At 38.8% G+C, this 288,358-nt stretch overlaps 3 protein-coding genes, 3 non-coding genes and 1 pseudogene across 17 annotated transcripts in view; 5 read left to right on the forward strand and 2 right to left on the reverse strand.

Moving 5' to 3' along the window:
• The window catches only part of EVI5 (ecotropic viral integration site 5), a 204,061-nt gene extending 135,764 nt beyond the window's left edge, over positions 1 to 68,297 (reverse strand). For 5 of the 8 annotated variants that reach the window (XM_027114338.1, XM_027114337.1, XM_027114336.1 and 2 more), the window contains exons 1-2: positions 67,980 to 68,297; positions 17,565 to 17,794 (exon numbers count right to left, since the gene is read on the reverse strand). In XM_027114338.1, coding sequence (XP_026970139.1) covers positions 17,565 to 17,713 — 149 coding nt within the window. In that variant the 5' untranslated portion in view covers positions 17,714 to 17,794; positions 67,980 to 68,297. The remainder of the gene's footprint in view (positions 1 to 17,564; positions 17,795 to 67,979) is intronic. The other 3 variants (XM_027114340.1, XM_027114339.1, XM_027114335.1) reach the window with 2 other exon arrangements.
• On the forward strand, positions 60,131 to 68,009 carry LOC113624284 (uncharacterized; annotated as a pseudogene).
• A 24,153-nt stretch (positions 68,298 to 92,450) lies between the features above and the next one.
• LOC113624627 (U6 spliceosomal RNA) lies at positions 92,451 to 92,553 on the forward strand. Its single transcript, XR_003434415.1, has one exon. It is a non-coding gene; the product is annotated as a U6 spliceosomal RNA (small nuclear RNA).
• Positions 92,554 to 116,978: 24,425 nt separating this feature from the next.
• On the forward strand, positions 116,979 to 124,985 carry RPL5 (ribosomal protein L5). Of its 5 annotated transcripts, none has more exons than XM_027114341.1 (9): positions 116,979 to 117,113; positions 118,301 to 118,370; positions 118,456 to 118,571; positions 119,735 to 119,869; positions 121,181 to 121,383; positions 122,094 to 122,271; positions 124,327 to 124,415; positions 124,663 to 124,683; positions 124,819 to 124,985. In XM_027114341.1, the coding sequence occupies exons 1-9, from the start codon at positions 117,111 to 117,113 to the stop codon at positions 124,916 to 124,918; spliced, it is 915 nt and encodes a 304-aa protein (XP_026970142.1). In that variant the 5' UTR covers positions 116,979 to 117,110; the 3' UTR covers positions 124,919 to 124,985. The 5 variants fall into 5 exon arrangements, with proteins under 5 accessions (XP_026970142.1, XP_026970144.1, XP_026970145.1 ...); XM_027114343.1 differs by having other exon boundaries at positions 124,330 to 124,415; XM_027114344.1 differs by having other exon boundaries at positions 124,663 to 124,724; positions 124,819 to 124,983.
• LOC113624635 (small nucleolar RNA SNORD21) lies at positions 121,926 to 122,021 on the forward strand. Its single transcript, XR_003434422.1, has one exon. It is a non-coding gene; the product is annotated as a small nucleolar RNA SNORD21 (small nucleolar RNA).
• LOC113624636 (small nucleolar RNA SNORA66) lies at positions 124,501 to 124,633 on the forward strand. Its single transcript, XR_003434423.1, has one exon. It is a non-coding gene; the product is annotated as a small nucleolar RNA SNORA66 (small nucleolar RNA).
• A 1,183-nt stretch (positions 124,986 to 126,168) lies between the features above and the next one.
• On the reverse strand, positions 126,169 to 242,017 carry DIPK1A (divergent protein kinase domain 1A). The gene is made up of 5 exons (XM_027114347.1): positions 241,885 to 242,017; positions 161,853 to 161,987; positions 136,188 to 136,295; positions 128,742 to 128,918; positions 126,169 to 127,480 (listed from the first exon to the last, which is right to left on the reverse strand). Exons 1-5 carry the CDS (start codon positions 241,936 to 241,938, stop codon positions 126,668 to 126,670), a joined length of 1,287 nt encoding a protein of 428 aa, XP_026970148.1. The 5' UTR covers positions 241,939 to 242,017; the 3' UTR covers positions 126,169 to 126,667.
• Between the last annotated feature and the right edge of the window lie 46,341 nt (positions 242,018 to 288,358).

The raw sequence follows: 288,358 nt of genomic DNA on the forward strand, positions 1-288,358 counted from the left end.
CCACGTTGTAACTTTAAGTATAAGCAGGAAAGCCAAGTGAATCCATGGGCAGATTAGAGAAAAGGGTTAAGCAGTTCACCTTCAGAGGACAATGAAATAAGTAACATAAACAAATATACAAAACTGTGAAAAACATTTACAAATGAAATATTCCAAGTAAAGACATTACATTATATTGTCTCTGCCTTAATTCACATATTAAAAAAAAATGACTCAAAATGGACAATAGGCCTGAATATAAAACCTAAAACTATATAACTCCTAGAAGAAAACAGGAAAAAGTCTTCACAACCTTGGAATAGGCAAAATTTGTTAATGGGACACAAGGAAACACTAACATTAAAGGAAAAATCTGATTAAAAAAATACTAAATTGGACTTCAAAAAGCTCTGTTTTAAGAAAATGAAAAGGTACGTCACAAACTGAAAAAAAAAAATCCTTAACATATGCATCTGACAAAAAGGACTGGTATCCAGAGTACATGAAGAACACTTAAAATTGATAATTAAGAAGGCAAACAACACATTTTTTAAAAAATGAGTAAGAGACTTAAACTGACACTTTCCAAAACAAAATAGTCAAGTAGTCAATAAGCAACTGAAAAACATTCAACATCCTTAGTCACCAGGGAAACCCAGGTTAAAACCACACTATGTACACATTAGAATGGCTACAATTCTAAAGACTGGCCATACCAAGTGTTACTAAAGATGGGAGCAGTTGTGACTTTCATATAACCATGTCAGAAGTATGTAAGAGTTCAACCACTTTGAAGAACTGTTTGGCAATTCTTTACAAAGTTAAACACATTTTTATATGACACAGCAAGAGAAATGAAAACCTACATCCACAAAAAGACTTGCAATTGAAAGTTCAGAAGAGCTTTATTTCTAGCCAAAGCCCAGAAACAACCCCAATATCCAGAAAAATAATCAAATTGTGATATATTCATTCACTGCATATATATTCACTGCAACACTATTCAGCAATAAAAAGAAACAAACTTTGATACATACATGAATCTTATAAACATTAGGTGAAAGAAGCCTGATGCAAACAAGTACATGCTATATGATTCTACTTATAAGAAGTTCAAGAACAAGCCTTCACAGATTGTAGAAGAAAAGCCTTCCTAAACATGACACCAAAAGAACAAGTAACAATAAAGAATATGTATAAATTGGACTCATCAAAATTTTAAATGTTTTGTACCTCACTGGATGCCATCAAGGAAGTGAAAAGAGGGACTTCCCTGGTGGTGCAGTGGTTAAGAATCCGCCTGCCAATGCAGGGGACACGGGTTTAAGCCCTGGACCGAGAGGATCCCACATGCTGTGGAGCGACTAAGCCCGTGCGCCACAACTGCTGAGCCTGTGCTCTAGAGCCCATAAGCCACAATTGCTGAGCCCACGCGCTGCATCTACTGAAGCCCGCGTGCCTAGAGCCCATGCACTGCAACTAGAGAAGCCACCGCAATGAGAAGCCCAGGCACCGCAACAAAGAGTAGCCCCCGCTCGCCGCAACAAGAGAAAGCCCGCGCGCAGCAACGAAGACCCAACACAGCCAAAAATAATAAATAAATAAAAATAAATTAAAAATTCAAAAACTAAATACATAAAAATAATAAAAAATAAAAGAAAGTGGAAAGAAAACCCACAGAATGGGAAAAATATTTGTAACCCATGAGTCTTCTATCTAGACTACATAGATAACTCTTACAACTCAATAAGAAAAAGACAAACAAACCAATTTAAAAATGGGCACAGGGACTTCCCTGGTGGCACTGTGGTTGAGAATCCACCTGCCAGTGCAGGGGCCACGAGTTCAATCCCTGGAAGATCCCACATGCTGCGGAGCAACTAAGCCTGTGCACCGCAACTACTGAGCCTGCACTCTAGAGCCCGCAAGCCACAACTACTGAGCCTGTGTGCCACAACTACAGAAGCCCGTGAACCTAGAGCCCATGCTCCGCAACAAAGAGTAGCCGCTGCTTGCCACAACTAGAGAAAGCCTGTGCGTGGCAACGAAGACCCAAGGCAGGCAAAAATTAATTAATTTTTTAAAAATAAAGCAATCATTTAAAAAAATAAAAAATAAATAAAAACGGGCGCAGAATAAGAAAAGACAATTCTCCAAAGATATAGAAATGGCCAATAAACACATAAAAAGATGCTCAACATCACTAATGATTAGGGATATGCCAATCAAAACCATAACAACACACCACTTCACAACCACTAGTATGGCTATAATCAAGAAGACAAATAATAAGTGTTGGTGAAGATATGGAGACACAGGAACCCTCAGACACTACTGATGGGAATATAAAGTGGTTAAAACCACTTCGGGAAATAGTCTGGCAATTCCTTAAATGGTTAAACAAAGAATTACCATACGAATCAGCCATTCTACTCTTAGGTATATATTCAAGAGAAATGAAAATCTATGTCCACACAAAACTTATACAACGAATGTTCATGGCAGCATTATCCATAATAGCCAAAAAGTGGAAACAATCCAAATGTCCATCAAGTGCTGAATGAATAAAAACACTGGTATATCCATAAGGTGTAATATCATTCAGTCTTGAAAATAAATGAAGTAGTGATACATGTTACAACATGGATGAACCTTGAAAACACTATGCTAAGTGAAAGAACCAGTCACAAAAGGAAACATATTGTATGATTCAATTTATAGGAAATAGCTAGAATTCAGAAAGTAGATTAGATGCTGCTGAGGACTGGAGTGGGAGTAAGGGGAACAAGAAGGAATGGGCAGTGGCTGCTAATGGATACAAAGTTTCTTTGGGGGGTGATGAAAATGTTCTAAAATTGATTGTGGTGATTGGTTGCACAACTCTGTGAATACATGAAAAAACACTCAATTGTACACTTCATATGTGTGAATTGCAGTATATGAATTATAGCCCCCAAATGCTGTTATATCGAAAAAAGAACAAATGAAATATATCCATGGCAATAAAAATCAGATGAAAAGTTTCAGGTGGTGGGGTTGCTAAAAAGGGCACAAATGAATATTCTAAGATGACAGAAATTGTCTCCGTGTTAATGGTCTGTGGGTTATACACAGGTGTATACATCTATCAAAGCTCTAACTGTACACTTAAGAACTGTGCATTTCTCTGTTGCAACTTATACATCAACTTTATAAAAATGTATTAAAAATACTGTCTCTGGTTAATGACATTAGGGGTAGTGAGAATTAGGTGAGAAACTACTGCTTTTTATTACTAGAAGCCCTTCAGAATTGTTTTAAAAACCATGACTATTACTATCACAAAAAACAGTAACTGTTTTTGATATATTAAGTGTATCTATTTCATAAAGAAAGGGAAATATGAACACGACTTCCTTTCTCTTTTTTCAAATTTGTTGGTCACTCTATCAAAATTTAGAATTTTCTAAGGAAAAATTTTATAATTTTTTTCCAGTGCTATGGATATAATGAAATCCTTCTGAGAGACCGCTAACATTTTCCAAAAGAAGTAACATTTGAATTGATACTATCAAGTCTCTCCCCAGTAGCTACTTAGTCATGGTATGTAGAAGAATTTACATACTAATTAAGAATATGTAGACCTTACAGAATGTGTAATTAAAATCAGATATTTTTATTTCTTTTTCCTAAAAGCAGTGATTAAAAAAAAAAAAAACCACCTCAGGAAGACTGCTAGACAGGTTGCCACCTAGTTTAAATTCAATTAAAATACTCTTGACATGGCAGTAGAGGCACAATGCCTGAAAATGCCAACAGTTTCCAAAGACTTTAGCCTGGCAACTGAGAAAGTGGTAATACAACAACATTACTCATGATCCATGGGCTAGTGAGAAGTCTATTCAAAACTTATTCAGTTATCTTCCTCTTCCCAAAGCACATGGGTTCACTGCCTTGCATGGATTTACTGTAATTTTTTTTTTTTTTTTTTTTTTTTTTTGCACTACGCGGGCCTCTCACTGCTGTGGCCTCTCCCATTGCGGAGCACAGGCTCCGGACGCACAGGCCCAGCGGCCATGGCTCACGGGCCCAGCCGCTCCGCGGCACGTGGGATCCTCCCAGACTGGGGCACGAACCCGTGTCCCCTGCATCGGCAGGCGGACTCTCAACCACTGCGCCACCAGGGAAGCCCCTACTGTAATTTTAAAAAAAAAAAAAAAGGAAACTACCTTCCCACCCCAACATAATTTCCTTATGACTAATACAAGAAGAAATTTATCAAATTAAGGAAAAGAATATTGGCCTGGTAGGAATATTGTACACTATAATGAAAGGCATTCCCCATAGGTATGTGTGGCCTGCTGCTATACAATAATTCAGAGGCCCAAATTTATTCATCCTCCTAGAATGCCAGACTAAGACATCAGAGTTGAATCTCTACTGACTGGGGAATAAATACATAGTCCTCAGTCTCCTAGCTAAGCAATTCCAAATTTCTGTACCTCCAGCTCTAAGGGCAGCATTCAAAATGGCTACAGCTCCACATTATCTGAGGTGGAGGTGCTAAAGCCAATTATCAGTTGGACTTCAAATAGTATCAAGGATGGAAAAAGTCTAGGATTGTTTGCTTGCAGAAGCTTAGAATACTTGGCAGAGAGAAAGCATTTCCAGTACCCTAATAGACAGGACTAGGGACTAAAGTGAGAACAAGGGAATATGCCAACAAAGAGAGTAATCAGGGTCTTTGGGTCTTATTTTAGAGAGATTACCTTCACCATATTCCTGCTACTGAGAAGTGAACCTTCACCTCACCAAGGGGTCACCTATCTGAGAAAAATGGTACTCTGTGCACTTCAATGATGGGTACATGAAAAAAAAAAAGTACCTTATGTATAGCAGGACATATTTGACAAACATGAAAGAAAAAAAACCCTCTACTTACTACAATACTATGAAAAATACAAAGGAGGAGAAGATAAAGAATGGGTTCTCTTTTGGGTTATTTGGAATATGAAGTACTTGTGGGACTTACCCACATAGATAAGAAGCCAAGAAGTTGAAAAGTCTACAAATGGAAACTGGGCAATTATTTGACAAACTTTTTGAATATCCTGCTGTACTCAGTATAATGCTTTCCTATGGATACCAGAAATAAGAGAGCAGGATACAAAAATGACAGGTCAACATGCCATTTGGGAATGTGTAAACTGCTAAGTTAATTTTTAAGAACTAAGGAAAGATCTAAGAAAGCTAAGGAAGAAAACTGCTATACAAGAAAAACACGTGGAAAGCTAAATACACTGGCACTTTATTGCAGAGGGAGCAACCTTTCAAACATAGGGTCAAACACTCTTGTAATGTTACACCAAACAAACAGGATATGAAACTGCATGGAGAAAGACAGCAGCTTGCTGGCTAAAAGAAAGGCAAATCAATAGCAACAAAATACACTTCTGACTCACAGGAGTCACACCCTTTCACAGCAACATCATCAAGCACGTATACAAGTCTCAGAACAAGAGAAGCAAGAAGGGACAATTAAGAGAAAAGACAAGGAATTAGCACAGGAAACAATTCAGAGACAACTCAGGAGGGAGGTGCCTAGACGACAAGAATCTCTCCAGTTCTGAAAGCATAGGGGTTTTCTTTGGCTTTTGTTTCCTAAGATGAGATCTCAGAGAAGGTGAATGCATGAGTCTTGCAGCCCCCTCTCAAATATTCTGATCAGAAACTGATGGTTGGCAATCTGTATATGTTCTTGGGAGATGTCTATTTAGGTCTTCTACCCATTTTTGGTTTGCATTGTTTGTTTTTTTGATATTGAGCTGCATGAGAGGCTTGTAAATTTTAGAGATTAATCCTTTGTCAGTTGCTTCATTTGCAAATATTTTCTCCCATGCTGAGGGTTGTCTTTTTTCTTGTTTATGGTTTCCTTTGCTGTGCAAAAGTTTTGAAGTTTCATTAGGTCCCATGTGTTTATTTTTGTTTTTATTTCCATTTCTCTACGAGGTGGTTCAAAAAGGATCTTGCTGTGATTTATGTCATAGAGTGTTCTGCCTCTGTTTTCCTCTAAGAGTTTGATAGTGTCTGGCCTTACATTTAGGTCTTTAATCCATTTTGAGTTTATTTTTGTGTATGGTGTTAGGGAGTGTTCTAATTTCATTCTTTTACATGTAGCTGTCCAGTTTTCCCAGCACCACTTATTGAAGAGGCTGTCTTTTCTCCATTGTATATTCTTGCCTCCTTTACCAAAAATAAGGTGACCATATGTGCATGGGTTTATCTCTGGGCTTTCTATCCTGTTCCACTCATCTATCTTTCTGTTTTTATGCCAGTACCATACTGTCTTAATTACTGCAGCTTTGTGGTATAGTCTGAAGTCTGGGATCCCGATTCCTCCAGCTCTGTTTTTCTTTCTCAAGATTGCTCTGGCTGTTCAGGATATTTTGTGTTTCCATACAAATTGTGAAATTTTTTGTTCTAGTTCTGTGAAAAATGCCATTGGTAGTTTGATAGGGATTGCTCTGTATCTGTAGATTGCCTTGGGTAGTATAGTCACTTTCACAATGTTGATTCTTCCAATCCAAGAACATGGTATATCTATCCATCTGTTTGTATCATCTTTCATTTCTTTCATCAGTGTCTCATAGTTTTCTGCATACAGGTCTTTTGTCTCCTTACGTAGGTTTATTCCTAGGTATTTTATTCTTTTTGTTGCAATGGGAAATGGGAGTGTTTCCTTAATTTCTCTTTCAGATTTTTCATCATTAGTGTATAGGAATGCAAGAGATTTCTGTGCATTAATTTTGTATTCTGCTACTTTACCAAATTCATGGATTAGAGAACAGTATGGAGGTTCCCTAAAAAACTAAAAATAGAATTACCATATGACCCAGCAATCCCACTACTGGGCATATACCCTGAGAAAACCATAATTCAAAAAGAAACATGTACCACAATGTTCACTGCAGCTCTATTTATAATAGTCAGGATATGGAAGCCACCTAAGTGTCCATCGACAGATGAATGGATAAAGAAGATGTGGCACATATATACAATGGAATATTACTCAGCCATAAAGCGAAATGAAATTGAGTTATTTTTAGTGAGGTGGATGGACCTAGAGACTGTCATACAGAGTGAAGTAAGTCAGAACGAGAAAAATAAATACCGTATGCTAACACATATATATGGAATCTAAAAAAAAAAAAAAAAAAAAAGGTTCTGAAGAGCCTAGGGGCAGGACAGGAATAAAGATGCAGACGTAGAGAATGTACTTGAGGACACGGGGAGGGGAAGGGTAAGCTGTGACCAAGTGAGAGAGTGGCATGGACTTATATATACTACCAAATGTAAAATAGATAGCTAGTGGGAAGCAGCCCCATAGCACAGGGAGATCAGCTCAGTGCTTTGTGACCACCTAGAAGGGTGGGATAGGGAAACTGGGAAGGAGATGCAAGAGGGAGGAGATATGGGGATATATGTATATATAGCTGATTCACTTTGTTATAAAGCAGAAACTAACACACCATTGTAAAGCAATTATAATCCAATAAAGATGTTAAAAAAAAATTTAAAAAAAGAAACTGATGGTTTACTGATTGCTTTATGCAGACACTCCAGACAGAAAGCATAGACACTGCAGACTGAAGCTAAGCTAGTTGCAACAGAAATAGTACAATAAATTCTTTTAATTAATCATATCATCAAATTCCTCAGGAAATCAGATAACCGATTAAAAATTTAAAACAATCCTATGAAAAGAAAAAGAATAAAGAGTTCGAGTGAAGATCTAAAGGCTTCTCCTATGATTAAAAATACATGAATTTTTAACGCAAAGACTTGAAAATACATGTTTTGTTCAGAAGCTTTTTACTACTTCCTTAAATGTTCATGGCTGTGTTATAGAGAGTATCCTTAGGAAAACTGAGGTAATGCTGTGGTGCTAAAATTAGAAACATAAAAGTTAGATCACCTAGATCAGCACTGTCCAATAGAAATATAACGCAAGCCCCTACATAATTTAAAATATTCTAATAGCCAAGTTTAAAGTATAAAGAAATAGTTGCAATTAATTTTAATAATTTATTTTATCAAATATAGTCAAAATATTACATATTTTTAGTATGTAATCAAAATTTTTTAATTAATGAGATTTTTTTTCCCCCCAAAATCAGCTCTTCAAAATCTAGAGTATATTTTACTCTTACAGCCCACCACAATTTAGACCAGCAACATTTCAGGAGCTCAACTGTCACATATGGCTAAAGGCTTCCATATTCGACAGTGTAGACTTAGATATTGGTAGGATACAAAGATATATAAATTAAGGTTTCAAAGATTCCTGCTTACCATATTTTAAAAAATAAATAAAATACATTTACTTTAGTTTAGAAGAACCATTTCCTCATCCTCATATTTCACTCCCCAAAATCTGCTAAAAAGTAAAATCTGATTCTAAATAACAGAACGCAAAAGGAAACAAACATGGTTGCAATGCCAAACTTTTAAACCACACAAATAATGGCCCGTTTAAAATTTAAATTAGCACTATTCCCCTCCTTAATTAAAATGCATTGCTATTACACTTGAACCTTACCTTCTTAAATTCATCTCAGCCAAAGCCTTTGTATTTTTAAAATGAAAAACACACTTAACACAGAAAAAAAAATAGCTGTCCCATTTCAACTTCAAGGCTATCAATAATTAACTTTCATCAAACAGATCTTTGACATTGTATTGAACCATTTCTTCACATCTTCCTGGGGTTGCCAGATGCACTGATTTTTAAAAAGTGATAACTGCAGCAAAACTATGGGAAGGAAAAACAGTTTCTTTATAGAATTTGGTATTTTCATGTTTCTTCAATTTTAATTTTCTAAAATACTGCCAAAGTATTTTATACTTTCTTAATCAAAGATGGTTAAACAACACAAGAGATTCATCTACATTTGCAAAAGAGAAGAAAACATCCTAAGTAAAAGCATTTCACCTGTTAGAAGTAACAGTTGTGTCTCAGTTTTTACTTTAGATACATAACTTGCATATCTACATTACAAACCACAGAAGTGGTCGGAGAAAATTTAGCTTATTATTCTTGCAATTTTTTCTTGGACTTAATACATTGCTGGGGTACTAGAGCAGAACAGGGGAAGGTGAGCTAGATCTTAGTGTTTGTCATTTTATTCTTTATTAAAGTCAGAAAGATGTGTTTTTCCACCAGGACTGTTCTCCTAAGGCAAAACAAAATATTGCTACATTTACCCATTCTCTACACATAAATCCTTCCCATGGATTCTGGGTTTTAATGATTTTTTTAAAAAGAGTGAGAGACTCAAAATGTGAACTCAAAAAAGTACAAAGTTTTGAGTAATTCCACACAAGAACAAAGGGTGAAAACCTTCTGCTTCTTTAACTTCTTCGAAGTCTTACTTGTCAAAATTTCTTTTCTAGACATCTTTAAACAATTCTAACAATTATTATTTAATTGTTAAGATATATGCCAAGCACATCTAGTATTCTGGAATAAATTGTGAATTACGTGAGAAAAAGTTCATCTATACACACATCACTTGCAACAATTTTTATATGGTGTTTTCTATATTTTAGTTATACAGTAATTATTGATCATAACCATAAGTTCAACTTTGGTCACTTACAAACTCAGGGCCAAAGTTATCTTTTGTGCGAACTACTTTTCCATGTAAGAACCAATTCAAAACTTATAAATTCTTTACATCCTTTAGCACCATCTGTAAGTGTTTTACTTTGCCAGTCCTGCCCTGGTTTTATATTCCACTAAGTTTTCCACACCATACACCTCCTTTTGAGAGTCCCCGCCACTTTGTTTTCTGTGAGCATCTATTTGCTCATAACTGCCTTCACACAACCCAACACTCCACTTTGCTCTTTCATGAGCCTCTTCCAAATTCATCTTATCCAAGAAACTTTGCCAATCTACATATTATGCTAGAAAACTACCTCCTCCTAAAACCTCAACCAAAAGACTTTGCTCTAAATCTTTCAAATGTAATAAGCAAAGGGGCACAAAGTTAATACCAATACACACATAAAACACACATAAAGTTATCATCATGTGGCACACCAAGCTTTCTATCTTACCCATCAAATGCTGAGAGCCAAAGACAACCCTTTAAAAGCACTTTCTAGGAAACAATAATCAGAAGGGGACAATTTCTATTGCCAGGTTTGAATGGGCTAACATTAGGTCTTCTTCTAGTTGTTCATTTGGGCCAGGTTCAAAATCACTAGCTTGTAAATTCTATTTCCAGGTAATTTCTTTCACGTCTCTATTTTCTGTCTCCATATCAACAGAAAGGGACCGAACCTGAGGACAGGTCATTTGAAAGCAAAAATTTCAACAACTACCTCAGCAATAAATTTTTTTAAAGCTGAGCAGAGTTAATATTCAGAATATGTAAGACTTTGGCCAACAGGCAACAATGGACAGCAATTTCTGAAACTCAGGAGATAAGTGAGGTAAGACCTATGACTGCCATCTTACCTCCCATGAGAGAGTTTCCAGATTCTGGCATGCGTAGGAAAAATTCAACAGATCCTAGTGAACTTTCTCAATTGAGTAGACAGAGCTGAGAGCATGAGGAGACCAAAGTGGCTAGAGTCCAAGGAAAAGAGTATCAGAGAGGTAAGAAGTACACAAACAAGACCTTCAGAGATTGACAGAGGATACTCATTAAGTATTCAGCTGGGAACTGATCAGCACATGTATGTAAGGAAACTACCCAAAGCTAGAGGGAAAAAAACACCAGAAAAGATTAGATTTAACAGTGGCCACCATTCACACAGGGCCAGGAATGGTATCTGTCCCCACCGGCCAGACTGGAAAACCTGTTTCAAGGCATATTGGGTAAAGTACACAAAAGGGTCGTGCCTCAGTAGGAGGGAATAATAGCCCTAGGCTGTGCACTACTCCAGAGCAAATTCTTTCCAAGTAACTTAACTGCATTCTTGAACAAAGCTCAAGAATATTTATAGGAAAAAAGCCAAACCAAGTGAGGTAAAATTCACAATGTGAGACATCCAATCAAATATTATCAGGCATGCAAAGAAGCAGAAAAATATAACCAATGAGAAGAAAAAGCAATTAATCAAAAGCAAACTGGTATTGATAGAAATGTTAGAACTACCAGACAAGGCCATTAAAAGTTATTAAGACTATACTTCTGTATATTCAAAACTTAAGTAAAGACAAACAACACTCAGCTCCACCTTCTAGAGATGAACAATGTGAGAGATGGAAAAACACACTGGATAGGATTAATGGCAAATTAGACATGGCAGATCACAATACAGAGAACTTGAATACAAAGCGATAAAAATTTTCCAGAAAGTGAACACGATATCAGTGAGCTGTGCAACAACTTCGAGTGGCCTAATATTTGTGTAATTAGAGTCACTGAGGAGGAGGAGAGAAAGGAACAAAAAAAATTTGAAGGGGCTTCCCTGGTGGCGCAGTGGTTCAGAGTCCGCCTGCCGATGCAGGGGACACGGGTTCGTGCCCCGGTCCGGGAAGATCCCACATGCAGCGGAGCGGCTAGGCCCGTGAGCCATGGCTGCTGAACCTGCACGTCTGGAGCCTGTGCTCCGCAACGGGAGAGGCCACAACAGTGAGAGGCCCACGTACCACACACACAAAAAAATTTTGAAAAATAAAATGGTTGAAAAGTTTCCAAATTTGAGGAAAATTATTAAGTCTACAAGAAGTTCAACAAAACCCCAAAGTAAGAAACATGCAGAAAACTACAATAAGGCACCTCAGAATCACTGCTTAAAACGAGGGATAAAGGACTTCCCTGTGTGGCTCAGTGATTAAGAGTCTACCTGCCAATGCAGGGGACACGGGTTCGAGTCCTGGTCCAGGAAGATGCCACATGCCGCAGAGCAACTAAGCCCGTGTGCCACAACTACTGAGCCTGCGCTCTAGAGCCTGCAACCCACAACTACTGAGACTGCATGCCGCAACTACTGAAGCCCAGGAGCCTAGAGCCCATGCTCCACAACAAGAGAAGCCACCGCAGTGAGAAGCCCATGCACCGCAACAAAGAGTAGCCCCTGCTCACCACAACTAGAGAAAGCCTGTGCGCAGCAATGAAGACCCAACGCAGCCAAAAATAAATACATTAATTAATTAATTAACAAAACCAGGGATAAAGAAAAACTCTAAAAGGAGACAGAGAGGAAAAATGGCACATTATATACACGGGAACAAAGATAAGGATTGCATCAGATTTCCTGATGTAAACAATACAAGAGTGAAGTCAATGACACATTACAGTACTGAAGGAAAACAAACAAAAAAAACAAACAAAAAGCCCTGTCAACCTAGAGTCCTATACTCAGAAAAAATATTTTTAAAAATCAAAGGCAAAATGAAGACTCAGACATACAGGAGTAACCCACACTACATGAAATATAAAAGCAAGTCCTCCAGACAGAAGAAAAATTCTATCAGTTGGAAATCTGGAGCTAAAAAAGAACCAAAGAGGGCTTCCCTGGTGGTGCAGTGGTTGAGAGTCCGCCTGCCGATGCAGGGGACGCGGGTTCGTGCCCCGGTCCGGGAAGATCCCACATGCCGCGGAGTGGCTGGGCCTGTGAGCCATGGCCACTGAGCCTGCACGTCCGGAGCCTGTGCTCCGCAACGGGAGAGGCCACAGCAGTGAGAGGCCCGCGTACCACAAAAAAAAAAAAAAAAAGAACCAAAGAGCACCAGAAATGGAAGCTATGTAGGCAAATATAAGATTTTTTCTTATTATTTCAATCTCATTTAAAAGATAATTGACTACTGAAGCAAAAATAATAATGTAGTATGGGGTTTATAACATATACAAAAGCAAAATGCATGATAAAACTAGCACAAAGGATTGGAGAGGAGAAATGGAAATGTACTATTCTAAGTTCTTACACTACGTGTGAAATGGTATGAGATCTCTTGAAGGCATACCGTGCTAAGTTAGTTAAGGATATATACTATGAACCATAAAGCAACCGCAAGAGGGAAGAGATATGGGAACATATGTATATGTATAACTGATTCACTTTGTTATAAAGCAGAAACTAACACACCATTGTAAAGCAATTATACCCCAATAAAGATGTTAAAAAAATAAAAATTAGAAAAAACAGTTATAGCCAATAAATCAACAAAAGATAAAACAGAATCATAAAGAACATTTCATTCAGTCAAAAGGCCGAAAAATTAAAAGATAAAGAACAGTAAAACAAGATGACAAATATAAACATAACCATATCAAGAATTACATTAAATGTAAATGATCTATTTTCCTCAAAACCTAGAAAATACTATGTTAAGTAAAAGAAGCTAGTCACAAAAGACTACCAATGAAATGTCCAGAATAGGCAAATCCATGGAGACAGAAAGTAGATTAGTGGTTACCAGCAGCTGGAAGGAGGGAGGAAAGGGGAGACTAATGGGTACAAAGTTTCTTTTGGGAGTCATAAAAACGTTCTGAAATTGGATAGTGGTAATGTTTGCACAACTCTGTGAATATACTAAAAATACCACTAAATTGTACACTTTAAAGGGATGGATTTTATGGTATGTGAATAATTAAGAGCACAATAACAATACAATAAAAATACTGGAAAAGGTGCTGAAATAATAATAAGCATGTATTTTCTAAGATCCAGCAAGAAGATTCTAATCCTCACTTCACTCTATAAGGAGTGTGAGTATGTGATCTGCTTTGGCCAATAAAATGTGAGTTGAAGTTATGTGTATCACTCTCTAGCAGATGTTTTAAGATATATTTCCACTATTTGCCATGAGTCTGGTTTATCCTGCATAGGGGCTGGTCACTGTTCCAGAAATGAAGTGTGCAGCAAAAATGTACTCAGCCTGCAGTTTCGGATGAACGTTAACGTGAGCAAGAAATAAAATTTTGTCATAATTTTTTTAAAAAGTGATCTAATTACTGTAATTAAAAGGCAAAGATTGTCAGATTGTATTTTAAAAAGCAAGAGCCACTATATGCTAACTGACAAACTTTAAAGATAAAGAAAAAAATAGAATAAAAGAATGGAAAAATATATAAAATTTTAACATTATTCAAAAGAAAGCTACAGTGACTAGATGAGATAAAGTAGATTTCTAAGCAAACAATATTACTAGGGATAATAAGTGCATTTCACAACAGGACATAACAATTCTGAACGTTTATATACACAATAATAAAACTTCAAGTTACATGAAACAAAGACTGATAAAATTTAAACAGAAATAAATCCACAATTATAGTTGGAGGTTTCAATACTCTTCTCTCAACATCTGACATCAATATCTGATACAACAAGTAAACATAAAACCAGCAAAGATACAGTAGACTTGAACAACACTATCAATCAATTTGAATCAATTAACATTTATAGAATACGCCACCAAACAACAGCTAAATACACAATCTTCTCAAGTGCACATAAAATATTTATCAAAACAGACCACACTCAGGACCATAAAATTTAAAGGGATGTTGCTAAAGCAGAGCTTTAGGAGAAACGTACAGCACTAAACACTTATATTAGAAAAGAGGAAAGATCACAAAGACATTACAAGGACACAAGACATTACAGATAAAGGTCAAAGATGTCGGAAGACAACTACAGACCAATTTCCCTCCTGAAAATAGATGCAAAAATTCCACACAAAATTTTAACACATCATATCCAACAATATTTTATAAAGACAGTAAACAATACTTTATAAAGACAGTATATAATGACTAAGTGGGGTTTATCCTAGGAATGCAAAGTTGGTTTAGCATTTAAAAATCAATGTAATTTGCCATATTAAACTAAAAGAGGAAAACGATGTAATCATTTCAAAAGATTCAGGAAAAGCATATGACAAAATCCAACTTCTGTTTCTTATAAACTCTCAGCAAATGAGAAATAAAAAGGAACTTCTTCAATTTGATAAAAGTCATCTACAGAAACCTACAATTAACTTCATATTTAATGCTTTCCCCTTAAGATCAGGAAAACAAGGCTATCTGTTCATCGTTTACACTCAAATTTGTACTGGAGGTACTAGTCAATTGCAATAAGGCAAGAAAAAGATATAAAAGGCATCCATATTGTAAAGGAAGACACAAACATGCTTTTATTCACAGACCACATGCTCATCTATGTAGAAAATCTAATGGAATCTAAAGAAACAACAAAACCTACCAGAACAAGTGAATTTATCAAGGCAGCAGGATACACGAATGACAAAAGAAAAATGATTGTATTTCTATATGGTAGCAATGAACAATCAAAAATTAAATTTACAAAAACAATAGCATGCACAAGTAATAAGTAAATGAGAAATATATTGTGTTCATGGGTGGAAGGCAATACTGTTAGGAATTCAACAGCATTCTGATTAAAATCTCAGCAAGCATTTTTGTACAAATTACTTCATGTAAAATTCACAAGGGTATGATAAACAGCAAAAATCGTCAAAAGAACAAAGATGGAGGATTAACACTATCTGATTTCAAGACCTATTAGAAAGCTACAATAATCAAGACAGTGTCATACTAACATTAAAGTAGACAAATAGATCAGTGGAACAGAAAAAGAATCCAGAAATAAGCACATAACGTATACAGACAACTGACTTTTGACAAAAGTGCAAAAGTAATTAAGTGGAGAAAGGACAGTCTTTTCAACAAATACAAAAACAAACATGCATATTCAAAAACTGAACTTTGATCTATGCTCTGTTTCATACAAATAAATTAACTCAAATGTACGACAGTAAATCTGAAACTTAAAAATATAAACCTTCTCAAAAAAAAAAATATATATATATATAAACCTTCTCTAACACAGGAGTCTACCTGTGTGACCTTGAGCCATCAAAAGCAAAGTCCATAAAAGAACAACTTCAAATTGGACTTAATTACAATTTAAAACTTTTGCTCTTCAAAAGATATTGCTAAGAGCATAAGCCACAGACTGCAAAAAAAATTTGAAAAACATATATATGGATAAAGGACTTGCACCTGAAATATATAAAGAACTCTTAAAACACAATAATAAGAAAGCAAACAACCTAATTTTTTTAAATGGGCAAAAATTTCAGACAGACATTTAATCAAAGATGACATATCAATGGCAAATAAGCACATAAAAAGATGCTCAACACCATTAGGGAAATGAAAATTAAAACCACAAGATACAAATACCTATTAGAATGGCTAAAATTAAAAGACTGTACCAAGCATTGGTAAGGATGTAGAAGAACTGAAATGTTCATACACTGATGATGAGAATGTGGAAAACTATAGGCCCTTTGGAAAACAGTTCGACAATTAAATGTACACCTACCATATAAACCAGCCATTCCATTCCTAGGTATCTACCCAGGAGAAATGAGAGCATAAATCTATACAAAGGTTTGTACACAAATGTTTATAGCATTTCACAACAGGTGAGTAGGTAAACTGTGATATATCCATACAATGGAATACTACTAAGCAAAAAAAAGGAATGAAGTATTCATATGTGCTACAACATAAAAATTATGCTAGTGAAATAACCCATTAAAAAGGAGTACATACTGTATGATTCTATTTCTATAAAACTGTAGAAAATGCAAACTAATCTACAGTGACAAAAGGCAAATCAACGGCTATCTGGGGATAGAAAGGCAGATAACAGATATGTTCATTTTCTTGATTTGGTTGATAATTTCACAGATATATACATATGTCAAAACTTATCAAATTGTATACCTTAAGTATGTGTACTTTATTATGTACATTGTATATCAAAAGAGCTGTTAGAAATTATCTCTCTTATTACCCTTAAAGCCAGTGGTGGTATATATCTTGACTGAACGTAAAAGGACGCTCTTCCAATAACTCTTTAATAGCTGATGCCCTAGAGAACTTCTGATAGTAATATTAGTGAAGGGGTACCCAGGGTCCACAGTACACATTAATAACAGAGTAAACAAGTATTCTATATCACACCATTAAAAGAAAAGAATACTTTGCCTTCCATGAATAAATTTATGAAGAGATTTCCCACTCTAAATCACAAATCAGATATCCATCCTAAATTAAATAATTCTACAGCTTAACCAAAGGGGACTATTTAGAGAGTTTAAAAAACAAAAATGGTAGTTTTATTTGCCTTAAAAACCTTTTCTAAAATTCAGGAAAAATTTAGATAATTTGCTATATTAAGAAAACAAATCTCTACAGCTATCCAAGGCAGAAGAAAATTTTAGTCCAACTTTAGTTTTAAGACCAACTCCTCCAAAAAAGACTTGAATACTTTTGTTAAGTAGCTTTGATGAACAAGGAGCCAAAAACTAAACATTCTTTTTTCTTTGGCCACGCCACACAGCTTGCGGCACCTCATTCCCTGACCAGGACTAGAACCCGGGCCACAGCAGTGAAAGCCCAGAATCCTAACCACTAGGCCACCAGGGAACTCCCCTAAACATTCTTAATTTGAACAAATATTTAAAATTTTGATTATGGCATATATACATATATGAATGGTTGACTTTGTATGATAATTAAAAGAAAGAAAACCCAAGCAACCTCACTTACCTATTTTGTTCCTCCAGTTTAGCCAGGAGTTCTAAGTCGTCTGGACTCAACTGTGATGGGGAAGATGGTGAAAGGGCTGGCGTTGACAGTGTGGTAGACGAGGATGTAGTGTGTAATGAAGCAGATGGACTTGCCACCTGACTGGCCATCTGACTGACTGTATGTGACACTGTGTTCTTCACCCATGAGAGAGTAGAACTCAACTTTTCTGCAACCTTGTCTGTCGCCACCTAAGGATAAAAATAATAGTTGCATACGTCAACTGTATTGTATGCATTACCAAGAAGTTGATAATCCTGTTTAGTTTTACTTTATAACCACCATCAGAATATTTTCTTTGAGTTAATAAAGGTAAAACCTGTTTTAGCAATGATTGTCCTAACATACAGCTTTTGGAAACTCCTTATTTCAGTTCTGCGACATGAACAAATTAGAACAATGTTTTCCAAACTACAGGCTAAAATCCATCAGGGAGTGATAAAATCAATTTAATAGGTAACACCACCGTTCTTACAAAATGAAAAAGAGCAGAAAGTGTCAATGTAAAGGTATGTTGTCTTATAAAATTTCTGTCTCAGTTGCATATATGTATTAAAACTACATACTACATGTATGTTGAGTTGGGATATGAAATATATTCTTTATTTGGGTTACAGTCAAAAACATTTGAAAGCCGAGGAACTAAAACATGTCCATTAGGTGATGAGGACAGGGAAATCCTATATGACCAACAATTCAACAAAAACTGGGCTTAGTATAAATAAGATGAAATGAGACTCATGATGTATCTTCAAACCACTAAAGAGTATTTTTATTAAAGAGGATTTAGCGCTAGAAGAACAAAATTATGATAAATGATTGATTTCACAGAGTAAGAGAGTTTCAGGTACAATTTTCAAATAGTTAGAACTAGTCAGAAGTAGAATGGGATGCCTAGAAACAGTAGACATTTCCTACCAATGGCTACAATTAAGAATCCATAACACAACATTGTAAAGCAACCATACTCCAATAAAAATTTTTTTAAAAAATTCATTATAAGAGTCAACATGGAAACCTAAATGTCCCCTGACAGATGAATGGATAAAGAAGATGTGGTATATATATACAATGGAATACTACTCAGCCATAAAAAGAATGAAATAATGCCATTTGCAGCAACATGGATGCAGCTACAGATTATCATATTAAGTGAAGTCAGAAAGAGAATAACAAATACCATATGATATCACTTATATGTGGAATCTAAAATATGACACAAATGAACATATCTATGAAACAGACTCAAGAACACAGAGAATAGACTGGTGGTTGCCAAGAGGGACAGGGTTAGGGGAGGGGTGAAGTGGAGTGGGAGTTTGGGATTAGCAGATGCAAACTGGTATATATAGAATGGATAAACAACAAGGTCTTACTGTATAGCACAGGGAACTATATTTAATATCCTGAGATAAACCATAATGGAAAAGAATATGAAAAAAATGTTAAAAAAAATTAATAATATAAGAGTCAAAAGTCAAGAGTTGGTTGAAGATGAGTTTCTGTTTTAGATGAGCAACCAGGACTAAAAAAGCCTTTCAAATCCCTCCCATCTCTAAGATTCAATGAACTATACAAACGTCTATATATTCTTCATAAATCATGCCAAAGTCCTAAGCAGATATGCCTACAGCGAATTCATTTGAAACACAAAATATACATAATATTCAAACAGGCATTATCACTTCAGTAATGAAAAACAATGTGAACAATAACCATATTTGAATATACATATAAAACTAAACATTCTTAATTTGAGTTTACAAAATAAGGTACAGTAGTTTTTTTAAGGGATTATACTTTTTTGAAACTATCACAAAAAGAGCTTCTTTTTTTTTTTTTTTAACAGATCTTTATAGGAGTACAGCTGCTTCACAATACTGTGTTAGTTTCTGTTGTACAACAAAGTGAATCAGCCATATGCATACATATACCCCATATCCCCTCCCTCTTGAGCCTCCCTATCCCACCCCTCTAGGTCGTCACAAAGCACCAAGCTGATTTCCCTGTGCTATGTGGCTGCTTCCCACTAGCTAGCTATTTTATATTTGGTAGTGTATATATGTCGATGCTACTCTCACTTCGCCCCAGAGTGAAGATAAGTCAGAAAAAGAAAAAGAGCTTCTTCATTGTGAAGTTCTTAGACAAAAACTATGAAGTGCTTTTACGTGCTTTGAGAAGATCTTAAATTTTGTGCAACAGAAAATGACTAAAGCACTATAAAGTTGTTTTCTAGATAGACATATTCTCAGCTAACCTTGGTTACATACAGCAACTTATACACACAAAAATTAAACACCAACTTATATACACAAATAAAAATGCCACCTAGACTATCTTAGCAGATACTACTCTCCCCTCATGGGTTGTCCAAGTCTTTTCTTCTCACTTCATCAACACATACATGTCCCCACTTCCTCCACCTCACCCAGCAGCAGAAAAATTCAATGTAGGGAAAAGGGATTCTAAGGTCATAGTTATGCCACTCAATGTGAGGCTGGAACTTCTGAGACAAAGATTTGATTACAAGTGAATAGGGGCAAGAGTTTCATTAACTTAAAGATACCTCTCATTTTCTTTTCATTTTCAGTAACTTTTTCATTTTAGAACTTACTTCCCTTGGAATGGCGTTATAGAAGGGATCAGGGAGCTCTTACTGTTGAGGGAAGAACCCCCAAGAAAGACAAGCAGGATGAAGTAGGGGAACCAAGGAAAAGAAGTATGGGGATGATCATTTAGGCTTCCAGGCCAAAAAAAAAAGTCCTCGCCAATGAATAGACCAGCAGCACAGTTCATTAAGGCAAAAGGCCAGATAGTAACCAAATAATTTAGCCAGAACTTCCTTTGTACCAGGAAATGGTAAGAGCCATGGCAGACAACAAGACAGCCTGTTGTAGTTTGTTATCCTACTGATTTTCTCTACTCAGTTACAACTACAAATTCAATTGTGAAGATGGCACTAATTTGCATCCCACAAGCACACTATATAGTAAAACAGAAAACCTAACACATAAAATTTACAGAAAAATGTTACCCTTTACTAACACTGACGACAAATTTCAAATATACTCACAACTTTCAAAAATTAATGCTTACAACAAGGACCTACTGTATATATAGCACAGGGAACGATATTCAGGATCTTGTAATAATCTATAAGGGAAAAGAATCTGGAAAAAAAAAAGAATCAAAGGATCACTTTGATTTATACACTGGAAACACTGTGAATCAACTATACTTCAATCTTAAAATTGAAGTATATGGAAATAAATACGGGAAAAAATTTTTAAAGAAAGAATTAATGCTTTACGTTTCCATTATATAAAAGTTCTCTACTCAAGCTAACTGTAGCAAAGCAAAAGACACCTATTATTCGCTTTAATTTGTTTTTAAAAATAAATTTATCATACCCTTTCTGCACACTGTAGCAACAGGCTTCCATTTAAAAAATTTGGAATAACCCGGAGCACAATCCTGACATCCTTTCAACCTTGATGAAATGAGATTCAGTCTATAACTACTGAAGGCTCAACAACCCATCTTTACAATTTAAAATTCTTAAATATAACTGAAGTATTTAATTGCAGTTGCACTTTAATAAAGTTTAATTCTCATGGTTCTAGAAATCCCACAGGATGAGTTATTTTTCATGTATCATCATGTCCTATTTTTCCTTTAACTCTACTTTTCCAAATCTCTAACCTGCCACCTCTAAACCTCTTTCCCTCATCCTATGGTAAACTGAGGTCATGAGGACACAATAAATCTGACAATGCAATTATGTCACAAAGGTTGTCACAAAGTTCCTGTCTACCTCATAGAGGTGTTATGCATTTATTTTTAAACGTGAACATACTTTGGAAAGATTAAAAGCATCATTAAAAATGCTTAGTAATCTGACACAAAAGGCCATACATCGTATGATTCCATTTACATAAAATGTCCAGAATAGGCAAATCCAGAGACAGAAAGTAGTTGGGTGGCTTGGAGGGACTGTAGGAGGGGGGATGGGGAATGATTGCTAATGGGTACAGAGTTTCTTCCTAGAGTGATGAAAATGCTCTGGGATTGGACTGCAGTGACAGTTATACGAACCTGTGAATATACTAAATGCCACTGAACTGTACACTTGAAACGAGTGAATTTTATGGTATGTGAATTATATCTCAATTTTAAAAGAGTTAGTCAATCTGAAAAATCTACATAATGTATAATTCCAACTATATGACATTCTGGAAAAGGCAAAATTATGGAGACAGTAAAAAGATCAGGATTTGGGCGAGGGAAGGGACAAACAAGCAGAACACAGAGGATTTTTAGGGTAGTGAAAATGCTCTGAATGATACAAAAATGGTAGATACATGTCATTATACATTTGTCCAAGCCCACAGAATGTAAACCATCAAGCGTGAACTATAATATAAACTATGGACTGGATGATTATGATGTGTCAACATAGTCTCATCAATTGTAACACAGGTACCACCCTGGTAGTGAATGCTGATAATGGGGGATGGGTCTGCATGTGTAGGGGTAAGGGGTAGATGGGAAATCTCTGTGCTTTCCACTCAATTTTGCTGTGAACCCAAAACTGCTCTTAAAAAATAAAATACTAATAAAATAAATTAAATAAGTTTAGTAAAAGCCTTAGATATTGCTATAATATTTGAATAGGATCTCCCATGAGAAACAATCATGGTTCCTTTATCACTTTATATTTTATTAGAACTTACAAAGATGCTCTTAACTCCCCAAAAGGACTGTTTTTAAAGATTCCAATTTTAGATCCAAAATCTAAAATACTCTAAAGCAGGTATCACTACTTTCCCCATTGTAAAAGTGATGACACTTTTTAAATGATGACCCAGAGAGGTAACACAACTTTTATATTAGAAAGCTATTAAGAGTGGAACGTAGACAGTCTGGTTTGAGATTCTCTGCTCTTAACCACTGTCAAGAGTGAATAAGACCCGTGATTTCCCCAGTGGTCCAGTGGGTAAGACACCACACTCCCAGTGCAGGGGACCCGGGTTTGATCCCTGGTCGGGGAACTAGATCCCGCATGCATACCCCAACTGAGAGGTAGCATGCCACAATTAAGAGTCAGCGTGCTGCAACTAAGAAACATGTGTGCTGCAACTACGAGCCCGCATGCTGCAACGAAGATCCTGCAATGCCTCAACTAAGACCCGGTGCCACCCAAAATAAATAAATAAATAAATGTTAAAACAACAACAACAAAATAAAGTGTACAATTCAATGGTCAAAAAAAGAAAAAAAACAAGAGTGTATTAGACCAAAAGTTGGCAAGAGATGTAGTCACTAATGACCTCAATTAATCCATTCCACAGTGAAGGAAGCAGAAACCAGATTACAGAAGGTTGAGGACCATCTTAGAGAATTAGGAGCTGCAAAATAATCCCATTTCTATCACTATGACCTTTATTCTTGAGACATCTTGATTCAGTCTGATTCCTGAAGGCTGGAGGTTCCAGTAAGTTGGTCAGGATTTTACTGTGTAACAAACCTTACTTTCCAAAAATACCTTCAAACACACTAACTTCAGTTGATTTTATGAAACAAAGAAAAAATTGATACAATTCAGATAACTAGACTCTTTTTTTTTTTCTATCATTTTGCAGTTACTTTGTTTTATAGTATCAAGGCTGGGACTTCCCTGGCGGTCCAGAGGTTAAGACTCCGCGCTGCCAATTCAGGGGGCATGGGTTCGATCCCTGGTCGGAGAACTAAGATCTCACATGCCGTGTGGTGTGGCCAAAAAAAAAAAGAAAAAAAAAAAAAAATCAAGGCTGATTCAACAATTTAGCATATTTTTTTAGGACTTTTCACAACAACTAGTATTAACTCTTTTTTTTTTTTGGCCACGCCAAATATATACATATATGTATATGTGTATATATAGATATGTATATCTATATATACACATATATATGTATATATTCACATATATTCAGAATAGATAAGGAACTCCTAAAATCAACAACTCAAACAATCCCATAAAAAATGGGCAAAGGACATTTCTCCAAAGATATACAAATGGCCAATAAGCATAACAGGCATATGAAAAGATGCTCAACATCACTAATTAGGGAATGCAAACCAAAGCCACAATAAGATACCACTTCACACACATTAGGATAGCTGTTTTTTTATTTTATACTGGAGTATAGCTGATTAACAATGTCGTGTTAGTTTCAGTTGTACAGCAGAGTGATTCACTTACACATGATTACATATACATGTATCTATTCATGTACACACTGCTATATTTAAAATAGATAACCAACAAGAACTTACTGTACAGCACAGGGAACTCTGCTCAATACTCTGTATTAACCTAAATGGAAAAGGAATTTGAAAAAAATAGGACAGCTACTATAAAAATTAAAATTAAAAAAATAAAAACGTAAAATAACAAGTATTGGCATTGCTGATAGGAATGTAAAGTGGTAAGAAGGTGCAGCTGCTGTGGAAACAAATATGATGGTTTCTCAAAAAACTGAACATAGGATTACCATATAACCCAGCAATTCCACTTCTGGGTATGTACACAAAAGGATTAAAAGCAGGGATATTTGTATATCCAAGTTCGTAGCAGCATTATTCACAACATCCAAATGGCAGAAGCAACTCAAGTGCTCATCAATGAATAAATGGATTTTTTAAATGTACTATAGGGACTTCCCTGGTGGCACAGTGGTTAAGAATCCACCTGCCAATGCAGGTGACACGGGTTCGAGCCCTGGACCAGGAAGATCCCACATGCCACAGAGCAACTAAGCCCATGCGCCACTACTGAGCCTGCACTCTAGAGCCCATGAGCCACAACTACTGAGCCCACGTGCCACAACTACTGAAGCCCGCACACCACCACGAAGAGTGGCCCCAGCTCGCAGCAACTTAAGAAAGCCCGCATGCAGTAATGAAGACCCAACGCAGCCAAAAATAAATAAATAAATCAAATCAAAAAAAAAAAAGCATTATATACACATTGTTAAGTGTAATGGAGTATTATTTGGCCTTAAAAAGGAAGAAAATTCTGACATATGCTACATGAATGAACCCTTAAGGCATTATTTTAAGTGAAATAAGCCAGTCACAAAATGACAAATATTCTATGATTCCACTTATATGAGGTACCAAGAGTAGTCAAATTCATAGAGGCAGAAAGTAGATTGGCTGCCAGGGAAGTGGGGAGTGGGGAGTTTAATGGGTACTCTGCAGATGGAGTGATGACAGTCGTACAACAATGTGAATGTACTTAATGCCACTGAACTGTACACTTAAAAATGCTTAAAATGTGGAACTTCCCTGGTGGCGCAGTGGTTAAACCAGTTAATATTTACTGAGTGCTTATACTCAGATACTTGATGATATCACCTAATTTAACCTCCAACCCTATGGTATACGTGTCATATTGTCCTTATATTGTTACATTATTAACTATTTAGATGTACTGCCTCTTAGTTCCTTACAAAATAAAAAGAATATTTCATATATATTCATATTGTCACCAAAAAGAGTATAATAGGTCAAAGAGACTACTCTCTACTTTTCATGAATCCTTGATGACTTAAGAACAAAGCTATGTGTACAGTAATCAAAACAGAACGGTACTGGCACAAAAACAGACACATAGATCAATGGAATAGAATAGAGAGCCCAGAAATAAACCCATGCACCTACGGTCAATTAAACTATGACAAAGGAGGCAAGAATATACTATGGAGAAAAGACAGTTTGTTCAACAGTGATCCGGGAAAACTGGACAGCCACATGTCAAACAATGAGGTTAGAACATTCCTTCATACCATACACAAAAATAAACTCAAATATGAGACCTGAAACCATAAAACTCCTAGAAGAAACACTCTTTGACATAAATCGTAGCAGTATTTTCTTGTGGCACTCCCCTAAGGCAAAAGAAATAAAAGCAAAAATAAACAAATGTAACTTGATTAAACTTAGAAGCTTTTGCACAGCAAAGGAAACCACTGACCAAACAAAAAGAACACCTATGGAATGGGAGAAAGTATTTGCAAATGATGTGAACGACAAGAGGTTAATATCCAAAATATACAAATAGCTTCATACAACTCAAAGTTGAAAAAACAAAAAACCCAACCCAATCAAAAAATGAGCAGAAGATCTGATTAGACATTTCTCCAAAGAAGTCATACAGATGGCTAACAGGCACATGAAAAGATGCTCAGCATTGCTAATTATTAGAGACATGCAAATCAAAACCACGATGACATACATCATCAAAAAGTCTACAAATAGGGACTTCCCTGGCGGGCCAGAGGATAAGACTCCGTGCGTCCAATGCAGGGGGCACGGGTTCGATCCCTGGTCTGTGAACTGAGATCCTACATGCCACACAGCACAGCCAAAAAATAAAACAAAAATTTGTTAAATAGTTGAGTTGGGGGACGCCTTCAAGATGGCGGAGGAGTAAGACATGGAGATCACCTTCCTCCCCACAATACATCAAAACTACAGCTACACGTGGAACAACTCCTATAGAACACCTACTGAACGCTGGCAGAAGACCTCAGACTTCCCAAAAGTCAAGAAATTCCCCACCTACCTGGGTAGGGCAAAAGAAAAAAGGAAAAACAGGGACAAAAGAATAGGGACGGGACCTGCACCTCGGGGAGGGAGCTGTGAAAAAGGAAAAGTTTCCACACACTAGGAAGCCCCTTCACTGGCAGAGACAGGGGGTGGGCAAGGGGGAAGCTTCAGAGCCACAGAGGAGAGCACAGCAAGAGGGGTGCAAAGGACAAAGTGGAGAGATTCCTGCACAGAGGATCGCTGCGGACCAGCACTCACCAGCCTGAGAGGCCTGTCTGCTCACCCGCCGGGGCAGGTGGGGGCTGGGAGCTGAGGCTCAGGCTTCAGAGGCCAGATCCCAGGAAGAGAACTGGGGTTGGCTGCGTGAAGACAGCCTGAATGAGGTTAGCGCACCACAGCTAGCCAGGAGGGAGTCCGGGAAAAACTCTGGACCTGCCTAAGAGGCAAGAGACCATCGTTTCAGGGTGCGCGAGGAGAGGGAATCCAGAGCACTGCCAAAACAAGCTCCAGAGACGGGCGCGAGCCGTGGATATCAGCGTGGACACCAGAGACGGGCATGAGACCGTCTGCTTCTTGGTCTGCTGCAGCCACCAGGAAGCCTGTGTGCAAGCACAGGTCACTATCCACACCTCCCCTCCTGGGAGCGGGTGCAGCCTGCCACTGCCAGGGTCCCATGATCCAGGGACAACTTCCCCAGGAGAATCCACGGTGTGCCTCAGGCTGTTGCTATGTCATGCTGACCTTGCCGGGGCCTGAGTGAGCCAGAGCCCCCTAATCAGCTGCTCCTTTAACCCCGTCCTGTCTGGGCGGGGAACAGATGCCATGAGGCAACCTACACGCAGAGGCGGGGCCAAATCCAAAGCTGAACCACAGGAGCTGAGCAAACAAAGAAGAGAAAGGGAAATTTCTCCCAGCAACCTCAAGAGCAGTGGATTAAATGTCCACAGTCAACTCGATGTACCCTGCATCTGTGGAATACCTGAATAGACAATGAATCATCCAAAATTAAGGCGGTAGACTTTGGGAGCAACTGTAGGCTTGCAGTTTCCTTTCTGAATATAATTTGTTTCTGGTTTAATGTTTATTTTAGTTTAGTATTTAGAGCTTATTATCACTGGTATATTTGTTTACTGATTTGGTTGCTCTCTGCCTTTTTTTAAATATATATTTCTTTTTTTTCCTTTTTCACTTTTTGTGAGTGTGTTATGTGTATGCTTCTTTCTGTGGCTTTGTCTGTATAGCTTTGCTTTTGCCATTTGTCCTAGGGTTCTGACTATCATTTTTTGTTTCTGTTTTTTTAGTACAGATTTTAGCGCTTGTTATCATTGGTGGATTTGTTTTTTGGTATGGTTGCTCTCTTCTTTCTCTCTTTTTTAAATTACTTTTTAATTTTTTTATTTTAACAATTTTTTCCATTTTAATAATTTATGTTACATTATTTACTTATTTCTTCTTTCTTTCTTTTTCTCACTCTTCTTCTGAGCCGTGTGGCTGACAGGGTCTTGGTGCTCTGGCTGGGTGTCAGGCCTGAGCCCCTGAGGTGGGAGAGCCAAGCCGAGTTCAGGACACTGGTCCACCAGAGACCTCCTGGCCCCATGTAGTATCAAATGGCAAAAGATCTCCCCGAGATCTCCATCTCAACACTAAGACCCAGCTCCACTCAATGAGCAGCAAGCTCCAGTGCTGGACACCCCATGCCAAACAACTAGCAAGACAGGAACACAACCCCACCCATTAGCAGAGAGGCTGCCTAAAATCATAATAAGATCACAGACACCCCAAAACACACCACCAGACACAGTCCTGCCCACCAGAAAGACAAGATCCACCCTCATCCACCAGAACACAGGCACCAGCCCACCCCACCAGGAAGCCTACACAACCCACTGAACCAACCTTATCCATTGGAAGCAGACACCAGAAACAACGGGAACTACGAACCTGAAGCCTGCACAAAGGAGACCCCAAACACAGTCAGTTAAGCAAAATGAGAAGACAGAGAAATACACAGCAGATGAAGGAGCAAGGTAAAAACCGACCAGACCAAACAAATGAAGAGGAAACAGGCAGTCTACCTGAAAAAGAATTCAGAGTAATGATAGTAAAGATGATACAAAATCTTGGAAACAGAATGGAGAAAATATAAGAAATGTTTAACAAGGACCCAGAAGAACTAAACAGCAAACAAACAATGATGAACAACACAATAAATGAAATTAAAAATTCTCTAGAACAAATCAATAGCAGATACCTGAGGCAGAAGAACGGATAAGTGACCTGGAAGATAAGATAGTGGAAATAACTGCCGCAGAGCAGAATAAAGAAAAAAGAATGAAAAGAATTGAGGACAATCTCAGAGACCTCTGGGACAACGTTCAACGCACCAACATTCAAATTATAGGGGTCCCAGAAGAAGAAGAGAAAAAGAAAGGGACTGAGAAAATATTTGAAGAGATTATAGTTGAAAACTTCCCTAATATGGGAAAGGAAATAGTCAATCAAGTCCAGGAAGCACAGAGAGTCCCATACAGGATAAATCCAAGGAGAAACACACCAAGACACATACTAATCAAACTATCAAAACTTAAATAAAAAGAAAAATATTAAAAGCAGCAAGGGTAAAATAACAAATAATATACAAGGGAATCCCCATAAGCTTAACAGCTGATCTTTCAGCAGAAGCTCTGCAAGCCAGAAGAGAGTGTCAGGGCATATTTAAAGTGATGAAAGGGAAAAACCTACAAGCAAGATTACGCTACCCAGCAAGGATCTCATTCAGATTCCATGGAGAAGTTGAAACCTTTACAGACAAGCAAAAAGCTAAGAGAATTCAGCACCACCAAACCAGCTTTACAACAAATGCTAATGGAACTTCTCTAGGCAGGAAACACAAGAGAAGGAAAAGACCTACAATAATGAACCCAAAACAATTAAGAAAATGGTAATAGGAACACACATATCAATAACTACCTTAAATATAAATGGATTAAATGCTCCAACCAAAAGACACAGACTGGCTAAATGGATACAAAAACAAGACCTGTATATATGCTGTCTACAAGAGACCCACTTCAGACCTAGGAACACATACAGACTGAAAGTGAGGGGATGGAAAAACATATCCCATGCAAATGGAAATCAAAAGAAAGCTGGAATACCAATCCTCATATCAGAAAAAACAAACTTTAAAATAAAGACTATTACAAGAGACAAAGAAGGACATTACATAATGATAAAGGGATCAATCCAAGAAGAAGATATAACAATTGTAAATATTTATGCACCCAACATAGGAGCACCTCAATACATGAGGCAAATGCTAACAGCCATAAAAGGGGAAATCGACAGTAACACAATCATAGCAGGGGACTTTAACACCCCACTGTCACCAATGGACAGATCATTCAAAATGAAAATAAATAAGGAAAGCACAAGCTTTAAATGATATATTAAACAAGATGGACTTAACTGATATTTATAGGACATTCCATCCCAAAACAACAGAATATACCTTCTTCTCAAGTGCTCATGGAACATTCTCCAGGACAGATCATACCTTGGGTCACAAATCAAGCCTTGGTAAATTTAAGAAAATTAAAATCTTATCAAGTATCTTTTCCGACCACAACGCTTTGAGACTAGATATCAATTACAGGAAAAAATTTGTAAAAAAATACAAACACATGGAGGCTACACAACACACTACTAAATAACCAAAAGATCACTGAGGAAATCAAAGAGGAAATCAAAAAATACCTAGAAACAAATGACAATGAAAACACAGTGACCCAAAACCTATGGGATGCAGCAAAAGCAGTTCTAAGAGGGAAATTTATAGCAATACAATCCTACCTCAAGAAACAAGAAACATCCCAAATAAGCAACCTAACCTTACACCTAAAGCAATTAGAGAAAGAAGAACAAAAAAAACCTAAAGTTGGCAGAAGGAAAGAAATAATAAAAGATCAGATCAGAAATAAATGAAGAAGAAATTAAGGAAACAACAGCAAAGATCAATAAAACTAAAAGCTGGTTCTTTGAGAAGATAAACAAAATTGATAAACCATTAGCCAGACTCATCAAGAAAAAAAGGGAGAGGACTCAAATCAATAGAATTAGAAATGAAAAAGGAGAAGTAACAGCTGACACTGCAGAAATACAAAGGATCATGAGAGATTACTACAAGCAACTCTATGCCAATAAAATGGACAACCTGGAAGAAATGGACAAATTCTTAGAAAAGCACAACCTTCCGAGACTGACCCAGGAAGAAATAGAAAATATGAACAGACCAATCACAAGCACTGAAATTGAAACTGTGATTAAAATTCTTCCAACAAACAAAAGCCCAGGACCAGAAGGCTTCACAGCCACATTCTATCAAACATTGAGAGAAGAGCTAACACCTATCCTTCTCAAACTCTTCCAAACTACAGCAGAGGGAGGAACACTTCCAAACTCATTCTACGAGGTCACCCTCACTCTGATACCAAAACCAGACAACGATGTCACAAAGAAAGAAAACTACAGGCCAATATCACTGATGAACAGAGACGCAAAAATCCTCAACAAAATACTAGCAAACAGAATCCAACAGCACATTAAAAGGATCATACACCATGATCAAGTGGGGTTTATCCCAGGAATGCAAGGATTCCTCAATATATGCAAATCAATCAATGTGATAAACCTTATTAACAAACTGAAGGAGAAAAAACATATGACCATCTCAACAGATGCAGAAAAAGCTTTCGACAAAATTCAACACCGATTTATGATAAAAAGCCTAAAGAAAGTAGGCTAGAAGGAACTTACCTCAACATAATAAAGGCCATAGATGACAAACCCACAGCCAACATCGTTCTCAATGGTGAAAAACTGAAACTGTTTCCTCTAAGATCAGGAACAAGACAAGGTTGTCCACTTTCACCACTATTATTCAACATGGTGTTGGAAGTTTTAGCCACAGCAATCAGAGAAGAAAAAGAAATAAAAGGAATCCAATTTGGAAAAGAAGAAGTAAAGCTGTCACTGTTTGCAGATGACATGATACTATACATAGAGAATCCTAAATGTGCTACCAGAAAACTACTAGAGCTAATGAATTAATTTGGTAAAATAACAGGATACAAAATTAATGCACAGAAATCTCTGACATTCCTATACACTAATGATGAAAAATCTAAAAGAGAAATTAAGGAAACATTCCCATTTACCACTGCAACAAAAAGAATAAAATACCTAGGAATAAACCTACTTAAGGAGACAAAAGACCTGTATGCAGAAAACTATAAATACACTGATGAAAGATATTAAAGATGATACAAACAGATAGAGAGATATACCATGTTCTTGGATTGGAAGAATCAACACTGTGAAAATAACTATACTACCCAAAGCAGTCTACAGATTCAATGCAATCCCTATCAAACTACCACCAGCATTTTTCACAGAACTAGAAAAAAAAAATTCATAATTTGTATGGAAACATAAAAGACACTGAGTAGCAAAAGCAATCTTGAGAAAGAAAAATGGAGCTGGAGGAAACAGGCTCCTGGACTTCAGACTATACTACAAAGCTACGGTAATCAAGTAATCAAGACAGTATGGTACTGGCACAAAAACAGAAATACAGATCAATGGAACAGAATAGAAAGTGCAGAGATAAACCCACGCACATATGGTCACCTTATTTTTGATAAAGGAGGCAAAAATATACAATGGAGAAAAGACAACCTCTTCAATAAGTGGTGCTGGGAAAACTGGACAGCTACACGTAAAGGAATGAAATTAGAACACTCCCTAACACCATACACAAAAATAAACTCAAAATAGATTAAAGACCTAAATTTAAGGCCAAACACTATAAAACTCTTAGAGAAAAACATAGGCAGAACCCTCTATGACATAAGTCACAGCAAGATCCTCTTTGACCCCCCTCCTAGAGAAATGGAAATAAAAACAAAAATAAACCAATGGGACTTAATGAAACTTAAAAGCTTTTGCACAGCAAAGGAAACCATAAACAAGACAAAAAGAAAACGTTCAGAATGGGAGAAAATATTTGCAAATGAAGCAACTGACAAAGGATTAATCTCCAAACTTTACAAGCAGCTCATGCAGCTGAATAACAAAAAAACAAACAACCCAAACCAAAAATGGGCAGAAGACTTAAACAGACATTTCTCCCAAGAAGATATACAGATTGCCAACAAACACATGAAAGGATGCTCAACATCACTAATCATTAGAGAAATGCAAATCAAACCTACAATGAGGTATCAACTCACACCAGTCAGAATGGCCATCATCAAAAAATCTACAAACAATAAATGCTGGAGAGGGTGTGGAGAAAAGGGAACCCTCTTGCACTGCTGGTGGGAATGTAAATTGATACAGCCACTATGGAGAAAAGTATGGAGGTTCCTTAAAAACTAAAAACAGAACTACCATACGACCCAGCAATCTCACTACTGGGCGTATACCCTAAGAAAACCATAAGTCAAAAAGAGTCATGTATCACAATGTTCATTGCAGCTCTACTTACAATAGCCAGGACATGGAAGACTGTCATACAGAGTGAAGTAAGTCAGAAAGAGAAAAACAAATACCGTATGCTAACACATATATATGGAATCTAAAAAAAAAAAGGCTCTGAAGAACCTAGGGACAGGACAGGAATAAAGACACAGACGTAGAGAATGGACTTGAGGCCACGGAAAGGGGCAAGGGTAAGCTGGATGAAGTGAGAGAGTGGCATGGACATATATACACTACCAAATGTAAAATAGATAGCTAGTGGGAAGCAGCCACATAGCACAGGGAGATCAGCTTGGTGCTTTGTGACCACCTAGAGGGGTGGGATAGGGGGAGTGGGAGGGAGATGCAAGAGGGAGGAGATATGGGGATATATGTATAGGTACAGCTGATTCACTTTGTTATAAAGCAGAAACTAACACACTATTGTAAATCAATTATATTCCAATAAAGATGTTTTTTAAAATTTATTTATTTAACGAAGTCATTACTAGGGCTCAGTCTTGGAACCCAGACACCATGCTGTTGAGAAGCCTAAACTAGCCCACACAAAGACCGTATGTAGTTATTCTGGCTAACAGCCCCGCTGACGTCCCATCATCAACCACCAGACATGAGTGTGGATACATGATCAAATAATTCAAGGCCCTAGATGAAGGGTCTTCCCAGCTTCTCAGCTTCACAAGCATTATGAAGCAGAGACAAGCCCTCTCCATAAGGCTCTGTCCAAATTCCTGACCCAAAGAATCTACAGACATACTAAGATGACTGTTTCTAAGCCACTAGTTTTATGGGGGCTTGTTACACAGCTATAACTCACAAAATAAAATTAAAATATTTAATAATGCTTAAAATAAAGCCAGGAAGTTGCAGTATAGTATATTATTAAAGACTTCTTACTGCACTTGTTTTTGTTTTTGAGAGAATGGAGGACGCACATAATTGAGAAAAATCATCTTTTTACATGGCTGTAGTATGCTGTGAGTAGGTACAAGGACAGTATACTAGGAAAATATAAGTAAATAGTAGAACCAGAAAATTATATTAATGCTCCAAAGGCCTGAGAGAACAGCATTTAATTAAGTTAGAAAAATGTATCATTGATTTGCACCTCATAGTCAAATGCACTGAAATCATGTCATTACTTTTTCACTGCTATTAAAATGGCATTTTGATTAGTATGTTAAAGCAATGCCAAGAAATAAGATATTCAAGGAAGCCTTCTGTTTAACAAGTAGGCTATTCTCTTGAAATAGGAATCTTGTTTTTTTGAGTAATATAGGATATAATTAGTTTGAAGATTTAATTGTAAATATTTATATTTTAACTAAAACAAGTGACTAAAATAGAAGAGAAATCTTTCAGTAAAAATATCCAAAAGAGGGCTTCCCTGGTGGCGCAGTGGTTGAGAGTCCGCCTGCCAATGCAGGGGACACGGGTTCGTGCCCCAGTTCGGGAAGATCCCACATGCCGCAGAGCGGCTGGGCCCGTGAGCCATGGCCGCTGAGCCTGTGCGTCCGGAGCCTGTGCTCCGCAACGGGAGAGGCCACAACAGTGAGAGGCCCGCGTACCACAAAAAAAAAAAAAAAAAAAATCCAAAAGAGCTTAGTTCAATGGCATCAGCAGATTTATTTATTTATTCATTCGTTCATTCACTTAGCTGCACCGGGTCTCAGTTGCAGCGCACAGGATCTTCATTGGCGTGTGCGCGATCTTTGTTGCGGCATGCGGGATCTTTTTACTTGCGCCATGTGAACTCTTGGCTGCAGCATGCAGAATCGAGTTCCCTGACCAGGGATCATACCCAGGCCCCCTACATTGGGAGCACAGAGTCTTAGCCACTAGACCACCAGGAAGTCCGGGCATAAGCAATTTCAATTAAATTTACATTTAAAAAAATAGGTCGCAGGCAGTGAGAGGCCCGCGCACCGCGATGAAGAGTGGCCCCCGCTCGCCACAACTAGAGAAAGCCCTCGCACAGAAACGAAGACCCAACACAGCCAAAACTAAAATAAATAAATTTAAAAAAAATAGGTCGCAGCTAAAAAAGGAATGAAGTACTAATACAGTCTATAACATAAATTAATCTTGAAAACATTATGCTAAGTAAAAGAAGCCAGTCACAAAATACCACATATAATGACTCCATTTATATGAGATGTCTAGGCATTACCTATAGACAGAAAGTTGATTAATGATTGCACAGTGCTGAGGAGAATGCAGGGACAGGGATTGGTAGCTAAAGGGCACAAGGTTTCTTTTTGAGGTGATGAAAATGTTTCAAAATTGACTATGACAATGGTTGCACATACCTGTGAATACACTAAAAGCCATTGAATTGTACACTTTAAATGGGTGAATTGTATAGTATGTGAATTACATATGAAGAAAGTTGTTTTAAAAATTCAGGTCAGGGAATTCCCTGGTGCTGGAATTCCAGTGGTTAGGACTCTGTGTGCTCACTGCCAAGGGCCCAGGTTCAATCCCTGGTTCGGGAACTAAGATCCCACAAGCCACGCAGCACAGCCACAAAAAAAAAATTCAGGTCTGTACTATTAATACTGGATATATTTTATTCCATACTTGATGTATTTTCAATAAAAATTAGTATTATATTGTATATAAAACAACAACAACAAAATTTAGGTCAGACAAATTTCTCCATAAAATAAAAAAGACCAGATTACGATGCAGACAATGCTTGACAACCTTCCTCACCTCTAATCAAATCTCCTATCTTTCTATCTTCATGTCTTTCCCCAGCTTGCCTCACCATCTGGTTCTTCAAGACATTCCCAAGCAAATGGCCTCACCTTGATGAAGCAGAAGTGGTCTAATATTATGTTCCTCATTTACTTCTCTACTCACCTCAAAACATCTTTGTCTCTTATTTCAGAACAAGGTACCCCTTCTATCTGCCAATACACCATATCATTTCTAACATTTTTTAAAAATAAATTTATTTATTTATTTGTTTTTATTTTTGGCTGTGTTGGGTCTTCGTTGCTGTGCGCGGGCTTTCTCTAGTTGCGGCAAGCAGGGGCTACTTTTCGTTGTAGTGCGCAGGCTTCTCATTGTCGTGGCTTCTCTTGTTGCAGAGCACGGGCTCTAGGCACACAGGCTTCAGTGGTTGTGGCAGGTGAGCTCAGTAGTTGTGGCTCACGGGCTCTAGAGCGCAGGCTCAGTAGGTGTGGCGCACGGGCTTAGTTGCTCTGCGGCATGTGGGATCCTCCTGGGCCAGATCAAACTCGTGTTCCCTGCACTGGCAGGCGTATTCTTAACCACTGCGCCACCAGGGAAGCCCGATCATTTCCAACTTTTTAAAAGGCAACCATTCTTGAATGTGAACAATGAAGCCTGAGCAGTCATAAGTTCTCAGTAAGGTTTTTCTCAGTTTCATCTGCTACTTGACTTCCCCCAAAATAGAGACTGTGTCTTGAATATCTCTATATCCCAAAGACTGTGTCTATCATAAAGAAGATATTCAAGAAATGTCTGTGCAGTAAAGAGTAAGTTATATATATAATAAATGGGAGAGTAATAACTAGTACATATAATGACTATTCATTTTAATTAGCTAAATCATGCTGACATCAGACAGCTACTAGGGGAAAACTCCCTCCCTATTTAGAGCACATGAAAGCATTAAGAAATAAAGTAGTTTGCTAATCACTCAAATTATCATTAAAATGCATATCCAAACTTATCATATGCCATATACCTCCTGCTAAAACTGGGCCCACAGCCTCAAATTTCCAAATACCCATACCAATTCAGGTTCACATAACTGCTCTTGAAGTCTCTTTACTTAAAATGCTCAATCAAGGGGACTTCCCTGGTGGCACAGTGGTTAAGAATCAGCCTGCCAATGCAGGGAACACGGGTTTGAGCCCTGGTCCGGGAAGATGTCACATGCCGCGGAGCAACTAAGCCCGGGCACCACAGCTACTGAGCCTGCGCTCTAGAGCCCGCAAGCCACAACTACTGAGCCCACGTGCCACAACTACTGAAGCCCACGTGCCTAGAGCCCGTGCTCTGCAACAAGAGAAGCCACCACAACAAGAAGCCCGCGCACCGCAACGATGAGTAGCCCCTGCTCGCCGCAAGTAGAGAAAGCCCACACTCAGCAATGAAGACCCAATGCAGCCACAAGCAAATAAATAAAAATAATTTTTTTAAAAAAATGCTCAGTCAAGCCACCAAAGTCGACCCAGATGGAAATAAGTTCACAGCACCGCAACGAAGAGTAGCCCCGGCTCAAAAACAGAATCAACACCAAAACAACCACATCTTATGAGCATGCTGAAAAATAACACCATCACCGTATCATCCCCTACACCTCTCTTACTAAGGCATAAGTTTGGACATTTTAGGGTCACAAATCTCTTTGAGAACTTCATGCTCATATAGACAAAATTTTGCAAATAGCTTTAAGGTTCACGTAATCCACAGATGCAGTAATAAGAATACCGGGTCTTCCTTCAGCTAATGTCTACTTCATCACTGTTTTTTCCCCTTACTTAAAATTTTTTACCAGTTATATGAGGCCTATGACCAAAAAGAAACTTTTAAATAATTTATCTATTGACCTCTATGAAAAAAGGACATTTTAGTTCTCTTCCACATCACCCATACCATCCATTCCTTGCCCACCATAACACACATACACTCCTTACATCTCACCATCCCTATATAATTAAAACATACTTTCGGTTGGATCAAGATTCTGTGTATACATTAACATGACTATGTAACTTAAGTCACAGCTATTCTATGAAGTGTGCTGTGATTAGTTTTACTTTCTTAGCCCAACTTTTTACATTCCCTTGAGTTAACAAATGCTTTAATTTTATTTAGCTTTATATGTACATATTATTAATTCATGCCTAATTTGTTCCCCAATTCATCCAATTTTATAAGCCTCCACAACACATTTATCACGTGTTATCAATTTTTGAACATGTCCATTCTGAAACCTGACCTGCTCCATTCTGGACTGTTCGCTCTCACACCTGGTATACAATTGTCCTCCAGGGACTTCCCTTCAGTGTGATCCACCTTGCACTTGGCTTGGATAATCTGTTTCCTAAATCCTGTCTTCCTTTTTCTTGGTATATACTCTCATTTTGGTGGGTTAACGCCTTCAAAAGCTTCCTGAGAGGGATTGAGCAAGAGGTAAATTTGAGACACTGCATACATGAAAAAAATATATTCTACTCTCACACTTCAAAATCTGGCTGCACTGCAAACTACATTAGAAATAATTTTTCGAGATTTTTGAAGATATTGCCCTCAGTTGCCTTTTACCTTTCACTATTCTTATTGAAGAGTCTGTAATCACTCTAATTTTATTAATAACCCATTTTCCCTTCATCTCTGGGAACTTCTCCAACTCTTCTTTGGCTCCTTAGTTGTAAAAGTTTGCAATGAAATGCCTTGACACAAATCTTTTTTCCATCCATTGTGCTTAGCACTATGATGGGTCCTTTCAATTTTTTTTTAAAGATTTATTTTTTTAATCTATTTATTTATTTTTGTCTGCGTCGGGTCTTAGTTGCGGCACGCGGGATCTTTGTTGAGGCATGCGGGATCTTCATTGTGGTGCGTGGGCTTCTCTCTAGTTGTGGTGTGAGGGTTTTCTCTTCTCTAGTTGTGACGCACAGGCTCCAGAGCATGTGGGCTCTGTAGTTTGCGGCTTGTGGGCTCTATTGAGGCGTGCAAGCTCAGTAGTTGTGGCACGCAGGCTTAGTTGCCCTGCAGCATGTAGAATCTTAGTTCCCTGAGCAGGGATCGAACCCGCGTCCCCTGCATTGCAAGGCGGATTCTTTACCACTGGACCACCAGGGAAGTCCCAGATGGGCCCTTTTAATTTAGAAATTCATATCCTTCGTTCTGGGAAGTTTTCCTAATTTGTTTCTTTGACAATATCTTTCTTAAACTCTTATTATTCAGTTATTGTACTTCTTGGGCTGGCTTTCTAATTTTACCTTTCCTCCCAATTTAATCACTACTTTTTACAAACCCTCATATTGTTGCAAAGCAGGACGGCTTAGAGATTGGGCACCTGGGTTTTGAAGTTAAAGGCCTGAGTTCAACACCAGCTCCTCTACTTAATACTGACATAAGCCTCAGCTTCTTATCTATAAATAGGGATAATAGTAATAAATAAAATGTAAACAAAGCACTTGGCATATACCTAGCACTCAATAAATGCAGCTATTTTCATACTAACAATCTTTCTTTTTTCTTCTCTCTCTTCCCATAGCTTTTATGACGGCATGTCCTTAGGTTTTTCCTTCTACTTCTCAGGTATCTTTTTTCCTGGATCCTTTTTATGCTTTATCCGATGTTGTCCTCTACAAATCCATCTTTGGCCACTTCTCTTTTTACTCTATGCTAGATCAAATACAAACTCTGTACCCAGGTGTTGCTGTGTGACCTTGGGCAATTTGTTTCACCACTTGATGCCTCAAACCCTCATCTGAAAAACTGGGTTAATAAGTATATCTCCTATGGTTTTCGTTATGTTTTTATAGACTTAGAAGGCTACCTGGCATAGTAGGCACTCAAAGTTTTGCCACTATTACTACATTAGTGCTACCTCTACTGCCTCTGCTGCTGCTGCTACCACTGCTATTACTGCTATTTAAAAGGCTCGTGATGGCCTCCCCACCTATATCCTAAGCTTTTACAGAGGTTTAAACTAACTACCTATATTGAAATTATACTTAAATCTTGCTCGTTTCCTTTCCCCATCTCTAACAGTTTAAAAAGTAAGAATTATCATTCTTCTCCAGATCTCTGCTGCTATTCATGGGCTTATAATCAATATGTTACAAACTACGTTAGTTAACCTTTATTTTCTTAAATACAAATACATAGCTGTGAAATTACTGAAGAACAAAATCAAATTAAATTTTCTTTTTGACAAGAATTCTTCCTTTGGAAGTAATTTCTTAAAGAATTTTATTCTTAAGTTAGCAAAAGTGATACCTGTATACTGACTAGAATACTGAGTTGTATTCTGATAATCTCAGCACATTTAAGGACCAATTTCTTCCGCTTCTCTACATATAACACTGGTACAGCCCTTTACAAGATATTTTCACATATTTGATCTTACAACAGATCTGAGAAGAAGGTATTCCAGTATTACTCCTTTGACAAGTAATTATTTAGAACCTACTCTGAAAAAGCACTTTACTGGTTGATGAATATACATGAATATGTAGTCATAAACAAAAGAGACATGTTCTTTACCCTGATGGAACTAGTTAAGAAGTCAGACAAATAGTGAACAAACAAATGCAGGGAAGGATATATGGCATGAGAGCAACAAACTAGAACTTAATTTGATAGGGCATTTAAAGACTGCCTTTCTTAGGAGGCAATATTTAAGTTAAGATCTTCTAGATGAGCAAGAAGAAGCCAGCTACACAGCGGGCTAGGCAAAGAAAGCAACGACATGTACAAAGGCCCTGAGTAATTTAAAAACTCAGTGGGTTAGATAAGGGATATCTATCAACAGAAATATCAACAGAAATATAAGGTGAGCCAAATGCAAGCCACATTAGTTATTTAAAATTTTCTAGTAGCTACACTTTAAAAAGTAAAAGCAAGTGAAATTATATCTTTTATTTAACCCAAATATATCTAAAACATTATTTCAACAGAAAATGAACATTTAATGAAATATTTTACATTCTTTCTTTAATACTAAGTCTGAAATTCAGTGTGTACTTTATATAGCACATCTCAATTCAGACTAGTCACAGTTCAAGTGCTCAACAGTTACACATGGCTAGTGGCCTCCATACTGAATAGCACAGGTTAGAACTAAGAGGAGATCATTATGGCTAATGAATAGTAGTTTAACGGGAAGTGCAGAAAGATGAAATTAGAAAAGTCAACCAGGGCCCAGTCAGTAAGGATCTTATAAGAAAGGAATTTGGACTCTATCTGGAGTATGACTGAGAGTCACTTAAGATTTTAAACATGTGAAGAATAATATGGTCTTTTCTATTTTATAAAAAAGTACTCTCCTGGGACTTCCCTGGCGGTCAAGTGGTTAACACTCCACGCACCCAATGCAGGGGGCACAGGTTCTATCCCTGGTCAGGGAACTAAGATCCCTCATGCCACACAGCATGGCCGGAAAAAAAAAAAAAAAGTATTCTCCTATGTAAACAAATTATAGAGAAGCAAGAGCAGAAGTAGGGAGACTAGGCAGGAAACTGTTACAGAAATCTAAGTAAGAATTAAGATTTAAGTTATTATGGGATAGCAGAGACAAAGAAAATAGATGTATGCAAAATAATTTTGTGGAGGTGGAACAAAATGACTTCCTGATGAAGTGGATAGAGAGAATGAGGGCGAAAGAAGAATCAAGAGTACATTCTATCCTGACTTGAGCAATTGATTGTACCATTTACTGAAACCAGAGAAATTGCCATTTTGTTGTTATTTGGCAGGGGGTGCTAGAGTTCATGAAAATGAAATCAAGAATTTTTCCAAATAAGAAGATAAGTTCAGAGAGGCTCACACTTACAAATAAATACTAAAAGTGAAACTCAAACCCAGATGTCCTAAAATTAGGTATATTACCCTCTGTGGTAATATACTGTGTCTCCAAAATCTATAAATAAAAATACTCCATTAGGATGTAGCTAAGAACTGCCTCCTGTGACACCATCAGCAAAATCCTCAACTGAAAGGCCCCTTTGGGTCTTTTATAATTCTTTCATATTTTGAAAAATGAAAAGAAAAAATTTACCTTCAGTTAATAAGCCCAGAAGGAGTCTGAAATCAAAATCTTCTACAGAAAACATTTTCTCCTAACCCAAGCCCCAGAGAACAATAACAAAATAGAAGACAAATGCCAAGACTTCAAAATCAGTGCCAAACTCCTACAGCCAAAGTAACAGTAGTTCAGAAGCTTACTGTGACTACTCTTCAGAAGAAACAGGGTGTTCTATACAAGTTAACAATGACTCAAAAACCTGGCTATCTCAGCTTCAGGAATTTAATATTCCTTCTAACTTCTTTACCTCCACAAAAACCCTATCAATTTCACTCAACAAATATTTACTAAGCATAGGTATAGGGCTAGGCACTGAGGGGGAGAGGAATATGACATATGGTTCCTGTCTTGCCCTGTCCTCAAGTAGCACCATCCATGGAGTGTGAGGAGACAAACATGGAAACAACTATAACACAATGTGACAAAGGCCACAGAAAAGTATATATAAGATAACACAGAAACAAGTAAGAGGGGCAACTAATTCTGCAGCTTTGGGGAGAAGTAAAGAGTTCAAAGGTATTTTTGAATGGCTTTGGTCACACAGACAGAAGATCCTAGCTGATCTGTATTCCTCCCACTCCATTATTCCCATTCTTGTCATTCTCATCATTTACATCAGGGTACACTCTTGGTGTTGTACACTCTATGGGTTTGGACAAATGCATAAAGATACGTTCGGTATCCACAGTGAATTGGTTCCAGGAACCCCGCATGGAAACCAAAATCCGTGGATGCTCAATTCCCTTATATAAAATGGCATACTATTTGGATATAACCTACACATATCCTCCCGTATACTTTACCATCTTTACATTATTTATAATACCTAATACAATGTAAATTCTATGTAAACAGTTGCTGAGCTGAGGCAAATTCGAGTTTTGGTTTTTGGAACTTTCTGGAATTTTTTTCGAATATTTTTGATCTGTAGTTGGCCAAATCCATGAATGAGAAATCCAAGGATAAAGAAGTCCAACTGTATTATACAGAGTGGTTGCACTGCCCTAAAAGTCCTCTGTGCTCTGCCTCTTCATCTCATCCCTCCTCCCAATGCCTGGCAACCTCTGATCCTTTTACTGTCTCCATAGTTTTGCCTTTTCTAGAATGTCATATTGTTGGACTCCTACTGTGTGTAGCCTTTTCAGACTGGCTTCTTTTACTCAGTAATAGGTATTTAAGTTTCCTCCATGTCTTTGCATGGCTTGATAGCTCATTTCTTTTTAATGCTGAATAATATTCCATTGTCTGGATGTACCACAGTTTACTTATCCATTCACCTACTAAGGGTATCTTGGTTGTTTGCAAGTTTTAGCAATTATGAATAAAGGTGCTATAAACATCTGCGTGCAGGTTTTGTGTGGACATTTTTCAACTTTTCAAATCCTTTGGGTAAACACTAAGGAGCATAACTTCTGGATTGTGTGGTAAGAGAATGTTTAAGTTTTGTAAAAACTGGACAAACTGTATTCCAAAGTGGCTGTACCATTTTGCATTCCCACAATTAATGAATGAGAGTTCCTGTTGCTCCGTATCCTTGACAGCATTTGATGTTGTCAGTGTTCTAGATTTTTGGCTAGTCCAATAGGAATATGGTAATATTTTATAGCTGTTTTAATTTGCATTTCCCGGATGACATATGATGTGGAGCATCTTTTCATATGTGTTTTTTTTTTTCATATGCTTTTTGCCATCTGTACATATGGTGAGGTGTCTGATAAGGTCTTTGGTCCTTTTTTTAATCGTGTTGTATTCTTATTGTTGAGTTTTAAGAATCCTCTGAATATTTGGGGTAACAGTCCATTAGTGATAGGGATAAAGTAGGATAATTAAATAGCTCATTTAAAAATCCTGCTAGGCGGGGCTTCCCTGGTGGCGCAGTGGTTGAGAATCTGCCTGCCAGTGCAGGGTACACGGGTTCGAGCCCTGGTCGGGGAAGATCCCACATGCCACAGAGCAACTAAGCCCGTGGGCCACAACTGTTGAGCCTGTGCTCTAGAGCCCACGTGCCACAACTAATGAAGCCTGCACATCTAGAGCCTGTGCTCCAGAACAAGAGAAGCCACCGCAATGAGAAGCCCACGCACCTCAACGAAGAGTAGCCCCCACTCGCCGCAACTAGAGAAAGCCTGCGCACAGCAACGAAGAGCCAACAACGAAGACCCAGTGCATCCAAAAATAAATAAATAAATAAATTTTTAAAAATAAAAATCCCACTAGGGGATTAAAGACAGGGAATTTTAAGGGAGTTTTGGGAGACTCATGTAAGCTAATGACCACTCAAGAATCCAGTAACCTAGTAACAATCTACACTACCTTGAAAGAAGACCAGGCACATTCAAGCCACAAATCCTGATGGTTAAAACAAAACACAATAGATAAGGGGTCTGAATCTCCTTACATGAAGTCAGAGTTAATGGTCCTTGAAGAGTAGCATCTCTGCATGTAGCCAGGACAAGAATATAGGTGAAAGGGGACATTATAATGAAACCTGAGATGAATTACCATATTTTAGTATATGTTACTACCCTTCTGCTAATATACATATGATTTAAATAGCGCCATGACTGTGTTGGTTAGACCATATAGGGTCAAAGGAGGAACTAATGATATAAGCCTTGATGTAATTCCTTACCCAAGAATAAGGAAGAAGGTGGTCTTCTCCCCTCCCCACTTTTTCTTTGACTATAAAAACGTAGGCCTCTTTGTTCTCCAGACTGCACTCCCTTGCTTGCAAAAGCGTCCTGTGCTAATAAACTCACTCTACTATCACTTTGCCTCTCGCCAAATTCTCTCTGCATAGACAAAAGAACCTGAGCTTCAGAAAGTCCTGACACCAGGTGAGCAGTTTTAATTAAAAGACAGTGGGTTCGAGTGCCAGCCCATGGGTTCAAGTTCCAATTTGAGTTTTGGCTAGGTTTGAGTCCCATCTGAGTAGGAGTGTGGTTTCACTATCGGATATGTCTTTAGAAAATATTTTCTCCCAGTCTGTGTCTTGCCTTTTCATTCTCTTTACAGTGTCTTTCACAAGCAGAAATTTTTAATTTTAATGAAATTCAGGTATGAATTCTTTTTTTCATGGATTGTGCCTTTGGTGTTGCATCTAAAAAGTCACCAAACCCAAGGTCACCTACTTGGGTGACCTATTTTCTACCATATTATCCTCTAGGAGTTTTATAGTTTTGCCTTTTACATTTAGGTCTGTGATCCGTTTTGAATTAATTTTTGTGAAGGATGTAAGGTCTGTACCTAAGTCTTTTTTATTTGTTTATTTATTTTTTGCATGTGGATGCCTAGTTGCTCCAACACCTTTTGTTGAAATGACTATCTTTTCTCCATTGTATTGCCTTTGTTCCCTTGTCAAAAATCGTTGACTATTGACTATATTTATGTGTGACTACTTCTGGGCTCTCTATTTCATTCCATTGAGCTATATATCTATTCTTTAATCAATATCATACTTTTTTTTAATTGAAGTATAAATGATTTACAATGTTGTGTTAATTTCTCCTATACAGCAAAATGATTCAATCATACATACAGATATACACTCTTTTTCATATTCTTTTCCATTATGGTTTATCACAGGATATTGAATATAGTTTCCTGGGCTATACAGTAGGACCTTGTTGTTTATCCATCATACTGTCTTTTTTTTCTCCCCCCAGTCATCATTTAGAGTTTGTCTGTATGACCTCATCACCTCCTTCCTTTCTCCCTTTAGAAAAAACAAATTTTTAAAATTTTTATTGGAGTATAGTTGATTTATAATATGTGTCAGTTTCTGCTGTAGAGCAAAGTGAATCAGTTATACACATACATATATCCACTCTTTTTTAGATTCTTTACCCATATAAGGTCACTACAGAGTACTGAGTAGAGTTCCCTGTGCTATACGGTAGGTCCTTATTCTATTTTATATATAGTAGAGTGTATATGTCAATCCCAATCTCCCAATTTATCCCTCCCCCCTCCACCATACTGTCTTGATTACTGTAGCTTTATAGTATATCTTGAAGTTGAGTAGTGTTAGTCTTCCAGCTTTCTTCTTCTCCTTCAGCAGTGTTGACTATTCTGGATCTTTTGCCTCTCCCTATAAATTTTAGAATCAGTCTGTCAATATCAACAAGATAATTTGCTGGGATTTTGATTGGGATTGCACTGAATCTACAGATCAAGTTGGGAAGAGCTGACCTTCTTAAAATACTGAGTTTGGTAGAATTCACCAGTGAACCTGTCTGGGCCTAGTGCTTTCTGTTCTGGAAAGTTATTAATTATCGATTCAATTTCTTTAATAGAAATTGTCTATTCTTGGGACTTCCATGGCAGTCCAGTGGTTAAGACTCCATGCTTCCACTGCAGGGGGCACGGGTTCAATCCCTGGTCAGAGAACTAAACTAAGATCCCGCATGCCGCGTGGCACGGCCAAAAAAGTAAAAAATGATAAATAATAATAAAAAAGAAATTGTCTATTCTTGTGTGAGTTTGGGCAGATCATGTCTTTTAAGAAATTGGGGACTTCCCTGGCGACACAGTGGTTAAGAATTCGCCTGCCAATGCAGGGGACACGGGTTCGAACCCTGGTCCAGGAAGATCCCACATGCCACAGAGCAACTAAGCCCGTGCGCCACAACTACTGAGCCTGCACTCTAGAGCCTGTGAGCCACAACTACTAAGCCTGCACACCACAACTACTGAAGCCCATGCACCCTAGAGCCTGCGCACCGCTACTGAGCCCACGCACCACAACTACTGAAACCTGCACTCTAGGGCCCACGTGCTGCAACTACTGAGCCTGCATGCTGCAACTACTGAAGCCCGCACACCTAGAGCCCGTGCTCAGCAACAGGAGAAGCCACCGCATTAAGAAGCTCACGCACCACAACAAAGAGTAGCCCCCGCTTGCCACAACTAGAGGAAGCCCACACGCAGCAACAAAGACCCGACGCAGCCAAAAAAACAATAAAGAAAAAAATTGGTTTTATGATCTAGAATGTAGAATGTAGTCTGTCTTGATGAATGTTCCATGTGACCTTCAGTAGACTATGCACTCTGTTGTTGGATGAAGTAGTATAAGATGTCCATTCTAGTTAGTTGATTTGATGGTGCTGTTGAGTTCAATTGTGTCCTCACTGTCTGCTGAATGTGTCCATTTCTGATAGAGGGGTATTAAAGTCTCCAGCTGTGATAATGGATTCATCTACTTCTCCCTGCATTCTATCAGTTTCTGCCTCACATAGTCTGATACCCTGTTTTAGGTGCATACATATTAAGGATTGGTATGTCTTCTTAATGAACTGATCCCTCTATCATTATGTAATTCCCCTCGCTCTTTATCCCTGAAAATATTCCTTGGTCTGAAATCTGCTGTTTGAAATTAATATAGCTATTCCTGCTTTAATTAGTGTTAGCAATGTTGTACCTTTTATATATTTCTCCATCCATTTACTTTTTTTTTTTTTTTTTTTTTGGCGTTGGGTCTTCGTTGCCAGGCGCGGGCTTTCTCTAGTTGCAGTGAGTGGGGACTACTCTTCGTTGTGGTGCACGGGCTTCTCATTGCGGTGGCTTCTCTTGTTGCGGAGCACGGGCTCTAGGTGCGCAGGCTTCAGTAGCTGTGGCTCGCGGGTTCTAGAGTGCAGGCTCAGTAGTTGTGGTGCACAGACTTAGTTGCTCCACAGCATGTGGGATCTTCCCGGACCAGGGCTCGAACCTGTGTCCCCTGCATTGGCAGGCAGATTCTTAACCACTGTGCCACCAGGGAAGCCCACTCCATCCATTTCCTTTTAATCTATGTTTTTTTAATTGAGGTATAGTTGATTTACAATATTATATGAGTACCAGGTATACAACAGTGATTCACAATTTTTAAAGGTTATACTCCACTTAGTTATTATAAAATATTGGCTGTAGTCATCCACTGTGCTGTATAATATATGCCTGTAGCTTATTTACTGTACACATAGTAGTCTGTACCTCTTAATCCCCTATCTATATGTGTCTTTATATTTTAAGGGGATTTCCTGTAGACAACATAGTTGAATCTTGTTTTTTGATCCACTCTACCAGTCTTTGTCTTTTAATTTGTGCATTTAGACCACTGATGTTCAAAGTGACTACTGACATAGTTGGACTAACATCTACCAAATTTGTTACTGTTACCTATTTGTTGCCCTTCCTTGTTCTTTGTTCCTATTTTTGTCTTCCACTCTTTTTCTGCCTTCCATGGTTTTAAGAGATTTTACATGATTCTATTTTCTCTCCTTTCTTATATATTGGTTATACTTTTTCTTTTTTTTACACTTTTCCTAGTGGTTGCCTTAGAGTCTGCAATATACAATTACAGGTAATCCAATTCCACTTTCAAATAACACTACACCACTTCATGGGTAGTGTAAGTACCTTATAGTAACAAAATAATCATATATCCTCCCCCCCGTGCCCTTGTTTCACTGGTGTTATTCATTGAACTTATGCATAGCACACATATATACATAAGTATACATAATGAAATCACAGTTGACATTAATATCTTGAACAAACTTATCTATTAGATCAATGAGAACAAAAACACTAAAGTTTTTATTTTACCATCACTTATTCCTTTTTCCCATTTCCTTACTCTTCCTTACTTTATGTAAGGAAGTAAGGTATGAGTTTCTGACCTATATTACAACCCTTCTCTCTGAAGAATTTATTTTAACTTTTCTTGCAAGGCAGGTCTACTGGCAACAAATTCTCTTAATTTTTGTTTGACTGAGAAAGTCTTTATTTCTCCCTCACTTTTGAAGGATAATACTGCAAGGCACAGATTTCTAGGCTGGTGTTTTTTCCTCTTCTCAGCACTTTAAGTATTTCACTCTACTCTCTGCTTGCTCACATGGCTTCTGAGAAGTTGGGTGTAACTCTTATAATTGCTTCTCTATAGGTAAGGTGTTTTTCCCCTCTGGCTTCTTTCAGGATTTTTTTTTTAATCTTTGATTTTCTGTAGTTTGAAAATGGTGTGCTTAGGGGCAGTCTTTTGGGTACTTACTCTGCTTGGTTCTCTCTGAGCTTCCTGGATCTATGATTTGGTATCTGACATTAATTTGGGGCAATTCTCAGTCATTAATATTTCAACTATTTCTTCTGTTCTTTTCTTTCTTCTCCTTCGGGAATTCCCATTACTCATGTATTACACCTTTTGTAGTTGTCCCACAGTTTTTGGATATTCTGTTCTGTTTTTTCAGTCTTTTTTCCTCTTTGCCTTTCAGTTTTGGTGGTTTCTATCTAGCTATTCTTAAGCTCAGAGATTCTTTCCTGAGGCATATCCAGTCTACTAATAAGCCCAACCAAAGGCATTCTTCATTTCTGTTACAATGTTTTTGATCTCTAGCATTTCTTTTTGGTTCTTTCTTAGAATTTCCACCCTCTGCTAACATTGCCCATCTGTTCTTGTCAGCTACCTATTTTATCCATCAGAGCCCTTAGCATCTTAATCATAATTGCTTTAAATTCTTCTTTTGGGGCTTCCCTGGTGGCACAGTGGTTGAGAGTCTGCCTGCCGATGCAAGGGACACGGGGTCGTGCCCCGGTCCAGGAAGATCCCACATGCCGCGGAGCGGCTGGGCCCGTGAGCCATGGCCACTGAGCTTGCGTGTCCGGAGCCTGTGCTCCGCAAGGGAAGAGGCCACAACAGTGAGAGGCCCGCATACCACAAAAAATAAATAAATAAAATTCTTCTTTTGTCCGATAATTCCAACGTCCCTACCATATCTCTGTCTGGTTCTGATGCTTGCACTCTCTCTTCAAACTGTTTTTTGTCTTTGAGTATGTCTTGTAATTTTTTTTTTGATAGTTATGATGTACTGTGTAAAGGAACTACTGTAAATAGGCCTTTAATAATGTGGTAGTAAGGTGTGGAGGGCAGGGAAGCATTTTATAGTCCTATGATTAGATCTTAGTCTTTCAGTGAGCCTGTATCTCTAAACTCTGAACTTTACATGTGCTTCTCAGTCATCGGCCTCTCCCATCACTCCACTCCCCTCCTGTGGCACAAAATGGCTATACTAGGCCAGAATTGCTTATTTCCCCCAGGTCAGTTAGGCTCTGATCAAACCCCAGCAGGTGAGGCTCTGGTTAAGTAGTTTCTCCTAAGGGCAGACCTTGTTAAGAACAGAATACTCTGGAGTATTTCAAAATACTTCCTTTTCCTTCCCGCAGCTGGACGCAAGAGGGGATTTTTCTCTAATATTCATTATGAGAACGTGGCCAAGTTCCTGGAGGCAAAATTCACAGAAGTGTGCGGGCACCCAATGACTGGGTCCCCCTGGAGTTTTTATCTCTCAGACTTGTCCACACTGAGCCTGCAGCAATTCATCAGTAGTTCAGGTTTCCCTTCCCTACCACTGGTTCCCACAGCGGTTTCAACTCACAGGTTTCTCTCCACTAAGTTGTAATTCTCTGTATCTGCCGTCTGTCTTTCCAATTCAGGGGGCGGTGCTTTGTCCTGTGACCTCACCTCCCTGCTGAATCTAAGAACTGTTGATTTTTCAGTTTGTTCAGCTTTTTTACCTGTTGTTAACAGGAAGTGGCAACTTCCATGTTGGACTAGAAACTGGAAGTTGTAACTTTGTTTTAAAAACATGGTTAGGAAGATAATAAGGCAGACCACATGCAGAAGGCTAATGCAGCAAAAAATGAAAAAAACTCAAATTATATATAAATTCTTATTAGAACAAAGATATAAGCAAGAAGAGAATAGAAAAAATACATTAAAATTAAAAACCAAGAAACTCAGTGTTATAGTAGTGAATTTGGGGATGGGAAGAATCCCTTCTTTTAACAATTATCTCCAATTTGGTTATATTAAAAACTGTAAAATTAAGGAATGATACATACATGCAAAAAAAGTGAAAGATGATCAAGAAGAGATAAAGGATAAGAGAAAGAAAAGAATACTATATAGTAAGCCAAAGAAGATAAATATTTTCTGACTTGATTTTTTTATTTATTTATTTATTCATTCATTCATTTATTTATTTATTGGCTGCATTGGGTCTTCGCTGCTGCATGCAGGCTTTCTCTAGTTGTGGCAAGCACGGGCTACTCTTCGTAGCAGTGCACGTGCTTCTCATTGCAGTGGCTTCTCTTGTGGCGGAGCACAGGCTCTAGGCGCGCGGGCTTCAGTAGTTGTGGTTCACGGGCTCTGGAGCGCAGGCTCAGTAGTTGTGGCGCACGGGCTTAGCTGCTCCACACCATGTGGGATCTTCCCAGACAACGGATCGAACCTGTGTCCCCTGCACTGGCAGGAGGATCCTTAACCACTGTGCCACCAGGGAAGTCCCCTCATTTTGTTCTTAAAATAAGTCTTATTTATGGATATTTTCCTTATAAGTGATCCATATTTATGGAAAAAAGGAAAGAAAAAAGAAAATCATGAAGAAAAATGAATCAACCAGAAACACCACTCAATCAGTGCTGGTCTTTTTTTTTCAAAAACAATGGAGCATGAACAAGGGAAGCATGAATGAGCAAGACCTCAGCCTCACTTAGAAGTAAAACTGTGAACTAGCCACAAGCCTCTTGCAGGTTCCAAACAGCCTGTCTCCTAATTGGGGTAAAATATATAGAACATAAAAACATGCCATTGTAACAATTTTTAAGTGTACAATTCGTTGGAATTAATTACATTCACAGTGATGTACAACCATCACCACTGTCTATTTCCAAAACATTTTCATCACCCCAAACAGAAACTTTGTATCCATTCCTTTCTCCACAGCCTCAGGTAACCTCTAAACTACTTTCTGATTTTTATGAATTTACCTATTCTAGATTTATAAGTAGAATCATACATACAATATTTGTCTTTTTGTGTCATGGCTTATTTCATTCAGCATAATGTTTTCAATGTTCATCCACACTGCACCATGTATCAGAACTTCATTCCTTTTTATGGCTAAATAAGATTCTATTATATACATATACTTCTCACATTCTTCAAGGTGCTAGAAACTCTGAGCCCATGAAAAACTTGGTATATTTAAGGCTGGAAGACAGAAAGGAAAAAAAGAAGGAAGGAAGAACTCTACTCATCTGATGTTTATCCATTCATCTGTTGATGGACATTTTGGGTTGTTTCCAACTTTTGGCTGTAAATAATGCTATGAACACTGGCATACAAATGCCAAATAGACTTTTAATAGTTTGCTCTGGCTGGAAAGCCAGAAAAGGACTATAAAAAAAACAGCAACAGAAGCTGCCAACAGCAATTACCACAATAGAACAGAATATAAGACATTAACTTCATGGGTTTTCCACGCAGCATGTGGGATCTTGGTTCCCCCACCAGGGATCAAACCCGTGCCCCCTGCAGTGGAAGCACAGAGTCTTAACCACCGGACTGCCGGGGAAGTCCCAACTTTATGGTTTTTAAATTATTTATACTTCTGATTTTTCCAAATTTTGGAGTCCTTCATCATGACAGACTTCATATTTCTAATCTGAAAAATATACAAGAAGGAAATAAAAGGGAGAAAGCAACAATGCTTAAGTAACATATTAACAAATCATTACTAAGGTCAGGATTGCAGGTTAGGAGCAATACTGAGAAGGGAGCAGAGTTATAGCCTGAAACAGCATCTTCTTTTTGTTCTGACCAAAGAGAAGGTATTACTTTGCCCTCCTTAATGCCTAGCACAGAACCCAGTGTATTCTAGAAACTCAATAACAAAAGTTGGCTGAAAAAAATAGATGGATAATTCTATAGGTATCTGAGTTCTTCCAACTACATCATGTTTTTTTAACTATTTATACTTAGTCTGAAACAGATTATTAGGAGCATCTCAAGTTTCACAGGAAGTTTTATACGAACCCATAAATTTATGGGGAAATTGGCCAGTAGATGAGTGACAGGAAATTGTATCTCTGGGACCATTATTTAAACTACAACTCTGACTGATTACTCAAGATTACAAGCCCAGAAAACTCACCAACTTACAGCATCATACTTTTTTAGTGGCTATTTGCCTAAGTGTTTGTAACGCCAAATGGGTCCAGAGAGATCTTTTCTTATTTGCTTCCAAAATAAATAGCAAACGTATCAAACTTAGAAGTATACCTAAAATATATAATCAAATTTCAAAATGGTCTATGCCAATATAAATATAAAAAATAATTATCTGTACACACCGTTACTTCAACATTCTTCAAGGTGTTGGAAATTTTGAACCCATAAAAATCTTGGTATACAACTGAATAAACATGTAGAAAGCAAAAAAAAAAAATTATTTATACTCAACGTTGTCCCAGTAGGATTTAAGCTTGGGGCAAATGTAATATCTATCTTCAATCTTTTAAGCAGGTTATAAGGAAGTGTTATTCCAACTCTGCAAACATGGGAATAAACAACATTATTATATAAATAGCAGTGTCTTGCATGTTTTGAGTATTATCAATAAATATGGAGTGCAGATTTTAAAATACGGTCTATAAATATCCTCAAAGAAGAACTGCAAATAATGTCTTTTACTTTTTTTTTTTTTTCGGTACGCAGGCCTCTCACTGTTGTGGCCTCTCCCGTTGCGGAGCACAGGCTCTGGACGCACAGGCTCAGCGGCCATGGTTCACAGGCCTCGCCGCTCCGCGGCATGTGGGATCCTCCTGGACCGGGGCATGAACCCGTGCCGCCTGCCACTCAACCACTCTCAACCACTGCGCCACCAGGGAAGCCCTGTCTTTCACTTTTTAAGTTAACAGTTGTCAGATGGAAGAAGAGAAAGATACAGAGCACTGGCTTCAACAGGAATAGAAAAAACAGCAAACAGGAATTACACTGAAAGGGAAAAAAACAGGAAATAAGGGTAACACTGCTGACAAGTCTTCTTCCTTTAGATGTCTATATAACAAATCTCTCTGAGTTAATTTATTTTCTATAGGCATACAGCATATATTCATCTCTCTCTGATCCTTCCTACCTCTAGAACAAAATTTCAGAAAAGGAAAACTTGCAACTAACACAACATTGTAAATCAACTACACTTTAATTTAAAAAAAAAAGAAAAGGAAAACTTTGTACACAGTGATATACTATTGCTGCTGCTACCACCATCATCTACTGTAAGTTTTACTATGTACCAGGCACTTCGACAACACTTACATTCATTATCTTATTTAATCCTCACAATAATCCTGAGACAGATTTTACTGAAGTTTATAGAGGTTAAACAACTTGCCCAAGAATCCATTAGCTAATAAACGATGGAACCAGGATACTAAACATTAAGCCCTAAAACAAAAACATCCTGACAAGTATAAATCATTGATAGGAAGGTGAGCTAAAACAGAAGAACACAAAAGTAAAAACACAGAACGTCAGAACATGTCATGACTCTAAGGATTCTGACAGACAGATAGGACCTGCCCAAAACCAATCTGATTACCTATTTAAGCAATTCAATTAACTAAAATAATGAGATGAAAATTATATTTGAAAATGAAGGACTTCCCTGGTGACGCAGTGGTTAAGAATGTACCTGCCAATGCAGGGGACACGAGTTTGATCCCTGGTCCAGGAAGATCCTACATGCCGCAGGGCAACTAAGCCCGTGCGCCACAACTACTGAGCCTGCGCTCTTGAGTCCAAGAGCCACAACTACTGAAGCCCGCACGCCTATAGCCCGTGCTCCACCACAGGAGAAGCCACTGCAATGAGAAACCCACGCACCACAAAGAAGAGTAGCCCCCGCTTGCCGCAACTAAAGAAAGCCCCCATGCAGCAACGAAGACCCAACACAGCCAAAAATAAGTAAATAAACAAATAAATTTATTTAAAGATTTGATAATTTGAGCTGCACCTAAAATTGCTATAGCCAAGGTGTTCAAGTTCATGAATAAGGAGCTAATAAGCCTGTTCCCTGACCTCAACCTTCCACTGTTACAAAGGCAAAATTATTTTTTTAAAAAAAAAAAAGGCATATCTACACAATTTTTTTCCCGGCAGCAGCAAGAGTACTAAAATACCTGTTTCCTTAGGTCTTAATCTAGTCCAAAAAAAGCACAAATTCTGAACAAGTACCTCTTAAAATATATCACATATTACGCAAATTTTTTATTTAATATACACAATACATCAAGCACTGTGTCAAGAAGTGTGTTAAGCACCATCACCCCATACCCAGTGTGAAATAAAAATGAACTGCCAGGCTTCCCTGGTGGCGCAGTGGTTGAGAGTCTGCCTGCCAATGCAGGGGACACAGGTTCGTGCCCGAGTCCGGGAAGATCCCACATGCCGCAGAGTGGCTGGGCCCGTGAGCCATGGCCGCTGAGCCTGCGCGTTCGGAGCCTGTGCTCTGCAACGGGAGAGGCCACAACAGTGAGAGGCCCGCGTACCGCAAAAACAAAAACAAAAACAAACAAACAAACAAAATGAACTGCCACAGTTCTGAAAAATCCTAAAATGTCAATAGGAATCTTCAACATAATTCTCCAAATAGGTAAATAATGCACAGATCATGGCAAGGCCTTAAAAACTGTATTTTAAATTGTCATTTTAATTAATTTAATTACACTGATACTGGTGAAAGAAGAGTGATGAAATTAAGAGGTGGAAAATGTATGTTAATTGGAATTGGATAGAAGGACACATGAAAACTCAGGAAATCCTGGCAGAAATATAGTATCAATGAAATAATAATTTTTTGAAAGGTCCTCAGCATCACAGCAAGGTAAAGTAACATGTTCTTTTGACAAGGTGCATAAGGCCTTCACAAGTTATTTAAATTTTTTAAACCTTGTTTCCTTGTCAGGAACTTAAAAAAAGGTTGGAGTGAATGGTACCTCTAATGTTTTCCTGTTGTGACACTGTAGAGTCAAGAGAAAATTGATAAACTCATATAAGCAGATTTTTTATGCAATGATTAGTTTCAATAATAACAGCGGGGGAGGAGTCCTCAAAACGTTGCACCAGAAAACTAAGGTCTCATTCCCTGAACCTCATATACTCATATACTATGAGGCTACAGGAATAATCAGAAACCAACAAAATGAGAGTACATTAGCAAGACTAAATTAACACAGGTACACAATAACTTTGGACTTTAACAAAATGCCAAAGAAGCATTTAGGACTACAAGAGTTTGTGTGTTTTTTTTTAATCTGATAATATTAAAGAAAACGAAAATGTTATAAACTTAACTACTGCCCATATCCACACCTCTGTAGTCTCACCTGCCACAGGTAAGTGGGTCTTCTGTCTGAAGTCAGAAGACAGGCCTCGTGCTCTGTGAATTATCCTGGAACTCAGGTGGTCTCTCTCTTCTTCCCAGTTTCTGCTCTCAACTTTTAAACAGGCTGCTCTGCCATATTTAGCGCTCTCGCTGGACCTTACATCCCACTAAGTACCCCCTGTCTCACAGTATCGTCCCTCCCCCATAGCTAAGCAACTGGACAGATAGCTTTAGCTTTCATTCTTCCCTTCTTCACCTCCCACTTTTTCACTGCAATGTGGCTTCTACCATACCATCTTACTAAAACCACACTTACAAAGGTCACTCACCAACAGCCCCTTTGTGCTAAATCCAGTAAATACTTCATAGTCCTTATCTTACTTACAGACCTTTCTGTAACATGTGACAGTACTTTTCCTGTTATTTATTTTTTATTTTTCTGATTAGCAAATACATGTTAAGAATTGAAATATCACAGAAAAAAATGGAAAAGTTTGAGTACTCTGTAATCCCACTCTCAAAGACAGCCACTGTTAGCTGTACAGTATATATTAAGATTTCTATACATATGGTAATATACAGGTATATGTATTTTTTTTAAGTTCACAAAAATTAGATCATACTTGGGGACTTCCCTGGTGGTCCAGTGGTTAAGACTCCATGCTTCCACTGCAGGGGGCACAGGTTCAATCCCCGGTCAGGGAATTAAGACCCCGCATGCCCTGCCTGGTGCAGCCAAAAAAAATCAGATCATACTATACATTTTTGAGAATTTAATTTAATGTACTTTGATCTTCTGTCCTTGTTAGTATTATGTGGTAGACTAATTAACGGCCTCCTAAAGAGCACATCATAAAACACAGAACCTGTGAATGTTACCTTAAATTATAAAAGGGACTTGGCAGAGGTGATTAAGGGAAGGATTTTGTGATGAGATTATCCTGAACTATCTGGGTTGGGCCCATCGGAAGATGCTATGCAGTTGACTTTGAAAATGGAGGAAGGGATCAAGGAATGCAATGCAAGGAATACAAGGAATGCAACTGGAAAAGGCAAGGAAATAGATTCTACCCCAGGAATCAGCTGGGTCAATACGTTGACTTTAGCCCAGTGAAACATTTGAGACTTCTGGCCTGCATAACTGTAAGAGACTATATTTTTGTTTTAAGCCACTAAGTTTGTACTAATTTGTTACAGCAGCAATAGAAAACTATATAATACTCTGTGTATGTGTGTGTGATACCTTTCCACATTTGTCTGTTTCTCTAGAAGTTATTCCACAAAGTGCAACTATTGGGTCAAATAATAAAAAAAAGTTAACCTCCAGAAAGGCTACACTTATTTTTTACTCACATTAACAACATTCAAGCCCCTCCCTCCTTTTTCGAAGTTCTGTTCTTTCAGTTTGTTAAATCACTTCCCTGGTTTCCCTTCTGTGGTGGCTACTCACTCCTTCTGCTCCTTTGCAGACTTCTCGTCATCAGCTCATTTCTTATATGTCAATGGTCCCCAAAATTCCAATTCCATCCTGGGCCTTCTCCTCACTATACACAGTTATTTAATCTACTTCCTTTTGCTACTTCCTTTTATTACTACTTACAAACATAACAGATTTACTTCTCCCTCTTCCCTCTAAAATCTACTCCTCCACTGTATTCTCTCTGTTAATGACTGACACACCAATATCCAACAGCCTATGGCAGATGCATGGGGATCACCTGACCCCTGCCTTATCCTCACCCCCACATACCACAGGCTCCAGAATCTGTAAGTCTCTCCCTCCCTATCAATTCCTTAGAACAAGAATACATCAATTTTCAATTGTATTACTTAACTGTGTGTGTTCCCTATCTCAAGTCTCATACCCCACTGTACCAGTCTTTCTGAAACTCAATTCTGATTTGTCACTCAAGCAGACCTTTCACAGACTGCTGGTTGCAATGTAACATGATATATTCCCTTGGGAAAACTGTTTGGCAATGTCTTCTAAAGTTAAACATACATCCGCTCTATGAACCAGTAAGTCCACCACTAGTTATTTATCCAAGAGAAACGAAAATGTACGTCTATAAGAAGACTAATAGCTATGTGTTCATAACAGCTTTCATAATAGCCTAATGGGAGAAGTGATAAACAAACTGTATTATTGTTATACAATGTTATTACTATACACCAGTTAAAAAGAACTACTGAAAGGAGCATTAACATGGATGAATTTCAAAACATTATGTTGAACAAAAGAAGCCAGCCAGAAAAGAATACACACTAATTCTACTATTCTATTAGGTGAAGATCAAGAACATGAAAAATGAATCTGTGGTAAAAGACAGCAGAACAGGAACTGACTAAAGGAACCATGTGGGATTACTGGGGAGGGAGAGATTAACACAGGAGTACACATTCGACAAAATTCATTCAATTGTAGAGTTAAGTTCATTTCACTATACGTAATCTTTACCTCAAAAATTTTTAAAGCAAATATTAAAATTTAAAACTTTTACTTCACTCAGCATTTTTCCATACTAATTATTTAAAAAGCCTCACACTTGTCAGAATGGCCATCACCAAAAAGTCTACAAATAACATGCTGGAGAGGGTGTGGAGAAAAGAGAACACTCCTATACTGTTGGTGGGAATGTAAATTGGTACAGCCACTATGGAGAACAGTATGGAGGTTCCTTAAAAAAACTGAAATAGAACTATCATATGAGGGACTTCCGTGGTGGCACAGTGGTTAAGACTCCATGCTCCCTACACAGAGGGCCCAGGTTCCATCCCTGGTCAGGAAACTAAATCCCATATGCATGCCACAAATAAGAGTTTGCATGCCACAACTAAGGAGCTGGCAAGCCACAACTAAGGAGCCAGCGAGCTGCAACTAAGACCCGGCACAACCAAATGAATAAATAAAAATTTAATTTAAAAAAAAGAATTACCATATGATCCAGCAATCCCACTTCTGGGCATATATTCAGACAAGACGAAAACTCTAATTTGAAAAGATACATGCACCCCAATGTTCACAGCAGCACTATTTACAATAACCAAGATATGGAAGCAAACTAAATGTCCATCGACAAATGGATGGATAAAGATGTGGTATACACACATACAAAGGAATATTAGCCATAAAAAAGAATAAAATAACTTGCAGCAACATGGATGGACCTAGAGATAATCATAATAAGTGAAGTAAAATCAGACAAGGAAAGACAAATATAATATCACTTACATGTGGAATCAAAAAAATGATACAAATGAACTTATTTACAAAACAGAAACAGACTCACAGACATAGAGGAAAGGGGGGGGGAGTGATAAATAGGAGTTTGGGATTAACAGATACACACTACTGTATATAAAACAGATAAACAATAAAGACCTACTGTAGAGCACAGGGGACTATATTCAATATCTTGTAATAACCTATAAAGAAAAAGAATAGATTCAGTATAACTGAATCACTTCGCTGTACACCTGAAACTGACACACTGAAAATCAATTATACTTCAATTTAAACAAACAAAAAAACCCCCTCAAGATTTAAGACAAATTAATCACTTAATTACCCTGGTCTGCAGTGGTCCCTGGTGGTCCAGTGGTTAGGACTCAGTGCTTTCACTGCCGGAGCCAGGTTCAATCCCTGGTCAGGGAACTTAGATCCCACAAGCTGCACAGCATGGCCAGAAAAAAAAAAAAGTAAAGAAACAAGACTATACCAACTGTGTGTTCCCCTGGTTTATAAATTTTGTGAAAGCAAAGATTTTTGTCTATGTAGTATTGATCACCATTGTCTTCCCAGTACCTATCATTATGCTTGACACATAGGAGATGCTATATATGTGTTACCTTTGGTGGTTCTTACTGACTTACTGACAATGTTCATAACTTCATTAAATTTCTAGATCATTTACTAACTCAGTTTTCTGATCTCGTGTGTTAAATGCTTGACAACATTTATAACCTTGTTCATCCAGCAGCAGAAAAGAAGCTTCTCCACATTTTCAAAAAAGCAGCCAAGTTGAGTCTTTGTGCTCCTCTCTTACATGTATTTTAAATTAAGTGTTTAAAGGCATTACACTTTTCATGAGATTATTCCCTAAGATTCGTTCTCAATTTACTTCAAGGTCTACCTCCTCACCAGCAAATTCTGGCTCAGTCTTCTAAACTATCCTGATTCTGGTATACTTGAAGATATTAAATTTTTCTTCTTTCTCTTATGTATCTCATTCAAATATCATATTATACAGTGGTTCATTCAAGTGAAACTTTTATCCAGTATGTTTTTTTCTAATATTTATTTATTTATTTGGCTGCGCCGGGTCTTAGCTGCAGCAGGCAGGATCTTCATTGCCATGTGCGGGATCTTTAGTTGTGGCATGTGGGATCTAGTTTCCTGACCAGGGATCAAACCCAGGCCCCTGCACTGGGAGCACAGAGTCTTAACCTCTGGACCACCAGGGAAGTTCCTATCCAGTATCTGTTAACATTGTTCTAACAAACTTACTAGCATAATTTATGAGAATGCTGGATTCATTTTTAACATAGCAAAAGATCTGTATCAAGCCAAATACAGCAACTAATCATTTGAATACCAATTCAAAGGTACGACAAAATCCCCATCTTCACCTCCCTATCAGTGCTTACACTTTCTTATGAAAAACAAAAAGAGCAATGATCCATAATAAAACCATTCTCCTCCTATCTCTATCAAGGTTCCTTCCAAAAACACAGGAGCTAGCAGTTCCTTAAGGAGAGAGCCCTAATCATGAACCCAAAAGACAATGAATAGCAAAACCAACAATGAAGACCCAGATAATAGCTAGTTTAACCAGCTTTAGGGAACATTTTTCAAAGTACAATTGTGAGCAGTTGGATTAGTACAAAGAACAATTAACAAGCACTAAACCCACATTGTCTGGCCACTTAAACAATAAACTGCCAACAGCACAGGCAGGGAATGCTCTCATGAAGTACAGAGACAGTAATAAACATCTGGGAATGGCAACAAATAAACACACCAGGCAACTTACAATTATGAGAAATTGGATGACCCTTTCTGAGCAAACATATGAGACCACAGTCAACAGCTTCTAGCCACAAAACACACATTAATTAACCTACATGTTTCCAATAAGGAAGGACTATCATACCGCCAAAACAGATAGTAATAACTGCCAATGTTATCTTTAATTGATAGCTTGAATTTTATATGCAAACATATAAAACTGTGTGCAGTGATAAGCAGACTTTTATATTTTATGTAACTTGTCCAAAATTAATTTGAAGAGTAACAAAGGGCTAAATAAGGGCATTACAGAAAATAACAAAAAAACCCACTCACTATCTAGCATAAATCTCAAGTGTAAAAGGATACTGTAACACAGATAAGGATGGACACAATATAAAGGTAAACACATAAAATTTTATAAATTTAGCCTAAGAAAAAACAAATTATATTGAGAATAATATTTTCATTTCATCATGAACTTTATGATAAAAAACTCTTATCTCAAAGAGCATTTGGAAACATACTTAGTGTTTTAAAGAAAAAAGGAGTGCAAAGCATAACAAAGTTATCAGAGGAGCTTAACAGAGAGGCTTTAGTGGGTGGTTCTAATTAATTTACCAGTTTACGTTAACTATAAGATTTCTACAACTTTAGCAATATTTTTCAATTTTTTCTGGAATATAATCTTTTTCTCAAAACAAAAAATACTGGGCAGCAGAATGGTCAGTCTCCCAGCGGTGTCTGGGTAGGGTCAGCATGAGGCCGCGGGCTCCAGGGACAGCGGAGGCGGCTGCTGCCGGCTGGGCTGGGGACCTGGGACTTGAGAGTCCACACCACCCACGCAGTGGGCACCTCGGGGTGAAGCTGAGGCTCACAGAGGCTCCACTGAGCACCTGGGGCCGCCGCCACACACAGACCTTGTTCCTGGTGCGCTTCACTTCCCAGCTGCTCAGGGCTGTTCCCGGGTAGGCTGCAGTGGGTCCTGGCCTGTCTCAGGGGTGCTGGGCAGGCATGCCTGCAGGCCTCGCTACAACACGCAACCAACAGGCCCAAGTGGCGCTGCTTCCCTCCCTGGCAGACGGGTCCATCTGGAGCTTGAGGAGATGCTGCTGTGCAGGAATATATCCATCAGTCCCCTGGAGAGCTGGCTGACCTAGAGAGCTGGCTACCTCCTGCCCAGACTGGACGCTGGGGTCCCAGGGACTGTGTCTCCAGCCCAACTCTGAGTGTCCGCCCAGCCAGGTGGGGGAAGGGGTCGAGCAGTGGAGTAAGGAGGTCTGGGATGCACCCCAGATGCAGTGCAAAAACACACTCAAGATCTGCCAGTACAATATGAATCATCGCAAGTACCGCAAGCTGGTCAAGAGGACCCAGTACCTACTGCGGAAAGTCAAGGAAGGACGGCAGCAAATCAAGTTCAAGAGAGACCTGAAGTGCATCTGGTGGAAGGCGGGCCTGAAGGAAACCCCCACAGGCTGGCAGACCCCCAAGATCTACCTGAGGGGCAAATGCATCTCCTATCTCTCTCCCATACCCCTATTACTGCTGATGACCCGTTGTAATAAGTATTCAGAGAACTCAGCTAAAAACAAAAAACAAAAAAAACAAAAAAAATTCTAAGTATTACCTCCCACCCATGACAGTAGCTGGATTTAAGAATTATTGATTAAAATAACAAAACCACCACGACTTTTTGATAATTCCTGTATGTTACAAATATGCAAGATCTATTATTTGTTCTTTCAATATTAAATGTTTAACGCACATATTGATTTCCAGACCCACTGCAGAGATCCACAGCCCACTCTGTTTCTCCAGTCATTTCTCTCTTTATAGCAGGTTTCCCACTACAGAAAGTATCAAATAGCTCATAAGCTGGCTTATCTTTAAAATCATTTCCAATCCTGAGATTATAAGATTCTGGGACAATGTAAACTTCTCAAAAGAATTTAGAGGTTTCTAGAGAAATTACAGTTTGATCCAACATTTAAGTGCTCTTCCTCCTAACATCCTATGTAGATAACAGTAAAGAAATTTTAACAGCTACAACCCCACAGGGAGGAGAAAACAGTGGTGGGCAGATGGCAGCACATTTTTGTATGATGAATGGAAAGCAGATGAGGGACTTGCACGTTAAGACTGCAGACTGAACCCACACATCTAATTTTGCTCTCTCACGAAACCCTACTAAAACAAGATAAAGAAAATGTTGCTGTTGTTTTGTTCTGTTTTTAGGACACAAACCATAAGCATTGAGAGAATGGAAGAAACAACAGCAACAAAATTTTGGAAGCTGGAAAGATGGATGAGTGATAACTGATTTGGTCAAAGACAAATTATAAGACAGCAGTGCTGACAACTAAGAACAAACCCACTTTGCGCTACAGAATCCTCAAAGGGTTCAGGAACTGCCAGAACACAGAGGGGGAAGGGAGACTAAAGAAAGAAAGGATCAGGTGAAAGCTGTTTGAACAGTTAGAAACCTAGAGCCCATGCCTCTCCCGAGTTGCTGAGTGACCCAACCTCAATGAGGTAGCAGGTTAGAGATTTATTCTCTAAAAAGAGTAAATCACACATGGTGGAGGATGAAGGTATCCTAACATAAAGAGGCAAATTGTATGTCCCTTCATATTAAATGCTCTATGGCTCATTACCCAGCCCTCTTTTCCTGAGTTCCCAGACCACCGGCAACTAGACCTCTGGCCTCCAAGCAGAAAACTGGGATACTCTCTGGGAAATCTGACCAGGCCAAATGGAAAGACAGACACTGGAGAGAGCCTCAAACAGCCCACCCAAACCAATGATTTCAATCCTGACCACACACTGGAATCACCTGGGCAACTTTAGAAAATACTGGTGCTAATCTATGCAGACAGAAATCAGAATAGTGGTTGCCTCTGGGCAAGGAGTGGGGAAGATAGAAGGGATATGAAGGAATTTTCTAGGGGTTTCACAATGCTCTGTACCTTGTGTTCATTACACAGGTGTACACACAGCAAAATCATCAAACTATACACTTAAAATCTATATATTTTACTGTGTGCAATCACACTTAAATTTTTAAAAAGTACTGCTACCTGATGTATTTGGTCCCTCAGTCACAAGCAAACAACCAAGGAGGATTATCAGACCTCTGAAGAGGGCCTCTACTGCTGAGACTATACCAAACAGAAAAAAAGTAACTTGGAGGAAACAAGCTATGCAAGGAAAAAGAAAGCTTAAAGAAACTGCCTTTAACAATCTCAGGTAGGTAAGAGAGATATGGCATCTATGAAACAAGAAAAGAGACTTTTTCTTGTTTCATAGATGCCGTAAGTAACTGAGGAATAAGTAACTGAGTAGAGGATGGGAAGCTAAACCTACAGGCCTGCACAAGGGAATATGGTCAACGGGCTGATGTGCCTCGCTCACAGAGCCCCAAAAGGCTCAGCCCTTGAGAGTCTCGAGGGATACAGTCAGTGGGGAAGAAGTATGGGGCTGAAGAGCAGGTCAGTGGTTTAAAGTCTGGTAAAGTCTGTACATGGACCTCCAGTTTCCCTCCTCCACTATTCACATCCTCTCATAAATTTATTCTCTGGAAACAGTGACTTGGAGAGACTCCAGACTCAAGAAGAGTGGAGCGAGGCTCAAGGCTGAAAGCCAAGGAATAATGCAGAAGTATGCGCGGTAATAGCAGCCCTCACCCACAGCCCAATTCCTCCGTGCAGCTCTCAGAACACCGGGAGCCAGGCACAGTACACAGTACGTGCCCCACACTTCGATTTAAATGCCCCTTTTGCATGCAGCCAAACTAATTTTCATCACAGCACTTCTCCTAGTGGAGGATAAAGGTCTTCTGAATTTCTACAACTCCTCTTAGACTCTCAACTTCTTAAAGGCAGGGGCAGCATCTTAATCAGCTTCATATCCCCAGAGCCTAACACAGTTACACTCCATGTTAAACACTCTATAAATCTTTAATTGGTCCCAGACACTGGAGATAACATACAAGAGATTTTAAAACCTTGGAAAACTAGAGCATACAAGGTGTAATTTGGACTAGGTCTTGAAGGGACATTAAAGATTTAGGATTTATTGATGAAATGACGTCTGGGATTTGTTTTAAAATAATCCCAGAGCCACTCTCCCCACCCCCCAAAATCAGCTGTATTTCTATATACTGGCCACAAATGTTTTAAAATATCACTTACAATAATATTTAAAAAAACAAATACCTAAGAATAAATAAGAAAAGATGTGGGACTTCCCTGGTGGCACAGTGCTTAAGAATCCACCTGCCAACACAGGGGACACGGGTTCGAGCCCTGGTCCGGGAAGATCACTCATGCTGCGGAGCAACTAAGCCCGTGCGCCACAACTACTGAGCCTGCGCTCTAGAGCCCATGAGCCACAACTACTGAGCCCGCACGCCTAGAGCCTGTGCTCCGCAACAAGAGAAGCCACCTCAATGAGAAGACTGCACACCACAACGTAGAGTAGCCCCTGCTCACGGCAACTAGTGAAAGCCCATGTGCAGCAATGAAGACCCAACACAGCCAAAAATAAATAAATAATTTTAAAAAAAGATGTGGAAGACTTTTATACAGAAAACTACAAAATATTAGAGAAATTTTAAAAGACATAAATAAGTGGAGAAATATACCATGTTCATAAACTGGAAAACTCAATATTGTTAAGATGTCAATTCTCTATTTCCAAAATTTGTAGCAATGGACAAGATTCTGAAATTTATGTGGAAACTCTAAGAACCAAGAACTTCCCAGACAATCTTAAAGAACAAAATAGGAACAACCATCGGGACTTCCCTGGTGGTCCAGTGGTTAAGAATCCACCTTCCGATGCAGGGGATGCAGGTTCGATCCCTGATGGGGGAACTAAGATCCCACATGGCCACAGGGCAACTAAACCCACGCGCCGCACCTAGAGAGAAGCCCACAGCGAGGAGCCCGCGTGAGGAAACTAACACCCAGCATAGCCAAAAAATATATATATATATATATATACGAACAACAGATATCAGAGCTTATTATAAAGTTACATCAGCTGATAGTGATATTGGTGCAAGGATAACAAATAGACCAATGAAACAGAATATTGTCCAGAAACAGATCCACACTTATACAGTCACCTGATTTATGAAAAAGTGTCACACAGTGCAGAAGGGCAACGATGGTATATTCAGTAAATGGTGCTGGGTCAAATAGATACCCATATGGTATAAAGTGAAGCTGGACCCCTACAATCCATCTGGAATTTACTGTAAATCGTACATCTTAAATACGAAAAGTAAAACAAAATAAAACTTCTGTACAGTAACATGGGGAAATATCTCCATATTCTTAGGCTAGGCAAAGATTTCTTAAATAGGGCACAAAAAGCAGTAATCATAAAGGGAAGGATTAAGTATATTTCATTAAAATTAACAATTTCCGGGCTTCCCTGGTGGCGCAGTGGTTGAGAGTCCGCCTGCCGATGCAGGGGCATGGGTTCGTGCCCCGGTCGGGGAAGATCCCACGTGCTGCGGAGCGGCTGGGCCCGTGAGCCATGGCCGCTGAGCCTGCGCGTCTGGAGCCTGTGCTCCGCAACGGGAGAGGCCACAACAGTGAGAGGCCCACGTACCGCAAAAGAAAAAGAAAAAAAATAACAATTTCCATTCATCAAAAAAAGGCCATTAAAAGAGTGAAAAGGCAACATACAGAGTGGAAAAAGATTAAGTCCAGAAAGGACTCATGGAAGACAGATGTGTATACACACACACACACACACACACACACACAGAACTCATATCCAGAATAAAGAATTACAGACCAATTAAAAAAAATAATAGTGAGACTTAACAGGCACTTCACAAAAGACGACATATAAATGGCCAACAAAAGATACCCAACCACAATCATCAGAAAAATGTAAATAAGACCACACATATATTACTACACTTTTACCAAAATAGCAAAAATTTTTAAAACTGACAAGCATTAGCAAAGATATGAGGTAAATGGAATACCATTCCCTGATAATTCGTAGAACACTGGGAAAATGTTCAACTGTATCTAATGCTAAAGTTTTATCATTTACATACCTCATAAACCAAGAGTTCCACTCCTAGACATAAACCTCAACCTAGCAATGTTCTGTTTCTTGATCTGTGATAGTATACTTAGTAAAAATTCTTTACCTGCATACTCAAGATTGTGCACTTTTTAAAATATATTATACTACAATAAGTTTTCTAAGATTTCTTTGACACAAATTTCTCAGAGACATTAACACTAGCATTTTAGAATAGAAAAGGAGCTTCTGGTAAACAGCCGAAAGTTTATTAATAAAATTTTTTTAAAAAACAAAACAAAAAAAGCTGCTAACACATTTCAACCCAGAACAAAGGTAAAAACTATGAACAGATAACTTTTCTTGATCTTCACGAAGCACCGGATTTCTTTCAGCAATAAAAGGAGTCTGTTATTCTACACTGTAACCCAAAGAAATCTTTGCAAGGAAATGCTACTTTTTGAAATCACCTCTAACAACAACAGATAGGAAAGTGAAGAAACCATTCCAAAAGTTTTGGTTAACTCTTCGGTGAGAGAATGCCAGCTGAGTTGATTTGTGTAGCCCAAAAGACAAAAATGAAGCCACAAAGAAATCACAGCAACTCTAAAGCAAACACCAACACCACAATCCAACCTACCGGAAATGCTGTGGTTAATCTGAGGCTTGCCCCGCTAGTCATAAGGTGATTCAGTGATGGGTACAAACGCTCCCCAAGTGCATCCTTGGGCGTCATCTAGCACACCTGGCTCGCCCATCACCTGCCTGGAGACACGGCTTTGCGCAGAATCCCAGAGGCCAAATAAAGACGCCAACTTTGCAAGAGGCGCGGACGGTCTCGCCCCATCAGGTCACCCAGAAGGAACAGACTCCTGGCCTCGAGGGCGGGGGTGAAGAGTCAGTATTCCCCCACAGAATTTACGAGGAAGCGCTCCCGAAGCTGCCTAGTCCCTCCACCTCCCCGGGACTCCACAGGAAGTCCCGCGGAAGAGTTTCTTCCCCAGCGCCCACGGCAGGAGGGTCGCAGCGACCACAGGGAACTTAGGCCCCGGGGGCCTGGGCGCGCCCGCCCCGCTCGCGCCGCAAGTTTGGTTGGCGGCCTCCACTCGCCGCGCCTCGGCCCGGCTGTGCGCCCCGCGGAACCCGGGCTCGCGGCCCGCCCGGCCTGGCGCGGCGCCCCTCACCTTGGAAACGCTGGGTGGACTCCGCCGTAAACATTAACTTCCCATCCAGCCGGCAGCCGCGCCGCCGCGTCTCAGCGCCTCGGCCTCTCTCCCGGCTCCGCCGTCTGCCGTCCGCGCCCCCTCTTGAGCGCCGCGCTCACTCAGGAGCTCGGGGCCGCCTCAGACGCTGACCCACTTCCCCCGCACCGCCGCGGTTTCAACTACCACCCAACCCCTACTGTGCTCGCTGCCGGCTCCTCCCGGGTCCGGCCCGGCCGCGTCAGGAAGGCTGAAGGCGCAGGCGCGGCAGGGCCTTAAAGAGACCGGGCCGCCCTAGCGCTTAATGGGTTCGAGCAGGTTAGGGGACGGGCGGGCCGGCTGAGAAAGCAAGCCGAAGGGATTGGACCGTGGGGAACGGGGGCGGGGAACTCCCGCTTGTTCCTCCGCCTCTCTTTCAAAGTTCCAGCGGTCGGACCCACAAATTGCTGACTTCCCCAGTCTCTGGAACCGCCCCTTGCCTGTAAGAGCTGCACCAGACACTACCCCCGCCCCGAAGCGACCCCGCGCTTAAGGCTGCGGGCCTCGCATTGCTGCACTGCTTATGCGCATGTCGCCAGGTCGCGGCCACGGGATGCAGACGCGCAACCTTCGAAAGGCCGTCCGTGCTTCCCCGAGAGGTGACCTGGTCACTCCCAAAAACAATAATTAACGTGTAAATGGCACTTGTGATTGCAAATCACTCTACCATCAGTCGTCTCGACACATTGGATTTATGCGGAGTCCGGCAGGGACATGGGCACAAATATGTGAGGTCCAGCCGGGCAGTCATCCAATATCAACGAAGAAATTCTTAGAAGGAAAGTACTTAAGAACAGAAACAACCTACTAATTCCGGTCTAATCCCAGGAAAAACAGGCAAAAAATAACAATAATAATAACAAAGGCAACGTAAATTACTTTCATTATACATTTAGAAGTGACAAAATGATAGTAATTAGCACCAAAAAAATTGCCTAGAAATTAGATAGTCCTGGTTATTACCTAATTTAAATTTATAATCTCCAGAAGGGGTTCCACTGTAATAAGTATTTCAGAAAAAGAAAAATCCTCTATTTTTTTTAAAAAACAAGATTAAGAAATACCAGAAAATAGGAAGTAGAGCCATGCTCTCCACCCAGCTAAAAACTTGAAATTGCATCTGAGGCAAAATTTTGCATAACTTCAGATTATGCCATTATTTAAAGTAATTTCAACTAACAGTTTCATTGCAACTGAATCCATCTTGTATAGGAAGCTAAGAGACATTTTGTTAATCTACCTTTCCTTCCTATATTCCATCTATCAGCAAATTCTATAGATTTTACGTCCCAAAATTTCCTTGAATCTGTCCTCTACCATCTCGTGCATCACCACCCTAGTCCAAACTCCCTTTGTCTGGGAGGGCCAGGGGCCTGGGAGGGCTACAAATTTAGTCTCTAATTGGTTTACCCTCATGTCCTCTAGCCCCTCTCTAATCTCTTCTCCACACAATGGCTGTGTGATCTTTTATCTTCTCAGCATGTACCACTTCAATGGCCTCCCACTTCCTTAGACAAAACCTCTTAACTAACCTGCATGGTCTGGTGGCCTGCCCACCTCTCCACCTCTTCTCACTGCTCAGACCACATTCCATCCTTTCTCTGTTCCAGCCAGACTGGCCTCTTCCAATTCCTCAGTTTTCTCCCTCCACAGACCTGCATATGCTTTGCTTTGTGCCTGGAAGGCTCTTCCAATCCTCATCCTTCTAACCACACCTCTAGTCTCTACCTCTGAGAAGCATCTTCACACTTCCTATCTTGGTCCATTCCTATCACATGACACTGAAACTGTAATTATATGATTATTTTGGTGAATTTTTGTTTCCCCTCCCCCACTGGACTAATTACATCAATAAGGCCAGGAGCTTGGTTTTCTTTGGTTCATGGTTGTATTTCCATATTTGTTCAATATTTTTTTGTTTCATCAATAAATGAGAATCATAGGATGCCAGAACTTGAACTAGATATGGCTTGAAGGTTACCTAAGTCATAGATAGGTAAAATGTCACAATTTGACATTCGGAATCAGAGTCTAAAAAGAACTCCAGTTATTTTTAAACTGATTTTATATTGTTTTAGCTGGGCTGTCAGAAGATCCTTTGGGTAACCTTTAAAACTGAGTTCTCAAAGTACCTGTGTAAAGCCCTGAATTAATAATGATAGCTATGGGATGGGCCCACATGAATCTAATAATAATTTTTGCTTCAAGGGAGGAAGATTGAATGATTGGGAGTCAGGGCTGGGAAGGAGACTGCCTGCCCTTTTGTATACCTTCTTAACTTAAAGCCATGTGAATATATCACCTACTTGAAAATAAATAAATGACACAAAAGAGTGCATACTCTATGATTCTATTTATTTGAAATTCTACGAAAAAAAAATTGTAACTGGTTGCCTCTGGCCGGAAATTGGCTGGGAAGGTGTATGAGAGAAATTTCTGGGTCATAAAACCCTCCCGCACTTGAGCTAGGCTGGGACCTGGGACCCTTTACTAAAGTGCTTGCACCTGCACAAATGTTTCCTTGAGCAACAGAATACAAAGAAACTATAAGGGACTAAAAATAACTGTGCACATGTGCAGTTGGGGCAGTTAGGACACAATACAAAAAGGCCACAAACGAACTGCTGTTTCTGAGATGCCAGGAACAGAAGCAGGGTACTATGCAGGACCCCTGCACAGAGCACCACCAAGGGGGTGGACAGACCACCTAAGTTATGCCTCCTGCCCAAGGGAACCAGCTTGCCCCCTGACCCCTAGGAGTGAGTAAGAGCACCTGTTACTTGTTTTTGCTCCCTCATGCTGCACCAGGAGCCCCAGTAACTTGCCTGAATTTCTTGTCTGGCCTCTTAACAATTTCTATTGATTAGAGAGTTCAAGTACTCAAATCAGTAGCACACTATTGGTGAGAATGTAAATTGGTGCAGCCATATGGAAAATCATATGGAGATTCCTCAAAAAATTGAAAATAGAACTACATACAATCTAGCAATTTCACTTCTGGGTATTTATCTGAAGAAAATGAAAACACTAATTTTAAAAGATATGTGCAGGGAATTCCTTGGCGGTCCAGTGGTTAGGACTCCGTGCTTCCACTGCAGGGAGCATGGGTTCGATCCCTGGTCGGGGAACTAAGATCCTGCAAGCCTTGCGGCACAGCCAAAAAAAAAAAAAAGGTAAAAAAGATATGTGTACCCCAAAGTTCACTGCAGGATTATTTGTAATAGCCAAGATACAGAAGCAACCTAAGAGTTCATCAGAAGGTGAATGGATAAAGATACGGTGTATATATACACAATGGAATATTAGGCATAAAAAAGAATGAAATCTTGCCATTTGCAACAACATGGAAGTACCTAGAGGGTATGTATGCTAAGTAAAATAAGTCAGGCAGAGAAAAACAAATATCATATGTTTTCTCTTACATGTGGACTCTGAAAAACAAAACAAACAAATAACAAAATAGAAACAGACTCAAAGATACAGAGAACAAACTGGTGGTCACCAAGGGGGTGGAGGATTGGGTAAAATAGGTTAAGGGGATTAAGAGGTAAAAATGTCCAGTTATAAAATAGATAAGTCATGGGAATGTAATGTAGAGAATATAGTCAATAATGTTGTGATAACTTTGGTGACAGACTGTAACTAGACTTATTGTGATGATCGTTTCATAACAAAAATATCAAATTGCTATGCTGTACACCTGAAACTAATATAATATCCTGAGTCAATTATACTTCATTTTAAAACAAATAAGCTAACACACGGTTGAGCACTCTCTGTGTGAGTATTGGCTAAGGGCTATACATACATAATTTCTTTTAAGCCTCATACTATCCTCATGAGGCAGATATCATTATAACCCCCTTGCATATGAGAAAATTGACACTTAGTAAATACCATGTAACTTGCCCCCATTTATACAAATGGAAAATGGTGGGGCAGGGCTTTGAAATCAGTCCGTCTAATGTCAGAAGTGGTTTATATTACTTACCCACCAGATCAAGAGCTTTGCAATGACTGAAATCATATTTTGTCTTAGACTATTCAGTTGCCCCAGCACTTTGCATAGTAGCTGTTCAATGTATTTTGAATGAATGATAAAGAACAAGCTTGGTGTTAATTTTATTGGTACAAATTACACATTTTTAATTGGTACAAATTGTACATATATATAAAAAATATTCTAAATAATCCAAATAATCAGTACCATTGTGCTAAGTGCCTGAGATGTATTATCTCTAATGAGGTCATGGGCCTGAGGAGAGAAGCTTCTACCATTAGCTCTGACTTTCCAATTTATTTGATGAAAGAGCTTGCACATTTATTTTACTGAAAAATTAAAATTAATATTTTTATTTTTAATAAATAAAATTTGTATAAATAAATAATAAAATTAACATTAAAGCTAATTCTAACCAGAGAAATAGCTAATTCTAACTTCTCCCAAGTGCTTGAGCACTCGCGTAAGTGAAATCCCACTGTGTGAATTCCACACCAACACTGCCTCTGCTCCAACTTTCTGCCCTCGGGTGTTCACACCCTGAAACTAGAGTAGAAGATAGAGGAAGTATGGGGGCAGTGGGCAGGGGCACCCTCCTCAGAGACAGTTGAGTATGAGGCAAATTCAGTTAGCAATTCAAGATTCCCTATGTTCTAATACCACACACCCTTATCATTGATTTGTTTCACTGTCCAGGAGGGGAACAGAAGGAGGGTCTGAGCTCTAATCCCCTCTAAACCAGGCAAGGGTTAAGTATCAGAACACAGTGCTCTCAACTGCCAAAAGTGTTTTATAAGTCAGCCATGTGAGCCTCATTGCTCACAGAAAGGAAAGGCAAGGGAGGCATTCCCCTGAGAGGCAGAAACTACCCAGAGTACAGAAAAGGAACTCACCAGTGGAGTCAAACTCACTGTCCACTCTCACTTTGAGCAGCTGGCATCTGGAGCTTCCAGAGAGAACCAGGGCATCTCAGTTACATTCTAGGATTGCACTGTCCAATACATCAGCCACTGGTCACATGTGACTATTTACATTTAAACTTAAATTAAAATTTCAGTTTCTCAGTCGCGCTCACACCTTTCAAGTGCTTAATAATAGCCACATGTGGCTGCTTGTTACTAGGGCAGCACACATAGACCATGTCCATCCATCAGAAAGTTCTCTTGGCAGAACTATTCTAGAAAAAGGAGAAACAACACTCCATTGTGACCTCCAGCTAATATTCAGATTTTTTTTGCCTTGAAAACTGAAGGCTCACAACGAAATAGTGAAAGCTTATTTCACTCGGCTCAATGCTTTCCACAGCACAAATCCAAAAGCCACTCAAGTGCAAAAACTGTGGCCTCTCCTTATACCGAGTTTGTAAGAATGGCTTTAACGTCACCACTTCACCTCCACTACATTCTGTTGTTTGCAAGACACAAACATTGTTTGTTAAGAGGAACACACCTCTATTGCCATCTCTTGGCGTTTGTGCTCAGGTAGGGACAATATCTGCCACAGTTGTGGTAAAGAACCTGCTCTCGGGCTCTAGAGGTTGGACATCATTTCTATGTGTGATATCAGACATTCACATTATCAACCCAACAACAGCTTTTGAAATTGTGCCACCAAAATGGGACATCAGTAGAGTGCTAATTTCCACCTCACCCACCAGAGGAGAAGTCTATTCTTTTCTTGACTGTCTGAAATATCTGTTTTACCGCAAGACAAAATTTAGTGCAACTATAGTAGCAATTCTAATCTATCCAATTATCTGGGAACTAGTAACCTCCAAATTAATGCATGTGACTAGATTGTGACCTAAAATTTCAAGTGTGCTTGCCAAAAGTGTGTTTAACCTCACTGAGCTCCAATCTTCTCGTCTATAAACTGGAGATAATAAAAGTATCTATGTAAGTGTTGAATTAAATGAAATAATATATGCAAGGCACAAAATAAGCATTCAACGAATGGTAATTGCTATTATCCAAAGCCACAAAGCACCAACACGCAAAAAATTTTAAATAGATTTTAAACAGACTCTTAAGTAGAAAACTCCTGACTCTACCACCTGCTAATTGTTTGGCCTTTGACCTCTGTAAGCTTCAGTTTCTTCATCAGACAAATAAGGATAAGAGTTGCCAACAATGGATGTGTTATTTCATGTGAAAATTGTCTAATAACAGTAAAGTACAAACTTTAGCTAATGTTAATTAGTACTCTGTCCCCACCTCTACCAAAAAGGAAATTGGGAAACTACATTAGGAAGGTGCTACTTTATGGTAAAATTAATTTAGTTTTTATTATGTCCTGTGCTCCTAAACAGGACTGGGGAGCAACCACTGCTGAAGTCATCACTGAAAGGCCATACAGCCATCAACATTAGGACCAAATGCTGGTAACCAGCATTTTCCTCAGCTAATCTTTTTCTCCACGTGAGAAATTTGAAACCCATACAGACACATTGTCTCCTCTGAGAAAGCACATTCAGAAAAGATAACCAGCTGCCAATTACAGCAAGGAGAGAAATGGTATCGAATTACAAAAGGCACTTACTAAAATAATCTTTCTTACAGGTGTGGAATTAAACCTAACCCTTCATAAATTTTTGTTCCTCACTCAAATGGCCGCAATACAATGAGATAACATTCTCAAAATAAAACTGAAATGTTCACACCTGTTCCTGTGATTTGAAGATTAAGGAAGGTATATTAACCCTAACTCAGTAACAAAATATCTTCTGCACAGTAACTACATTTTTATAAGTTTTAATGTAAAATCGAACATTGTTAGACATTTACCTGTTTCCTATTAGGGTTTCTAAAGGCAGAAGTCATTTTGGTGGTAACCATGATAAGCAAAGACAGGGAGACTGGGGATTTGAATTGAATTTATAGCTGACTCATAGGGAGTGTTTACAAGACATTGCCACGGGGATCCACCCACCTAACACCCTTTCAGTTCCACCCTGTACATTTGCTAGGTAGTATCCTTAGGGGAAGCTGAGAATGTGGAGGACTAGGAATGCAATAAACAAAGCTTTCTGGGCATGAGTGCTAATTGATTTTGTTTTTCTTCCACCTTTCCTTCTTTTATTCCTCCATCCCTCCCTTTTCTTTCTTTCACTTTCCTTCCTTCAATGAATTGATTGGTCTCAGAATGACAATTGTATACTAATTGTTACTGTGTTTGGGGGTGCCCAGTCTGAGGCATTAGTTAGAAGCTTCTATATATTAGGTGGTTTCAGCACTTGAATTTGACATTAGACAAAATTACTAACTTGGTAGAACTTACCCTTTGGGGTTTTTTTTAACTCTTTAACTGAGGTTTTGGAATACTGCAGGCTTTTGTGTTCTATTAATAGGTATTGCATTTGTGTTATTCAGGACTATTAATTGAGAGTTTCTATGAAATACAAAGGCAAGTGATGCACCTTGTGAGAGAAATCTAAATGGAGATACTCCATTCTCCGTGAACTGGGCTATGGAAGCACTTTTTATCTATCATCTCACTTAATCTTCACCATAACCCTATTATTGTCCTCATTTACAAGTGAACCCAAGCAAATCACTAAGAATGCTTCATTTATTTATTCATTCAATCATTCATTCATAAAGGTATTAAGGACATACAATTGTGTCAGGCACTTTCCTAACAGGAAGGATAGTAACTAACATTCTCAGCTCCTACAACATGTCAGTAATAATATAATGTGCTTCTAAATGAGGCAGCCATCATTAGACCCATTTAAAAGTTGAGGAAGCTCTGGCTGGTCCAAAGTCACAGTGACAGAAAAATGAAAAGCAAAAATACAAGCATAACTCTGTCTTCACTACAAAACCTGTGTCGTCTGGAGTTACAAAATGTAGTACCTGTGTTCAGACTTTAGTTTAAGAATGTATGGTCTGGAGTAGAAGACAGACATGTGAACAAATAAATGGACAATACTGATATGTTCTATTATATGGACATATAGTATGGTGGGAACATACGGTATGGGGGTTACCTAACCTGGCCAGGGAGTTGTACAATTTTTATTTGTCCACATCCCCTTCCATCTTCTATGAACAATTATAGGCATCTGACACAAGCTAAACCAATCACATTACCTTAACCCTCTGACCATAGTAACTGGGTCAAGGAGGTAAGACTGGGAGAGTCCTCACCTAGAATTTTTCAAACCAGAGCTGCAAAAGTAAAGTCCCTTTGCCCTCTCATTATGAAGCTCTAGGGATTTGAACCCAGAGATCCTGGCTATTCTCAGAAAACTAAAAATGAAATGGAGAGCATCCTGAAGATATACAATCCCTGGTTCCAGTCAATCCTGCCTTTCCTAAGTCTCTGTTGCTCTGATTTTTCTTTTTCTTTTTTTCCCCCTTCTAAATCTTTTTTGCCTTAATGCCTGGCCTGTTTTGGGTTTTCTTTTTGAATTTTATTTTATTTTTTTTTTTATACAGCAGGTTCTTATTAGTCATCCATTTGATACACGTCAGTGTATACATGTCAATCCTAATCTCCCAATTCATCACAACAACACCCCCCACCGCTTTCCCCCCTTGGTGTCCATAGGTTTGTTCTCTGCATCTGTGTCTCAATTTCAGCCCTGCAAACCGGTTCATCTGTACCATTTTCCTAGGTTCCACATATATGCGTCAATATACGATATTTGTTTTTCTCTTTCAGACTTACTTCACTCTGTATGACAGTCTCTAGATCCATCCATGTCTCCACAAATGACCCAATTTCGTTCCTTTTTATGGCTGACTACTATTCCATTGTATATATGTACCACATCTTCTTTATCCATTCGTCTGTCGATGGGCATTTATGTTGCTTCCATGACCTGGCTATTGTAAATAGTGCTGCAATGAACATTGGGGTGCATGTGTCTTTTTGAATTATGGTTTTCTCTGGGTATATGCCCAGTAGTGGGATTGCTGGGTCATATGGTAATTCTATTTTTAGTTTTTTAAGGAGCCTCCATACTGTTCTCCATAGTGGCTGTATCAATTTACATTCCCACCAACACTGCAAGAGGGTTCCCTTTTCTCCACACCCTCTCCAGTATTTGTTGTTTGTAGATTTTCTGATGATGCCCATTCTAACTGGTGTGAGGTGATACCTCATTGTAGTTTTGATTTGCATTTCTCTAATAATTAGTGATGCTGAGCAGCTTTTCATGTGCTTCTTGGCCATCTGTATGTCTTCTTTGGAGAAATGTCTATTCAGGTCTTCTGCCCATTTTTGGATTGGGTTGTTTGTTTTTTTAATATTGAGTTGCATGAGCTGTTTACATATTTTGGAGATTAATCCTTTGTCCATTGATTCGTTTGCAAATATTTTCTCCCATTTTGAGGGTTGCCTTTTGGTCTTGTTTATGGTTTCCTCTACTGTGCAAAAGCTTTTAAGTTTCATTAGGTCCCATTTGTTTATTTTTGTTTTTATTTCCATTACTCTAGGAAGTGGATCAAAAAAGATCTTGCTGTGATTTATGTCAAAGAGTGTTCTTCCTATGTTTTCCTCTAAGAGTTTTATAGTGTCTGGTCTTACATTTAGGTCTCGAATCCATTTTGAGTTTATTTTTGTGTATGGTGTTAGGGAGTGTTCTAATTTCATTCTTTTACATGTAGCTGTCCAGTTTTCCCAGCGCCACTTATTGAAGAGACTATCTTTTCTCCATTGTATATCCTTGCCTCCTTTGTCATAGACTAGTTGACCATAAGTGCATGGGTTTATCTCTGAGCTTTCTATACTGTTCCATTGATCTATATTTCTGTTTTTGTGCCAGTACCATATTGTCTTGATTCCTGTAGCTTTGTAGTATAGTCTGAAGTCAGGGAGTCTGATTCCTCCAGCTCCGTGTTTTTCCCACAAGACCGCTTTGGCTATTCAGGGTCTTTTGTGTCTCCATACAAACTTTAAGATTTTTTGTTCTAGTTCTGTAAAAAATGCCATTAGTAATTTGATAGGGATTCAATAGAATCTGTAGATTGCTTTTGGTAGTATAGTCATTTTCACAATATTGATTCTTCCAATCCAAGAACATGGTATATCTCTCCATCTGTTGGTATCATCCTTAATTTCTTTCATCAGTATCTTATAATTTTCTGCATACAGGTCTTTTGTCTCCCTAGGTAGGTTTATTCCTAGGTATATTATTCTTTTTCTTGCAGTGGTAAATGGGAGTGTTTCCTTAATTTCTCTTTCAGATTTTTCATCATTAGTGTATAGGAATGCAAGAGATTTCTGTGCATTAATTTTGTATCCTTCTACTTTACCAAATTCATTGATTAGCTCTAGTAGTTTTCTGGTGACATCTTTAGGATTCTCTATGTATAGTATCATGTCATCTGCAAACAGTGACAGTTTTACTTCTTCTTTTCCAATTTGTATTCCTTTTATTTCTTTTTCTTCTCTGACTGCCATGGCTAGGACGTCCAAAACTATTTTGAATAATAGTGGTGAGAGTGGGCATCCTTGTCTTTTTCCTGATCTTAGAGGAAATGCTTTCAGTTTTTCACCATTGAGAATGATGTTTGCTGTGGGTTTGTCATATATGGCCTTTATTATGTTGAGGTAGTTTCACTCTATGCCCACTTTCTGGAGAGTTTTTATCATAAATGGGTGTTGAATTTTGTCAAAAGCTTTTTCTGCATCTATTGAGATGGTCATATGGTTTTTGTTCTTCAATTTGTTAATACGGTGTATCACACTGATTGATTTGCATATATTGAAGAATCCTTGCATCCCTGGGATAAATCCCACTTGATCATGGTGTATGATCCTTTTAATGTGTTGTTGGATTCTGTTTGCTAGTATTTTGTTGAGGATTTTTACATCTATATTCATCAATGGTATTGGTCTGTAATTTTCTTTTTTTGTAGTATCTTTGTCTGGTTTTGGTATCAGGGTGATGGTGGCCTCATAGAATGAGTTTGGGAGTGTTCCTTCCTCTGCAATTTTTTTGGAAGAGTTTGAGAAGGATGGGTGTTAGCTCTTCCTAAATGTTTGATAGAATTCACCTGTGAAGCCATCTGATCCTGGACTTATATTTGTTGGAAGATTTTTAATCACAGTTTCAATTTCATTACTTGTGATTGGTCTGTTCATATTTTCTATTTCTTCCTGGTTCAGTCTTGGAAGGTTATACTTTTCTAAGAATTTGTCCATTTCTTCCAGGTTGTCCATTTTATTGGCATAGAGTTGCTTGTAGTAGTCTCTTAAGGATGCTTTGTATTTCTGCGGTGTCTGTTGTAACTTCTCCTTTTTCATTTCTAACTTTATTGATTTGAGTCCTTTCCCTCTTTTTCTTGATGAGTCTGGCTAATGGTTTATTAATTTTGTTTATCTTCTTAAAGAACCAGCTTTTAGTTTTATTGATCTTTGCTATTATTTTATTTGTTTCTATTTCATTTATTTCTGCTCTGATCTTTATGATTTCTTTCCTTCTGCTAACTTTACGTTTTGTTTGCTCTTCTTTCTCTAGTTCCTTTAGGTGTAAGGTTAACTGTTTATTTGAGATTTTTATTGTTTCTTGAGGTAGGCTTGTATAGCTATAAACTTCCCTCTTAGAACTCCTTTTGCTGCATCCCATAGGTTTTGGATCATCGTGTTTTCATTGTCATTTGTCTCTAGGTATTTTTTGATTTCCTCTTTGATTTCTTCAGCGATCTCTTGGTTATTTAGTAATGTATTGTTTAGCCTCCATGTGTTTGTGTTTTTTACGGGTTTTTTCCCTGTAATTGATTTCTAATCTCATAGCATTGTGGTCAGAAAAGATGCTTAATTTGATTTCAATTTTCCTAAATTTACTGAGGCTTGATTTGTGACCCAAGATGTGATCTATCCTGGAGAATGTTCCATGCGCACTTGAGAAGAAAGTGTAATCTGATGTTTTTTGGATGGAATGTCCTGTAAATATCAATTAAATCTATCTGGTCTATTGTGTCATCTAAAGCTTGTGTTTCCTTATTAATTTTCTGTTTGGATGATCTGTCCATTGGTGTAAGTGAGGTGTTAAAGTTCCCCACTATTATTGTGTTACTCTCAGTTTCATCTTTTATAGCTGTTAGCAGTTGCCTTATGTATTGAGGTGCTCCTATGTTGGGTGCATATATATTTATAATTGTTATATCTTCTTCTCGGATTGATCCCTTGATCATTATGTAGTGTCCTTCCTTGTCTCTTGTAACATTCTTTATTTTAAAGTCTATTTTATCTGATATGAGTATTACTACTCCAGCTTTCTTTTGATTTCCATTTGCATGGAATATCTTTTTCCATCCCCTCACTTTCAGTCTGTATGTGTCCCTAGGCCTGAAGTGGGTCTCTTGTAGACAGCATATAGATGGGTCTTATTTTTGTATCCATTCAGCAAGCCTGTGTCTTTTGGTTGGAGCATTTAATCCATTCATGTTTAAGGTAATTATTGATATGTATGTTCCTATTATCATTTTCTTAATTGTTCTTTTTTTTGTTTTTTAGTAAATTTATTTATTTTTGCTGTGTTGGGTCTTTTTTGCTGCGCACGCACTTTCTCTAGTTTCGGGGAGCGGGGACTACTCTTCATTGCTGTGCGTGGGCTTCTGGTTGTGGTAGCTTTTCTTGTTGTGGAGCATGGGCTCTAAGTGAGCAGGCTTCTGTAGTTGCAGCATGTGGGCTCAGTAGTTGTGGCTCGTGGGCTCTAGAGCACAGGCTCAGTAGTTGTGGAGCATGGGCTTAGTTGCTCCACAGCATGTGGGATCTTCCCGGACCAGGGATCAAACCCGTGTCCCCTGTGTTGGCAGGCAGATTCTTAACCACTGCACCACCAGGGAAGTCCCTTTGAGTTTGTTTTTGTAGGTCCTTTTCTTTTCTTGTGTGTCCCACTTAGAGAAGTTCCTTTAGCATTTGTTGTAGAGCTGGTTTGGTGGTGCTGAATTGTCTTAGCTTTTGCTTGTCTGCAAAGCTTTTGATTTCTCCATGGAATCTGAATGAGATCCTTGCTGGGTAGTGCAATCATGGTTGTAGGTTCTTCCCTTTCATCGCTTTAAATATATCATGCCACTCCCTTCTGGCTTGTAGAGTTTCTGCTGAGAAATCAGCTGTTAACCTTATGGGAGTTCCCTTGTATGTTGTCATTTTTTCCTTGCTGCTTTCAATAATTTTTCTTTGTCTTTAATTTTTGCCAATTTGATTGTCTCAGTGTGTTTCTCCTTGGGTTTATCCTGTATGGGACTCTCTGTGCTTCCTGGACTTTGGTGGCTATTTCCTTTCCCATGTTAGGGAAGTTTTCGGCTATAATCTCTTCAAATATTTTCTCGGGTCCTTTCTCTCTCTCTTCTCCCTCTGGGACCCCTATAATGTGAATGTTGTTGCATTTAATGCTGTCCCAGAGGTCTCTTAGGCTGTCTTCATTTTTTTTCATTCTTTGGTCTTTATTCTTTTCCGCAGCAGTGAATTCCACTATTCTGTCTTCCAGGTCACTTATCCATTCTTCTGCCTCAGTTATTCTGCTATTGATTCCTTCTAGTATATTTTTCATTTAAGTTATTGTATTGTTCATCTCTGTTTGTTTGTTCTTTAATTCTTCTAGATATTTGTTGAACATTTCTTGCATCTTCTCAATCTTTGCCTCCATCCTTTTTCTGAGGTCCTGGATCATCTTCACTATCATTATTCTGAATTCTTTTTCTGGAAGGTTGCCTCTCTCCCTTCATTTAGTTGTTTTTCTGGGGTTTTATCTTGTACCTTCATCTGGTACATAGCCCTCTGCCTTTTCATCTTGTCTATCTTTCTGTGAACGTGGTTTTTGTTCCACAGGCTGCAGGAGTGTAGTTCTTCTTGCTTCTGCTGTCTGCCCTCTGGTGGATGAGGCTATCTAAGAGGCTTGTAGAAGTTTCCTGATGGGAGGGACTGGGGGTGGGTAGAGCTGGCTGTTGCTCTGGTGGGCATAGCTCAGTAAAACTTTAATCTGCTTGTCTGCTGATGAGTGGGGCTGGGTCCCCGCCCTGTTGGTTGTTTGGCCTGAGGCGACCCAACACTGGAGCCTACCCGGGCTCTCTGGTGGGGCTAATGGACGACTCTGGGAGGGCTCATGCCAAGGAGTACTTCCCAGAACTTCTGCTGCCAGTGTCCTTGTCCTCACGGTGAGACACAGCCACCCCCGCCTCTGCAGGAGACCCTCCAACACTAGCAGGTAGGTCTGGTTCAGTCTCTGTGGGGTCACTGCTCCTTCCTCTGGGTCCCGATGAGCATACTACTTTGTGTGTGCCCTCCAAGAGTGGAGTCTCTGTTTCCCCCAGTCCTGTCGAAGTCCTGCAATCAAATCCCGCTAGCCTTCAAAGTCTGATTCTCTAGGAATTCCTCCTCCCATTGCCGGACTCTCAGGTTCGGAAGCCTGACGTGGGGCTCAGAACCTTCACTCCAATGGGTAGACTTCTGTGGTACAAGTGTTCTCCAGTTTGTGAGTCACCCACGCAGCAGTTATGGGATTTGATTTTATTGTGATTGCGCCCCTCCTACCGTCTCATTGTGGCTTCTTCTTTGTCTTTGGATATAGGGTATCTTTTATAGTGAGTTACAATGTCTTTCTGTCAATGATTGTCACTCTGATTTTTCTTTAATGCTGTGATCTCACCAAGAACCTCCAAGTGACTCATTCATCATCAAGTATTTTCTGAACATTTACATATATATATTGCTTATATATAATATACTACTTATTATACCAGGTTATTATTTAGGCACTGTTCTAGGTACTGGGGATAGATACACATGGTAGCCATCCTCTAATTTGACCCCCAGTGATCCTTGCTGCCTGTTCTTCATGTCCTTGTATAGTCCCTCCCACACTGAGTAAGGGCTGGACTGTGTGATCTATAAAATATGGCAAAAATGATAGAGTATAACCTCTGAGACTAAGTCATTAGGACACCGTAGTTTTCCCCTTTTCTGTTAGATTGCATGCTTTGGGGGAAGCCAGCTGCTATGTGTGAGCAGCTCTATTAAGAACAAATATAGGATTTCCCCGGTAGTCCAGTGGGTAAGACTCTGCGCTCCCATTGCAGGGGGCCCACATTCGATCCCTGGTGGGGGAACTAGATCCCGCATGCATGCCACAACTAAGACCCAGATCAGCCAAAATAAATAAATAAATAAATAATTTTAAAAAACGGGAAAATGTTTATGACATTGGATTTCTTAAATATGACACCAAAAACACAGGCAACAAAAGAAAAAATACATAAATTGGATTTCATAAAAATTAAAAATGTGTCTGGACTTCCCTACTGGCACAGTGGTTAGGAGTCTGCCTGCCACTGCAGGGGACACGGATTCAAGCCCTGGTCCAGGAGGATTTCACGTGCCGCAGAGCAGCTGGGTCCATGTGCCACAACGGCTGAGCCTGCACTCTGGAGACTGTGAGCCACAACTACTGAGGCCCGTGCACCTAGAGCCCATGCTTTTCAACAAGAGAAGCCACCTCAATGAGAAGCACGTGCACCACAAGGAAGAGTAGCCCCTGCTCGCTGCAACTAGAGAAAAGCCCATGCACAGCAACGAAGACCCAATGCAGCCAAAAATAAATAAATAAATAAATGTATTTTTAAAAATGTGTCTGCATCAAAGGACACTATCAAAAGAGTTAAAAAATAACTCATGGAATGAGAGAAAATATTTTCAAACCATATATTTGATCAAGAATAATATCTAAACTATATAGAGAACTGCTACAATTTAACAATAAAACACAAATAAGCCAATAAAAAAATGGGAAAAGAACTTGATCAGACATTTCACCAAAAAAGATATACAATAGCACACAAAATGATGTATAATATTATTAGTCATTAGGAAAACGCAAATGAAAACCACAATGAAATACCACTTCACACTCACCATGATGGCTATCAAGAAAAAAACAGAAAATTACAAATGTTGCTGAGGACATTGGAGAAATTGGAACCCTTATACATTGCTGATGGAAACGTAAACTGATGCAGCCACTGTGGAAAACAGTTGGCAGTTCCTCGGAAAGTTAAATAGAATCACCATATGACCCTGCAATTCTACATCAAGTTATTTAAAGGAATTCAAAACAAGAATTCAAACATATACACCAATGTTCATAGCAGCATTATCTACAATAGCCAAAAAGGGAAACAACCCAAGTGTCTATCAACAAATGAATAGATAAACAAAATATGGTATATCTATACAATGGAATATTATTCAGCTGTAAAAGGCAATGAAGTTCTGATACATACAAGATGGATAAAGCTTGAAAATATTATGCTAAGTGAAATAAGCCAGATACAAAAAGAACAAATATTGTTTGATTTCACTTATATGAGATATCTAGGTACTCACAGAGACAGAAAGTAGAATAGAGGTTACTAGTGTCCAGGGGAGGGGGACATGGAGAGTTAGTGCAAAATGGGTACAGAGTATCTTTATTTTTTTAAAAATAATGTACACATACTTCCTTTCTTTCTGTTTTGATTTAATTAAATTAATTAATTTATTTATTTATTTAGCTGCATTGGGTCTTCTTTGCTGTGCGCGGGCTTCCTCTTGTTGTGGTGAGCAAGGGCTGCTCTTTGTTGCAGTGCTCGGGCTTCTCATTGCAGTGGCTTCTGTTGTTGTGGAGCACGGGCTCTAGGCACGCAGGCTTCAGTAGTTATGGCACGTGGGCTCAGTAGTTGTGGCTTGCAGGCTCTAGAGCGCAGGCTCAGTAGTTGTGGAGCACGGGCTTAGTTGCTCCGCGGCATGTGGGATCTTCCTGGACCAAGGCTCGAACCTGTGTCCCCTGCATTGGCGGGTGGATTCTTAACCACTGCACCACCAGGGAAGCCCGAGAAAGAGAATCTTGATTTGACTTAGTTGAAATAGTAAATTGAACACATAAATAACCACCCCCCAAAATATATAGTATATGAGATGGTGTAAGTATATGGAGAAAACAAACAGAAGCGAAGGGGTGTGGGGGAGGGTTATTACAATTTTAAATAGAATAGTCAGGGAAGACCTCACAAATAAGGTGGTAAGAGAGCAAGAGGTCTGGCAAAGAGCATTTCAGGCAGAGAGAAAAGCAAGTACAAAGGCTCTGAGGCAGGAATGTGCCTGGTATATCCAAGGAACAGCAAGGAGGCTTTGGTGTAGTTAGAATGGGAAGAGCAATATAGAAGATGCTAGGATATGAAATCAGAGAGAAAATGGAACCAGAATACATAGGGGACCCTGCCATCTTCAGGACTTTGGCTTTTACTCTAAGTGGGATGGATATGCAGAGTGACGTGATCTGATCCATGTTTTACGTTTAAAATCATCAGCTGGCTGCTGTGCAGTGAATTGACTCTAGGGAAGGGTAGAAATGGGGAGACGAGTCAGAAGCTATTGAGAAAAGTGAGTGCTTGGACCAGAGTAGGAAGTGCAAGAGGGAGAGGAGTGATCAACGTGGATGTATTTTCAGTCAACATGATTTGTCTTCAGATTGGCTATGGGAAAAAAGAGAGAGAAATCAAAGATGACTCCAAGATTTGGGGGCCGGGCAACAGAAGGATGGAGTTGCCATTTACAAGACAGGGAAGACTGAAGGATGAGCAGCGTGAGTGGTGGTGGGGAATAAGTTAGAGTCGGGTTTTTGTCATGTGCAGTCAAGAGTCCTAATACTGAGGTAGTCCGAAAAGTTTCCACAAAGTAAGTGATATTTGAGGCAGATCTTAGTGAACAAAAGTTCTGTTCTGTTAGGTAACTGAAGAGGGTGTAGATGTATTTAGTCAATGCTTATTGAGCTCACTTTCTTTGGAATCTCATCTATTGGGCTGTATTCTATACGTGCATATTATTGTATATGCTGTATCATCAGGCTTTTGCTGAGTTATGCCGTAACAAAAACCTCCAAATCTTGAGTAACAAAAGTCCCCCAAATTTTGGCAGCTTACACCAACAGAGATTTATTTTCCACTTACGTTTCCTTCCATGGCAGGCTCTGCTCCACACCAGCTTCATTTTATCTTTTAGATGGTGACATGTAATACTTGGAGAATTGTTGTATGGCATCACTATGTTCACTCATTCATTCAATCAGCAAATGTTTATTCAACACCTGTTTCATGCCAGGCAAGGTTAAGTACTAGGAATACAATAATGAACAAAATAGACAAAACCCTAGATATTTTGGAACACATATTGAAAATGAGCAATTAAACACATATGAAATAACTATAATAATAAATATTGTATTCACAAATAAAAGCTGTAAGTACCTCATTTAAATTAGACCAATATAAACATAATTAGAGGGCTTCCCTGGTGGCGCAGTGGTTGGGAGTCCGCCTGCAAATGCAAGGGACGCAGGTTTGTGCCCTGGTCCGGGAAGATCCCACATGCCGCGAGGCAGCTGGGCCTGTGAGCCATGGCCGCTGAGCCTGCGCATCCGGAGCCTGTGCTCCGCGGCGGGAGAGGCCACAGCAGTGAGAGGCCCGCGTACCGCAAAAAAAAACAAAAAAAAAATTAGAACTGGGAATTCCCCAGTGATCCAGTGGTTAGGACTCCACGCTTTCACTGCCCAGGGCTAGGGTTCAATCCCTGGTCAGGAAACTAAGATCCCACAAGCTGTGAGGCCAAAAATAAAAATTTTTTTTTAATTTTAAAGATAATAATAAAAATTAGAACTAAAATCTATTCAATTTGTAAACCTTACTTATTTATTGTTTCCCAGAAAGCTGAAAGTGGTTTCCCTGCCCCAATACTACTCATTCTGTGAAAACTGGGGAGGATGAAAAAGAATATTTTATCTTTGTTTGTAATTAAGTATAAGTTATGGGCAACACACAATTTACTAGTCTTGGATCCTAACTTGTGCTCACTTCAGCATTTAATATTTTTTTCTTTTATTGAAATATAGTTGATTTGCAATATTGTGTTAGTTTCAGGCATACAGCAAAGTGATTCAATTATATATACATTTTTTTTTTTCAGATTGTTTTACATTATAGGTTATTACAAGATGTTGGCTATAGTTCCCTGTGCTACACAATAAATCCTTATTTACTGTTGCTTATCTATTTTATGTATAGTAGTTTGTATTTTTTAATGCCATATTCCTAATTTATCCCTCTCCCCCTGCCTTTCCCCTTTGGTAAACATAAGTTTGTTTTCTATGTCTGTGAGTCTGTTTCTGTTTCATATATAAATTCATTTGTATTATTTTTTAGATTCCACATATGTGATGTCATATAACATTTATATTTCTCTGTCTGACTTACTTCACTTAGTACGGTATTCTCTAGGTCCATCCATGTTGCTGCAAATGGCAATCTTTCTTTTTTTTATAGCTGAGTTCAAATTTTAAGACTTTAATCTCTTGAGGTAGACCTGAAACAATGGCACAGAATTCTATTTTCTCCATCATATTATCTTTTAAAGGGCTTAACTCCCGTTTAGTTATGATCCATAAAGTTTTTGTAGTAATTAAGTATACTTAAGTATAAAAAAGGCAAAACTGTAGCTCTGTGAGTCTCAAATAATATCTAATTCAAGTGACAATTAACATCCAGCAATAAGAAAAACACAATGTAATTCACTTCTATTGTATATTTTTGCCTGAATGACAATCAGGTCTGATTTATTACCATCTATATGTAGCCAAGAAATTATCAATCATTTGTAAAACTATCACCTGTGACTCCATGAGCTCTATCCACTTATTTTTTTTAATATAACTATTCACTCTAGATTTTTATCTTAGATATTCCCAAATCTATACCACAAGGAAAACTCCTAGTCTATCCAAAGCTGAAAACATTGTAGTGAAACAGAATAGTGTCAAAGAAAATATCTCAGTAGCAGCCAGAGAGAAATGAATGGTAATTAGATAAACAGCAAGTTTAAAAGCAAATAATTTAGAAGACAGAGAAATGAGGTCATTAAAAATGCTAAGAGAAAATAATTGTTAATGAAGAATTGTGCTCCCATTCAAGAAGAATGGTGAAATGAAGATCTTTTTGGATAAATAGGAACTGAGAATGTTTACCATAAGAGACTTGCACTAACAGAATTTTGAAAGGGAATTCTTTGGGACAATGCTTCTCAAACTTTAACATGTATACAAATCACCCAGGGATTGTATTAAATGCAGATACTGATTCAGTAGATCTTGAGGAGGAGCCTAAGAGTCTGCATTTCTCATAATTGCCCAGGTGATGCCAATGTTGCTGGTCTCAGACCAGGAGTAGGAAAAGAAAGAAGGAAAATAATCCTAGCTAAAAGGTGGGAGATGAACTACTGAGCAAAGATATAGGTAAGCAGGTAGTCAAATCTAAACAAATATCTGTATAACAATAAATATTGCTAATTTGAAAGATTAAAGAAAAGGGTAAAACAAAAACTGGAAAAAATAGCATTTAGGTTGGTAAGGTGGATGACCAAAGTTAAAGAGTTCAAAGGTCCTTATATTGTTTCGGAGGGAAGAATTAACTTGGGATATTGTTACGAATGCTTCAAGGGTGACCACTAAAAGAACAAAAATAGAATATGCAATTTCCAAGTTAGTAGAAGGGAGAAAATAGAATATGATAACATACTAGATAACAATAATTTTTAAACCTTAATATGAAAAAACAAAGGCTCATGAAGAAAAAAACAGGAAAAAAGAATAAATAGAAAGTGGAAACAAGTAGAAATGTTAGTAATTTAATAAATGTAAATGGAATGAACTAGCCTGTTAAAGTAGATTGGATTAAAGAATAAATGAAACCCAACTATTTACAAGAGACATACCTAAAACATAAGAATATAGAAAGGTTTAAAGAGATAGAAAAAAGACAAATCATCAGTGTCTGTAACCTGGTGATGATATACCATAGTTTTGCAAAATGTAGGAGAAACTGGGCAAACTATACAAGAACTTTCCGTGTATTATTTCTTACAACTGTGTATAAATGGACAATTATCTTAATAGAATTTCAACTAGAAAAAGAAGTCAGGCAAATATCAACTAAAGACAGCTGTGGTAAAATCTCAAACTTTAGTGTGCATCAGAAGCACCTGGAGACAGATTGCTGTGTTCCATCCCCAGTTTCTAATTCGGTAGGTAAAGGGTGAGACCAATTTATAGCAGGTTTCCAGGTAGTGTTGATGCTACTGGCTGGAAGACCACGCTTTGTGGAACCTTGGTATGATGTAATGAACCTCTAAGTACTAAACCATTTGGGCAATTTTTTTTTTTTTTTTTTGCCCGCACTGCGCGGCTTGCAGGGGCCACCGCAGTGAAAGCGCTGGGTCCTAACCACTGGATCACCAGGGAATTCCCCATTTTGGGGATCTTGTTTAAGATATCTCTGCAATTTTTTTCTGAGGGAGTAAGAGGAACTGGAGTATTTTAAAACAAATTTTTTTTAACTTTGTATTGTGTGCAATTAAAATATTTATTTTAGGCTACATCGGGTCTTAGTTGCAGCATGTGGGCTCTCTAGTTGTGGCCCACATGCTCAGTAGTTGTGGCACAGGCTTAGTTGCCCCATGGCATGTGGGATCTTAGTTCCCCAACCAGGGATGGAACTCGCGTCCCCTGCATTGGAAGGTGGATTCTTAACCACTGGACCACCAGAAAAGCCCCTAAAGCAAATTCTTGCAGCAAATCATTTCATCTGTAAACATTGTTTTAAACAGTCTTAAAAAATCTTAACCTTGGCAGTGCAGTGGTTCAGACTCCGCACTTGCACTGCAGAGGGCGCAGGTTCCATCCCTGGTCGGGGAACTAAGATCCCACATGCCTCAAGGCGCCACCAAAAAAAAAAATTAAAAAATTTTTAAAAGTAATTAACCTTGACTTATTATGGAAAAATAGAAACCTGTCTCCAATAATTTGAGAATACTCATCTGTCTCAAGCACACACTGAACATTTCTAAAAATTGACATGGAACATTTCTAAACATTGACCACTTTCCAGACAATAAAGCAAGTCTCAACAAATTTCAAGCAATTGGTATCATATGGAATATTTTCTCTGACCAAAATGCAACTAAATTAGAAGTCACCAGCAAAAACTTTATCTATTTACCTTTCTATCTTAAAGATAAGAACATAGATAAATCAAAATTTTTTTTTTTTTTTTTTTTGCGGTACACGGGCCTCTCACTGTTGTGGCCTCTGCCGTTGCGGAGCACAGGCTCCGAACGCGCAGGCTCAGCGGCATGGCTCACGGGCCCAGCCGCTCCGCGGCATGTGGAATCATCCCAGACCAGAGCACGAACCCGTGTCCCCTGCATCGGCAGGCGGACTCTCAACCACTGCGCCACCAGGGAAGCCCAGATAAATCAATTTTAATCCCTAGAGATCTCAATATTTGAAAATACACTTCTAAATAACTTCTGTTTTCCAGCAATAACTCTACACTATGGAAATGTATGAACCCCTAACCATCTGTACCATATAGGTGTACTGAACTGCAAAGTAAAATATACTTATCGTTTGGGTTGCAGTGAAAAAAGCCTGAAAGCTATTGGCCTAGAAAAACGCTTACACATGTATATTAGTTTCAAGAAAGTTCATAGCAGCATTGCTAGTAATAGAAAAAATTAAAAACAAACCAAATATCCATTGACAGATGAATATGTATGGAATATTAACACAATGGGATATTATGTAACAGTGAAAATGAATGAGCTACAGCTCCACACAACAGTGTAGATGAACTTTAGAAACATAATATTGAGTTGCAAAATCACCTTGCAGAAAGCCTCATAAGATATGATACTATTTTTAGGAAGTTCTAAAAAGAACTAAATAATACATTGTTTAAGAAAGTATACATACCCAACAAAACTATTAAAATAGATATGAAAATGGCAACGACATCAGGTTAGTGGTTTTTTCTTCTGGGGAGAGAGGTAGGGGAATAGGATAGGAAAGGAGTGGCCCAGGTACATGCAAAGGTATTGGTGATGTATAGGGACCAGGTAAATTTCTGGGTTGTTCAAGGCCATCTGTTTTATTGCTGAGTTTCATTACACACAGATATCCTTTTTTTGAGGAAATATTACATACAAAAACAATTTTAAAGAGGAAAACTCTGATTTAATAAACAAGAAGTAATACTATTAAAATTTTATTTGTAGGGAACAAAATATTCAGTGAATTTTTATTCTACATCAGAGAAAATTCTGGAGCCTAAGTACTCAAGGACTGGGATCCTCAAGCCTTCAGACTTTCCCATTGTCCTTCCCCAGGAGAATGACTGTGACTCTCAGTCATTCAGAGCTTGGGAAATATAAAAAGGTCCCGTCCTGGACAATGCAAGCAAGTTGGCATAGTTTTTGCTGACCAAGGCTTCTTTTCTCCCACTCTTAAAGAATCGCTTCAAATCTGCATGCCTCTCATTATTTCCAAAGCGTTCTGATGCTTAGGTTGGGAAAAGAATGTTTGAAAGTTTTTTGGGGTAAATCTCTCTGCATCCCTCCAGCCATGTATCCTTCTTTTTTTAAAATCTGATTACAGAAACATGTTAATTGTATAAAATGTGATTACAGAGATTAAAATCACTTGTAATCTCATCATCGAATGATAATCACCCTTGACTTTTTTGGTCTCTTTCCTTTCTGTCTCATTTCTGAGTAAATGAATACGTATAGTTGGTTAATTTATAAAAATGGGATCATAGTTACTGATACGATATGTGGAAAGCCATAAGATTGAACTGAGTGAGTACAGATGGAAAAAAGAAGAGGTTCAAAGACTGAGTCTTACCTAAGGCACAATTAGAAAGGTTGAAGAGAAGAGGAACTAACCAAAGAGACTGGGAAAGAGCAGCCAGTGAAGTGGAAGGGAAACCAGGAGAGTGTATAGTCTCTGGGAAGCCAAGAAAAAAAAGTATTTAAAGAATACTTAGTCAATTGCTATTGATGGGTAAAGAGAAATGACCATTTGATTTAGCAAAATGGAAATGATTGGTGACCATGAGATGTTTCCATGGAACAGTGTAGGCAAAAGCCTGACTGGAGTGGGACCAAGAAAAAAATAAGAGGAAAGAAAATGGAATCAGAGAAACAGACAAACCTTTGAAAGAGCTTTGCTGTAAAGGAAAGGTGAAGAATGGAGGAGTAGTTGTAAGAAAGTGTTTTTTGTTTGCTTTTAAAGTGAGATAAATAACATCTTGTTTGGATGCTAATGGGAAAGATCTATCAGAAAGGGGAAATTGAGGGTGCAGGAGAGAAGGGAGAGAATTACTGAAACAATAACACAGAGTAAGGTGCTGGCGTGGAAGAGTTAGCCTCAGATGGAATCATGGGCAATTCATCCATTGTTACAAGAGAAAAGGCAGGGTATCTGTACACAAAAGTGTTTAGTTGGGTAGAGATGCTGGGAATTTGTGGACATTCTTTTCTGATTGTGCTTATTTCTCAGTGAAACAAGAGGAGAAGTCATCTTCTCTAAGCTAAGAGAATGCTTGCTTTGGCAGCACATATACTAAAATTGGAACAATACAGAGAGGATTAGCATAGCCCCTGTGCAAGGATTATATGCAAATTTGTGAAGCATCCATTAAAAAGGGGAAGGAGAAGAAGAAGAAGAAGAAGAAGAAGGGGAAGGGGAAGGAGAAGAAGAAGAAAGAGGAGGAGGAGAAGAAGCAGAAGGGGAAGAAGAAGGAGAAGAAGAAGTGGAAGATGTAGCTAATAGGAAAGTATGAAATAGTTGTCTAGGAGAGTGAAAAAATAAATTCACTAGAGAAATATAATATGATTGCCAGGCATCATCAATGGCCCACTTGATGTGCATAGTCACAAATTTAAAATGAGAGCAGTCAGTATGGTTGTGCTTTTACCTCAAACACACTGAGCCACCTGGATGTAGACACAGAGTAGACAGAGATACAAATGAAATCAAAACTCAGATTTTGGTCAAATGAACAGCATTTTCTCTATGATTTTACAGCTTCATTCTTCCTCAAATTATTTCTTTCATGGAAAATAGGATGAAACATATTTCTACCAATACAAAATTTTATCAATATCTACTCAATACTTGCCTCTTCATTCTGATCTTTCAGTTTCATGGACATCAGTTTCACTGTCTACCCATTCTGGCCCTTCAATTTGATTCCTCAGGTTAGTCACCCAAGATTTTATCAACAGTTTTCACGTTGATTAATTTCTCCTTCCTTATCACTTTCTTTTGTGCTTTTTGGCTTAGTAAATTCTTGAGTATCCTAAGGATCACATCTTTCCATGCTTAATCTTGTCCACAGACCCTTTTTCCCTACCCTTGAGTAGGACCTGGGAAACATATGAACACCTGATGGGACGTAATTAGTTCCTAACTCAGCTCAAACTTTTTCAAAATTAGTTTGTCCAAACAATGACATAATTTCCAATAAACATCCACTGATATTGTAATGATCTTGATCTATCTTTGGAAACACTTTTTACAAGGGAAGAAAGTCTTATAGAATTTTAATTAGAAAATATAGATATTACTGTTTTATGTACCCAGGTTTAAATCAGAGGAAGCTCATTATTAATCATGATCTGATAAAGCTGGAATTTCAGAAAGGTGAAACAATGGAAGTAGGGAGAATAGATGGAGGTAGAAGATGCTAATGATAAATTAGAAAGTTACCCATGGTGCAAGAAACTTAAGCGAGACAAAAGAGTGTGTATAATTGGCCATGTTTGATCAGCTAAGCATTTGATGTTTGTAATACAAAGAAAAGCTTCTCACTGAGACAGTCCACACTGGTACTGTGCCTCTTAGGTTTCCCTTTATTCAGATGGTCTTCAAAGCATAGTAATGCCTTGATTTTTAAGTAATTTTAAGCAGAGTATGAAGTGAGTGGTTCTTGAGTCATTTGACAAGTTGAATTTTAAAAATCTGAATCTTTAATATGAGTATTATCTAAACAAATTCTGCTTAATTAACTGCTTCATTGCCCAGAAGCAGCAGTTATTTTATCTGAGTTCTAATTAATAGCTGGGTGCCCTTTGGGACTCTAAGAGAGGAATTTCCAACTCTGATTCCAATCACTATGTTATATCTGTAGTATTTTTGGAAACATATAACAGTAAGTGACACACAGCAGGAGAGAGTCCATCCTTGGAATCCTTAGGGGTTGGAGGAGATTTTTGTTCCCATCTGACTTTCTCCAGAGCCACTAAGGAATAGGAGGCTGAGAGGGCCAGTGTTCCTGCAATGACTGTGGTACAGCATCTTTCAGTCCTCAGTCCCTGAGCCAGGAGGAAAGAAGCACCTCTGACCGCTCCTCCCAGTGAATCCCACAGGACCACAGAGGAAGGGGTGTGGTTGAGCAAGCAACTCAGAGTGGAAGAAGATCCTCAGTAAGAGCGAGTAGCAGTTCCTCTGGGGGGACCAGGCCCAGCTTTGTGCAGCCACTTTGGGTTGCACACTAGTTGAGGGACTCCCACTTCCTGTGGAAATTCTAATTGGGTTTATGGAGCTGTTTAGAGGATACTATATTTCTTATAACCTCTCTTGCCTTCTCTCCTTCTTTCCACTCTCTCAACTGGATTTTCTAAGCCTCTTGTGTTGATCTGTGCCCATAGTATAACCCATGTATCAGTCAGTGTCCTCCAGAGAAACAGAACCAATAGAATACACACACACACACAATTCCTTTATTTTAAGGAATTGGCTCATGTGATTGTGGGGATTGGCTAATGTGAAATCTGGCAGGGCAGACTGGAAGACTAAAAACTCAAGCATGATTTTATGCTACATACTTGAGACAATTTCTTCTCTAAGAAATCTCAGTTTTTGCTATTAAGTTCTTCAACTTATTAGATGAGGGCTATTCACATTATCAAGATCATCTCCTTTACTTAAAGCCAACTGATTGTAGATGTTAACCACATCTATAAAATACCACTGCAGCAATACTTACATTAATGTTTGACTGAATAAATAGCATAGCCTAGCCAAGTAAGACAAACCATCATACCTCCATATAAAAGTGATTACAAAAATCCTAAACTTTTTTGGGCATTTACTATGCACCAAATATAATGCTAGGCACTTAACATGAACTGTATTATTTAATATTCACAACCCGACTTCCAGGAAGAAGGCGGAAGAGTAAGACGCGGAGATCACGTTCCTCCCCACAGATACACCAGAAATACATCTACACGTGGAACAACTCCTACAGAACACCTACTGAACGCTGGCAGAAGACCTCAGACCTCCCAAAAGGCAAGAAACCCCCCACGTAACTGGGTAAGGCAAAAGAAAAAAGAAAAAACACAGACAAAAGGATAGGGACGAGACCTACACCAGTGGGAGGGAGCTGTGAAGGAGGAAAGGTTTCCACACACTAGAAGCCCCTTCGCGGGCGGAGACTGCAGGTGGCGGAGGGGGGAAGCTTCGGAGCCGCGGAGGAGAGCACAGCAACAGGGGTGCGGGGGGGCAAAGCGGAGAGATTCCCGCACAGAGGATCGGGGCCGACCAGCACTCACCAGCCCGAGAGGCTTGTCTGCTCACCCGCCGGGGGGGGGGGGCGGGGCTGGGAGTTGAGGCTTGGGCTTCGGTCGGAGCGCAGGGAGAGGACTGGGGTTGGCAGCTTGAACACAGCCTGAGGGGGTTAGTGCGCCACGGCTGGCCGGGAGGGAGTCCAGGGAAATGTCTGGACCTGCTGAAGAGGCAAGAGACTTTTTCTTCCCTCTTTGTTTCCTGGTGCGCGAGGAGAGGGGATTAAGAACGCTGCTTAAAGGAGCTCCAGAGACGGGCGCAAGCCGCGTCTAAAAGCGCAGACCCCAGAGACAGGCATGAGATGCTAAGGCTGCTGCTGCCGCCACCAAGAAGCCTGTGTGCGAGCACCGGTCACTATCCACACCCCCCTTCCGGGGAGCCTGTGCAGCCCGCCACTGCCAGGGTTCCGGGATCCAGGGACAACTCCCCTGGAAGAACGCACGGCGCGCCTCAGGCTGGTGCAACGTCACACTGGCCCCTGCCGCCGCAGGCTCGCCCTGCACTCTGTGCCCCTCCCTACCCCCGGCCTGAGTGAGCCAGAGCCCCCGAATCAGCGGCTCCTTTAACCCCGTCCTGTCTGAGCGAAGAACAGACGCCCTCCAGCGACCTACACGCACAGGCGGGGCCAAATCCGAAGCTGAGCCCCTGGGAGCTGTGAGAACAAAGAAGAGAAAGGGAAATCTTTCCCAGCAGTCTCAGAAGCAGCGGATTAAAGCTCCACAATCAACTTGATGTACCCTGCATCTGTGGAATACATGAATAGACAACGAATCATCCCATTTTGAGGAGGTGGACTTTGAGAGCAAGATTTATGATTTTTTCCCCTTTTCCTCTTTTTGTGAGTGTGTATGTGTATGCGTCTGTGTGAGATTTTGTCTGTATAGCTTTGCTTCCACCATTTGTCCCAGGGTTCTATCCGTCTGTTTTTTTTTTTTTCTCGTAATAATTATTTTTTATTTTAATAACTTTATTATATTTTATCTTATTTTATTTTACTTTATCTTCTTTCTTTCTTTTTTTCCTTCCTTCCCTCCTTCCTTCCTCCCTCCCTCCTTTCTTTCTTTCTACTTCTACTAATTCTTTCTTTCTACTTTTTCTCCCTTTTCTTCTGAACTGTGTGGATGAAAGGCTCTTGGTGCTGCAGCCAGGAGTTAGTGCTGTGCCTCTGAGGTGGGAGAGTCAACTTCAGGACACTGGTCCACAAGAGACCTCCCAGCTCCACATAATATCAAACGACGAAAATCTCCCAGAGATCTCCATCTCAACACCAGCACCCAGCTTCACTCAACAACCAGCAAACTACAGTGCTGGACATCCTATGCCAAACAACTAGCAAGACAAGAACACAACCCCACCCGTTAGCAGAGAAGTTGCCTAAAATCATAATAAGGCCACAGACACCCCAAAACACACCACCAGACGTGGACCTGCCCACCAGAAAGACAAGATCCAGCCTCATCCACCATAACACAGGCACTAGTCCCCTCCACCAGGAAGCCTACACTACCCACTGAACCAACCTTAGCCACTGGGGACAGACACCAAAAACAACGGGAACTACAAACCTGCAGCCTGCACAAAGGAGACCCCAAACACAGTAAGATAAGCAAAATGAGAAGACAGAAAAACACACAGCAGATGAAGGAGCAAGATAAAAACCCACCAGACCTAACAAATGAAGAGGAAATAGGCAGTCTACCTGAAAAAGAACTCAGAATAATGATAGTAAAGATGATCCAAAATCTTGGAAATAGAATAGACAAAATGCAAGAAACAGTTAACAAGGACCTAGAAGAACTAAAGGTGAAACAAACAATGATGAACAACACAATAAATGAAATGAAAAATACTCTAGATGGGATCAGGAGCAGAATAACTGAGGCAGAAGAACGGATAAGTGACCTGGAAGATAAAATAGTGGAAATAACTACTGCAGAGCAGAATAAAGAAAAAAGAATGAAGAGAACTGAGGACAGTCTCAGAGACCTCTGGGACAACATTAAACACACCAACATTCGAATTATAGGGGTTCCAGAAGAAGAAGAGAAAAAGAAAGGGACTGACAAAATATTTGAAGAGATTATAGTTGAAAACTTCCCTAATATGGGAAAGGAAATAGTTAATCAAGTCCAGGAAGCACAGAGAGTCCCATACAGGATAAATCCAAGGAGAAATACACCAAGACACATATTAATCAAACTGTCAAAAATTAAATACAAAGAAAACATATTAAAAGCAGCAAGGGAAAAACAACAAATAACACACAAGAGAATCCCCATAAGGTTAACAGCTGATCTTTCAGCAGAAACTCTGCAAGCCAGAAGGGACTGGCAGGACATATTGAAAGTGATGAAGGAGAAAAACCTGCAACCAAGATTACTCTACCCAGCAAGGATCTCATTCAGATTTGATGGAGAAATTAAAACCTTTACAGACAAGCAAAAGCTGAGAGACTTCAGCACCACCAAACTAGCTCTAAAACAACTGCTAAAGGAACTTCTCAAGGTAAGAAACACAAGAGAAGGAAAAGACCTACAATAATGAACCCAAAACAATTAAGAAATTGGGAATAGGAACATACATATCTATAATTACCTTAAATGTAGATGGGCTAAATATTCCCACCAAAAGACACAGATTGGCTGAATGGATACAAAAACAAGACCCATATATTTGCTGTCTACAAGAGACCCACTTCAGACCTAGAGACACATACAGACTGAAAGTAAGGGGATGGAAAAAGATATTTCATGCAAATGGAAACCAAAAGAAAGCTGGAGTAGCAATTCTCATATCAGACAAAATAGACTTTAAAATAAAGACTATTAGAAGAGACAAAGAAGGACACTATATAATGATCAAGGGATCAATCCAAGAAGATATAACAATTGTAAATATTTATACACCCAACATAGGAGCACCTCAATACATAAGGCAAATACTAACAACCATAAAAGGGGAAATTGACAGTAACACATTCATAGTAGGGGACTTTAACACCCCACTGTCACCAATGGACAGATCATCCAAAATAAAAATAAATAAGGAAACACAAGCTTTAAATGATACATTAAAGAAGATGGACTTAATTGATATTTATAGGACATTCCATCCAAAAACAACAGAATACACATTTTTCTCAAGTGCTCATGGAACATTCTCCAGGATAGATCATATCTTGGGTCACAAATCAAGCCTTGGTAAATTTAAGAAAATTGAAATTGTGTCAAGTGTCTTTTCCGACCACAATGCTGTGAGACTAGATATCAGTTACAGGAAAAAATCTGTAAAAAATACAAACACATGGAGGCTAAACAATACACTACTTAATAACGAAGTGATCAGTGAAGAAATCAAAGAGGAAATAAAAAAATACCTAGAAACAAATGACAATGGAGACACAATGACCCAAAATCTATGGAATGCAGCAAAAGCAGTTCTAAGAGGGAAGTTTATAGCAATGCAATCCTACCTTAAGAAACAGGAAACATCTCAAATAAACAACCTAACCTTGCACCTAAAGCAATTAGAGAAAGAAGAACAAAAAACCCCCAAAGTTAGCAGAAGGAAAGAAATCATAAAAATCAGATCAGAAGTAAATGAAAAAGAAATGAAGGAAACGATAGCAAAGATCAATAAAACTAAAAGTGGTTCTTTGAGAAGATAAACAAAATTGATAAACCATTAGCCACACTCATCAAGAAAAAAAGGGAGAAGACTCAGATCAATAGAATTAGAAATGAAAAAGGAGAAGTAACAACTGACACTGCAGAAATACAAAAGATCATGAGAGATTACTACAAGCAACTCTATGCCAATAAATTGGACAACCTGGAAGAAATGGGCAAATTCTTAGAAAGGCACAAGCTGCCAAGACTGAATCAGGAAGAAATAGAAAATATGAACAGACCAATCACAAGCACTGAAATTGAAACTGTGATTAAAAGTCTTCCAACAAACAAAAGCCCAGGACCAGATGGCTTCACAGGTGAATTCTATCAAACATTGAGAGAAGAGCTAACACCTATCCCTCTCAAACTCTTCCAAAATATAGCAGAGGGAGGAACACTCCCAAACTCATTCTACAAGGCCACAATCACCCTGATACCAAAACCAGACAAGGATGTCACAAAGAAAGAAAACTACAGGCCAATATCACTGAAGAACATAGATGCAAAAATCCTCAACAAAATACTAGCAAACAGAATCAAACAGCACACTAAACGGATCATACACCATGATCAAGTGGGGTTTATTCCAGGAATGCAAGGATTCTTCAATATACGCAAATCAATCAACACGATACACCATATTAACAAATTGAAGGAGAAAAACCATATGATCATCTCAATAGATGCAGAGAAAGCTTTTGACAAAATTCAACACCCATTTATGATAAAAACCCTGCAGAAAGTAGGCATAGAGGGAACTTTCCTCAACATAATAAAGGCCATATATGACAAACCCACAGCCAACATTGTCCTCAATGGTGAAAAACTGAAAGCATTTCCACTAAGATCAGGAACAAGACAAGGTTGCCCACTCTCACCACTCTTATTCAGCATAGTTTTGGAAGTTTTAGCCACAGCAATCAGAGAAGAAAAGGAAATAAAAGGAATCCAAATCGGAAAAGAAGAAGTAAAGCTGTCACTGTTTGCAGATGACATGAGAATACATAGAGAGTCCTAAAGATGCTACCAGAAAACTACTAGAGCTAATCAATGAATTTGGTAAAGTAGAAGGATACAAAATTAATGCACAGAAATCTCTGGCGTTCCTATACACTAATGATGAAAAATCTGAAAGTGAAATCAAGAAAACACCCCCATTTACCATTGCAACAAAAATAATAAAATATCTAGGAATAAACCTACCTAAGGAGACAAAAGGCCTGTAAGCAGAAAACTATAATACACTGATGAAAGAAATTAAAGGTGATACAAATAGATGGAGAGATATACCATGTTCTTGTATTGGAAGAATCAACATTGTGAAAATGACTCTACTACCCAAAGCAATCTACAGATTCAATGCAATCCCTATCAAACTACCACTGGCATTTTTCACAGAACTAGAACAAAAAATTTCACAATTTGTATGGAAGCACAAAAGATCCCAAAAGGCCAAAGCAATCTTGAGAATGAAAAACAGAACTGGAGGAATCAGGCTCCCTTACTTCAGACTATACTACAAAGCTACAGTAATCAAGACAGTATGGTACTGGCACAAAAACAGAAAGATAGATCAATGGAACAGGATAAGAAGCCCAGAGATAAACCCACGCACATATGGTCACCTTATCTTTGATAAAGGAGGCAGGAATGTACAGTGGAGAAAGGGCAGCCTCTTCAATAAGTGGTGCTGGGAAAACTGGACAGGTACATGTAAAAGTATGAGATTAGATCACTCCCTAACACCATACACAAAAATAAGCTCAAAATGGATTAAAGACCTAAATGTAAGGCCAGACACTGTCAAACTCTTAGAGGAAATCATAGGTAGGACACTCTATGACATAAATCACAGCAAGATCCTTTTTGACCCACCTCCTAGAGAAATGGAAATAAAAACAAGAGTAAACAAATGGGACCTAATGAAACTTCAAAACTTTTGCACAGCAAAGGAAACCATAAACAAGACCAAAAGACAACCCACAGAATGAGAGAAAATATTTGCAAATGAAGCAACTGACAAAGGATTAATCTCCAAAATTTATAAGCAGCTCATGCAGCTTAATAACAAAAAAACAAACAACCCAATCCAAAAATGGGCAGAAGACCTAAATAGACATTTCTCCAAAGAAGATATACAGACTGCCAACAAACACATGAAAGAATGCTCAACATCACTAATCATTAGAGAAATGCAAATCAAAACTACAATGAGATATCTTCTCACACCAGTCAGAATGGCCATCATCAAAAAATCTAGAAACAATAAATGCTGGAGAGGGTGTGGAGAAAAGGGAACACTCTTGCACTGTTGGTGGGATTGTAAATTGATACAGCCACTGTGGAGAACAGTATGGAGGTTCCTTAAATGACTACAAATAGAACTACCATATGACACAGCAATCCCACTACTGGGCATATACCCTGAGAAAACCATAATTCAAAAAGAGTCATGTGCCACAATGTTCATTGCAGCTCTATTTATAATAGCCCAGAGATGGAAACAACCTAAGTGTCCATCATCGGATGAATGGATAAAGAAGATGTGGCACATATATACAATGGAATATTACTCAGCCATAAAAAGAAACGAAATTGAGCTATTTATAATGAGGTGGATAGACCTAGAGTTTGTCATACAGAGTGAAGTAAGTCAGAAAGAGAGAGACAAATACCATATGCCAACACATATATATGGAATTTAAGAAAAAAAATGTCATGAAGAACCTAGGGGTAAAACAGGAATAAAGACACAGACCTACTAGAGAATGGACTTGAGGATATCGGGAGGGGGAAGGGTAAGCTCTGACAAAGCGAGAGAGAGTCATGGACACATATACACTACCAAACGTAAGGTAGATAGCTAGTGGGAAGCAGCCGCATAGCACAGGGAGATCAGCTCGGTGCTTTGTGACCGCCTGGAGGGGTGGGATAGGGAGGGTGGGAGGGAGGGAGACGCAAGAGGGAAGAGATATGGGAACATATGTATATATATAACTGATTCATTTTGTTGTAAGCAGAAACTAACACACCATTGTAAAGTAATTATACTCCAATAAAGATGTTAAAAAAATATTCACAACCCTATGAGGTAAGTATTATTAATCCTGTTTTACAGATGATGATACTGAGGTTTAGAGCAGTTAAGTAATTTGCTTAAAGTCACACAATGAGTAAGCCGTTGAGTCAGGATGCAAACCTAGGCTTGTCTGACTCCTGACAAGTCCGTGTTCTAGGGAATCTTTTTGGTCTCAAATAGATCTCCTGTGTATGCTTAGTCCCCAAGTCTCTGGTGAAATCACGGAAACTATCTCAAAGCCAAGAGCCCCAGGTTTGAGAGTGGCCAGCGCACTCACTGTTACTCTCAGTTCTAGCTCTCAATTTCCAAGACCACATGATTTTCCAGAGATATTAGCCCAGATAAATTCTGGTGGTGAGGTTAAGCAATTTAAGAGTGAGAGGAAAGCAAACCTAACCACTCACTCTGGTTTCGAAGACAACACCCACAGACTGAAATATCCACTCTCCATGTTGGCTTGTCTAACACTGCCCACATTCATAATCTGCTACACTCTCAGGATTTTGCAAACAGACTCTCTTAACTATTAACATTTGAACCACTAAATCCTTCAAGTTTGTCTTTGAGGCCCACCTCTTCTCAATTTTCTAACTTTTTCTCTCTTTTTATGGCTATCAGAAGTCTGTTCATTGCCCCCATATTTTCTCCTTCATAATCTCATTCAAAACCTCTTCTTAAGAAAGGAAGGTTTTAAATTATTCACTCCATGGTTATCTTTACCAGCAGTATTTGTATTTACATTTGAATAAAACCTTTATTTATTTAATTTTTGCTCCCCGCCACGCCACTTGTGATATCTTAATTCCCTGACCAGGGATCGAACCCTGGGGCCCAGCAGTGGAAGTGCGGAGTCCTAACCACTGGACCATCAGGGAATTCAAGCCTTTACTTAAATGACTAGATCTCTTGTGTGTGTGTGTGTGCGGGTGGGGTTAATTTATTTATTTTATTTATTTTACTTTTGGCTGCATTGGGTCTTTGTTGCTGACGCGGGCTTTCTCTAGTTGCAGCGAATAGGGGCTACTCTTCGTTGCGGTGCGCAGGCTTCTCATTTCGGTGGCCTCTCTTGTTGCAGAGCAAGGGCTCTAGGCACGTGGGCTTCAGTAGTTGTGGAAGCCCGAATGATTAGATTTCTGATCCCGGAATATTAGGCAAGAGCTGAGGAGGCATTTGGTAGTTATGGAGCCTTCAGGCTGTGGTGTTCTGAATAATCCCTTGTTATCATTTGCCTGCGCCTGCCTTGTCTATGCCTAGCTCTATTCAGGAGAAACTCCTTTTGTGTTCAGGTACACTGACACTTTCCTCCTATCCATTTCAAGAGATAAACCTGAACACTAAGAAGATTATGAAACATCAGCATAGAAACTGGGTTTGTATGTATTTCCATTAATATTTCCATCAATACTGCTAATAAGAATGAACATTGAGTATCTATTTAATTCTCACAGTAACTCTGGGAGGTAGGTACTATTATTATTGTCATTTCTCAGATAAAGAATTTGGGGCTCAGAGTGAAGTAAGTCAGAAAGAGAAAAACAAATTCTGTATGCTGACACATATATATGGAATCTAAAAAAAAAAATGGTTTTGAAGGACCTATGGGCAGGACAGGAATAAAGATGCAGACATAGGGAATGGACTTGAGGACATGGGGAGGGGGAAGGATAAGCTGGGACGAAGTGAGAGAGTGGCATGGACATATATACACTACCAAATGTAAAATAGATAGCTAGTGGGAAGCAGCCGCATAGCACAGGGAAATCAGCTCCGTGCTTTGTGACCACCTAGAGGGGTGGGATAGGGAGGGTGGGAGGGAGACACAAGAGGGAGGAGATATGGGGATATATGTGTATGTATAGCTGATTCACTTTGATATAAAGCAGAAACTAACACACCACTGTAAAGCAATTATACTCTAATAAAGATGTTTTTAAAAAAAGAAAAGAATGTGGGGCTCAGAGAGATAATAAGTGGTGGAGCCATGCTGAAATCTAGAAGCTGCTCACCCTAAAACCCAGGCTTTCACAGGTACAGCTTAACATTCATCCCAGAGAAACAAGGTGCAGAGGAATAGAGTAAATTATAATGGAGCAGAACATAAATCAGTTCTGGGGAGATTTACCAAAGTTGATACTTGGGCATATCAGAATTCCATTCTTAAGCCCCAGTTAACTGCTTAAAAATGAGATATATTTCTCCAAAATTTTGGAGATGGAAGAGAAAATTTTAAAAAACACAGTTAGTAGATTATTTAAGGTAATACAAAAAAGCCAATTCTTGGGACTTCTCTGGTGGCACAGTGGTTAAGAATCTACCTGCCAATGCAGGGGACACGGGTTCGAGCCCTGGTCTGGGAAGATCCCACATGCTACGGAACGACTAAGCCTGTGTGCCACAACTACTGAGCCTGTGTTCTAGAGCCCACGAGCCACAACTACTGAGCCCACGTGCCACAACTAATGAAGCCCGTGTGCCTAGAGCCCATGCTCAGCAACAAGAGAAGCCACCAGCCCTTGCTCACCGCAACTAGAGAAAGCCCGTGTGCAGCAAGGAAGACCCAATGCAGCCAAAGATAAATAAGTAAATAAATTTATTTTTTTAAAAAGCCAATTCTTATTACATGGGTTTAAATTTCCAAATTATGAAGTTAGGCAACAATTACCCTTCCTTTTGACAGGAACTGTCAGGTTTGACACTCCGTGTTAGGCAGTCCTCTACCTTCCATAAAATATTCTCTTCGAGGATTAATTCAGATTCAGCTGGGGAACCTCCTTTCCTCTCAGAGAGCTCAATCCCTCAGTTTCTGAGATCTGTAACATACAATGTCCTAATCAAGGTTTCTGTTACTTCCCAGTGGCTTCTGATTTCATGCCATCTCTGCCTTTAGCTCATATTTTGGGCCTTGCTGTTTTTGTTCCTCTTTCATTAATGCCTTCCCAGAACTCAGCCCTTCATGAGCTTTCACAAGAAATTCACTTCCACCAACATTTTGTGAATTTTAGTAGACTTCACTGAAGATATGTGGGATCATGGTGAGATGTCAATCCATAGAAAGCTTCACTTTTCTCTCTTTGCTTTCCATTCTCTCTCACCTACCCTACTCCCTTCCAGAAGCAAAGCAAATTCTTCACCTGGCTTTCTGCATAGCAATTTAGCAAGCTTTACGCTTGAACATGTCCTTGGGATCTCACTCTTCACACCAGCACCTTAACCAAGTATTTTCTTCTCAAGTGCTCTCTTTGAGAAGAATTCTGGTAGGAAAAAAAAAAGTTATCTACTCTGTTCTAGAGAAAAAACTTACTTTGTTCTGGGAAAAAGGACTTATGATTCATTAACAAATGTGTCAAGTAATGGTAACAGCAAAATTTTAAGTCTTCTGTCTAGAAAGTCATGTTAATTTTATACTTTTGGCAGATGAAAAATTATTCTTATACTTGTGGTTTTAAACCAAAGAGCCATTTTATACATCTGAAACTAACACAATATTGTTAATCAACTATGTTCTAATATAAAATAAAAATGAAAAAAAAATAAACCCAAGAGCCATTTTAGACTTTTTTTTTTTGGACTGGGCCTTACTTCACTATGACTGGGATAACACCATGTTTTAATGATTACTTCCATGATTAAATGGCCAAAGTATGCACAGTGAACTAAAAGCAAAGAAGTTAAAACTACACTTAAGTACCCATACTAATGCTGATCAGAACCTGTTATTCCAATGTAAACACTGCAGTTACATTGGTTGTATGAGACTTGAAATTTAGCAAAGTTCAAAGACTCTCAATTGCACCCACTCGAAAACCGAAGATGAGACTGTAATCATCAAGCCAAGTCAGGAAGCCAAATGTTGTTGGGTCATTGCAGATAAGGAACTAGTGATGGATTTAGGATTCCTACATGGCAGGGGCCTGGGACAGGCAGCTTTCTAGGGGGGGAAGGTAGCGTGAGGGAACAGGTCTCGAAGCTGTATTTACATAACACTTTACAGAAATTGAGAAAATACTAATTGTCTATTCAATGACTGCGGTGCTAATGAACATTGTGCAGACACTAAAGCCTATTCTCCCTCTTTGACACTACCCTGGCTCTGGGACCCATAATGGTCTGGAGTCTCTCTGGTTTGGTGGTTTCAAATTTAAAGTTATCCCAGAAGTGATTCAGTCACTTAAGGTCTTCAGAACATACAAAGTCACTACAACTGAACCTCAGGTATTCTTGAAAAGGTGTCCCACACTAAGCTGGTCTTTATCTCAACAAAAGAGTGGCAGAAGGTATTGATGGGTTAAAGAGATTGGGCAAAAATTAGGAGACAGTGGACCTAGGAGATACAGTCAATTCCGTGCTGGAGGCAGAATGTCCATCTGTGTATTATAGAAGATTGAAATACAAAGGACAGTTGTGGCACACATATAGGTCATCTCATATTTTAGGGCCAAACATAGAAGTGCACATGGATATGAACTGTATAATGTCTATGAAGTCCTGTGCTTACTTCCTGTTTTGTTTTTGTTTCTGTTTTGTTTTTTTGTGAAGTCGCTTACTACTGTAATGACACCTACTGTAAGTCGCTTACTACTGTAATGACACCTACTGACTGTCATTACCCATGTTCTCTCCCTGAGGCACTCCTCCCCATCCTCCCTACCCCACCTGAAACATACACACAGACACACATGCACAAACCCTAAAACTGACCTGCTCCTGTCCCGCCATTAGTGGAAATAGAGGAATCTTTAAAAACTTCCCCCAGCTTTTCATTTGCATCCTCCTCCTGTACTTCCCATATTTTGGGACAGTAGCCAGTAGCTGTGCCCTTCTTCAGGTACACTTGGACGGAGAGGAGCAAGTCATTTGTTCATTTCCCTACTGGCTTTTCTCTCTTGAAATACAGCTTGATCTTCTGGCAGCTTTCTTTCTTTCTTTTTTTTTTTTTAAAATAAATTTATTTATTTATTTATTTTTGGCTGCGTTGGGTCTTTGTTGCTGCACGCAGACTTTAGTAGTTGCGGCATGTGGGCTCAGTAGTTATGGCTCACGGGTTCTAGAGTGCAGGCTCAGTAGTTGTGGCTCATGGGCTTAGTTGCTCCACAGCATGTGGGATCTTCCCGGACCAGGGCTCAAACCCTTGTCCCCTGCATTGGCAGGCGGATTCTCAACCACTGCGCCACCAGGGAAACCACTCTGGCAGCTTTCTGAGGGCAATCCTCCTTCTGGTGCACAGAGGCACTGCAAGCAATACCAAGCTACCCATAATCAACTGTAAACTTATAAACATCAAAAAATACCTCACGTAAAATTAAAAGACGAACAATCATGCGTATCCAACTACACAAAAAAAGGAATATTTGAAAATGAAGACAGTTAAGAAAACGTTTCGGGGCTTCCCTGGTGGCGCAGTGGTTAAGAAGCCGCCTGCTGATGCAGGGGACACGGGTTTGAGCCCTGGACCGGGAAGATCCCACATGCCACAGAGCAACTAAGCCTGTGCGCCACAACTACTGAAGTCCGCGTGCCTAGAGCCCGTGCAACAAGAGAAGGCGCCGCAATGAGGAGCCCGCGCACAGCAATGAACAGTAGCCCCCACTCGCCACAACTAGAGAAAAGCCCACGGGCAGACTCAAAGACCCAACGCAGCCTAAAATAAATAAATTTGAAAAAAAAAAAAAGAAAATGAAAACGTTTGGGATGTGTGGTCAGAATACATTTATTGACTTTTTAATTGCTATTTTAAATTTTATTTAATATAATTTTTTTAATAGTAGAGGAAAGAGGGCTTCCCTGGTGGAGCAGTGGTTGAGAGTCCGCCTGCCGGTGCAGGGGACACGGGTTCGTGCCCCGGTCCGGGAAGATTCCACATGCCGCGGAGCGGCTGGGCCCGTGAGCCATGGCCGCTGAGCCTGCGCGTCTGGAGCCTGTGCTCCGCAACGGGAGAGGCCACAACAGTGAGAGGCCCGCATACCGCAAAAAAAAAAAAAAAAAAAAAATAGTAGAGGAAAGAAAAGAGCAAGAATTCAGTCCTGGTTGAAGTCCCTTTTAAAGAGGTGGTTATGGAAGCTGGAAAAGAGTCACAGAAGGTAGGACCAGAGGTGAAGACCAGAAAGAAATTGAATATTTCTTTTTCTGAGATACTCTAAGCATAACTTGTAACACGAGCCCCCAAAACGTACAGTTATTATGTAGCACAGTTCCATACACACCAATATATTTGTTGTTATAATTATTTTATGGTTTCTCAAAAATTGGTTTAATTAGCATAGACGATTGTTTTTTGTTTGTTTGTTTGTTTTTGGCCATGCTGCTTCCCCAGCCAGGGATCGAACCCCTGCCCCCTGCAGTGGAATCACAGGGTCTTAACGACTGGACCACCAGGAAAGTCCCTAGAATATTGTATTTTTAATAGATGTCTGTAACAATCTCTCCCATTCTACATGGGCTTCTAGAACCATGGCACTTACTGGGTAAGAGGTGAAGTCCATGCCTCTTCTCCTCTTGGGTGGGCCTTTGTGACTGCCTTGTCCAGTGGAGTACTGTAGAAATCACACTATGCCATGCACTTCTACCTTGTTCTCTTGGAACTCTGTGTAAGAACCAAGTCACCATTCTGCGAGGAAGTCATAGAGAGGCCCACATGGAGAGGAACCAAGCTCCTAGCCAACAGCAAGCCCAAATTACCAGCCATGTGAACAGGCCATCTTGAATGTGGATCCTTCTGGCCCCAGTTGAGCTCCTTTAGCTGATGCCAAATGGACCACAGCTAAGCCGTCCAAATTGAGACCTGCCCAAATTACAGATTCACAGCAAAATAAATGAATGCTATTATTTTAAGCTTCTATGTTTTGAGGTAGATTGTTACATACCAATTGATAAATGGGATAATCAGAATAAATGATCAGAGATTATCATGTGCCTATCATGATATTATTCTCATTTTATTTATCATTAAATTTATTGCATACAAAGTTCTGTTCTTCATGCTGGTAATACAGCAGTGATTGCAACAGATAATGTCCCTCCTTTCCTTAAGGGGAGGGCTTGTTGTAGGGAGGGCAGATAGATTATTAAAAAACTAACAAATAAATTGATAATTGCTAGGTGGTAATAAATGCTTTGTAGAGAAAGCAGTCTATGGGGAATAGAGAGTGATGGAGTGTTCTATATTAGATGGAGTGGTTAAGAAGGGCCTTTCTGAAAGGAAGACAATTGAATAGAGACTTGAAAGAAGTAAGGCAGCACATCCCATGAATATCTGGGGGATGAGCGATCAAGAGAGAGGGAATGGTGCAAAAGCTCCAAGATAGGCATGGCTTCAAGGCCAGTAAGTTGGAGCAGAATGAGGAAGGGATGGAATGAGAGGAGATGAAGTCAGAGATACACAGGGGCAGGGACAGACCCTGTAGGGCTTCATAGGCTATGGCGGGAACTTTGGCCATTGAAGGGTTTTGAGGACAGAAGTGACATTATCTGACATATTTTTAAAAGATCAGTCTGACTGTGTGGAGAATAGATTGTAGGAGTGCAAGGTTTGAAACAGAGAGAACTGCTAAGAGGTTAATGCAATGATCTGGGTAACAGATGATGGTAGCTTAGACCAGGGCATGAGAAGTGGTCAGATATTTTATTTACATATATATATAAAAGTACAGCCACCACAGGAGTTCCCTGGTGGCCTAGTGGTTAGGATTCTGGGCTTTCATTGCCATGGCCCAGGTTCAATCCCTGGTTGGGGAGCTGAGATCCTGCAAGCCATGTGGTGTGACCAAAAAAAAAAAAAAAAAAAAAATACAGCCACCACCAGGATATGGATGTGGAACTTGATTAGAAGAGAGGCATCAAGTATAACTATAAGGCTTTTGTGTTATTTGCTCTATAGCAAGTACATTACATGTACTTGTCCTGCCCTCCACTGGAGATCCTAGAATCTGAGTATTCACTCATCTAATGGCTATGATGCCAGTACCAAGTGCCATTCAAGACACTGTGCCTTTAATCACAGACTCTTCAAGATGCTGACCCCTCACAGAAATGCGGGAATGACTCAGAACGTTATGAACATCGCTTTGAAGTTGTCTGTAACAGATCTAATTACACCTTTTTTGTTAGCAATATTTCCTTGAAGAAGTTGACTCAGGAAATAGGGAGAATCCAGAAGCTGGTTTTACTGTCATGTCATAAGGGGAGAATCAGCCACAATAATTTATGTTGTTTCTCCCACAGAACTTGGTGGGCTTTCTTGTGTGTACTTTGGGTCCTCCTTATATTCCCGAAGTAACTGAAGAGGGAGACAAATATTATTAGTGTCATTTAACAAGTGGAATCTCAAAAGGATGTATGGAGTTTGTCATTAGTCATATATTTTAAGCCTTGAAGAACTGGCGAAATAAGACTATAGTTAATTTTGATGATTCCAGGGAAGAAGAAGACACATACTTTTAGTTCCCAGGTAGGTTCTTTCCCCTAATTTCATACCTCCATGGATTTTTGTGGCGGTAATAGATTTTATTAGGTGAGCAGGTAGGTGATAACTGCCCTGAAAGCAGCACTGACCTCTAAAGTTTAGCAATCCCTAGACATTCAAACTTTTTCTTAATAACTTACTATAAATCTAGTCTCCAGGAAAACATGTAAATATTATTGAATCATTTAAAAGTTTTGACTTTCATGTATTAACTAAGCATCTAACAAAGTGGTTCTGGACTTCTCAGATTTGTCCTGAGACTGTCTTCTTTAGCTTAAAGGGCTTCTCTCCTACTTCTAATAATATGGGCTTCATCTAGTGAACAAGCTACATTCCTTAGTTCAAACTGATCAGAATTTTGTTAAGTCTTCATTTTCTGGAAGTTTGTAAAGCTTCAGGTTCACTTTGATAACTTAGAAGATGACAACAGTTTACTAGCTGCAGTTTCACCTTTATTTTTATACAAAGTTAATTGTCGTTAGTCTAAGCCAAAGAATGTTTACCCCTTAGTCAAACAAAAATACATCAGGGAATATATTCCAAAGTCAAATATACACATTTATGAGTTTTTTAGAGTACAAGGTCCTTATTTTAGTACAGTTTTAAGGCAGGCTTAGATTCAAAAAATCCCTGTGTCCCACTGTGATTGGCTGTGGCATCCTTTTCTTCATGTGTAAAATGGGGATAATGAACTACTGCTAAAGCAGTTTTGAGATTAAATGAGAAAATGTAGTAAACGCTTAGCATAGACTCTGGCACTTAGTAAAGTCTCAGTAGATGTTTGCTGTTTCTAACATATATGTAGAAATCCTCCAACTCCCTTTCTATTCCCCATTCACTACCCTCCCAATCAAGTGTGAGTCATTGAGGCCAGTCCGGAAGAACAGGCCAATAGGGAGGAGCTCAGACATTTCAAGTCAGGTGATCTTCGGTGGTTGTGATGTTTCCAGAAAGTACCTCCCCTTAATCCAGGCAAGAGGCGCCCTTGCCAGGCCCCTTGCCCTGGTCCTGTACTTAATAAAACCCTGCATATCACAAACACACAGAAAAGTAAATTTATCAAGGAATGTGTGGCTATGGCTGCCTCTGTCATTTAGGACTTGGCATTTAGCTCTCACCAGAAACTCTAAGCATCTGCCCTGGTAATGAACACCTTCCAGGCCCCAGGGAATTGCTGTTCCACATTTCTTGTGCTGTGTCCTCGACACAAAAGGCAATTGTGTCTGAATGTCATGAAGGTTTTAGGTCTGTGCTGCTGTTAACATTTGAAACAGATACTGCTTTGGAGTACAGGAGGATTTGAGTAATGGAAATTTTTTTTAGGAAAGACAAAAAAACAAATTAACTTGTTGAATCCTTTCTTTGTGATAATGTGAACACAAAAGATTCTGGAATAACGAAGTTTCGTGACTGAGTAAAGCCAAGCCTCCAATTTCTTGCTTATTTTTATGTTCCAGTTCCTGGTTCCAGAGGTTTTTCATTGTGTTAAAAGTTAGATTTGATTTAGACCAGACATGAGAGGCTGTAGAAGAGTAAAGTGAAACAACAGAAGGTGCTCAAATAATGAGCAAATCAGTCTTTGGCAGAAAAAAGTGAATTTTAAATTTGTGCTATCTAATTTTTTAATATGTAGTATTACTTGCTTTTAATCATAGTACAAGTGTTCAAACCCCAAACAGATCTAATTTTTAAAAATATGAAAATTATAGACAAATTTTTTTCTAAATTGAATGAAACTGCATGAGGAATATTCAACAAATGTGACATTCTAATGAAATATAAGGAAATTAGAAGAAGGAAATGGAAAAGTTTGCATGAATGTGAAGAAGAAAACATGTACAAATAAACCTAAACCTAATTTCGATAGAGATTATTTTCTGACCCTAATAGGTCAGTGTATATAGTCTGATTGAAAAGACATTTGAACAAATTGAGCAACATACTACTATTTCTGTTTTCCTGTATTACACCCCATCATTGAAATATTGTAAGAATAATAACAAAACTTGGGTGGATGTGGATATTATTGTAAGAGACAGAGAAAATTGCAATAAAACTGGCAATGGTTTATATAATACCAAAATATCTGGTAATAGTTTCTATTGTATTCTATTGAAAACAATAATTTATCATATATGACACCATTATATTGTTTGAATGTGATATGTGAAAAATCCGGTTCATTTCCAAATCTAAGTATTGCCTTATGAACATTATTTAAAATTCCAGTTTCTCTTGCTTCAGCATAGCAAAGTTTCTCCAAATTGAAATTAATAAAAATTATTCAAGAACCACAATGACCCAAGAAAAGTTGTCCAATTTGGCCTTCTTATATGTAGAACACAAATGACGAGCTATCTTGGTGATGACAACACAGAGATTTTGCTGAAATGAAGAGATAAAAAGGAAGTTTTATGGAATAAATATATTATAATTTATGAATTTTCTATGTCTTTATCTTATTAGTCATTCAAACATAAATATCCTATGAACAGAACACCCAGACATGCTCAATCATAATTATGTTTGATTGTCCTTGATATTTTGTTGACTTTCAGTCCTATAAAAATCATAGCTTTATACATTTTCCTGTTAAGAAACAAAGTTTATTCTTTCATTGAAGACTAATTATTTTTTTCCTAGATAAAAATACAGGTTTACAGGACTTCCCTGGCGGTCCAGTGGTTAGGATTCTGCACTTCTACTGCAGGGACCACTGTGGGAACTGAGATCCCACATGCCAACCGGTGTGGGAAAAAAAATACAGGTTTAAAATGTTTCTCATGTGTTGATATCAAAAGAGGGGATCCAACCATAAAGGAGTTTACCTATTTGCTATCCTTCAGTGTATAACCATAAGGTCATGTAAAGCAAAAACCAATTTCAGGGACTTCCCTGGTGGTGCAGTGGTTAAGATTCCACACTTCTAAGGCAGAAGGCCCGGGTTCCATCCCTGGTCAGGGAACTAGATCCCACATGCATACTGCAACTAAGAGTTTGCACACCACAACTAAGGAGCCTGTGTGCTGCAACTAAAACCCAGCGCAACCAAATAAATAAATAAATTAAAAAAATATTTAAAAATCTGTCATCATCATGATTTAAGAAAAAACAATTGCAAAGAAAAAAACATTTTGAGATAACTTAAGTTTTTTTTTTTTTTTTTTTTTGCACTACGTGGGCCTCTCACTGTTGTGGCCTCTCCCATTGCAGAGCGTAGGCTCAGCGAGCCCGCTCCGCAGCATGTGGGATCTTCCCCGACCGGGGCACGAACCCATGTCCCCTGCATCGGCAGGCAGACTCTCAACCACTGCGCCACCAGGGAAGCCCAAGACAATTTAAGATGTTTTTTGATCATAATTATGGTGGTTTCAATAAAGAACTAGCTGATTAGGGCAGTAGGTAGGTACCTCAAATTCATAATATATGGGTAACATATATGGCAAAATAAATATGGGAAAACTTTCCATATTTTATTGTTAAATCATCACTACCAGAACTAAAAACTGCTGATTTATTTGATAAAACTGAGTTTGCTTTCATTTCAAATAATAAAAGAAATATTTCCTATTCTAACAGGATTCAGTGTTTTATTTTTAATAATTTCCCCATTTTTTTTCCTCCCCTTTGGCCACACCGTCCTGCTTTCAGGATCTTAGTTCCCCGACCAGGTATTTCACGGGCAGTGAAAGCACCGAGTCGTAACCACTGGACCACCAGGGAATTCCCAATGTTTTATTTTTTATCTTGAAATAATTTCAAGATCACAGATTGGTTGTAAGAACAGTACAAAGAATTTTCATATACCCTTCTTCCAGATTCCCTATTGTTAACATTTTAACATGTTTGCCTTATCATTTTCTTTCTCTTTACATATATGTATATGTGTACATACACACAAATGTAATTATTTTCTGAGTCATTTGTTGAGCGTAAGTTGCTGAAATAATATCTATTACTCCAAAATAGTTCAGAGTATATTTCCTAAAAAATAAGAACACTCTCATATATAACCATAGTGTGCTTATCAAAATAAAATTAACATTGATCTATTGCTACCATCTAATTCACAGATTCCATTCAAATTTCACTGATTGTTCTGAGAATGTCCTTCGTACAAAAGAAATAAAAAACCTTCCTTTTTATTTTTTTCCTTTCTTGTCCAGGATGAAGTCTAGGATCACACATTGCATGAAGTTTGTCATGTCACTTTGGTCTCTTTTAATCTGGAATAGTTCTTTAAGTCTTTCCTTATCCATCAGGATTTTGTCACTTTTGAAGAATGCAGACAGTTACTTTGTAGAATATCCCTCAATCTAGGTTTGTTTGCAGTTTCATCATGTATCAGACAATTAAATTAGACTGTGTTCTCAGTGCATGATATCAGGAGGCACATAAAACTGACTTGTCCCATTACTGTGATTTTTAAGTATTACTACTTGAACAAGATTATGTTGGTCGAGGGTGCTGGACAAGTTCCCCCTGGTTCCTGGTGTCACCAACTGCACTGGCTGAGCCAGCCACGCTAGCCACAACCCCCCAGCTGCAACCAAAGTGAATAGGTTCACATATTTTAATTTTGTTCTTATAAAGGTTTATAAGGTAAGAAGAAGCAAGATAAGAAGAATAAAACATTTAATTGTGTGTTAGCTTGCTTCATAACATCCAAATATTCAGGTTAATGGTATGTGGCCTTCATTTGTACCCTTGCCCTATAACGTGCAAAAGTTAGGGCTGGACCTATTTCCAGGTAGACTTTCCCTCTTGATGATTCCACCTGCAATGTAAGCAGGGCCTGACTAAGACACGTGGCATGTTTTGTAGGCTAATAACTTGATGGACTACCAAAATGAAGGTCTTATGTACTTTCTATAAACACAAATTGTATGCCTCTTTCTTTACATTTCCAAAAGCCACTCGACAAAGATGGAACCACACTTGGCCTGTGAGGAATGTTTCAGCATTTCTCCTTGAGGGCTTTGTAGACCTTGGCCAGAGTGGACTCAACGTAAATTTTTCTGGTTATAAAAGGAGTTACAAATTGAAACCAGAGGAAACTGGCCTCACGATTCTGATTTGTTTCAAGTGGCAGTTCTTTAGAACCACTTAATCTGGTCATTCTGTTCAGCAGACCCTTCTCCCATCTCTGACACTGAGCAGTTTACATGCTGATTCTTTCCTGCTAGATTAAACTTATACACACTCATGTCCCAAGAGCAGTCTTAAATCATTGGAGGATGGGGGTACAGAGTTAAAATTCATTCTAAGGATGGGTACATTTTAAATTGCTGTGCCAGAATGTAATTTGTCTTTTTTTCCTGGTGGAGTCAGTAAATTCCAATATTGGGAAAATAGAATTTGTTTTCTACGTTCCTGAGACCTTTTGGCTTGGCTTGATTGAGGCCAAATATAAAATGTAGACTCCCAGTCCCCAAGCCAGCCAGTCTGATTTACTAGAGGTGGTGAATATTCAGATATTTGCATTTTACCTAGTACCCACACAATTCCCATGCAATAGCCCAAAGACCACCTTTGAAATACTGTTGGGTGAGGGAATACTGTTTCTTGAGGTGCTTTTTTGTTTGGTGGGTTGGTTGATTGGTTCTTCTCAGTCTCTGTGTGGAGAATAGGGAATTCTTAAGTTGCAATTAGTTTTAAAAAAAGGAAAAAAAGGACTTAGAAAAAAGTTATGTTGACTAGATGAGAGTGATGGAGGGAGGGAAAAGGAATAAGGCAGTCAGGGATCAGGGAAGACGATGGAGGGAGACAGTAGTACGTTTTTTTTTTTTTACCATTTAACAAATACCGAATACTTACTGAATGTGAGTACTGTGCTAAATGCTGGAGATTCAAAGGTGAACTCGACAGCAGGGCCCACCCTCAGGGAGTTTACAATCTAGGGTAGGCTGAGACAGGTACAAAGGTGCTGTGGGAAGGCCCCTAACCCAGGCTTGGCTTCCTGAGGGGGAATCTGCATGCTCTGGACCCGGAGTAGTCAAGGAGGGGGTAAAGGGGCTCTAGAGCTAATTCATTCTATTTAATTTTTAAACTTTTTTTTTTCTTGCTTACAAAAGTAATAATGTTTGTTATGAAACAACTTCCTAGCATAGGAACGTGAAAGCCTTTTACAATCCTCCCTGCTACTGATCACCGCCCTTCCCTGTCGGATCACCAGTCAGGAGATTGGGACTCCGCGACTTTGAGGATTTGTTTTGGGAAGGCGAAGTCCAGCATCGGTCCTCCTACCAGCAGGGGGTGGAGTACTGCAAGCCAGGCGGCCGGCGGGTCTCTCTTCCACACGTCGCTGGCGTGAGCGTCGGCGCTACATACTGCGCCTGCGCACGCGCCACGGCCTTTTTCCCCCCCCGGAGCCGTGCTGGTTTTGCAGCTTGGTGGCGCCTAGAGCTTCTGTTCTACAGGATGGTGAGTGTGTATCTCGGTCTCGGGGCTACAGATGCATGGGGGTTCCCCCTCCTTGTCCTAAAGGCAGGCTAGGTTCCGTCTGGCGCTGTGCAGGGATCGGATGCCATTAGATTGCCGGCTCTGCCGTGGTCGGGCTGCAGCTCCCAGCGTGGCCTTAATGGCTGCCACGGCGCACAAGCGGGCGGGGGGAGGGGTTGAAGAAGAGGGGGAGTTGGGGCAGAGGATTGGGGATGGGGTGAGTATAGTAGACAAACGACAGGGTTAGTGCTGGCCCGGCAGAGGGGGCACCGGCAGGCGGCCGGGGCGAGGAGATTGCGTAGAGTCAGTCTCAGACTAGCTGGGGGATGCCTGAGTGGAGACGGGCTGCGGCTCCTCGGACCCAGCTCCACCCATGACTGCTTGGTGGGTTTTCCGGGAGAGCGTCGGGGCTGGCAAATTGTTCGGAAAACCTGTGTTTTGGGGCCGAAGAAGTGGCTTTTAAGCCACAACCGTCAGCAGAACCTGGAGGCTGTGGGGTCTCTGGGCCCCGAAAAGAAGCTCATTTACTTTGGTATGCGTCGCCTGCCTCTTTCTCTATATCGTCGCTGGCTCCGCTTTTTAATGATTCTTCGGGTGGGTGTTGCTTTAGTTGGTGGGGGTCAGTGTTGTTTTAATCGGGAGTAATTGCTGAATATATCCTTGGCCAGTTATGTTTTGTGGCAAGTAATTTAGGCTTTTGAAATACATTTGTGGAAAGAGGGAAATATTAGGTTCTCGAAATGGGACAGTGTTAAGAACAGATTGACGTTTGCAAGATTGCTGTCTTGAACAGTGTTTTGCAAAGTTGGTCACTAGGATTATTGCTGGTCCAATAGGGAACAAAAGTTGAGAGTAAGTTTAAGAATTTAAAATCAATGTGACAGTTTTATATCTGGTGAATATAATAAATTGGCCTGCATTTTGTATGTTTTTTCATTCCATCTTTCCTGCTGATTCATTTTTATTTTGCTTTATGAAACTGTCAGTCTTGACATATGGAAAGTAGGAGAAAAAGTGATTCTTGACTTCAGATTTGAGAAAGTGATGGTTGTGTCTGGATTCACTTTTGAAGTTTAAGTGTTATTTTGTTACACAGTTAACACAAATGTCAAAAGTATCAGAAGCTAAAACATTTATCAAAGTTTTAATAACATTTTTTTATCTTAAAGGGGTTTGTTAAAGTTGTCAAGAATAAGGCCTACTTCAAGAGATACCAAGTGAAATTTAGAAGACGGCGAGGTATGGTCAGGTTTTCATGTTCACGACATGAAAAGAATCTGCTTTGTAGTGGAACAGACTTTTTTAAATTACTTTTTTTTTTCAGAGGGCAAAACTGACTACTATGCTCGGAAACGATTGGTAATTCAAGATAAAAATAAGTACAACACACCCAAATACAGAATGATAGTTCGTGTAACTAACAGAGATATCATTTGTCAGGTAAGTTGTATTCTAGACGCAAGTAATGGATGGTAACCTCCACCCCCCCCCCCCTTCTGCCCTCACTGTGGTAGAAAAGTTGTACTTGGGGAGCAAAACACAATGTATGCATTAGGTCCATCTAGTCTAGTGCCTGGCACTCCAAGGAACATTGAGTAGTTCTTTTAGTAGGTTTGAAGTTGGAACCTGGGAAATTGGTACTGTAAAAAATACTCTGAGGATCAGCTCTTTGGCAATCCTGACCCAGTTTAATTCCATTCACTTTCTAATTGGTGGGGGTGGGGTGGGGGTGGGGGTGGGATTAGAGAAGTTCATGGCACTGTGCTATTTTTGTGGGGGTGGGAGGGTAAATTTGAGACCCAGTAGAAGGTTCTTGCCCATTCCAATTCCAGTAAGATAATAGAATTTATTGTGGACTGAGTTCACTTATCCAATACTTTGAAGAGGTAGGTAGTTGTGAATGTTAAATTAGACTCTTAAGATTATTTTTATTCTTGATTATTGTTCAAAATAGGTTTTAGTAAATACTTAACGAAGGTGTCTCCCATGTAAAAGACTTACAGAAAGTGGCAATTTGCTCCTAGAAGGTAGTTTTCTGGGCTTTTACAACTAGGAAAACTTTTCGTACTTGAGATTTGGAGGAGACAGGCACATTTATTTTCTGGCCAGACTAATTTGTTGGTTGTGAAGGCAATCTCTTCCTCCATACCTAAGTTCAGATAACTAAATATTAGGTTTTCTGAAACACTGTTGGACTTAGATATGCTTAGTTTAAAAGGTGTTTGAAATAATCAGGGATTCCTTTTTGATTTTTCAAAGTGCCTCCTTAATTCACCAGCTTTCCCAGCTCAAGGTCTTTTCAGTATTTCTCAGAAGTAAGGAACTACAGTATAACTTATTCCAAAGGTATTTTAATATTCGATGTCTGTGGTAATTTGAGACTTATGTACTGTGAAATTAGTCAAACATACTTACAAACTCATAAACCTACCTTCTGTAGTTGACCAGGCCATAATTGTTGAAGGTGAGTGGGTTTAACAAAGATCTTAAGTGATGCAGATCTGTGTGTTTTTTTGTTAAATCTTTTGAAAAAGAAGGCACTTAGGAAGTAATCCACAAAACAGTGAAAACAGATTACTAACCTGTTTTTTCTCTTATTGTAGATTGCTTATGCCCGTATAGAAGGAGATATGATAGTTTGTGCAGCTTATGCTCATGAACTCCCGAAGTATGGTGTGAAGGTTGGCCTGACAAATTATGCTGCAGCATATTGTACTGGCCTGCTGCTGGCACGCAGGGTATGTACAAGATTACTTTAAGTGATGTATTTTGGAATTAGCTCACTGGAGTTGTCTGCAACATAGATGGTTCACACATGGATAAGACACCTTCAGCTAGCTGTGGGGAGAGAGGAGTGCCTCCTGTTGCCCTGTGGCTTATAAGGGCGTCACCAGGGAAGATAATTTTATATAAATACCTTGTTTAAGACAGATGTACTTTATAATCTGGGGAAGCCTTTTTTTCTGTTTTCTCCCATTTGTTGGGTATATCTAGACCAATAGAATTATTTTGCATTGATGGATATCTGTAATCTGTGCTGTCTGATATGGTAGCCGCTAGCCACATGTAGCTATTAAGCGCTTGAAATGTGTCTAGTGCTGCTGATAACTGAGTTTTTAACTTAAATATGAATAGCAGGTTGTGGCTAGTTGGTGACTGTCTTGTTGGACAGATCTAGTCAGAAGTGTAGATCTTACCATCAGCGTACATTAAAAATGCAAACTATACCCCACACTTTCAGAATTTATATTCTCATAGGGTGTCCAGGTGATTTATATGCATGCTAAATTTTGAGAAGCAGTGCCTTAAGCTTTTGAGGCGGGGGTAGGCATTGGTGGGGGGATTCATTTTTGTTTTAATAATCTTTGCCTTTGGGTGGCAACATTTCCTATAAAAGGAAATGAAAATGTGATCTTACCTTGTTTTTGTTTTCTGACCTTGTTTTGCAGTGGAATTGTTAAGCATGCATCATTGTTGGGGACCCACATCTTCACTGGTTATAAACATGTTTGGGTTGGGACATTGTCTTTTATATGAGCATCTTGGTGCAAAGGCACTATAGATAACTAGCAGAGTAGTGGCACATATTAACATAATACAGTGGCAGGGTAGAGCCACAAAAGGTGTTCTCTTCAGCACAGGATCCTACTCATAATACTGTAATCAAATTAAACTGCCTATGATAATATTTAATATTTGGTGGTTGAATTATAGCTAAATATGACCGAGGAAAGGTGGAGATTACTTCCCTTGAGTAAATATATAAGAATCAAATTTAAGTATCATGTCCTTATTGATTGCTATAGAAATCAAGTATGGACAATGTAGCAGGTTCAGAAACTGTTAAACAGTTATACTTGTTGGTAAAATTGGATATCTGAAATTTCTTTTTGTGGCATTTAAAAATTGATATTTAAAAGCAGATTGGGATAAAGAGAAAAAGTGATTTGGAAGGAAATTTTTTGTCAGGTCATTAAAGTTGTGAATTTTGAGATATTGTTGTTTGAATATATTCTAACAAGCATTTAGATTGGCTTTTTTGTTAATAGCTTCTTAATAGGTTTGGTATGGACAAAATTTATGAAGGCCAAGTCGAGGTGACTGGAGATGAATACAATGTTGAAAGCATTGATGGTCAACCTGGTGCCTTCACCTGTTACTTGGATGCAGGGCTTGCCAGGACTACTACTGGGAATAAAGTTTTTGGGGCCCTGAAGGGAGCTGTCGATGGAGGCTTGTCTATCCCTCACAGGTAATAATAGTATTCAGGGCCTCGTTGCCTGGACTCCAGTACTGCACTGTTTCTAACTGGTTGGGCTGTGGAGATAACTGAACCAATTAGAGTAATAGTAGCTATCATTGTGTACCTGCCATGTGCTGGGTACTGTGCAAAGGGAACCTGGCAGGGTGGGAAGGAACTGTAACATGGTTTATAAATGAAGAGACTGGGGTTCAGGGGTAAAATTATTTGTCCAAGGTTTTAGAGCCAATAAACGGAAGAGCCAGTGTTGAAACCACTACCTTTTCCACCAGTACTCCCCCTATTTTTTTTTTGTTTGTTTGTTTAATTCAGAATGAAAATTTGTTTACTGAGTTATGGGGAAATATGGACTCTAGGGGGGGAAAAAGTTTGAGAAAAAGACATAAATTTTTAAACTTTCAACTGGAAATAAGAGTGTAGGCTGTCCTTTGCTATGAAATAAGGAGAACTAACTTCATAGTGGCCTTGGTTCATTTAATGGTATTTAAAGGTGCTTGTGGCATGATTTTCTACCTGGAATTCAAAAATTAGCTGCTGAATGATGATGTCCCACTAACTGAGCAGTCAGTAGTTGGTCCTTTGGTTGCATATGATGCAATTAATTGTTTCAAGACGGGACTGATGGCAGCTACTGAAATGAATTCCTTCTAGTGAACTGATTTCAACCATTATATACTAAAACATGGAAAACTTTATTTCAGTACCAAACGGTTCCCTGGTTATGATTCAGAAAGCAAAGAATTCAATGCTGAGGTACACCGAAAGCACATCATGGGGCAGAACGTTGCAGATTATATGCGTTACCTGATTGAAGAAGATGAAGATGCTTACAAGAAACAATTCTCTCAATACATAAAGAACAACGTAACTCCAGACATGGTAAAAATTTAACTAAAAATACCTGTATTGGTAAATTTATAGAACCGGGTTTCTTACCTGTTTTGAGTGGGTATGTTAATACAGTTTTATTTCAGGTTAACAGTTAAAAGTTGAATATGGGCATGTTAAAATGAAATTGGGATGTTGCACCTAGGGTAGGTTAAAAGTCAGACAAGATACTGACTTGAGGAGCTGGACTTGTCAACATGCTTTTAGGAATCTCTTAGATGCTGAAGGATGGCAGGCTTCAGGCATCCAAATCTAAAGCCTTTGGTGGCTTTTATGCATTTGGCTGTTCTGTATTTATAAATTTCATTCATGTGGTCATAATCTACTCCAATATGAGGTGCTAGTTACTAGACTTCACTCATTTTGAGGTCATGGGGAAAAAAAGGTTCTTTCTTCATTCTTAGCAGATAAGTGCTATGTTCTGGACTTTCTCAGTGTCTCAGGCATGCACACAAAAAGGGAGATGTACAGATTCTATCACTAGTTCTGTGTGATGTTGCAAAAGTGAAGGGACCCGTGTTTTCAAAAGTCAGTTTAATGCTGCAAAGTTTATCACCCCTAAAGTTGAGTCTCAGGGCTCTCTCTATTAATACATTGGGGTAATTGATGATGACAGTGCGAGTTTCGATAGCGAAGGCATAGAACACAAAAATCACAGATTATTATAAATGTATTACAAATACAGAATTATATGTAAATTGATATATATCAAGTAATTGTTTTTATTAGGTTTTTTTCTGTTGCTGCATATTTTGTATTTGGCATACTTATGTCTGAAAATTATTTTTAAAATAGAGTTATAATTGAGGGAAAGATCACTTTCTGTTTTTGCATTATTTTCCTTTGCTAATAAGCTTTATACAAATGCATGTAGTAACTGCATTTTAAAAAATTTATTTTTGGCTGCGTTGGGTCTTTGTAGCTGCACACGGGCTTTCTCTAGTTGCGGAGAGCGGGGGCTACTCTTCCTTGTGGTGTGCATGCTTCTCATTGCGGTGGCTTCTCGTTGCGGAGCACGGGCTCTAGGCGTATGGGCTTCAGTAGTTGTGGCTCGTGGGCTCTAGAGCACAGGCTCCGTAGTTGTGGCACACGGACTTAGTTGCTCCGCGGCATGTGGGATCTTCCCAGACCAGGGCTTGAACCCGTGGGATTCTTAACCACTGAGCCACCAGGGAAGCCCAGTAATTGCATTTTACTCACGTGGAATGAGTAGTTTTAGAGACCTGGATTACCTTGACTCACTCTTCAGGAAGGCTGTAATTGTTACTGAATTTCACACATTTTACAGTTTCTCTTCCTGACTTGATCTTCCATGTGATCAATAGTCATTTGGGGTGGGGGTATTAAAACACTTCAGAGAGTTGCAGCATTGTTTTTTGTTGAATTTTAGAACAAAATTCTCATTAATGTTTCTAATTGGACAGCGGTTTTCTAGGGAAATTCGGGCCTCTTTCTGATTCCACAGAGGCCTGATACTGCTGCCAGATACTGGTGATTTGTGGTAGTAGATCAAGAGGTTCCTGGTGTGGGATTCTGGGAATAACTTTTGAAAAGACCTATCAGAAATCAGTGGGAAATAGAAATATGGGGAATGTGGGAGGACAGAGATGTATTTGGCAGTTGCTTGTTAGTCCATGTATTTTTCATCTTAAATCTTAAATGCTGGCATGTATCCATACTTGAATGAAAGAATTTAGGTCAGATGGTTTTAAATGAGCATAAAATGTGTTTCTACAGAAAACAGTTTGCTTTAAACTTAAGTGACTCATGAAGTATAGCTGAATTATTCAGAAATACATGCGAATTTTTCTTGAGGAAGATTGTTGTGTTTTGTGAATAGTGTCAATTCATGTTGCTTATGGTAAAAACTGGGACTTTCTTAGGAAAAGATGGGTTACAAAAAGATATCAATATTGATCTAGTTTAGCTTCTTTTGAGAATCTGGCTTAGAAGGACAAAATAGAGCAAGCAGTAGAAAAGTGTGTTTTATTACTGTTTAGGGCATATGAAATGAAACCAAGTACTGTTTGCTTTGCTTTGTTTCAGATGGAGGAGATGTATAAGAAGGCTCATGCTGCAATACGAGAGAATCCAGTGTATGAGAAGAAGCCTAAGAAAGAAGTCAAAAAGAAGAGGTATGTGTTTTACTGTTTTTTGAAGAGAAAGAGGTTGGGAGGGGTTCCTGCCTTGTTTCATCTCGCTCAGACTCTGAGTGAAGTTGTGCAAACTCGATCACTAGCTCTGCATGATGTTGCAGAGGTGAGGGGAACCAGGTTTGCTAAAGTAATTGTGGTGATAGAAATGTATTGGCCTTGGATGCTACCGAGGTGGCCCATTCTGTCCCAGTACATTGACACTGTCAATTATTGCATTTTTTAATAGGCTAACTAAGGAAGAGAACAGGTATTGGACTTGGGATTATTTGACCTCCATTTTATTACAAAGTGGGTCTTTTTCAAAGTTAAATATTCTCTATTCTCTTTCGCTATGGTTTTTAAAATTTATGTCCCTTTCTCTTCTTTTTACCTTGTTCTGTAGGTGGAACCGTCCCAAAATGTCACTTGCCCAGAAGAAAGATCGGGTAGCTCAGAAGAAGGCAAGCTTCCTTAGAGCTCAGGAACGGGCTGCTGAGAGTTAATAAACCAAACCACAATTTCTATGAAGATTTTTCAGATAAAGACAGTAATAAACTTATTGAACAAGTAGCTGTTTCTGTGTTAAGCTCTTGTTAATGAAACTGTGGGAAGTACCTGAAATTGACAGTATTTTCCTTCCAGAAACAAGTGTAGCTTTTTCCAGAAAATCTTACATATTGCCTCAAAGTTCATACCTTGGGCATCTGTTCTTCCTGACAGGAGTTATCCCTTGAATTGTATGATGTGCAGCTGTCCTTAAAAAGTCTGGCAAGCAACAGACAAACCTTCCCCTAGAAATATTTCTTCCATTCATTTATTGTAACCACACGATGAGTTGGAAGAAAAAGTACCTTCAAAGTTTACAATTTTAAAGTAAGTGAAACTGATGCTACTCCATGGCTTTAGTTCTTGAGAGAGAGCTCTCCAATGAAGGTCATATAATTTTAACACATTTATCCAGGTGAAACCTTTGAGCAGAAAATACTGGTTCTTTTTAAATTTTATTTATTATTTATTTTTGCGGTACGCGGGCCTCTCACTGTTGTGGCCTCTCTCGTTGCGGAGCACAGGCTCCGGACGTGCAGGCTCAGCGGCCATGGCTCACGGGCCCAGCTACTCCGCGGCATGTGGGACCTTCCTGGACCGGGTCACGAACCCGCGTCCCCTGCATCGGCAGGTGGACTCTCAACCACTGCGCCACCAGGGAAGCCCGAAAATGCTGGTTCTTTAATTATAAGAGGTGTTTCGTTTTATGGAGTTGAAAGGCCAGATCTGAATAAACACAAAAGAGAGGAGCAAATACTAACCCTTGTATATCAAGTTTACATGAGAAAAAGAGATGGATATATTTACATGCCTCTTGAGAAACAGTCCTTTGGCCAATAGGGAATACTGTTTGTTTGAAAATGGAAAATTATTAATAGGAAGTTTATGATTTCAGAGTCCTGCTCTTAATGTCCCACTTTCCCATAGCTCAGATTCAGGATATGTGTACCTGTGTTAGGTTTGTGGCCTAAAGATACGAGTTTTGAAGACCAGTTGGCTGGCTGATACTAAGATACAGACCCTTAAATCTAGGATGATGAACTCATCCATATTCAGCCTCTAAAATTGGCAATTATATATTGCCAAGTAGAATGCTTCTGATGGGTTTTCAGTGGGTAAGAGCCACTCAACTTTCGAAGCCACATAAAATGTGATGTCTAAATGAGTTAAGTGTATTTATAAGAAACCATGCTATTAACCCAACATCTGTTTATAAAGGAGTAATTTTAATTTACCTGCTTTGCAGTCTTAATTTCTGTTAATGTGCAAACTTTACCATGCTGAGACATTAGTAAATTTATAAATTTTCTTTTTTAAACAGCAGCTTCAATGCAAACACAATTTCCAGCACTGATATTTTGGCTAACAAATCTACAAAATACTCGGACCGTTGATGTTTATGGAATGAGGCTTTTCACAGCATTTTTAAGTCATTAGTCAAAACAGTTACACAGTGAATGTACTAGGAAATGTACCAGCGTTTCTAAAAGGGCAGGAATGAATATTTTTGGACCTTTTGATCCTATACCTCCTGCCATTACTTCAGCAATCAACATGTATTTTAAGATGATGGCTTCCTTAGGATCAGGGGAAAGGAGTTTTGTGATAACTGGCAAGGATTTGAATCAAGCCATTTAGAAAAAAATGTTCAAGATTTTTCTTTTGAAGTGCTAAATTTCTTAAAATGGTCACAATGTCCAAATGAACTAAGAGTCGTTTGTGTAGGAAATTTTCTTCCACAGTAATGTTTTTAGGTTATTTAGTATCAAAGAATGTTCCATTTCCATTTGATTTGCTGTGACTTTGAGAGCAATACAGGAATACAGCTGCTTTTCTAATTCTTCACGAATTTCAACTGGAGCACCACGCAACAGGTAGTCTTTGAGTAACTGACAGGCTTTTGCCAAGTTTGGTTGGATCACTTCTGAGGTACACTTCATTGTATTCTGATCACAGCTAGTTCGACAATCCGTGCCATAGACACAGTCCAAATCAGACTCACAGTGACGATCCTTTATAAGTTCTTTCAGGTTTGTCTCTGGCACAATTTTTCTCATGTCCACCATTTTCAAATCATACTTATCATTATATCCTAGGTTTTTGGCACTAGTATCGCACATGAGGAAGTTTCCATAGGGGCCATGGAAAACATCTTCCACAAATTCTAGAAGTCCTATGGCTATTTTAGCCTTTCTAGGCCATGATGGTGTGAACAACTGATCCATGCTTCTTCTGAACCCAGATGGAATAAAAAGTTCAATGACCCATGGAAGGCTTATTCCATAAAGAGAGGTATATTCAACACTTTCCATCACATAGAGATCACCACAGAATCCCATTAATTTGGGGGTATGTTCTTTATCTTGAAGTATTACCATGAGAAGAAATTCATTTAATTGAAGAAGTGCCCATGCTGACTTTGCTTCTCCCAAGGAAACCTGGCCATCTTTGTCTCCATCAGCCACTGTCAAGATGAGATTAACCAGTTCAGAGAGGTTGCCTTGGTCACCCAACTTTGCCTGTAAAGATAAGAATTTGACTAATTATACAGAAGCAATGAAAAACAATCTCATATGTAACATACTAACTTCCTTTACAGGGATAATTACCATGCTAAGTAATAATCTTGCTACTGAATACCCATAGGAGACTTAATACCTTTCCAAATATTTATGTTTGCTAAGTGAGTCAGAACTATGTTTTATGTACTTGAGGTGAAACCCACTTTGCTAAGTATGTTAAGAAATAGCCACCTTAACGCCCATAGCCTCCTTAGACCTTGTAGATAAATACAGTTAACCAAGCCATTAATTAATCTTTGTCTTATTCATACACTTACTTGCAAAATTGCAGTGTAATTTGCCCATATCCAAAGTTAACGGGTCAACTACAAATTATTTTCTCCTATTTTGTAATTGTTATTATATTAATTATTTTATTCAAGGTGTTCCAATAATGAATGCTACAAGTATTTCCCTGTGGAGACTCTCTGGCATAAAACAGTCTAAAACTGTAAACTGTTCAAAGAAAAGAAAGATTTTGAGTTAAAATATAAGAGCAATAAAAATGAGAAAAAGATTCTTTCCAAAAGTGTAATTATTTTCATTGTTTTTTGGCCATGCTACGTGGCTTGCGGAAGTTCCCCGACCCGTTCTCGAACCCGCACCCTTGGCAGTGAAAGTGCGGAGTCCTAACCACTGGACCCAGGGAATTCCCAATATTTTCATACTTCTATTTAATCTCTGAGTATTTCTTTAAATTAAAAAAATAATTTGCGGGCTTCCCTAGTGGCGCAGTGGTTGAGAGTCTGCCTGCCGATGCAGGGGACACGGGTTCGTGCCCCGGTCTGGGAAGATCCCACATGCCGCGGAGCTGCTGGGCCCGTGAGCCATGGCCGCTAGCCTGCGCGTCCAGAGCCTGTGCTCCACAACGGGAGAGGCCACAAGAGTGAGAGGCCCGCGTACCGCAAAAAAAAAAAAAAAAAAAAAAAAATTGGAATCAGTCTACTAATTTTATTTCACCTTTTTAAAAAAAGTGTATCAGTTTTAATGTCAAGCTATAGAGCAGCCCATCTACTTAATGAACTCTCACATCTGGACATTTTTAGTGATAGTAATGTTAAACACCCTCCATACATTTTTTTCTTTGAATTATTTCCTCAAGATAGAGTCCCTGATATAGGTCAAAGAATACCAACATTTTTATGGCTTAGAATGAGGTCCTGCCAGCTTCCAGAAGAGTACCACTTCACACTAGCAACATGTGAATGCATATACTTACTTTAAAGAGACTGTAGACCATTTCTTTGAATTTCTGTACAGTAGTTCCCCTAGTTGGCTTATCAAATAGCACTATTTCTTTCCTTGGTTCCAATTCAGTTCCAAAATCAAGATGAAGTGCTTGTTCCATTTGACATTTCACAACACCTGGTAGATTATCCCAAATCCCTAAATACATCTGTGAAAAGAATGACAAGTTATGCTTTAGGCAGAGTAGAAAACTCTAATCTACCACGATATTTTTAGTGTCCTCCTCTTAAAAAAACACACAAGCAACAAAACCGAGATTGAGCTGACTTCCTGAATTGCAAATTTGAAATCATACTTCAAAGCTTTTCTCCTTAATTTTTTTAAATTATAATAAAAGTATTGCATACCTAAATATATATGTATATTTTTGACCATGGTCATCAGTTTTATTATTTTCCATTTTTTAAATTGTAAAATATCAAAAATAGAAAATTTACCATCTTAACTATTTTTAACATGCAGTTCAGTGGTATTAGATTCATGAGGTTGTGCTACCATCACCACCATCTGTCTCCAGAACTCTTTTCATTTTGTAAAATTGAAACTCTCTACTCCCTGTTCCCCTTCTTCCCCCAGCCCCCAGCTCATCACCAGTCCACTTTCTGTCTTTATGATTTTGACTACTCAGTCTAAGTATCTCATATAAGTGGAATCATACAGAATCTGTCCTTTTGTGACTGGCTTATTTCATAATGTCCTGAAGGTTTATCCACATTGTAGCATGTATCACAATTTCCTTCCTTTTTAAAGCTGAATACTATTACATTGTAGGAATATCCCACATTTTGCATTTCCTTTCATCCACTGATTGACACTTGGGTTGCTTCCATGTTTTAGCTATTGTGAATATTATGAACATGGATATACAAATATCTCTTCGAGATCCTGATTTCAATTCTTTTACATATATACCCAGAAGTGGAATTTCTGAATCATAGGGTCATGCTACTTTTAATTTTTTGAGGAGCTGCCAACCTGTTTTTCTCAGCGGCTACACCATTTTACATTCCCACCAACAGTGGATTCCAGTTTTTCTGCCTTATTGCCAACACTTGTTATTTTCTTTTTTTTTTTTCCAGAATAAACTCACAGAGTTTTATTTTACTGAGCAATGCTTGTCCTGCATTGTTTTTACCACTTGTCAATATTTCACACTCTCTATACAACCAGAAGATGATTCCAAGGACACGTAGCAATCCTTCTTTTCTGGTTTTTTTGATAGTAGCCATCCTGATGGGTGTGAGGTGGTATCTCACCGTGTGCTTTTTTTTTCTTAGTTCTCCGACCATGTATCGAACCCACGCGTCGGCAGTGAAAGTGCAAAGTCCTAACCACTGTACTGCCAAACCATTCCCTAAATGTGGTTTTGATTTGCATTTCCCTAATGACCAGTGATGCTGAGCATCTTTTCATGCACTTATTGCACATTTGTATACCTTTCTTCGAGAATGAATCCGGCTGTTTGTTTTTTTGTTGAGTTTTAGAAGCCCTCTATATAGTCTATATATTAATCCCTTATCAGATATATGATTTGCAAATATTTCCTCCCATTCTGTGAGCTTCTTTTTTATTCTACTGATATTGTCTTTTGATGCACAATATTTTAAAATTTTCATGAAGTACAATTTGTCTATTTTTTCTTTTGTTGCCTGTGGCTTTGGAGTCACATGCAAGAAATAATTGCCAAACCCAATGTCACGAAGCTTTTGCCCTATGTTTTCATCTAAGAGTTTTATTTTTTATTTTTCAAAATATTTATTTATTTATTTATCTGGTTGTGCCAGGTCTTAGTTGCGGTAGGAGGGCTCCTTAGTTGCAGCATGCATGTGGGATCTAGTTCCCTGATCAGGGATCGAACCCGGGCCCCCTGCATTGGGAGCACAGAGTCTTAACCACTGCGCCACCAGGGGAGTCCCTAAGAGTTTTATAGTTTTAGTTCTTACCATTAGATCTTTGATCCATTTTGACTTAAATTTTGAGAATGGTGTTAGGTAAGGGTCCACCTTCATTCTTTTGCATGTGTATATCCAGCTTTCCCAGTACCATCTGTTGAAAAGACAGTCCTTTTCCTATTGAATGGTCTTCGCACCCTTGTCAAAAATCATTTGAGGGACTTCCCTGGTGGCACAGTGGTTAAGAATCTGCCTGCCAATGCAGGGGACACGGGTTCGATCCCTGGTCCGGGAAGATCCCACATGCTGCGGAGCAACTAAGCTCATGAGCCACAACTACTGAGCCCATGTGCTGCAACTACTGAAGCCTGCATGCCTACAGCCCGAGCTCCGCAACAAGAGAAGCTACTGCAATGAGAAGCTCATGCACCGCAATGAAGAGTAGCCCCTACTCGCTGCAACTAGAAAAAGCTCGTGCGCAGCAACAAAGACCCAATGCAGCCAAAAAAAAAAAAAAAAAAAAGAATCATTTGAACATATAAGTGAGGGCTCTCTGTTCTATTCCATTAGTCTATATATCTGTCCTTATTCCACTACCACATTGTTTGATTACTGCAGCTTTATAGTAAGATTTGAAATCAGGAAGTGAGTCCTCCAGCTTTCTGGTATTTTTTTCAGGATTGTTTTGGCTATTTAGGGTCCCTTGAGATTGCATACAAATTTTAGGACTTTTTCTATTTCTGCAAAAAATTGTCTTTGGGATTTTGCTCAGGATTGCACTGAATCTTGATCACGCTGGGTAACATTAACATCTTAAAAATATTGTTTTCCAATCTATGAACATGGGATGTGATTACATTTGTTTATGTCTTTAATTTCTTTCAGCAATGTTTTGAAGTTTTCACTGTACAAGTCTTTCACCTCCTTGGTTAAGTTAGTTCCTAAGTATTCTTCTTGATGCAATTATAAATGCAATGGTTTTCTTAATTTCTTTTCTGGATTGTTCATTGTTAGTGTATAGAAATGCAATTGATTTTTGTGTGTGGACTTTGAATTCATTTATTAGTCCTAATGATTTTTTTGTGGAATCTTTAGGTTTTTCTACAAATAAGATCATATCCTCTGTCAACAGGGATAACTTTACTTTTTCCTTTCCCATTTGGATACCTTTTATTTCTTTGTTTAATTGATCTGGCCAGAACTTCCAGTACTATGTTGCATAGAAGTGGTGAAAGTGGGCATCCTTGCCTTGTTCTTAGATGAAAAGCTTTCAGTCTTTCACTATTGAGTATGATGCTAACTGTGGGTTTTTCACATAAGTGTTTTTAGTATGTTGAGGTAGTTGCCTTCTATTCCTAGTTTGCTGTGTGTTTTTATCATGAATTTTGTCAAATGCCTTTTCTGCATCAATTGCAATGATCCTTTTTTTCTCCTTCATTCTGTTTATTTGGTATATTACACTGCTCAATTTTCATATGTTGAACCAGCAAAAGTTAATAAGGATTAATGTGGGACTTCCCTGGTGGTCCACTGGCCAGTGGTTGGGACTCCGAGCTTCCACTGCAGGGGGCATGGATTTGATCCTTGTTTGGGGAACTAGGATCCTACATGCCTCATGGCGCAGCCAATAAAAAGAAGGACTGGTGCTAGCTCTTCTTTAAATGTTTGGTAGAATCTACCAGTGAAGCCCACACGTGCAGGGCTTTTCTTGTTGCAAGGCCTGATTACCAATTCAGTCTCCTTACTAGTTATAGGTCTATGCAGATTTTCTATTTCTTAGTAGGTTTTGTGTTTCTAGGAATTTGCCCATTTCATCTAGATTATCCAATTTGTTGGTGTACAATTGTTCACTGTACTCTCATATAATCTTTTTTATTTATGTAGAACTGATAGTAATGTCCCCGCTTCATTTCTGATTTTAGTTATTTGAGTCTTCTCTGTTTCTCAGTCCATCTAGCTAAAGGTTTGTCAAATTTTGTTGACCTTTTCAAAGAACCAACTTTTGGTTTCATTGATTTTCTTTATTATTGTTTTTCTATTCTCTATTTCCTTTATCTCTGCTGTAATCCATAGTATTTTCCTTCCTTCTGCTAGGTTTGGGTTTAGTTTGCTCTTCATTTTATAATTCCTTATGTTGTAAAGTTTGATTGTTTATTTGAGATCTTTCATATTTCTAATATGTTTATAGATGTAAATATAATTTTTAAAAAGTCAAATTACACAGAAAGATAAAAGGAAAAGTTCTACACCCATTTCTCTAATTCCCAGAATCAGTCACTATTAACTATCTAGCTATTTATCAAACTAACATTATATGGTGCTTTACTCTGTGCTACAGTCTACTAATTTATCTTACTCCCTATAACAACCTTATGCAGTAGATACTATTATTATCCTGATTTAACTGATAGAAAAACTGAAGCAGAAAGAAGTGAAGCAGCATGATGAAGGGAATACAATAGTGGCAAAGCCAACATATTAACCCAGGCAGTCTAGTCATGCTTATATATAAAAACCAAATATGACCATATTAATTGGTAATAATATTAATCACTCCTCTGCGTCAAACCCTCTAATTCAACCAGAATAAAGTCCAAAGCCCTTTTCATTGTCTGCTAGGCTTCTTATGAGCTGGCCTGCTTCTCCAACCTGATTTTTACCACTTACTCCCTGGGTCTCTATATCCCATCTACATGTGTCTTCTCTATGTTCCTTGAACCTATCAGCATTATTCCTGTTTCATGACCTCCTTCACTTGCTGTTGGTTTTGCCTGGAATGCACTCTCACTGATCTTCATACGGCTGGTTCCTTCACATCATTCAAGTCTCAGCGCAGATGTCACTTTAGGGAGGCCTTCCCCAACCCCCTACCTAGAATAAATCCCTCTTCCATCATAGGTCACTCTCTAACCCATGACCCCATTTTATTTTCTTCACAGCCCTTACCAATGTCTGAAATGATCTTATATCTTTTTTAAATTTTTACTTATTTATTTATTTATTTATCTATTGGCTGCGTTGGGTCTTTGTTGCTATGCGCGGGCTTTCTCTAGTTGCAGCGAGCAGGGGCTACTCTTCGTTGCAGTGCACTGGCTTCTCATTGCGGTGGCTTCTCTTGTTGCAGAGCATGGGCTCTAGGCCTGCGGGCTTCAGTAATTGTGACACGTGGGCTTCAGTAGTTGTGGCTCGTGGGCTCTAGAGTGCAGGCTCAGTAGCTGTGGTGCACGGGCTTAGTTGCTCCGTGGCATGTGGGATCTTCCCGGACCAGGGATCAAAACCGTGTCCCCTGCATTGGCAGGCAGATTCCTAACCACTGCACCACGAGGAAGTCCTTGAAATAATCTTATTTCTTTATTGACTCTTTTATCATCTGTCCTCTTTCACATGAAACATTAAGGCATATGAGGCCAGAGGCTTTGTCTGTCTTATTCCCCATGGTCTCTCCCAATGCCTTAAGCAGTACCTAGCACATAGTAGATACTCAAATATTGGACTTTATTTCAGAAATCCTCTTAAACATGGCTAGTAGTGTAGACTTAAAATCTATTTTAAATTTCTATAAGATGAATGAGTATTTATATTGGAAATTTAGAAATAATTTGAAGAAAAAAGATGAAAATAAAAATCATGCAATATTCCACTGCCCAAGGATAACCAGTGTTGATTGTTTTTTCTTTATAAATTTATTTTATTTATTTATTTTTGGCTGCATTGGGTCTTCGTTGCTGCGTGCAGGTTTTCTCTAGTTGCAGCAAGTGGGGGCAACTCTTTGTTGCAGTGCAAACCTGCTCTGCAAGTTTCTTAACCTTGTGACCTCTCTTGCCTCAGTTTCTTTAACAATAAAATGGAAATAATGATAATACCTCTTTCATAGGGAGGTTGTGAGGATCAAAGAGAAATACATGAAAAGTTCTTAGAACAGTTGACATATAGAAAACAATATAACAAACACCTGTGTACCTACTATCTTCACAACAGACCTTAACCTTTTGCCATATTTGCTTCATTTTTTAAAAAATATTTATTTATTTATTTTTGGCTGTGCTGGGTCTTCATTGCTGCACGCGGGCTTTCTCTAGTTGCAGCGAGCAAGGGCTACTCTTCATTGTGGTGCGTGGGCTTCTTATTGCGGTGGCTTCTCTTGTTGCAGAGCATTGGCTCTAGGCATGCAGGCTTCAGTAATTGTGGCATGTAGGCTCAACAGTTGTGGCTCGCGGGCTCTAGAGTACAGGCTCGGTAGTTGTGGCACATAGGCTTAGCTGCTCCGCGGCATGTGGGATCTTCCCAGACCAGGGCTCGAACCCATGTCCCCTGCATTGGCAGGCAGATTCTTAACCACTGTGCCACTAGGGAAGTCCCTAGGAAGTGTTTTTAAAAAGATTTAAAAAGGAAGTGTTAGAAGGTTGATTGCACTTGCTTTTACCTTAGGATATCGTGCTACTTAAGGAATTGCTTAGAGATCTGTTCTAGAATCTATTAATAACTAGTGATGGAAGCTATCAAGTTATATCTTTCCAATGGATTTTAACTTTTTTAAAAAATAAATTTTATTTATTTATTTATTTAGGCTGCATTGGGTCTTCTTTGCTGCGCACGGGCTTTCTTTAGTTACAGCAAGCGGGGGCTACCCTTCGTTGTGGTGCACGGGCTTCGCATTGTGGTGGCTTCTCTTGTTGCGGAGCACAGGCTCTAGGCGCGTGGGCTTCAGTAGTTGCGGCATGCGGGCTCAGTAGTTGTGGCTCATGGGCTCTAGAGCGCAGGCTCAGTAGTTGTAGTGCACAGGCTTAGTTGCTCCACGGCATGTGGGATCTTCTTGGACCAGGGACCGAACCTGTGTCCCCTGCATTGACAGGCGGATTCTTAACCACTGCGCCACCAGAGAAGTCCCGGTTTTGATGTTTTGTTGTATTTTCTTCTAGCACAATGGTGTCCTATTGTTTTAATTTATATTTCTTTGATGATAGGTGAGGTAGAATTTTTTTTTCATTATGCTTATCAGCTATTTATAGTTCTTCTTTTGTGATTTAGCTCATCCTGTCCTCTGCCCATGCCTCTAGTTTAATTCTTCATTCAGGTATGAGCTCAAATTTTATCTTAGAAAGGTCCTCCCTGTTCACCTCTTCTAAAACATATTTCTACCCTCACCATCCCCTACATTTTTCAACAACCCACCCTGTGTACAACCTATATAAAACACACTACGTTCTGTAATTTCCTTGCTTATTTATTTATCTATCAACTGTTTATGTTCCCCATCCCTCTGGAATAATGTGACTCACAGGGAAGTTATCTTATCTATCTTAATCACCACTATTTTCCTAATAACTAAAACAGTGTCTGGAACATGCTGGGAATAGGGGATTTATAAACATCTGTTGGATGAGTGAATCAACGCATGCACAATTGAAGTATTTAAAATGTCCTAAAGTTCTAGTTCAAGAATGCTCTTAACAATGCTTTAATTTAGTTTAAGGTAAAATCAGAGAGCACCATAAATCTGGACTGTTTATTCATAATGTCCATACCTGATTGTTGGGCTTGGTCGATAAGCATTTTCCAAAGTAAAGAGTTTCTGTGACACAAAGGCTATTACATGCGGGCCCATCAATAACTCCAGTCTTGTACTTGTCACACTAAAAACCAGGAAATAGAAAAGTAGTTAATAGAAAAATGTTCTTAAGAAGAAACATATTAAAATATTTGCAAATTAAGCAATTGACAAAGGATTAATCTCCAAAATATACAAACAGCTCATGCAGCTCTATGTCAAAAAAAACAACAACCCAATCAAAAAATGGGCAGAAGATCTAAATAGACATTTCTCCAAAGAAGATATACAGACTGCCAACAAACACATGAAAGAATGCTCAACATCACTAATTATCAGAGACCTGCAAATCAAAACTACAATGAGATATCACCTCACACCAGTCAGAATGGCCAACATCAAAAAATCTACAAACAATAACTGCTGGAGAGGGTGTGGAGAAAAGGGAACCCTCCGGCACTGTTGGTGGGAATGTAAATTGATACAGCCACTATGGAGAACAGTATGGAGGTTCCTTAAAAAACTAAAAATAGAACCACCATATTGACCCAGCTATCCCACTGATGGGCACATATCCGGAGAAAACCATAATCTGAAAAGATACATGCACCCAGTGTTCACTGCAGCACTATTTACAATATCCAAGACATGGAAGCAACCTAAATGTCCATCGACAGAGGAATGAATAAAGAAGATGTGGCATATATATAATGGAATATTACTCAGCCATAAAAAATAATGAAATAATGCCATTTGCAGCAACATGGATGGACCTAGAGATTATCATACTAAGTGAAGTAAGTCAGAAAGAGAAAGACAAATGTCATATGATATCACTTACATGTGGAATCCAAAAAAAAGATACAAATGAACTTATTTATAAAACAGAAACAGTCTTACAGATATCAAAAACAAACTTATGGTTACCAAAGGGGACAGAGGGGGGAGGGATAAATCAGGAGTTTGGGATGAACACACACACACTACTATATATAAGTTAGATAACCAACAAGGACATACTGTATATAGCACAGGGAACTCTACTCAATATTCTATGATAACCTTTAAGAGCAAACAATCTAAAAAAGAATATATGTATATGTATAACTGAATCACTTTGCTGTACACCTGAAACTAACACATTGTAAATCAACTATACACCAAGAAAATTAAAATTAAAAAAGAAAAAACATATTAAAGACACCATAAAGAGATATCTATATTCTTTAAGAGAAAGTCCTATGATGAAAAGAATTCAGGCTTTGGATCGGGACAGACTTGGATTTGAATACAAGCTCTGTTCCTTACTAGCTATATAATGATGAGAGATCTTGTTGTGACTAGGGTGTGCATAGAATTTTGAAACTGTTTTTCCCACTTAGCGTGGCCTGAGGTGGTATGGTACCTACTCTCTGTGAGAAGGTAGGCATTCAATTTTTAAAAACGGCTCAATTTTAAAATAAAGTTTTAAATACCAAAATATTTTAAAATAACAAAATTAAGTCACGTCTGTCATCTTGTCATCTTTGACATTGCCCCCAAAAAAGAAAAAGATGGGAATTCCCTGGCAGTGCAGCAGTTAGGACTCTTAGCTCTCACTGCCAAGGGCCTGGGTTCAATCCCTGGTCAAGGAACTACGATCCTACAAGCCATGTGGCACAGCCGAAAACAAAAAAGGAAACCAAACGCTTTGACAAAATAAGGTACCAGTGTAACCCTAAGGCACAATAAATGAGGATGGCCTGCAAAATACAGTGAAAATTACAGCAGAGTACAGAAGGATGCTGAGAGTAAATACCTGCTGTGACCTCACTTCTCAGACAAAGTTGGCGGAGCACTAAATAGGTGGTATACCAGAGGAACAGAACCATCACTCTGGTTTGCAATGAAAGTTTAAGGGGCGCAAGCTGTGGGAACTTCCAAGGACTCTATCTGGCATTGTAAAGTAGCGGGGCAAGGCAGTGCTGATTGATAAAATCCTTAAAAATGTTATCTATGTTGGAGGCAGTCTGTAAATAAACTAAGCATTGGGAGAGACTATATTATGAGCATCTCTGTAGTTGCTGGGGAGATAGCCTAAACCAATCTGTGTGAGTGTCTCCATCTCATCTTTTCTTCTCTTTTACCCCCCACCCCCACACACAAACTCTGGGCCACAGAAGTTTCACCACTTGCTCATTTCACTGTCCCAGTTGATTCTTGCAAATAGTGGTTGAAGAACTCCTTTCATTCAGTAATGAGTAATACTCAAAAGAAAACAAGCAGGAGATCTATACAGCAAATGTACAAGGAAAAGGAGGAAAGGAATAGGAAAAGGACATGTCAAATAAAGAAATTTTCCAGAAAAATACTGCCATGAAGCACACCAAACATACTGTTATGAATTCAAAGGACTTAATGAAACAGTTTAAAATAATGTCTCAAAGCAGAAGACATAATGAGAGACAAAAGAAGTAAATGTAAAATAAGCAAGCAGAACTCAAAAATTAAGAAAAAGAAAAAAATCGAAGAAATTAAAGTCACATTATGAATGGGGAAAAAAGGGGGGGCAGATAAAAATAACAACATAGTAAGACTTATGAGGGCTAGGTTGAAAAAGTGAGCAAACTGAAATGGAAATTTAAAAAGAACTAAAAAGAATTTGAGATAAAATTATAGATATAGAAGACAAAGGATATCCAGCATGTCCACAGGAGGGAGAATAGAACACGTAGAAAAGAAAAAATAATCAAAGTAGAATTCAAGAGAACTTCATGTAAGTGAGAGAAGTCTTTAATCTACAGATTGAAAGGATACACACTGTCCCAAGGAAACTGACACAGAATGACCCCTGTGACATATCCCATTGAATTTTACTGGACTTCAAAAATAAATAATTCTTTGAACATCCAGGCAAAAAGATCAAGACACTTTTAAGGGGAAATAAATCAGATTGGCCTGATTTCTCCATAGCCACATTCAAAGGTAGATAACAGTGGTGCAATGCCAGCAAAGTCTGAGAAAGGAAGTGTGACCTGCCTGTGTCCTAATTTTCTCATTTGTAAAAGGGGATGTACCTACTACTTGATTTATAGCATTATTATGAGCTATAATGGTTTAATGAGGATAGATCACCTGTGATTTCAATAAGTGCTCAAAATAGCTCTTCTTATTCTCCATAGCCAAACTTTCTTTCAGGTAAAAGGTGTTAAATGTTTTTGAACACGTAAGGATCAGAAGATAGAATTCCCATTAGCAACTCTTGAAGAACTATTAGAGAATGAATTTTAGGCAACCAAGAGATGAACAGAGAAACTGAACATGTAAGCCAGTTGAAATGTAGGACTGGGATGAAAACAACTATGGAAATCTATTTCATAATAATTGTTAATATAGTATATGGTAGTTACTAGATACTTACCATGTGTCAGGCACTGTTCCAGTGCTGTACTTTTATTATGACAATAGCCCTGTGAGGTAGAACCTATTGTTATAGCCATTGTAAAAATAAGGAAACAGAAATAGCTATTAAGTAACTTGCTCAAGCTACAAAACGATAAAGCCAAGATTCCAACCTAGGCAGTCTGGTTCCAGAGCTCCTTCTCTTAATCACTACTGTATATTGTTCAGAATGTTAATATTATAAATTATACCAGTAAAAGTAATAAAATTAACAAGAACCAAGAAGGAGAGATGGAAGATGAGAGATGGCAAAAGGATGTTGATTTCCTTACCGTTATTATTTTTTAAATGTTTATTTTATTTATTTTTCCCCCCGCCCCCTTTTTTTTGGTTGAGTCGGGTCTTAGTTGAGGCACATGGGATCTTTGTTGAGGCATGCAGGATCTTTTTGTCACGGCACGTGGTCTGCTCGGGTTTCTCTCTAGTTGCAATGTCCGGCTTCTCTCTAGTTGTGGCACGCGGGTTCCAGAGCACATGGGCTCGGTAGTCTGTGGCACGGGGTCTCTCTCGTTGAGGCACACGAGCTCAGTAGTTGTGGCATGCGGGCTTAGTTGCCTGTGGCATGTGGGATCTTAGTTCCTCGACCAGGGATCGAACCTGCGTCCACTGCACTGGAAGGTGGATTATTTACCACTGGACCACCAGGGAAGTCCCTGATTTCCTTATCTTTAATATCCAAGGTGAAAAGATAATATTGGGCTTCCCTGGTGGCAGAGTGGTTAAGAATCTGCCTGCCAATTCACGGGACACGGGTTTGAACCCTGGTCTGGGAAGATCCCACATGCTGCGGAGCAACTAAGCTCGTGCACCACAACTACTGAGCCTGTGCTCTAGAGCCCACGAGCCACAGCTACTGAAGCCCAGGAGCCAAAACTAGTGAAGCCTGCGCAACTAGAGCCCATGCTCCGCAACAAGAGAAGCCACCGCAATGAGAAGCCCGCGCACCACAACGAAGAGTAGCCCCCACTCGCCGCAACTAGAGAAAGCCCGCGCGCAGCAACGAAGACCCAACACAGCCAAAAATAAATAAATAAATTTATAAAAAAGATAATATTTATATCTTATAAATCAAATAACAGAGACAGAAGTATATTCAAAAGTATAGAGATGACTAGTTGAAGAACTAATAATAATAATAATTAAAATTAGATGGAGTAAAGGAGATGGGATGGATGGAAGTATAATAATTTTGTCATTGCTTGTAGTGGGGAATAAATAGATATGGTCTAAAGCAATAAAGGATAAAGTATACTTTTAAAAGTTATAGTATAAGGCTAACCACTAGAAGAGCTAAAATCTGAACACAAACCTTCCTAAATTATCAAAAGGAACACGTGTAAAACACAGAAATATACACCCTCTAGAGAAAGATACAAACCAAATGAATCCTTAAAAACAAAGTAGGTTATAAAATGTGATACAGAACTAAGACATATCTATAAATGTCAATGGGATAAGCTTACCTATTATAAGAAAAATATCTTTAGAAAACAATGTCAAAAAAGTTGAAAATAAAAGATGGTACAGGTATACCAGCCAAATGAAAAGAGAAAAGTTAAGCCACAATGTTATACCAGATGAGGTTGAATTTTGGGAGGTGTGGGGGGGAGCATTAAAAAGGCAAAAAAGAAAAGCTCTTTATAATGCTAAAACATATAATCCACAATGAAGATATTACAATACTACAGTCATGAATTTCTATTAAGAATAAAGTAACATCAAAATTGATTCAGTGAAATCTATAAGAAATAGAAAAAGAAATAAACAGAAAGGCATTAGAAGTAGGAGACCCTAAATCGCTTTTCTTAGTCTATGACAGATAAAAAAGTTTACAAAAAAAGATACAGAAGAACTCAATAATCTAATAAGGTAGATCTAATTGCCCTGAGAACAAACAGACCTTTTCAAAAGCCCGTGGAACATTTACAAAATTACACCAAAACCTCCATACATTCCACTAAGTAGATATGGCAGAAGCAGTATGCTCCAATCACAATATGATAAAATTTGAAATTAACAAAAAATCTATCTGGAAAATTTTAAATATTCTTTTAATTCTTGAGTCAAAGAGAGAGCCTAAAATGAAATGTTAAGCAACTGGGAAATAAAAAATAATAATAAAAACAATTTAGGGACTTGCCCGGTGGCGAAGAGGTTAAGAATCCGCCTGCCAAAGCAGGGGACACGGGTTCGATCCCTGGTCCGGGAAGATCCCACATGCTGTGGCGCAACTAAGCCCGTGCGCCACAACTACTGAGCCCACGTGCCACAACTAGTGAAGCCCATGCACCTAGAGCCCGTACTCTGCAACAAGAGAAGCCACTGCAATGAGAAGCCCGCACACTGCAACAAAGAGTAGGTCCCACTCGCCGCAAGTAGAGAAAGCCCACTCTTAGCAACAAAGACACAATGCAGCCAAAAATAAATAAATACATTTATTTAAAAAAATTTTTTTTAAATATCAGAAACTAAAGCTAAAACTAATGATAAAATTAAAAAACTAGAGAAGAATGCAAAGTCTTAATTACATTGGCTGTGTTTCTGTAACTGAGAGAATTCCTCTAATCTTCATCTCCTATTCTCTGCTTTAGATCTTCTTGTTCTTTTCTGGTTTCTGCAATTACCTTTTGTTTGCTCTTTCTCAGAATTTTCCCTGTCTGTCTGGTTCTCTTAGTCTGATGACATTATGCTGCTCATAGATCAATCTTGCCCACTTCTGGCTCTTGGGACAATGCAACCTATTAGAGGGTTGCAATGACTGGGCTTCCAATGATTGGGCTTCCTCTTGTGTGGGATAGGGGCTGAGGATAATTTCTTGAGCCCTTCACTTTGGGGGCATAAATTTTTCATGATCCCAAGCAAATAACCAAAGCACAGTGGGCTCTGGTAATTATTCAATACTTGGAAAGGCCAGCACAGGCTCCTCAGACCTGCCCACCGGGTCCCCCTTCCAACACTTGCCACAGTTTGCTCTGAGGATAAGGATAGCCCAGATAAGATCGAAAGTCCTGCCCACGTGTAGAGTTAAATACCAATACCTATGTTGCCCTTCAGCTATCACTAGCAGAAGCTCCTGGGTGAGCCCTTGACCATGCCACCTTTTTCCTTTAGACTGGGTTGTAACCAAGAATATTAGGTTTCATCTTCATAGGAGGAGCAGAGCAATCTAGTTCCTGGACTCAAGTTTGTGAGGGACTACACGGGGAGATGCTCAATACTTTCTTGCCCAGGTCAACCTCTGGGGATTTTTAGGAAATGCAGAACCATCTGTTTCATATCAGGTGGTCAGCGATTTCATTGGCATGTTTCTTCACTGAGGCAAAGGTGGTGGGACTTCTTGGGCCTCACTCAGAAGTGAAACCTCCTGTAGGTATAGTTTAGGGTTTCTAAGGATTTTAGATAACATAGACCAATTTGCTGACAACAAATAAATAAGAAATCAACAAAAAAAATAATGTAAAAATAGACACAGACATGTTTGGAAACAAAACAGCACATCTCTAAATAACTTCTGGGTTAAAGGAGAAGTCACAAGGGATATGCAGAATATTTAGAACTGAACAACAACAAAGGTATACATATGAAAACTTGTGGGATACGGCTAAAGCAGTTCTTAGAGGAAAATTTACAGCTTTAAATGCAATGATGAAAAAATAAAAGACTGAAATAAATAGTAAACATTCAACAAAAGATGTTTTAAAAAATCACAATAATAACAATAAGAGAATAAACCAACCTCCAGAAGAAGAAGGAGGAGGAGGGGGAGAGTGAGGGGGAGAGGGGAGGAGTAGGAAGAGATGAAACAGCAGAAATTAATGGGAGGGACTTCCCTGGTGGCACAGTGGTTAAGAATCCGCCTGCCAATGCAGGGGACACGGGTTCAATCCCTGGTTCGGGAAGATCCCACATGCCACAGCTAAGCCCGTGCACCACAACTACTGAAGCCTGCGTGCCTAGAGCCCATGCTTTGCAACAAGAGAAGCCACCACAATGAGAAGCCACCACAATGAGAAGCCCGTGCACCCCAATGAAGAGTAGCCATCGCTCACCGCAACTAGAGAAAGCCCACAGGCAGCAACAAAAACCAACGCAGCCAAAAATAATTAAATAAATAAATTAATTTTTTTTAAAAAAAATTGATGGGAAAAAAAAAGATCAGCAATGCCAAAAGCTAGTTCTTTGAAAACTTTAACAAAAGAGATAAACCTTTAGCAAGACTGATCACTGAGAAACTGAGGATGCACAAATAAAGATTATCAGGATAGAAAGAGTAGTGCTAGTGAATAATGTAAACAACTCTGGCAATGCATTTAAAATGAGCAATACGTCTAAAACAATAATAAAAAGTGATACCAGAATAGAAAATCTAAGACTAATAAACATTAAAAAAAATTAATCAGTAACAAAAAATCTTTCCCTCTAAAAATATCAGGCCAAGGTATAGTCTAGGAGGACTTCAAGGTGCCATCCAGGATGCAGTGCTGTTTGTAAGAGTGGAAAATGATTAATAACATAAATGTCCATCACCAGGAGAATGGCTGAGTAAATTGTGGTATCTTCATACAATGCAATACTATACAGTAATTAAAATGAAAGAACTCAGCCTATGCATACCAACACAGAAAAATGCTGAAAACATAATATCAAGTGGAAAATGTTGCAGATTGGTATGTGCAGTTTAGTGTCATTTATTAAAGTTTAGAAACATGCAAAGCAATACTATATATTGTTTATGTACCCATAAACAATTAGTGAAAGTATGAAAACATGATGGTAAGAACTCACACCAAATTCAAGATGGTGTTTATCACTGGGGAGGAGGAAGGAGAATACCAGGGAGGGTAAAGAGAGCTTAACTGCACTGCCGTGTTTTTTCTTTTTAAAAATGAAGTAGGGGCTTCCCTGGTGGCACACTGGTTAAGAATCCGCCTGCCAATGCAGGGGACACGGGTTCGAGCCTTGGTCGGGGAAGATCCCACATGCCGCAGAGCAACTAAGCCCGTGTGCCACAACTACTGAGCCTGCGCTCTGCCACAAGAGAAGCCACTGCAATGATAAGCCCGCGCACCGCAATGAAGAGTAGCCCCTGCTCGCGGCAACTAGAGAAAGCCCGCGCGCAGCAACGAAGACCCAGCTCAGCCAAAAATAAATAAATAAAATAAATTTTTTTAAAAAATGAAGCAAATATGGCAAAAGGTTAAGGTCTGTTATGAAGATAGTAGGCACACAGGTGTTTGTTATATTGTTTTCTATATGTCAACATTGTTCTAAGAACTTTTTATGTATTTCTCTTTGATCCTCACAACCTCCCTATGAAAGAGGTATTATCATTATTTCCATTTTATTGTTAAAGAAACTGAGGCAAGAGAGGTCATGAGGTTAAGAAACTTGCAGAGCAGGTTAGTGGTGGTGCTGGCTGAACCCAGATAGTCTGCCTCCAGAGCCTGTGCTTTTAACCACTGAAGTAAAAGAACCAGGATTACTCATCTTGGAGAGCAACATGCAGAGCAGGTTTAATAGTGGTGGGGTCAGATGCCTGTCCCCAGTGCTCCTGCTTAGGGGCCCTGATCACACTCATTCCCTTTGTACAAGCAACTCAAAGTGGGGTCAGGACTTTCACATTTGTTTCCTTGGGATTTTGCATATACTCAAATCGTATAAAAAGCACTTGCTGGATGGATGAATAAATGAAGTGTAGTCTGGGTTTTTATCCAGAAATAGGGCATGCTATTATGAACAACTCCTGGAATAGGACTAATAGAGCTATCCACTTTAACTGTCCTGATCTTTGGCTCCTGCATCCTAAAGCACATTCTATCTGCAACTCTGCCCAAGGTCAAGATTTAAACATGGCCCTTTCTACCACACCTGTCTTCCAGTGAATAATCCTGAGGCTGTATTATTTCCTTCCTGAGCCAATATTCTCCTCCCTTCTTTTCTTGTATTCCCAAATCTAACATCATTTACGTTCACATTATCTTCCCTAATACAAAGTAAGATGATTTGAAGGCACAGACATGGTCTTAGTCATCTCTGAATCTCCGCTTCCCTTTAGCACATAGCACAGAGGTTGATATTTAAGCGTCTAATAAATGTTTATTAAATAACCACCATAAAGAACATAGAGGTTTTGATTTTAAAACCTCATTGAGGATAAAATGAATGCTTTTCCATAATATTTAAAACATTTTAAAAAAAAAGGGACAAACCAGTATCTTATTAGCAAGCTGTGAAACAGTGAAGACAAGTCTGGTATTCAGCTACAAGAATCAGATTCCTGTTTTGAGCAAAGGCGCCAAGCCAAGCCTGCATCAAAGAGGTAGTCACAAAGAACAGGCTCTTCAACTTGTGGCTTCTATCACAAACCAAAAGCAAATTTCCCACATGCTTTTATGAAAAGGATGGCCGGCCACATACTGTTTTGTTTTTGTTTTGTCTTGTTTTTAGGCTCGGCCATACACACAAACTATAATCACTGTCAGTAATCTGATATTCTAACTAAAAAGACACAGAAACTATAAAGAATGTTCAACTTTACAATACTCAGCGCAAAACATCAAAGGCTTTATTTCACTATGATTCTACCACACAACCCCCTTTGCTTGTACATACCTCATAGTACCAGAAGATGGCACTCGTCAGCTACATTTTACAAAACCCATTTACGCTGAAGGAATAATTTCATCAACTATGGCAACTGTACCACAAGGGGCGATAACAATGAACAGATGTATAGTAGCAGGTTTTAAATAATTTTCTAAGATCCACGTTCTAAAAATGTATTTCAGACAATCTTATCAATTTCTCCTTATTTAGGAGGAAACACAATAGTTGGGTTCTTTTTTTTTTTTTTTTTTTTTTTTTTTTGCGGTACGCGGGCCTCTCACTGTTGTGGCTTCTCCTGTTGCGGAGCACAGGCTCCTGACGCGCAGGCTCAGCGGCCATGGCTCACGGGCCCAGCCGCTCCGCGGCATGTGGGATCCTCCCGGACCGGGGCACGAACCCGTGTCCCCTGCATCGGCAGGCGGACTCTCAACCACTGCGCCACCAGGGAAGCCCCATAGTTGGGTTCTTAATTCCTGAAAATTCTCCAAGTCTCTAGTCAGCACCCTCACCCATTCCCTACATCATCTATTTTAAATCAACTTCACCATTCTCTGCACTCTCACTGTATCTTCAACCTCTCATTCTTCCCTTCTCTCCTAACTTCTTTCTCTCGGCCATTAACGGTGCTCATCACACTCGGTCTCTTTTCCTCTCTCTCTTCACACATACACACACGCACACACGAACCCTCTCTCTTTTGTTCCCTTCTGTTATAATGTCTGTATTTTATTTTCAGCATATACAGTGTGCTACTTGTGTGTTTGTTTATAGTCCAGGTGCCTCTAATGTCCCAATCAGGAATGCACAGGTGCTTGGCTAGCATTCTAATAAGGTAGTCAGGAAGCCCATGCTCCAGAGGTAGCTGCTGTAAGGGCTTCTACAATATTATCCATACCTTGATAAGGACTGATCCATCTCTGAGATTTTGTTAACTAGCAAATTAGAATTTTAACTGGTGAAATTTGTGGCTAGTTAAATAGCATGGTTAAGTTAGAAATGAACTATCATTGGTGAAATTAAGAGATATGAATTGGCTAAAATAAGAGACATTCCTACTCTTTCACAAAGAGGGTATAAGAACCAGTTGAAGCCATACCTTTATCTTTAGGGAGGTACCCAGAGCTAATCGTTTTACAGCAGAGGTTCTCAACTTCAGGGAGTTTCAGCACAGATCCGTGAACAGTACTGTGCTGCTGGTCCAAGAGACCACATTTTGAGAATCACTGGTTCAGAATTTCTAGTTGCCTGATGCTAATTGTAAGGGTAACAGGAGCTGCCTCTGAAATCTTTCATGAAAGTTGATGGAACACCTAAAAGGCCAGAGTTAGAACTTTAATGAGTTTATAGACTGATTATATGAAATGTTTTGTGACTGCTTATAAATATGTGCTGAATAAATGCCTATGTGTATAGTAGAAATCATTTTCATTATAACCTAGTAAAAAGGTTGTGAGGGAGTAGTTAATGCACCTATATCAAACATTTTCTGTGGCTACCATTATCTTTCAAAACAGAATCTATGGAAGTGTGCATGACCAAACTGGATTAGGTCAGTTTAAAACAATTTCCCAGCCAAAAGGTGGAGGCAGCCCAAGAATCCGTGGATGGATGGATGGATAAACAAAATGTGGTTATATACATACAATGGAATATTATTCAGCCTTAAAAAGGAAGAAAATTCTGACACATGCTACAATATGGATGAACCTTCAGGATATTACGCTAAGTGAAATAAAACTGTCAACAAAAAGACAAACACAGTTGACCCCTGAACAACATGGGGGTTAGGGGCACCAATCTCCTCCCCAGCAGAAAATCTGTGTATAACTTTATATTCAGCCCTCTGTATCCATGGTTCTGCATCCGCAGATTCAACCAACTGCGGTACGTATAATACTGTAGTACATATTTAGTGAAAAAAAATCCACCATAAATTGACCCATGCAGTTCAAATCCATGTTGTTCAAGTGTAACTATACTGTGTGATTCCACTTATGTGAGATCTTTAAGTAGTCAGACTCATAGAAATAGAAGGTAGTTGCCAGGGGCTTGGGGGAAGGGAAAATGGGAAGTTGTTTAAGGGGTATAGAGTTTCAGTTTTGCAAGATGAAAAAGTTATGGAGACTGGCTGCAAAGCAATGTGAATATACCTAACACTACTGAACTGTACAATTAAAAATGGTTAAGATGATCTATGGAAAATAGTATTGGTGTTCCTCAAGAAATTAAAAATAGTACTACTGGGACTTCCCTGGTGGCACAGTGGTTAAGAATCCGCCTGCCAATACACGGAACACGGGTTTGATCCCTGGTCTGGGAAGATCCCACATGCCGTGGAGCAGCTAAGCCCGTGTGCCACGACTACTGAGCCTGCGCTCTAGAGTCCACAAGCCCCAACTACTGAAGCCCACATGCCTAGAGGCCATGCTCTGCAACAAGATAAGCCACCACAATGAGAAGCCCGGGCGCACCACGATAAAGAGTAGCCCCTGCTTGCGGCAACTAGAGAACGCCCGTGTGCAGCAACGAAGACCCAATGCAGTCTCTAATAAGTAAATTTATATATTAAAAAAAATAGTACTATTATGCGATCCAGCAACCTCACGTCTGGGTATATATCCAAAGGAAACAAAATAATTATTTCAAAGAGATAGCTGTACTTCCTTGTTCATTGCAGTATTATTCACAATAGCCAAGGTTATAGAAACAACTTAAGTGTTTGTGGACAGATGAATGGATAAAGAAAATGTGGTATATAGACACAATGAAATATTATTCAGCCTGTCATTTGCAATGACATGAATGAACCTGGAGGGTATTATGCTAAGTGAAGTAAGCCAGAGAGAGAAAGACAAATACTGCACGGTATCACTCATAAGTGGCATTTGAAAAAAAAAAAGATCAGAGAAACAGAGAGTAGGAAAGTAGTTGCCAGGGGCTGAGAGGGTGGGGGAAATAAGGAGAGGATAGTAAAGGGTACAAACTTTCATTTATAAAATGAATAAGGTCTAAGGCTCTAACGTGTCATAACATGGTGACTATAGCTGATAACACTGTATTGTATAACTGAAATTTGCTAAGAGAGTAGAACTTAATTGTTCTCACACACCAAAAAAGGAAGTATGCTAGGTAATGGACGTGTTAATTAACTCAAGGGAGGGATCCTTTCATAGTGTATATATATGTATGTCAAATCACCACATACTTTAAATATCTTACAATTTTATTTGTTGATTATATTTCAATAGAGTGGGGACTAAAAGTAATAACAAACTGAGAAACAAACATGGTTAAGAGGGTGTTATGTGGATGTTATCACAATTTAAAAAAATTCAAACCAAACCAAACCAAACCCAAACAACAGATTTCCCAGCACAGTTTCTAGAAACAGTAGTCAAAACTCAATGTCAACACTTATTTCCTGCCATTCAAACTTAATCCAGCATATTTTGGCTTTGGACCGTACTATACTTTGAAAATACTTATAACACTTTTTTTTAAACATCTTTATTGGAGTATAATTGCTTTACAATGGTGTGTTAGTTTCTGCTTTATAACAAAGTGAGTCAGCTATACATATACATATATCCCCATATCCCCTCCCTCTTGCATTTCCCTCCCACCCTCCCTATCCCACCCCTCTAGGCGCTCACAAAGCACTGAGCTGATCTCCCTGTGCTATGTGGCTGCTTCCCACTAGCTGTCTATTTTACATTTGGTAGTGCTTATAACACTTTTGACAATGAACTCTGAATTGCAAATTTCAGTTCTTACATTATTTAACCTCTCTTCAGCATTCGTCCTTGTTGACCACTTTTCTAATGGCTTCTGTCCCCATGTTTTTCTCCTACTTCTCTGGCCACTTATTCTGAGTCTTTCTGCGGAGTCATTCTCTTCCTTTCTCATAATCATAAATATTGTTTTCCAGGGTTTTGTTCTACTTTCTTTGGGTTCTCTGTATGTCATCATGGGTAACATTTATTTCCATGGCTCTAACAAACCTCTGTCCTTAAACAGGCCTTTCTGCTGAGTTAAATATCTAAGTGCTTCCTGGACATCTCCTGTCTCCATCTGGATAACTTACAAGTACTTCACACTCAACCTTCCCCAAACTGAACTCACCATCTCCCGCCTTCCTCTCCCCCAAGGGTTGTTCTCCTTTATTCCCTACCTCATTGAAAGGTGCCATCATCCACTCAGGCATCCAAGGGAGGGAGCAGTGAGTTGTCTTAACCGCCTCCTTCCTCCTCATCCTCCCACATTCAGCTGGTCACCATGTGCTGGCAATCAAATCATTTCCTTAATATCCTTTGAAGCTATTTCTTCCTCTATTCCCTCTGCCAGTGCCGTGGTTTAAGCTCTCACTGCTTTGTGCCTGGATTACAACCACCACCATAAAACTGGTCTCCCTGCGTGTGATAGTCTCCTATCCAATTCACCCTCTACTACAACCGGTGAAATTCATCTGAAACATAAATCTGATCACTCACTCCCTGTTTAAAAACTTCTATTGATTCTCTACTACCCTTAATACAACATGAATGGTTTTTTGAATTTTTTTTTTTTTTTTTTTTTTGCGGTACGCGGGCCTCTCACTCTTGTGGCCTCTCCCGTTGCCGAGCACAGGCTCCAGACGCGCAGGCTCAACGGCCATGGCTCACGGGCCTAGCCGCTCCGCGGCATGTGGGATCTTCCCGGACCGGAGCACGAACCCATGTCCCCTGCATCAGCAGGTGGACTTTCAACCACTGCGCCACCAGGGAAGCCCCTGTTTTTTGAATTTGACTCTGCTAACTTGACCTCTATAAACTGCCCCTCATGCACTCTGCTCTAGCCACGCTGTTTCTGGAATGTAGCATTCTTTCATATCTTTGTAGCTTTGCACATGCTTCTTTCTGCCTGCACTGCTCAAAATTCAGTCCAGATACAACCTCTTCCAGAAAGTCTTCTGGAACCTTCTCAGGATGGCTCAATAAAAAAATACATTGCATGGGACATATACTAATAATTATTCGTTGTTTATTGGTAATATTTGGGACATATACTAAAAAACACTCATTATTTTAAATTCAAATTTAACTGGGTATCCTGTTTGGTTTTTTTTCCCCCTAAATCTAGCAACACTACTCCCAGTCTCAATTATGTACTTCTTGTTTATTTTTTCATGTCCTCTCCTAGTCTTTAAGTGTCTTTCAGGGCGGGAACATGCCTTATCTCTGTAACTCCAGGTTCCAGCACAGTGCTAGTAAGCACATAACTAAAATCACGTGGTGTTTTACTGCTGGCTTGTTTCTTCTAAGCTGGCTTTAACCCCTAGTCTCTTTAGTGCTTCTCAGGAACGATGTTCATGGTAACAGTGATGCCACCTGCCTCAGCATCATGGTGAACATGACATGAGACAGTGCAGCCCAGCACGTGAAGGCCACCAGGAATGCTACTATTATTTAACCAGTAAGATTATCCTTGGAATAGGGCTTATGTCTGTTAAGATTTGAAATAAATTTGTTCAGTAAATATTTTTCTGTAAGTTTGCGAAGAAGAAATTGGTAACCTAACTCAAGTTGGCATAAAGGAAGACCATATTTTTAAAGGAAAACGTTAAGCTTGCACTTTTAAAGCAGTATGTTCCAAGTGAACTGGTTCCGTGTATTTTAAAAATATAGGATAACAGCACAAAATGAACCTCTAGAGTCAAGTAATAATTGATCCTGAGCAAATAATAGCTAAGTGAAACCATTAGTTATGTACTGCTATCTAATTGGAAACATGGTTCTAAATATCTTAAATTTAGTATATATATTTTTTTAATAAATTTTATTTTATTTATTTAGTTTTATTTTTGGCTGCATTGGGTCTTCGTTGCTGTGTGCGGGCTTTCTCTAGTTGTGGCGAGCAGGGGCTACTCTTCGTTGCGGTGCGCGGGCTTCTCATTGCGGTGGCTTCTCTTGCTGTAGAGCACGGGCTCTAGGTGCGCAGGCTTCAGTAGTTGTGGCACCTGGGCTCCGTAGTTGTGGCTTGCAGGCTCTGGAGCACAGGCTCAGTAGTTGTGGTGCACAGGCTTAGTTGCTCTGCGGCATGTGGGATCTTCCCAGACCAGGGATCGAACCCGTGTCCCCTGCATTGGCAGATGGATTCTTAACCACTGCACCACCAGGGAAGTCCCCAAATTTAGTATATGTTAAGCTAGTTGTTTTAAGCAACAAATCATTATCTCTAGAAATTAAATCTTAAGAGACTGTAATAAAATCTAGAGGCTCTCTCATCTTTTAATGCTTCCATTTTAAAGCATGTGCTCGTATAATAGTCACAAAAGTTCACCAGAATATCACAGAGAGTGATTCTTCTATTATCCAGGTAGAACCTCAGAACAAACACTCTCGATCATGGAGGAACTTGCCAGAAATTTCAATATTAAACAAAGTTGTCCTAAAAAACGTACAGAAGGAAAATTTCTCTCCCTCTCCCACCATTCTTTTTTTTTCTTTTTTAAAGAACCCAGCAAACCACAGAGTCAAACTGCACAAAATTTCTTTATGGTTAGGCACAAAATAGAACTTTGCTGAAATAATGAGTCCATTAGTGATTGCTATGATCAGAGAAAATGTACTGTGAATTATACAACATATTGTAACTAGCTTGGTGGAAAAAATTTTTTAAAGCACAAATGGAAAAAAAAAAGGATCCTTCTAAGCACATCCAATTAGGCTTAGTTACTGTTGCCCTTAGTTTCAGAGACAGCTGCCTTTAAACAAAGATGAGCAGAACACAGTTCTTATTCCTTATGCTTCCACAAGTTAACCTTGGCTTCCCAGGAACACCACCCCCACTCCATTTCCCCTCTTGGAGTTTTAAAAGCCTATTATGCATTTCACTAGAATCCAGCTCTAAATAATGGATATAACAGTGGAAGGTTTCATACTTTTATTAAAAACTGAAAACAAGAAACTTGAATTGAAATTGCAAGTCAATGTACAAGGTGCAAAATTAATCTCAGTTTTGGCTAGAAGTTAAGAATCCCATTAACTTTAACATCTTTTAACAAAAATGATCCATTGGTTAGAGAAAAACATCTCAGGGCAGTAATACTAATATTCTGTAGCGACTTCCCATGTTGAAGTTATAAGAAATGTACTTGATTACTAAATTAGACTAATTCACACCCAGTACATAATGCATATGAAATACATATTTGATTTGTTCAACATTCTAAGTTTGTTTTTAAAATTTACTGTAAAAAGACAAAAGAGGAAAAGATATTAATTTGCAGGTAGCCAAAAGGCCCAATGACCAAGGCTGTGGTTCACTGGCTACTGATGCATGATTCTGGGAATTCTCAGATCTAATGTTAATCAGCATCTTGCTCTGAGGGATAAAAGTGCTAAGGCAAGCTTGGTTGTAATGAGAAGGAGAAAGGTGCTCCTCAGTGTCTTTCCAAATTCTTCCTATTCTGTAAGGTCCTACAGAAGATCTACCTCCTCTATGAAGCCTTTCTCTACTATGCTACCCATAGTGATTTATCTATTCATTGAAACCTTTCTTAAATTTTTGTAATACAACTATTTGTAGCACAAACTAAATCATTTTAACCGGATGTGATAATCTTCGGATGTGTTGGCTTGGCTAAACTGCAGTTCCCAGCTAATGAAGCAAACAATAATCTAGGTGTTGCTGTATTTTAGAGATGTGTCCATAATCAACTGACTTTAAGAGAGATTATCCTAGATAATCTGGGTGGGCCTGATTCAATCAGTTGAAGGGCCTTAAGAGCATTGCGGAGGCTTCCCTGACGAAGAAGAAATTCTGTTTGTGCATAGCAGCTTTAGCCTAGGCCCAAGAGTTCTAGCCTGTCATTTCGGACTTGCCACAATTGGGTAAGCCAATTTCTTGCAAGAAATCTCTCACTTTTAAAAAAATTGAGATATAATTGACATATAACATTATATTACTTTCGGGTATAGAACATAATGATTCAATATTTGTATATACAGTGTAATAATCACCACAAGAAGTCTAGTTAACATCCATCACCATACATAGTTACAGAATTTTTTTCTTACGAGAACATTTAAGATCTAATCTCTTTGCAACTTTCAAATATACAATACAGTGGTATGAACTATGGTCACCATCTTGTACATTGTGTCCCCATGACTTATTTGCTTTATAACTGGAAGTTTGGTCCTTTTGACCCCCTTCACCCATTTTGCCCACCCTACACCCCCTCCTCTGGCAACCACCGATATGTTCTTTGTATCTATGAGCTGGATTTGTTGTTGTTGTGTTTTAGATTCCACATATAAATGAGATCATGTGGTATTTGTCTTTCTCTGGCTGACTTATATCACCTAGTATAATGCCCTCAAGGTCCACACATGTTGTTAATAAATAATATTAATAAATTTGTACTAATAAAATTTAAAATAATAATCAATCTCGTAATATATATTTTTATTGGCTCTGCTTCTCTGCTTGAAACTTGACTGATACAACTGATCGTATAATGTCATGTATGTATGTGTGTATGTATATGTCTTATTGTCCCAGTCCGATTCAAAGGCATAAACTTGAAATAATAAGAATAATAATTTATTGAGCACTTACTATGTGTCAAGAGTTAAGTGTTGTATTAAGCCTTTTAATACGTGAACTCACAACCACCTGAGAATATTAAAATCCTCATTTTAATCCCAATTTTATAGAGGCTAAATAATTTGCCTAACCTATACAGCTAAGGAATGGCAAACCCAGAACTCAAACCTGAACCTCATTTATTCCAGTGCTTATGCACTTAACTACTGCAATAGACATGACCCATCACACACAAACAGACGGAAAGGTGAAAAGACAGAGACAGAGATATACAGAAAGAAGAAAGCTATGTAAGCTTAGACAGACCATTATTCTTAAACATAAGTAAACTGATTATCACACTCTGTGCTGTTGATCACCTGTCATTCCTAACCTAAACAATGTTCTCACCTTGGAGGCGATGCTCTAAATGGGAGCGCCACAGCAATCTTCTGGGGAAACTTCTGAAGTACAATTGGTTACAGGGGCTACAAATACTAGGGTAGGTGCCCCAAGCCAAGTGAAATCAAGTCAAGGACTTGAGAACCTCCTCTGTATTCAACAGATATGTCAGATACTTTAGCTGCCCAAGAAACTTCTTTGTTTTTCATATTGTGGGATAAAATAAACATTTATTTTAAAACAAGAGAAATAGATATGTCAGAGTATCATTCAGCTTAATTGATTCACTTCCACTTTACCCTCATAAAATCTGTGATGCAGGTAAGGCAGAAATACTTTTCTCACCTGTACAATGGAATTAATAGCAAATCAATGAAATGAAGTCACTTATTCAAAACCATACAACAGACCACAAGAAAGGGTAAGGCTGGTTCTTTGACTCCAGGCTAGTATTTTTTCCAGTAGCCTAACACGATATAGTTGAGTACTCGTAATCAAGAAGTTCCTCATACTTGGTGTACCGTACCATTAATATACAAGGTTTTATAATGTACTGATATGACTAAAGTAATGAGACAGATTTTCATAAGTCACACATGAAACCGGTTGTATTTCCCAAACTTGCTCTGTTCTTTGGGCATTTGCACTCACTGTCCTTTCTCCATACATGCTTTTTGCCCAGATACACAACTGTTTCCTTCTCACCAGGTTTCAATTCAAAATGCCCTCTTCTCAGGGAAGCCTGTCCCAACCACTCTGGTCAAGATAAGATGCCTTTGCCATTCTCTACTAAATACTACTATTATATCCTTTCTCACTGCACTTCTCAGTACGTGAAGTCATATATTTGTTTTTGTCTTTATTATTCATATTCTGCTACCAGAATATAAGCTCCTCCAGACGTGGACTCTGCTTACTACTGTATCAACAGCACCTAGAATAATGACTAACATGTAGTAAGTGTTCAAGAAATATTTGTTGATCGATGTCTCTTTTAAAATGGACTATACTTTTAATATGATTCCTATGTGATAGTAATTACCTTGAAAATAAATTATTAAAAATGAGAAAAAAAACTTGATAAAAGTTAAAAGCTAAGCTGCCAACTTTCAAAGGAAGAAAAGAACCCTCATTGTTAATCTTTAGCAAACAATATTTGTAGGGCTACTTTTGGATCTTCTGTGTCTCTTTATCATCTTCCTTAGTTCGCTAAGATGAAATTGACTGAGGATTTTGAAGGAAATCTGTTCAGAGTTTATACACAAGATACTATAATCCTTTGGCAAGCATGTTTTTGCTAAATGTGGTTTTGAGATAATGCAGTTTTATATATTTATATCCCAAACTGAAAACAGCCATCTTATTATATGCTCTGTTCAGTTCATTCCACTTAAGAGAACAATCTATAGAGTAATACAGAGGGAGAGAGACAATCAGACTCCACATTTCAAACCACGAATTACTAGGACCAGAACAAGTAAGCATGGATATTGCCATAATTTATGAAAAGGCTAGACAATTACTTAGCAGCTATTGTAAAACTGCCATCCGGGACAAGCAAATTTACAAGGAACTGTATTTCAAGCCAGTAAGGGCTGATTCAGACTTTAAAAAAGAGGTATAGTCTGTGTAATATAAAACTTACATAAATATATATAGCCATGGTTTTTCCTCTAAACATCCCTGCTTCTAGAATTTGCATGAATGTTTTCCTATTCTTTTACTTTCAATCTATCTGCATCTTTATATTTTAGATGTGTATCTTATAAATATCATATAGTTGTTTTTAAATTTTAACACAGTCTGACAATCTTGGTCTTTTTTTTTTTTTTTACAATCTTTGTCTTTTAACTGAAGCATTTGGTCCCTTTACATTTAATGTAATTACCAACATATTTGGGTTTAGATATACTACAGTCAGTGCCGTGTTAAGCCACCCATATTTCCTCTAGAAATGGAACACTCATTCCCTCAGCTGCTGAGCATATAGGCAGTCAACAGCTCTCAGCTGAATCTTTCTTTGGGACTTGGCCTCAGCTGGAATACAGCCTTACCCAAAGTCATATCCCCTTTAGGGAGGGTGGGAGAGGATGGAAAACTGTATACAATGACTGGTCAGTGAGGGAGGTATAAAGGCCTGGACCTTTGCAAGGCCATCCCAACCCCAGGTTCCCTGTAGAATCAACTGATGCTTTTATTACTACTGTACTGCAGTTTAAACTTCTCATTCTGGTCTATCTTCCTTCCTCACTCCCCTACAGATGTTAACCTCAAAAGCCCATCCCAATAAACTTCCTTCAGGTAAATCTCAGTCTCTGAGTCTGTTTCCCAGGGAATTCAATTTGTGACATCTATCACCTTATTATGTGTTTTCTACTTCTTCTGCCTGTTATGTTTCTTTTTCTTTATTGCCTTCTTTAGGACTGAGTGTTCTTTTGTTATTTATTCCATTTTTCCTATATTAGTTTGGAAATGATACACTCTTTTTCTATTCCAGAGGCTATCCTAGAAATAACAAATACATAGTTGAATTAGCATGTCTAAAGTTAATTAATACTTTTCCCCTACTCTGCAATATGATAAGGATTTTAAACATTTTAGCTCCTTTTACCCTTTTCCCAATTTATATGTAACTGTTATTCTAGGTACCTCATGTAAGTGGACACATACAACATTTGTCCTTTTGCATCTAGCTTATATCATTTAGCATAGTATTTTCGAGGTTCCTCCATATTGTGGTATGCATTAGAATTTCATTCTTTTTAAAGGTTGAATAATATTCCATTGTATGTATATATCACATTTTGTTTATGCATTCCTCTGTTAATGAACATTAGAGAGTTTCCACTTTTTGGCTACTGTGAATAATGCTGCTATGAACATTGGTGTGCAAGTATCTGTTTAAGTCCCTGCTTTCATTTCTTTTGAGTACATACCTAGAAGTGGAATTACTGGTAATTCTATATTTAACTTTTTGAAGAACTTCCATATTATCTTCCTGATTCTCTTAAATACATTTCAATTCCCTGTTGAAATTATCCATTGTTTTATTTATATTCTCTACCTATTTTCCTATTTACTTGAACATGAACATAGTTATTTTAAAATCCTTTTAGGATGACACCAATATCTAGGTCATCTGTGGATCTGCTTCTATTGTCCATGTTTATTTCTTGGTTTTCAGTCATGTCATCTTGTCTTTTGGCATGCTCTGTAATTGTCTACATAATGCCTCCAGAGAGGATTTCCCTTCCCTCTAGTAGGCACATATAATGGTAGCTGATTGCCTTAATCCAATGAGGGGCTGTGCTGAGTGCAGGCTGAATTGTACCTCTGGTAAAGGTCAATCTATTTTTGACTCATCTCTATTCCAAGAGCATAGCCCTCCAGGATTTTTAACTAAGAGCTTGGGAATTCATTGAAGTTTCTCCCCCTGGAAGGTTCATAACACTAGTCTGTATCTTGTGAGACTGCCAAAACGTCTGCTTTTCAAAGGCTTTCCAATGAGATTTTTCTAGCCTCCCACTCTGTAAAGCCCCAGGATTTGGCAAATATCCCAACAGGATAACTGGCTTTATGCTTGAGGCTCCCTTAGTTTTCTATAAAAGCTTGCTGGTTTCTTATCCCCAGCAGCAGCACTCTCCCAGTATACAGTCCTGGTTCTCAGAACCCTGCTCATGCCCAGCATCAGCAAATTCCTCAAGCGAAAAAGAAGCTACAAAGTCAGCTTGCCTCTCTGAGGTTCTTTTAGCTCACCTTCACTCTTGGTGTTCAGTCCTTTGGAATCTCAGCCCAAAGCATGGTGTACCAGGGTCCCACTCTTGGTAGAAAATGGACTATATTTTATCTTCCTAGCCCCATAAGACTGTATTTCAGGTCATACATTTCCAGGCAAACACAGCCACAAAATCTAGGCTCACCTCTCTTAAATCTTATCCTCTCCCAGATCTTGATCAAGTAATTCCTCACTATCTTGTTAGCTCTTTGAAGCTTTAACATATACTTTAAAAATATTTTCTCTGCCTGCTTTTTAGTTCTAATCAGACAATTCCTATGCCATATCAGTACTATCTTAGTACTACTGGTCTTAGTACTACTAGTTGTGGTAAGTTTTAAGAACATAATTCCCAAATGCAGAGAAACTACAATTTTTTTTAAAGCCAGTCTTAGGAAAAAGGGTATATTTTAGGCTCAGAAAACATTTTCATTATTTTCAAGTTTTAAGAATGATAACCATTAAATTATGCTAGAATTATATTCTGCTTCCATTCTTTATCAATTAAAGTGAACTTAAAGGAAAATAATATGGTACTTCAACTATAATTCACCCATAACAGAATATGTACCAATATATGCCTAACATTTTAAAGGCTATAGTATTAAAACAGATAAAACCATGTCTATTTCATTTGGGCTTAATCTCTAGAACAGTACTTCTAACATAACCAGATGATGTTAATAAGTCTTCCTGGGAGGGCTGCAGTGGAGATGGATTTTTTTCCTAATCAAGTATATTTGCTTTCTCTGGAGATGCAGAATGCACACTAGAATATTAAAGATCCTGAGAAGTCCCCAGTAAAGTCAGTTATTTATATTTGTTTAACCTTCTGTTTTCAAATACATCTGATCATGGAATACACTTTAATGTGTACACTTTAATGTGTGAGAAAGGTGACCTAAAAAAAAAAAAGGAAATAAACATTTCAAATAGTTTTGGTTATTTATATGTTATAGTTGATTCTATAACTTCTTTCTTCTTCATTGAAGGTGAGCTGGTGAGTTTTGTGGGGGATTTTGTTAGCTTCATTAATCTATAACTTCCTTTATCAGTCTTTTCTGACATTGGGTAGCAGAAAGAGCATGAGCTTTCTATAGAGACAGAACTAGGATCAAATTCTGGCTCCACCAACACAGGCAAATTTTTCTGCTAGCCATATTTCTTTATTTGTAAAGTGGGCTTGGGGGGCTTTCACAGTATTATTTTAAGTACTAATGACCATGTAAAGTACCCAGTGTATTGTCTGGCTCCAGAGGTTCCTCCTAGTAAAATTCCTCAAGGATCTGGAATGGCCCATTGGAATGAACATAAGATTGACATCTTTCAACCCTCCTTGATTTGGGACTCTTCTTTGTTAATTAATTCCCTTGCTTCTTATATTAGTAATTTCTCCCCTGCCTAGTTAAGAGGCTGTAATACTCCTGGGGAATAATGGTTTTTTGGTTTTGCTGTTGTTTTTTTAAATTTTTTATCCTGACTGAGTAGCCGGAATTAAATTGATTTTTATTTTCTTAGAACTTTGGAAAGGTTCAGCTCTCCCTGTCTTATGGGGAGACATTTGCTACTGTAATATTTATTTTACCTTACTGTAATTATTCATTTTCTTCCCTGCTAGACTCTAAGTTCGTAAGGTCAGGATATCTTCTTTCTTGCTAAATGCACACCCCTAGCACCACTGGCCTAGTTAAAGAGTAACCACTCAATAATTATAGAATTGTTAACAAATTATAATAATTGGGATCCCAACCACTATTATATCAGAAATATAATTCTCATATGAAATGTTTTAATATTATTTATATAGAAGATATCAGCAGAAAACAAGGAGTTAAATTTACTTATCCTGGATTTTCTAGAAATCTTAGACTGATAGAGCGATTTTCCTGAGATACATCCAGTAATTAGGATAGAAATTAAATACACTTATATGCTTTTTAGGTAAATTTTCAGTATTCGAGAATGACTCCATTTATTCAAAAGATGTGTTCCAGAAAGGTTGCCTGCAAATAACACTTTCATACTATAAATATTTAAAAACCCATCTGACTGGGCTTCCCTGGTGACGCAGTGGTTGAGAATCCGCCTGCCAATGCAGGGGACACGGGTTCAATCCCTGGTCTGGGAGGATCTTACATGCCGCAGAGCAACTAAGCCCATGTGCCACAACTACTGAAGCCCGTGCGCCTAGAGCCCGGGCTGGGTAACAAAGAGAAGCCACCACAATGAGAAGCCCACACACCGTAAGGAAGAGTAGACCCGGCTCGCCACAACTAGAGAAAGCCCGCACGCAGCAACAAAGACCCAACACAGCCAAAAATAAATAATTTATTTTTTTTAAAAACCCATCTGATTACAGTAAACTAAACTTCAAGTATATTTGAAAAACAAAAATCCCTCTTTGTAATAAGGATGCTTTCACACTAGTCTGTATCACATATTCAGATTTCTGAATACTGGATTTTTCAAAGTGGGGAACAGTCCTACTAACTTGGTCATATCAAAATGCTAAGAAGTTCAGCACAACTCAAAATCAAATTAACTTTTACTTTTTGAAAAAAAATTTTAGCATGTATATAGTAGTAAATATAATGTGTTATTAATATAGGTTTTTTAATGTGTTATTAAATTTAGAATGGATAAACAACAAGGTCCTACTGTATAGCACAGGGAACTATATCCAATCTCCCAGGATAAGCCATAATGGAAAAGAATATAAAAAAAAGAATGTCTCTATGTGTATAACTGAGTCACTGTGCTGTACAGCAGAGATTGGCACAACATTGTAAATCAACTGTACTTCAATTAACAATAGGTTTTTCCATACACTAGAAAATAAAAAATACTTACTATTATTTTCTTACAGTCCTTTCCTCTGCATAGTTCTGTATACGTAGAGTATTGCACATATATAATCCAGCTTCCAACAAAAACCACCAACCAGGAAAAGAAAAGATATTTCATTCGCACATATGAGAAGCGAGCCTGTAAGTAAAAGAGCACATAACAATCATTCATTCAGCACCAAGTCAGCATTCACTGTCCTAGAACATGACTTTTCCCCCTTTCTTGGAAGAACTCAGTATATATTCTAGGCTTTCATATGGCAATTCTCCTAGAACAAAGTGTACTTTCACTTAGTCCAAACACAACTGGTCTTAGAAAAGGAAGCTCCTTGGTCTTGCCAAGGAAAAGGGAACAAAATACCCTTTAAAATGTATAACCTTTCAAATACCACCAGCATCCAAACCTACTCATTAAGCACAAGCACGTGCACCATGCTACCCTGGGCACCCAGTAAGATCAGGTAAAGAAAGACAAAATTCCCACTTACTACAAGCTTACAGAAGAGTGTTTCAAATAAGAATCTTAAAGTTCTTCATGAATAAGCATGGTAAAATAATTGTGTTTTAAGAAATAAGAACAGAGAATTTGGCTACTTGTCTAATGTCTCACAGTGAGGTACAACCAGAGTAAGAAATTATTCACATTGATTCCTATTTCCCTGCTGTATTCACCAATGCTTTCTGTTCCTCCTATTCAACTAATCAAATGCTTCACCTAATAGATATTCTGGAAACTTAAGGAGAAAGTTACAACTATTAAAGGAGAAGAAAGGTTAAGATATATAAAGAATAAAATACGCCCTGCATGTCAGTCTGTAAGGCTGCACAACAGGATCCTCTTTGCACTGTTTTGCTCTTAGTGCTCTGGTATCTAATTGTGACTCGGGTCAGTTAGTGCTTTTTCTCCATCAACCACATATCAAACAGTTTAATCTTCAAAATGTCAGCTAGTCAAGATAATTTGATATTTATTTTTTGAGTCTGGAACGCCAGTGGTCTGGTTTTATAAACAACTGAATTTAGGACTATGGGGAGAATTGAGCAAAATAAAGATACGTAAACAAACAACGAAAGGCTAGTTTTGCTTTTACAATCACAAGTCAGTTTCTCACACTGGGCAACAGTAGGATACTGTGAGCATGCAAAGAAAGCAGAAAGAGATGAAAGAGACGTAAATGCATCTGCAGAAGACAATGAGTGCAGAGGAAAAAGAGACTCAGGAAATACTGAATTCTGTTGGCTTTATTTGCGGTTTAGATATCGGTCTCTGTGAGGTTAACAGATGTGAATCCCAGTACCAAAAGGCTTGAGTACAACGAATTCACAATTATATGATAGGTCTTTGAGCTTTATTATTAAAATATTTTAAAAAATGCCTTTAATGCAAGTTATTTTTGTATAGCTGTAAATGAATTCAGTAAAAAGAAAGTTCATATAGAATTCCAAATTAAATCACATAAATGACAATGGGGTTTACACAAAGGGGTTTGTTTGAAAGACATTTAAGATTACTTGGCCCTGATAAGAGGTCTAGTCATCAGAGAGAAATTGATATGTATTAGTATTATGAAGCTTAAATATGATTAAATGACATAATGCCTATAGAACATAAGCACATTGCAAGGCACATAGAAAATACTCAACAAATAGCAAAATCAATTTGCAAAGGCACTGAACAAAAAGCCAATAATGCTGTCATTATGGTTTGGCCACCACCTTCTTTTTGGGCTTGCCAAAAAGAAAACTGAATCTGAATCTGATTAAGCCTTACCAGTTTACAGGAAATACAGGAGACAGAGGAATATAAGTGACAGTTAAGTAAGTGACACTATTAGGATACAATCAGCAAACTCTAGGCTGTGGGAAGTGCTGAAGTACAAACAACCCAGTTCTTCAACAAATAAAATACAAGGGAGAAAATAGAGAGAAGATGGGAAAACCAAAGATCAAAAAATACATAAGAAATATTGCATATTAAATAATCACAACCTGTGGATCTTTTCTGAGTCCTGATTCAAATGTAAAACTGTAAAAGAAAATGACATTTATGAGACAATTGAAAACTTGAAGACTGACAGGATACCTGATGTTGTTAAGGCATTAATTTAATTTTTCTGGTGTAATAATGTAATGTTTAAAGAAAAGAGACCTTATCTTTTAGAGATAGACATCGAAATATTTATGAGTGAAATAATATCTGGTATTTGCCTCAAAATAATATGGGGAGGGAAAAGTAGGTGGGGTATTATTAAAACAAAATTGGCCGTGAGTTGGTAACTGTTCAAGCTGGGTGACAGTTACATGCCTTCTTTTGTACATGTTTTTCTCTACTTTTTTAACATTTTTTTTATGTTGTGCGATAAGGAATACTTCCACACCAAGACACCCCCTTCCCACACATTCATTCAGCAACTATTTATTGTCTACTAAGTGTCAGATGCTGCCTTAGGCACTTGTAGAACATCTCCAGTTAAAGGGACAAACAAGTTATAAATCTACCATACAAGTACCCTTAATACAGTTAAGAGGGTTCTTGAACAACTGTAGCATGGCATGATTTTACTTTTAGAAGTTCAATCTTTTTTTTTTTTTTTTGGCCACTAGAGAAAGATTATTTAATAAAAGATGATGAGACAACTGTTAATCATTTGGAAATAGCATATTTAAATACCTAAAACATATCGTATATCAAAATAAATTCCACATGAGGGACTTCCCTGGTGGGGCAGTGGTTAAGAATCCACCTGCCACAACCTGCCGAGACTGAACCAGGAAGAAATAGAAAATATGAACAGACCAATCACAAGCACTGAAATTGAGACTGTCATTAAAAATCTTCGAACAAACAAAATCCCAGGACCAGATGGCTTCACAGGCGAATTCTATCAAACATTTAGAGAAGAGCTAACACCTATCCTTCTCAAACTCTTCCAAAATACAGAAGAGGGAGGAACACTCCCAAACTCATTCTACAAGGCCACCATCACCCTGATACAAAAACCAGACATGGATGTCACAAAGAAAGAAAACTACAGGTCAATATCACTGATGAGCACAGATGCAAAAATCCTAAACAAAATACTGGCAAACAGAATCCAACAGCACATTAAAAGGATCATACACCATGATCAAGTGGGGTTTATTGCAGGAATTCAAGGATTCTTCAATATACGCAGATCAATCAACGTGACACACTGTATTAACAAATTGAAGGAGAAAAACCATATGATCATCTCAGTAGATGCAGAGAAAGCTTTTGACAAAATTCAACACCCATTTATGATAAAAACCCTGCAGAAAGTAGGCATAGAGGAAACTTTCCTCAACATAATAAAGGCCACATATGACAAACCCACAGCCAACATCGTCCTCAATGGTGAAAAACTGAAAGCATTTCCAGTAAGATCAGGAACAAGACAAGGTTGCCCACTCTCACCACTCTTATTCAACATAGTTTTGGAAGTTTTAGCCACAGCAATCAGAGAAGAAAAGGAAATAAAAGGAATCCAAATCGGAAAAGAAGAGGTAAAGCTGTCACTGTTTGCAGATGACATGATACTATACATAGAGAATCCTAAAGATGCTACCAGAAAACTACTAGAGCTAATCAATGAATTTGGTAAAGTAGCAGGATACAAAATTAATGCACAGAAATCTCTGGCGTTCCTATACACTAATGATGAAAAATCTGAAAGTGAAATCAAGAAAACACTCCCATTTACCACTGCAACAAAAAGAATAAAATATCTAGGAATAAACCTACCTAAGGAGACAAAAGACCTGTATGCAGAAAATTATAAGACACTGATGAAAGAAATTAAAGATGATACAAATAAATGGAGAGATATACCATGTTCTTGTATTGGAAGAATCAACATTGTGAAAATGACTCTACTACCCAAAGCAATCTACAGATTCAATGCAATCCCTATCAAACTACCACTGGCATTTTTCACAGAACTAGAGCAAAAAATTTCACAATTTGTATGGAAACACAAAAGACCCCGAATAGTCAAAGCAATCTTGAGAAGGAAAAATGGAGCTGGAGGAATCAGGCTCCTGGACTTCACTCTATATTACAAAGCTACACTAATCAAGACAGTATGGTACTGGCACAAAAACAGAAAGATAGATCAATGGAACAGGATAGAAAGCCCAGAGATAAACCCATGCACATATGATCACCTTATCTTTGATAAAGGAGGCAGGAATGTACAGTGGAGAAAGGACAGCCTCTTCAATAAGTGGTGCTGGGAAAACTGGACAGGTACATGTAAAAGTATGAGATTAGATCACTCCCTAACACCATACATAAAAATAAACTCAAAATGGATTAAAGACCTAAATGTAAGGCCAGAAACTATCAAACTCTTAGAGGAAAACATAGGCAGAACACTCTATGACATAAATCACAGCAAGATCCTTTTTGACCCACCTCCTAGAGAAATGGAAATAAAAACAAAAATAAACCAATGGGACCTAATGAAACTTAAAAGCTTTTGCACAGCAAAGGTAACCATAAAGAAGACCAAAAGACAACCCTCAGCATGGGAGAAAATATTTGCAAATGAAGCAACTGACAAAGGATTAATCTCCAAAATTTATAAGCAGCTCATGCAGCTTAATAACAAAAAAACAAAAACCCAAACCAAAAATGGGCAGAAGACCTAAATAGACATTTCTCCAAAGAAGATATACAGACTGCCAACAAACACATGAAAGAATGCTCAACATCACTAATCATTAGAGAAATGCAAATCAAAACTACAATGAGATATCATCTCACACCAGTCAGAATGGCCATCATCAAAAAATCTAGAAACAATAAATGCTGGAGAGAGTGTGGAGAAAAGGGAACCCTCTTGCACTGCTAGTGGGAATGTGAATTGGTACAGCCACTATGGAGAACAGTATGGAGGTTCCTTAAAAAACTACAAATAGAACTACCATATGACCCAGCAATCCCACTACTGGGCATATACCCTGAGAAAACCATAATTCAAAAAGAGTCATGTACCACAATGTTCATTGCAGCTCTATTTACAATAGCCATGAGATGGAAACAACCTAAGTGTCCGTCATCGGATGAATGGATAAAGAAGATGTGGTACATATATACAATGGAATATTACTCAGCCATAAAAAGAAACAAAATTGAGCTACTTGTAATGAGGTGGATGGACCTAGAGTCTGTCATACAGAGTGAAGTAAGTCAGAAAGAGAAAGACAAATACCGTATGCTAACATATATATATGGAATTTAAGAAAAAAAATGTCACAAAGAACCTAGGGGTAAGACAGGAATAAAGACACAGACCTACTAGAGAATGGACTTGAGGATATCGGGAGGGGGAAGGGTAAGCTGTGACAAAGCGAGAGAGTGGCATGGACATATATACACTACCAAACGTAAAATAGATAGCTAGTGGGAAGCAGCCGCATAGCACAGGGAGATCAGCTCCGTGCTTTCTGACCACCTAGAGGGGTGGGATAGGGAGGGTGGGAGGGAGGGAGGGAGACGCAAGAGGGAAGAGATATAGGAACATATGTATAACTGATTCACTTTGATATAAAGCAGAAACTAGCACACCATTGTAAAGCAACTTTACTCCAATAAAGATGTAAAAAAAAAAAAAAAAAAGAATCCGCCTGCCAATGCAGGGGACATGGGTTCGAGCCCTGGTCCTGGAAGATCCCACATGCTGCGGAGCAACTAAGCCCGTGTGCCACAAATACCGAACCTGCGCTCTAGAGACTGCAAACCACAACTACTGAGCCCATGCACCGCAACTACTGCAACCCGCGTGCCTAGAGCCATGCTCCACAACAAAGAGAAGCCACCACAACGAGAAGCCCGCACACTGCAACAAAGAGTAGCCCCCGCTCGCCGCAACTAGAGAAAGCCCATGCACAGCAACAAAGACCCAACACAGCCAATAAATAAATAAATTTATTAAAAAAATAATAAATTCCACATGAAACTGATGGACATGTAAAATCTGAAATAATATAATACAAATGTAGGAATCAAGAAGTTACTGAATAAAATTATTGAAACCATTTTATTTTAGGAAAGCTAAAAGAAAAGCCAATCTTTTTTTTTTTTTAAACCAACTTTGTGATTTTTATTTATGGCCAACAACTATATACTCCTAGATATCACTAAACTGTGTATGATTAGAAACACAGCATTGTAGAAGAGCAGACATCAGAATTAAACAGCAGACTTAAGGAAATATCAATCTTCCATTATTTTGTCCATTTTTCTTTACGTGCACAAAGAAGCATGAATGCAATTTGAAATCTTTTAATGGCAATAAAGTTACAATCACCCACCTGCGTGACAAGTCCAACCCTATATTAACACTGAGATAGGGTTTTAAAAGAAGATTAATTTCAATTCATTCAGTAAAAAGTCAAGGAAGACCTTAAAATGCAATACAATGTAAAAGAATATTTTCTTTTTTCCTTCCTGCCTTGCTCCACAGCAGGTAGAAGTCGCAGAGCAAAGGAAACAACACAGACATGGTGAGTAGGGTTCTCTCTTAGTGTTCAGAATTTGGTCCTGTCTTACCTTCTTCTTGACACCTACCTCAAGAAGCCTAGTAATGTCAACTACCCTCTGGACTCTCCATCAATGATTTCTATTAGCTTTCAAATGCATATTGAGCTTAATAGATGCCGGCAACTAAGACTTATGTATTTCTCCCTCCTGCAGAGGCAGTTTAATAAAACTTGGAATCATTTTGCTTTTCTCTCAAATAGCTACGTTAAATTTTTTCCCTGGCATATGTTTAAATGGAAAAACACCCTGTAAACTGGCTTGCCCGCTGAGTGTTCATCATGACACAGAATGTCAAAAATTTTGGAGAGGAAGTTGAATTAATGACGTTCCCAGCAGGGCACTGGGCATCACCTGTTGTACATATAATGACAAAAGGAGTGAAACACGTTTTTATTCCAGCATGCCACGGAACTTACCGTGATTTGACAGTAACACAAAATAGTATAAGGACCTTCATGTGTTCTTTTTTTTTTTAACATCTTTATTGGAGTATAATTGCTTTACAATGTTGTGTTAGTTTCTGCTGTACAACAAAGTGAATCAGTTATACTTATACATATATCCCCTCCCTTTTGCATCTCCCTCCCACCCTCTCTATCCCACCCCTCTAGGTGGTCACAAAGCACGGAGCTGATCTCCCTGTGCTATGCAGCTGCTTCCCACTAGCTATCTATTTTACATTTGGTAGTGTGTATATGTCAATGCTACTCTCTCACTTCGTCCCAGGTTACCCTTCCCCCTCCCCGTGTCCTCAAGTTCATTCTCTACGTCTGTGTCTTTATTCCTGCCTGCCCCTAGGCTCACCAGAACCATTTTTCTTTTTAGATTCCATATATATGTGTTAGCATACGGTATTTGTTTTTCTCTTTCTGACGTACTTCACTCTGTATGACAGACTCTAGGTCCATCCACCTCACTACAAATAATTCAATTTCGTTTCTTTTTATGGCTGAATAATATTCCATTGTATGTTTGTGCCACATCTTCTTTATCCATTCATCTGTTGATGGACACTTAGGTTGCTTCCATGTCCTGGCTATTGTAAATAGTGCTGCAATGAACATTGTGGTACATGTGTCTTTTTGAATTATGGTTTTCTCAGGGTATATGCCCAGTACTGGGATTGCTGGGTCACATGGTAGTTCTATTTGTAGTTTTTTAAGGAACCTCCATACTGTTCTCCATAGTGGCTGTATCAATTTACATTCACCAACAGAGAAAGAGGGTTCCCTTTCTCCACACCCTCTCAAGCGTTTACTGTTTGTAGATTTTTTGATGATGGCCATTCTGACTGGTGTGAGATGATATCTCATTGTAGTTTTGATTTGCATTTCTCTAATGATTAGTGATGTTGAGCATCCTTTCATGTGTTTGTTGGCAATCTGTATATCTTCTTTGGAGAAATGTCTATTTAGGTCTTCTGCCCATTTTTGGATTGGGTTATTTGTTTTTTTGATATTGAGTTGCATGAGTTGCTTGTATATTTTGGAGATTAATCCTGTCAGTTGCTTCATTTGCAAATATTTTCTCCCATGCTGAGGGTTGTCTTTTCGTCTTGTTTATGGTTTCCTTTGCTGTGCAAAAGCTTTTAAGTTTCATTAGGTCCCATTGGCTTATTTTTGTTTTTATTTCCATTTCTCTAGGAGGTGGGTCAAAAAGGATCTTGTTGTGATTTATGTCATAGAGTGTTCTGCCTATGTTTTCCTCTAAGAGTTTGATAGTTTCTGGCCTTATATTTAGGTCTTTAATCCAGAGTTTATTTTTATGTATGGTGTTAGGGAGTGATCTAATCTCATACTTTTACATGTACCTGTCCAGTTTTCCCAGCACCACTTATTGAAAAGGCTGTCCTTTCTCCACTGTACATTCCTGCCTCCTTTATCAAAGATAAGGTGATCATATGTGTGTGGGTTTATCTCTGGGCTTTCTATCCTGTTCCATTGATCTATCTTTCTGTTTTTGTGCCAGTACCATACTGTCTTGATTAGTGTAGCTTTGTAATATAGAGTGAAGTCCAGGAGCCTGATTCCTCCAGCTCCGTTTTTCTTTCTCAAGATTGCTTTCACTATTCGGGATCTTTTGTGTTTCCATATAAATTGTGAAATTTTTTGTTCCAGTTTTGTGAAAAATGCATTGGTAGTTTGATAGTGATTGCATTGAATCTGTAGATTGCTTTGGGTAGTATAGTCATTTTCACCATGTTGATTCTTCCAATCCAGGAACATGGTATATCTCTCCATCAGTTTGTATCATCTTTAATTTCTTTCATCAGTGTCTTATAGTTTTCTGCATACAGGTCTTTTGTCTCCTTAGGTAGGTTTATTCCTAGGTATTTTATTCTTTTTGTTGCACTGGTAAATGGGAGTGTTTCCTTAATTTCTCTTTCAGATCTTTCATCATTAGTGTAGAGGAATGCAAGAGATTTCTGTACATTAATTTTGTATCCTGCTACTCTACCAAATTCATTGATTAGTTCTAGTTTTCTGGTAGCATCCTTAGGATTCTCTATGTATAGTATCATGTCATCTGCAAACAGTGAGTTTTACTTCTTTTCTGATTTGGATTCCTTTTATTTCCTTTTCTTCTCTGATTGCTCTGGCTAAAACTTCCAAAATTATGCTGACTAATAGTGGTGAGAGTGGGCAATCTTGTCTTGTTCCTTATCTTAGAGGAAATGGTTTCAGTTTTTCACCACTGAGAATGATGTTGGCTGTGGGTTTGTCATATATGGCCTTTATTATGTTGAGGTAGGTTCCCTCTATGCCTACTTTCTGCAGAGTTTTTATCATAAATGGGTGTTGAATTTTGTCGAAAGCCTTTTCTGCATCTACTGAGATTATCATATGGTTTTTCTCCTTCAATTTGTTAATATGGTGTATCATATTGATTGATTTGAGTATATATTTATGTGTTCTTTAATTTCTACAGATCCTGCTGCTTCACATTTTAAAATAAAGGTTAAAAAAATAGCCATAAATGACACTTGTAGCTATTAATTAATTTTATTTCCCTGTGTGGCACTCACTAAAATGTTCCCAGTGGTCTGTTCCATACCAATTACCTAGACAATCTAGACTTTGATTAAGAAATGTAGTTACTGTTTCTGACCTTTTTATTTTTGCTGAACTATGCAAAATATGGCCCAGCAGATTTTCTGTTCTGCTGATTTTGTGCCTAGCTACTAGTGGTACATTGCTTTATTCCAAATTATGCTCCTGAAAGTCATGATAAGAATTTTAGTAAATACACTACAGCAGTGATTCTCAACTGGAGTCAATTTTCCCCCCAGGGGATACCTGGCAATGTCTGGAACAGGGGAGTGCTACTGGAGTCTTGTGGGTAGAGGCCAGAGATGCTGTTAAACATCCTTCAATGCACAGAAGTGCCCTTCACAACTAAGAATTATCTGCCCAAATGTCAATAGTGCTAAGGCTGAGAAAACTTGTATTATGGTTACACAGTAAAATGAAAACAAAAATTAAGCAGCTGAAAGAATCAAATTTGTATGACACTATCATTTTATTTTAGTCTTTAAGGCATAAACTACTACTAATTAGAAAAATACAACATCTGTCTGGAAATAACATAAGTAATTCTTTATGACTAAATGATTGGCAATATCTTATTATAAATAAAGAAAAATCACTGGAGATGGAAAATATATAAATGATGAAATAAACTTTCCTACCATTTCTACTGTAAAGAATAGTGATACTTTTTCTTATTTTATATTGTTTGATCTCGCTGTGATAACTTTTTTTTAAAACAAATCTGAAAATCTATGATCTTATTCAAATGATTTTACATTAAGTTTTAAAAATAGGCATAAAGAAGCAACACCTCAAATTTTAGCCATGTAAGACTACTTCTATGTTACTTATCAATTTTTCACTTTCAACATCTTTTACAAACATATAAAGCACAAAGTTCCATCTGCTCTACCTCTAAATACTTCCTACACAGATGTTCTTAATTTTGAAAAGTAAGGAAGAAAAATAGGTATCATGTCTTACTTAATATGTTTAGTGGACTTGAACACTCAGAAAACCTAACAAATTGATAAGGCTATTGCTTGCAAAAACTCAAATACAATGATTTCATCATTTCATAGAAAAAGCTGAGAGACACGTTTGCCCTTTTTCTTTTGTGATAACACTGGTTTATAAGATTTATGTAAGTTTCATGTGTACAACATATTTTCATTCAAGTTTTCCAATTACCAGTTACTCTGAAATAAACTTCAAAAATCTTTTTTTTCCTTATTGTTATATTGACAACATTGTAGCTAGCTTTTACTGCTAAATATTTAGGAGTAATCTGGCTGAAAAAAACTAAAGTTACAATTATTGACACATATCCCCAAATATAACTTTTACCCTTTTCTTTAAATAAACTCTAGATATTTATAGTAATAATACTTTTGAAAAATATGCTAGCTTTAAAAAACAGAAATATAAAGAAAGCATTTCATAAGGTAAATACTTTATACCACAACACATACAGATAAACTTTGTTTGGAATGGATCCTATACATTTTTTTAACATCTTTATTGGAGTATAATTGCTGTACAGTGGTGTGTTTCTGCTTTATAACAAAGTGTATCAGCCAGACATATACATATATCCCTATATCTCCTCCCTCTTGCGTCACCCTCCCACCCTCCCTATCCCACCCCTCTAGGTGCTCACATAGCACCGAGCTGATCTCCCTGTGCTATGCGGCTGCTTCCCACTAGCTAGCTATTTTACATTTGGTAGTGTATATATATCCATGCCACTCTCTCACTTCATCTCAGCTTCCCCTTCCCTTTCCCCGTGTCCTCAAGTCCATTCTCTATGTCTGCGTCTTTATTCCTTTCCTGCCCCTAGGTTCTTCAGAACTTTTTTTTTTTTTTTTAGATTTCATATATATCTGTTAGCATACGGTATTTGGTTTACTCTTTCTAACTTACTTCACTCTGTATGACAGACCCTAGGTCCATCCACCTCACTACAAATAACTCAATTTCGTTTACTTTTTGGCTGCGTTGGGTCTTTGTTGCTGCACCTGGGCTTTCTCTAGTTGTGGCGAGCAGGCTTCTCATTGCAGTGGCTTCTCTTGTTGCGGAGCATGGGCCCTAGGCACACGGGCTTCAGTAGTTGTGGCTCATGGGCTCAGTAGTTGTGGCTCATGGGCTTAGTTGCTCCGCAGCATGTGGGATATTCCCGGACCAGGGATCGAACCCGTGTCCCCTGCACTGGCAGGCAAATTCCCAACCACTGCATCACCAGGGAAGTCCCGGCAGGCGGATTCTTAACCACTGTGCCACCAGGGAAGTCCCTCCTGTACCTTTATTAAACGGTGTTTCGGGCTCCCCTGGTGGCGCAGTGGTTGAGAGTCCGCCTGCCGTTGCAGGGGACACGGGTTCGTGCCCCGGTCCAGGAAGATCCCACGTGCCGCGGAGCGGCTGGGCCCGTGAGCCATGGCCGCTGAGCCTGCGTGTCCGGAGCCTGTGCTCTGCAACAGGAGAGGCCACAGCAGTGAGAGCCCCGTGTATCGCAAAAACAAACAAACAAACAAACAAAAACATACCTCTAGGATCTAGAAGTCTCCTCACTGCTTTTCAAAAACTTTTTTTTTTAAACTGGAAAATATATCATTCATATAGAATTGTTTAAAATACATAAGTATAACTTAAATTATAAAGTAAATACCCATATAACTCCCACCTGGGTTAAGAAACAGTTTCTCTAGTGCCTTCACTGACCCCCATGTGACCTCTCCAGTAAGGGTTAATTAACATGCTCCTGACTTCAATGATAATCATATATGTGCTTTCCTATGTAATTTAATCATGTATCCCTAAAACACAGAATTTGATGTTCATTTCTCTTGAACTTTACAGAAATAGAAGCATATACCATATATTCTATTGTGACTTTCACCTTTCTCTGATGCATACAGCCATAATTTGTTCATTTTCTTTGCTGCAGAGTATTCCACTGTTTGATTATTTTTTTAAGTGAGAAATTTACTTTGTCTTATCACAATCAATACATAAATTTTTAAATGTATACATTTCTCTTCAAGCTCCGTTGGAAAAAACCCCACATAGTATGGAGATGCATTCTATGCTTGGCTCCATGCACTCTGTGGGTCTCATATATGTCATCCAATGTTCCTAGAAATCATGGATTCAGAAGGTTTGCGAGAGACAACGAAAACGAATAGTTCAACCATACACTGATGTGGTATGAGGCTGATGTGAACAGTTTTGTCCTAAGTCAGCTGTGCCAGGAGGAAGTCTAAAGGCATTACATGGGGAGTGTCACTGAACTGCCTAGGGGAGGGTGCGACTTTAGTTATCAATGAGGGAATGACTTTTTGTCGCTAAAAGTTGAAGACTATAATCCTTTGTTTTGCTGCTGCTGCTTTAGAGACCACAAGCCAGGCTCATGTTTAAAAGAGCTGTAAGGCCAGGAAAATAGAGCAAAGCCATTCCCAGGATTAAAAAAGCAGGCACACAGAGGGCTTTTAATGAACAAGTAGACAGCCGGCATTTCATAGAGCACATGGGAGGGAGGTGCAGCCCCCATCAGCACTCTACATAAAAGGAATATTAGCATTTGCAAGAGCAAATGAACTCAGTCATGGAGTTCTTCAACATCCCAGTGCAGAAAGACAGGGGTTAAGAAAGCTCAGTGTTCCAATTTTCCATTGTTGGAAAATAATAATAAACTATCCCAAAACTCAGTGGCTTACACAAATAATTTGTCTCTCATGGTTCCGAGTTGATTGGACTCAGCTGGTCACTTCTCTCCAGTTTTTCATGCATTCGTGATTAGGGCTGTGACAAAGGACTGACTGGGCTGGACTGTCAGTCCAGGGGGTGGACTGGACGGGGGGTGGCTGTTTCACTCACATGTCCAGCTAGCTCCATGTGGCCTAGCTGGCCTTCTTCTGAGCACGGTGCTCAGGGTAGTCAGGCTTCTTACATGATGGCTGACTTACTCCAGGGCAAGTGTTCCCAGAGACCAAGGCAGAAAAGCTGCATCATTTCTGCCCCACTCTCTTGGTTACACAGGGCCAGATCAGATGGAATGGAGGGGGTACTCCATAAGGGCTTGCATACCAGGAAGCATGGCTACTGAGGGGTCATCTTTGGAGAGTAGCTACCACTCCCAGATAGGATCAACAAAGCAGGGTCTACGGGAGAAGAGAAAAACAATGTGGAGGTCCTACCCAGAACAGAGACAATTTTCTTGGCCGTTCAGATTAAGGATTCTCCCTTCCTCCTTAGTGGGGCAGAGCTGGAAATTGCAGTTAAAATCCATTAATAGTATTTGTAGTTGTACGTATTTGTGTTTAAGATACTGAATACAGTTTTCATTCCATATCATGAGCTCAGTAACTGTCAACAAATCTTTTAGCTTATGTACACAAAGTTCCAAGTTAAAGAACTACTTAAGATATGGTTATACATAAGTTTCCAAATAGAATTCACATTACCTTAGTATTTCAGTTAAGATCTGGGCACCCAGAAGGGGCAAATCACGTGTCCATTTCCCCTTTTTAGTGCGCGTGAGGCACCATACTGGGTCTAGAACTTACTACACATAAAATATCCACATGCAAATCTCACATGGGAATCCTAGTGGGCACTTCAATTCACTAACAATTCACTTACTAAAAATAAAGTTTAGCTATGTTTTACCTAAACTCGGAGATTGAACAGCATGGTCCCTTTAAACTTCAGATTCTGAAGTACATTTTAGGGCAAAATTTATTTGGAATAGTTACCTCTACGGTTGTACAACCTGATTGATTTAACAATTTTCAACATTGTTTGGAATCTTAGAGTATCCAGAGGCTGATTATAATTTAGATGAAACTTGATTATTGTAAAGGGTTTTTAAAAGGAAATTAATGTTAGTTAATATTCTGTGCGATTGATGAAGAAGGAAGCTGGGTTCTGAAGCTTCCTTTCCCAGGATTCATTTATGTGACTTCCAGACACAGTAGCAATTAAATACTGAAACCTCACCTCTCTCTGATACATGAGAAAAGCAGATGTGTGTGTTCAAATACTGGGGTGGCCAGAGCAGGGCTGCGGGAGGTGGTTCACCTCTGTGCGACAGCGTTCTGCCTTTGTATCACTGAAAGAACCGTGGCTGCTCAGGGAATGCGGTCAGAAAGGAGCTACGGTTCCTCTGACCCGAGAGGCGTGTGGAGGTTCTATTCCCGTTGGTTGGTACCCTGCACAGATTTTCAGAAGCCCTAGAGCGGAACAACTTTAATTTAAAAACATAACAGGTTGGGGTGGTGGCGCAGGGGTTAAGAATCCGCCTGCCAATGCAAGGAACACGGGTTCAAGCCCTGGTCCAGGAAGATCCCACATGCCGCGGAGGAACTCAGCCCGTGCGCCACAGCTACCGAGCCTGTGCTCTAGAGCCCGTGAGCCACAGTTACTGAAGGCCGTGCACCGAGAGCCCGTGCTTCGTAACGAAGAGTAGCCCCCGCTCACCGCAACTGGAGAAAGCCCGCGCGCAGCAACGAATACCCAACACAGCCATAAATAAAATAAATAAATTAAGAAATATATATATAACAGGTTGAACAGTGCCTATCTAGTCCATTCTAATCAGACATCTCTGAAGGTAAACTCCTCATTTGTAAAGCAATTAAAACAGAAGTGACATGTTAAATGGTAACTACATCAGAGTTAGAAGAGTCCTCAGAGGACCCAGATTCTATTATTTTTTTTCTCATCAAAGTACTTTCATACCAGAAAACAGTACATGCCCAGTATAGAAAAAAATGGACAATAAAGAAGTATGTAATTCCAGTTATAAGATAAATAAGCCCTGGGGTGTAATGTACAGCACGGTGACTGTAGTTAACAATACTGTATTGTGTATCTGAAAGTTGCTAAGAGAGTAGATCTTAAATATTCTCATCACAAGAAAAAAAACTGTAACTATGTGAGGAGATGGATGTTAACTAAACTAATTGTGGTGATCATTTTGCAGTATATACACACATATCAAATCACTCTGTTGTATACCTAAAGCTAATACAATGTTATATGTTAATTATATCTCAATAAAAAAATAAAACCAAACAAAAAATAATTATGTAAAAAAGAAGGTAAATGATCGAGTTTTGGTGTATTTCTTTCGTAGCTGTTATATAATGTACATATATAACATAAAGAAAAATAAAATTAGGGTCTTATGATAAATGTCATTTATTACTTTTTTCCACTTAACATACTATTAAACACATTCTTAGGCCATTACATAGTCTTGATATTTAAAAAATATGATATTTAAATGAATGCATAACATTTTACAGTATGGGTATACCACAATTTATTTAATCCTATTTCTATTGTTGGACATTTTTATTATTTCCAATATTGTGGTCTATTAATAGTAACAACAACAATATTATTAATGAGAGCCAATATTTATTAGTGTTACCCTGTACCAGGAACTGTTATCTTCATAAAAAGTCTGCTCTGGGGTGGTAAATTGGTCAGGGGTAAGAAAACTGTTTACCATGAGCCAAATCCAGTCTGCTACATGGTTTTGTAATTTTATTGGAACACATCCACCCCATTTGCTGATTTACTGTCTAAGGCTGCTTTAATTCTATAATGGCAGAGTTGAATGGTTGCAACAGAGACCGTATGGCCAGCAAAGCCCCAAATATTTACTATCTGGCTCTTTATAGAAATAGTTTGTCAACGTTTGGATTGTAAATATTCATTCCTTCCCCCTTCCCCGCTTTCCCGGCCTCTTTGATGTTGGGCTTGGCCATGTGACTTGCTTTGGCCAATGTTTGTTAGTAGATGTGAGGCAAAGAAAAGTGTACAATTGGACTTGCCTTCTTACACTTCAGGCACTGCCAGGAGAAGAACAGGTCCCTGGTAGTCCATTCATCCCAGGACAGTAAGTGACACTGTAGCCCACCTGAACCAAACCCATAGCCGGGAGCCAATCCCAGCCTAGAAAAGTTGAACTCCAGCTGACCTGTTGATGTATGAGTGAGAAATTAATGGTCATTGTGTGTCACCGAGTTTTGGGGACAATTTGTTATGCAGCATTGTTGTTGTAGCTAAGTGATACTGGACCCCTCCTTATGCTTAAATTTCCTTATAAGAACTCTGTGAGTGGAGACTATTCTTCATTTTACAGATGGAGAAACTGAGAAACATATTCAGGTTAAAGCAAGGCTATTACTAGTAGTAAATAGGAGAACCAGGATTTGAATTGAGGCCACATGGCTTCAGAGTCCATGGCTCTACTCTATTGCCTACTGTATTATATACATAAGTATTTGCTTGAATATTTGATTATTTCTTCAGGAGAGATTTCAGCAAGAAAATTTCTAGGTCAAAAGGTAACTAGTTTTAAAAGGTTAATGACACATATTGTTACATACTTTCCAAAAAGCTTACAACAATTAACATTCACTGGTTTTTCAAATGCACTTTTTTCACCTTCACCAGCATCCAATTCTATAGGCAATTACATTTTTAGTTTCATTTACAGTTACAGTTTTAAGAGAGTGGCCTTGAATTTTTTTAATATGCTGAATCTTTTTCTTTTTAATTTTTTTTTTAAATTGAATAGTTGATACTCTGAATCTTTAGCACTAGATTTGACAAAAGCCCAGGTATACAAGAACCAGTGGGGCACTGAATAGAGCTACTGTGGTTGACTACTTCAGGCCTGACCTAAGTACATTATCCTAAAGAATCCTTAGAAGCACAGAGAAATCTAAGATGGGCCTTCAGGTTATGTCAGTCCAAGGAATGAGAAATACAGCCTTCCACTGCTCAAATCAGTCTCAGAGAACAGAGAGGTCACAGAAGCATTCTTTCTTGGAGTGAACATCACCAACAACTAACGACCCTCTTTTCAGTTGAATAGTAAAATAGTTGATAGTTGTAGCAGTTTAAAAAATAAGTATTATTTTAGAATAGACTAAAAATCTGTTTGGAATGATAATCTTATTTCAAAAATATTACAAATCATGCAAACCAGATGGCCATCTCTAATTTTGGAATTTCTCAGACAAGTGTTAATCTAAATTGCCTTCCCATTTCTCTCCTAAATTCCAAAGAAAGCAAAAAACAAAACAAAATGAAACCTACAGAAAATGCTTCAGAGACAGACGACAGCTATTTTCATCACAGCAATTTTTACAACAGAAGAAAAGGAGCTCACTTATAAAGAAAATGCACTGAGACAGGTTTCTAAATGAAAATGTTTCTGCCTGCATTGTAAGTAGTACTGCACCTACTTGAGGCACGGGTTGTTTTGTTTTGTTTTTTAAGCTAAGAGTAACTAGCACATATTAAAATATTGACAGGAAGTCAGCAGAAAGAGTCTGAAGAGAGTAGGGTGTTGGCAGATTAACAGCACAAGGTTTCTGAGAAGTCAGAAGGGAGGGGACCCAGAGCAGAGATGAAGAGACAGCGACTCCACTGTGCCCAGAGGCAAGAGGGAAAGGAGGGTGCACATGTGCGTGTATATCTGAGTGGGGAGGTTGCGTAGTTTCCATCAGATGACTTCTGTTTTCTCTGTCTTTGAGAATAAAGGGAGAGAGAAACCTAAAACAGAAAAATTACTGTAACCTAGATTCATTTTTCCAACTAATTTGAAGTTATAAACATTTCAAACATATTATAAGTATTATAAGTAATTATAATTATTATAAGTAATAATAATTATTGTTAATAAAAGAAATATGCTATAGCTCTTAAAATTTGAACCAATAATTTAGTTATTTAAAATTGGATTTCCTTTTTTTTTTTTTTTTTTTGCTTTTTATTCTGAGATAACTGTGGAATCATAAGAATTTCTAAGAAATAATACAGGAAGGGACTTCCCTGGCAGACCAGTGGTTAAGACTTCACCTTCCAATGCAGGGGGTGCGGGTTTGATCCCCGGTCAGGAAGCTAAGATCCCACACGCCTCGCAGCCAAAAAAACAAAACATAAAACAGAAGCAATATTGTAACAAATTCAATAAAGACTTAAAAAAAGGGACTTCCCTGGTGGTGCAGTGGTTAAGAATCTGCCTGCCAATGCAGGGGGCACAGGTTCAAGCCCTGGTCCGGGAAGATCCCACATGCTGCGGAACAACTAAGCCTGTGCGCCACTATTACTGAGCCCACACACCACAACAGAGTAGCCCCCGCTCGCCGCAACTAGAGAAAGCCCAGGCGAAGCAATGAAGACCCAACACAGCCAAAAAAAGACTTAAAATGGTCCACATCAAAAAAGTCTTAAAAAAAGAAGAAGAAGAAATAATACAGAGATCCTTTTGCCCATTTTTCCCAATGGTAACATTTTACAAAATTACAATATCACAACCATGATAATGATATAATCTACTGATTTTATTTAGATTTGCTGTTTTACTTGTACTCATTTGTGTGTGTGTGTGAATGTATTTAGTTCTATACAGTTTTATGTGGTAGCTTTGTGTATCTACTACTACAGTCAAGTACACACCAATTTCATCACTACAAAGATCTCCATGTTGCCCATCTATCTCCATCCCCTCCTCTGATTCCTTGGCAGCCACGTAGTATGTATGTATCACTGTTTCTTTAATCATTCAACTAATGAAGGATATCTGGATTGATTCCAGCTTTAGAGTATTATAAATAAAGCTGCTGTAGCATTCATTTACAGGTTTTTGTTTGAAAACAAGTTTTCATTTCTCTGGAATAAATGCTCCAAAATGTAATTGATGGATTTTACGGCAGTTATACATGTTTAATTTTTAACGAAACTGCCAACCTATTCTCCAGAGCGGCTATACCATTTTATATTCCCACCGGCAATGTATGAGGATCCATTTTCTCTGTATTCTCACCAACATTTGGTGTTGTCACTGATCTCAATTTGTTTTCATGACACCATTGCACATTTTAATAATGAGGAATGATATGTATCAACATAAAAATACTTATTAGAAAGAGCAATGGATTTAGGATGAAAATGTTTAGGTTCCTGCCCCATTCCCAGCAGTTACATGGACAAACTTTAACTTAAAACTCTTAAGTTGTGATAGGTTCATGGATGTTAGTTTTCTAAATTATGATTCAAAACTTACAAGTGGGATATATATAAAAAACATATATTTATATATACGTCAAACATTCATGAAATTTTGAAAATAATATACCTCTCATTATAGCTTAGAATTCCTTTTGTTCTAATGGGAAAAAGGCACAGAACAAAAGTTTTCTATGAAAATATAGATGTAATTTTCAAAATACTATAGGGTATTAGATACCTGTAAAAATGTTTCACCTGCTTGATACTTCAAGCCCCAATACCCCCTTCTCCAAGGCTTGATGAGTCCAAAGGTCTAGAACTTATAGTCCAATACTTTCAAATTTTCTCCAAAACCCAAGTGACCATGAAAATCTAATAGTCAGAGTCCAGCTTTTTTAAAAAACATTTATTTAGTATTTTATTTATTTATTTATTTATTTATTTTTGGCTGCATTGGGTCTTTGTTGCCCCACACAGGCTTTCTCTAGTTGTGGGGAGTGGGGTCTACTCTTTGTTGTGGTGCGTGGGCTTCTCACTGCGTGTCTTCTCCTGTTGCGGAGCACGGGCTCTAGGTGCGCAGGCTCAGTAGTTGTGGCGCACGGGCTTAGTTGCTCCGCGGCAGGTGGGATCTTCCCGGACCAGGGCTCGAACCTGTGTCCCCTGCATTGGCAGGCAGATTCTTAACCACTGCGCCACCAGGGAAGTCCCGGCAGGCGGATTCTTAACCACTGCGCCACCCAAGGGTGAGTTTTATAGTATGTGAATTTTATCTCAATAAAGAGGTTATTTTAAAATTATTGGATTTAATCCATGTGTAGTAATATAAACAAATAAATCAACCACAACTACTTTCTTAATAATTTCTAAGAATGGAGCCTACAGTCTTCTGCAGGAGGTCATTCCAGTGTCATACGCCCTGAGAATGTTCCTTTTTATAACTTTCTAAGAAAGTAGATGTTTCCTTCTTTCCCAGGGAGTAATTCCTTTGGCCAGTGAAATAAAGAGGAAAGGGGCTGAGATTCTGGAGTCTTTCCTTCTTTTTGCTGCAAAAGTCCCAGAACAAAGATAATCTGAATTAACTGACAACTTGAAACTTTCAATTTTTCCAATTTCATTTACTGAAAAGACATTCAATAAAATTTTTAAATTCACCCATAATTCCACTGAACTAGAACAACAGCTGTTTTCATTATCCATTTCCTTCTAGTTGTCCACATGTAATTCATTTTATACACATCTATAATCAGTGTATATATAATTTTGTATTTTTTCTCATTATACTGTAAACATGCTGTGTTGTTAACATAGTTTTATGACATTCATTTTCAGTGTCACAATAATATGCCATCCAGTTGATATATCATTATTTTCCTAACTTTTCCCCTTATGTTGACTTTAAAGTCTTCTTTCTCCAATTTTTCTGTGTGTATACAAGCTTTGTAAAGGTTTTTAAATTTTCCTTGTTTTGAATTATTTCCTTAGGTTGTTTTTCAGCAGTAGAGCTTCTGGGTCACACAGTAGGAACATTTTTATGGCTCTTGCTTTCTAAACTAGTATGAATTTTTCAACATTATTTTGCACTATAGGGTGTGTGTGTGTGTGTGTGTGTGTGTGTGTGTGTGTGTGTGTGTAGATATAGATAGATTAATTTAACAGACCTGAAAATGGTACTAAAGGCTCTACTGTTGAATTTCATTTTTCAAAAGTGGGTCATCTTTACTTTTTATTATGAAAATAGCAAATGCTCATTGTCAAACTGAAATAATTTATGAGGCATACAAATAGAAAGTGAAAGTTTCCCCCATCCTTCTTTTGGAGGATTGATTACAACACACCATCTCGTAAATTTGAGTTTGCCTAAGTGGGAAATGTGATTTAAGGATCAAAGGCTCTAGGATGGTCCACATACAAACCCTATGAGCTGACAAAAGTCCACCAGAGCTCCATGAGAGGAAAGAATATCCAGGTAGAGGGCTGTGGGCATGTGAGCCCTAGTGAACAAGAAGAGTTAATGCACTCCACAAGGAAAAAGGCAGACGCTGTGGTGTATTTTTGAGAGTAGTGAGATGAAAGGAGAATCTAAGGTGGCCCTAGTGTACCCTGGTCTGAGGGTGACTTGGCAGAGACACAGGGACTCATTTCATATAAAGAATCTCTAAGGCAAATTGAATACCTTAAAGTGCCTTAAAACTAAAATTAGTGGAAAATAACTGTTATTTTCCACTAAATACTTGACACAGCCTCTGTCACCAGTAGAGAATAAGAAAACAAATAAATTTATTATAAAGAAAAAATAAAGTTGTCTCCTGCTTATACTATAAAGCTCAGAGATGATTATGTGTTTGATCTAACTAGAAGGGCATTTCTTGACTATAGACTACAGAACATTCAAAGGTTTCTAATTTACAAGTACATTACTCAGTTCTGTATTTTCTATGCTCAGCTAGCTCTGATGGAAATTGTTTTTAAGCCCCAGATCAGGTTGTCTCTTTATAACCCATGTTTTCCTAAATCACTCCTATAACTCATCCAGCTGTGCTTATTCAGACATAGAAAACAAACTTATGGTTAACCAAGGGGGAAAGGGGGTGGGGGAGGAATTAATTAGGAGTTTGGGATTAGCAGACATACACTATTATATATAAAACTGATAAACAACAAGGTCCTACTGTATAGCACAGGGAACTATATTCAATATCTTGTAATAAACAATAATGGACAAGAATATGAAAAATAATATGTATATATATGTATAACTGAATCACTTTGCTGTACACTAGAAGCTAACACAACGCTGTAAATCAACTATATTTCAATTAAAACAAAAGATTGTACTTATATACTATCTTTACAATTTTTTTGTTTGTTTGTTTGTTTGTTTTTTGCGGTATGTAGGTCTCTCACTGTTGTGGCCTCGCCCGTTGCAGAGCACAGGCTCCTGACGCGCAGACTCAGCGGCCATGGCTCACGAGTCTAGACGCTCCGCGGTATGTGGGATCTTCCCGGACCGGGGCACAAACCCGTGTCCCCTGCATCAGCAGGCGGACTCTCAACCACTGCGCCACCAGGGAAGCCCTACCTTTACAATTTTAGTTTGCACTAGTTTGTAGATTGCTTGGTAAGGGCTCTGAACTGTTTGTGTGGGTAAATTCTTTATCCTCAATAGGACCATCAACTCCAGGGAGCATATTCTTTTCATTCTTATTCACCCATACAATGAACACTAAACTACAGCTAGATGATCACAGAACCTTGCTTAATTCTACGATGGAAACGGATGGAGATTTGCAATATAATGGCTCACACTTGGATTATTAATACCACCATACTGGAGACTACCCTTCTCTTAACTAAAAAGTTTACCAAACATAAAAGACCTTAGCACTTAAACTATTGCCTATTACCCTAGCTTCATCTCCCACCCCACACCATTCCCATTCTACTAAACTTTATGCTGCAGAGATACCAAAGTAGAATTGTTTTTGGAACACATGATGCTACTTCACATCTCTAGGCCTTTGCATATGCTCTTTCTTTGCTTGAAAGTACCTTTCACCTACCTGAGCATTTGGAGTGTCTTTTTATTCTTTATAACTCACTTAGAAGTCACCACCTCCAGGATCCCCCATGTCTACCCTAAGAATTCTATGATGCTTTCTTCTGTGCTATCTCTATATCTGGAATAAACTTCTATTGTTGCACTGAGTAGACTGTATTGCAGAAAGAAAATAAAAAAACCTCTTTACATGTATTTACCCCATCGGACACAATTCCAGACTCAGCAAAAATTTATCCAGAAAAGGAATGGGAGGAAAGAATGGAGAAATGGAGGGAGGGAGACCCAAAAAAGTTTCTGTGACCTCCACTGTGCAGGAACCATGTCTTGTTCATCTCCATATCTCCATGGGACTGGTCAGTACTTAGGACACATAGGGCTTCATTCAATGTTTGATAAATTGATTTGACATATATCTTAAAGGAAAAAGCAATGAACCACCTTGGCATGAAATTCTTATCAAAGGGAGAACTGCCATTAATCAAAACAGTGTATTATTTGAGCCAAATCAATTGTGGTGCACACAAGCACATTAGGGGCCCAGCTTGAGATTCTACAGAATCCTAGTGCCAAGAACTAAGCTAGACACTCCGATGCATGAGATATGATTCTTTCCCTGAAAGGGCGCATAGTTTTGATCGGGAATCAGGTTCATAAATAGATGGACCTTGAGGGCATTATGCTAAGTGAAATAAGACAGACAGAAAGAAAACTACTACATGGTATATCATTTATATGCAGAATCTAAAAATTTTTTTAAAAGTCAAACTCTTAGAGAGTAGAAAAATGGCTACCAGAGGCTGGGAGGTGGGGGAAACAGGGAGAGGCCAATAAAAGGCCAGTAAAACCTTACAGCTGCACAATGAATAAGGTCTGAGGATCTAATGTAAAACATGGTGACTATAGTTGATAGCACTGTATTTTTTTTTTTAAAGATGATGCAATCAAAAGTTGTTTAGGAGATGCACTAGTGGAATTGCTGAGGGATTAAACATGAGGGTAAGGAAACAGGGAGAGTCTAGAAGGACTTGGGTATATTTATCTCTTGAGTAACTGGAGAGTATCACTAAGTGAAATAGGGAAAGAAGCAATTTGGGGGCAGGATTTTAGCTTTGGACACGTTGAATATGAAGTGCTATCTAAAGGTAGATATCAAATAAGCAGTTAGATGCAAATCTGAAGTTCGGGGTGGGGAGGTTTGGGCTGGTGATACAGCAGGTTCTCATTAGTTTTCTATTTTATACATATTAGTGTATATATGTCAATCCCAATCTGTTGTTTTTGGTTTGTTGTTTCCATTTGTTTATTTGTTATGTTTCATAAACGGATATATCTGAAAAACTGTAAAGCCACTATTAAAATAAGTCATTATTTAAATAAATAAAAATAAAATTTAAGAATTTTGAAATTGAAAAAGGTGAATGTTTCAGTGTTCCCTTTTACATTGTTTTAGCTAATACTATACTTTGAATAATACATGTATTCTCCGGTTTAACTGTTTAATGAAGTCTTAATTGTTTTTGGCTCTTTCTTGTTCCACTATTTTGTATGCTTTTTTTCGCTAGTAACAGCATTTTCATCAATTTTTCTTTCTTTTTTTAACTGAAAAATAATATGTGCTAATTTCAAAAACTAAAAAATACAAGAAAGTCAAAGATTAAAAATCATATAGGTTTGTAGTAATCATTTAATTTATTTAGCTTTTTAAAATTGAAGTATAGTTGATTTACAATGTTGTGTTAATTTACTTAACATTTTGAAATATTTCCTTTCAGTCTTTTTTTCTGAGAAGTTATTCTTTTCTTCTTTTTAAACATTATTGTACTTTGCTCTAATTTGAGCTTCTGAATCTTGTGGTAAACAGTGCCTGAGCGAGATGATTTCCAGATGAGTTTTTTGTGCCCAATTACACAATTTTGTCCAGGGGGAATAACAACTCATAAGGAAACTGTTTGCTTTTAAGTTTAGTCCAGATAGCACACGACACACATTCCTGCAGATTCATCAGTGTGCTCAGTTCCATCAGAGTGGTTTGGTAGGATGAGGATTCCACCAAGAGCTTGTGACTGCCTTCTGCTTACTGGTAGTCCTTTAGGAAGTCTGCCACTTTCGTAACATATATTCTGCCCTTAAGTTCTTCATGTTGATTTGTTTTTCAGTCAACTCAATGTTTTGTTTTTCAAGAAGGTTATATGTACTGTTGGCATAGTTTTGAACCCCGGCACACATGAATGTCTGTTACCCTCATTAACAAAACAAAACGCAGCTGGATACAAGACTGCCTAGTCACAGCCTTTTCCCTTGAAAACTTTGGCTCACCTTCTGACGTTTGATGTCATCAACAGCTACCATCCTCCCACAGTTTTCAATCTCTTTTATTTATCCCTCTGATTTCCCAGGACATTTCGCAAATGTGTTTTCCACATAATTACCTCAGTACACCTCAGTGTGAATCCTACTTTTTACCGTCTCCAATTTGTATTTTAATTCTGCTACTGCATGTTGTTTACTAACATCTATCCATCCTTTTTGCCCTGTTTTCAGCTCAGCCTATTTGTTCCTTTTGTTTTTATGCTTCAGTTCCATAGAAGCCTTTTCTTCTGGCATCAACAAAGGATACAGAAAAGTTTTAAAATTTCTTATAATTCTTAGAAAATATAATTTTCAGAGTTGCTCTTCCTTTAAATCTCTGTGATGATGTTCCCTTTCCCTTGTTCTAAAAGTTTTATAAGTCCCATATTGTTATGTGACCTCTCATTTGAGGATGAGAAGGACATCTAGACCTGCTGTTTGAGAACAAACAGAATGTGTGGACTGTCACTGGCCCCATTCTGTCAATGTATGTGCTAGTGGATTCCCCTGCTCCAATCTACAGCAGTACAGTTGAGTACAACTTCTATCTAATTCCCGGTGTCTAACAGGTCTCCATCTGCTAAATTGAGATAAGATCCAACTACTAGGCTTATTGTTATGCAGAAATGATAGAATATTTTTTAAAAAACCAATCACTACAATCTTCAGTGTATTATTTGAGATGTTTTTGACTATGAGTAATAGAAAATCCATCTCTAATTGGTTTTGACCGAAATAAAATTTATGGGCTCAAATAACTTGAAAGTTCTGTAGTATGGAGGGCATCCAGTTTTAAAAAAAAGCAAAACTTTTTATTATGGAAAATTTCAAATCTGTACAAAGTAAACAGAATGGTACAATGAACCCCTATGTACTCAGCACCCAGCTTCAACACTTAAAGATTCTGCCATTCTTGTATCATGGATGCCTCCACCTTCTCCCTACCCCTACTTGATTGTTATTTTTGTAATGGAAGTTCTCAGATAACATTTATATAAATAGAAGTGCACAAATCTTCACTGTAAAATTTTACCAAATGGCCACACATTTATAACCCACATTGAATTTAAGCATAGAACACTTCTGTTTCCCCAGAAAGTCCTCTCGCGTTTCTTCCCAGTCAACCCATAGCTTTCCACTGCTAGCCCCAGGCTACCTCTGTTCCAATATTTTTTCCAGTGGAGATTAGTTTTGCCTCTTCTACAATCTTATATAAATGAAATCATTCAGCATATGCTTTTCAATGTCTGGTTTCTTTCACACAGCATTATGTGTATGAGATTCATCCATTTGTTGCATAGATCAAGAGTACACTCCTTTTTTTGGTGAGCAGTATGCTATTGTATGCATATAACCACAATTGTTTATTCTCCCATTTATGGATACGTGGGTTATTAGTTTTGTACATTGAATAAAAGTGCTATGAACACTCTTGCACAAGTCTTTTTGTGGAGTATGTTTCCATTACTCCTGTATGAATATACAGAAGTAGAATTACTGATTTAAAGGGTAGGTATATGTTTAACTTTCTAAGAAATTGCCAAAAAAATTTCCATCCACAGTGTATGAACATTCCAGTTGTTCCACATTCTTGCCAACATATGGTATTTTCAGCCTTACTATTTTAGGTATTCTAGGGAATAGGAAGTACCTCATTGTGTTTTAATTTGCATTTCCTTGATGATTAATGGTGTTTTGTATTTTTATTAGCCATTCATATAATATCTTCTTTTGTGAAGTGTTTGTTTAGGTCTTTTAAGTCTTTGGGGGTGAGTGTCATTTATTGAGTTTTGGGAGTAATTTATTTCATATTCTTGGTACAAGTTTTCTGTCAGATACATGTTTTGTGACTCCCCTCCAATTCTGAACTCTGCCTGTGGGTTCCACGTTCATTTCCTTAACTGCATGTTTTGATGGGCAGAAGTTTTTAATTTTGATGAAGTTTAATGTATTGATGTTTGTTTTAATGTTTTTGCTTTCTATGCCTTAGATAATTTTGTCTGACTTTCAGGTTTCAAAAAAAAAAATTCTCCTATATTTTCTTCTAAAGACGTTATAGTTGTTTTGGTTTTTTTTTTTTTTTTTCCTTTTGGCCATGCATGGCTTGTGGGATCTTAGTTCCCTGACCAGGGATTGAACCTGGGCCCTCTGCAGTGAAACCCCAAAATCCTAACCACTAGGCCACCAGGAAACTCCCTAAAGCCTTTATAGTTTTAACTTTTACACTTGGGTCTCTGATCCACCTTGAATTAATTTTTGTGCATGGTGTAATGTAGGGATTGAGGTTAATTTTTTTTTTAGATAGCCAGTTGTTCCAACACCATTTCTTGAAGTTTCTTTTTTCCATTAAATTGCTTTGGTGCTTTCATCAAAAATCAATTGACTTTAGATATATGTGTATATTTCTGGAACCCTATTTCTATTTCTTTATGTGTCTACCCTTATACCAATACCACGGTATATCGATCATTGTCACTTTATAACTAAGCCTTGATGAGAATAAATCCTCCAGTTTTGTTCTTCTTTCTCAACATTGTTTTGGCTATCCTAGGTCCTTAGCATTTCCATATAAATTTTAGAATTAGCTGATCTGTTTTTATTTACAAATCAGCTGGGATTATGATTGGCATTGCATTGCACCTATAGATTCATTTAGAAGAAGTGATATGTCAACAATTTCAAGGCTTCCAATCCATGAAAATTATGTATCTTCATGTAGTTACATCTTTAATTTCTTGAGCAGTATTTTGTACTTTTCAGTGTAGAGCTGTGAGTGTTAAATTTATTAAGTATTTTATTTTTGATACTATTAAAATATAATTGGTTTTTAAATCTCATATATATGTAAAAATACAATTAATATTTTTATTGGCCTTGTACCTTAAGACAATGCTAAGCTAAATTCACTTTTTTTTTTTTTTGATGTGGACCATTTTTAAAGTCCTTATTGAATTTGTTACAATATTGCTTCTGTTTTATGTTTTGGGTTTTTGGCGATGAGGCATGTGGGATCTTAGCTACCCATAGGGATCAAACCTGCACCCCCTGTATTGGAAGGCAAAGTCTTAACCTCTGGACTGCCAGGGAAGTCCCTAAATTCACTTATTGATAATAATAAGTTTTTTGACGATTCATTTTCTACTATATAAATTATCTGTGTATAGGAACAGTTTTTACTTCTTCTTTTCCAATCTTTATTCCTTTGACCTTTCCTTACCTTACTGCATTAGCAAGGACAGTCAGGAAAATGTTGAGTAGAAATTGTAAGAGTGGTACTTTTGCCTTGTTCCTAGTCTTAAGAGGAAAGTGTTCAGTGGTTTATCATTTATTTTATTTTATTTTTTAAATTTGTCTTCAACTTTTTTGACTTTATTTTTTTTTGTCCAGGCCACTCGGCTTGTGGGATCTTAGTTGCCCGACCAGGGATCGAACCAGTGCCCCCTGCAATGGAAGCACAGATTCCTAACCACTGGACCGCCAGGGAATTCCCAGTGGTTTACCATTTAGAATTACATTAGCTGAAGGTTATTTTGTTGATATCCTTTATCAGGTTGAGGAAATTCCCTAATTCCAGATCCATGTATCAAGTATTTATGCTGAATTTTGTCAAATGTTTTTTCTGCATCTATTGAGATGATCATATGTTTTTTTCCTTATTCTGTTATTATGGTAATTATGTGTATTTTCAAATACAAAACCAGTTTACATTCCTGGGATAAAACCTACTTGGTCATGCTGTGTTAATCCTTATATACATTTCTGGGTTCAATTTGCTAATATTTTATTAGACAGTTTTATGTCTATGTTTTAAGAGATTTTTTTATTTTAATTTTTTATAATATCTGTACTATGTTTTAGTCTCATGATTATACTGGTCTCATAAAATTAGTTGAAAACGTTTTCTTCCTTTATTTTCTGAAAGAGTTTGTAAGGTTTAGTTTCTTCCATAATGTTTGATATAATTTACCAGTGATATTCTCTGGGCCTGGAGTTTTCTTTGGAGGCATCTTTTTTACTACAAATTCAGTTTCTTTCACAAAGTCTTCGACAGGTCTATTCAGACTTTTTAGTTCATTTTGTGTCAGTTTGGGCAAGTTGTATTTTTCCAGGAATTTTTCTATTTCACTAAGTTGTCAAATTTATTGGCAAAAGTTGTTTTTAGAATTCCTTTATTATTCTTTAAAGTTTATGGATCTATGATGATACTCCCTCTTTCTTTTCCAATACTGATAACTTGTGTTTTTCTAGGGGTTTTTCAATTTTATTGATCTTTTGAAAGAATTCATTTGGCTTTGTTAATTTTTTTAAAAATGTATTTATTTTTATTTATTTATTTTTGGCTGCATTGGGCCTTAGTTGCTGCACACAGCCTTTCTCTAGTTGGGGCGAGTGGGGGCTACTCTTCGTTGCTGTGCACGGGCTTCTCATTGCAGTGGCTTCTCTTGTTGTGGAGCACAGGCTCCAAGCATGCGGGCTTCAGTAGTTGTGGCATGTGGGCTCAGTAGTTGTGGCTTGCGGTATCTAGAGGGCAGGCTCAGTAGTTGCAGCGCATGGGCTTAGTTGCTTGGCAGCATGTGGGATCTGTCTGGACCAGCGCTCGAACCTGTGTCCCTTGCATTGGAAGGCGGATTCTTAACCACTGCACCACCAGGGAAGCCCTGGCTTTGTTAATTTTTCCTGTTGTCTGTTTTCTATTTAATTGATACTTGCTATTTTCTTAATTTTCTTCTTCTTGGTTTTACTTTGCTTATGTTTTTCTAGCTTCCGGAAATATACAAAATAAATTTTAACCATTCCTTCTTTCTAATATAGGCATATCTTGTTTTACTGCACTTCACGGCTACTGCATTTTTTACAGATTGAAGGTTTGTGGCAACCCTGTGTCAAGCAAGTCTATTAGCACCATTTTTCCAACAGCATTTGCTTACTTTGTATATCTGTGTCACATTTTGGTAATTCTCACAATATTTAAAACTTTTTCATTATTATTATATTTGTTATGGTGATCAGTGACAACTCGCTGAAGGCAAGATGGTTAGCATTTTTTGTCAATAAAGTCTTTTAAAGATAAGGTATGTATATATTTTTTAGACATGATGCTGTTGCACACTTAATAGTCTAAGTATAGTGTAAACATAACTTATATGCACTGGGAAAGCAAAATATTCATATAACTCGATTTACTGCAGTATTCACTTTATTGCAATGGTTTGGAATCGAACCCATAATATCCCCAAGGTACACCTGTATGAACAATTAAAGCTATACATTTTCTGCTACGCAATGCTTTCACTACATCTCACCAATGCTCATGTTTGTTTTTCATTATCATTTACATGAAAATATTTTCCAATTTCCCTTTGATATTCTTTTGATCCATGTATTATTCAGAAATATACTGTTTAATTTCTAAATCTTTGGGAATCTTCCAGATATCTTTTTGTTATTGATTTCCAATTTAATTCAATTGTGATCAGAGAACATACCCTCTTAGATTTCAGTCTTTTGACTCTTATTCAAACTTGTTTCATGGTCCTATAAACAGTCTATTTTGGTAAAAGTTCCAGGATACCTGAAAAGATTCTGTATTCTGTAATTGTTGGGTGTTAGAGTCTATAAATGTTAATTAGGTCAAGGTGGTTTACAGTGCTATTCAGATCTTCTATATCTGTACAGATTTTTGACCTAGTTGTTCAATTAATTACTGTAAAGGGATGCGAAAATCTCCAACTACAATTGGGGAATTTAATCCTTTTTCCTTTAGTTTTGTCAGTTTTATGCTTCATCTATTTTAAAGCTACATTATTAGGCACATACACATTTGTAATTATGTCTTCCTGTTATATTGGGGTTTTTATCATTATAAAATGTCTCCATCTCTGATAATACTCCCTGCTTTGAAGTCTATTTTTGGTCCATTATTAAAATATCTACTCTAAATTTCTAATGATTCATGTCTGCATGGCCTATCTTTTCATCTTTTCCTATCCTTTTATTTTCAACCTTGTGACTCTGTGTTAAAAGTGCATGCCTTGTAGACAACTTATAGTTGGGTCATGCTTTTTATCCAGTTTGACAATCTCTGTCTTTTAATTGCAGGGTTTAGTCTAACATTTACATTTGATTTGGCTGGATTTAGATTTGCCATTTTGCTACTTGTTTTCTATTGTGTCATCTGATCATTTGTTTGCTTGTTTTATTGCTCCTCCTTTGGGGTTAACTGAGAAAAAGGTTTTAGTATTCCATTTTGATTTCTCCCTTGGCTTTTTGAAAACAGCTTTATTGAAATATATTTCGCATATCATACAATTCACCCATTTAAATTAGTATGCAATTCAATGTTTTTAAAAAAATATATTCACAGGGTGCACAACCATTACCGAAATCTAATTTTAGAACATTTTCATCCCCTTAAAAGAAACTCCATACCCATGAGGTGTCCTTCCCCATTCTCCCTCATCCACTCAGCTCTAAGCAACTACTAATCAACTTCCCATCTCTATAGATTTGCCTATTCATTTCATATAAATGAATATACAATATTAATATACAATATGTGGTCATCTTTGACTGGATCCTTTCATTTTTTCATAATGATTTCAAGGTTCATCCATGTTGTAGCATGTGTCAGTACTATATTTCTTTTTATTGCTGAACAATATTCCATTGAATGGATATACCACATTTTACTTTTCCATTCATCAGTTGATGGACATTTGGGTTGTTTCCACTTTTTGACTATTATGAATAAGCTGCTATTAATATTCATGTACATGTTTTGTGTGGATGTACATTTTCATTTCCCTTGAGTATATACCTAAGAGTGGATCTGCTGAGTCATACTCTACGTTAAACTTAAGAACTGCCAAGCTGTTTTCCAAAACAGCTGCACCATTTTACATTTCCACCAGCAATGTATGAGAAGTCCTATTTCTCCACATCCTTGTCAGCACTTGTTACTGTCCATCTTTTTTATTATAGCTATTTTAGTGGGTTTAAACTGGTATCTCACTGTGGTCCCATTGACTTTTAGTTGTAACTCTGCATTTTGTTTTATTGGTTGCTTTAGAGATTAAAACATTCATCTTTAACTTAATATAATCTACTTACACTTAATGTTGTACTACTGAGCATTAAATATAGCCATCTTGTAACAGCATAATTCTACATACCTCACTTCTTTGTCCTATTGGCATAAACTCCACAATACAGTGCTAAAATTTTTGTTTTAACCACTATGTCTTTTAAAGAAACTAACAGAAGAAAATATAGTCTTTTAAATTTACCCACATTTTTACCATGTCTACTGAACTTCATCCATTTCTGAAGATATGAGTTACCATCTAGTATCATTGCCTTTCAACCTGAAGAATTTCTTTTAGCATTTCTTATAGCACAAGTCTGGGGGAAATCAGCTATAATTTTGTATGATTGGCCCCTTGTATATAAAGTGTTGTTTTTCTCTGGCTAAAACCAGGATTTCAGCAGTTTGACTACAATGTACCTGGTGTGGTTATCTTTGTAGTTATTCTTCTTAGGGTTAGCTACGGTTTTTGGATCCATAATTGATTTTTTTTTGCCAAATTTACCATTATTTGTCAATTTTTTTGGCCTCATTTTCTCTTTCCTTTCCCTTAGAGACTCAAATTACATGTTATGTTAGCCAATTGCTGTTGTCCCAGAGGTCTCTGAGGCTCTGTCTAGTTTTCATGAATCTTTCTCTTTTTAAAAATCATTCATTCATTCATTCATTTGGTTGCATCAGGTCTTAGTTGCGGCAGGCAACCTCCTTAGTTGCCTCTTGCCTGCTCCTTAGTTGCGGCGCGTGGGCTTCTTAGTTGCGGCATGCATGTGGGATCTAGTTCCCTGACCAGGGATCGACCCCGGGTCCCGTGCATTGGGAGCACGGAGTCTTAACCACTGTGCCACCAGGGAAGTCCCTTTATGAATCTTTTTTATCAGCTCTTCAACTTGAATATTTTCTATTGATCTGTCTTCAAGTTAATTGACTTTTTTTTAACATCTTTATTGGAGTATAATTGCTTTACAATGGTGTGTTAGTTTCTGCTGTATAACAAAGTGAATCAGCCACACATATACATATACATCCATATCTCCTCCCTCTTGTGTCTCCCTCCCACCCTCCCTATCCCACCCCTCTAGGTGGACACAAAGCACTGAGCTGATCTCCCTGTGCTATGCAGCTGCTTCCCACTAGCTATCTATTTTACATTTGGTAGTGTATATATGTCCATGCCACTCTCTCACTTCGTCTCAGCTTACCCTTCCCCCTCCCTGTGTCCTCAAGTCCATTCTCTATGTCTGCGTCTTTAAGTTAATTGACTCTTTCCTTGACATCTCAAGACTGCTATTAAGCTCATCCAGTTTATTTTTCATTTCGGTTATTGTGCTTTTCTGTTCTAAAATTTTGACTTAAAGGATAGTTTCTCTTTCTCTGTTGAGATTTCTCATCTGTTTAATCATTGTACACATATTTTCCTTTTAGTCCTGGAGCATATTTATGATGACTTCTTTAAAGTTCTTGGCTTCTAATTTGAACATCTGGATCATCCTGGAGATGGTTTGTTATTGACTACTTTCTTCCTGAGTATGACCACATTTTCTTGTTTCTTCATATGTGTAGTGATTTTTTATTAGATACTATATATTATGTACATGTTGTCAAGACTCTGAATTTTGTTATGTTCCTCTGAAGATTGGTGTTTGTTCTAGCAGGCAGTTAATTTGGCTGGACTCAGTTCTCAAATTCTGTTTCCCCTGCCATGAGCAACTGCTGAAACCTCTCTCAGTTCTTCTAGCTTCTGGGTACTGATTTTGCATTGCATTCCCTGGGGCCTTCCCATCTATACATAGGAGTTGGGAATTTTTAAATCCAGGTTTATGGGCTTTTATGTAACTCCTTCCCTTCCATGATTTTCTTCCTAAATTCCCAGTTGCTCTGCTAGTCCTGAACCCTGTTATCTATGACCTTTGCCTATGGAACCAGGCAAAGATTGGGGAATGCCCTCAAAGGGACTTTCTGTCTTTCAAACTAAGTTTCTCTTTTGTCTTGGTTTCTTTCCAGTGCCTTCAAATAGTTGTTTAAGGACACACGAACACACACACACACACACACACACACACACACACACTACACAGTCGTGCATGCACACATTATACGCAGAAGCCTAGCATGAGCAATCTACTATGCCATCATCAGAAGTGAGAAATATTCAGTGTTGTTTTGATTCAGTATCTCAACACTATTCCCCAAGAGTCAGTTTCTTTGATTCTCCATTCTACCTTTCAGAGGTTCATCTTCATCTGAAGGCTGACTTTCCAAGCTGTCAGGAGATGCAACCAGCAGCTAGCATAGTCACATGCTTCCAATCTCCAAATCCAGATAAAGAGATCTTAAGAGGTTATCACTATGCAACCATCAAACTTAGTCCTGGACTTCACTTCATCTGAACACATTTTTATAACATACAACTACTGCTGAACCACGCATGGTGTTTAGAAGAATGCCATGAGCTGAATGGCTTAATCTTGGGTCACTGGCCATCTCCTCCCTCTAGCCCTATTCCTTATTTCTGACTCCCCAAAGGCCTAAAACCCCAGCTCTAAGTGCTTTGTTGCTTCCTTAGGTGTAGTTGTTGTATTCCTTTCCTCAAGAGCCCTTGTGGCTCCCAACTTTCAACACATAGATCAGTTCCAGGCTTCCCTGGTGGCGCAGTGGTTGAGAGTCTGCCTGCCGAGGCAGGGGACACGGGTTCGTGCCCCGGTCTGGGAAGATCCCACATGCCGCGGAGCGGCTGGGCCCGTGAGCCATGGCCGCTGGGCCTGCGTGTCCGGAGTCTGTGCTCCGCAACGGGAGAGGCCACAATGGTGAGAGGCCCGCATACCACAAAACAAACAAACAAACAAAAAACTACAGCTCCCACTCCTCACTATCCACTTGGCTTTAACTCCCTTTCATGTTTAGTTTCTTCTTCATTTCTGGTATCTGTAGATTTTCTTTTCTTGCTTTCAAGCTCTGTTATATATTTATTACATAGCTGGGAAAGAGAGTTTATAATTTATCCAACATTACTACGTATTTGAAGAAGAAAGCAAGAGGGATCTTCTTATATCAGGTAAACCCACCTTAAGTAACTTTCCTTAGCCTTCAGGATAAAGTACAAACTCTAGCTCATTTAATACACAGGGGTCCTTCATGATATTATTTACCCCCTTAATTTCATGACTCACATTACCCCTAGATGCAAACTTTCCTATAACTAAGGTAAGTTTGTAATTTTGTAATTTTCTTTTCATACCATGCTGATTCTTACCTCTATGCCTTTTCAGATACTGCTTTGTCTATATAGATAGACAACAGATTATCATCTTCTCAAGGTGCTCATTCCCTGACACACAAATTTTTATCTAGTCAACTACTACTCACCCGAAAAATCTCAAACAAAGCATGACCTCTGAGTAGCCTTTTCTGTGACTTCTTCCCCCTCCCCAATCCAGACTAAGGTGATCCCTTCCTGGGTCCCATAACAGTCTATACACACTTCTGATATAGCAAATATCACCCCAATTGCTGATTTACTTTCCCCACTAGACTATAAACTCTTTGAAAGATATATGTCTTACATAATTTATTACTTCGAGTACTTCACTCTTTGGCACATAGTTGGTATTTAACAAATGTTCGTCAAATGAATGGAAAGACATACTCTTTTATTTAAAAATTAATAAATTTACTTCTTATAGCAATTTTAGACTTACAGAAAAATTAAGCAGAAAATACACAGTTCCCATATACTCCTTCTCCTCCCTCCTCTCATTTTCCTCTATTATTGATATCTTATATTAGTGTGCTACATTTGTTACAATTAATGAACCAATATTGACACATTAACAAAAGTCCATAGCTTATATTAGGGTTCACTCTATATTGTACAGTTCTATGGGTTTTGACAAATGCATAATGTCATGTATCCACACAGTATCATACAGAATAATCTCACTGTCCTTCAAATCCCTGGTGCTTCCTTCCCTACCTCCAACCCCTTCCTTCAAGCAATGAATGAGAGTTCCTGTCATTCCACATCCCTGTCAGCATTTGGTATTGTCAGTGTTTTGAATTTTAGCCATTCTAATAGGTATGTAGTAGCATTTCATTATTGTTTAAATTTGCATTTCCCTAATGGTATATGATGTGGAGCATCTTTTCATATACTTATTTGCCATTTGTTTATCTTCTTTGATGAGGTGTCTTTTTACCTCTTTTGTCCACTTTTTTTTGTTTTGTTTTGTTTTGTTTTTTTTGCGGTACATGGGCCTCTCACTGTTGTGGTCTCTCCCGTTGTGGCGCGCAGGCTCAGTGGCCATGGCTCACGGACCTAGCCGCTCCATGGCATGTGGGATCTTCCCGGACCGGGGCACGAACCCACGTCCCCTGCATTGGCAGGCAGACTCTCAACCACTGCGCCACCAGGGAAGCCCTTTTGTCCACTTTTAATTGGGTATTTTTCTTTTTTATTGTTGAGTTTAAGAGTTCTTTGTATATTTTGGATACTAATCCTTTACCAGATATATGTTTTATAATTATCTTCTCTCAATCTGTGGCTTGTCTTCTCATTTTCTTAATAGTATCTTTTGCAGAGCAGAAAATTTTAATTTTAATGAAGTCCAACTAATCCATTTTTTCTTTCGTGGATCGTGCTTTTGGTGTTGAATCTAAAAACACACTGCCAAATCCAAAGTCACCTAGATTCTTCACCTATGTAATCCTTTAGAAGTTTTACAATTTTGTGTTTTACATTCAGGTCTATGACCCATTTTGAGTTCACTTTTGTGGAAGGTTTCAGGTCAGTGTCTAAATTTACTTTATTGCATGTGGACAACCAGTTGTTCTAGCATCATTTGTTGAAAAGACTATCCTTTCTCCATCAAAGTGCCTTTGCTCCTTTGTATAGGATGTGTTGAAAGAGACAAACTCTTGAACATAGTTTTTCAAACTAGAGGCAGTTAAATCAACTGAGTGAACCTTAACCAGCATTTTAAAAAATGAAATGGCCTAGACTAGAGAATATCAGAATGCAGTAAAGGAAGTAGAAAAGTTAAGTATTATTACTGAAACTTTTGCTTCAGTTACTTGTGTGTGTTTATTCGTCATACAAAACGTATTTCTTATTACAGGTTATGGTTGAAAAAGTTAGAAAGTCATTGTCTAGAGAATCTACTAGAGATAGAAGGACACAGCCATTAGACATCTTTAATAACTGCCATATTCACCAGAAGTTTTCAGAGTTATATATCTAAAATGCAAACTTGATATCATTGTTCTGCATAAAACCCTTCATCATTCTGCAAGCAATGTAAAGTAAAATGTAGTGATGTAAGAATAAATTCAGCAAGACCATTTAGAAGACTGTTGTAACAAAGTGGGCAAATTATGATAAAGATCTAAAATAAGGCAGTGGCTCTGGGACTAGAAAGGAGATGGCTCTATGACCTGGAGAATGAATATGCGGGGAGCATAGATGAGGATATAATGAGAAAGGAATGGTAGTGATAGTCCAGAGAATATAGGTAGTAGACCAGTTTTAGAGTAAAAGAAGGTATGCCTTTGGATATGGTGAATCTGGGGAAGTGATAGGATCTCCAAGTGGTGAAGTCCAGGAAGCAATAGAATAGACAGGCTTGGAGCTCAACAAGTAAATAGTAGTTGAAATTATAAGTATGAACAAAGTCACCAAGGACAAGTACACAGAGTAAAAAAAACAAAAGGCAAATAATGAGATCCTGGGGAACATGAGCATTTAAATGGTGAACAGAGAGTGACACCCCCGCACACACACACACAAAAAAAAAAACCTAAAAAAAAAACCCTCGGGTATGAACAGAATCAAGACAGTAACATTACATAAACTAAGGGAGACAAAATAATATACTTAAACAGATCAGTAAACATGAAATATGAATGAATGAAATGCTCCTGTTAAAAACAAAGATTATCAGGCTGTTAAAAGAAAATGATTTTCTTGGGATTTCCCTGGTGGTCCAGCAGTTAAGACTCTGCACTTCCAATGTAGGGGGCACAGGTTCAGTCCCTGGTCGGGGAACTAAGATCCCACATGCTATGTGGTACAGCCAAAAAAAAATCAAAACAAAACAAACGAACAAGACAAAGATTTTCAGACTAGATAAAAATGAAACAAAAAAATTAATTAGGACTCGTGTAATTTAAAAATACAAAAAGGGTGAAAGTAAAAGAGTAGATAAAGTTACACTGAGCAAATAAAAACAGAAAGCTGGTATAGCTAGAGCTGGACCATAGCTGATAATATAGCTATATTAGTGTCAGCCAAAAGAGACTTCAAGGGATACTTCCTAATGAAAAAATGTGCAATCATCAGGAAGATCAGCATTTTTAGATTAATAGGCTCCTAATCATATAACCTCAAGATACATAAAGCAAAAATGACAGAACTACAAGGAGAAATAGACAAATTCACAATAGTTTTGGGAGAGTTTAACACCTCTCTCAATAACTGATAGGATAAGTAGACCAAAAAAACAAATCAGTGAGGTTGGAAAAGATTTGAACAATATAACATGATCAGGAAATTTGACCTAATACAGAACATTTCACCCAACACTGCTAACTACGTATTATTTTCAAGCACACATGGAACTATTTTTTTAGTGCTGAGGTATAAAGAAAGTCTAAATAAAACTTGAAGGGTTCAAATCATACAAACTGATAAGCAACTAAAGCACTAACAGGGAAATACACAGCCTTAAAGGCACAGGTCAGAAAAGAAGTTTGAAAATTATAGTCAGAAGATCTAAAGATACCTCACCAAAAAAGATACACAAATGGAAAATAAGCGTATGAAAAGACACTCTCCATCATATGCCATTAGCAAACTGCAAGTTAGAACAGCTATGAGATACCACTATGCACTTATTAGAATGGCTAAAATTCAAAACACTGATAATACCAAATACCGACAAGGATGTGAAGCAACAAAAATTCTCCTATTGCTGGTGGGAATGCAAAATGGTACGGCCACCTTGGAAGGCAGTTTGGCAGTTTCTTATAAAATAAAACATATTCTTACCATACAATCCAGCAATCATGCTCCTTGGTATTTACTCAAATTAACTGAAAAAAAAGTCCACAGAGAAACCTGCATACAGATGTTTATAGCAGCTTTATTCATAGTTGCCAAAACGTGGAAGCAACCAAGATATCCTTCAGTAGGTGAATGAATAACTACACTGTGGTACATCCAGACAAGGGAATATTATTCAGTCTTAAAAAGAAATGAGCTATCATTTTCATGAGGACATGAAAAGCCATGGAGAAACCTCAAATGCCTATCACTGAGTGAAAGAAGACAATCTGAAAAGGCTACATACTGTATAATTTCACCTATATGACATTCTAGAAAAGGCAGAACCATGGAGACAGTAAAAAAAGAACAGTGGTTGCCAAGGATTAGGGTACAGGGAGAGATGAACAGGTGGAACGCATTGGACTTTAGGGCAGTGAAACTACTCTATATGATACTATAATGGTGGTGGATACTTATCATTATATATTTGTCCAAACCCATAGAATGTACAACACAAAGAATGAATGCTAATGTAAACTACAGACTTTGGGTGATAATGAGGTGTCAATGTAGGTTCATCAATTGTAACAAATATATCACTCTGGTGGGGGATGTTGATAGTGGGGGAGGCTGTATGTGTGGGGAATATATTGGAACTCTGTACTTTCTGATCAATTTTGCTGTGAATCTAAAACTATTAAAAAAATAGTCTATTTTGGGGAATTCCCTGGCAGTCCAGTGGTTAGGACTCTGCACTTTCACTGCCGAGGGTCCGCGTTCAATCCCTGATCAGAGAACTGAAATCCCACAAGCCACATGGCATGGCCAAATAAATAAATAAAGTCTATTTTTAACAAATGGGACCTAATCAACCTTATAAGCTTTTCCACAGCAAAGGAAACCATAAACAAAATGAAAAGACAACCTATAGAATGGGACAAAATATTTGCAAATGATGTGACCGACAAGGGCTTAATTTCCAAAATATACAAACAGCTCATACAACTCAATAACAAACAACCCAATAAAAAAATGGGCAGAAGACCTAAGTAGACATTTCTCCAAAGGAAACATACAGATGGCCAACAGGCACATGAAAAGATGCTCAACGTCGCTAATTATTAGAGAAATACAAGTCAAAACTACAGTGAGGTATCACCTTATACCAGTCAGAGTGGTCATCATTAAAAAGTCTACAAATAACAAATGCTGGAGAGGGTGTGGAGAAAAGGGAACCCTCCTACACTGTTGGTGTGAATGTAAATTGGTGCAGCCACTATGGAGAACAGTATGGCGATTCCTTAAAAAACTAAAAATGGAGTTGCCATATGATCCAGCAATCCCACTTTTGGGCACATATCCAGGCAAAATTATAATTAGAAAAGATACATGCACCCCAATGTTCATAGCAGCACTATTTAAAATAGCCAAGACATGGAAGCAACCTAAATATCTATCAACAGATGAATGGATAAAAAAGATGTGGTATATATATACACACACACACATACATATATACATACGTACATACACACAATGGAATATTACTCAGTCATAAAAAAGAATGAAATAATGCCATTTGCAGCAACACAGATGGACTTAGAAATTATCATACTAAGTGAAATAAGTCAGAAAGAGAAAGACAAATACCATATGATATCACTTATATGTGGAATCTAAAATATGACAGAAATGAACTTATCTACAAAACAGAAACAGACTCACAGACATAGGGAACAGACTTGTAGTTCCCAAGGGGAAGGGACATGAGGGAGGGATGAATTGGGAATTTGGGACTAGCAAATGTAAACTATTATACATAGAATGGATAAACAAGGTCCTACTGTATAGCACAGGGAACTATATTCAATATCCTGTAATAAACCATAATGGGAAAGAATATGAAGGAGAATATATATATACATATATATATATATATATGTATATATATATATAACTGAATCACTTTGCTGTACACCAGAAACTAACACAACATTGTAAATCAACTATACTTCAATAAAAATTAAAAAGCTAAACATACATCTCAAGAAGTTGGAAAAGAACAGGAAAACAAACTGAAAAAAAAAAACCTAAGGAAGTAGAAGGAAAGGAGGAATAAATACAGAAACTAATAAAATAGAAAATAACCCAAAATAAAGATCAACAAAATAAAAACTCTGTTTGTTAAAAAAAAATTCCAAGAAGTAATAAAAAATGTGAATAGTTTCTATACCTAGAAACTGATGAAGGAAAATGTGTCAACAAAGCAGGCAAGATTGACAGCACCAATGCCATGTAAAGCACAATTAGGACTGAAAAATGCCTGATGAATCTGGCAATAAGGAGATCACTGATAACCTTAGCAAGAACAGTCTAAGTGCAGTGGAGTGAAGTAGAACAAGTTTCTAAACAGAAAAAATCCTGGATGTGCTAACATTAATGCTGATATTATACATCTACAAGAAGCTAGATTTTATTTTTACCTTTGCACAGTATCTTGCACACAGTTGCTCAAAACAATATTTGCTGAATTAATTCAGTTGGATGGAAAAGAAAGGACCACATACAGACGGTTTTAAAGGCTTGATAGCATTGAGAACTGAATTAAGAGGTTTTAAGATTTTTAAACAGATAAATAGCCTGGTTAAATTGATGTTTGAAGAGTAATCTGGGGCTTCCCTGGTGGCACAGTGGTTAAGAATCCACCTGCCGAATGCAGGGGACACGGGTTCGAGGCCTGGTCTGGGAACATCCCACATGCCGTGGAGCAACTAAGACTGTGTGCCACAACTGCTAGAGCCCATGAGCCACAACTACTGAGCCCACATGCTGCAACTACTGAAGCCCGCGCTCCTAGAGCCTGTGCTCCGCAACAAGAGGAGCCACCTCAATGAGAAGCCCGCACACGGCAACGAAAAGTAGCCCCCTCTCGCTGCAACTAGAGAAAGCCTGAGCGCAGCAATGAAGACCCAACACAGCCAAAAATAAATAAATTAATTTAAAAAAAAAGATTGATCTGGATTTTAGTTGAACAGTTTGAAAGGGAATACCAAGGTCAGGGGGACTACTTAGAAGGCTGTTGCAGCAACCTAGGCCCAGCCTGGATTAGGATGGGGCAATGCAATAAGGATAGAAGGTGAAATCTGAGAGATGTTATGAAAGTAAAGTTATTAGGATCTGTTAATAAATAGATATGGAGATTAGGAGAAAAGAATTTTAAACGTATCTGAAGGACTGAAAGAATTAAGAAATGAAGATCAGTAGTGACATACAGTGACATTTTAGATAAATACAGCTTCAACAGGATTTATTCTTATAGCTTATGAAATTCAGATATTTAATTTTCAGCATTTAACTTTCAGTCACAAAATAAACTTTCTCAAACAAATTAATTTTAAATCCAGTCGTTAATTGGGATCTTTACAAAGAAATAGAAAGTGGTGGAAAATTTATTCAAATACTTTTATCTTTATTTCCAGATGGCAAAATAATGGGGTAGTTTTGGAATATCTGTAAAAAGTACAAATTTTTCCAATAATGAAGTTCTTTTTAAACAATTTACACTCCAATAAAGATGTTTAAAAAAATTTACAGCTAGAAGACTAGTTCAAAATGAAAAAATCAGCACAAGAATGTCTAAAATGACAAACCTGGCAAGACAGTTAATACTATACACGTATATCTGAAGTTTCCAATATATTGGGTTGGCCAAAAAGTTCGTTCGGGTTTTTTCTGGAAGATATTATGGAAACCCGAACAACCTTTTTAGTCAACCAATATGTAAACACACATAACTCACACAGTTCAAATTCATTTCCAGAGTCAGCATATACTGTGGATGGTTTCTCACCTTCCTCTTTTTATTTCATTTTGGCTCACCTCCATTCAACACATCTTGAAACACAGTGTGGAAACAAATGAACAAAAGCTATCTCTGAGAGCATTTAGAATGAAATAGCTCAGCATTCCTTTTCTTTTTCACTAAACTATGCACTGCATCACAAAATTAAGCAGTCATTTCTAGGGATACAGATTTGCCAAGAATATTTCTGGCAAAAATAAAATCTGGCCCTTCTCCAGACTTCTATACATGGACAACAGTGGCTGTTCTACAGATGGAGATTGATTGCTGGTTGGCTAGTCTGTGCTTACTTAGTAGTGTCAAGATAAAGAATGTAATGCACAGATCGATTTCATGTCCAAAGACTTCTGACAACAAACCTGCTCTGCCTAACTTCTCATATTTTGCAGTAATGAGAGTTATTTACTAAAGAGACAGTTACAATTCTAGCCTTACTTCCTTATTTCACAGACAAGCAAACTGAAGCCCAATAAGGTAGGTCATTTGCCCAAAATCACACAGCTAGTTGGTGCCAGTAGAAAATGTGGGTCTCAAGACTCTCAGTTCAATAACCTTTCAACTTCTCTGTTGAACAGTACTACCTATCTAAATAATATTAAAATGACCATGTTGCCTGTATCTTAAACTTTTAATCTAAGTCATTTCAAAAACTTGAAAGTCATAGGCTCTTTCTCAATCAGTATTTGGCTAGAAATAGGAATATACTGTTATTTTGTGACATAATAGCTTTTTAAAAGAACTGTACATTTTAAGTCCCAGAGTCACCAAAGTATCTGAGGTTAGAACTGGACTGAAAACTATGAAAACATAATTAAGAAATTCTGTATCTTTAAACTTGGGAAGATTCTTTAAAAACTATGCCCTGGAACTATATTCATTATCTGTAATAAACCATAATGGAAAAGAATATGAAAAAGAATATATATATATATATATATATCTGAATCACTTTGCTGTACAGCAGAAATTAACACATTATAAATCGACTATACTTTAATAAATTTTAAAAGTTATGCCCCAATTTATTTAAAGGTGGCAGGGCACTGGAATCAGGATTATAAGACCAGGAATTAAACCTCAGCTCTGCTACTGACTAGCTGCGTGACTCTGAGCCTGTTTCCTCCTCATCTATAAACAAACAGGTTGGTTCGGCATCACTAAAATTAATTCCACCATTTACAATGCAATTTCAGATAACTCAAGAACGAGATCTTTAGCTTATCCTGATTATCTTTTTTTTTAATTAATTTATTTTATTAATTTATTTTTGGCTGTGTTGTGTCTTCGTTGCTACGTGCCAGCTTTCTCTGGTTGCAGTGAGCGGGGGCTACTGTTTGTTGCCGTGAGCGGGCTTCTCATTGCCGTGGCTTCTACTGTTGTGGAGCATGGGCTCTAGGCACGCGGGCTTCAGTAGTTGTGGCACGCAGGTTCATTAGTTGTGGCTCATGGGCTCTAAAGCGCAGGCTCGGTAGTTGTGGCACACAGGCTCACTTGCTCCGCACCACGTGGGATCTTCCCAGACCAGGGATCGAACCTGTGTCCCCTGCATTGGCAGGTGGATTCTTAACCACTGCGCCACCAGGGAAGTCCCTATCCTGATTATCGTAGAACTTATTCAAATAGTAAAGCAAAGAAAGAAACACATCGATCCATATTTGATTAACTAAACAAGTTAAAACACAGGAAATATCATCTCCACTATAAAAAAAGGCTCTGCATTTGATTTGGCTCCACATAGAGTCAGAGAGAATACTATTATCAGAAAATTGTGGTAGTACACAGTTGAAATTATGGTGATTTAGATCATATCTTTCCGCATTCATTTATCTAAGTAGATAATTTTGAAAACCGAAGTCTAGTTTTTCTGAAGGGGGAACAGAGAAGAACGAACATAAATGCTCAGAGTCACTGTTTTAGTCTAGTTCTGCCAGAACCACCATAGCAAGTACCATGCACCTCTACCAGATATGAAGAACCTTGATCTATTGCTTTATTGAATGCTTTATATATGGCCCTGGATAATTTATGTTTGAGCCTTTTTTTTTCTTCTTTTTTTTTTTTTCTGCGGTACGCGGGCCTCTCACTGTTGTGGCCTCTCCCGTTGCAGAGCACAGGCTCCGGACGCACAGGCTCAGCGGCCATGGCTCACGGGCCTAGCCGCTCCGCGGCATGTGGGATCTTCCCAGACCGGGACACAAACCCGTGTCCCCTGCATCGGCAGGCAGACTCTCAACCACTGCGCCACCAGGGAAGCCCCATATGTTTGAGCCTTTTAATGAATAGGTCATTTAGATCTTTTTTTTTTTAACTACCACTAGTAGAAACAACTTTTACCTTCACTACTCTACTTGAGACAATTGTTAGTTTGTACAGACTATAGATGTTCATTACATGTGGTTCACACTTGGTTACTCTAGGGAAAACCAGAACCTATAAACATAGTCCCTGTACCCACCAGCTGCCTAGGGCTTACAATTGAGTAGGATCATGCAAATTTGATGACCTCTGAGTTATACTTTTAAAATTAAATTCTTACCAGTTTTCATGTCCAGTTTAATTGCATTTGGGTCCTGTGTCTGTTTGCTAACAGATATCAAACACAAAGTTTATTTGTAAAGTGCTAGAAAAAGGGATTAAAGCATCATAAAAAGCTAATTCAATTGACGGTTGTAAGAAGACAATAGGAAAATATGAGATTATCAGACTCTATGACCTGAACCCCTTCAAGCTCCAGTTCATTCATCAGACCTAAAATATTTTGTTTTGATTAAACATTGAAGCTTTATATCCCTTTGAGAGAATAAATCATATTTTGGGGCTCTCTGCATCTCTGGTTCAGTTTGCCTAGAGAAATCTTGTAAAGATGGTTGGATCAAAGGAAGAAGACTACTGGGTTATCAGTTTTATCAAATTACTTATCAAGCTGATTAACTGATCTGAATTTTATTTTTTTTTTCTGTTAAAGGGGGACAGTAATAACTGTCTTGAAAACCTTGCAATGCTAGTTACTATAATGATCAAAATGAAATACTGTAAATTAAAGTACTTTGTAAACTGTTCTAAAAATGTAAGGCAATATTATTATTATGGAGCTTTTTACTTTTTAAAAAACTTTTATATAAAATCCAAAACTAGATACCATCAGATCTACATCTTTCTCCAATCACTCCAACTTCCTTATAGCACAGCAGTTCCCAACCTTTTTGTCACCAGAGACCAGTTTCGTGGAAGACAATTTTTCCACGAACCGGGGTTGGGGGTGGTGGTTTGGGGATGATTCAAGCCATGATTACATTTAATGTGCACTTTATTTCTATTATTATTACATTGTAATATATAATGAAATAATTATACAACTCACCATAAAGCAGAATCAGTGGGAGCCCTGAGCTTGTCTTCCTGCAATTAGATGGTCCTATCTGGGGGTGATGGGAGACAGTGACACCCGAAGTGTGTTGCTTATGTCCAGTCTACTCCGTAAGATGCAGCTTAACTGTCACTTGCCACTCACTGATTTTTTTTAAATTTTATTTAATTATTTATTTATTTGGCTGCACCAGGTCTTAGTTGCAGCACGCAGGATCTTTGTTGTGGCATGCAGGATCTTTCGTTGAGGCATACGGGCTCTTCCTTGCAGTGCATGGGCTTCTCTCTAGTTGTGGCACACGGGCTTAGCTGCCCCTCGGCATGTGGGATCTTAGTTCCCTGACCAGGGATCAAACCCATGTCCCCTGCACTGGAAGGTGGATTCTTAACCACTGGACCACCAGGGAAGTCCCACTGATAGGGTTTTGATATGAGTCTGCAAGCGATTGATTTATTATGGTCTCTGTGCAGTCAAACCTCTCTGCTAATGATAATTGGTATTTGCAGCCGCTCCCCAGCACTAGCATCACCGCTTCAGCTCCACCTCAGATCATCAGGCATTAGATTCTCATAGGGAGCGCGCAACCTAGATCCCTCGCATGCGCAGTTCACAGTAGGGTTTGCGCTCCTATGAGAATCTAATGACGCTGCTGATCTGACAGGAGAGGGAGCTCAGGTGGTAATGCGAGCGATGGGGAGTGGCTTTAAATACAGATGAAGCTTCACTCGCTTACCCGCAGGTCACCTCCTGCTGTTTGGCCTGGTTCCTAACAGGCCACGGACCGGTACTCGGAGGTTGGGGACCGCGTTATAGCACATTAACTGGTGACTAACCCATCACGAATAGTTTGCAAGTAGTACTGCACAGTTACTGCATGTTTTACTTTACCTAACTCTAGCAGACATGACTTTTAGCTTATAGGAATCAACAGAAATCCCTACCTGATTTTCTGTGCTGGAGACCAAATGGCAAACTAGGAAAGAAAAAGAGGTCTTAAAACGCTCTTTCAGTCTCATTTTGAGCTAGGGTTGGAACTCATTCTTGTGGTGAATGACCCATTATTACCAAAGTATTCATGCTGCTTTTCAAAAAATCTCAGCAAAGGTCATCTGAGTATCCAGTTGGAAAAAAAAAAGTACCTTAACCTCTAATTACTCCATAGACAAAAATCAGTTCCTGATGGACTACAATTCTAAATATGAAAGATAATAAAACTTCAGAGAAAAAACTAAAATATCTTTGTGACCTTAAAGTATTTTAAGTATTTGTATCCTCTTAAACAGTATATAAAAACTCTGACCATGAAAGAAAAAGAATGATAAATTTGATTACATTTATCATTTCTGTTCATCAAGAGACAATGTGAACAAAATGACAACCCACAAAAGTGGAAGAAGGTATAACAATAATATATCTGAAAAATGACTTATATAGATTTTACAAAAAGAATTCCTATGAATCAATAAGAAAAATAGAGACCACACAACAGAAATAGGAACAAAAGACTTGAACTTGTGTGACTTCATATAAAAGGCCATCCAAATGGAAAATAAACCTAAAAAGATGTCCAACTTCATTAGCCACCAGGAAAATGCAAATTAAAACCACAATGTGATATTCTACACACATCAGAATGTCTAAAATGAAGAAAATGCATTGGTGAGGACATAGAGCTGGAACTGGAACTATCATATATTGCTGGTGGTATAAAACTGGTACAATCTTTTGGAAAATTGAGTATAATTATTTATTTAAACTGCACGTAGGCATACCCATGACCCAGCAATTCCAGTCCAACAGAAATGCTTAAATATATTCACCAAAAGACAGGTACCAAAATCTCCACAACTTTAATATTTGTAACTGCTAAAAACTAGAAATAACCCAAGTATCCAATAACAGTAGAACAGATAAATAAATTAGGGTGTGCTCACACAACAGAATACTATACAGCAATGAAAATGAATATATATAACTATGTAATAGAGAAGAACAAATATGACTCCATATTGGATCTATTTCTTTTACTTTAACCTTTGTATTCTACTGCTTTTGCTATAAGTTAATTACTAAAAGCATGCTGCCAATAGCCTGAAATATACAGGATAACCCATTCTCAAGGTTCTGCCTTTCAAGGTATAACACTTTCCCATTCATATAGAGATAAAAAGTTGCAGAACAGAGAATAACATTTGTCTTGTTGGAGGTTTGTAGGAATCTCATGACTGGACCTACAGGGACTGCTGCAAGAACAAAGGATTCTGGCACCAAGAAGTCTGCAAAAACCAATCACACCCCCTCCCCTCTTAGTATGAAAGAAGCCTGAATTTTAATTCAGAGAAGACGGTTCTTTGGGACGCTAGTCCACCATCTTCTCGGTCTGCTGGCTTTCTGAATAAAGTCACTATTCCTTGCCCCAAGACCTCGTCTCTCGATTTATTGGACTGTTGTGTGGCAAGCACTATGAGCTTGGACTCGGTAACAACTACACATGACAATATGGATCAATCTCACAAATATAATGCTAAGCAAAAGAAGCCAGACCCAAAAGACATGAGTCTATTTATATAAAAAACAAAAACAGACAAAATATGATCTATTTTCTATTCCATTAAAAGTCAAGACAGTGTTTACCATCGCCGGGGATGGTGGTAATAGGAAGAGAACATGAAGAGGGCTTCTAGAGTCTGGTATGGTTCTTAATCATATATGTACTTTTTCATATGCATGTTACACTTAAATAAAAAGTTAAGAAGTAGTATTTTTCTTGCTATTTTGTGTTAGGGTTTTGGCCTTTCACATAAAAAAAATCAATCCCTCTTGGATAAATGTCAAAGTTGCTATAAAGGCTAATAATGAAACTGATTTTAAGCTAATTGCAGAGTAACCTTTACCGAACTCACAGCTTCACAGAATTAGAGATCTAGTAACAGTCTAGTGGAAGGAATTTGCTCTTTCCTGAATTAAAAAAAATTTAAAGGCATTAGAAAAGAGTGATTTTCTTCCCCCTCCCCTTATCATTGTCTTTATTATGAGCTACACACAGAGCAAAGTGCACTATGTATATTATTTCATCTAATTCTCATAACTCCATGATATAATACTTTCGTTATCTTCCTGATTTTATGTTAAGGAGATTTAGGCTGAGTATGTTGTCTAAAGGCAGACAGTACATACATGGTACAGCCAGAATCTGAATCCTAGTGTGTCTGACTCCCAAGCTGATGCTCTTAATCACCATTTCATATCACCTCATTGTCATACTGGGGGCTTTAGAGCATATGGTGATGATAATCTTCTTTGGCTTTTGCCTAATCACTTTAGGAGGTTAAAGTGATTTTATAAAGACCCATAGAGGGACTGGACTGTTAAGGAGTAAAAGCTGGGTGTTGAGTAAAGACAGAAAGCCCGTGCCATCAGTACGCCTACAGTGAAAATGTTTGACAGCTTTTAACAACTGCCTAAATGGGAAACTGGGTAGAAGTCTCAGCACACTGGTCTCAAATTAGACCAATTCAGGGTGAATGCTTCTACTTAGGCCATAATGTCAAAAATAAACAAAGGATAAACAAAGCAATTTTGTCAAAAATGAAGATCAATGAGAAGGTTCATGTGTGTGCATGGGTGTCTGCATTTCTTTAAGTCTTCCTCTAGATAATGTTATTTTCCAAAGTTATTTTGACAGGTATTGATTATTTAATATGAATGCTAGTAAGGCATTAATAAAGTTTAGGGTAGAAGAAAATATATGATTGACTAGACTATTGAGCTTTTTTTTTAACAACTCCTTTATTTTTATTGAAGTATAGTTGATTTACAATATTATATTAGTTTCAGGTGTACAACATAGTGATTCAGTATTTTTATAGATTATACTTCATTTAAAGTTATTACAAAACAATGGGTATATTTCCCTGTGTTGTACAATATATCCTTGTTGCTTCTCTATTTTATACATAGTAGTTTGTAACTTTTTTTTTTAACATCTTTATTGGAGTATAATTGCTTTACAATGTTGTGTTAGTTTCTGCTGTATAACAAAGTGAATCAGCTATACGTATACATATATCCTCATATCCCCTCCCTCTTGCATTTCCCTCCCACCCTCCCTATCCCACCCCTCTAGGTGGACACAAAGCACGAAGCTGATCTCCCTGTGCGATGCAGCTGCTTCCCACTAGCTATCTATTTCACATTTGGTAGTGTATATATGTCCATGCCACTCTCTCACTTCGTCCCAGCTTACCCTTCCCCCTCCCGGTGTCCTCAAGTGCATTCTCTACGTCTGTTATCTTTATTCCTGTCTTGCCCCTACGTTCTTCAGAACCATGTTTTTTTCTTTTAGGTTCCATATATATGTGTTAGCATACAGTATTTTTGTTTTATTTGTCGTGAATTTATTTTTCTGGTAACGGATGTAAACTACGGCATATAGACTTAGCTCAAATTCTGACTGACTGGATGCCCACGCCCTAGTACTGAACGTTCCTATCAAAGATTACATGACTTACGCAGAGGCAGGTAAAATTGCTAGTACATTTTAAAGTTTTCCCACTATAAAAGTTAAAATGAAAATGGTTTTCAAGCTCTCAGGAAAACAAAAGATTCAGTTATGTATAAGACACCCCCTTTTTTTTTTACACTGAACTATGCCTTATGATTTTATTGCACTCTTTTTTTCTTAACATCTTTATTGAAGTATAATTGCTTTACAATGGTGTGTTAGTTTCTGCTTTATATCAAAGTGAATCAGCTATATATATACATATATCCCCATATCTCCGCCCTCTTGCGTCTCCCTCCCACCCTCCCTATCCCACCCCTCTAGGTGCTCACAAAGCACTGAGCTGATCTCCCTGTGCTATGTGGCTGCTTCCCACTAGCTATCTATTTTACATTTGGTAGTGTGTATATGTCCATGCCACTCTCTCACTTCGTCCCAGCTTACCCTTCCCCCTCCCTGTGTCCTCAAGTCCATTCTATACGTCTGTGTCTTTATTCCTGTCTTGCCCTTAGGTTCTTCAGAACCTTTTTTTTTTTTTTAGATTCCATATATATGTGTTAGCATATGGTATTTGTTTTTCTCTTTCTGACTTACTTCACTCTGTATGACAGACTCTAGGTCCATCCACCTCACTACAAATAACTCCATTTCGTTTCTTTTTATGGCTGAAAAATATTCCATTGTATATATGTGCCACATCTTCTTTATCCATTCATCTGTTGATGGACACTTAGGTTGCTTCCATGTCCTGGCTATTGTAAATAGTGCTGCAATGAACATTGTGGTATATGACTCTTTTTGAATCATAGTTTTCTCAGGGTATATGCCCAGTAGTGGGATTGCTGGGTCATATGGTAGTTCTATTTTTAGTTTTTTAAGGAGCCTCAATACTGCTCTCCATAGTGGCTGTATCAATTTACATTCCCACCAACAGTGTAAGAGGGTTCCCTTTTCTCCACATCATAAATAAATCCACATCATTTATTATTTGTAGATTTTTTGATGATGGCCATTCTGACCAGTGTGAGGTGATACCTCATTGTAGTTTTGATTTGCATTTCTCTAATGATTAATGATGTTGAGCATCCTTTCATGTGTTTGTTGGCGATCTGTGTATCTTCTTTGGAGAAATGTCTATTTAGGTCTTCTGCCCATTTTTGGATTGGGTTGTTTGTTTTTTTGATATTGAGCTGCTTGTATATTTTGGAGATTAATCTTTTGTCAGTTGCTTCATTTGCAAATATTTTCTCCCATTCTGAAGGTTTAGACTATTGATCTTTACTCAGCTTCTGATTTTTAATCAGATACTTCTCTGGTCAGAAAAAATATCACTTAGTAGATACTTTCCCAAGTTGCCTAAGAGAAAATAAGCACTTTTACTCATTCTACATTCATAAATCCTAAATTTAAAAAGTAACTGTCAATTTGTGTCAAAGGTCCATTGCAAAGTTAAAAATCACACCTTGACCTAAGGTTGTTTCTATCACCCTTCATTTATAAGAAATTTCAAAGTTTATTTTTGAACCATCCAACTTGAAGGTTATTTAAGCCTTAAATGCCATACTTAGGAATAAATCTACCTCAGGAGGCAAAAGATCTATATGCAGAAAACTATAAGATAATGATGAAAGAAATCAAAGATGACACCAACAGATGGAGAGATATACCATGTTCTTGGATTGGAAGAATCAATATTGTGAAAATGACTATACTACCCAAAGCAATCTACAGATTCAGTGCAACCCCTACCCAATTACCAATGGCATTTTTCACAGAACTAGAACAAAAGAGTTTACAATTTGTATGGAAACACAAAAGACCTCGAATAGCAAAAGCAATCTTGAAGAAAAAGAAAATGGAGCTGGAGGAATCAGGCTCCCTGACTTCAGACTATACACAAAGCCACAGTAATCAAGACAGTATAGTACTGGCAAAAAACAGAAATATAGATCAATGGAACAGGATAGAAAGCCCAGAGATAAACCCATGCACCTATGATCACCTAATCTATGTCAAACGAGGCAAGAATATCAATGGAGCAAAGACAGCCTCTTCAATAAGTGGTGCTGCGAAAACTGGACAGCTACATGTAAAAGAATCAAATTAGAAAACTCCCTAACACGATACACAAAAATAAACTCAAAATGGATTAAAGACCTAAATGTAAGACCAGACACTATAAACCTGTTAGAGGAAAACATAGGTAGAACACTCTTTGACATAAATTGCAGCAAGATTTTTTTTGACCCACCTCTTAGAGTAATAAAAATAAAATCAAACAAATGGGAGCTAATTAAACTTAAAAGCTTAGCAAGTGAAACCATAAACAAGACGAAAAGACAACCCTCAGAATGGGAGAAAATATTTGCAAACGAAGCAACTGACAAAGGATTAATCTCCAAAATACAAAAGCAGCTCATGCAGCTCAATATCAAAAACAGAAAAACCACAAAAACCCAGTCAAAAAATGGGCAGGAGACCTAAATAGACATTTCTCCAAAGAAGACATACAGATGGCCAACAAACACATGAAAAGATGCTCAACATCACTAATTATTAGAGAAATGCAAATCATAACTACAATGAGATATCACCTCACACCAGTAGAATGGCTGTCATCACAAAATATACAAACAATAAATGCTGGAGAGGGTGTGGAGAAAAGGGAGCCCTCTTGCATTGTTGGTGGGAATGTAAATTGATACAGCCACTCTGGAGAGCAGTATGGAGGTTCCTTAAAAAACTAAAAATAGGGCTTCCCTGGTGGCACAGTGGTTAAGAATCTGCCTGCCAATACAGGCGACACAAGTTCGAGCCCTGGTCTGGGAAGATCCCACATGCCGCGGAGCAACTAAGCCCGTGCGCCACAACTACTGAGCCTGTGCTCTAGAGACCGCGAGCCACAACTACCGATCCCTCATGCCACAACTACTGAAGCCCGCACACCTAGAGCCCACGCTCTGCAACAAGAGAAGCCACCACAATAAGAAGCCTGCTCACTGCGACGAAGAGTAGCCCCTGCTCGCCACAACTAGAGAAAGCCCGCACACGGCAACCAAAAATAAATAAATTAATTAATTAATTTAAAAAAACCCTAAAAATAGAACTACCATATGACCCAGCAATCCCGCTACTGGGCATATACCCAGGAAAAAACATAATTCAAAAAGACACATGCACCCCTATGTTCTCTGAAGCACAATTTACAATAGCCAGGACATGGAAACAACCTAAATGTCCATCAACAGAGGAATGGATAAAGAAGATGTGGCACATATATACAATGGAATATTACTCAGCCATAACAAGGAACAAAATTGGGTCATTTGTAGAGACATGGATGGACCTAGAGACTGTCATACAGAGTGAAGTAAGTCAGAAAGAGAAAAACAAATATCATATATAATGCATATATGTGGAATCTGAAAAAATTGGTATAGATGATCTTACTTACAAAGCAGAAATAGAGACACAGACATAGAGAACAAATATATGAGTACCAAGGCGGGGGTGTGGGATGAATTGGGAGATTGGGATTGACATATACACACTATTGATACTATGTATAAAATAGATAACTAATGAGAACCTACTGTATAGCACTGTATAACACAACATTGTAAAGCAACTATACTCCAATAAAAATTAAAAAACAAAACAAAACCTTAAATGCCATTTTTTATAACAGAGGGAAAACATACTTGCCAATATACAGAGTTATATACTTAATGAGTATGTTAGAGTACTTCATACAAAGTCATAATCTTCAATTATGAGCTAGGGATACTCCCCACTCCAACCTTTCCCAACACCTATAGGCAAAGCAGCCTCCTAATGACACTCTGATCCTCACAACTTCTCTGTGGAGGTGGCCCAGTGTGTGAATCTAAGCCACACCCACTCGCTTAGATGAAGGACATAGCATCCAGACTCTTGAAAGTGTTTATATATACGGCGGGGAGAAACCACATGTGGCTCTATTTAGTAAATATAGATAGCATCGACCTAGACCTCCATTGTGTTATTCTATCTAGGCCCTTTCCCAAGTAAAAATGTAAACTGTTTACTTCTTCAAAGTTCTACAAAAATATTAGAAGGATCTTTTTAATATTAGGTAACATAAATATGTCCCTATTTACTTACTGAAAGTGAAAAAAAATTCTGTGGAACTTTGTAAAAGCATTTATTTATCATCATACATAATAATAAAATTTTCTATATTCAATATGACTAAATGTAAAAATAACTGGTATATGAATTTCTAGAAATCTTTATGTAATGGATATATTAACAGCTCTCAAAATGAAAAAATATGTTGATTTCTCCAAGGTAATCATAAACACATAACCAAGATAAATAGACAATTTGAAGGAAGAAAGTGGGCATTTCACTAATCTGACTTCAAAAAAATCCTTGAAATACGCAAGAGTACAACATAGAAGGCTATAATGTATTTTCTGAAAGTCATTTAAAAATGTAGAATTTTTGTATATCATAGCATTTTATGAAGAAGCTAAAGCATTCGTCTTTCAGTTTTTTTTTGATAGGTAAGAAGTGGATTTATTTATAGAGAAACGCACTCCACGCAGGCAGAGTGTGGGCCATCTCAGAAGGCGAAAGCAGCCCCAGAGTATGGGGTTGTCAGTTTTTATAGGGGTGGGTAATTTCATAGGCTAATGAGTGGGAGGAGTATTCCAGCTATTTTGGGGAAGGGGTGGCGATTTCCAGAAATTAGGCCACCACCTACTTTTTGACCTTTATGGTCAGTCTTGGAAGTGTCATGGTGCCTGTGGTTGTGTCGTTTAGCTTGCTGATATGTTACATGAGCATATCCTGAAGCTTAAGGTCTAGTGGAAGTCGACTCATCCCACCATCTTGGACCTATTTTGTTCTAATCAGTTTATGTCGTGTCCTCCGATAATGTCATTCTTTTAACCATTGTGCCCTGCCCCCTTCCCTCCTCGTTTAATAAGGCCTAAGGAATGTTAATTTCAGCTGAGCCATGTAAGATGTATGACATGATTACATTTCCATCTATGAACAATATGCTTTGTTTTACCTTTTTTTAAGGAATTAATAATTATTGTTTTTGGCATTTACTTAACTGTACTTACCACTCACAGTACATCCCTAATTTCTCCACCAGAAGTGTGTCCTTAATATTCAAATCATCAAAAAAAAAATATTCAAAGCACCAAATGATCTTTAGTTTCAAATATCCATCATCTATTAATCTGTTATCAGTTCTAATTTGAACTAGTTGTTCTTGAAAACTGCTATCCTACTGAAAACATAATGCCTGTCTTTGCTATCATTCTAGAAATCTTGTATATTAGATTCTCTGCTTCCTGGTGCCCAGGAGGTGAAATTTTTGAGATTTTGCATGTCTGAAGATGTCTTCATTCTGTGATCAGACACGATTGATTGTTGGGTTAGGTACAAAAGTCTAGTTTGGATATCATTTCACTAAGAATTTTAAAGTCATTGCTACATTCTTTTCAATTTCCACTTTTATCTTGCCTGACACCATTCTGATTTCTATTTTACTGTATGTGGTTTGTTTTTGTTTTTCCCTCTCTGGAAGGTTTAGGACCCTATATTTGTTCCCAGTGTTCTAAAATTTCACATTGAAGTAACTTGGTATGTCTTTTACATTCATTGTTTAGGGTACTTTGTGGGACTTTTCAATACATGATTTGAGCAATTTCCTTTAATTATTTAAAAAATTCATCGTCTTTATTTTATCAATTTTTTTTTTCTGGGCCTCTTATTATGGGATGTTGGACCTCACTGATTGATTCTCTAACTTCTCAATTTTCCAAAATCTTGTATTTGTTCTATTTTCTGGAAGATTTTTTTCAACGTTATCTTTTAATTCTTTTATGAAATTTTCAATTTAGCTATCATATTTTTAAATTCTGAGAATTCTGAGATTTTTGTTTTGTTTTCTGTTTTTATTTCATGGATACAATACCATTGCTCATAACTCAGAAGATATTAATTAGATTTTTGTTTCAAAGTTTCTTCTGTTCTCTGCATTCTGTTCCTCTCTTATTCCTTTTTTCTGTAAAAATAAAGAGTTTTGTTTTATCTCTGTCTTTCATATGAGACTTTCCTTGAATTTCTAGTTACCTTATAGTCAGTCATCTTAGACTTTCTTTTATATTTAAAGGAAACTTCAAAAAGATGATTGGAAGCTCTATATGTGTGGAAGACATTTGTCCATGGTGACCTTCATTACAGGGTGGACAATTTTTGAGTCCCTCCAAAGTCAGTCCCTCTAGATCTTCATCTGGGGCAGGTCACTCACTCCAGAGTATTCCTTCAATCTCTTGCCTGCAGAATATATTTCTAGTTGGCATACTAGGTTTCTAGTAGGTGTGGGTCTTATCAGTTGTTATGTAGACTTACACTTATACCCCATTTTTGCTTCTCATTAATCTGTGACTGGTATTTCTGACTCCAGAGCTTTTCCCATTTTACTCCTCCAGAGTGTAAATATCTTATCTTCTGTTGGTGTGGGAAAAATTAGTCACCTGGCTGCTTAGATCAGGAGAAGGGTATATGGGTCTAAATGCCCCTTACATAGTCCTTCAACCCTTATGTAGTTCTTCCTTTTGACAGTCCCACCTGAACTTTGACTTTCTGAGATGTGGGTGCCAGCAATTTCTTATTTTTTAATGAACTCATTTTGTATGTCTCTGATTCACTACCCCTACCTGCCCATTGGCAATTTGTTTTCAGATTTCTCCATTGCATTAGTTTTCATGCCTCTGTCCATTCCTCTGGTATTTTATTGACATCTTTTGTCATTTCTCACATACTCCTATTTTTGAGGCTATTACTTCTTGTGTTTCCTTTTTTCCATAGTCCTCAGAAAACTTGATTAAAAGGCAGAAATAGCTCATTTCGTTGTGGCTCCTTCTTTGTCTTTGGGTGTAGAATATCTTTTTTGCTAGGCTTGAGCCTTTTGTGTCGATGGTTTTTCAGCAGTTAGTTGTGATTTTGGTGTTTTCGTGAGAGGGGATGAGCTCAAGTCGTCCTCTGCCATCTTGTCTCTGGGCAAATTCAAGTCTTGCTGAGCACTCCTACGGCAGTTAAACTCCAGGGGGTCACCAGCTGGGTTCATCTGTCCAGGATTAAACCTGTCTCCACCGATATGTTACAGGAACCTGAAGACTCACATTCCAGCCATTACTGTGAATCCACCCCTTCCTCCGAGTTTCCACAGGATCTCTCTTCTTTCAATATTGAAAATATTGTTAGGGAGGTAAGAAAAAACTGTCTTATCAACCATCATCATCATCTCACTAGTAAATGAAAAAAATAAGGCTAAGAAAAACAAAGGGGCTGGATACAAGTCAAATCACATGCCTGAAATCTCATGCTAAAGCATATTACTCATCTTAAAAGCATACAACATTAGAATTCTTTCACTTTTATTTAAATTCAAAATCACTTCATTAAAAATACTTGCTACATAAGATATTTATATCCCAAGAGTATCATTTTGTATGATTAATTTCTATCACCTTTGGGGAGGGAAGTCTACATAACATAATGACGTTTACTTGGTAGCTCTAGCTATGGGCCATTTTTATATTAATCTGATTTAATGGGATCTATTTTAGGTTAATTAATCCTCAGAGATATAAATTCCTTAATAAAGCAGTCAGCAGTATTTTAAAATATTAACCGAAACATTCATAAATCATGTTAAACAATGCATTAGCAAGACCAAATACCTCACTTTCTGCTCCTATCTGTAGCTTTCAAAGCTTAACTCCCTGCTTCCCCACCTTCCCAAATGCCCCCTTTTTATCGAATGATAAATATTCCTTCACATTCCACTCCTCTATCAACTAGAAGATGATTAGCTATAATTTACATGTATCAAATGACTGAAATTCATTTATACTATAACTATACTTGCATATTAAGTCAGCTAATGGTGAAATGGAAGGTTTAACCCTCTATTTAAGACTGAGACATCATCAATCATATAGAGAGATTTTCTTTCTGGGAGGCAAAAGCAGGAAGTCTGAAATCATGCATTATCTAAAGGTTAACATGATGTAGTCCTTTCAGGGTAACTACTGGAGGTGGAGGTGAACATCTCTTGTCATTCTGCCCCCCACTAACATAGACTGCTAAAAACCCAACCCTCTTCTGCCTCTCTTTCCTTTTCTTTTCTTGCCTATTTAGAACACAGCAACTAAACATACCTGTATTGATTCAAAAAATAGGCCATTAGAGGCCAATAACATTATCTAAACACAGTACAACACTTCTTCCTTTTCTTACTCTTTTTTGAGCCATATTTGTATTCTTACTTATTTAATGGCTTTTTGATACTATAATCCTACCCTTAAACGACAGCTCCCAAGTTCTTTAATATTTCAACTAGGGACTTCTCTGGCAGTCCAGTGGTTAAGACTCCAGGCTTCCACTGCAGGGGGCATGGGTTCCACCCCTGCTTGGGGCACTAAGATCCCACATGCTGCGTGGTGTGGCAAAAAAAAAAAAAAATTCAACTACCTATGGAAATTAAGATTTTGATTTTTTTTTTTTTTTTTTGCAGCACGCGGGCCTCTCACTGCTGTGGCCTCTCCCGTTGCGGAGCACAGGCTCCGGACGCACAGGATCAGCAGCCATGGCTCACGGGCCCAGCCACTCCGCGGCATGTGGGATCTTCCCGGACCGGGGTACAAACCTGCGTCACCTGCAACGGCAGGTGGACTCTCAACCACTGTGCCACCAGGGAAGCCCAAGATTTTTATTTTTTTAAAGTATACTTTTGGGGACTTTCCTGGTGGCGCAGTGGTTAAGAATCTGCCTGCCAATGCAGGGGACACGGGTTCAATCCCTGGTCCAGGAAGATCCCACATGCCACAGAGCAACTAAGCCCATGCGCCACAACTACTGAGCTTGCGCTCTAGGGCCCGAGAGCCACAACCACGGAGCCCTCATGCCACAACTACTGAAGCCTGCGCGCCTAAAGCCCGTGCTCCATAACAAGAGAAGCCACCACAATGAGAACCCTGTGCACCGCAATGAAGAGTAGCCCCCGCTGGCCCTAACTAGAGAAAGCCCACGTGCAGCAACAAAGACTCAATGCAGCCAAAAATAAATAAATAAACAAAATTTATTAAAAACAAATAAAAAAATAAAAGTACGCTTTTGGAATTTAGCCCCTTCATCAATGGGGGTATTATGCTACTGAAATCTAGCTTTTTTGTTTGTAGACACCCAAGAGAATTCTGAAAACTATACACTGTCCCCCACGCCTGGCACATTTTTAAATTGACATCTAAAATTTTTCACCATAAGTTTATATAGTTACAAAGGAGTAATTGCTAACATATTGTAAGTATTGTTACTTTAAAATAAGGCTATTATGTTACCTTAAATGTATCAAATGAAATTTAAACCCTATAGCAATTTGATAGCGCCAGTATCCACTTCAAAAAACTGATGAACTACTGGTCCAGAATGGTCATAAATTTTCTGTATCTTATTTTCCTTCTTGAACTTATTTCCCTTTCTACTTTCACCACAAATTATTTTTAACTTTTAATTTGAAATATTTATAGAGTCACAGGAAGGTGCTAAGACGTGCAATGAGTTCCACGTACTCTTCACCCAGCATCCCCCAACACTAACATCTTGCATAACTAAAAATGGCAAAACATCAAAATGAAGAAATTGACATTTGTACAATCCAAAGCTTATTCACATTTCACCAGTATGTATGCACTCATTGCATATGCGTGCATATGTGTGTACTGCTATGCAATTTTATCACATGTGTAACTTTGTGTAACCAAAATCAAGATACCTAACTGTATCACCACAAGACTCCTTTTACTACCCTTTTATAGCTATAGTCTTCCTCTCTCCCATCCCTTTCCTATCCCCTGGACACCACTAATCTATTTTCCATCCCTGCAATTATGTTATTTCAAAAATGTTATGTAAATGGAATCATGCAATATGTATCCTTTTGAGATTGGCTTTTACTCAGCATAATATCCTCGAGGTTCATCCAAGTAGTTGCATGCATCAATAATTCATTCTTTTTTATTGCTGAGTAATACTCTATGGTTTGGACTTAACACAGTTTCTTTAACCATTCATCCACTGAAGGACATCTGGGTTTCCAGTTTTGGGGTATTACAAATAAAGTGGCTATAAACATTCGTATATAGGTATGTGTAAACATAAGTATATTAGTCATCTCAGGATGCCATAACAAAATACTATAGACTGGATGGCTTAAACAACAGAAATTTATTTTCTCACAGTTCTGGAGGTTGGAGATCCAAGATCAAGATACCATCATGGTCAGGTTCTAGTGAGAGATCTCTTCCTAGCTTGCAGATAATTGCCTTCTCACCGTGTCTTCACATGGCAGTGAGACAGAACAAGCTCTCTGCGTTTATTCTTGTAGGGGCACAATACCAACACAAGGGCTCTGCCTTATCTTCAAATACCACACATTGGGGGTTAGGTCTTCAACATATGAATGGGGGGTATGTGTACAATTTAGTCCATAGCAATAAGTTTTAATTTCTCTGGAGTAAATGCCCAGGAGTTTAATTGCTGAATCATACAGTAGTTGTATGTTTAGTTTTTAAATAAATTGCCCATCTGTTTTCCAGGGTGGCTGGATCATTTTACATTCCCACCATTAATGTATGAATGATTCAGTTTTTCTGCATCCTCGTCAGCATTTGTTATTGCCATATTTCTTATTTTCGCCATTCCAATGATATCTCACTGTGGTTTTAATTTGCATTTCCCTAATGGCTAATGAATTGAACTCTTTTTTTTTTTTTAAAGTAGTTAATTTATTTTGGCTGTGCTGGGTCTTAGTTGTGGCACGCAGGATCTTCCTTGCGGCATGTTTTTTTTTTAGTTGAGGCATGCTGGCTCTTAGTTGCAGCATGCATGTGGGATCTAGTTCCCTGACCAGGGATTGAATCCGGGCCCCCTGCATTGGGAGTGCAGAGTCTTACCCATTGGGCTACCAGGGAAGTCCCAAGTTGAACATCTTTTCGTGTGCTTATTTGCCATCTGTATATCCTCTTCAGTGCAATGTCTGTGCATGTCTTTTCCCTATTTTCTAATTGGACTGTTTTTTTTAACAGTTGAGTTTTAAGAGTTCTTTATGTATTTTAGTTACTAGTCTTTTGTCAGATATGTGGCTTGGAAATATCTTCTCCCCCTCCCTCCCTCCAAAAAATCTTCTCCTATTCTGTAGCTTGTCTTTTTATCCTCTTAACAAGGTTTTTTTGCAGAGCAAAGATTTTAATTTTGGTGAGTTAAAATTTATCAATTTTTCCTTTTATGGAACATGCTTTTGGTGTCAAGTCTAAGAACTTTTTGCCTAGTCCTAGGCCCCAAAGCTTTTCTCCTTTTTTTTTTTTTTCCTAAAAGTGTTATAGTTTTACATTTTCCATTTATATCCATGATCCATTTTGAGTTAATTTTTATATAAGATTTAGGTCAAGGTATTTGTTTTTGTTATTTTTTTTTTTGGCCAATGGATATCCAATTGCAGGCTCAGTAGTTGTGGTTCGCAGGCTCTAGAGTGCAGGCTCAACAGTTGTGGCACACGGGCTTAGTTGCTCCATGGCATGTGGGATCTTCCTGGACCAGGGCTCGAACCCGTGTCCCCAGCATTGGCAGGTGGATTCTTAACCACTGCGCCACCAGGGAAGCCCAGTAAATGCTTTCTGATGAGGAAAAGTGCAACAGCAAAATGACAAGCACCAAAATAACAACACAATATATCAAAGGAAGACTCCACTTGAAAGCTAAGAATCTGAAGCAAATTAAGTTGTTGCTTAAAGCATAATAATTAAGGCCTTTAAATTCACCAAAGCATTCTGCTATCACAGACTGAAAAGGCTTGTTTATCCCTTCTCTGTCCTAGGGGAGTAAATTGTCTCATGAGTCTTTCTATTTCTCCAAAGTGCTCTTTCAAAGGTAATGAAATGTTTAGGCAATTTGTTACATTAACATGAAAATCTTTTACAGGACAGGATGATCAAAACCAAAAGGGGGGTGGGTAGCACTGACTAAAGAGGAAAGGATATGCTCTCTCAGGGTAATACCAAGTTTCCTGTTCTTGCCTGGCTGGCTCCTGCTTGTTAGATCTCAGGTTCTCCAGCCAGCCGGCTAACACAAATGTCTTGACACTCACTATCATCTCACCTATTTTAATTATTTGCATTGTGCACATAGCTACCTGATGTTTTTGTTGTGTGGTTATTTTTTAACTTCATTTATTCTCTATCCATCAGTGCCCCTCCCCCAAACATGCAAATTCTATGACAGCAGAGAGCTATCATAGTCACTGCTACAAACCCAGTGCTTACCTGATACATAGCAGGTAATACCCTTGTTGACTATAACCTATAGAAATCAGGAACAAAATTGATGCTAATTTTAAGACTCTAATCTTTAATTGAGCAGGTTTTTCCTTTTTTTTTTTTTTTTTTACTAAAATAAACTGTTGCTATTATACAAGATTTTCTGGGAAAAAAGGGGCCATTATATCTTTATCCCTCTGAAGTTATTTACGCCAATTCTCTTGCCTTATTTTACTGAAATAACTTATTAATTATGCAATGCTTAATCAGATATTGCAGCCATGAAGATAAACAGGGTAGGTAAATATTCAAATGATAGATAGCTAAAATTCATATCAGGACTTTTAGTTCAAGATGGTAGATTGAGGATATAGGTTTACTACTTAAAGCTTGCAAAACCACACTGAAAGAAGGGAGACAAAAGAAGCAATGAAAGTTTAATATCAGGAGGAAGGGGAAGTAGGGGGGTTCACCAGTGGATGAAAGATCCAACAAATTTCGAGAATTCAAAGAGCAGACTGAATTGTGTTGACGGATGAGATGGGCAAAGAAAGCCACAGCCCAGAATACTCCACAAAGCAACCTAAAGAAGCTGGAAGCCAAACTGCTTGTTGGAATGCTAGAAGGAATCTAGAGAGCCAATCTGCCCTGGAACACCTGATGGCTCTGGGCTCTGGGCCAGAGGTATGAGGGAGGGCAGGAGTGAGAAGTGGGGCTGAAGACAGTGGGGATAATTGAAGGTCTGTACCTGGAACTGCGCTGGTTGGCACCTCCATCTGCTTCCCCCACCCCCATGCAGATCACAGGCAGCCTGGCATTAACCCACAGTTGAAAAACCAGATAGCTGAAGGAACAAACAACCTGGGGAAAGCCAAGGCTTCTAATGGTAGTACAGTCCGCCCGGGATAAAGCACTCCTCTGACACGGGGCCCCTAGGGCCTGAGCACAGGCTCACCCCAGAGCAAGAAGGCCAGCCAATGCACCCCACCTACACAGAGGGCACAGTCAGCCATCCACTCAGGTGATAGGTATGGGAGGAAAAGAGACCCACTTTTCAAATAGCAGAGGAAATCCATACCAGTTTCTCAGCCTTGCTTTCTAAAATATGAATAAATGACCAAGGCACATGGAAAAATCCAGCAGCATGACAAAGAAGAGCTAAGAAAAACATATAGAAAAAGGAATCCTGAGGGGAACAAATATAATTAAGAGACATAAGAAAATAAAATATATATTTTTTAAAAACTACTATAATCAAAAGATTCCAGAGGGTATTACATGCATATAAACTAGGAATAGGAAACCACACACACAGAAAAGGAACAAAGAACTTGACATAAGTCTTTTAAATTAAATTTAAAAGTCAGAATTTGAAGAGTGATTAGAAAAGGAAAAAAAATCAACAGATGAGCTGGAAAATAAAACTGGGAAACTCAGAATGAGAGTGTACGGATAAAAAGATGGAAAATAATAGAGAAACTGTGAGAGATACAAAGAGCCAATCCAACAGGTACAACATTTGACTAATAAGAGCCCCCCAAAAGAGGAAACAGAAAAAAGAGAAGGGAGAAGCTATTAATTAATAGAATTCCCCAGAGTTGAAGAAACACCCAAGTCTTAAGATTGAAAGGGCTGGGGGCTTCCCTGGTGGCGCAGTGGTTGAGAGTCCACCTGCCGATGCAGGGGACACGGGTTCGTGCCCCGGTCCGGGAAGATCCCACATGCCGCGGAACGGCTGGGCCCGTGAGCCATGGCCGCTGAGCCTGCGCGTCCGGGAGAGGCCGCAACGGGAGAGGCCACAACAGTAAGAGGCCCACGTACCGCAAAAAAAACAAACAAAAACAAGAATCCACCTGCCAATGCAGGGGACACGGGTTTGAGCCCTGGTCCAGGAAGATCCCACATGCCGCGGAGCAACTAAGCGCATGCGCCACAACTACTAAGCCTGTGCTCTACAGCCCGTGAGTCACAGCTACTGAGCCCACATGCCACAGCTAATGAAGCCCACGCACCTAGAGCCCGTGCTCCACAACGAGAGAAGCCCCTGCTCGCCGCAACTAGAGAAAGCCCATGTGCAGCAACAAAGACCCAACGCAGCCGAAGATAATAAATAAATAAATAAATAAAATTTTTTAAAAAAAGATTGAAAGGGCTGAGTGCTCAATACAATCAACTGATAAAAGACCCACATTTACACATTTCCTCATGGAATTCCAAAACAAATATAAAAAGGAGACTCTGAACAGGAAAAACAGGTCACCCACCAAGGATTGACAATCAAACTGGCTTCTTGTTAGCAACAGAGGATGTTAGAAGACAATGTCTTCACCGTTTTAAAGAAAATTATTTTCAGCCCAGAATTCTGCACCCAACCTAACTACAAACAAAGGTACAATAAAGACAGTTTTAGACATGACTCAGAAAGTTTACTTCCCACACATCCTTTTATTTCAGGATATACCCCAGTAAAATTATGGCATAAATCAGAACAGTGGAAGACCCAGGATCCTAAGAACAGTGATTCCAACATAGAAGAATAGAGGAAAACCCTTGGAAGGCAGCTGTGCAGTAGCCTAGAGAAGCATTTGGTCATGAAGGGGGATTCCACAGAATAAAAAAATACAACTGAGAATATGGAAAAAGTGAGGCTATGGTAAAGGCATATTATGCCAAAAAAAACCCCAAAAACAAAAAACAATTAGAAACTCCCTGAAAATTAAAAAGAAAGAAAAATACAAATGTCACAAAAAAGCTGCATTTCAAGTAAGAAGCATGCTTACATATCCTAATTATAAGGAACTGGAATATGAGAAAAGGGGATGTAGTTGTTCTTGATCTTACAGTCTTGAGAGCCAAGGGGTCATGACCCTGGCCCTGTAGAAAATGTAATCCCAGCACACAAATTGGCTCTGCACTAAATACAGAATGATATTTTAGGGGATACTAAAAATAGAGAGGCCCTTCATCTTAGGCCAGAATTAACTTTGATGTGGTTGGTCTCAAGACATAAATTTCAGGACCCTAAGAGAAAGACTGGCCAAAACTGCTTTACTCTTGTTTTATTTTCTATAATTGTGGCATCAAATGATAGCCAGTTCTACCTGCAGTGCTTTCCCCAAAGATGAAAGTTGTTTTCATTGTTCAAATGGTCTAGGACTCCAAAACTGGCTCAGTTCACTTGGATCTGAGGGGCAGATAACATAATAAATGTCTGCTTCCTAGAGCTGAGTATAACCAGGTAATCATTCCAAAAAAGACAGTATATTGACTGCTCAGGGGAGAAACTGTGGCTCAGAGTGATCTCAAATCATAACTCTGTTACTTCACTACAGATCCCAAAGGCCAGGCTTTAAATCATGATTCTTTAGTAGGAATATTAAAAGGCAAGCAAGCATGATTTCTAAGCAAAAAGAAACTTTCTATAGGGAATGTGCAAATATCACATGTTCTCTTCCCTATTGGCAAAAATATGGTTTAGCTTCTGGAAAGGGACAAATCCTTGCAGTAATTTGCTTAATAACAAAAGACATTTGTCCCAGTAATTCTACCCACTTTCCTGACACGGAGAAAATAATTTCATGCTGCAGTCAATGGATCTCAGGTTTACAAGGGAGATTTTTCCTTTTATGGAAGAATTAACAAGTCATAATAATATAATACTGTTTACAGTTTTCATCTTGTAGAGTCAACTTATTTGGAGATTTGGTTATTGTCACAGGATAAAATATAAAGTTATCAACTTCGACAATGTAAAAGTGTTGCTGGACTTCCCTGGTGGCGCAGTGGTTAAGAATCTGTCTGCCAATGCAGGCGACACAGGTTTGATCCCTGCTCCGGGAAGATCCCACGTGCTGTGCAGCAACTAAGCTCGTGCGCCACAACTACTGAGCCTGCGCTCTAGAGCCCGCGAGCCACGACTACCGAGCCCGCGCACCTAGAGCCCATGCTCCGCAACAAGAGAAGCCACCTCAATGAGAAGCCCATGCACCACAACGAGTAGGCCCTGCTAGAGTAGGCCCTGCTCTCTGCAACTAGAGAAAACCCACACGCAGCAATGAAGACCCAACAAAGACCAAAAAAAAAAAAAAAAAAAAAGAGTGTTGCTGACAGAAACTGGGAAAACCAGATGAAAAACAGAACATGTTCTAATGTCCCTTCTTAATAAGGGGGGAGTAGACAGACTGACAAAAGTGGATGAAATGAGAAACAGTTGTCATTATCTGAAGTTACTAAGTTAAGCAACAGAAGAAGTAAAATTTAAAACAAACACTGGAAGAGAATGAGATGACCGTAGTGTAAGCAAGCTAAATACTCCTTAAAAGTAGGAAGTCAATAGATATATCTAAAGTTGATAAATCAAGAAACAGAGGTAAACGTTTATTATTTAGAGCAGCAGCCCCAAATCATTTTTTATTGTACAATTCTCTCAGGGAAAATATTTTAGAGCACAAATCCCTAACATTTGTATATTTACTTATTTATACTCTATATAAAATCATGATTATATTAACTTACTATTTGTATACTGTGACTCACACAGTAATAGAAATTAAAAGTATATAAGAATAATTTTGAATAGATTTTTATTGTGGCGGGATGCTTATTATAATAATGAACCGAAAACAAAAAATCATCAGCTATTCTGACAAAAACATTTTAAGATATAAAAAGTATATGAGAATAAATACAATTTCAAATAATTTCTTCCAGTACCCAAAGTCAGCATCATATGCACCTCCCAGAGTGTGTGCAGTTCCCTTTAGACATACAGCTCTAGAAGTCAGAGGTTTAGCCACCGGAAAATCCAATAAGATAAGTGATTCAAAGAGGCTACCTTTCGGGAGCAAAGCTGGGGGTAAGAAGTGTAAGGGGAGACTTATGATTTGCATCATAAGCTCACCTATACTATTTTACTTATTGTATATACATTTTCTTTCATATAAGTAAATTAGTTAATCTGATCAACTCCATAAAACTCTATGTCTGGATTCAGTCATTCAACAAACATTTATTGAACATCTGCTTTGGGCTAGGCACAGGAGATAAAGAGAGGAAACTGACATCTTGGCTGTCAGGGAGATCACAGTCTGGGGCTCAGAAGAGAGATATGAAAATCACTGATGACAATTCAATATCATAAGTGCTGTAAGAGAAGTGTGTGCCAGATATCATGTACCCACAGGGTGGGGCACAAAAGAGGTACACTAATACCATGTGGAATGTTAGGGAGGAATTGCTGAAAGGTCACTTCCTCTCTGAGTTGAAACCTAAAGGACAAGTAGAAAACAGAGAATAAACCAGGTAAAGAGGGATGCAGGAAATGGGGGAAGGGCATTCTAGGGCAAAGAGGAAATGGTGGGGTAGACAGGTTGACATGTGAGAGAGAAGCACAGTGTGTTGGGAAACTGGAAGGTTTTCAGAATTGCTAGAGCAAACAGTGCATGAGATGGTAGTGGCAGGAATGAAACAGCAAGATAGGAAGGGACCAGAAACAAAGAGCCATGCTCAGAACTCTGCTTAGTCTACTGAAGGCAATGGTAAGCCCCTGAAGGATTTCACTGGTAGGGAGGGAGATTAGATCAGATTGGCATTTTGGGAAAGACTGCTCTGGAAGTAATGTGGAGGGTGGATCTGAAAGGGGTAAATGAGGAAGGGCCTTCTGGAGGCTATTACAGTGGACCTAATGAGACAGCAGGAGACAAACGGCCAACAGGTACATGAAAAGGTGCTCACTATCGCTAATCATCAGAGAAATGCAGATCAAAATCGCAATGAGCTATATCACTTCACACCTGTTAGAATGGCTATATCAAAAAGACAAGAGACAACTATGTTGGCCAGGATGTGGAGAAAAGGGAACTCTTGTGCACTATTGGTGGGAATGTAAGTTGGTTCAGCCACTATGGAAAACAGAATGGAGATTCTGCAAAGAATAAAAAATAGAACTACCATATGATCCAGCATTCCTACTTCTGGGTATATGACCAAAGGAAATGAAAACAGGATCTCAAAGAGATAGCTGCATTCCCATGGTCACTGCAGCATTATTCACAATAGCTGAGACATGAAAACAACCTAAGGGTCCCAAGTGTCCACTGGAAGATGAATGGATAAAGAAAATGTGGCATATACATACACCATGGAATACTACTCAGCCATGAGAAAGAAGGAAATACTACCTTTTGCAACAAAATAGATGGACCTTGAAGGCATTATGCTAAGTGAAATAAGCCAGACAGAAAGAAAAATATTACATGGTATATCATTTATATGCAGAATCTAAAAATTTTTTAAAAAGTCGAAGTCTTAGACAGTAGAAAAATGGCTACCAGAGGCTGGGAGGTGGGAAAAATAGGGAAAGGCCAATAAAAGGCCAGTAAAACCTTACAGCTGCACAATGAATAAGGTCTGAGGATCTAATGTAAAACATGGTGACTATAGTTGATAACACTGTATTTTGTTTTTTAAAGATGATGCAATCATAAGTTATTTAGGAGGTGCACTAGTGGAATTGCTGAGGGATTAAACATGAGGGTAAGGAAACAGGGAGAGTCTAGAAGGACTTGGGTGTATTTATCTCTTGAATAACTGGAGAGTATCACTAACTGAAATAGGGAAAGAAGCAATTTGGGGGCAGGACTTTAGCTTTGGACATGTTGAATACAAAGTGCTATTAGAGGTAGATATCAAATAAGCAACTAGATGCAAATCTGAAGTTCCGGGTGGGGAGGTTTGGGCTGGGGATACAGAGTTGAGACCCATTAGTATTTAGGTTGTAGTGTAAGCCATGTGAAGAGATGCAATTACCCAAGGAGACTACAAAGTGAGAAGTAGAGAAGCTTGAAGTCCTGAGGAAAGCAGGGGGCAAAGGAAGATGATATTGAAAGTAAAGTGTGGAATAAACGATAGAATAAGAATAAAGGAAGGTCAGAGGAGCAAAGAAGTAGTGAGTGAGCAAAGAAGAGTAGCTGAAATGACAGAACATGTGATCCTGAATAAATAGGGAAAAGAGGGAAGCCAGAGGAGGTTGGCAGATTGGAAGAAATGGGGGTGGCAAGAGCCTCAATTATAATGACAATGATGAGGATGATATGATGGTGCTGGTGGTAACAGTAAAGAGTAAGAATGTGAAAGAGACAGCAGTGTGTGCTTAGCATGAGCTATTGGAGTTCAATATCTCAGAGTCATTACAGAATATTTTTGAATATATGTAAAAATATATGTACTGTACTATATCATTTTGCACATCCTGAGTACTAAGCTCAGGATAAAGGACAAGACCAGGGTAATAAACAGGCTCTGCCTTCACTGGATACGAATTTAGTTCTACTGGATCAGGTGTGACTGAAAAATCTTACAAGCTGGCACATTAAAACAAAACCAAGCATTGTCTTCTTTAAGGGGTAAAGAACAACAATGTTAGTTAATTACAGTAATAAACAGAAAGAAATAGGTTACATTTTAAAGAACCTTTTCTTAGAGTTCATAAAGTGATACTTTTCCACTTTTACTTCAGTTTGTACAAGGATACAAAAGATTTAAGAATAGTATCTATTGTAAAAACAAGTATCACCACATGTGGTTGTTAAAATTTTTTAAATCTCTTCTTTGGCAATATCTTAAAAACCTAATAGTAATGGGGGGAAAACCAAAATATTTTAGGAAATGATTGATTTTTTTAAACTGTCAGAATTTTCAGTTGTATTCTTTCTGGGGTAGACAGAATTCTAAAGCTGTCTCCCAACATTCCCACTCCCTGGTTATTTAATCAAACACTAATCTAGATGCTGCTGTGAAGAGACTTAAACTAGAGATATTATCTTGGATTATGCAGGTGGACCCAATGTAATCATATGAACCCTTAAAAGCAGAAGAGGAAGGAGTCAGAGAGATGAGGCAGAGAAAGGTAGTAAAAGGCGGAGGCAGAAGAGAAACATTCAAAGCCACCCACTGTTACTGGCTTTGAAGATGGAGAAAAGAAGCCATGAACCCAGAAATGGAGGCAGCCTCTAGAAGCTGAGAACAACCCCCAGCCAACAGCCAGCAAGGAAATGGAGCCTTCAGTCCTACTACAGCACGGAACTGAATTCTGAAACCAATCTGAAAGGGCCTGGAAATCAATTCATTCCCAGAGCTCCAGAAAGAAACTCAACCCTACTGATGCCTTGATTTTCAACCTTGTGAAACCTGGAGCAGAGAACCAGCTGGGCCATACCGTCCTGGGACTTCTAACCTTCAGAAGTGTGAGATACGGGTACAAATAAATGTGTGTTTTCTTAAGCTGCTAAATCTATGGCAATTTGTTATAGGACCACTGGGAAACTAACAATGCTTTCTTTAATCACTGACTTCAGGGCTTCCCTGGTGGCACAGTGGTTAAGAATCTGCCTGCCAATGCAGGGGACACGGGTTCGAGCCCTGGTCTGGGAAGATCCCACATGCTGCGGAGCAACTAAGCCCATGCGCCACAACTACCGAGCCTGTGCTCTAGAGCCCACGAGCCACAACTACTGTAGCCCACACACGTAGAGCCCGTGCTCTGCAACAAGAGAAGCCACCACAATGAGAAGCCCGCGCACCGCAACGAAGAGGAGCCCGCTCACCACAACTAGAGAAAGCCCGTGCACAGCAACAAAGACCCAACTCAGCCAAAAATAAATAAATAAAATAAACAATAATAAAATTTTTTAAAAAATACTGCATGATTCTACTCACATGAGTTATCTAAAGAAGTCAAACACATGGAAACAGAAAGTATAATAGAATGTGGTCACCAGGCTGGTGAGGAGGGGAAAATGAGGAGTTGTGCAATGGGTACAGAGTTTCAGTTCTGCAAGATGAAAAAGTTCTACAGATCTGTTGCCAAAAATGTGCATATATTAACAGTCCTGTACTGTACACTTAAAAATGGTTAAGATGGTAAACTTTATACTGTGTGTTTTGGCCACAATAAAAAACAAAAGAAAGAAAAAACATACCCACACATCATGATCATACCTAAAAAGATAATTATTTAATTTCATTAAATAGTCATCAAAAAAATCCCCTACTATTTCTAAAGAAAAATTCATCCACTAATATTTTGGGTTTTTAAAACATGCTCATTTTACAGTATCCTGGTTTTTCTAAACTCATATACTTTCTAGATTAAAGGGTTTTAAAGGAAAATTATTCACAAAATATTTGAATGTCTAGAAATAGATACGTTAGGAATGTGAGACATTTATCTTTTCAATCAATGTAAAAAGATGGTATTTAACAGAATAGTATAGTATTGTTTTTCAAAGTAACTTTAAAAAATGAAAACATTAAGATGAAAACTTCTAAAAAAAGAAAACTTCTATAAAGAATACAAAACAACATTAAGATGAAAAGCTGAGGCACTAGGAAGATGACAATGAAGAAACCTTTTTACTACATGCTGCAGCCTGAAAGTGTGTGAGGATGAAATCTGCCTGAGAATTCACCATTTCTTTTGAGTTTCTAACAGGGGTAGAAAAGCAACTTATGGTAATATCAAAAGGCTGCATTATAATTCTATGCTTGATTTTAAGACAGTATGGGATACAGATGCTCCCTGTGTATTCACAAGTCTCAGAAAGCTAATCATCATTCTGGAGATTTAGTTTCAGGCAAAGGCAAAAGTGTAGCTCTGAACAGCAGGTATAATAAACCTATATTATTAAACCATGCTACTTATAGTCCTTCTCCCTTTGGAGAACAGGAAACAACTACTTGCTCTTACTATCCTTAGATTTAGAATAATCCTGTGAGCTGAAAATGAGCAAAAAGCCGTATTAGTCTTACTACCATATTTGTCAACATTGTCACTATTACCAGCTAATCTGTATCAGTAACCCTATCTGGCACTAAATCCTGCAAAATATCCACATGAAGTCATAAAGAACCAAACTATCTACAGTAGTCATATTTGAAGACTAGTACTAATGTAAGTCAAAGAGCCAGGCAAGTATCAGAAATGTTAAACAAGTGCCAACACCCGGATTAGAACATGCCATCTATCCATCCATTCATGACAGCCCTACTGAACACATATTGAAACTGTTAGTCAAGAGGATGCCTTAAGAAATCTAAAACTCTTGTGATTTAAAGGACTTGAAAAACCTTCGGAAGTACCCAAGAGTCTCAGACTTCAAATTCCATTAGAGTTGCACCAGCTTTTTATATGTAACAGGGCATGCAGGCAGAATAACTGGAATGGAAAATGTGTCTAATCTAAGTATAGAGAATTAGCTTAAATTGTCTTAACTTTCATTCTTCCAGGACTTAATGATAGTGAGAAGGAAGAAGGTATTAAAAAGTAAAACCAATGAATTATAGGGCTGCTGTGTTATCAGTCCCACTCAGACTGAGTAAACACCAAACAAAGTGGATCCTAATTTGTAGAAAACATGATGCTAAAAACAGACAAACGCAGGTGTCATTCTGGGTCACCATGCAGGCCACAAGGAGTATCATCACAATGGTGTGTGGAAGAAAAACACTGCCTAAAAATGGTCCAAACTGGTTAACACACCTACAGATTCTGTTCTCATCGACAGGATTCTACTCCGTTCAATGTGCCACAACATTTAGCTAGTCCAGGAAGTACTATTTCCCAGGTAAGTTTTCAACAAAATAGCTAGGAAGGGCAGAACCGCAAGTTAGTGTGCTCTGAGAATACTGCCTAGCCATGAGCTGCTTGTTGCTCAGGTAAATGCTTGTGGGATATCACAATCCCTCCTGGCTCACAGAGAGGCCGCAAAGGCAAACAGTGTGCCTGCACCAGTCCTCTGGATGAAGTACTCCCTGCACCAAAAAGCTGGCATTAGTGGAATCTACAAGAGGCAGAAAGAAGGAACACATGAATGGGATAAATTCAGTTTCTTTTCTTTCTTTTTTTTTTACAGCTTTATTGAGATATAATTCACAACCGTACAGTTTATTCATTTAAAGTATACAATTCAATGGTTCTTAGTGTATTCACAGAGTTGTGCAAAGCATCAATTTTAGAACACTTCCATTACCACAAAAAGAAACCTCATATCCATTTCCCCCCAACCCTCCCAGCCCTAGGCAACAACTAATCTATTTTCTGTCTTTATAGATATGCCTTTTCTGGACACTTCATATAAATGGAACCACAGAATATGTGATCTTTTGTGAGTGGCTTCTTTCATACAGTGTTTTCAAGGTTCATCCATGTTATAGCACGTATCAATTCTTCATTCTTCTTTATTGTTAAATAATATTCTACTACATGGAATATCAGTTCTTTTCTTCACAAGCAGTAGAATCTCTTTTGCTATATAAACAAAACTACAAAAAGTACTTAGGTCCCCACATTAGTCCATAAATGCCTATTTAAGCCATATTATAGCTGAAAACTTATAATTACATAATACTACGGTTTCTAGAAACATTACCAATCATCACAGTGATATCTGGATTAAAGAAATACTGAGAACGAAGCTCCTTTATAATTAAGTTAATTGCTTAAATTTTTTTCCCTGTAAATTGCAGTAGGAAGAGGAACTTGCAAGCCCTAAGGCGCGAACACCTCAGGACAAAACTACTTTTTGACTCCACCCACTTGAAGATGAACAGCAAAACGGCAAGTATACAAAGCTGGTGTCTGCAACTTCCCTCTCTTCTTGCTGGGCCCTTCATCTCTTCCCCCTATCTTTTTTTTTTTTTTTTTTTTTTTCCCCCTATCTTTGACATTCAATACTCCTCACCCCTCCTCCTAGTTCCAAAGAAAACAAGACCTTTTATATCTGTTGACTAATTACTGCCTCACTTTAAATTAAAATATTACATTTACATGAAAATGTTAATTAAACCAGACATTTTCTAAGACATTCTCCCAAAACCTGAAATGAGAATTAGTTTCCCTGCAAAGAACTTCTGGTAGGAACAAGCTGGTAAGCGGAGAGGCTTTTGTTTTGTTTTTACCAAAAGACCCTCTCAAATCATAGTAAACCCACCCCATGGCAAATTGAATTTAGTCAGTCCTCTCAGGGTAATACATATCTAGGAGGACAGTGAGAGAAAATAAGGAACTGTTATTAATTTTGTTAGGCGTGATAATGGTACTATGTCTAAAGATATCCTTATCTGTTAGAAATTCATACTGAGGTATTTGGACGAAATGATGTGATACCTGAAATTTGCTTCAAAATACTTTAGTTGGAAAGAGGACATGGGGGAGGGGAGATGAAACAAAATACTGATAATTGTTGAGGGTAAGTGATAAGGTACATGAGAGTTCATTATTCTTTTCTGCTTTATGTATATATAAAAATTTCCGTAGTAAAATACTTTTTAAAAGAGAGAAACTGTTCTGTTCCTCTCAGGCAGTCTTTCGTTCCTTCACTTTTCCTTCGTAACACTTACTGTTGTCACTATATATTTCTTTTTTTAAGTTAATTTTTAAAAATTTATTTATTTTATTTATTTATTTTTGGCTGTGTTGGATCTTCGTTGCTGCACGTGGGCTTTCTCTAGTTGCAGTGAGCGGGGGCTACTCTTCGTTGAGGTGCGCAGGCTTCTCATTGCGGTGGCTTCTCTTGTGTGGAGCACGGGCTCTAGGCGTGCGGGCTTCAGTAGTTTGGCACACGGGCTCACTAGTTGTGGTCTGCGGGCTCTAGAGCGCTGGCTCAGTAGTTGTGGCGCACGGGCTTAGTTGCTCCGCAGCATGTGGGATCTTCCCGGACCAGGGCTCGAACCCGTGTCCCCAGCATTGGCAGGCAGATTCTTAACCACTGCGCCAACAGGGAAGCCCTAAATTAATTTTTATTGGAGTCTAGTTGCTTTACAATGTTGTGTTAGCTTCTACTGCACCGCAAAATGAACCAGCCATACATATACATATATCCCCTCCCTTCTGGATTTCCCTCCCATTTAGGACACCACAGTGCATTAAGTAGAGTTCCCTGTGCTATACAGTATGTTCCACTCAGTTGTCTATTTTATACATAGTATCAATGGTGTATATATGTCATCCCTGTCTCCCAATTCCTCCCACTCCACCCCTTTCCCCCTTGGTATCTAGACATTTGTTCTCTACATCTGTGTCTCTATTTCTGCTTTGCAAATAAGGTCATCTATACCATTTTTCTAGACTCCACATATATGTGTTAAAACACGATATTTTTCTCTTTCTGACTTACTTCACTTTGTATGACACTCTCTAGGCCCAGCCACATCTCTACAAATGACCCAATTTCATTCCTTTTTATGGCTGAGTAATACTCCAGTGTATCTATGTACCACATCTTCTTTATCCATTCCTCTGTTGATGGGCATTTAGGTTGTTTCCATGTCCTGGCTATTGTAAATAGTGCTGCTATGAACATTGGGGTGCATGTGTCTTTTTGAATTATGGTTTTCTCCGGGTATATGCCCAGTAGTGGAATTTCTGGGTCATATGGTAGTTCTATTATTAGTTTCTTAAGGAACTTTCATACTGTTCTCCATAGTGACTGTATCAATTTACATTCCCACCAACACTGAAAGTGGGTTCCCTTTTCTCCACACCCCCTCCAGCATTTACTGTTTGTGGATTTTTTGATGATGGCCATTCTGACCGGTGTGAGGTGATACCTCATGTCACTATATATTTCTAAGATTATTTTATTAATGTTTGTCTCCCTGACTAGACTTTAAGCTGCATGAGAACCACAAAGGTGTTCTGTTTAGCTCCTTTAGAATCTCTACCACCTCACAGTTTCTGGCATGTGAGAGGCATCCAACAAATATTTATTAAGTAAATAATGGAGTCAATAAAATTAAGTCATATCATGCCCCCAGATAAATAAATACTCAGTAAATAAAAAGGGGGATGGTAGGCAGTCAGGGACCTTTGGTTGAAGGAATTTAACATATTTACCTATATGTATTTACCATTTAAGTTCATATGCTTTTCTATTAAAAAATGTAGTAAAGGTGTCACAAAATAGATTTAACTTCCTCTAGATAATCCTCACTACGTTCATGTGATTACTCAGCTAAGAACTACACCCTCCACTTCATGATGTGGAAACTATAGAACTGAAAAGTTGTGAAATATTTTCAAGGGCATAATGAACCAGATGCACAAATGAACAAAACTCAGCTCTGTCCTAATGCCTCAAGCCTCATGCTGTTCCCAAAGGAACATGATTTTATTCTCAAGAAAAAGAAAACAATAAAAATATAAAAATAAGAGTACTGTATATGTTAATTCAACTTTCAGTGGCTGAGAAACTGAATAGCTAGCTGTATAACAGTCTTAGATTAAAATATTTTATTTTAACTTCACCTAAAACAATTTCAAGGTTGAAGCACCTAATGGTAGAGGAAGTATTAAAAACATAAGGTGAGGCATTTAGGCAATAGAGAACAGAAGAAAGCATGACACGAGTAACCTGAAGGCCTTTTTTTTTTAAAGCTGGTTAAATTGAAACAGTATGGTGAGGGACAACTAACAAGAAAATTCATAAAGAAATTCATAAAGAGAATAAATACTAATACCAAGACAATGTTTAAAACACCAGCGTACCCGGTTCCCAAGTTTTAAATTTATTTATCTCAAATATAATACTATAATCAATAAAGATTTCTCCTTAATCATTATTTTATATAGAAATAGCCTACTAAAATACCACTATGCCCCCAAATTCTTTTGAAATGCTTAAAACCTGCGTTTACCTTAATTTGGTAATAGATAATGATGCACACATTCAGGAAGGCAGAAACACCAAATGTTTCCCATTAACAGAAGCATGACTATTTGTAAAACTAATCTTAACTCAGCCAATCTGAAAGCTCTTGTACTATGGTGCCAAAAAAAGTCACAACCACACCTGTGGAGAACAGTGAGAACCAAATGAGTCACAAAAGTCTGCCAAAAAGTCTGCCACGAAATCGAATAAATAAATAGCTAGACAGTTTTAGTTAAGAAAAAACATTTAAAATATCTCAATAAACTTATTTTGAGTACAGAGTCTGTAAAGATTTTTTTTTTTCCTCTTACATAAAGGGTTACAAAGAGGTATAACTCTGGCCTGGGTTGAATTCTAGACTGGGTGGCTCTACTGTTACTCAAGGCACAGTTACTACTGGTGGAGCTGCTACAAAGACTCAGAACGTTCCGTTTTACTCCTGTACTCTTCATATCATGGGCTGTCAATCATGCTTCCAACTTGCAGTACATCACTCATTGCAGAATAACGATTCACATATGCTATTTCCAAACAAAAATGTAAGATTTACTTGCCCCATGACGCTTTCTTCTCAACTTTTAAAATAATTGATAAAAGCACCAGCTGAGCATGAATTCCCATCCTAAAATAATCTATCAATAGCTTTAAGCCTTTTAAGGTAAGCGGTAAAGAAATACTGTCCTCTGAATGCAGACAACACTGCAGACCCACGCGAGGCATTGATTTGTAGTTGTTTTTCCACTGGGGTGATGGATTTGCGCTCAGCTACTCACGGTGTCTACTAGGTCCCCCTGGTGACCAACAGTACATGAAGACAGTAGTAGGGTTCGAAGACACAGACTGGCAGCGGAACAGAGGGTGGAACGGGAAATCATGAAAAATTAACACGCCAACAGTACACATGACATGACTGAAAATTACGTTTGCATTGTTGGGGTATCTGAGATCGGCCAAGACACTGTCCCCTTCCTTTTAAAACGCAAACATCCATCCGCCTCGCTTGGGCTTCGGAGCCCTACCTCCCATTTAAATCACGGGTGTGACGGAGAGACCGAACCAAGGGGTTCAGCCCGAGGCACATGCCGCTTCTCCAGGATTTGGGGAAAACACTGACGTGACAAATTACCATAATTTTCTAAAATATGGAGGAATGACACACCACCTTTCCTACCACCTACTGAAGACTCAGGACAGAGTCGAGAACAGCCGCCCTGAGGGGCCCACCACGGAGGGGGGAGGAGAGCACCGGCCCAGGGAGAAGACGGCGGCACGTCCCGAGCCCAGACTACGGAGCCCCGAACGCGAGGGGCGTAGGGTCGCACCCGGGTCACGTCCCGGGGCTCTCAGGATGAGAGGGGCGCGAGGGCGAGCCCGGGCCGGCCGACATGCGGGGGGCGGCGGGACAGCGGCTGGGGCTGCGGCGCCCGGGCGGCGGGGGAGGGCGCGCCGCCAGGTGCCGGACGGCAGGGGGCAGCGGGGTTCGGGCGGGCGCCGGACCCAGGGAGGGAGGAGGGAGGCGGGCGAGTCCCGCGCAGAGAGAGGGCGCGCGGCGGGCTCGCCGCCGGCCTACCTGGAGGTAACAGGGTTTCCTTAGCCAGGCCCCCGGACAGAGACTCCTCGCCATGGTAATCACACATCGCCCCGCCGCGCCGCAGTCAGAGGCGGACCCGAGCGCTGGCGACCCGGCTCTCCGCCTTCCCCCGCCCCCAGCTCGGCCGGGCCCGCCCACTCCTCCGCCCCCGCGGCGGCGCGCGCCGCGCTTCCCCCGGCCCTGCTGCGGTGACTGCAGCCGGCTGCCCGAGGCCCGGCCTCCTTCTCTCCTCGCCGGGCTGCCGCGGCTGTCAGAGCCGCCGCCGTCTCCGGCATAAAGGGGAGTCGCGCCTCGCCTCGGCCGACACAAATCCAACTGCGCCTCGCGCTTAAAGGGGAGGCGTGCGGAGGAGGGGTGGGGCGCCGCGGAAGAGGGGGTGTCGCACGCTCGGCGCCAGAAGGGGCTGGTCGAGCCGGGTGAGGGCTTGCGCCCCGCGGACGGGAGAGACCAGCGCTCAGACATCGCCGACCTGAGTGCCTGTTCCCGGCTTCCCGCTCCCAACGCTGCGCGTCCCCACCCCGCCCGGAGGGTCTGACGCTCCCTTTGGACTCCGCTCCTTCAGGCCGGACGTGTCTGGGCGGGTTGCGTGGAAATTCAAGGGAAGCTTGGGGCTCCTTCCCGGGGGACCGGCTTTTTCTCCTTGGAGCACGGTGGTCCGTTTGGCCGCGGGAGGCGCCGGCGGGCGCATCCCCTGAGCGAACGCAGACGGGGCTCCCTTCTGCTGAAGTCAACGTGCCCGCCAAATACAGTTCTCTGACGGCCTTCAACTTTTTTCCTGAGTACTTTTTAGCAAGTCTGACCTTTTGGGTCTGTATTGTTTTCAGACAGCTTCAGAGTTTTCCTGGCCCCACCCAGGAACCCTGAGTCAAAAGAAAAAAGAAAAATATTACTGAGTTAAATACAGTACTGAAGACAGGAGACCTAGGACGTGGCATAGCTACTCAGTTAAGGCTACATAACACAGGGTGTGGTGTCTTTCTTTTGACAGTGAAGTCCAAATAAGGGAAAAAACAGCCACCCTAGCGGGAGAACAGCTGTTGATCCTAGTAACTTGTAATGGAGGAAGATATGTTTTTGCTTCTTTTTACCCGGTATACCACCTTTTCACGTGACGCCAACAAAGTTTAGGTGGCCACTTAGAACTCATTCGGGCCTGTTGCTCTGACAAGAGGTTTCCCCAGAAGCAAACCTTTACTCACTATTACTGTGGTTTTTACCTAAGCTTTGTTCTAGTGCTTTCTGTTTATGAAGAGATGCTTTCTTGTCCGCCCCCACCCCTCCCCGTCCAAGCACAGACACAGGTTTAAAACCTGTGTCGTATTTTATTACCACGTATAAAACTCAGAGGAAAACATAGGAAGACCACTCTTTGACATAAATCACAGCAAGATTTTTTTGATCCACCTCCTAGAGTAATAGAAATGAAAACAAAAATAAATGAGACTTAATGAAACTTAAAAGCTTTTGCCCAGCAAAGGCACATAAAGAAGATGAAAAGACAACCCTCAGATTGGGAGAAAATATTTGCAAACGAATGAATGGACAAAGGATTAATCTCCAAAATATATAAACAGCTCATGCAGCTCAATATTCAAAAAACAACCCAATCCAAAACTGAGCAGAAGACCTAAAAAGACATTTCTCCAAAGAAGACATACAGATGGCCAAGAAGCACATGAAAAGCTGCTCAGCATCACTAATTATTAGAGAAACGCAAATGAAAACTGCAATGAGGTATCACCTCACACCAGTTAGAATGGGTATCATCAGAAAATCTACGAACAACAAATGCTGGAGAGGGTGTGGAGAAAAGGGAGCCCTCTTGCACTGTTGGTGAGAATGTAAATTGATACAGCCACTATGGAGAACAGTATGGAGGTTCCTTAAAAAACTAAAAATAGAACTACCATATGACCCAGCAATCCCACTACTGGGCATATACCCAGAGAAAACCATAGTTCAGAAAGACACATGCACCCCAGTGCTCACTGCAGCACTATTTAGAATATCCAGATCATGGAAGCAACCTAAATGCCCATCGACAGATGAATGGTTAAAGAAGATGTGGTACCTATATACGGTGGAATATTACTCAGCCATAAAAAGGAACAAAATTGGGTCATTTGTAGAGACGTGGATGGACCTAGAGACTCATAGAGTGAAGTAGGTCAGAAAGAGAAAAACAAATATCGTCTATTAGTGCATATATGTGGAATCTAGAAAAATGGTACAGATGAACCAGTCTGCAAGGCAGATATAGAGACATAGATGTAGAGAACAAACGTATGGACACCAAGGGGGGAAAGTGGCAGGGGTGGGTGCTGGTGGTGTGATGAATTGGGCGATTAGGATTGATGTGTATACACTGATGTGTATAAAATAAGTAACTAATAAGAACCTGCTGTATAAAAAATAAAAATTAAATTAAATTTTAAAAAACACTGTGTGGTATTTTATTGCTGACAAATAAACCCGTGTTTCATTGATTTTCAGTTTGGGTTAAGAGACTAAGGAATTTCTAAGTATGATAAGTACTGGTTTAATTCCTTCTTTCATTCATTCAATAAATAAATATTAATTGAGCACCCAGACATTGTTCTAGTTGATTGGTTATATACTTGAGCAAAATACAAAAACCCCAGGGCTTGTGGATATTACATAAGTATAAGTAATAAATAATAAGTAATAAATGTAATAAACAAGAAAATCAAATAGGATAATAAAGCTGATAGGTGATATGTAAAAAAGAAAACAAACCAATGGAGATAAGGAAGACTAAAGGTAGAGTTGCTTTGGGGAGAAAGATCAGGAATTCAGTTTTGGACTTTGTTACATTTGAGATATCTATTAGAAATTCAAGTGGAGACCTTGAGTAAGCAGTTGTACATATGAGTCCGGGGTTAAGAAGGGTGGTCCAAGCTAGGGATATATGAGAGATAGCTGCATTTTTTTTAAAGATGAGAGTTATGTTTTATTCGGTCCCGTTACTGAGGACTGCAGCCCAGAAGACAGACAGCTCTGAGGAACTGTACCAAAGAGGTAAGGGAGGAGCCCAGATATATAGGTGTTTTTACCAGTTCAGTAGTATGATCTAAAAGTCATCAGAAACTTATATTTGTCAAAGTGGAGAGGTGTCAGCATTTAAATGATATTTAAAGCCACAAAACTAGACAAGATCACCAAGGGAGTGAGTACAAATAGAAGAGAAGCAAGGAGGAAACCTTGCAACTTCAAGGCAGGAGAGTGGATGAGCCAGCAAAGGAGGCTGAGAAGGAGCAGCCAGTGAAGTAGGTGAGCCAAGAATGAGGTGCCTGGCAGCCAAGTGAATATAATGTTATCAAGAAGGTGTGAGTGCTCAGTATGTGAGTGAGGACTGAGAATTGACTATTGGATTTGGTGCCATGGAGTCACTGGTAATATTTCAGTGGAGCAAAAGGGGAAAAATTTGATTGGAATGGATTTAAGAAAAAAATGGGAGGAGAGGAATTGGAGATAGCTAATATTATAGGCAATTCTTTTGAGAAGTTTTCCTGCAAAGGGGAGCCCCAAAATGGTGATGGGGACCCCACTACCACAGTATTTGGTGGTGGAAGTGGAGCCAAAAGTGAGTTGGCCAAAAAATTGGGAGAAATATTTGTTTTTGATGAGAATGATCTAGAAGAGAAGGAAAATTTTACGAAGGGGCAAGAAGGGAGAATTGCTGTAGCAGTGTCCTTGAGAAAGAAAGAGTTTAGAACCTAGCACACAAATGAAAGGATTATCTATAGACAGGAGCACAGTCTGTTCATCTATGGAAACTGGCAGGCAGGTGGTAGAAGTGGTGGTGGGAATCTGTGGAAGTTCTCTTCTGACTGTTTCAGTTTTCTCAGAGACATAGGAAGTCAGGTCATCAGCGGGGAGGAGATTCAGAAGAGCAAGGGAAGGTGAAGAGAGAAGCGAAGGTGCGAAATAGTCATCCAGGAGAATGGAAAGATGAATAGACTAGGAAAAAAATATCATATGCTTGCTGAGTGTCATTAAGGGCCCACTTGAGTTCATGGTCATAAATTTAAGTGGGATAAGTCAGTGTGCTTGTGCTTTTTTTCCTCCAGCAATAATTGACTGCCAGGGTGCAGGCTCAGAGTAGGCTTAGAATTCTATGTAATCAGGTTTTACCAAGGAAATAAGAGCAAGGAGAGAGGACCAAGGAAGTCAAGGATGTAAGTAAGGGAGTGATTATGATTCACCGTGGAGTTTAAAATGAGGGAAGAGTAGACATGGAGAGATTAAGGACAGAAAAAGGTGGTAGGATCAGTGAATTGCCAGTCCTTGTGGGGTTGAGGGACTGTAGGAGTCAGAGAACAAGGGGGAATGATCTGAAAAGATAGGTATAACATAAAGGGTCTAGCTCCATTTTTGATACTCAATGACAGCTATCAAGCCCCACCACTTCTCTTTTCTCTGTGCCCCACATCTGGGAAAACTGATAAGAAAGCCCAGGTGCTTGCTCCTTTGGTGTCAGTGGGAAGTTCAAACTATGCAAGACCCAGTCCATGTGAAGGACCATTCACCCTGGCCCCATCCACTCCCAACCACCATAAACCCTAAGAAAGTCTCCTTTCTCTGCTCCCTCAAGCCATATTCAGACCAATTTGGAGCCTGCCCTGCTCTCCCCAGAAAGTTTCTTTATGTATGCAACAAACTTTTTCATACTCTGAAAAAGTTGGTATATGTGTAGCATCATCAGTCTTGACATCCAAAACAAAATTTAAGTAGAGGAATCTATCTCACTTCTGCAGAGTGACCACAACAATGTGGTAGTTAGAATGGGATGCATAAAATTAAGATTACGAAGAAGTGATGAAGTCTAGGGTGGAATCTGAAAATGGCAGTGAATGGCTGAGGAGTGTGGAATACAGTGTCACTAGAAGAGAGTCAAAGAGAGAGTATCATGAGGATTATCTATGTATATATTAAAAACAACAAGATTTAGGACAAGGGAGATGCTGGATAGGATGCCAGTAGTCAAAAGCTAAAGTCCTTGAGAAATAAGGCAGAGTGATCTATGAGCGGGTAGGGGACTACCACAATGAGGAGAGTGATAACATCAGAGGACATGAGTTAAAAAAACAAATACTGGGTAGGGGGAAGAATTAGATAGGAGGTGGGGAGAATAACCTGAGAGAAACAATGAAGAGCAAAGAGGATCCCTCTCCCACCTCCAAGTCCAGTGGTACAAGGGCTCTGGGAAGGCTGCAGGGACAACAGCATCCACCAGGGGTGAACCAGGTTTGCTTTAGAACAGGAAGGTGAAGGAAATATTCAGAGAAGAGACTGAGGATACAAAGGTTTTTGATGAAGATGGACTGTGAATTCCAGAGGACACAGTGGAAGAGTCTCAGAAATTGGGGAGTGTGGTAAAGGGATTCAAAATAGGTGATGTGAAGAGCTTTGAGTGAGTTAGGGGGTGGGAGACAAAGAGTGACCCGAGAGTCTGGGACTTCTTATGGTAAAGGATATAAACACCGATAACAAGGACAAAGTTTCAACCAAATGAAAAGAAATGATTGTTCATTTTCCATATAGAGTCAACAAAGATTAAGTGTAGTTAACATTTTCTTATTTGAAAGGGGAAAATTAGTTTAGATTATTTTCATTTCTCACTTGGGTAGTTTATCTTGTCATCCCATGTAGAACAGCAGCTACCCCAAGGTCCATCCTGGGAAACTTGTAGGTGGGTTTGATGAGCTCTCATACCACTGGACTTGCACTTTTGGCTTTAAATCTATCTATGTGAGTCCCAAGATGGGTCCAAGCAGGTTGACCTGTAGCAAATTTGGATAAGAAACCTTCTACCTCTTGACCTTGCTCTCCTTCCCACACTCATTACAGTGGCCCTATGAATTCTTGATGTCCTATGCTGGACCTACCTTACAAACATATAAATTTACCTGTTTACCTAGCACTCATTCTTACGGAACTTAAAAGTTTGTTTTTCTAAATAAAAGCTAGCTAATCCAAAACTAATTGTTGTGTAGCTGATCCGTATTGTTGTGTTCAGAGGTGCTAATTTGTGGCCTCTCAGTCCTCATGTATAACATAACTTTGGTCTTACAGAGCCAACGGAGCAGCTCCAGTGATTTCAAATATAGGAAAAATCAAGATCAATGGTCTTTGGACTTTTTCGTTTACATACTCCCAAAAGAATTTTGAAAAATACATGCATATCTTCCTCATTTTTATGTCAGCATATGAATTTTTTCTCATAAAATTAAACAATTGTAAAGGAAGTTATTTCCAGCATTATGTTCTAAATATTGGCATTTAAAAATAAATTAGTTACACAATTCTTAAGTATGTCCAGTTGAATATAAATACCATCTTGATTTAATATAATTGAAAGAGTATCACCCATTTGAAGAGTAAATGAAACATTGTTTCTTTAGCTATCAGAAATGTAACAATTGTTCCCTTTTCTTCTTCTTGAACTTTAATAATTCCACTTCCCTTATAGCATTTTTTCCTATTATGTATTTTATGCATTCTAATCTATTTTTCAACCGACCACATTTCTCTGCAATAAAAAAGACATTTTAATGCCTTTTACTTTCATTTTAAAATTTATTTTAATTTTTGAACATGTAATACTTTCACCTAGTTCAAAAATAAAACCTAAACAAAAACATACATTGAGAAGTCTTATTCCCACACTCTTGCCTTTCTACCTTGTCCCTACCCACATAGATAATCACTTTTATTAATTTTTATTGTATTCTTCCAGTGCCAGTGTTCCTTTATAAATAGAAGCAAAATTGAATGTATTTTAAAAATTGAATATATATTTCATCCCCCTTTTATTACATAAAAGATGGATTACTTTATTATATATATTTTTTTAACTGCAGAATGACAATCTACTATTTATTTATTTATTTGGCTGTGCCAGGTTTTTTTAAGTTCTGGCATGCGGGAGTTTTAGTTGTGGCATGCGGGATCTAGTTCCCTGACCAGGGATTGAACCCGGGCCCCCTGCATTGGAAGCGCGGAGTCTCAACCACTGGACCACCAGGAAAGTCCCTCTACTAATTAGTATTACTGAAAATATACCGATTAGACCAATATCAAATCACACTTCTAATAAGTCTTTCTTTCCCTTTTCTCTGGATAGTGGGGTTGGATCACAGAACTCAACTTACATTCTTCAAGGACATTTCAGAAAGCTAGATGTTTTTAGTTCTTTGCATTCAACTCCAATGAGAGCAGAGGTTGCAAATGGCAGCCCTGGGCAGACACATTTTGTTTGACTGGTCCAACATTTACAGATCAGGACATTTTACATAAAGTTCCAAATTTTTGACTCTTGAAAATCAGATCATCAGCTAACCAAGGCTTTCATTCACTCAGCAACAATGAGCTGGCACTGAGTACCACATCCTCCTCCTTGAGGGGGCCCAGGTGATGCAGTTTGCCATGGTCCCCCTCACTCTTCAATTTTCCTGCCCCAGCCCCCAGAACTTATTTATTTTTCCAGTCTGGTCCCTGTAGGCATTTGACTTTATGACCTCTGAGTTAACCACAGAGTGATTTGGGAAAGTAGACCCAACCAGGAGCATCTTTGAAGCTTCAAAATGGGAAACAAGAAAGGAACTAGTGAAGAGTATAAGAGGACATTAGGCTCTGGATTAATAATGCAATTAAAAAAGAACCCATGTTTCACCGGAACTTCCCTAGAGAAAAGAATAGACAAATGAATTACTTACTCAAACTGTTTAGCCTGTATCCACTAGATGGCTTAGGGTAGAGGTTAGGCAAGGCGGAGACTGAGTTTGTACTCCAGGAAAAATGAAGTCTGTTGTGTTTTAGGCATGAGAACATAGACGAAAATGAGAGACAGGGCTCTGTTTTATCTTCTATGAAAAGGCAAATTGGATATTGGAATAAAAAAATACAATGGTTCTCTCATTTTCCACTACCACCACCACCAAGTATTATGAACCTTTTATGTCCAAAATGTTATGAAATGATGTTAAGAGTATGGAACACAGAAACTTTTTTTTTTAATTTATTTTTGGCTGCGCTGGGTCTTTGTTGCTGCACACAGGGTTTCTCTAGTGGCGGTGAGCGGGAGCTACTCCTTGCGGCGCGCGGGCTTCTCATTGCGGTGCCTTCTCTTGTTGCGGAGCACGGGCTCTAGGGCACGCAGGCTTCAGTAGTTGTGGCTCACAGGCTCTAGAGTGCAGGCTCAGTAGCTGTAGCTCATGGGCTTAGTTGCTCCACGGCATGTGGAATCTTCTCAGACCAGGGCTCAAACCCGTGTCCCCTGCATTGGCAGGTGGATTCTTAATCACTGCAGTGCCAGGGAAGCTTTGGAACACAGAAACTTAAGATGAAATAGAGCAAGTATTTTGTGTATCTGGTTTTTATATGGAATGCTTCAGAAAAGAAAAAAGGGAATAATTAGAATTCTAGGTCATTGTTATGTCTCTAATACCTAGCACAGTACCTGGCATATAGAAGGTAATTCATAAATATTTGTTGAAAGAATGAATAAATGAAGCTGCCAGGAGAATATAAGGTATAAGAATAGAATAGATTTTAAAGAAGTTTTTAACTTGAAAGCAACATTCAGAATCTGAAACAGAATCATTTATTCCGTTCCTTATTCTTATCTGTACATTCACTGAGACATTTTGGGGGAATAGTTCCTCAGGAAAAAGAATAGCCTATAGGGGCTTCCCTGGTGGCTCACCGGTTAAGAATCTGCCTGCCAATGCAGGGGACACAGGTTTGAGCCCTGGTCTGGGAAGATCCCACATGCCGCAGAGCACCTAGGCCCATGAACCATGGCCGCTGAGCCTGTGCTCTAGAGCCCGTGAGCCACAACTACTGAGCTCAGGTGCCACAAACACTGAAGCCAACGCACCTAGAGCCTGTGCTCCGCAACAATAGAAGCCACTGCAATGAGAAGCCTGCGCACTGCAAGGAAGAGTAGCCCCCATTTGCCGCAACTAGAGAAAGCCCACACGCAGCAACAAAGACCCAACGCAGCCAAAAATAAATAAATTAATTAATTTTTAAAAAAGTGCAGAGGAAACAGATATGAGTGGAGGATGAGAGTAGAATGGACTTAAAAAAAAAAAAGAATAGCCTATAATAATTTGGTGCTAGGATTTTGTCTTACTTGACACATAATACTAAAATTCTGGAAATTGAAATCCCCCCTAATGAAAAGGTTGCAATAAAAGACCTGTATTGAGAACTCACAATGACTGTAGCAAGTGTGTCAAAAATGATTATATAAAACCTGTCACATGGGAGTTATTGAAGGAATTACCTTATTAGGGTGAATTATGGTCTTCAGCAGGATATGAACTTGTCCTGAGACTGAGAATATTTTCAGCCTCTGACAGTAGTCTCAGGGTTTCATACAGACAAACTCTTAATGTCATAGTATTCAAACAGCATTCCACAATATGGTTTGACTACCCTCTTAATTTGGTTTATGGGATATGCCATGCTCTCTAAAGGGGAAAATTGCATAGAGACATAACGCAGCAAGAGATGACCTGGTAGCACTGCCAGAACACAGTTCATTGGGTGATTTGTAGTGTTTCTTTCCTTCTGAAGACCAGTCCTAAATATTTCCCAATTCTCTTGAACACAAGAATAACCACCCTAATCCAGGAAACAGCCGATTCACTCAGATGATAGCAGAGCTCTTAGAGGACCCATCTGTTTCCTTGCTGATTACCCCAAGTAAAATCCAGTTATAACCAACCAATCCAGAAAATGTCATAAGGATTCCAAACTTCATGTTGCACATACTCCTTATCTTTTCCTGAGGTATTTTTACCCCCTTTCTTTTTTCTCTTTTTCTCAGTGTTTCTTATTTCCATGTAATGATTAGGAGCTATCTAGAGACAGATAAACTGTCCGGTTCTGCCACTTTCTAGCTGTGTCACCTCAGGCAAGTTACTTAAAATCTCTATGCTTCAGTTTCATCTTTAGTAATAGGTTAATAAACTTGTGTGAGGATTAAATGAGGTTATATGTTATAAAGCTCTTAGCATAATACCTAGCACAGAGTAAGCACTACACACAGAGATGTCTAAAATGCCATGTTGCCAGGAGTTCCCTGGCGGTCCAGTGGTTAGGACTTGACATTTTCATTGCAGGTTCAATCCCTGGTAAGATCCCTGCAAGCCACACAGTGCAGCCAATAAAATAATAAAATAAAATAAAATGCTGGAAGGCCATGTAAGATTACTTTTTTTTGATGAAAAGAAACAATAAAAGGAGTTTTGTGTTTTTTTTAAGTTCAAAGGTATACTGAATAAGTAGGTTTGTTTACAACCATTCTTGAAATTTATTATTGAACAACTTCATGGAGAGTCAGCATCTTCAAGAAACTTTCCCAAAAAGCTTTAGGTAAAAACCCATTTTTGAGTTTTAGGGGAATGAGCTTTTCCACACAATTTAATTTTCTTAGAAAACAAAACTCATCCCTTAAGTACCAACTCTTATAAAACTTTAGACCATTGTTACACTAATAGAGATCATTTTGAACTATGTCACCCAAGTCCCTATCTTATGAAACAAATTATAATGAACACAATTTAACAATTTCTTAGTGCTGTAGGATCATATACAGAATCACACATCTGGCATCTTGGAAGTAGGCTGGGTATGGCCCTCTAATGCCAGAGAGGGGAAGAAAACCAGTCTTGAACATATCCACTGGGATAGGATTAGAACTTGGGAATACTGGCATGCCAGCAAGTGTTCAAAATATTTCTAGGTATCAGGCCATAGTTCACTAAGCAGTTGTCAATGAGAGGTCCAAGGCAGCAGTTGATCACTGAGTCAAGTTGACAGAAAATCTGGCAGTTCAGGGGGAGATAGTATTCTGGGATTCAGACTAGCAGGCTGGAAGTGGTAACTGGAAGATCTGTCTAAAAATCGTCATCTGTGTGAAGGGCAGGTTTCTCAACCTAGAGGTGATCAACTGTGCTGGACAGGCAACTGGAACACAAATTCTGGAATAGGGGTCAAGGCAAAGGTCTAACTATTAAAATAGGGACACATGGAGAGAGGTAAAGTTTAGAATCTTATCTAGATTAAACCAGTGGCAAGGATGACTTGACCCCAGGTCACAGATTGTGGAGGTGGAGTTCGTTAAAAATCTTTCTCAGGTGAAGAGACATTGAGTAATTTCCCCCAGGTCATATTGTGAGGCTGCACACCTGGAATTTTATCACAGGCTGTCTGATTCCCTACACATTTCTGCTGTTTTGCTCTATTCACTTTAAAATAAAATAAAGTTATACTACTCTGGAAAATACAAAAATAACTGGATTTGTTTTTCTGATTCCAAGGAAAACTACAATTGTACAATTCTAGAGTCACATCATTTATAAATTTTGAAGGGACAAGAAAAATATATTCATAAGAAAAATACACTGTTGGTAAGGAATAGCTTTCTATATATGTACCTTAAAAATTAACTCTCATAGGACTTCCCTGATGGCGCAGTGGTTGAGAGTCCGCCTGCCGATGCAGGGGACACGGGTTTGTGCCCCGGTCCGGGAAGATCCCACATGCCGCGGAGAGGCTGGGCCCGTGAGCCATGGCCGCTGAGCCTGAGCGTCTGGAGCCTGTGCTCCGCAACGGGAGAGGCCACAACAGTCAGAGGCCCGCGTACCGCAAAAAAAAAAAAATTAACTCTCATAAACTCCTACAATCTAAAAGTAAATCTTTCAAAAGGAGCCAGTGTATCCCTATGAAAATAGCACGATTCAATTGTACCCATTTAAAAGAAATTCACATATTCAAAATTTCATAATAAGCTAAAAGCATATAGTTCAAAGGAACAAAATTTTCTTGATATGAAAGATAGAATATTATTAAGAATAAATGCTCTGTCTGGTTCTTTAAATTATTCTTAGATAATTATTGTTCTATTATAAGTATTACCAACAATAAATGGCTTTCTCTTAGAATCCAGATTTTTTTAACTTTATACTCTTTGTTATTGCCTTTTGAGATTCAGATCTAAAGAAGGCTAAAAAACCTTCCACTCTAATCTTGCATTTCCTCTTTCCAAGAAGGTATTTCCTTGTGATTGCTCCATCTCAGGCTCTAAAAATGTCAGTTTTGGGGTTGTGAATAATGATAGCACTTTGCAAAGACAGGTAAAAAAAAATCAAACAGGTAAGGGAAGTTGGAAGTGGATGTCTGCTAAGCAGTGGGCCAGCGAGCATGAAAAAACAGTTTAGAAATACACAAGAACCAAAAAAAAAAAAAAAAAAAAATCAGTGATCCAGAAGCCAAAGGCAGGCAAAATTCAGAGTGTGCCAGAAACCGGGCAAGCAGACGAAACCAAGTTGACCAGACATCCCAAAGGAATGCTTTAGGAGACCAGGAATACCCAAAGCCAGGCAGACAGGAACCCAGTGAGCAAACAAGAGGTAAGAGCACTGCCTCTGCAAGAGGTCTGGACAGCAGAAGTCAAGCACCCAAGCAAAGAAGTCTACAAAGAAAACTTGATTCTCAGGCCAAACCGCGTCCAGCTTGGGACTGTCAGGAGAAGTAGAAAAATGGACACCTAGTTGCCCGGGGAATACAGAGTTGGTCCATCCAGAGGAGGTCTTTCCTCTTCCTTGTTAACAAAAGATTTGACTCAACGACTAGCTAGCCTTTTTTTTTTTTCACTTTTGGATACTTTAATCCAGATAAGAGTTTACAGCACTCTGTTGCTCTCTTCCTAGGTAATGTGACATTCTTAATCGGTTTCCACAGATGCTCCTCTAATCAACTTGGCAAGAGGCTTACAAGGTCTCAGGACAAGTTGAAAACTGAAAATAGATCCTGCCCATAGGCTCAGCATGACTGGAGAGCTTGCTTCTTAATAACCCCACACCAAGTCAGTACTTGTTGTGTCTAGGACATCCTATTCTATCCCAGTGTGGGTCTGATTTTGTTCCAAAGGTTGTTTTCTTATTAAAACAGAAGTATTAACAGCTAGTACCATGTTATTTTCTCCCTCTTTACAGAATGCTAATAAAGTTCTACAGATATGAGTCTGGTGACATTTCCCTTCTCTTTATAAAGCATAAGTCTCACAGAACACACACCCTGTCGAGGCCATCTGGGGAAACAGAATCTTTTATCACTGTAGGCAGAGGGTTTATCGGTTTCACTTCCTTCTTTTAGGCTGGGGACCATCTCATGTAGTTACATACAGCTGGCCCTCCATACCCGTGGTTTCCACATCCAAAGATTGAACCAACAGCAGATCAAAAATATTTGAAAAAAATTTCAGAAAGTTCCAAAAAGCAAACCTTGAAATTATACTGTGCAGACAACTATTTACATAGCACTTGCATTGTATTATGTATTTTAAGTAATCTAGAGATGATTTAAAGTATATGGGAGGTTGTGTGTAGGTTATATGCAAATACTACACCATTTTATATTAGGGACATGAACATCTGTGAATGTTGGTATCCTCGGGGGTTCTGGAACTAATCTCTGGCAGATACCAAGGTCTACCATACATTGATAAATGACTCTCTGCTCCTGCCTTACCTGACTAGGTTGATAGGAGAAGTTGAGGGCATTTCCTTAGAAGATAAGATTGCTTTTACATTGGGTTCACGGAATGAGGACTGATGGATCCAGTTTTCCCTTTCCCCCTCATCTTCACAGACACTACAAGGTCTGACAGGGAATTCCAGCCACATTCATTCTTGTAGGGACCCCTGTGATGACTGTTGTTTATATGGATTTGGACCAGACTACCTGAGTTTGAATCCCAGCTCTATTATTTTCTAACGATATGACCTTGGGTAAATTATTTCTCTGGTGCCTAGTTTTATCATCACTGAAAGATAAAAAAATGATACTTAAGTCACAGACTTGTGTAAATTAAACAAAATAATATATCTGAAAGTGTTTTGCATATTGCAAGTTTTCTGTGGAGATTAACATAGCATTAAGTTAAAGCCTTTGTACCTGAAGGGGATGGGGCAGACACTGATCCTTGTAGGTTATCCATCCAGACCTATTTACATTTGAGACTATTCTTTCACAGTGAATAATTTCATTAAAAAAAAAAAAAAACACAACTCCCCAAGGGCTCTTTTTCTATAGATGGCTTTCCTCTTGAGTAGATGGAAATTTCCAGTGTGCTGGTCCCTAGAGAAAGTTTAGCTTAAATCCCCAATACCAGTAGCTGGATTGGTAGCTCAGCATTTACCATGCACTTAAGGATCAGTTTTACACCCGAGAAAACAGGGTTAGAAAGGTTGGATCATTTACTATAGCTCACAGATAGTCATTATTTAAAATGCTTCAGTGGCACTCCACCTGTCTGCTGGCATAGCCTCAGCTAGCACCACTGTCCCTCAGATGTCTGCATTTCACCACACAGCTCCTCTTTCAGTTCCCCCATTGTACTGTGCTCCCTCCTGCCACATGGCTTTTGCACACACTTTTCCTCCTTCCCAAAATGCTTCTTACTTCTTCCTATCCTCTCCCCAAACTTCTAGATATCCTGCAGATCTAGGATCTGCAGAAGTCTTCCCTGACTCCCAAGACAAGTTCTGATTCCACATCATATGCTCCCAAAGCCTACTTATGGCCTGTAATTACATTTGTGGGATTATTTGATTAGTGCCTGTCTTCACGTCTAGATTATAAACTCTATGAGGGCACAGGCCATGTTTGTTTTTTGTTTACCATTGTATCCACAGAACCTGTGTGCCCAGTACATAGTAAAATAGTGATAAATATTTAAATGAATGAACAAACTAACTGGGTCTAGAGTTCAAGTTTTATGACATTTTTCACTAACCCAAAACACAACAGCTTGCTGTAGACAGTATTGACTTTATAAGGTTCTGTGACTCTCATGGTCACTCTAGAGTTGTGATAATAGGGTTTGATGTTAATATTGAGGACACTGGTATTAATATGGTATACTCAGAATCATTGCACAAGACTTCGGCAATCATGTGAGATTTAGCAAATTATATGCTCCAAAGGTAAAGTGAATCCCTTAGTACACTTTATTTATTTATTTTATTTATTTATTTTTTTGCGGTACACGGGTCCCTCACTGTTGTGACCTCTCCCGTTGCGGAGCACAGACTCTGGACACGCAGGCTCAGCGGCCATGGCTCACGGGCCCAGCCACTCCGCGGCATCTGGAATCTTCACGGACCGGGGCACGAACCCGTGTCCCCTGCATTGGCAGGCAGACTCTCAACCACTGCGCCACCAGGGAAGCCCTATTTTTTTCTTTTTAAAAAAAAGGATTTGGAGTCATTTATAGAAATACATAAAATATAACAATAAAAATCTACTAATATAAATGAGAAAAGGGAGCAAAGGGAAAGTAAAAAGGTAGAAAAATGTAACACCTAGGGTTGAAAATAGAATAGAGTAGAATAGAATAGAATAGAAAGGAATAGAATACCCAGGCACTAAAAATTCATCCGTGAACTTCTACATAGATACAGAGAAAAACACAAATTTGGCTCAGTTTCCTAATGCCCAAGGGAAAGCAAAGCTACTACAAGATTCACAGTATCCATAAGATAAAAGAGGACAAGATGCTCAGGAAAAAATGTTGCTTTTCCTATATTGTTGTGATGTCCAGAAAATGTTCTTAATAACAGTTCTACAGTATTATACCATGGTGACTAAAATTTCACTGTTTCTTAAAATACCTCTCAGTGTAGACTCAAGGCAAAATGCCAAATGTAGGTCAGAAAAGGGCCATGTCATGAGGGAGAGGGGTGTTGGGACAATGTGGCCCAAGAAATCTCTCCAGGGATCTGTCCCCAGACCTAACAAAATTTAGAATGGCTAGAGAATGGGTCCATTCCCATCGGGCTGTTCTCCCTGAGCATGATTTTTACAACTAAACTTTTGTTAATAATTCAACACCAGAAAATTCAAGGTTGTATTTTCTGATAAGAGCCTGAAGTGTAGAAGTCCTATGGTATAATTAAGCATAACCATCCTAGAATTGGTACCCTTTATGAAAGGAAAGCAACTAACAAATGTGCATACCTAAATGGAGAGTGATTCAACTCTTTCATGGAGGTAGACAGGAAAATGCAGGGCCACGCTTTTCCTCAGATCATACTTTTGGGGAGTCCTTTTTTTTTTGGCCACAGAGTCTTAACCCCTGGACCACGAGGGAAGTCCCTTAGGGCGTCCCTTTTCATACACACAACAGGCATACAGCATGAATTCTTAGCAGGAAAGAAAAGAGTTTAATTACAAAGTAATAAACACTTGTAAAATATTCACACCACACAGAAAGCCTTCCTACCCGCATCCTCTCTGTTCTCACTGCCTCTGGGTACCCACTATGGATGGTTTCTTTTGTCTCCTTCCAGACCTTTATCTACGCACAACCTTAAGGAAATCCTGAAGGATGGGGTGACGATACCCCTAACACTATATATTATGATTCTCTTTTTTTCATGGAGAGCAGATGAGATGAACAGGCTGTAACTACTGTCTATTATTCTTAAGCAAGGTACACCAATACTGTGTGATCCTTCCAAGAAGATAAGACTCATATCTGCAATAAAGGAGAATTTATGGAGCATCCATAAGTACCCTGCTTTACACTTCTTAGTACAGAAAGCATTGCTTGCTTTTTGTGTTTCTACAAAAGACTGAGGAGAAATCTGTCTGTCTCTCAGGGCCTCAAGAAAGGGGTCAAGGTTGGCCATAACCATGGGCTCACAATTTATGCTCCGAGGAAATTAGTAGAAGGCATCTGAACATCTTCCTGCTTTGGAACATTTGCTCGCTTGGTTTGGAAAAGGTTTGACAGACAGAGAGGACATCCCTCTTGCTGTTGACGCTCATTGCCTAGTGAGCAGAGCCAATCCCATTCAGATCACTGAGCAAGCTCTCCTTCAGGCAGAAGCGCAGGGGTAGTATGATTGGTATCAGGACAACGCCTGGTCAGACTGCAAAACAACATACACACACACACACACACCTCTCCCACAATAAAACAAAACAAACCTATTCTACAACTCTCTCTCTCTTGCTATTCTTTGATTTTTATCTCATTGCTATTCTTTTTTTTTTCATTTTAACATCTTTATTGGAGTATAATCGCTTTACAATGGTATGTTAGTTTCAGCTTCACAACAAAATGAATCAGTTATATATATACATATGCTCCTATATCGCTTCCCGCTTGCGTCTCCCTCCCTCCCACCGTCCCTATCCCACCCCTCCAGGCGGTCACAAAGCACCTAGCTCTCTGCTATGCGGCTGATTCCCACTAGCTATCTACCCTACGTTTGGTAGTGTATATATGTCCATGCCTCTCTCTCGCTTTGTCACAGTTTACCCTTCCCCCTCCCCATAGCCTCAAGTCCATTCTCTAGTAGGTCTGTGTCTTTATTCCTGTTTCACCCCTAGGTTTTTCATGACATTTTTTTTTCTTAAATTCCATATATATGTATTAGCATACGGTATTTGTCTCTCTCTTTCTCACTTACTTCACTCTGTATGACAGACTCTAGGTCTATCCACCTCATTACAAATAGCTCAATTTCGTTTCTTTTTATGGCTGAGTAATATTCCATTGTATATATGTGCCACATCTTCTTTATCCATTCATCCGATGATGGACACTTAGGTTGTTTCCATCTCTGGGCTATTGTAAATAGAGCTGCAATGAACATTGTGGTACATGACTCTTTTTGAATTATGGTTTTCTCAGGGTATATGCCCAGTAGTGGGATTGCTGGGTCATATGGTAGTTCTATTTGTAGCTTTTTAAGGAACCTCCATACTGTTCTCCACAGTGGCTGTATCAATTTACATTCCCACCAACAGTGTAAGAGTGTTCCCTTTTCTCCACACCCTCTCCAGCATTTATTGTTTCTAGATTTTTTGATGATGGCCATTCTGACTGGTGTGAGATGATATCTCATTGTAGTTTTGATTTGCATTTCTCTAATGATTCGTGATGTTGAGCATTCTTTCATGTGTTTGTTGGCAGTCTGTATATCTTCTTTGGAGAAATGTCTATTTAGGTCTTCTGCCCATTTTTGGTTTGGGTTGTTTGTTTTTTTGTTATTAAGCTGCATGAGCTGCTTATAAATTTTGGAGATTAATCCTTTGTCAGTTGCTTCATTTGCAAATATTTTCTCCCATTCTGAGGGTTGTCTTTTGGTCTTCTTTATGGTTTCCTTTGCAGCACAAAAGCTTTTAAGTTTCATTAGGTCCCATTTGTTTATTTTTGTTTTTATTTCCATTTCTCTAGGAGGTGGGTCAAAACGGACCTTGCTGTGATTTATGTCATAGAGTGTTCTGCCTATGTTTTCCTCTAAGAGTTTGAGAGTTTCTGGCCTTACATTTAGGTCTTTAATCCATTTTGAGCTTATTTTTGTGTATGGTGTTAGGGAATGATCTAATCTCATACTTTTACATGTACCTGTCCAGTTTTCCCAGCACCACTTATTGAAGAGGCTGTCCCTTCTCCACTGTACAATCCTGCCTCCTTTATCAAAGATAAGGTGATCATATGTGTGTGGGTTTAACTCTGGGCTTTCTATCCTGTTCCATTGATCTATATTTCTGTTTTTGTGCCAGTACCATACTGCCTTGATTACTGTAGCTTTGTAGTATAGTCTGAAGTCAGAAAGCCTGATTCCTTCAGCTCCGTTTTTTGTTCTCAAGATTGCTTTGGCTATTCGGGGTCTTTTGTGTTTCCATACAAATTGTGAAATTTTTTGTTCTAGTTCTGTGAAAAATGCCAGTGGTAGTTTGATAGAGATTGCATTGAATCTGTAGATTGCTTTGGGTAGTAGAGTCATTTTCACAATGTTGATTCTTCCAATACAAGAACATGGTATATCTCTCCATCTATTTGTATCATCTTTAATTTCTTTCATCAGTGTCTTATAATTTTCTGCATACAGGTCTTTTGTCTCCTTAGGTAGGTTTATTCCTAGATATTTTATTCTTTTTGTTGCAATGGTAAATGGGAGTGTTTTCTTGATTTCACTTTCAGATTTTTCATCCTTAGTGTATAGGAATGCCAGAGATTTCCGTGCATTAATTTTGTATCCTGCTACTTTACCAAATTCATTGATTAGCTCTAGTAGTTTTCTGGTAGCATCTTTAGGATTCTCTATGTATAGTATCATGTCATCTGCAAAGAGTGACAGCTTTACTTCTTCTTTTCCAATTTGGATTCCTTTTATTTCCTTTTCTTCTCTAATTGCTGTGGCTAAAACTTCCAAAACTATGTTGAATAAGAGTGGTGAAAGTGGGCAACCTTGTCTTGTTCCTGATCTTAGTGGAAATGCTTTCAGTTTTTCAACATTGAGGACAATGTTCGCTGTGGGTTTGTCATATATGGCCTTTATGATGTTGAGGAAAGTTCCCCCATGCCTACTTTCTGCAGGGTTTTTATCATAAATGGGTGTTGAATTTTGTCGGAAGCTTTCTCTGCATCTATTGAGATGATCATATGGTTTTTCTCCTTCAATTTGTTAATATGGTGCATCATGTTGATTGATTTGCGTATACTGAAGAATCCTTGCATTCCTGGAATAAACCCCACTTGATCATGGTGTATGATCCGTTTAATGTGCTGTTTGATTCTGTTTGCTAGTGTTTTGTTGAGGATTTTTGCATCTATGTTCATCAGTGATATTGATGAATCAATAATTGATGAATCAATAATTGATGAATGAATTAATGATGACAGGTGTTAGCTCTTCTCTAAATGTTTGATAGAATTCGCCTGTGAAGCCATCTGGTCCTGGGCTTTTGTTTGTTGGAAAATTTTTAATCACAGTTTCAATTTCAGTGCTTGTGATTGGTCTGTTCATATTTTCTATTTCTTCCTGATTCATTCTTGGCAGGTTGTGCCTTTCTAAGAATTTGTCCATTTCTTCCAGGTTGTCCATTTCATTGGCATAGAGTTGCTTGTAGCAATCTCTCATGATCTTTTGTATTTCTGCAGTGTCAGTTGTTACTTCTCCTTTTTCATTTCTAATTCTATTGATTTGAGTCTTCTCCCTTTTTTTCTTGATGAGTCTGGCTAATGGTTTATCAATTTTGTTTATCCTCTTGAAGAACCAGCTTTTAGTTTTACTGATCTTTGCGATCGTTTCCTTCATTTCTTTTTCATTTGTTTCTGATCTGATTTTTATGATTTGTTTCCTTCTGCTTACTTTGGGGTTTTTTTGTTCTTCTTTCTCTAATTGCTTTAGGTGCAAGGTTAGGTTGTTTATTCGAGATGTTTCCTGCTTCTTAAGGTAGGATTGTATTGCTATAAACTTCCCTCTTAGAACTGCTTTTGCTGCATCCCACAGATTTTGAGTCGTCGTGTCTCCATTGTCATTTGTTTCTAGGTATTTTTTGATTTCCTCTTTGATTTCTTCAGTGATCACTTCATTATTAAGTAGTGTATTGTTTAGCCTCCAAGTGTTTGTATTTTTTACAGATCTTTTCCTGTAATTGATATCTAGTCTCATAGCATTGTGGTCGGAAAAGATACTTGACACAATTTCAATTTTCTTAAATTTACCAAGGCTTGATTTGTGATCCAAGATATGATCTATCCTGGAGAATGTTCCATGAGCACTTGAGAAAAATGTGTATCCTGTTGTTTTTGGGTGGAATGTCCTATAAATATCAATTAAGTCCATCTTGTTTAATGTATCATTTAAAGCTTATGTTTCCTTATTTATTTTCATTTTGGATGATCTGTCCATTGGTGAAAGTGGGGTGTTAAAGTCCCCTACTATGAATGTGTTACTGTCGATTTCCCCTTTTATGGCTGTTAGTATTTGCCTTATGTATTGAGGTGCTCCTATGTTGGGTGCATAAATGTTTACAATTGTTATATCTTCTTCTTGGATAGATCCCTTGATCGTTATGTAGTGTCCTTCTTTGTCTCTTCTAATAGTCTTTGTTTTAAAGTCTATTTTGTCTGATATGAGAATTGCTACTCCAGCTTTCTTTTGATTTCCATTTGCATGAAATGCCTTTTTCCATCCCCTTACTTTCAGTCTGTATGTGTCTCTAGGTCTGAAGTGGGTCTCTTGTAGACAGCAAATATATGCGTCTTGTTTTTGTATCCATTCAGCCAATCTGTGTCTTTTGGTGGGAGCATTTAGTCCATTTACATTTAAGGTAATTATCGATATGTATGTTCCCATTCCCATTTTCTTAATTGTTTTGGGTTCGTTATTGTAGGTCTTTTCCTTCTTTTGTGTTTCTTGCCTTGAGAAGTTCCTTTAGCGGTGTTGTAGAGCTGGTTTGGTGGTGCTGAACTCTCTCAGCTTTTGCTTGTCTGTAAAGGTTTTAATTTCTCCATCAAATCTGAATGAGATCCTTGCTGGGTAGAGTAATCTTGGTTGCAGGTTTTTCTCCTTCAACACTTTCAATATGTCCTGCCACTCCCTTCTGGCTTGCAGAGTTTCTGCTGAAAGATCAGCTGTTAACCTTATGGGGATTCCCTTGTGTGTTATTTGTTGTTTTTCCCTTGCTGCTTTTAATATGCTTTCTTTGTATTTAATTTTTGACAGTTTGATTAATATGTGTCTTGGCGTATTTCTCCTTGGATTTATCCTGTATGGGACTCTCTGTGCTTCCTGGACTTGATTAACTATTTCCTTTCCCATATTAGGGAAGTTTTCAACTATAATCTCTTCAAATATTTTCTCAGTCCCTTTCTTTTTCTCTTCTTCTTCTGGAACCCCTATAATTCGAATGTTGGTGTGTTTAATGTTGTCCCAGAGGTCTCTGAGACTGTCCTCAGTTCTCTTCATTCTTTTTTCTTTATTCTGCTCTGCAGTAGTTATTTCCACTATTTTATCTTCCAGGTCACTTATCCGTTCTTCTGCCTCAGTTATTCTGCTCTTGATCCCATCTAGAGTATTTTTCATTTCATTTATTGTGTTGTTCATCATTGTTTGTTTCACCTTTAGTTCTTCTAGGTCCTTGTTAACTGTTTCTTGCATTTTGTCTATTCTATTTCCAAGATTTTGGATCATCTTTACTATCATTATTCTGAGTTCTTTTTCAGGTAGACTGCCTATTTCCTCTTCATTTGTTAGGTCTGGTGGGTTTTTGTCTTGCTCCTTCATCTGCTGTGTGTTTTTCTGTCTTTTCATTTTGTTTATTTTACTGTGTTTGGGATCTCCTTTTTGCAGGCTGAAGGTTCGTAGTTCCTGTTGTTTTTAGTGTCTGTCCCCAGTGGCTAAGGTTGGTTCAGTGGGTTGTGTAGGCTTCCTGGTGGAGGGGACTAGTGCCTGTGTTCTGGTGGATGAGGCTGGATCTTGTCTTTCTGGTGGGCAGGTCCACGTCTGGTGGTGTGTTTTGGGGTGTCTGTAGACTTATGATTTTGGGCAGCCTCTCTGCTAATGGGTGGGGTTGTGCTACTGTCTTGCTAGTTGTTTCGCATATGATGTCCAGCACTGTAGCTTGCTGGTCGTTGAGTGAAGCTGGGTGCTGGCGTTGAGATGGAGATCTCTGGGAGATTTTCTCCGTTTGATATTATGTGCAGCTGGGAGGCCTCTTGTGGACCAGTGTCCTGAAGTTGGCTCTCCCACCTTAGAGGCACAGCACTAACTCCTGGCTGCAGCACCAAGAGCCTTTCATCCACACGGCTCCTTAATTTGGGAAGATTCGTTGTCTATTCATGTATTCCACAGACGCAAAGTACATCAAGTTGATTGTGGAGCTTTAATCCGCTGCTTCTGAGGCTGCTGGGAGAGATTTCCCTTTCTTTTCTTTGTTCTCACAGCTCCCAAGGGCTCAGCTTTGGATTTGGCCCCGCCTGTGCGTGTAGGTCGCCGGAGGGCGTCTGTTCTTTGCTCAGACAGGACGGGGTTAAAGGAGCCGCTGATTCGGAGGCTCTGGCTCACTCAGGCCGGGGAGGAGGGAGGGTCACGGAGTGCGGGGCGGGCCTGCAGCGGCAGAGACCGGCGTGATGTTGCCAGCCTGAGGCATGCCGTGCGTTCTCCCAGGGGAGTTGTCCCTGGATCCCGGGACCCTGGCAGTGGCGGGCTGCACAGGCTCCCCGGAAGGGAGGTGTGGATAGTGACCTGTGTTCGCACACAGGCTTTTTGGTGGCGGCAGCAGCGGCCTTAGCGTCTCATGTCTGTCTCTGGGGTCCGCACTTTCAGCCGCGGCTCGCGCCCGTCTCTGGAGCTCCCTTAAGCAGCGTTCTTAATCCTCTCTCCTCGCGCACCAGGAAACAAAGAGGGACGTAAAAGTCTCTTGCCTCTTCGGCAGGTCCAGACTTTTCCCCGCACTCTCTCCCGGCTAGCCGCGGTGCACTAACGCCCTGCAGGCTGTGTTCATGCCGCCAACCCCAGTCCTCTCCCTGCGCTCCGACAGAAGCCGGAGCCTCAGCTCCCAGCCCCGCCTGCCCGGCGGGTGAGCAGACAAGCCTCTCGGCTGGTGAGTGCCGGTCGGCACTGATGCTCTGTGCGGGAATCTCTCCGCTTTGCCCTCCGCACCCCTGTTGCCGTGCTCTCCTCCGCGGCCCCGAAGCTCCCCGACTCCGCCCCCCGCAGTCTCCGCCCGCGAAGCGGCTTCCTAGTGTGTGGACACTTTTCCTCCTTCACAGCTCCCTCCCGCTGGTGCAGGACCCGTCCCTATCCTTTTGTCTCTGTTTATTTTTTTCTTTTGCCCTAACCAGGTACGTTGGGGGTTCCTTGCCTTTTGGGAGGTCTGAGGTCTTCTGCCAGCGTTCAGTAGGTGCTCCGTAGGAGTTGTTCCACGCGTAGATGTATTTCTGGTGTATCTGTGGGGAGGAAGGTGATCTCCGCGTCTTACTCTTCCGCCATCTTCCCGGAAGTCCCCCTCATTGCTATTCTTTAAAAAAACGAAAATACGGTCCTAGAGAGATAAGGAATCCCAAATTTTGACAGGGTCTCTATACATGTATTTTTTTCTTTTTTACATCTTTATTGGAGTATAATTGCTTTACAATGGTGTGCTAGTTTCTGCTTTATAACAAAGTGAATCAGTTATACATATACATATGTTCCCATATCTCTTCCCTCTTGCGTCTCCCTCCCTCCCACCCTCCCTATCCCACCCCTCCAGGTGGTCACAAAGCACCAAGCTGATCTCCCTGTGCTATGTGGCTGCTTCCCACTAGCTATCTATTTCACGTTTGGTAGTGTATATATGTCCATGCCACTCTCTCGCTTTGTCACACCTTACCCTTCCCCCTCCCCATATCCTCAAGTCCATTCTCTAGTAGGTCTGTGTCTTTATTTTTAAAATAAATGAGATTATATTTTATACACTGTTGTGTAATTTGCTCTTTCCATTTAACTATAACACCTACATGCCAACACCTAAATTCATCCTACTTTCTACAATAGTTTTATGTATATACCATAGGGCCATAGTTATAAAAAACCTTGTTATAAAATTGTTTTAAAATGTACCATCAGGGCTTCCCTGGTGGCACAGTGGTTAAGAACCCGCCTGCCAAGGCAGGGAACATGGGTTTGAGCCCTGGTCTGGGAAGATCCCACATGCCGCGGAGCAGCTAAGCCCATGTGCCGCAACGACTGAGCCTGCACTCTAGAGCCTGTGAGCCACGACTACTGAGCCCTCGTGCCACAGCTACTGAAGCCTGTGCGCCTAGAGCCCATGCTTCGCAACAAGAGAAGCCACCACAATGAGAAGCCCATGCACTGCAAAGAAGAGTAGCCCCTGCTCACTGCAACTAGAGAAAGCCCACACACAGCAACAAAGACCAAACGCAGCCAAAAAAAAACAAGTACCATCATATGAATATACCATAATTTATTGAAACTGTTTTTATTAATAAATATTTTACTTTGTCTCCAACTTTCCCTTGTTTAAATAATGCTCTGATGAATATCCTTATGCGTGGTTTTCTGGAGTGAAGTTTCCTGAAAGTAAATTGCTGGTCAAAAGATACATTCATTTTTAATTGTGAACAGTATTGGAAATTTTTTTCCACAAATGTGGTACCAATTTACATTCTCATAATAGTATATTAAAATGTCTGTTTCCTCATTAAGAGGAATTGAATATTATCCAGTTTTTGAAACTTTGTCAATCTTCTAAGCAAACAAAAAAGTATCCTCCTTTTGCTCTAATAATAATTACCCTAATTAGAAGTGATATTGTGCATTGTTTTATATGTTTACCAGCCATTTATATTTCTTCTTATGTGAATTGCTTCAAAGGTAGTATTAATTCTTTAGTGAAACTGGACCCTTTGGAGGCTGTGCAAGGGCCAAAACTGGTCCCTTAGCATTCTCTTTGGTTAACTATTGAGCTTAGAAGGTATATTGTCTCAGGTAACATAAATGAGGGGTGAGTAATGTAGCCAAGCGAGCCTCAAGTGTAACTGGAGCAGGGATTGAAAACCTTCAGGATCCTTCTTTTAGTCTTCACTGCCTTCCGCACATTGGCTTTCCTGAGGATGATCCCATGACTTCCATGGGCTCCCAAGTTTCCATCTCCCATCTTTGTCACTCCCATTGGTCCAGCTTAGGTCATGCATCCATCTCTGCGACCAATGAGCTGTTAAGATGATTGGCAGCCTTTACTAGAAACACACACTTTGTAAGAGAAAAGGAGTTGTCTTCAAAAAAGAAAAGGCTATGGCAAAGACTGATTAGCTGTCTCTTAATATCCTTATTCTCCCTTTTCCTCTTACATCTGTACACATGGCAGCTCAGAATGAAACAGCGTCTCCTAGTTCTCGTGGCCTGCGTGTGGTCATGTGACTAGCCATAAGTTCTAGCCATTGGGATGTAAGCAGAAGAGTGTATACACAATTTCTAAGTATCCTAACAGGAGGAGCATACTTCTTTTCTCCTTCCTGCTTCCTGGAAGGGAAATGTTCTGGCTGGACCCGGAGTAGCCAGGATCACAAAATGGAAACTGTAGCAACAAATTAGAAGGAATCTGGGTCCCTAATCATCATGGAGTCATACCAGCCCCGAACTGCCTAGATTTATGAAAGAGAAGAATAAACCTCTAGAATTTTTAGCTCCTAGCTTTTAAAATTTGCTGTCACTGGCAGCCAAAAATAATATTAACTGATGCAAAAGGTAATATTATACTAAAAGGAAAAGTTGCTGGGTTAAAAAGAAAAAGAATGTTTACTGCAAATATTTGGTTAATGTTTTTCTAAATCTCCCATTAGTTATCCACAAGGCTAACTTCCTCACTTCCCTCAAGTCCTTGCTAAATTATCACTTTTATTACAATTTTTAAACATTTTTATTCAAGTATAATAGTATACAGTAAACTGCATATATTTGAAGTGTATTATTTGGTAAGTTTTGATGCTTCGCATACACCTGTGAAGCAATCACCATGATCAAGGTAGGGAATGTATTCATCACCCTCACAAGTTTTCATGTACACCTGTACACCCTCCCTAGCCACTCCCTACCCAGATAAACCCTGATCTATTTTCTGTCACTCTGGATTTGTTTGATTTTCTAGGGTTTTATATAAATGGAATAATACAGTATGTACTTTTTTTAGGGGATCTGAATTCTTCCATTCAGCATAATTGTGTTGAGATTTATTCATGCTCTTGTGTGTATTGATAGTTCATTGTTTAAAAAGAAACAGACTCACAGATATAAAGAACAAATTAGTGGCTTCCAGTGGGGAGAGGAAAAAGGGGAGAGGGAATATAGGGGTAGGAGATTAAGAGGTATAAACTATCATGTATAAAGTAAGCTATAAGGATATATTGTACAACACAGGGAATATAGCCATTACTTTATAATAATTATAAATGGAGCATAACTTTTAAAAACTGTGAATCACTATATTGTACACCCGTAACTCATACAATATTGTTCATCAACTATTCTTAGGAATATAGGAATAGGATAGGAAATTTTTAAAAATACCATCATACTCACCCTCAGGACTTAGCATTCCTGAAGCAGATCAGAATGCTCCAGGCTGTCAAGAAGCCTCTCTGGATTCCAAGTTGCCACCAAAGGATGTAGTGGCTTGCACATTAAAAAGGTCACCTATGGGGATTCCCTGGTGGCGCAGTGGTTGAGAGTCCGCCTGCCGATGCAGGGGACACGGGTTCGTGCCCCGGTCCGGGAAGATCCCACATACTGTGGAGCGGCTGGGCCCGTGAGCCATGGCCGCTGAGACTGCGCGTCCGGAGCCTGTGCTCCGCAATGGGAGAGGCCACAGCAGTTAGAGGCCCGCGTGACGCAAAAAAAAAAAAAAAAAATGTCACCTATGACTCTAAGCCACCCCAGGACCATTTGTTAATTACTGCTGGGGTAATTTACAAAAATTGAGATTGGACGACTTGAAGACATAAAGATTTCCACAAATGCCTGACGTACTCATGCAGACAGAAAAAGAAAAAAAAAGTTTACTGCTTTTTATTCTGAGTAGCAGGCCATTGCATGGTTATACCACAATTTGTTTATCCATTCCCCCTTCAGTAGACATTTGGGTTGCTTCCAGTTTGGGACTATTACAATTAAATCTGCTATGAACATTCACGTACAGGCATTTGTATAAACATATGCTTACTTTCCTCCTGAGTAAATACTAGAAGTTGGTTGGATCATAGGATAGATGTATATTTAACATTTTAAAAGACTTCCAAACTGGTTGGTATAATTTTAAATTCCCACCAGCAATATACAAAGTTTCAGTTTCTCCATATCCTTGTCAACACTTTATATTATCTGTCTTTTTTTATTATAGTGCCTGCATGGTGGTTTCTCATTGTGGTTTAAATTTGCATTTCCCTAGGGACTAATGATGAGCATTTTTCATGTGTTTATTTGCCATCTATATATCTTCTTTGGTGAAGACATACAAACTTTTTGCCCATTATTTATTTTATTGGATCGTTTGTCTTATTGAGTTGTAAAAGTTCTTTATATATTCTGAATAAAAGTCATTTATAAGATACATGCATTGAAAATGTTTTCTCCTAGTCAGTGACTTGCCTTTTCATTCTCTTAGCAATATCTTTTGAAAAGTGGAAGTTTTAAATTTTGATGAAATCAAATTTATCATTTTCTTTCATGGATTGTGCGTTTTATCTAAGAAGTCTTTACCTAACCTAAGATCACAAAGATGTTATCCTTTTTTTTCCAGAAATGTTACAGTTTTAGGTTTTACACTTAAGTTATGATCCATCTAAGTTAATTTTTGCAGATGGTATGAGCTGTGGATTGAAGTTCATTGTTTTGCATTAGAATATACAATTGTTCCAATTCCATTTGTTGAAAAAAACTACTTCTGTTCCACTGAGTCTACTTTGTACAGTTGATGAGTCTTTTCCTCACTCTCTATTCTATTGTTTTGATCTATATGTCTACATTTACACGAATACCACACCATCTTGAATAGTATAGCTTTATAATAAGTCTTGAAATCAGATAGTGTTTGCCTTCCAACTTTGTTCTTTTTTTCTTTTCAAAAACATTTTGCCTATTTTTTTGAGTTGTTTTTTTTTTACTTTTGACTTTTTTTTGACTTCTGCATATCCACATAAATTTCAGAGTTAGCTTGTCAATTTCTATGAAAAAGCCTACTGAGATTTTGTTTGGAATTGCATTGAATCTATAGAACAAATTGGGAAGAACTGACATTTAAACAATATTTCCATTTATTTAGTTATTTTTTCATTTCTCTCAACAGTGTTTTATAGTTTTCAGTGTACAGGTCTTTCACATCTTATGTCAGATTTATCCCTAAGTATTTCATATTTTTTGACATATTTTCAATTGCAAATGATATTTAAAAATTTTAATGTCTAATTGTTTGTTGCAAATATATAGGCATATAGTCAATTTTTGTATGTTAGTCTTGTATCCTGAGACCTTGCTAAACTCATTTATTAGTCCTAGTAGATTTTTGGAGAGTCTGCTAGATTTTGTACATACATAATTATTTTATCTGTGAATAAAGATAATTTACTCTTTCTTTCAGATCTGGGTTTTTCCCCCTTGACTTACTTCTCTGGTTAGACCCTCTAGGATGAAGCTGAATAGAAGTGGTGAGAATGAATATCATTGGCTTGTTCCTAATCTTAGGTGGAAAGCATCCTATCTTTCACTATTAAGTATGATGTTACCTATAGGTTTTTGATGTATGCCATTATCAAGTTGATGAAGTTCCCTTCTAATCTTAGTTCATTGAGAGTTTTTATTGGCAAAGGATGCTGGATTTTGTTGAATGTTTTTCTCCATCTATTGAGATGGTCATATGACTTTTTTTCCAGTTTGTTAATATGGTGTGTTACACTGATTGACTTCCTTTTTTTTTTTTTTTTTAACATCTTTATTGGGGTATAATTGCTTTACAATGTTGTGCTAGTTTCTGCTTTATAACAAAGTGAATCAGTCATACATTAACATATGTTCCCATATGTCTTCCCTCTTGACACTGATTGACTTTCAAATGTTAAACTGATCTTGCATTCCTGGGATAAATCCTATTTGGCTATGATGTATTATTTCTTTTATATATTGTTGAATTTGACTTAAAATATTTTTAGAATTTTTGCACTGTGTTCATGTGGCATATTGGTCTATACATACTTTCCTTGTAATGTCTGTGTCTGATTTTGGTATCAGGATAATACGGGTCTTATAGATTAAGTTAGGAGAAAACCCCTACTTTTCAATTTTCTGAGAGAGTTTGTGCAGAATTGGTATTATTTCTTCCTTCAATGTTGTCTAGAATTTAACAGTGAAACAATCTGGGCCTGGAGTTTTCTTCCTTTTCCAAAAAATCATTCATTCATTTTTTAAAATTTTAAAAGAAAGGTAGACTGCCACATTCAGTGCCTTATTTGGATGTGTTTAGCATCTTAGAAACTCAACTGCTTATATCCTCCTACGAATGGACCATGAGGACTTGGGGAGTTTTCTTTGTAGGAAGGTTTTCAACCACAGATTTAATTCTTTAATTGATATAGAGCTATTCAAGTTCCTTATTTCTTCTTGAGTAAATTTTAATAGTTTCTGTCTTTCAAAGAATTTGATAGTTTATCTATGCTGTTGAATTTATAAGTACAAAGTTATTGATAATATTCTCATTATCTTTTTAATAGCCGTAGAATCTTTAGTGATGTCACCATTCTCATTCTTGATATTGGTAATTTGTATATTCTCTGTTTTTCTCTGACAAATCTGGCTATAGATTTATTAATTTATCAATTTTATTGATCTCCTCAATTAGCTTTTGGTTTTATTAATTTTTTCTTTATTTTTTTCTATTTAATTTATACATATTTTTATCTCCATTTTTTCCTTTCTGTTTACTCTGGGTTTAATTTGTTCTTTTTTTTTTTTCCTGTGCTATCATTGGATTTATTTTATTTTATATATTTTTTGGAGTATAGTTGATTTACAATGTTGTGGGGGTTTTTTTGTTTTGTTTTGTTTTTTTGCGGTACGCGGGCCTTTCACTGTTCCGCGGCATGTGGGAATCTTCCCAGACCGGGGCACGAACCCGCGTCCCTTGCATTGGCAGGCGGAGTCTCAACCACTGCGCCACCAAGGAAGCCTGCTCTTCTTAAGACAGTTTCTTAAGGTAGTTTCTTAAATTTCCAAGGTAGTTTGTCTGTTTTGTTGTTGTGGTGGTGGTGGTGGTTTCTGGCAGGAGAAGAAGTCTAGTTCCTGTATCCCATCATGCCTGGAAACAGAAGTTAGAGTTAATTAATAGGAATTAGCTCTTCATCAAAATTTATTGATCATAGAACCCAGATCTTTCCTTCTATATACTTTTTAGATCTACTGATTCCAGATCTGTCATTTGATACCAGTACTGCTGAATAGGCATCAGACTCCTATAAATGGTTTTTTTAAAATTTGTTTTTCATTTGTTTCTCTGAATAAAATTAGAATTAATGGTTCTGTCTGAGTGAAAAATTGCTCCTTTCTATGTTCTATGGCCTTTCTTTGTATTTTGTGATCTTAGGTCTTAGCATATTTCTGGGGTTTGAGGAAAATAACAGCATGCTTGGCAGTCTAAGTGAATAAATTATGCTTTTTTAAATTTCAAGGATCTAATGATACCCCGGGGTTTATCCATGTGTGCTCAAAGGAGTAAGTGATGGCTTCCATGGTTCAGTGGGATAATAAATGATGGTCTCTAGGGTTCTGAATACCCAGTTTTGGCTGAACTGTGCAATTTGGCAACATTCCTTACGGACAGCCTTAGGATTCAGAGGAAACTAATGGGATTGATGGATCTTGCTACATCTGGAAGTTTTTCTAAAGTTTGACTCTGTGGTGGTTTTAAAATATGTCCACATGGGCTTCCCTGGTGGCGCAGTGGTTGAGAGTCCGCCTGCCGATGCAGGGGACACGGGTTCGTGCCCTGGTCCGGGAAGATCCCACATGCCGCGGAGCGGCTGCGCCTGTGAGCCATGGTTTCTGAGCCTGCGCGTCCGGAGCCTGTGCTCCGCAACGGGAGAGGCCGCAACGGGAGAGGCCACAACGGGAGAGGCCGCAACAGTGAGAGGCCCGCGTACCGCAAAAAAAAAAAAAGTCCACAAATTCTGTGATACTCTCCCCTGCAAGAGTCTTTCTTTCCTTTAAGTGTTGACTGGACTTAGTGAATTACTTCTAACATATTGAATATGACATAATTGACGTGTCAATTCCAAGACTAGACCATAAAAGACAATGTAATTACAGCTTCTAAGTTAGTCTCTCTTGGATCACTCATTCCAGGGGAAACCAGCTACCATGTTGTGTGGAAAGCTCTGCTCTACAAGAAACTGAACCAACAGCCATGTGAGTGAGCCATCTTGGAAGCAGATCTTCAGCTCCATAAGGCTTCAAACAACATCTTTACTACTAAGGATTCTGACCTTTGGAAACTGTGTAAAATAATAAATGCTGTTTTAACTGCTAATTCGGGGGTGATTTATTATGCAGCAATAGATAACTAATACAGATTCACTGTGAAATAGTTTCTGAGACTTGAGGTAAATAATAGTGGGTTTCTAGAACTCAGAAGGTACCAAGGTAAATTTTTTTGCCGGACACTGTAAGGAGCTCTCAGAACATTGATGGAAAAATAACAAGATGGGTTCAGAGGGTCCAGGGAAAATGGGCGACAAATGCATCAGCAATGCAGATTTCTGTGGAAAGTGATTCTCTGGTTCTAGGGAAGTGCTAGAGGTTTTATATAGTGAAGAAAGAGCCACACAGATTTTAGAGAGTTCAAGAGATAAAAGGCAAAGATTCTGGAGCTCAGAAGGTAAAGGACTATTTTCTGCTGCAGTGAAAAAAGAGGAGCTTCTTTTACTTTCCCCCTTTTTAATTTAATACTATCACATTCAGAATTTGTAGAAAATATAGATAAGCAAAAAGAAGAAAATAAAAATCACCATATAGAAAAACCACTGTTAACATTTTTGGTTTGTTACTCTAACAAATAAATAAATACAGACAAAGCAGACAGACTGACAGTTTATGCTTCAACTGGCCCTTTAGAAGGTCATTTTGGCATTCTATGAGCCTGGCTGCATCTAGATGATGGGGCATGTGATATGATGAGTAGAGTACATGGTCATAGGCCCATGGAATGGACCATAGAATACATAGGACCATAGAATATATAGATCCATACCTGCACCTTTGCTCTAAATCAGGTCACCTGATCAGATATTATGCTGTGTGGGATGCTATGCCCGTGGCTCAAGCATTTCAAAAGTCCCTGGATAGTAGTCCTGGCTGAGGCTCTGTAGGTAGGAAAGGAAAACTCATACCTGGAATAGGTATTATCTTTGTAAGAGGGAGTCACTAGCTCTTTTAGAATAGGAGAGCTCCAATGTCCAGGATGATTTCTTTGACGAATAATGTTATATTGGGAGCTTCACATTGGTCTCTGTTGCTGACACGTTAGACATTCAGAGGCAGCAGTATTGTTAACTATGAGTCCATGCTGTTGAGACCACATGTAGCCTCCATCTCTGCCGCATGATCATGTCATTTATATGTCCATCATGTCACCTCTGGGACTGCTGCTGATGACGTCTGGTTAATATCAATTAGCTGAGCCATTTTGTCTACTCGGTTGTTTAGTGTCTGGTGCATGTTTCCTGGTGGGTGTTAACATGTGATACAAATATCTTCACACTTGTACCTCCTCTCACATTTTCATACACATTCCTCTACCCAGAACCCCTTTGTCTGTGCTCTTCCTTTTTTTTTTTTTTTTCCAGGCCTCCAAGCCATTGCCCACAACTCAGGAATCTATATGTATTCTTACCTCAGGCCATTTCTCCTTCCACCAAAGCAGATGAACAGGTTCTCTGCTAACTCTGTCATTTGGGAAAATTTGCCCTCTCCACTGTCTTCCAAGACCAACTCTGAGTGTGGCTATGAGGCAGTCATCCATTTTTAGCCTGTAGGTACTTAGAGCTGACCCATCTATAAACCAGTCTTTGGCTTTTCTCACTGCTTTACCTGGTCATACGGGGCCCTTCATTAGGCCGTGGATACAAGCCATGGGAGGAGAAATAGCACAACTATGATAGGTGACAAGAGAGTCTGAGATATTTGCTCATACAGCTTACTTGTGCCCTCTGGCCCAGTTTGAACTTGATCCTGGATATCCTATTTCCATCTTGTAAAGGATTGTTACTGAGCCCCTCCAACTTTTTGACTTGGTATAATTGACAGAACACAGCTTATAAGAGGAAATTCTGAATGCATGGGTCATTTGATGTTCCATCATCAAGCATTCTGCCTTTACACCTCTGTAACTTGCCAAGACCTGTTTTTCAAATAATATGTAAAATAATAATAATAATAATATGTAATTCTCTGCTGTGGATGGTATGACCTTTCTCCAAAATCTCAGGGGCCAACCTTGTGGAGTTCTCCATAGGCTCTTACTGCATTTTTTGCCACCGCTGATACCTCTAACACCATAGGGCCTGCTGGATCATATGGCCCAAGTGGCAGGGCTGACTGCTCCACATTTTGGACCTGCTGGAGTATCTTTTCCTGCTTTGAGCTCCCTCAAAGCTGACATCCCTCCATGTCACCCAGTATAAGAGTAGGAGCAATATTCTTAAGTGTAGAATATGTTGTCCCCAGAACACAAAGACACTTCCAGTTTCTTTGCTTCTCTCTTTATGGTGAGGGTGAAAGATGTTACAATTTGTATTTACTTTAAAGAGATTATTCTGGCAAGCCTCTGCCCACTGGGCTCCTAAAAACCACACTGAATTGGCTGGTCTCTGAATCTTGATGGACTTTCTCTCCCAATTCTGGAATGCATGTGTCTTACCAAGGTAGCCAGCCACCTCTACCTGACCACAGAACACCCAATATGCTGTGAGTTGCCCATCTTAACTGGCAGTTGTCTGAGCCACAAAACCATGAATTTGGTGAGCTAAGCATTCCATCATCAGAGGAAATGGCATGTATAAGATCAGATTTAAGTAACTTCTGAGGACCCAAGTAAGTTGCATGAGCAGGTGTCTCTCACTCATAGTATGACTACTCTTTTCACACTCACTCCACACATATATCCTATGGGAAATTACCCATGATCAATTGACAGAGAAAAAAGAAATTTAAGCCTGGATTACAGATGACTCCATGATCTGATGCTATAAGCCAAAACTGAACTGCCATGGCAGTTCAACTTAGGTATGTCCTGAAAAGACAATGGAGGAATGGAAATCCTCCCAGTGGGCATAACTTTGACCAGTACATTTTACGGTCCATTTTCCAAGAAAGAGAGATGGACTGAAGTATAGATCTATATAAATTCAAGGACAGGGGCTAAAGGTTTGGTCACATGTTCAGAAACTTGGAAGGAAGAACAGAACACCAGGGGATCAGTTGCTGTAGGTTTAGGGAAGATATATGTGAATGAATATCTTGGAATGATCCTGAATGTGAGAATATTTGTGTCCTTTGAGAATGCCCATCAAACAGCCTTTGCAGTAGAAGATGCTCTGCATAGTCAGGTGGACAAAATTACCCATTTTGTGACTCAAGCTTCTTCCCCCAAACACTTCAGTACTTGCACAATAGGTTCATGGAAAGACTAATGGTGTCAGGGGTAGAGATTATTCATGGATATAATATGGGATTCTCTTCAACAAAGCTGGTCTGGCTACTACCACTGTTTAATGTCAACCTGACCTTGAGCCCTCAATTCCACCTACCTTGAGCCCTCAATGCAGTGCTATACTCAGCAGGAAAACACTGCCACCTGGTGGCATGTTGATTATATTGCCCCCCCCTTCTATTAGTACTATTAAAGAATAGTAATTTAGTAATTTGTCCTCATTGTAATGGAAATTTATTCTGGATAATCTTTCTTGCCCACTGTATGTCCTCCAGTAATATTTCCATGTACTTCCTTAATGCCTCATTCACCAGAATGGTATACTATACAACATTGCTTCTGATCAAGGAACTTATTTTACAGTAAAAAAAAAAATAAAAAGTAAGGCTGTGATTATGGGATTCACTGGTCTTAGCATTTAAACCATCCTCAGAAATTCTAAGCAGAGTAGTGTCACTCAAAGTAATCTATTCAAAGCTAATGAGGACTAATGAGAACAGGACCGAGCTCCTGGGAAATGGGATAGCAGAAATGAAGTGGGAAAGCAGGACTTTGGCTTTTAACTGGGGCTCAGAGTATAGATCTCTCCTGCAGTGACAGTATAAGGATGCAAAAGCCATAAGACCCAGCAAGAAGAGACGCAGAAGGGTATCTGGCTTCTTTTCACCAGGAGTTTCAGGGGACTTACGTTCAGATTGGCATTGTAGCATTTAGGGTTGCTCTCAGTGGGCAAACACCTAAGCTCTTTTCAAATCTTGATGGTTCCATGAGAAAGAATGACACAACCTATGAAACCTAGACATTCATGAAAACAGGACCTTAATTTTTCAGGAGGAATGGAGATGTTTTTAGAGGAGAGAGGTAAGCAGCAAGGGACTTAATGGTTATAGCATCTCTCTTCTCAACTGCCTACTGCTGTGCTCCTCCCTTTAGAATCTCTATACCTCCACTATCTGCCTCACCATTAATACTGCCCAATAAAGAGGTAAGATTACTAGGCAAACAAATCACAGAACAGGCATGAAAGTAAGCTTTATTTTTACTGCCATGATAATGTAATCTTCCCAACCTTTGGCCTTCAGTATCAGGACAAAGCAAATACTTTGGTGGATGGTGCCCAAACCCAGGATTTGGTTTGAGGCCAGTCCTAAGGGCGCAGGCTCAAACTGGGCAGGTCTGTGTCCTCTGCCATCATGTGGAACAGACCAGTTCTTACGCCTTCCTTAGCCTTGCGGTAGACAGAGAGGTTAGGCTGGCTGCCTAGAGAATTACACTGCGGGCTAAAATCAGTTCAGGTAGAATAGAAGCCTGAGGCAAACCAAAATCCATGACCCTGTATGACGTGACCATAGATAGACACAGACCTTGCATATTTCTTGACTCCGCTGTTTCAGGAACTGGCTAGACTATTGTGTTTTTCACTTGGTCAGCCACTTCATATGTTCCAGAACTGGGGCAGGGTAGGGGGTGAAGAAGAGCTCTAGGATTGCTGTGGGAGGCGGGAGGTACATCTTGGCCTAGTTATTCCAAGTCCCAGACACTTTGGGAAGATCTGGAGGAGAACAGGGATATTAGCAAGATTAGCCCAGTGACTCTTAGAGTCTGCCTGGAGTAAGATCTTTGTATAGGAGAGCTAGAGGGATGGCAGGCTGTCAAGGTGCCTACTTTAAAACACATACTTCCCTGCTCTCCCCAGGTGCCCATTATCCAGGAGATCTACCTATATATCGTGGGATTATCTCCATGGTTTACATCATTGAGTGTTTTTCCTGAATCAGGACTCATTTATGGTGGCCACTTATTTTCTTTACTGTTAGTCCCTTAATCACTTTTATTATTTATTACTAAATCTTTGCCTGAATTTCTCACACTGCCTGGTTTTTACTTGATAAAACAGCTTTTCTTAACCACATTTATTCTGGTTAATTAGCCATGGTTTTTCTGCCATCACCTTTATTGCTTGAAAAAAAAATTATTTCTTTAGAGGCACATTATGCCAAACTTTTTTTTTTTGGCCTTTTTAGAATTCTTTTTGCTTTTATTAAAGAGGATTTTTAATGAATTGATTTCATCAGGAAGTTTTAATTCTGTTTACTATTTATAAGTATGGGAGGTGATTAATATTCAGAGTTTTCCTTTTCCTATCCAGGTTCCTTTCTAAAAATTTGGCCAGGGTAGTGTGCCAAGGGAAATAAAAAAAAAGGTCTACTGCAAAAAATATCACTACTGAGATTTGACTGAAATATTCCAAGGGTGTTGAATACTGCCATTGATACTACAGACACCATTTTTCTTATGATTCTTAATCTTGAGATTGAGACATTAGGAGACTCAGCTGTCACTAAGAACTATATTGCTCATAAACCCAGAGAATCCCATTTCTCTTCTTGGTGAGATATAAAAAGAACTTTAAGCAACAATGTCCTACTGTATGGCACAGGGATATATATTCAATATTCTGTGATAAACCATAATGAAAATGAAAGAATATGAAAAGTATATATATGTATAACTGAGTCACTTTGCTGTACAGCAGCAATTAACACATTGTAAATCAATTATACTTCAATTGAAAAAAAAAAGAACTTTAGACACCCATAAACCATTGCTTCTTCCCTCACTTTTACCTCACTGGATGGGTTGGAAAGAAAAGAAAATGAAAAGTATCTGTCACCTATTACGCTATTTGTTTTACATATGAAGTCTCAAATAATCCTCACAATGACCCCATTGCCCATATTTGACAAACACGAAAATTTAAGCTCAAAGTAGTTGGTTAACTTAACCAAAATCAAACATCTGGTAAGTTGGTGGTGTGGGATCCAAACTCAGATCTACCTAATTTTAAGGCCTGGGCTATTCTACTAGACCCATTGCTCAAAAAAAGACAAGGATCACTTCATAAACTAGACAATGAGTGAGCAATAAATGTTTTATCCAGATATCCACAAAAATTAAAGGCCAGTGCAAAGCAAGGAATTATAAATTATAAACCAGGCCTAGAGAAGTTAGGGAGATGTAGACGTCAGAGGTCAGGTTAGAGACTGGGCAGGCTCTGGGAGCATGGAGATGGGTTTGGCTAGAGAGGAGTGTGTGGGGAGAGAATGAGGTCCTATCAGGATAAACCAGAAGACATTATGCAAAGTGAAATAAGCCAGACAAAGAAAAACAAATACTGTATGATCTCACTTATACGTGGAATCTAAAAAAAAGAAAAAAAATTGAACTCACAGAAGCAGAGAATAGAGTTGTCGTTACCAGGGTCCAGGGAGTAGGGAGGTGGAAGGGAGAGATGCTGGTGAAAGGATGCAAATGTTCAATTGTGTAGCATGAATAAGTCTAGAGACATTATGTACAGGCATGATGGCTATTTTTTTTTAATCAACTTTTTAAAAAAATTTTATGATTTGGCTGTGTCAGGTCTTAGTTGCAGCATGTGGGATCTTTCATGTGGCTCACGGGCTCTTCTTTGTGGCGCACAGGCTTTTCTAGTTGTGGTGCGGGTTTAGTTGCCACGCGGCATGTAGGATCTTAGTTCCCCAATCAGGGATCGAACCAACGTCCCCTGCATTGGAAGGTGGATTCTTAACCACTGGACCACCAAGGAAGTTCCATGATGGCTCTTCTTAATAATGCTCTATTGAACACTAGAAATACACTAAGAGCATAGATTTCAGGTACTCATCACACCAAAAAACTGGTAACTATGTGAAGAAATTACATGTTAACTAGCTTGACTGTAGTTATCATTTCACTGCATAAATATAGATCAAATCATCATGTTATACCTTAAATACATATATTTTTATTAAAAATAAAAAACTCAGAATTATTTCAAAAATGCTCAAAGTTGTTAAAAATGTAAGTTATATTTAACAAGTTATAAATTAAAATTTTTAATGGAAAAAAGAATGGTATTAATATATAAGCACTAATATGAACACATTAAATCTGTGTTTCTCAGAAATCTGACAATCACTGAGGTCATTTCTCTATTTTTCCCTCCACCTCTTCATTCTCCTGCTTTTCTCTGTCATCTCTCTGATTATACTTTAGAACTGGATTTTTTAAGTTAAATTTTATTTATTTATTTCGTGGCTTAAAATAACAATCTTTATTTTTATTTGTGAGTCATGAATTTGGATAGGGCTCAGCTGAGTGGTTCTTAGCTCTCTATGGAGTCTGCTGGGATTCACTTGGCTGCATTCAAGAAGGTTTTATCATGTCTGGCACCTCAGTGCTACTCCACAGGGTCTGTCTGCCTGTCTGTCTCTTTCTCTCTTACGGCTAGCTTGGGCTTCTTCATAGCAAGACGGTCACGGGATAGGTGGATGTTTTACAGGGTCGCTGGGTTCTCAGAGGGAGAGTTCCAAGTGGCAAGATGAAAGTTGCAAGTCTCTTAAGGCCCAGCCTCAGAAGTCATCCAATGTTACTTTCACTGCATTGTGTTAGTCAGAAGAGGCCATATGGCCAGCCCAGACTCAATGGAAGGGAAAACTGACTTCACCTTTCAGCGGCTGCCCAATGACAAAAAATTTGTTCCATCTTTAAGGTACCACACAAAACTTGCCACATCCAAAACCTGGCTTTTGTTTGTTGATTGAGGGTTGTATGGGGTCTCCGACTATCATTCAAAATGTGAATGATGAGTACACAGTCGTGTGGATGCTGGAGATGTGACAGACCCCAGCATCAGTTAAAGATGCTTTCAGCTGTGAAGAACAAACAATCTAAATCAAATCTGTTAACATCATGTAAAAATGTATTTGCTTATTAGGCATAAAGTCCAGAGGTGGAAGGTTGCCTTCAGGGTTGGTTTATCTAGTACTTTAGTGATATCAGTGAGTGACGTCATATTATTCTCATCTCTCTTCTGTGACATTCCCCATATTGGCTTCATCCTAAGCTCCTCTTCTTATGACTGGGTGGCTGCCAGTAGTGATTGTGGCTGTTTGCTTCCTATAGCTGCTAAATCAGTTGCAAAGTAAACTGGTTTACTGGTCTATCTCAATGCTGGCCTGCCCATCTTCAGCACCTTTGACGATCTGGAGCCAAAGCTACATCTCTTGAAAGCCAAATTTTATTTTTATTAAATAGAATTTTCAGTTTTCTAGTCTTCACTTTCAAAACAAAAAGGCAAAATTAAGTCGCCTTTAGTGCCTAAGGTCTTTAATTGAAACTTTTCTGTTATTGAACGTTGATAGTTAAAGTGTTCAGAAACCAAGAAATTTCCCAAGTTCTTCATACAGCCTTCCCTGCCCCATCCTCTCGCTGTTGTTCTCTTCCTTCTCAAGGGGAGGACTGTCTTAGGTGGGGCATGGGTGGCAGGAACAGAGCAGAAGGAGAAAGGAAAGAAGGGAGAGAAGGGAGAGCTTTCCACTTTCTTTGTATGCACCTCACAACCTGCCGTTGACTTGTCTACATTACTAATCTCAGGCTGAAGTTTTGCCCCAAGACAATAGTTGATAACCAACTTTCTAAAGCAGAGAAAAAAATACTTCATTTTTTTTAACTTGGAGACAAATATCCTACTTAAGAAAACAGATCGACATTTATACTGACTTGAAAATGCTGTGATATTTTTGGGAATTGCTGGGCTTGAATAACTTTCTGAAGCTAGGAAACCAAAGAAACTGTCAGATGGCATTTTCACTCGAGGGAGAGAAGGAGTACAGAAGAGAAAATTTGGATTCACAGCTGAATGTCTGGCTTAGATGTTAAACCTCCCTAAGAATGTGCTTTCTTGCTCCTGTTTTTGGTGTAATGCCAAGGGAACTGTCAGACCACAAATAATCATTGTTAACTTGCAGTGGAAACCAGAGCCATTAAGAAAAATATTGAAAGCTTGTTCCAGGATAATAACATTTTAGAGGGCAAAGAAATAAGATACCTGACTAACCTGTTTTACTAGGTCATATATGGAAAATGTGTTGACCAGATGAATTTTAAGCAAGAATAATGACTTTTCCTTGATTTGTCAAGGATTTTAAAAAGACAATGTGCTTAGAAAAACAAATTTGCTGTAACTTGGGTAATAGGGAAACCAAAGGCAGAAAGCCTAGGTAGCTCAGATTCATGATGCGGCAAAATAATTTTGTTATCTGGTCAGGTTTTCTGGTTCTGATGCATTTAAGCTCCAAGGAGTTGCCTAGGTTGCAGGAAACAAACCACACTTGTGCAGGATGCAAATTCCTTTGAACTTCACTGTAAAAGTCTTTACTTCTCAAACTGTATTTTAGAAGATCTTGCTACAAGATTGGCAAAAACTGCAGATTCCCAAAGGTTATTTTCATCAGATTTTACAACTAAATAACCTGAGTAACAGGTAAGAATAGATGGAGGGACTTCCTCCAACAGCTGAGAACAATTTTCCTTGTTTCATTTTTGTTTCTCAATTAAAATGTCTGAAATCCTATTCCAATGCAGGCTAAGAGGTGATCATTTGAATTGCTAATTTGATTGGCTGAGCTCCAGCATGGACTTCTGTTTGCCTCTCCGGGTCTACTCTCCACCCTCACCTGCATTCACACCTGGAGGCTGACTTGAATATACCACAGAGTCTCAAAGTCCTTCTAGTTGGGGTTTACCAATGGGGATCCCAGACAGTGGACTGATGAAAGGGAGGAAAGTGAGTCAGGGAGAATTTCTACTCCCCTGGCTTCTTCCCTGTAAATTCCTTGACCAAAGAGTATAGGTCAAAGTGACCTTCTCCATATGATTTTCTCCTTCTGAGTTCCGGTAAGTGCCCTCTCCCCTTGTCACATCTAGTTGGGGCCTAGGGTTATCCTTTGTGGTTCCCTTACACCCTGCCCACATCTTTATAAGCAACCCTTTGTAAAGAAGCTCACTCACAAGTATTCTAAGTATACCATCTATTTTTTGGTAGTCGTTCTGCAAGGTTTATCATAATCCTGTAAGGACATTCTAGGATACTCTAGGACAAGAAGCAGGAGACTGACTAGGTGCTCCTTGGAATCTCATACAATGTCCCAACTCTTTGCTGAACCCCATCTGCCAATGCCTATTGTGCAGTGCTCAGTCTCTGAGCCTCTTTCATACCCCTGCTCCCCCAACCTGCCAATCATTACATCATCCATATCCTTCTATGCCCACTGCCACCTCTGTAGGGCAAACCACCACTGTCTCCCACTGTCTACTTCAGAAGCTCACCCACTAGTCCTCTGCACTTGTTCTTGCTCCCTCTGATTTATTTCCCATATTGCAATCAGAGTACTCTTTCTAAACTACGAATCTGATCACATAGATGATGGTCATGTACAATAGATGATGTTTAATATATATATGTTAAATGAGGAAACAGGTAATGTTCCCCTCAGGCTTAAAGTCCCTCTGTGGCTTCCTAGTGCTTTTAGGCTAAAACTCAACAGTCTTATATGACACTGAAGGTTTCGAAGACCTTATGATATCTGACTCCTGCTGACCCCACCAGCTTCATCCCACACAGTGGCTCCTCTTGTTCTCTGCTTGAGCCACACAGACCACTTTTTAGTTCCCGGATTTAGCTGTGCTCTTCCTGGTCCCAAAGCTTTCCCACCTGCAACCCCTGTTCTAGAAATTTTTCTTATCCTTTCCCACTTCATTCATCCTTCCAGTCCCTGCTTGAATGCCATTTGGTCAAAGAAACCTTACCTGACTGCTCTTCTACCCGCCAGACCAGACCGAGTTGAGTTGCCTCATTCAACTCTTTTGTGGCACATATCTCAGTTATAATTAATTATTTGTTTAAATAGTCACTTGATACCTGGTTGCTACCTTTGCCCACTGCTACCCTGGTCCTGGCCTTCAGCATCACTCGCCTGAATGGCTGAAAGAAGCTCCTAGCTGGTTTCTAAACTTCTACTCTTGCCCCCTCTCAATGTTCATTCTCCACATGACTACCAGAATGATCCATAAATGGGTCGTGTCACTTCCACACACTGAAAATAAAATCCTAGATTTGCACCCTGGCCTGCTGTGCCTCCCTCTCTGTCTTCATGTCTAAGTGCTCTCTGCCTCACTCATTCTGGCCTCCCTTCTGTTCCTCCAACCCCTTTCTGCCCCTCACCATAACACCTAGCATTTTCTCCTTCTTTATCATTTTAAGTTTTCTTTCTGAAATTTCTAATGTGATTGAATAGTTTATGATGAGTTCATGGGCTACCATGTGGACAGCTATTGGTTTTGTTTCCCAACACCCTATCTCCTCCCTTCCTTAGCTGAACTTCTCCCACCCCAGTCCTAATTCTGTCCCTCCACTCCCCCAGCTGTGTGGGACCCTAGTCTGATCACTCCGGTCTCCCATTTCCTGGTGATTTCTTATGTGTATTGTTAGAGACTCTCACCTGGAGAGAAAGTAGACCAAATCTCGGGACTTCCCTAGTGGTCCAGTGGTTAAGAATCCACCTTCCAATGCAAGGGGAATGGGTCCAATCCCTGGTCAGGGAACTAAGATTCCACATGCCACGGGGCAACTAAGCCTGCATGCTGTAGAGTCCATGCACCACAACTAGAAAGCCCGCGTGCCGCAACTACTGAGCCCGTGCGCTCTGGAGCCCTCGCGCCACAACAACTGACCCCGTATGCTCTGGAACCTGTGTGCCACAACTGGAGAGAAGCCCCTGCACTGCAACGAAGAGTCCGCATGCTGCAACTAAGACCGGACGCAACCAAATAGATAAATAAATATTTTTTTTAAAAAGTTAATAGACCAAATCTTAAATTAAGCAATACACACGTAGGAATTTCTCAAATGCTTCAAATCCATTTATCAACAAACATTCATTGAGCACTTTCTATGCTACTCACCTATTGTGCTAGGAACTGGGGAAATATATAGCAATGAACAAAGCAGACATAAATCCCTGTCCTGGATAATACTGTAACTCGCACTACATCGGCCAAGTGATTGCTAAAATTCCAAGTACTAAAAAGGGATGTAGAGCATTTACTAGATCCAGCAAAGACCTTTATGATCAAATAAATTTTACCATAGATTTTGTGGATTCTAAGACTAAACTACAAAGCATATCAAAAATGCAAGATATCAATCAAGATATCAAAGAGACATTAAAATTCTATTCTTTCAAAGAACTGAATCACTCTGCTGGTTAGAGCTAATATGTAACCAGTTCTGAATCTAAAATGATTCTGGGAAGTAGAGACTCAACACAAGGTCACACTCACATCTTCCCTCTCCACATATTTTCAGAACATCACCACAATATTAAAAAGAAAATGGTTTTTAAAAAGAGGTAAATCCGGGACTTCCCTGGTGACACAGTGGTTAAGAATCCGCCTGCCAATGCAGGTGACATGGGTTTGAGCTCTGGTCCTGACAAATCCCACATGCCTTGGAGCAACTAAGCCTGAGCGCCACAACTCCTGAGCCTGCGCTCTAGAGCCCGCGAGCCACAACTACTGAGCCTATGTGCCACAACTACTGAAGCCCGTGCGCCTAGAGCCTGCTCTGCAACAAGAGAAGCCACCGCAATGAGAAGCCCACACACTGCAATGAAGACCCAACGCAGCCATAAATAAATAAATTTATATTGAAAAAAAAAGAGATAAATCCTAGGCCTAGGAAGTGAAAATGCAAGAATATGGGTTTAGCGTTGCAGGAAAAAATGGTCAAGCTACTCCATCAGTTGATTTCAGTAAAAATCTTCTTAGCAGTAGTTCAATTCTTCAATTTTTACGATTAATTCTGTTTTTATATCATGTTTTATTTAGTGAGGATGTGTTGAAAATAAATAAGAGAATAAAGAGGAAAACAATCGGCCATATTCCTACCATTCAAAATCAACTCCTCTTAATATTTTGGCATATTTGCTTCCAGTCTTTTATCATGTTTATAGTATTTTTTTTAAATGTTTCTTTCTATCTCTCTGTCCCTGTCTCTGTGTGTCTGTCTTTGTCTCTCTGTCTCTCTGTCTATCTCTCTCTTTCTGTCTCTCTCTCTATTCAAAATATCTTAAAATATTAGAGCATTAAACTAATGCTAAAGTCCCTTTTGAATGTTATCCCTCTTGGTTCCCAGAGGTAACCACTATTTTGAATTTGATGAATATGTATCTATCTATCTATCTATTTATCTATCTATCTATCTATCTATAAAATGGATCCTCAGGCCACTTATCCAATGCCAATCTAGGATCCTGGTGAGTTGGTTGTAGAATCCACATGTCTAGATCAAGGTATGAATTATAGTTTAGGCCCAGCTGAAAGTCTCACCAAAATTATACACATACAGCCATTTTTCTGTAAGAAAATTGTTTCTATTCCATAAGATGAAATTAAATACATTATTTTCCCAGCATTGTATCATGATTTCCCAGTATTTCACCTTGAATAAATGTGAAGACCACTGCTCTATCAAAGGGTTGCCACGGTGCAAAAATTATTCATTAAGTGTTTATCATGTGACAGGTGCTGCTCCAGGTGCAGGGGTTCAGCAGTAAACAAAATCCTTGCCCCCATGGAGCCTAAATTCTATTGAGAGATACACAGTAAACAAAGAGACCAACAGACATCAGGTAATGATAAATGTGATTAGAAAAGTAGAGTCAGGTAGGCAAATAGAAGTGAAAATACCTGGGTGTGTGGGTCAGGGAGGTCTCTCTGAAGAGGTGACTGTGATGTGAATACAATGAGGTAAGGAGCCAGAAAATATCAAGGATTCAGAGCAAAACAGTGTGATATGATATTTGATATGATCTGTCACTTTAGGACCCTGTGGTTTATGTTACAACCTAATCCTCAAGGGAAGAAATGCTAATGGACAGAACTGGGTACATTTCCTTCCCCAGCTACCTAAATAGCAGAAGATAAGAGGTCTCTGAGGAATCCAGCTCATTATTACTGGGTTTGTTAGATTATCAGAAGCATAAGCCAGAGATGACTTGAGGGCTATGTAGGGCTGTTAGGACTTCTAGGGCCTTGAAAAACTTTGCAAGTAATAGGAATTTGTTGTTACCCTTTTTTTTTTTATGACAGTCAAGTCATTCTTGCTTTTTTCCCCCCAAATATTTATTTATTTATTTATTTGGTTGAGCCGGGTCTTAGTTGTGGCAGGCGGGCTCCTTAGTTGCAGCTGGTGGGCTCCTTAGTTGTGGTTCACCAGCTCCTTAGTTGCAGCACGTGGTCTCCTTAGTTGCGGCACGTGAACTCTTAGTTGCAGCATGCATGTGGGATCTAGTTCCCTGAGCAGGGATTGAACCCAGTCCCCTGCATTGGGAGTGTGGAGTCTTAACCACTGCGCCACCAAGGAAGTCCCTGTTGTTACACTTAAACCTCTTTCTGAACCTTCTGCCCAAGGCCTTGCCAAGACACCTGGGGTGTTCCCCTAGTGGACACCTAGCAT

Source organism: Aethalodelphis obliquidens, unplaced genomic scaffold (assembly GCF_003676395.1).
Source record: "Aethalodelphis obliquidens isolate GAN/ISIS:26980383/991018 unplaced genomic scaffold, ASM367639v1 scaffold13, whole genome shotgun sequence".
Taxonomy (NCBI): Eukaryota; Metazoa; Chordata; class Mammalia; order Artiodactyla; family Delphinidae; genus Aethalodelphis; species Aethalodelphis obliquidens.

Excerpts from the sequence above, each read along its gene's own strand:
- RPL5 (XM_027114341.1), top strand. Across the intron at positions 119,870-121,180 it reads GCCTGCTGCTGGCACGCAGG|CTTCTTAATAGGTTTGGTAT; the intron begins GTATGTACAAGA and ends TTTTGTTAATAG. Across the intron at positions 124,416-124,662 it reads AAAGAAGTCAAAAAGAAGAG|GCTAACTAAGGAAGAGAACA; the intron begins GTATGTGTTTTA and ends ATTTTTTAATAG.
- DIPK1A (XM_027114347.1), bottom strand. The coding sequence starts at position 241,938 with ATGGCGAGGAGTCTCTGTCCGGGGGCCTGGCTAAGGAAACCCTGTTAC. Across the intron at positions 161,988-241,884 it reads GGAAACCCTGTTACCTCCAG|GCTCGCTTCTCATATGTGCG; the intron begins GTAGGCCGGCGG and ends TTTTACTTACAG. Across the intron at positions 136,296-161,852 it reads AGGACTGTAAGAAAATAATA|TGTGACAAGTACAAGACTGG; the intron begins GTAAGTATTTTT and ends CCTGGTTTTTAG.